The sequence below is a fragment of the Halichoerus grypus genome, chromosome 8 (assembly GCF_964656455.1).
Source record: "Halichoerus grypus chromosome 8, mHalGry1.hap1.1, whole genome shotgun sequence".
In the NCBI taxonomy this organism is placed as follows: domain Eukaryota; kingdom Metazoa; phylum Chordata; class Mammalia; order Carnivora; family Phocidae; genus Halichoerus; species Halichoerus grypus.
The window spans coordinates 55,842,388-56,088,429 of NC_135719.1; the positions used below are offsets into that span (position 1 = coordinate 55,842,388).

Here is a 246,042-nt window from a genome sequence, read left to right on the forward strand (position 1 = left end):
CTCTCCCCCAGCAGAGGGAGGGGCGAGTTACAGACCAAAAGAACTGGCATGTGCAAAGATGGGCCCGAGGCAAGAGAAGGTGTGGCATATTTTTTAGGTACTGAAACTATCATAGTGTGAGGGGCACTGGTAGGGGCAAATAGAGAAGCAGCAGAAGGATGCTGAGCCAGATCGTGAAGAGCCTGGTGTACTTAACTAAAAGGTTTGGCCTTTATCCTAAAGATAAAGTGTCTTTCAGCAGGGAAAGACAATCTCTCTCTACTCACTCTTCAAAGCCCAGGTCCAACACTGCTCCCCATCAAGCTCTCCAGGACTCTTTTGCCCTGAACACTCACACTCATGAACCTGCAGCTCTTTGGGATCTTGTCTTCTGTTAGAGTCATCTGTGTGCGTGTGCACGTGCGTGTGTGTATGCGCGCGCGCGCACGTGTGTCCCCTTCCACAGTGGTGAGCTTCTGGAGGGTGAGGGCTTTGCCTTACCTTGCCCTTCTCTGAATCCCCAGTGTAGCACCAACATGAAAGATGCTCAAAAACTGTTGCTGCACAGAATTCCGAATGCTCCTGTGGGACTCAGTCATTTTGTAGATGGGGAAACTGAGGCCAGAGTTTCTAAGTGACTGTCCCAATGTCACCTTGCCTGTTGTCATCACCACCACCGCTGTGCCTGCATTCTACGTGCTTTGTATGCATTTTCTCAACCAATTCTCACCATGACCCCCCAAAATGGATACTGTTATTGTCCCTATTTTGCAAATGAGGTGCAGGGACATTAGGTTAATTGGTGAATAGACTGGAACTAGACCTGTAGTGTTCTAACTTCAGGTCCACTGCCTTTGTACCACCCTCCCACCCACCCACCCTCCACGAGAGGTCTCTTTGTACCTACTTCCACGCAGCCCACTCTTCTTCAGAGAGTTTTGTAAAACTAAAAGCTGGGTCTGCCTTTCAATAAATAGTGATGATGGTCAAAATGTGGCTGTTGAAAGCTAACATGGGTTAGAAATATCTGCATGGTCATCTCAGTAGAAAGAAGCTAATGATTATTGTTGTTTTGTTATGTTGTCCTGGGAAGAAAGGAAATGGGCTGCCATTCAGATAGAGTCAGAATAGCTTGGCATCATCCGTGTTTATTTATATTATGGCAACCACCCAAGTGTCCACCCAAGATGGAGTCAGCATTTGAAAGGAAGTGTGGTCCATGGATTAATTTTCCCTCTGTCTACCCAAGTCTTTTTCATATTGTTAATATAATACTTTTCACGCCGTATTATAGTTTATTACAAAAGCAGCAGACTGCACAGCAGCTTGTGAGCTCTTTGTTGTAACCAGATCGTGTTTACATCTCTGTGTAGAGCAGTAACCAGAATGTTGCAAGTGCACGCTAAATGTTGAATGAAGAAATGGTGTGAGAGAGCAATATTGCAACTCACTCAAGGTCAAGCAAAACAGAAACCAAGATCCTTGCCAACCCAGCTCCTAGGGTGGGCTAGGGTCTCCAGGCAGTTCGCCAGCTGAAGCAGTCAGTGCTCCAGGATAATACCCAGCTAGGAAAGTTCCCCACACTGGCTGTCACTAAGGGCTGTGATTGGACAGACGCCACAGCCCTTCCCAACAAGGCCAACATGTATGGAACTGCAAGAGAGAGGAGAGTGGGGAGGCCCTAGGACGTGGGAAAGGAGGACAGAAAGTGGGAAGGCAATTTGGGATTGAGAAATATATGGAAAGTGGATCTAAAATGGAAGGAAGAAGTCAAAAACGAAGTCATAGTCACGAGTTTCTGTGAACAGTTCTGGAGGAGAAGATGGAAAGATTGACTCCTTTCTAAAGGGGAATCAAAGGTGAGCACTTCTGCTCCAGCCAGACGTCTTCCAGAGCCTACAGAACTGAAGGGTTGGATGAGGCAGATGGGAGAGGGACAGGGGTAGGGCTCTGGGGTGGAAGGTCACCCTGCTCCCTTTCAACCTTGCTTTGGTCTACTCTGGGCCCAGCATGAGCTCTGGTGACCAAGGACCATGGCTGTTCTGGCTGAAGGGAACAGGAGCTATGACAGGACTGCCTTACTTGCCATCCTTCCCATCACAGTAGTACTCACACATTCCTGAATTTCCCTGCTGAAGCACAGGTCTATAGAAAATTCCAGATGTCTGTATAGACACTTTTTCTTCTCTTGAAATCAATCACTGAACTGAACCTCCTTTCACCCTACTTCTAGAATTCTCTCATATCTTCCCAGCCTCTGCTTTCAGAATCATCCTTGTCGCTCTCTGCTGGACCCTCCCCAAACTCTCTATTGGCATCTTTAGTTGAGGGGCTAATGAGGGGACCCATTTCTCCAGCAAAGTCCTGAGCCGCACAGACTGTCATTATTTCTTGGCAGAGACGATGAGAAGTTGAATCGCTGGACAAGGACACAGAGTAGGTGAGCCCAAGCAAAGCCAGGCTTGCTGATACTTTGTGCGCTCTTCGCTCTTACGTCTCTGAAGCTTCCCTTGTCTGCCATTCAGCCCTAACAGTCCTGTTCTGAGTGCTAAACAGAGACTAAACTTTCACAATAAAAGACAGACACATTTCCAACCCAAGGACAAGGGTATTGAATTATAGAGCCCCTTTGGGTGAAGTAGAACAAGAAACACCCCATATTCATGGGCCATAGGAGAAGAGAGCAGGCTCTAGAGATAAGCAGACTGAGAGGAACTCAACACCCTGGCCAAGTCACCCAGATGCACACCATTTATAAACCTGTCTAGACACGGGTTTGGTATTGATGCGAGACAAAGAGGCTCTGTACGAGGGCCACCAGCAGCAGTGGAAAGGAAAGGAGGGGAGGAAGTCAAACGACAGAAAATCAACAGAACTGAGTGACCAAGCACAAGCTAGAGGATTTTTGTGAATCGTAGGTCACCCTAGTGAGCAGTCAGCCAATACTGTATAGATCGTGAAGGAAGGGGAATCAGTTAAGGACAAGTGATTCCTTTCTCAGCCCTGGGGCTTGGCTGTGCATTAAACACAAAGGGGCAAATCTAAAAACAGGTGTCCTTCTGTCTTTTCCAAGTAGCTAAATGGGTTTGTAGTAGAAAAGTTGCAGGTGCAAGGGCGGAAATCTTATGTATTTATTTTTTCAGGAAGACATCCTGGTGACTGTCTTTAAGAGGAAGCAGGCTCCACCCAATGTCAAAAGTCCTCACAGAAGGGAAGGAGTAAGTCCGATGAGAAATGTTAAAGGAATTAGGGGCCTTCCTGAGCAGGGTGGCACAAGGAACATCTCCCTTTGTAAGCATGCTTCCTTCCATGAGTAATTTAGATTTGCCCGAAAGCTTCTGGATTGGTGACTTCTCAGGAAATCCCATTTGGACTGATCAGAGTATGAGTGAAACCTGTATTTGCATCTGTATCAAAAGTGAAATAGCTCATTTATAATGGGAAGTGGGGTTTTTTTTTTGCTTTTAAAAAAATAAAAAAGCCTTGAGATATTTATAAATGTGTACTCGTGTAGAGTATCAGATCCAACTGTTTATTCTATGACTACTATCTTCTCCCAGAAACTGACTCTGAGCCAAGGATCCATATGATTACTAAGGAGGAGGGGAGACCAGGAAGGGAGTGGAGACACAGGAAGAGGAAGAAGCAAGCAAGGGCACCACTTTAGGGAAAGTTCCAGATCCAGCCTGATTCCATGGACAGCTCTGGAGTATAAAGTGCACCTCAGAGTTGTGCTTTAAGACAAAAGGGCGTTTGTACTCCCCCACCAGCCAGTCATTCCCTGGTCAGGGTGGAAGGGGGCGGTGGGTAGGGGAGGTAGATGACCCCCAAGCACTGGGGTGCTCTGTAGGGGCAAGAACCTCCTTGTCCACAGGAAATCCTCTGAAGGTCACAGGTACAAACTATTAGCATCAAAACACATGTTAAACAGCTGGGAAAGAGACACACCGAGCTGGTAAAAGAGGGCCAAGGAGATTGAGGTGGGCACCAAGTGTGTCCACGACATCTATGTATCATGTCAATATAAAATCTGCATGTACATACAGATACCAATGAGTATGGGATATGGCATGGCTCGGAGTAAAGATCTCTGGTAGAGCAGTAACCACAAACCACTGTGTGGCCTAGAGAGTCTGGTACAAACCAGTGTGAACACAGACAGTCTGAAAGATTCAGAGGAAGGAACACTCAATCTACTGAGGGGAGAGGCAGGATCCAAAAAACCAAGAGGCTGGAGAATCTGACAAGAGGGAATGTGATAGGAATAAACCTACGGTCCTCACCTTGGGTCCAAAGTCAACAACAGCGCCAGTAGCAGACAGAGGAGACCCCGCTCAGCAGCGTCGTGTACTAAAGATACCTGTGGAACTCAGTTTGGCCAATAACTCCACAGAAGCCAACCCTTCTATGACCCAGAACATCTCATCTAATTTCACGGTGCTTTCAGAGGAAGGCCGGGTCTGGGCCAGAGAAGCAAGAGGCCCTGCTGTGTGGTGCAAGCCCACCATGCCTGGAGTGTGGCCTTTGATTCTGGGTGCCACAATTTAAAGAACGTGGACCACCCAAATGATTTCAGAACATGACACAGATGGTCTATGAACTTGGCATCAAATAATGGGAGATGCAAGCGACAAAACTGGGAATGTTGTCTCTAAGAGAAGGAAAAACCTGGAGACGTTTTTGGATGCCATCAATTCTGTCCCTGTGACGGAGTAGTTAGACGTGTTCTGTGTGCCCCAAAGTGTAGAATGGGGCCCAGTAGGTAAAAGCTACAGGGAGATGGGGTTCAATGGAATCTAAGGGATGCTCCAAGAGCCAGAGCTAGCTGAGGAGAGGGAATAGAGGGCAGGACTTGGGGGGGGGGGGGTGATGGCCAGGGCCCACTCCAGAGGTAGGCGGGACATTCCCCATCACTGGAATGTGGTTCCATGAACTGTCCTCAGGCCCACTCTGCACTGAAGCCACGCGGGGACTTTCTAATAATACCTTTCTGGGATGACAACCAGAAATGCATATTCTAATAAGCTTCCCAAACTTTTCCCAGCATTTGTATAGGACCAGGGTCTGGGACCACTGAATGGATACATCTCATCAAAGATGCCTAGAGGGAGCCCAGGTATCAGGTGGGGAAGGAGGCACAGAGAAGATGCATATATTCCCTTCAAATCCCAGACTTCTGTGGCCCTGGGACTGTGGGATTCTAGGTTTTACATCAGAGAAGTTAGTCTGAGGAACACAATTTAATAGAGAACACAGGCTTTGGAACCAAACGAACCTGAGTTTACATTCAGGCTCTGCCACATATTAGCTGGGAGGTCCTGGGCAAGGCATTCTACTTCCCAAACCTCAGTCTTCTCACCTGTGAAATGGGAGCTCACCTACCACCTCTTAGAGTCTTTGTGAGGCTTGAATGAGAGTATAGAATATAAGCGAAGTGACTATAGCACATGAGGTCCCTTCTAAATAAAAGCACGTAGGTAGAGGTCCCCCCAGTTGTGGTTTCTATGGCTTCCATATTTGTCCTGACCATGGCCTTGGGGGAAGCTGGATGGCAGTCATCTTCAAGGGCATTTTGCACTCCTTTGGACAAGTCACTGTCACAGTACGAGGATGAGGACAAAGGGCTTACATCCAGGCTCTTATTAGGTATGAAGTATAGACTGACCCGAGGAGTGGTGGACAGACGAATGCACTGGCTTCCCGGGGCGGCTCTGACAGGATCTGTGTTGACCTGAAGTCATGTTTCCTCTCTGGGGCTTCACACCTCCACACGATAACTGAAGACCTTTGGATGGGATGTGCTCTCAGGCTGCTTTGTAGCTTTGACATTCCAAAAGCCTTGATAAACAGAATGATTCCCCAGGATTACTGGGTTGTGATTCACTCAGGTTATAAACCGCCATTTTCTCTACGTCATAAACAGTTTATAATAGGTGAGGCCTCAGCGGCTCGGGGCGGCCCTGCAGGCTAGGTTCTGGAGAAAACTAGGCACAGGTCCTTCTCTGCACATTCAGTTCAAAGCGCAGGAGTAGCTTCCCGCGCGGTATGTCCTGCGCGCCCCACAGCCTCCAGCCTGCCAGCCTTGGACTACTTTGGCTTTCTGGAATACGTTCTGTACCTTTACCCCTCCGTGCCTCCGCGTGTCTTGGGTTCCCTGGGACCCACACTCTGAGGCAGGCATGTGCGCAGGGCGGCTTCAGGGGTGCCCTGAGGAGACCTACCTGTCCCGGAGTGGGGGAAGCAGGGCTGGGAGAGGGAGGGGCGGCCTTGTGGTGCAGGCACACCAGAGGCTCTGGTTGGTCCCCCGGGGCGCCCTGGAGCCGGGATGGCCCTTCAGAGCTGGGCCCAACTGAGGCCCGTTGATCAGTCCCCTGGGGAGGAGTTAAGGGCAATCCCAGTGAGCCTGCGGACGACTGGGAGGACGCCGAGAGGGAAGGAGGGAAGCAGAGGGGAAGAGCTGGGGGCAAGCTGAGGCCGCCGGAGAGCTGTGTCCTGCTTCAGATGGCATCAGTGCCTTAGCCCCTCATCAGGACGTTATGCCCACAAAGATCGCTGAAAACGCTATCTCCACCGTGTTTATTATCTCCCCCAAACAACAGTCTCAGCGAATAAGAAGACAGACATATCATAAATGCCAGGCGTTTCCTCCCGCCCCAGTTTAGATTTGAGGACAATGCATTTATGACTGTTGCATCACACAGGCCACCACATACACCTCTGAAAATAGGAAACAGCCTGATGAGAGGGGGTTGGCGGGGGCTGGCTCGCCTGCATCCTGTCTCCCCCGGGGCCAGGCCTGGCCGGATACTCCATGAGAAGCCCACTTCCGTCCTCACCATCCCCTCCCTCAACAAAACCATCCAGGAGGAAAACACTTCCCCCGCATTTTGGGTGGAGAGAGACCTTTGTCCCGCCTAGATGAGGACAAAAGGGGAAAGTACAACATGACTGGACACTTCCAACGCTCCAGTGTCTTCCACATGTCCACACAGCCTCCCCAACATGGCTCTGTTCAACGTGTTTATATTCAGATTATGGGTGTTTTATGTGCTATCATTTTATTTCATTTTGCTGAAAACCCTACGGGGTACAAACAAATCTGAACTTGCCATGAGTTAAAACCCCTTAACTCATCACTATCTGTTATAAACACTTGAATAAAAGCCTCGAGGGGCGCCTGGGTGGCTCAGTCAGTTGGGCGTCTGCCTTCGGCTCAGGTTGTGATCTCAGGGTCCTGGGGATCGAGTTCCGCGTCAGGCTCCCTGCTCAGTGGGGAACCTGCTCCTCCCTCTCCCTCTGCCCCTCCCTCCTTCTCGTGCATACACTCTCTCTCTCAAATAAATAAATAAAATCTTAAAAAAAAAAAAAAAGTAAAAGAAAGCCTCACAAGTTCAGCTGGCCTGGCGTATCACTCTGGTTGGACCGTGTGAAATGAGGATCAGAGTAGAGGCCACCTCCAGCCAACTAAAACCCAAAATAAATCTCACTGCTTGGCAGAATGGCATATTTCCATTCATGTATTTCGCCCCCATTCATCTATGAATTGAATGGTAAATGTATCGTGTAGGCTGGATGGTATCAAGTCCTTTCAATGCGTCGAGTATTGTCTTAGGGCTGTAGGAAAAAGTGAGGATGTGCAGGAATCATCCCCGGCCTTGGAGAAGCTTACAGTAGAGAGGTGGGCAGTGGAGAACAAGGGCTGGGCTGCATGAAAGAATCATTCATTTGGAGCCTACAATGGTAGCAAAGTTGTATGGCAAGGAGAATGGCCGGGAGGGTGGCTCTAGACAGAACTTTGTGTTGCCATGAAGTTTGCCATTAAATTTTGTCCCAAAGGCACCGTGGAGCCATTGAAACATTTTAAGCAGAGGAGTCCCACGGTGCCATGTTGCCAGCAGGCTGTAAGGGGCACACAGAGACTATGCACAAATGGGGGTTGAAGGCAAAGCATTTGGCTTGGCGAGTCATGTATCCCTAGCGATCAGCCCATGTCACAGAAAAGAGGCTCAATAACTATTTGTTGAAGAATGAATGAGTCCACCGAGATGTTTCACAATAGCAGAAAAGATGAGATCTCTGGAGATGACAGGAACTGGGACCTCAGGAAGTTTGGGACATGTTTAGAATACCCATCATGGGAATCCAGGAGTTAATAAGCAAGTGATGGCTAAAACGATGGCCAGGAGGTTCAACATCATTAGCCATCGGGGAAATGCACTTCAAAACCATAACAAGATACCACTTCAAATACACTGGAATGGCTATAATCAAAAAGATGAATAATAACAAGTGTTGGCAAGGATACGGAGAAGCAGGAACCCTCCTGCAGCGCTGGTGGGAATGTAAAACGGCTCAACCACTTTGGAAAATGGTCTGGCAGTTCCTTAAACGGTTAAACATAGACTTAACATGGGACCCAGCATTTCCATTCCTGGCATATACCCGATAGAAATGAAAACATATGGCCACTCACAAATTTATATACAAATGCTCATAGCAGCATTATTCGTAATAGCCAAAAAGGAGAAACCACCCAAGTGTTCATCGACTGATAAACGAATAAACAAAATGTGTTATATTCACACTGTGATATTGTGACTTATAATAAGAAATATAGGGGGGCCTGGGTGGCTCAGTCGGTTGTCTACCTTCAGCTCAGGTCATGATCCCAGGGTCAGGCTCCCTGCTCAGCGGGAAGTCTGCTTCTCTCTCTGCCTGCCGCTCCCCCTGCTTGTGCTCTCTCTCTCTCTCTGACAAATAAATAAGTAAAATCTTTATAAATAGATAAATAGATTAATTAATTAATTAAAAGGAGAATGTGGAACAAAGGTCAGTGGGTACATGCAGGTGGGCAGTGAAGGTCAGGTCAATCCTTGTCTTGGGGTCAATCACAGGCTGGCTCAGGGCAGTCCTTATGGCTTGAGGGGGTACTTTCGGTTCCCCTCACAGGATGCTTTGCCCTCTGGTCTTTTGCTTGAGTTAAGTTGGAAAGAACTTAATCAATTAGGAAGTACAGACTGAGGTCAAAATGGAGGTAAAGTCCTCTTTCAGACTGAACGCTTAACCTGTGGGATCTGATGTTGTCTCCAGATAAACAGTGTCAGAATGGAGTTGAGTTGCGGGACACTCGGCTAGTGTCAGAGCATTGCTTGTTGGTGTGGGGGAAATTCTCCCCCTACATCAGAGTTGAGTCTAAAACCCAAGAGACGTACAATGAAATATTGTTTGGCCATAAAAAGGAATGACGTGCTAATCCATGGTACACCATGGGTGAACCTTGAAAATATTATGCTAAGTGAAATAAAACAGTCACAAAAGACCACATATTTCATGGTCCCATTTACATGAAATGTCCAGAATAGGCCGATCTAAAGAGAAAAAAAGCAGATTAGTGGTGGCCTGGGGCTGGGGGAGGGGGGGGGGGGGCTTGGGGAAAAAGTGGAGATTGACTGCAAAAGGTATGGGCTTTGTTTTGAGAGTCATGAAAATGTTCTAAAATTGATTGTGGTTATGGTTACAAAACTCTGAATATACTAAAATCCACTGAGTTGTACACTTTAAATGAGTGAACTATATGGCATGTGAAATACATTTTAATAAAACCATCACCAAGAAAAGACACACTGGGGTGCCTGGGTGGCTCAGTCAGTTAAGCATCTACCTTCAGCTCAGGTCATGATCTCAGGGTCCTGGGATCGAGTCCCCTATCAGGCTCCCTGCTTGGCGGGGAGTCTGCTTCTCCCTCTTCCCCTGCCCCTCTCCCCCCACTCGTGCTCTCTTTCTCTCTCTCTCTCAAATAAATAAATAAAATCTTTAAAAAAAAAAGGCACACTGACCACATATTTGTGAATAAGAAGTTTATGTACACACACACACACACACACAGCTCACACGCACTGAGGGCCGGGCTGTGGGCAGGTCCAGTGTGAGAGCACGGGGACTGCAGCAGAGGCAAGCAGTCTGATGCTCCGGCTTTCTCTGAGCAGCCCCAACGGCTGAGGGAAGAAAGCAGGTGGAAAGACAGTAACAACTAAGGATAGCTAATATTTGCTGAGAGCGTCTAGGATCCAGGGACCATAGAAAGCTTTACCCACATTATCTCATGATATGTACATATACACATATACAATTATTCATCCCATCCTTCCCTATGAGGTACGTGCTCTCATAAACCCCAGTGTACAGATAAGGAAACTGAGTTCCAGAAAGAGGAAGTAACCTGCCTATGGTCTCACAGGCCGTAACAAGGAAGGTGCAGGGACGAGGCCCAGACAGCCTGCGCCTGAGCACATGCCCTTAACCCTGGTCGAGGCGGCCTTCCCGAAGGGTGAGGGCTGGAGGCGCAGGTGGAGGTCAAGGAGAGGGGGAGGGCAGCGCACTCGGAGGGCCCAGGTGCCTGTGGTCTCCATAAGGGTGAAGAGCTGGTTCTGTGAGCACGACAGGACAGTGGTGTGCAGAGCTGCAGCGTAAACTAAGGAACTTGTGGTTACAACTCTGGCTTAGTCCTTGGAGACGGGATAGTGTAAAGCTTGCCACGTTCCAAGGCGTGGAGTCGGTGAGGTTGAACAGAGAGCATGGGGATTGGTCATGGGGCTTGGGCAGTGATGACAGGCTGCTCCTCATCCCAGATGGTGAAATGATCGAAGTTTTCCAAATCTTGAAATTCGATGCATTTTGGAGGGATGCACATGGCAGGGACATATTATCCTTGGGGGAAACTCTGTCACTTAGCTGCCAAATGTGGGGACCAAACCCCCGAGAACCAGGACTCGGAGGAAATCCGTTACCTTCACCAGCAGCCCCCGGACTCGCCATCACCAAGGGCAGCTTTCAGGGACGGCCTCTAAGAACAGCGCATTGGGAGAGATTTTGACTCTCCGATCACATCTTCATGACTAATTCGTTTTCAACATTTTCATTAACCAGAGAGATTTACAGTTGCCAGTTAGAGCTTCTGACCAGCGGAGACCACCAACCTTGCTGGCTGGGTTGCTAGAAGCCGCAGGCCAGGAACCACGGGTCTCATCAGCCAGGTGGCAATACTTGGGAAGCTGTAGAATTTTTTTTCTGTCAAGCTTTCCAGAGTAGTGGAATGGCCTGCAGTCCCCCCCTCCCCCCCAGAACATCTGCAGGCCCCTGAGGGGGCACAGGCCTATGTCGCAACCTTGACCTTGCCTTGTCTCCTGTGGTTCGGGCTGGCTTGTGACAGGCACGTGGAGGGTTGGGGCAGCTGTGGATTGGGCCAGGGCTCGGGACTCTGGAGGACAAGGTGCTGCTTAAGTAATACTAAATGAAGCCTAAGGCATCGAGATTGCATAAATACCTCTTTCCAACTTTTTAGGGTAGTGCCAAGTCTGTGTGATTTTGTGCCTTTCAGTAAAGGGCTAGAGTCTAAATTGCGATGTCCAAAATACAAAGCAAGCCAGTTTTGTAATTTTTAATTTTTCCAAGAGCCACATTTCAAAAAAGTGAAAGGAAGCAGATAAAATTAATGTTAATAATGTCTTTTAAGTCAATATATCTAAAATATTTCAACATTAACAGTAATGTTACTATTTATAATAGTAAAATAGTAATGAGATATTAGATACATCAGGGGTACTAAGTGCTCAATCCGGTGTATGTTTTACAAACTCAGCACATTTCACTTTAGACTAGCTACACTCCAAGTGCTCAACAGTCCCACGGGGCCACGGCTACCCGGCACCGCGACGCCTTCCTCGGACCCCAGACGGTGCTGGCCCTTTTTCTAGGAAGCCACAGGTATTTGGGCAGTGAGGCCCATCCTTCAGACCCTGGGTTTCCTAGGGGATCATGCAATTCCAATTCGTTTCTGCACATGCATCTTACTGCGATGCTCATGTCTGTAGGCAGGACAGAAACAGCCTTAAATGAGGGATGCAGACTTCAAGAGTTGAAACCAATACCTTTAGAGATGGAGAAACTGGATCTAATGCCAAGCCGATGTTTTGTGAGAGCCTACTTATTCCAGGTGGGCCTCTGGGCACCAGGACGCCCACAGTCGGCGACATAAGCGCAGACCATACGCTTGGAGAATCTGAAGACTGTTGGGTGAATTGCACCAACCAGACTCAAAAGATCAGAGTCTTAGGGCAAATAATTATTAACATTTATTTTGAGAGGCAAAATTGAGATAATAAAGAGAGGTTTGACTTCAGATCGAATCGGGTTCAAATACTGATTCTGCAACGACTAGCTATTGACTTTTTTGAAAAGAAACAGTTTCACATATTTATGATTTTGAAAGTGCAAAGGTTCTCCCAGCTTTATATAGAAATGAGCATTCTCCTGCTCCATACCCTTATTCCCACTCTCTAGACACAACCACTTTGAACTCTTTTAGCTATTTCTTCCATGGTATTTATCTCTATATATTCAAATGACTCATTTATATGGCTATACCTAGATTTTATTTAGATTTTAGATCTTATCTATCGACTTTCCACATGGAAGCTGAGGTTTTGCTCTCTTAAATCTCCCTATCCACCTCCAACTCCTCCATTCTCCAGATAGAAGTATGTCATAACTTTGATTAAATCAATCTTCAGTGCTTACACCCCATTGCCATGTGATTATTAGGCCATGAAGTGCACTATATAGTAATATTTTCTTTCTTACAACATTTTTTCTTTTTCCTGGAGTTAACAATTATTGTGCTGTTGTTGTTGTTTTTCATTTATTTAGCTACTATGTACTTATTACTAACTCATTGCTAACTTTCCTGCAAAAGTAGCAATCTCTCAGTACAACAAAACGCATTGGGTCCTTTGGCATCTTTTTCTGGAGATAGACCCAACCCCACGTCCTGGCAGAGCCCTCCAGACTGGCCAGCTCCACAGCGCCCCCCGGGGGCATCCCTTTCCATCCTGGGGATTCTCAGAATATAGCTCCTGGGATGGATCACGCCTGCTTTTCTTCCATCTTCCTCTTTCTTGGAGAATGCCTTCATTTTGGAGGAATACACCTAAAGATAACCAGGAATTGGTTTCAAGACTTTGCAGTTTTGAAACTGCCTTGATTGATGATTTGGGTGTGTACATAATTCTGGTATAGAGAAATCATTCTCTCTCAGAATTTTGAAGCCTTGCTCCATGGTTTTCTAGCATTTAGTGTGGCTTTTTTGGAAAAGTCTGATGCCATGCTGACTCCTGATAGCCCCTTCTCTCTCCCAGAAGCTCTCAGGGTCTCCTCTTGGGCCCTAATGGTCTGAAATGTCACAATACATTCTTAGTTGTCCATCTATTTTCATGCACTGCACTTGGCACTCTTGACCTTCTCCATCTGTACATCCATGTCCTTCAGATATGGGGACATTTCTTGAATTGTGTCTTTGATACTTTTCTTCCTTCCATGTTCTCTGTTCCACCTCTATGGAACTCCTATTATTTGGATGTTAGACCACCTGGACAGATCCCATAATTTTATTGTTTTCTCTCCTATTTTCCATCTCATTTATGTTACTGTTCTACTTTCTGAATGATTTCCTTAGCTTCGTTTTCTGTTTTATTTAATTTTTCTTTCTACTCTCAAACTTTGAAGTTCCAAAGGCTATTTTTGCTCTCTGTTCTCTTATGACAGCTTCCTGTGCTTGAGTGTACATCCCCGGGGGATCAATCACAAGACCTTGTCGTTGCTATGATGGTTGTTCCTTCTGCCACCTAGACTGCCTGTTAATGCCCAAGTTCCTCTTAGTTCTTTCTTTGTTTTTGTCTCTTTGATATTAGTGATTTCTCTCAATGCCTGATGACTCATTTTTGAGAGTGGAGTACTGAATAGCAGATGGCAGCCCTCTGTGTGAGGACAGGATCCACCCACTGTGGGGTTCGCCAGAGTACGTGATTGGCCACTTTCCCCGGGGGACATCCAAGTTCTACGCCCTGAGCCCGCCATCTTTCCCAGGAAGGAATCCTCCAGGCTCCCACCTGGCAGATAGCAAGCTGGCTGTCGGTGCTCCTGGAGCTGGGCAGCAGAGTGGCAGTGGTCTCACTGGTAAGAGTACCAACTGCCAGCATCCAACGCCCCGTCCTCAGCCGTGCTACTGCCCAAAGCCCGCAGCTCCAGGGAACCAATGTCTAGTCTTCTGCGAGGATGGGGGACAGGATCTAGGAGGGCTGTATCATGTACAAATGCTATTTGTAGCCCCACCCGCATCCCATTTTCAGAGGATACGGCTTCAAGCTGCCCTCGCTCTCTATCCACATTCTGCCCTAGGTTCCACCATTCTCTAGTCTATTAAACTGACACTTGTCCATCTCTTTTCAGTTTCCCAGATTTTATTGCTGTTGTTTACTGTCCTCTTCTCTTTTACTGTTGTTGTTTTATGGTCTTAAAAGAGCTGAGTGCTATTTTAGTAGGGTTTCAAGAAGGAGCAGTGATAAGTGAGTGAGTTCAACCTGCCGCTTCACCAAAAATCTGTGTCATCTTGGTGAGTTACTTCGTGTCTCTAGGCCTCTTTTCCCTTCTCTGGAAAATGCTGCCAATTGATACTTACCTCCCAGGGCTATTCTAGGAATCAAATGAGGTACCATTTATAAAGCCCTGTAATAGTTACTGTGAGGCATATACTATGTACTCAACACATCACAGTCCCTGTTTTCAGTTACCAGATCCACTCTAAGACAGTGGCCTGCAATGCAGCAAAGAAATATGCAGCTTCTGTTCAAGTAGAACTTCCTAAATAAAAATTACATCCCAGGGGCACCTGGGTGACTCAGTCGTTAAGCGTCTGCCTTCGGCTCAGGTCATGATCCCAGGGTCCTGGGATCGAGCCCCGCATCGGGCTCCCTGCTCCGCGGGAAGCCTGCTTCTCCCTCTCCCACTCCCCCTGCTTGTGTTCCCTCTCTTGCTGTGTCTCTCTCTGTCAAATAAATAAATAAAATCTTTTTTTTTTAAAGATTTTATTTATTTATTTGAGAGAGAGAATGAGATAGAGAGAGAGAGAGCATGGGAGGGGGGGTCAGAGGGAGAAGCAGACTCCCTGTTGAGCAGGGAGTCTGATGCAGGACTCGATCCCAGGACTCCAGGATCATGACCTGAGCCGAAGGCAGTCGCTTAACCAACTGAGCCACCCAGGCGCCCCAATAAATAAAATCTTTTAAAAAAAATTATATCCTGGAAGTCATCATTTGCTGAAGATATCATCTTTCCACACCCATGAAATCTGAAGACTATGATGGGCAGACAGAATGTGATGGTTACTTTAGATACGTCCTCTCTGGAAGCAGGAACTGAGTGAGATGGCTCTGAAATCACAAAGAATCAGTGAGTCTCTGATGAGTAAATATCACAGGGAGACAGGGCGATGGAAATAGGGCAGCTCATTGTTGCTGGAAATTTGAATTGCTTTATTTCCAGGTGGTAGCTTATTGGAATATTAGAACTATCTCTGAGTAATTAGAAATATACAGGTGGGTTATATCAGTAAGTGGTGTAGGGTAGTCCTGCAAATTGTATTTGCATTAGAGCTAGAAAATAAATCTGAATTTAAACAAGGAACATCCAGCGGTTGGATTGACCACAGGGCCTTCTCAGTAGGATTCTGGACGCTCAGGCTTGGGAAACACACATCTCCCCCTAGGAGCTGGGTTTTAAAGGAGGTTTATCTACAGAATCTGGTATCTTTTTACCCAGGGTGAGTTGATATAATAAAAAGCTCATGCAAAGAATACTTGGGAATACATAAACCTTGGTGGGGTGTGGTGGGGGGGGGGGGGACATAGCTTCTCTGAGGAGTGATCATGCCTGACCATTTTCAGAGGAAATCAGCATACACACTGATGCTAATGTTGAGGGAAAGCAGTTGTAATTTATAGATGATGAAAAAACATTTGACAAGAGTCTTTGGCAAAGACTCTCTTTTTAAAGAAGCCATGGTTGTGAGGAATGTTCTCTCAGGCACAGAGAACTAGTGAATGGGCAAGAAGGAAGGAGCATTTGTGAATAAGAATTGCTGTCAGAGAAGAACTCTTAAATCCTGGAGGCTTCTGGATCCTGGGCTTTGGACCATTCTTTTGCTTCTTTTGAACATTTTTAGTGATTACATCTTCAATGTTTAGGAAAATGAAAATCAGTAAAAAGAAAAATTCCTTGAAATCCTGCCACCAATCTTAGCTTTTTCACAAATGGTCTTTGAATAAGAGGAAAGATCTAGAAAAATCTTGTGGCTTGAACATGGTCCTATGTTCCCACAACAATGCTGAGTTTATGGCCTATGCACAAAGAGGGATCCCCTAGGGCCAGATTTGAGAGGGCCTCAAAAACTAATCTACTCTGTTGTGGGTCTACACCTGCCCCGTCACAGATGTGTTCACACTAGGCAAATACTGGGACTCAGCAAGTTCCCTCGTGAAAGGCCAACACCTCATTGGCCTTAACACACCTTAGCAGGGATTACTTTGCTTTAATAAGGCCAACACCTTTAAAAGCAGAGCACAAGGCCCCAAAGGAAAGGGAAGTAGGAGGCGCCTGGGTGGCTCAGTCGTTAAGCGTCTGCCTTCGGCTCAGGTCATGATCCCAGGGTCCTGGGATCGAGCCCCACATCGGGCTCCCTTCTCAGCGGGAAGCCTGCTTCTCCCTCTCCCACTCCCCCTGCTTGTGTTCCTGCTCTCGCTATCTCTCTCTCTGTGTCAAATAAATAAATAAAATCTTAAAAAAAAAAAAAAAAAAAAGGGAAGTAGTACAGTGCTCTGTAAACCGCAAAGAACCGTACAAAGAGAGTGTTATTATTGGTCCTAGGCATGGGATTCTAGGTAAAAGTGTGACGGAGCCTCCTCACTGAAGTCAGGTATTAGTAGGAAAACTATGAGTCACTAGGAATGACTGTCTAAACAATATATGCAAACATGAGACATGAAGACCCAATATACCTGTCAACGTGTCTTGCAGAAAGATAAGAGGATCACAGCTGATTGAGAACGTCCTCTGCACTGTGGGATTGTGAGTAGGGGAGCCTCTGGGCCAGCTGGCCTGTGACTGCCTAGTTTTTAGAGACGGTCATGGTAGCTGCAATGAAAAATCATGAAATCCCCCTACAAGGCTGTTATAATCATACAGTTATGCAGGCACTTTGGACAACAGCTTGGCAGTTCCTCAAAAGGTTAAGCAGAGAGTTACCTTATGACCCAGCAATTCCACTCCTAGGTGTATACCCAAGAGAACTGAAAGCATATGTTCATAAAAACTTGTACACTTAAGTTCATAGCAGCATTATTCGTAATAGTCAAACAGTGGAAACAGTTCAACTGTCCATCAACAGATAACTGGACAAACAAAATGTGGTCTAGTCACACAATGGAATCTCATCTGCCATAAAAAAGAATGAAGTATCAATACATGCCACATGGATGAACCTTGAAAACACCAGGCTAAGTTCAAACACAAAAGCTTATATACTGTATGATCTCATATATATATATATATATATATATATATATATATCCAGAATAGGCAAATCCATAGAGACAAAAAGCTCATTAGTGGTTGCCAGGGCCAGGAGGATGAGGTGGGGGGTTGGGGCGGGGCAGGGGGGGGAGTGAGGAGTGACTGGTAATGGATATGGCATTTCTTTTGGGGGTGATGAAAATGTTCTGAAATTATATAGTATTGATAGTTGCACAACAGTGAGTGTACTAAAAAACAATGAATTGGAGCACCTGGGTGGTTCAGTCAGTTAAGTGTCTGCCTTCGGCTCAGGTCATGACCCCAGGGTCCTGGGATCGAGTCCTGCATCGGGCTCCCTGCTCAGCGGAGAGCCTGCTTCTCCCTCTCCCTCTGCCTTCCCCCCAACTTGTGCTCCCTCTGGTTCTCTCTCTCTGTCAAACAAATAGATACAATCTTAAAAAAAACAATAACAATGAATTGTACACTTTAAATGGGTGAATTATATGTTATGCAAATTATACCTCAATAAAACTTATTAAAATAAAATACATGAAAACCCCCAGGATGCTTAATTTTTCCTTTCCGATGCCCAGAAAAGTCTTAGCCTCCTTCCAAATACACCAAATATACATCAGCAACTAGCCTACAAGAAAGGGTGGGGATCAAGCAGAGTGGAATAACCCGGTGGGAAGCTATTCCATGTGAAGCAACCAGTGCATTTTTCTTTAATAACTGACAGTGAACATGTCTAGACACTTTCATTATCTGTGAAAACACTACAAAGACAAAACAGCAGAATCAGAAGTGTGGGACCTGCCCCCCACCCCCACCCCAGGACACACCTTTGGCTTTGGTCGCCTGTTTCAGGAAGGTAGAAGGCCGACTCCACAAGGCCCTACCCTGGCAGGTGTGCGGAACAGGAAGAGGAGCTGGGAAATATTGACACTGATGGAAGAGACAGAAGTCCGTGCAGCCAGACATGGGAGGAAACAGAACGGAGAACACTCAGTCCGATGCCAGGAGCCTTTCAGATGGGTCTCTTCCTCAACCAATTTTATCTTCTGCTGACAACTGTACTTCCAGCAAAACACCCAGCATATGTGGGAGTTCAATGAAGATGTATTTCATGAATTAAGAGCAACATCACTTATGGCAGCAAACAAACAAACAAACAAAAACCGACTTCAATGTTGTACAAAAGACTCTTGGTTCGTATACATTATAATTAGGCAAGTTACTTAATCTTTCTATGCCTGAATCTTTCTTTTTGCTAAAATGGAGAGAATGATGGTACCTATCTCGTAGGCTTATCACAAGGATCTGAACGAGCTCACGTATGTAACCTCCTAGCATACAGTAAGGACAAAATGAGTGTCAACTATCATTATTATTCCATGGAACACTGTGCAGCTCTTAAAACTATGCTGAGGAAATGTATTTTATACATGGAAAAATTCATGGTAATTTGAAGAGTACGTTATGAGTACAAACCGTATATTTCCAAATTTTATAAAATAAACATGCAGAGAGAGAAAAAATTCTAGACAGATATACATGAAAATACTAATAGTTCTTTCTAGATAGCAAAACCTGCTTCCCCTCCTCTTCTCCTTCTCATTCATAATCATATAATTATTAATCTATCTGTATTTATTAACAATGAGTACAAATTATTTGAATAAGTGAAAAAACTTAATAAATATTCCATTTGGATTTTTTTAAAAAGCATGTGACATAATAATTCCAATTTTGGGAAACTATTCCAAGAAATAATCCCAAATACCAAAGGAAATATTGCCTATAAAAATTAGGTAAAGTATATTTTCTATACATTATAGAATTATATAGTGATTCTAAAAGATGTTCAGGATGTTCTAAAACATTAGAATAATGCTTTAAAATATTAGAAAATATTACTAATATTAAGTAAACTAGAGTCAAAACATTGATCTCAAGCATATAACAAAAAAGATTAAATATCATAAGCAAGTTAAACTAGAAAGAATTAGAAAACAACATTAACAGGGAAAATCATCATTAGCAGAACATTAGCATGTTTGACTCTCTGTCCTTTGTTGATTAGTCAACTCCATTTGTCACCTTTTGAATGGACAGGGTACATTCTTTCTCAATGATTCACAAATTAACTTAGAAACTTCTAGACTTGAGGCACCTGGGTGGCTCAGTCAGTTAAGTGTCTGCCTTCAGCTCAGGTCATGATCTCAGGGTCCTGGGATCGAGCCCCACGTCGGGCTCCTTGCTCTGCAGGAAGCCCGCTTCTCCCTCTGCCTCTGCCTGCCACTCCCCCTGTTCGTGCTCTTGCTCTCTCCCAAAACTAAATAAATAAAATCTTAAAAAAAAAAAAAGAAAGAAAGAAACTGCTAGACTCATTAGAACATCAGTTCTTCCATCAGTGAATGGTACATTATGATGTAGGACTAAAATTATCACATCTATTTGGTCTAGGAGGAGAAAGGCCCAGAGGAAATATGCTTTCAATTTATAAAATCATAAAGTTTAGGTAAATATAGCCCTGATCACTGATCAAAATGTGAGACGAAAGTCGTTTCAATTCCAACATTGACGAGGTCCCTCCTACAAAGATGAATAATGAGTCTTTGCCGTGGAGGAGCTCACCACCTAATGGTGAAGGGGGAAACAACTCCAATCGGCTAACCACAGTTCGGGAAGGGCGACATTAGAACTAGGACCAGGGGAGCCCAGAGAAGGGAGCAATTTGGATGAAGGGTCAGGGAAGACTTCATATGGGACTTTTGCACTAAGCATGGGTACAGTTTTGGCAACTGGTGGGTTGAACAGTCAGAACCCAAGCAGGGATGATGTCCTTCATTGAACAACTAACAGGCAGTGTGTAACTGATCACTCTCAGGGTTCTGTGTTGGTTTGTAAAAGGATCAATGTCAACCAAATGGCCCTTGGAGCTGCTGACAGGGACAATCCTTGCATGAAGGAGCAGACATTGCAGACATCTGGGGGGACATGGCAAGATGCCATCTCACTCAGGAGGGCACCTAATTCCAGCCTATGTCTGGATCAAGGCTGGTCTCTGCTGACCATGAGATCTGCTTGAAGGAGGTCCCCATGGCCACAGGCTAGCCCGTCCATTCTGGACCCCATAGTTCCCATTCCAAGTTCTAGTTCACCTTACACTCAGACAAAAACCATGCTGGAAGAAACCTTGAAAGTTATCAAATCTACTCCACTCCTCAGGGAGGGACTAGATGAGGAGAATTCTGAGGGCCTAGCAGATGGTGGTTAGGGTGGAGTCAGGAGTGGGGACATCCAGGAGGAGGAACGAGATCCCAGTCACTAAGCACTTCCTTCCACAATGTGTCCTTGCATGCTTGACAGCTCGATGCTGAGGTTGGTTTGCATAGTCATTCGGTAGCAAATCCCTGCAATGAAGGCTTACAGAAACAGACCCCACAGCCTCTGTCCCAGGACTCCAGGTTTGGCCAGTGTGGTGAATGTGGCGCTCTCTGCTGCCACCCAGTGGATACACTGTGAAAGGTCAGGTAGGAAATGTAATCCCAAGGTTCTCTGCGTGCATCAAATTCTTTGCTGTTCTGGAAACTCCGGGAGGGAGGCCAGCAGTCAAAGTTTTAACAAGCCCTCCAGGCTATTGTGATGCACACTCAAGTTCAAAAAGCACTGATTTAAACTAAGTAGTGATTTGCACCCTGGGATGTTTAAAATGGATAATTAGAGAATTCTCAGTTGGGGGAAGCTGATTCTCCTTATTGATAATCAAGGATCATACTAAATGTTACCAGCCACTTAAAAAAATTATTCATCTCCTGGGGCGCCCGGGTGGCTCAGTTGGTTGGGCGACTGCCTTCGGCTCAGGTCATGATCCTGGAGTCCCGGGATCGAGTCCCGCATCGGGCTCCCTGCTCGGCGGGGAGTCTGCTTCTCCCTCTGACCCTCCCCCCTCTCATGCTCTCTCTCTCAGTCTCTCTCACTCTCTCAAGTAAATAAATAAAATCTTTAAAAAAAAAAAAAATTATTCATCTCCTTCTCAGAAAGGACAAGAAGGCATAAAACTCAACACTCTGTTTTTTTATCCAGAATCTCTTACTTATAAACATCACTGCTTCCCTGTTTCTGGGAGTCTTCCATCAACAAAATAGGGATAGATGGAACATACCTCAACATCACAAAGGCCATATACGAAAGATGCACAGCTATTATCCACCCGCAATGGGGAAAAACTGAGAGCTTTTCCCCTAAGGTCAGGAACAAGATAAGGATGTCTACTCTTGCCATTACTATTTAACATAGCACTGTTAGTCTTAACCTCAGCAATCAGACAACAAAAAGAAATAAAATGCATCCAAATTGGCAAGGAAGAAGTCAAATTTTCACTATTTGCAGACAACATGATACTCTATGTAGAAAACCCAGAAGACTCCACTAAAAAATTGCTCGAACTAATACATGAATTCAGCAAAGTAGCAGGATTTTAAATCAACGTACAGAAATCTGTTGCATTTCTATACACCAATAATGAAGCAGCAGAATAAGAAATCAAGAAATCGATCCCATTTGCAATGCACCAGAAACAGTAAGATACCTAAGAATAAACCTAACTAAAGAAGTAAGAGATCTGTACTTCTAAAAACTATAGATCACTTATGAGAGAAACTGAAGAGGACACAAAGAAATGGAAAAACACTCCATGCTCATGGATTGGAAAAAGAAACATTGTTACAATGTCTATATAACCCGAAGCAATCTATACATTTAATGTAATCCCTACCAAAATACCACCAACATTTTTCATAGAATTAGAATAAACAATCCTAAAATTTGTAGGGAACCACAAAAGACCCTGAATAGCCAAAGCAATTTTGAAAAAAGAAAAGCAAAGCTGGAGGCATCACTATTCCAGATTTCAAGCTCTATTACAAAGCTGTAGTGATCAAGACAGTATGGTACTGGCACAAAAACATCGATCAATAGAACAGAATAGAAAACCCAGAAATGGACCCACAACTATATGGTCAACTAATCTTCGACAAAGCAGGAAAGAATATCTAATGGAAAGAAGACAGTCTCTTCAACAAATGGTGTTGGGAAAACTGGACAGCAATACGCAGAAGAATGAAACTGGACCGCTTTCTTACACAAAATAAATTAAAAAACAAATTCAAAATGGATGAAAGATCTAAACGTGAAGCAGGAAACCATCAAAATCTTAGAGGAGAACACAGGCAGCAACGTCTCTGACCTCAGCTGTAGCAACTTCTTACTAGACAAGTAGCTGTAGGCAAGGGAAACAAAGAAAAAACAAATTATTGGTATGTCATCAAGATAAAAAGCATCTTCACAGTAAAGGAAACAATCAACAAAACTAAAAGGTAGCCTACAGAATGGGAGAAGATATTTGCAAATGGTGAATCTGATAAAGGGTTAGTATCTAAAATCTATAAAGAACTTATCAAACTCAACACCCAAAAAACAAATAATCCAGTTAAGAAATAGACAGAAGACATGAATAGACACTTTCCCAAAGAAGACATCCAGATGGCTAACAGACACATGAAAAGACACTCAACATCACTCATCATCAGGGAAATACAAATCAAAACCAAAATGAGACACTACCTCACACTTGTCAGAATCGCTAAAATCAACAACACAAGAAACAACAGATGTTGGCGAGGATGCGGAGAAAGGGGAACCCTCTTGTACTGTTGGTGGGAATGCAAACTGGTGCAGCCACTCTGGAAAACAGTATGGAGGTTCCTCAAAAAGTTAAAAATAGACCTACCCTATGATCCAGCGATTGCAGTACTAGGTATTTACTCAAAGGATACAAAAATACAGACTCAAAGGGGTACATGCACCCCAATGTTTATAGCAGCAGTATCAACAATAGCCAAACTATGGAAAGAACCCAAATGTCCACTGACTGATGAATGGATATGGAAGATGTGGTGTATATATATGTATATATGCAATGGAATATTACTCAGACATCAAGAATGAAATCTTACCATTTGCAACAATGGGGATGGAGCTAGAGTGTATTACGCTAAGTGAAATAAGTCAGTCAGAGAAAGACAAATACCATATGATCTTATTCATATGTGGAATTTAAGAAACAAAACAGATGAACATATGGGAGGGAGAAAGAAAAGAGAGAGGGGAAAAAACTACAAGAGACTCTTAACGATAGAGAACAAACTGAGGAGCGATGGAGGGAGGTGGGTGGGAAAGGGGCTAGATGGGTGATGGGTATTAAGGAAGGCGCTTATTGTGATGAGCACTGGGTATTGTATATAAGTGATGAATCACTGAATTCTACTCTGGAAACCAACATTGCACTGTATGTTAACTAACTGCAATTTAAATAATTTTTTTTAAATCTTCCAAAAATAGAGTCCCAAACCCGTTTTCCAGCCTCACATCCAATCATTCCACCACTTTATTTATCCTAGACTCTAACACAAGTGGCTGATTCTCTGAATCCAAGCTACATCCATGCATTCATCCTGTTCTGTCCACCAAAGAGGCACCCATCTGTTTAAAATTTCCTCCACAAAGCCTTCCCCAGTTGCCCCAGCCAATAGCGATCTTTCCCCTCATGAACCACATCACACTTCCCCTGTATCTCTCTTTTAGCGCTTTAGACTCTGCCCCTCGTTTTTTTATTTCTTAGTGGTCATTTCTTATCCCTTTGAGTCCAGGGACTGAATCCTACTTATCTCAACATAGGCCAGTGCAGAGTAGGTGCACAGCAAATGCCCTCTGAAAGGTGTAAATGAATAACTTTGGTCTCACGAAATAGCAGCTCACAGCAAATGTTGGAAATAAAATCAGTGGGATGCAAACATTGCAACATAGCTGTAACTTAGGAGCCCCAGATTACCTGGGCTAGGTTGGGAAGACAAACATTGGTATTGTTCAAAGTCCTCTCTGGGACTCCACCACTGATGGGCTGGGCTCTGGATATGCAGTGCCCACTAATCCACCATCAAGGCCAGTAGTGACCACAGCTCCCCCTGCTGGCCACTACAGCGATTACACCAGAACTCACGGCAGGTAGCCAGCCCTGTGAAGCCTTCCATCCCATCAGTCTCTTAGCCCCTTAAGGAACCACCGGAGAACCCAGGAGCCTTTGGAAAACTTCACACCTGCAGCCACCATTTATACCTGGTTAGGAATGCCACCTCCCACAGACCCTGAACCTTTGGTCCAATTCTCCTATTGCCATCTCAGGAAAATGGGGTTGACCCTGTAATTTCTCTTCTCCCAGGCCACTTGCCCCAATGGTACCCATCCTTGCTGCCCTTACCAATAAACGTCCCTATATTTAAGATTTTGACCATGTGGACCTGCTAAAAGAGAGACACCCACTGGGTCTGACAAAGGGTGGGACAAAGGAACTGGGACAAACGGTATCCTTGAAAGAGAACCCGAAAGCCAGTGGGAAATCAGAGAGTAAGGAATCCAGGACATCCCTCCTTCCCCCCGCCCCACCCCGGCCGAGAGAATGTGTGAGAAGCAGAAGATAGTCGCCAAAAGAGGGACCAAGTGATGTGATGCCTGAGTGGGCAGGTGGGAAAGGACAGTCCACGAAGTAATCTGGGGCTGACAAGGCCATGAGCACAGAGTCCTAGGCATGTCCAGGCACAGGGATTTGGGTGCCTGGATCCCTTCTGAAGGCCTAGGCCTCTTCAGACAGATTTTGGCCTCTTGTGGTGAAGCCCCCTCATGTATTTGACACTATAGTTACTGGAGAAAAGCCTGGTGGTCAGCCTTCCTTCAGGATCACCTCACCGGGTCATGAGCTCCAGTCCTGAATGTTGCCCTGCTGGTGAGCAGTCCAAAGGCAGGTTTCCTTTGTTGTGGGGAAGGCAGGGGAGGAGGCAGCCTAGCGGTGGGGAGTCCCAAGGCCCACAGCCACCTCACCATCTTTTAAATCCCCTCAAGTTGCTTTCATTTACTTTTCTATGAATGTGCCCAGTGGGACGCTTACAAATTCTGGGGCCTGGATGAAAATCAAGAAGGTGGCTTGGAAGAAATAAAAGAAACTAGAAAGAGTGGTTGCTTAATTGAAGATTGGAGAGATTGGAGAAACTGGGATAGAGATTGGAGAAACGGATCAGGGATGGAGGACTCTTTTTTTTTTTTTTACTATTTTACTCTATTATATGATTTGCATTTTCTATTCTATGCTACTTAAAAAACACACTAACCTTAACCGAGAAAAATTAAAAGAACAACAATAGACAGATCTCAAAAGTACATCTTGTGACATAAACCCCACCGACAATACAAAAGGAGATTAACCTGATGAAAGAGGTTATCCCTTCTTCAGGAAGAGACGCAAATTAGCAAAGCTGGAGGAACTACTGGTGTCTGTGTAAATTGGTAAACCCTTCTGAAAAGCAATCTGGTGGCACTTACAGAGACTTAAAGATTTGTTTTTCACCTGACACCCCAGTAATTCCACTTCTGATCTCTACCAAAGCAAATAATTGAAATATGGAAAAAAAAAAAACCCTACAGATACAAAACTATTAATGGTAGGAAGGCAAAATCTAGAATCCTAGACACCCAATAATACGGCGATGGTAATTCACTCAATGGCTTGTTTCGCAGCATTTTAAAAAGTGATACAGATTATCCAATATCGGGAAACAGGCTTATTCGAATGTTAAGGGACCACACCGCATATATAAAATCACATAAACACTGTGGTTGTGGTTATGTTCAAAGAAATTGCATAAGAAAAAAAGACTGGGAGAAAATGTGCTAAATGCTCATGATGGTGGCATCAGGCTGATGGGGTTATTTTCCAATTTTTGGTAATACAGTTGTCTTATTTTATATGGAAAAATAAACACATAAAGAAAGAAATGAGGTCTTTCAGTCCCTCTAACTGCCAAGCGGGAGCACCCATGAGGCCTCTTGGCAAGTTGAGGGATGATCCTATTTCCAGAAACTTCAGGCTGGAAAATGCCTGCTAAAGGAAGAACACCATAATGCCTGCCTCCATTGCCATACTGTTAGAAGAGCTATTCCTGGGATGGAAGGATTCCAGCTACTATGTCGCAGCTAAAAGGGAAGTCTACCAAATGAAGCTCACATTCTGATCATTGAGGGTCCAAATGGAACACAGCAAAAGAAACATGGCAGCCAGCCCCAGCCGGCCCTGAGTGATGTGCATGGCACCCTCTTCACCCGTCTGACCATCCAAGAAAGGTTGCAAGCACCAGGGCCCATTGAGGCAGCAGCCAAGGCTGGGTGTGTCCAGGGATGACAGAGGATGCCACCACTCTTCATTCCCTAGGGCAGACAGCCAGTGAGACCTTGGTCTTTGTGAGCCTGGAACTAGGCTTGTGGGCACCACAGGCAAGCTGAAAACACCACTTCCCAAACAGGCAAATCACTGGGTGTTCCTTCAAATCCATATTCTTTAATATCTGTCCACCATATTTGAGAGACAGAGGGGTAAGGAAGGAGAAGGAATATCTCTGGGGCAACATCCCAAACGTGGACATTCCAATTCAGCCAAACCAGGGCCCTGCCCCTGTCTGGGTTCACCTTTAGAAGGCAGCTTAAGCACCACGCCATTAGTCAAATATGCCCCTTGCGGGGGAGGGGTTCTCCCCACTCCCCAGTGCAGCTTCCGTCTCTCCCTCTAGGGCTCTCACCTCCACTCGTCCCCCGCTTCACTGATCCTGGACACAACCGGCTGATTCTCTCGATAGTGGTTGCCTTTGGAGGGAGAAAAGGAAAAAGCAGGGAGTGAGGGACAAAGGGGGAAATCTTCAACTTTCTCCGTAACATTTTATTTATATGTGGGAAGCAGATATGACCCAATGTTAGCCACTGTTAATTCTCGGTGGTGGGAACACAAATTCCCTAAACAAACAAACAAACAAACAAAGAAGACACCCAAACTCAACTAGAAACTCGCAGAGATGTGATGCCGTGTTAACCTTGTACATTTCGGTCTTCTTCATATTTGATGCTTCCTAAATGTCTTTTTTGCTGATGTTGGTAGCAAAGTCACAGGGACTAACTCCACAGCTGGCCTCCTAACAGCTGGGGAGCAAGCTCTGGACGCACACTGGCACTTCTCAGAAATATCCCCCCGGCCCCCGGGGCTGCACGCCTCGGACCATCACAGGGCTGAACGAGTCCGGCTTATCTTGGGCGCACCTAACCTTTCCATGGGGCCTGGGAAGGCCACCTAATTTTAGTGAGCGCACAAGCACTCTGTACTTGAATTTTAGAATCCAGCAGCAATGAAACACACAAAGGAAAAAAATGGCCTCGAAGGGGAGGAGACAGTAGCAACTGTTACTCATTTCAGAAAACAAAGCTGGTTTGGGAAGCCACGTGTGCATCAGGAACGAACGCTGCTTGGGAGTCGGGGCTTTGGATCATAGCCGGTCAGATGAGGAGGTGGCAGGCAGGTTGAGTGGAAGCCAGTTCTGTTTTCTAGTCCTTCATCATCTAAATGCCAAGAGAATCTCCCCAGGGAGACTGGACAGCGACATGGCCTATCTCCTTCAAGAGGAGCCAGGAGCCCGAGGGTGTCTGTTACCTTTTACAGATCCAATTTCCCTCGCCTAGCTCTTCAGGGAGCCCTGCACAGATCTCCAAAGAGCCCCGGATTCATGACCATTGATAGGCTGGGAACTGCGGGGAACCCCTGGCACCCGATGAAAGGCCAGGCAGCCCCAGCCCCAGAGATGGAACTCAGCAAACCAAGAAGCCGGACCCACAGGCTTATCACTCCGGCCCTTTCGAAGGCCAAAGGGCATTTAACCGGAGACACCTGGTTTATCTTCATCTCCAAGCCCTTTCCTGGAAAACAAGCATGTCCTGAAAGGACCAGAGGGCCCCGACGTTGGCCAGGCTGGCAGCCCTCAAATGGCAGGATGGGGGCGTGCAGAAAGGTTCGGGCAGGCCTTATGCTCCATGTGCAGACTTGCAGTCCAGAGGTTGGGGCTCTGTGACCTCAGATAAACCACCCAGACTTTGGGCCTAATGGCCTCAGCTAGGGAAGTCTAGGGACATCAGTGGTGACTGTTTCGGAGGGGCAGCAAGGGAGAATGGCCAAGGTACGGGGAAGCTCTGGGTTGCAAGGCCAGCAGACCAGGGGCTTTCTCCCAGCTCCACTATTTACTAGCTCGTGACTTTGGACACATTCTCTCTCTTTCTGCACATGTTCCCTAAATGTGAAACTACCCCCCTCACAAGGCACACATTAAATCAGATAAAGTGCAAAGATTCCTGGCCCATGGGTGTCAGCCCAATTGCAGCTTCCACCCTATTAAGGGATTTCAGATGTTCACAAAGAATCATTCCTATACATTAAAAAAAAAAAAAAATCATTCACCACGATCAAGTGGATTTATTCCTGGGATGCAAGAGTGGTTCAATATTTGCAAATCAATCAACATGATACGTCACATCAACGAGAGAGATGATAAAAGCCATATGATCATTTCAATAGATGCAGAAAAAACATTTGACAGAGCGTAACATCCATTCATGATAAAAAACCCTCAACAAAGTAGGTTTAGAGGGAACACACCTCAACATAATAAAGCCCACAGCTAACATCATACTCAATGGTAAAAAACAGAGCTTTTCCCCTAAGGTCAGGAACAAGACAAGGATGTCCACTCTTACCACTTTTATTCAACAGAGTACTGAAAGTCCTAGCCACAGCAATCAGGGAAAAAGAAAAAAAAAAAAAAAAGACATAAGGCACCCAAATTGGTGAGGAAGAAGTAAAACTTTCACTATTTGCAGAAGACATACTATATATAGAAAACCCTAAAGGTTCCACCAAAACACTACTAGAACTGATAAATGAATTCACTAAAGTCACAGGATACAAAATCAATATACAGAAATCTGCTGCATTTCTATGCACTAATAATGAAATAGTAGAAAGAGAAATTAAGAATATAGTCCCATTTACATTTGCACCAAAAATAATAAATACCTAAAAATAAACTTTAACCAAGAAGGTAAAAGACTTATACTCTAGAAACTATAAACCACTGATGAAGGAAATTGAAGACAAACAAATGGAAAGATAGTCCATGCTCATGGATTAGAAAAACAAATATTGTTAAAATGTCCATACTACCCTAAGCAACCTACAGATTTAATACAGTCTGTATCAAAATACCAACAGCGGGACACCTGGGTGTCTCAGTCAGTTGAGTGTCCAACTTTTGATTTCAGCTCAGGTCTTGATCTTGGGGTCATGAGTTTGAGCCCTGTGTTGGGCTCCACGCTGGGCATGGAGCCTACTTAAAACAACAACAACAACAACAACAACAAAAAACCACCAACAGTATTTTTCACAGAACTAGATAGAACAAAGAATCCTAAAATTTGTATGGAACCACAAAAGAACCTGAATAGCCAAAGCAATCTTAAAGAAGAAAAACAAAACTGGAGGTATCACAAATCCAGACTTAAAGCTATAGTAATCAAAACAGATGTTACTGGCACAAAAATAGACACACACATCAACAGAACAGAATAGAAAGCCCAGAAATAAATCCATGATTATATGGTCAATGAATCTTTGACAAAGGAGGTAAGAATAGGCAATGGGAAAAAGTCTCTTCAACAAATGGTGTTGGGAAAACTGGAGAGCTACATGAAAAAAATGAAACTGGACTGCTTTCTTTCACCATACACAAAAATAAACTCAAAATGGATTAAGGCCTAAATGTGAGACCTGAAACCATAAAAATCCTAGAAAAGAGCACAGACAGGAATTTCACTGACATCAGCCATAGCAACATTTTTCTAGATTTGTCTCCTGAGGCAAGGGAAACAAAAGCAAAAACTACTGGGACTACATCAAAATAAAAAGCTTCTGCACAGCTAAGGAAACAATCAACAAAACTAAAAGACAATCTACTGAATGAGAGAAGATATTTGCAGATGACATATCTGGTAAAGGGTTAGTATTCAAAATATATAAAGAACTTATACAACACGGCAGAAGACATGAACAGACATTTCTCCAGAGAAGACATACAGATGGCCAGCAGACACATGAAAAGATGCTCAACATCACTCATCATCAGGGAAATACAAATCAAAACCACAATGAGGTATCATCTCATACCTGTCAGAATGACTAAAATAAAAAACACAAGAAATAAGTGTTGGCGAGGATGTGGAGAAAAAGGAACTCTCATGCACTGTTGGTGGGAATGCAAACTGGTACAGCCATTGTAGAAGACAGTATAGAGGATCCCCCCAGAATTAAAAATAGAATTACCGAAAGATCCAATAATTCCACAACTGGGTATTTTCCCAAAGAATATGAAAACATCAATTCAAAGATACATACACCCCTATGTTTACTGCAGCATTATTTATAATAGCCAAATTATGGAAACAGCTCAAGTGTCCATCGATAGATGAATGGATAAAGATGTGATATATAGAGAGAGAATGCAATATTATTCAGCCATAAAAAATGAAATCTTGCCATTTGCAACAGCATGGATGAATCTAGAGAGTATAACACTAAGCGAAATAAGTCATTCAGGGAAAGACAAATACCATACAATTTCACTCATACGTGGAATTTAAGAAACAAAAGAAATGAACAAAGAAAAAAGGAGACAAACCAAAAACAGACTCTTTTTTTTTTTTTTAAAGATTTTATTTGACAGAGAGAGACAGCAGGAGAGGGAACACAAGCAGGGGGATGGTAGAGGGAGAAGCAGGCCTCCCGCAGAGCAGGGAGCCCGATGCGGGGCTCGATCCCAGGACCCCGGGATCATGACCCGAGCCGAAGGCAGACGCTTAACGACTGAGCCACCCAGGCACCCCTAAAAACAGAGTCTTAACTCTAGAGAACAAACTGATAGTTACCAGGAGAGGTCAATGGGGGGGAGGGGGATGGTTAAAATAGGTGAAGGGGATTAAGAGCACAATTACCATGATAAATAGTAATGTATAGAATTGTTGAATTACTATATTGTACACCTGATACTAACATAACACTGTCACCTGTATTGGAGTTTATGCTATCATTTTTCTCCATAAGATTTTTTTTATGTTTATTTATTTATTTAGGGAATCTCTAGATCCAAAGTGGGGCTCGTACTCATGACCCTGAGATCAAGAGTCGAATGCTCTTCCAACTGAGCCAGCCAGGTGCCCCTAACTATACTGGAATTTAAACAAAACAAAAAACAAAGAATCACCCACAGGGCAAAACTGATTAGACTTTGTAGAGTCCCTGTGTGGCGTTCTGAAGGGACGCTCTCTGTCACTGTGTGGATGGGGAGGCAGGAGCCTATCAGCTCCCCTGACCCGCACACACAACCCCCGCCTCCAGCTCATACACTGAGTTACGGAGACCGGGAGTCTAGCTTCCCCAGCTGGAGCCCTGCTACTGCTGGGAATGACTGGGGCGGAGGGCCCCCTTACCTTCGAGATGAGCTTCTGCACACAGCTCTAAGTCCTAAAGCTGGCTGTGATCAGCAGACGCCCCCCTTCCCTAGACACAAGGTGGCCTCCGTCCACTTGTAAGGATCCAGAGCCCATTCCCACTGGGACCGCTCCTCCCACGCTCGCAGAAACTATGCTGTCACCTCCGGGAAGGCAGCCCACTATCAAGCCCAGGAGTTTCAGACTCCAGCCCAACGACCTGGTAATCTTCAATGAGCGATTCTGGGGTGAGGGGTTTTCTTAGTGACCTCAGTGGAGAGTGTTCTGTTGAGAACAATCTGCTGATTTCAGATCGCAAGTGCAGTTTTGAATGTAAAACTAACATGAAAGGGACACTACACAATGAAGAGTATTGTTATATACGGCTCTAGAAGGAGCTCACCAGAGAGTAGTCTGGGGTTGGGAAGATGAATGTTCCCTGGGAACCATCCAAATTCCAGGACTTGCTGATGTTTCTGAAAGACCACCTTCCATGCAACGAGATAGTGGCAAGGCCCAGCGACCACCTTGAGCAGCCATCCCACCCCAGACAGGAAAGGCGAGCACAGCACCAAGAGGTCGTTGAAGGTAACATGAGAGATCCAGCAGCAAGTGGAACCAGAGACGGTTGGGTTAGATGAGCAGCTAAAAATCTGTGACTCACCTTGATCATGAGCTCTGTGGCTTCAAAGGCTAATTTGATTTCCACCTGCCTGTGATTGCAGCGCTGAGTGGGGGCAGGCAAAGGTGGTTGAGCTGCATAGAAACTCACACCTGAGGGGGATCTGAAAGAGGAAAGATCAGGAGGTCTGAGGGGTCTCTAATTCGGGATCAGATGAAAGACCTCTGTCCTCCAGGGCGGTGAGTGTGGGGGGAGGGGCAGCAGAGCTTCCTGGGAGCAGAGTGTGAGCCCCAGAACCAGACCCAGACTCTGGTCCTGCACCTCCACCTCCAACCATGTGCCCTGGGGAAGGTCAGGGACTATAAATGGGAAAAAAAGACAAATTTGGCATGCCATAAACATAGGAAAGACTTAATACTTAAATCTAATTTCCACTTAGTTTAATAATCCCCATTTTGATAATTGCACTGTAAGCTCCTACAGGTGCCAGACTGTGGCTTAAACCTTGCATCTGCTACAGCACCTGGCCCGGGGTGGTAGGTACTACTGCCAGGGGGGTCCCCACTCCAGATGTGACTTACAGCCTCCGATTCCTTACCTGCTGAAATTTCTGCCTTTCTCATGAAATTGTTTAATTCTGTTCACCCAGAAGATCTCTGGAATCATGCTCCCCACCCCCAAGGAGTCACTGACAATCTGCCGTGAGAGCAGGTGGGATTCCGTGCGGTGGGAAACTTGCAAACATCCCCCGCACAATAGGCAGTATTGTTGAGTGTCTTTTGGGACCGCTGGTAAGGGGCACACGCTCAAACCTCGCTTTCCTCACAGCGAAAGGCATGAATGCCTGCGGTGATTTTCAGCATTTTGGTCTGAGAGCACCGTGAAGGCATGCGGATCCCTCGGCAGAGCCTGGCACCCCACCTGCCTGTGGGGTTGTTCAGCCCCTGACAGGAACTGGCTGTCAGGTCATTTCCCCCTGCCATGTGAAAATTTAGAAAACTTTCTGGTTAATGACTGTCTAGCAACAAAGACAGGATCACAGCTGCTATCAACAAATTCAAGGAAGGAATGTCAAGAATGCAGACAAGGGTGCCACAGACCTGGAAGGACTTTTCCCTTTAGCTCTGGGCTCCCCTTGGGTCTCCTAGCCCCACCAAGAGGACCCTGGCGGGGGGAACCAAGGAAAAGGGGCCTAAATATAGTTTCAAAAGGAGATAATACCAAAGAGGGCACCTTTTATTAGAAATGATAAAATGATACCTCAATAAACCTGACCTTAAAGAAGAAAGTAAACAGCATTTATGCAAAGCCTTTGATGACTTATTAAAATTAGAAAATCTCATTTATGGGGCGCCTGGGTGGCTCAGTCGATAAGTGTCTGCCTTCGGCTCAGGTCATGATCCCAGTGTCCTGGGATCGAGCCCCACATTGGGCTCCCAGCTCGGCGGGAAGCCTGCTTCTCCCTCTCCCTCTCCCCCTGCTTGTGTTCCCTCTCTCACTGTCTCTCTCTGTCAAATAAATAAAATCTTTAAAAAAAAAAAAAAGAAAATCTCATTTATATCTGAGATGCTCCCTTTAGTCAGAATAAGAGGAGCCTAGGGCTGCAGCATAGCTGGATGGGCAGGATGTTTACATTGCTGGGGGCATCGAAGGGGCAGTGGGTAGAGCTCAGGGCAGTAAACAGCATCCCCTTGCAGGGGCCCAAAGAGTTTAGTGAAAAGCCACACAGGAGGGTAGGCAGTGTTGTGGGAACCTGCCAGGGCCGCTGAGGGACCCAGAGGAACAGCAACAGGAAGCCAGGACCACCTTTAGGACCAGAGGCACAAGGGGGAGGTAGGGTCACCCAAGTCCTGTGGGAGCTGGAGTCACGACGGAACCCCGTCCCCCCATAGGAGCCACCGCCAAAAATGTTGCACGAAGCAGAGAATGATAACAGAGAAATATCCAACCCCTACCTGCTGCTCCTGGCTGACCCCCAACAGAGCAGCCATAGGTCATGGAGGGACCCCAGGGCCGGCAGGGATCGGCCTCCAGAGGACAGGGCAGAGACTTCATCTGAGGACGAAGAACCAGCTATGTAGGTCCCTTTGTGGAGAAGGAGCCCTTTCCTGTAAAATGGGGACCCTGGTACTTGCTGTCAGCCTGCTATCAATCAAGAGAGATCATGTGTCAACTCTGATGGTAGGAGAACACATTTTAGTTTAGGAACAAGGAATAAACAGGGCGTGTCTGTTTATCCTCAATTATGAACGCACTTCCCATGTTGCCTTTTTCTGCAAATGGGCAGGCTGGATTTCTCAGAACATCACCATCTGCAGGCATATTAATTCTCCCAGTGTTTACCACGGACCCGCTCCCATCCTTCTAATTTCAGAAACTGGTTCTGGGCATGAAAGGTCACCGCGTTCCACTTCCTCAAGCAGCCTCCAGCCATTCACCTTGGCTGTTTCTTGGTGGACATGGAACCAAGCTCTGGAGAAAACAAGGGAGTTAAAATAATGGCAGAGTCAAGATTCCTGTCGGATGACACATTTATTGAAAGGCAATCCTGCTTTATCCAGTTCACGTACATGGAGGTAGCTGCCCACAACATCTCTTCCCCATGACAAACCAAAGCAATCAAACATCCCCAAAGCTGAAGCACAACAGAATAAAGCTTCTTGCATTTGTCAAAGGACACTCCGAAGAAGGAAAAAAAAAAATTATAAAGATATACGATGATTGTCTCCTCAGCATTGCATTAGGCCACATATTGGTTTATTAAATAAAATATTTTCTTTTTTTTTTAAGCTAGCTAAATATTCTTGAGTAGGGTTAGTTCTTAAAATAATAAACAGGAAAGAAAATGAGTATATAATAAAATCAAAGAATGATAGCATGTCAGAGCTGGAAAGGACCTTGAGCCATGGTCCTCATTGTATTCCAGGCAATCTTGCGCTCTGAGAGCACACGCCCCGCCCCCCATCAAGGTCACCCCCGTCAAGGTCACCAGGGCAAGAAGAGTGAGGACTTGAAAACATCTCTCAAGGCCCAGTCCGATGTTCTTCCCACCCTGCTACCCCGCACGCCTCACCTCCAGCACCAAGCCCGTGTAGGCTGATGCCTTTGTTAACATTTACAACGGCCCATCTTTTACCGTGAGGATGCAACCCTCTGAACAGGGATCTCTTTTCTCTTTCCATGGGCACTTTCGCCTCTTGCAGCCAGCCTCCTGGTGACCACGAGGAACTGCCAGGAACAGTGACTTTCTCACAAACCCCAGATAGACACTCGCCCCACCCCATCCCTCCGCCAAGTTCTTGCACCTCTGACCTTCTCCTGTTCCACCTGCAGTTATGAGCGGGCTGAGGCATTTGTGGGCAGACTGCTTGGCATATAGCTAATGACAGTGAGTGGAAGCAGCAGGGAAATCAGAAATATAGTGAGGGTCGGAGAACCCCCGGGGAATTCCAGTGAATCAGGCTTGTTGTGTCCCCAAGAGGACAGAGGCGCTCCAGGGCTGGGTACGGAGGGGCTAGGCCTCGGTGTCCGTTTGTAGGACTACTGTCCTGCACTCTAGGAGGGCATTTGGGTCTGTTTCATTCACTGCTGCATTCCCAGGGTCAAGGACTGTGTCTGACACATGGTGGACGCCCAATCAATATTGGCTCAATGAATGAATGGCGAAAGGGAGCAATCTCTCTGCACCTCAGATGAGTAAGCAGAGGTGAGAACCACTCCAAGCCAGCAGAGGTGGGGCTGTCCTGCCTCCAGGAGCCTCACCTGTTAGGGAGGCAGGGGTGGGGTGACACCTGCCCTAAAAGCAGGCTGATCACTCTGAATCCTGTTCAGTGGGCTCTGAGCCCTGGTGTAGCTAGGGCACTGAAGCTCCCTGCTCCTCACGGTAACTGTCATGGAGTTCTCTGGTCCACGGGCTCCCCGTCTCTTAGGATACCTGGGGATACTGCCAACCCAACTGAACACGATCCTCTCCGCCCCCGTATATAGACACATCCTACGAGGTTCTCTCCCTGGCCGTGGCCCTACTGAGCTGCCTGCTCTACACCCTGGCCCTGACCTGTGGGGGCCCGGCTGTGCCTGGACAGGGCCTCTGGGCATCCATGGGACCAGTGGCAGTGGGAGGTGACACCAGGAAGGCCAGGAGGAAGTACTGGGATACTACAAGACTGCAAGTTCCCAATTCCACATTCCCTGTAATGCTGCCCCAGCAATGTGACCTCACCCAATTCCGCATCCTTCGTGCCTGGTGCCGGCCCATGTCCCTCCGTCCCAGGAAGCCAGAAGGAGCCTTCCAGTCTGCACCTCCTGACTTTTTTCCCCTCACTTTCCTGACATAAACTCGAGATCCGGCTCAACATACCCCTTGTCTACACATCCCCCAGCTTTCACGAACTTCCCTCTTCCTTCCTCCCCACACACACGGGCCCGCTTACCCCCTCTCCTCCCTCCCCCCATGACCTTCCTGGACACCGCCTGCCTCTTCCTCACACCCTCCCATTCCCTACCCAGCAACCATCGGCCAGAGGAGGCTACCTGGAGGCCTGACGTGGGTGGACAAGAGGAAAGGACCAGTAAGAAACGACAGGAGGACCCCAACCCTCCAGAAACCACATGATTCGTCGAAAACCTTATTTACGAGTCTCCCCACCCCAACTGTGGAAATGAAATTGCAGTTGGTGACTGGGAATTGGTCTCAGCATGGTTCAGAAATTGTAACAACATTCTAGATAAAATAAGTAGGCAGGGCCACAGATACCCATGACCTTCTGACTTTCTCTCCCTCCGTAAGTTGTTCACCAAGACCACTTGAATTTCTCTTCTCGGGATTAACTGTCCCTTTTCACCACGACAATTCCTCTTTTCCAACTCTGATGTCAAAAGTAGTCTGTATTCTACCCTCTCTCTCTCATCTCTATGTCTTCATCCTTAAAACCTCGTAGCTCCATGTTTTAAAAAATAATAAGACAGATGTGTGGAGTTTACGAACAAGCCATCCTACAAGCTTCTGTAACATTCCACAGTGGAACAGCTGCAGCCCAGGAGAATCTGGATTCAAATATGTACAGTCTACGGCATCATCTCCTCCCCCGCACAATGGCTATTAAATAACAACTAGTAGCCTTTGGACCCTTCTCCTTGGCCAGGGAGGGAGGAGGGCGCAGGAGCACCGTTGCGAACAGTGCGGCAGACAGCTATGCAGAATCCGAGCTTCCTCCCGCTGAAATAGAGCCTCCAAACCCACAGTGAGTGCTGGTTCCTATGCCTCAGGCGCCAACCTTTAAACTGCTACCTGTCCGAGCGAGGAGAGGTGCGCTACCAACTCAGAGACCCCGGGAGGAATGCAACGTGGAGGAGTCGGCCTGTTCTGTGAGGAGGAGGTGCACGGGTCTTGGGTCTCGGCTCCGCATAGACGCTGCCTCTCCTGCTCTCCGCTGCGGGTGGCTGGCTGCCGGGCCCTGCCAGGCATGACGGGCCGCCGCAGCCCCAGAAGGGGCCTCACATCTGGCTGGTGGCGGCGCTGTCCTTGGGGAAGCTGTGGCTCAGCGGCACCTCATGGAGGCTCCCCCCGTCCGTACTGAGGTCATCATCGTCCGTGTCGTCCAGCACCTTGCTCGGCAGCTTCTTAAGTCTGCCAAAATAACAGGGGGCATGTGTCCCGGCCCTGGGCTGCAGTTTGTCTCTGATCGGGGATGAAGGAAGGGTCTGGGGTTCCCATGTCTCCACCCCTCTGGCTGCCACGGAAGCACATGAACCGGTCTGCACCTGACAGTTCCTTCAGCAACAGGGAGCAAACTGCCTGCAGGCGGCCGATGTTGCCAGGAAGGGCTGGACGGGGCTGGGACAAGTTCAGTAGGGCTGATTTTTCCTTTCGCCTCAAGCTACGATATGTCTCGTCAGGGTGCTGTTATTGATCCCATCTTAATTAAAAATTTTGATATCTTGTTTACCATGGGTTGTTTGCATTCACTTTATAGAACAGCGCATGAATTATCTATCTTGATTACTAAGATTTTTGTTGCCGCCTTAAATGGTGCACCCTAATGCCAGCCCTGGGGCCAGGCTCTTAATAGACAGGCCCTATTTATAGGATTCTCACCGGGCTGGGGTCTTCTGTCCATTTACAAGAGAACCACCTGGGCTGCCTGCATAGTCAGCCTCTGAGAAAGGCTCAGCTCTATGGATGAGCATGAACTTAATCTCACCCTGTACCCCAGTGACCCTGGGGCAGGGAAAGTGACCCCCACCCCAGGCCCCTTCCAGTCACGGCAGGGGGGCTTTAGAGGCAGCTCTCTCCTGAGACCAGGCCCAAGAGAGTCTAGTCTTCATGGGGATATGAAGCCAAACCTTATCTTATTTCTCCCTAAAAGCAGGACTCCTAAGGGCTGGTCTAGAGGCTGCCCCCTCCAGGGTGGTATGAGCTAGGTCTCCTGCTCTGAGCCTCAGTTTCCCCTTATGGACAAGAGGGATGGAATCTGTCTGGCTGACAGCAGGGGACTGGTATGGGGATGACACATGTGGGGTGGCCGAAGTGGATGTGGCCACTCTCGACTCTAGGATGGGATAACCCCGAGAGGCGACAACAAGGAACTGGCCAGACACCAGCACTAAGCATGCCCTGACAGTGGCGAGCTCTCCTCAAGTGTCAGGGGGATCACGGTCCCTGCGGGGCCGCCACGCTCACCCACCTTAGGTCCTTCTTCATGGCATTGAGCTGTCCCTGCAGCTGCTCGTTCACGTCCATCTGCTCCTCCAACTCCCTCTGCAGCTTCTTTTTAGAACTTTCTAGTCTGTCGATCTCCTCCTCGGCCTCCTCCACTTGCCGCTTCATGGCTTTCAAGCGCAAGCTCAGCTGCATTGGGAGAGAAGGCAGGTTGAACGCCGGCTGGTCACCCAGCCCAGCGGGGATGGAGAAGAGTCCAGCACAGAGAGGCCTGCAGTCCAGCCGCCGTCCTCCCCAGGCGACCAAGAGGTGGCAAAGGGAGCAACCGGTCTCAGCTCCGGGGCTGAGGGTTGCTGAACCCCCTGCTAAAGTAGGCGAGAAAGGCCCCATTGTTCTACAATGTACCTGGGGAGAGGGGAAGACAGGACTCAGTCTCTACAACTCTATCACCCGCCCGCCTGGGGCGGAAAAATCTGAGAATAAGGGTCCCTCACCTGGTCCTTCTGATCAGTCAGCGACAGGTGCTCATCATCCACCTGCATCACCAGCTCCTTCACCTTCCGCTCCAGCCGGCGGTTGCTGAGCTGGAGGCTGGCCCGGTCCCTAGAAGGGCAGGGGGAAGAGAACCGAGGACCCTCTCATCCAGCCCCACAGGAGGCCCTGGCCAGGCTGTGGAGGCAACGAAGCTCCAGCCAAGCGGCCTGGTCAGCTCGTGGCTTAGGGTCGGAGACACGCAGCGGTCAGTCCGGGAAGAAACGGGGGCTCCATGAAGGGGAGCGACTTGCCCGAGGCCGCAGAGCCAGCGACAGGCAGAGCTGGGAATGGAGCTGCCCTGCGTTCTTCCAGTCCCAAGCTTTACTTTGTAAGGCAGAGGGCCCCCGACTGCCCGAGTATGAGCGGCGTGGGTCCACTCCAGGCTGCTCCAGCCCAGCCCCAAAGTGCTACTAGGAACGGATAATGTACAGTGCTACATGCACGCACACCTCACCCCTGAGGGGCCAAGAGTAAGAACGGAGGCCAGTCAGGCTCAACTGGGTGCTGGCTGGCCCTCGGGCTATGATCTTGGAGCCAGATGCAGAGAATCTCCTGGAAAGGAGGGAGGCCCTCTGATCCCAAGCGTCTTCCACCCACTGTGGGGGTCCTGCCCATTTCTGAGCCAGAATACCTCCAATACCTCTGGCCCCTGGGGTAGAGTGGACCCCCTGCCTCTAACCCAGCTCCAACTCAGTAGCTGATGAGGCAGCCTGTCATACCGAGGGGTGGAAAGGAGCAGCCAGCGCAGCGCGGAAGCTGTGGGCTCAGGCCTGGGACGCCTGCGCTATATCCGCTGGCCAATATTCAGCCCGGCTACCTTCCCCAGTACTTACTGGCACCGGTCTTGCTTTTCTCGCCTATTGTACTTGCTCCACCTTCCTCACAGGAAGGCTCATAAGGACAGGAAGAGGCACAAATGGGAACGTGCTCTGCAGTGTGGACACCACTGCTGACCGGGCCTCCGCACCTCGGCTGGCCGGGCTCACCTCTCCTCGCTCTCCAGACGGTCCTCCAGCTCAGCGATCCTGGCCTCCAACTGCACCACCAGCCCCTCTTTGCTGGACCTGTAGGAGCCTTCCAGGTGGATAATCCGGCTCTTTAAGTCCTTGTTCTAGAATCAGACAGGGATGCTGTGAGGGGTTGTGCGTCTGCCGTGCTCTGTGCAGGGCAGAGTACAGGGTGGAGCCAGCACGTGGTCAGCAACTGCGATGAGCCCGCCCTGCACACGGGATGCATGGCCCTGGAGGACCAGGGGAAGCCGGGCATGTCTCTAGGGAAAGGCCTTGCACTCCACTCCTGGCAGGCTGAGAAGAGATTCTACCACATTCCCTCCTGAGCCCAAGTGAAATCTTTGGCCGTCGTAGGACTCCTGGATGTCAGGCAAACATGCATGGCCTTGTTTTTGTGTAAACCTACGGGGGGGGAGGTGGGGATGGCAGGAGAAACAGGTTCCTTCACCAAGATCATATAGGATATTCAGTGAAGAATTTACATGAATAGCATGTAAAAGAAACGATTCCAAAACAAAACAAAACAAAAAAAAGAAACGATTCCAATAAGCTCTGTTGGCAACTCATGGCCCCCATTTTTCATTCCCTTTATGTCAGAATTTAGCCCTCTTAGGATCTAGAAGACGCCACCCGTAATTCCTCCTCCCTAGCTGTTCAACCTCCAAGCAGATTTAATATTCTTGGGAAAACCTCTCTGGAAAAGGCCTTCAGAACACCTCCACCTCTCAGGTGAGTTAGGCCCCAGAGTTCTTGGGGTGCCATGCAAAGGAGACCCCACCGAGGGGGTCTAATCCAAGACCAGCCTCACCTGCCTCTCCAGAGAAATCTTGTCACACTCCAAGTCCTGCTTGACAGCTCTCTCCTGCAGGAGCTCGCTCCTCATCTGCTCCATCTACACCAAGGAGAACAAAAGCCCAGCAGTTAGAGGACCTGTCTCTGTATCCTTCGTGTTGATACGGTCCCTGGGTACCGAATTCCAACCACCAAGCCAGCTTCTCTTCATCATGCCATCTCCTCTTGGGGGCAGGAGCTGTTTCTTAGATATTCTTGGTTTCGTGATGATTGCAAAGACAACGATACAAACGACGGTAACGGTCATAGCAAACCCTGCTGTTATGGGCTGAATGGCTGGCCCCCCCAAAAGATACACTGAAGTCCTACCTCCTGGTACCTAACATATGACCTTATTTGGAAATAGGGTTTTTACAGAGGTAACCAAGCTCAAATGAGGTCATTAGGGTAGGCCCTAATCCAATATGACTGGTGGCCTTATAAAAAGGGGAAATTTGGACTCTGGGACAGACATGCAGCCAGAAAAGACAGCCACGTGAAGAGACACACAGAGACAATGCCACGTGAGGACAGAGGACTGGAGGAAGGCATCTATGGTCAGGGAATGCCGAAGAGCCAGAAAGCTGCCCGAAGCCCGGAAGAAGCAACAGAGATTTCTCCTACAGGTCCAAAGAGAGCAAGGCTCTGCTGATACTTTGATTTCAGACTTTCGGGCTCCAGAGTTATGAGATAATAAATTTCTGTCCTAGGCCACCCCATTCGTGGCACTTTGTTACAGCAGCTCCAGAAAACGGAATCACCTGCTTAGCACTCCACAAGCACTATTACTGTCCCCACAACAACCCCAGGAAGTAGGTAATCCTATCTCTGCAGAGGGCACTGGGGTGTAGAGAAGCTCATCAACTTGCATGGTGCTCAACCATCCCGGCCACCTCGCCCAACTCGGAGGATGTTCTCGGGGCACAGGACTTCCAATGCTAAAACTGAGCATCCGGGCATCATTCGTCCAGGGATGATTCAGTGATCCAACTTGCCCGAGATCTACACAACTAGTAAGAGGGGGAGCGAGCACTCATCTGAGTTCCTGACTGCTGCAGGGTAAGTTCAAACTTTGGGAAAGGCTTCTACACTTAGCATATTTCAGACGCTGCTAGATTTCTCCCTTCATGTACCAGAAACAAAAGTCAGCAAGAACACTGGGCAGCTCTTGGTGACCTGGCAAAGGCTAAACGTTACTGAGGATTTCGTCTATGTTAATAGGAAATGAGCCTTGGGGTGCCTGGGTGGCTCAGTCATTAAGCGTCTGCCTTCGGCTCAGGTCATGATCCCAGGGTCCTGGGATTAAGTCCCACATCGGGCTCCCTGCTCTGTGGGAAGCCTGCTTCTCCCTCTCCCACTCCCCCTGCTTGTATTCCCTCTCTCGCTGTGTCTCTGTCAAATAAATAAATAAAATCTTTAAAAAAAAAAAATAGGAAATGAGCCTGGTGGAGCAGTACCCAGAGAGAAATCCCATAGCCTGCCTCTGTTCCCCAATCCCCAGCGGGTTTTCAGCAGCAGTGACATGAACCCCAGACCCTGTTCCCAGGACTGTCCAGCAGAGGGCAGCCTGAAGAAGCCGGGAGAACTGACCGCGTGAAGCAGTAAAATAAACCACCCCTTCCTTCATAAGGTTCAGCCTGGGTAAGAGGTGCACCCACGAGTCCCTGGATGCCCGGGGTACACCTGTAACAGTCTCACTGGCCTGGTCTCCACTTGCATTTTCACCACCTGCACAAGCACCTGAGTAAAGGGAAAGCCCACCCCTCCCCCACCCTCTGCCTGGAGAGCAAGACCTTGCGGGGTGAGCCAGGGATAATAAGAGGAAACGCTGGGACAGGCTTGCATCTGCTCCCATCTCCCGCTGTCCCTGCCACAGTGCATGCAGGGAATGACAAGCAGCGTGGTGTGGGTGGCCCAGAGTGGGTGACAGGGAGGGCTGAGGAATGAGGCTGGTGATGGGCAGGACCTGGACCTGGAGAGGCTGAGACTCTGCCCACAAGTGAGGGAGTATCTGTGTGGTCAAAACAAAAAAAACGCTGACATTTTTGCATTTCTGGCCAGCAGGCTTCTAAGTCAAGGGAATTCAGAATTCTACAGCAGGGGACACTGACGCCCAGGGCAGGGATACATGTGACGAGAGAGAGCAGAACTAGAACCCAGGCCAAGCCTACTCACAGCCCGCTACTCCGCCTGCCCTGGCATTCTGGACCAACTTAGTGCAAAGGCCTCACACGGATCTAGGGTTCAAATACAGCGGTCATGTAAAAACCAAGACCTGGGAAGAAGGCAATCTCCTTAGGGCACCCTTGTACGCTGCAGGGAAAAAAGTGCCAGCAATGCTAAGGGTCAGCCAGCAGAGCAGGGAGAATTCCGTCCGTGGCCCGGCTCCCACCCCGCCTGGCCCCAGAGCCCTCGAGAATCCCCTGTTACAGAGGTGCTGGAATATTCCTGTAACTGCCACATGAGCACAAAGTCCACAGCTAACGAATGCGGGCTCACAGCCCCACTCTGAGCACGGCCTCCAAACCGGCCGACGCAGCACACGGAGCACGGAGGACGTCAGCACGGCTGGGCCACGGGACTGCCATGTGCCTCCCGGGGGAGAGTGTTCTGTTCACCAGAACACGGTTAAACTGTCACTGTGATGGGAAGTCATTCCACAGCCAAGCAGCGGAGGCCTGGCTTCTCCTCTGGCTCCGAGTTCACTTGTGTGTGACCTCAGCCACCTCACCTCCGGATGCAGACTCATTTCTAACACAAGGCACTTGAACGAGATAGCCTGTGAAGGCCCTTCGAGGTGGCCGGTCACACAGTGAAAGCACATTCTGTGGGTGCAGTGTGGCTCTCCCCGCGAGGAAGCCAGAGGCCCCTGCCCCCATCCTCCGGCCAGAGTAGCCGCCCCATCTCTCCAGACACTGAGGAGTGTCCCCAGAAAGGACATGAACGTACTTGCGTGCTGGGGGACAGCTGGTCTTGGAATGATGGGATAGGTGACAGGATAGGTTCGCTCCTTCGACGTTAGCAGCCCTAGGACACTGACAAAGACCAACACGGGACCTGCCCTAACTGTAGCCTCGTGGGGGGACAAACGAGTAAGTCCCATATGTGTGGCGCATGGCAGTGGTCACAGCCCAGGCATAGAGGGCCAGGGAAAGGGCCCCTCAGCTGTGACCCACCTGAGAGGCCAGGCTCAGGGAGGGTAGAGAAAGGGGCAGGAGATGGAACACAGCTTCCCAGACCAGGGCCACCAGTGAGTCAGAGTGGGAGGTAAGCAAGAAGATGGGGTGCTTGAGAAACAGAAAGCACTGGACTAGACATGCAGGGGCAGGAGACAGGCAGGTTAAGAGAGAGGGGACAGGGAGCAGTCCCATGGGGCCTGTTACTACATGGTGACCAGAGAGCTTGGATTGCACTTACTGAAGGAAGTCTTAAGCATTTTTACAGTGCTGCTCCTTTAGTCCTCCATCCCCCACCCCCCCGGAGGAGGTAGGTCCTGTACCAGCCCCATCTACCCCTAGAGTCCAGGAGAGGCTGCAGACAGGTGCAGAGGTGGGATGGCACCAGCTGAAGCCACGGGCCTGATGAGCTCCCCAAGGAGAACTGTATGAAGAATGAGGAGGTCCCAGAACTGTGCCCTGCGGAGCACTCCCCCTAGGGGAGACTGGGACGAAACCAGGATACTGCCCTGTCCCGTAAGCCAAGAAGGGTGAGGACTGAGGAAGGTCAGGCAGAAGGAAGCCTGGGGAAAAGCACCTGAGCTGGACAAGAAGTCGGCTCTGGAAGGCTCGGCAGAGAGGGGAACCCAAGTGCAGAAACTGGGAAGGTGCCGGGCACGAAGAGGTGGGAAAACGCCTTTCCTCAAACTCCAGCGGTGACGAGATGACAGCTACAACTGGAGGGCTGGGGATGTGAGGGCCCCAAAGAGGGCTGTAATAGAGGCGCCCCACACCTATTAGCAGGCGAGGTGAGAATCACGGAGAAGGGAAAAGTTACAGACGCTGGACAGTAACGAGAAGGGAGTTGAACAGGGAGACTGTGTATGGGGAGGGACAGGATGTAGGCCCGGTGCCGGGGGCAGCATGGAGTGGGAGAGAACTTTCTCTGAGCCTCTGAGAGACAGCATAATGCAGGACTTAAGGGAGGCAGGCTCCTGTAGCTCAGAGGCATGGGAGGGAGGGAAAGGGGCGAAGGGAAGGGAAGGGAAATTATTTTTCCAAAAGTGGGGGATAAGGAAGAACTGTGGGCTTGTAGAGAGAGAAAGAAATTTAAAAATTTAGTTGTTGTGAGGCATTAGGCTGAAAAATAGCAAAAGACAATAAAAGGCCGGCAGAGCGGAGACAAGGGTGTGGTTGTAGCTGGATATGGCATCTGCTTTTAGGGGGTCAGGTGGTGGTTTCTGCAGCTGTGCTCCAGGCCTGAGGACTGAGGAGGGAAACATCAAGAATCAAAAGCCCCGGGTGACATGCCCGGGGCGACTGCGAGTGTCCTGGGCACGTCTGGGCCCATCAATCCTCCTGCCACTCTCTGAAGCAGATGTTATCACCCCATTTTCCAGGTGGGAGGTTCAGGAACGTTGCAAGCAGCTTTGGGATTCTAGCCCAGGCTTTCTGGCTGAAAATCATTCACTCCTTTTCTCCCTCTCGGCAAACGTGGAAAACCCAGGTCTCTCAGTGAAGGGCAAATCGTACAAGGCGAGAGCGTTTGGGCGGGGACTTCCACAGTGGAGTGAGGCAGACAAGCTGCAGGGAGGGGCTCCGGGACCACCAAGGGGCCATGCAGCGCTGGGCCCAGACGGGAGTTCAGGAAAATCCCTGTGACTCCAAGCAGCAACCAGTGGCCAAGTCTAGCTCCCTCAGTGCCACTGACTGGAAAATCTGGGTCCTGCCAGGACACGGGCCTCCCAGTGCACAGGAGGGCTCAGGGGGGCAGCATCCCAGAGGTCTCCTCAGGTTCAAAACCTCCCTGGAGGGGCACCTGGGTGGCTCAGTCAGTTAAGCGGCTGCCTTCAGCTCAGGTCATGATCCTGCGGTCCTGGGATCGAGCTCCATGTTGGGCTCCCTGCTCAGCAGAGAGTCTGCTTCTCCTTCTGCCTGCCGCTCCCCCTGCTTGTGCTCTCTCTCTCTAACAAATAAATAAATAAAATCTTAAAAAAAAAAATCTCATTGCTAAAAAAAAGATCTCCTTGGAGAGCCCCAGGCAAATGGTGATGCTCCCAAAAAATCCCAAACAAAACAAAACAAAACAAAAAGTCATTATTTATACTCCCCTACATCCCTTCAAAAGATGGCTATTAAAATGGAAGTGCAAAATAAATCAGAGTGAAGAACAGGAAGGAACAAATGTGCAACCATAAAACTTAACAGTTACTGTGACGGGGCTGTCCATTTTTTCTTACTCTTTCGCAAACCAGGCCTTTTAGCAGGCATGCGAGGCTTCCTTCAATTCTTCAAAAAGGACAGCCTGACAGAAAATTCCAAAATAAGTCCACTACATGGAGCCTTATACAAGGAAGACCTTGTGAAGTGACGGACAATGCTCCCAAGGCTGGGTTTTACCGTAAACCAGAAGTGCTTTAGCCCTGTCAATACAGTGATCCCTAGGACTGGCCCAGTGACTTGAGCCCACATTGGGAGAAGAGAGGAGAGGTGAGAAAAGAGGAAAGGGGAAGGGATGGGAGAGGGGCGAGGAGGGGAGGGGCAGGGAGGGGAAAGAAGGGGAGAAGAGGGGAGGGGAAAGGAGAGGAGGGGAGAGAGGCAAGGAGGGCAGGAGCAGGGAGGGGAGGGAAGGGGAGAAGAGAGGAGGGGAAGGGGGGGAGAAGAGAGAAGAAGGGAGGGGAGAGGGGGGAGAAGGGGCGAGGAGGGGAGGGGAGGGGAGGGGAGGGGCGGGGAGAGAAGGGAAGAGAAGAGAGCCGCTGGCTTGGCCAGCTTCCTCCTGTGGACCAGAGTAGTAAATCTGTGGCTGGGAAAACATTTCTTTTATATAAGCTTAGTGCTTTACATGTCGTTTACCCTTCAACTATACTAAATAGACCAAACAAAAACTTTTCCAGTCAAATTAAAAACAGAACAGGAGCTGAAGGCAACAGTTTATCAGAGCTGGATTGAAGAAATGCTAAACCCTGAGCATCTTGATCGGAAAGAACAGTATCAGATTCCAGTGGGTTTTATGTCAGAGGCACCCATGACCTGAGCCAGCTCTCAGGATGAGACTCAGCAGCCTTCCATGTTAATGAGAAGCCAGAGATATTTATGATCGCTAATAACAATATTTCGCCCCATCACCTGTGTTTACCATTGGGCTGTAGAGGGCCTTGGGACCTACACTCCTGGCTGGTATTAAAAACACCAGGAAGATCCTCAATCATAAGAGAGGAAAACCATTATTAACCAACTATACACATTGGGTTTTAAGCCGCCCATACAATCGGAGCCAGGTCTGAGGCTAAGGAGCATTTCAATTAAAAGAAAGAAGCCCCATAATTGATCGTTCAGTCACTGACTGCAAAGGAGCCTTACTTCCCAGTACCACATCCTGCTGGATGCATCACCCTGGCGCAGACTGAGGAGCAGGTGTGAGCCAACCACCTGGAGCAGTTCCAAAAAGGAATGCAGGGGTCTGCAACTTCATCCGCTGGGATTTATTCTGTTGTTGCCAAGGCAACAGGGAAGCCTTACTCAGCCCCTGGAAGGATCATAAAGCCACCCAAAGCTCCGGAGTTGGTATTTTTCCTCTTGTCTGCCTACATTAGTAGAAGAATCATCTTTCCACTGAGCTGGGTCATCATAGCTTCCATGGCCAAGAAAACGCCTCTCCATTGAGGCCCAGCCCAAGTGTTAACTGTTTGTACTCAACCACCAAGAACAGCACAGCAGCGCCCAGTGAACTAGAACATCAGCCTGGATGACATGTTTAAAACACACCCATGCTGGGCCTCTCTTTTACTATGTAAATCCTGGACTCACTGGACAGTCAAGAGAAGATCATAAATCCTCATCCATATTAAAAGACATCATGGCCTTATTGTTAACTTGTGAAGAGAGGCCCCAAATGTATCTGGGGAGGTCTCTACCAGTCTTAAGTCTGATGCTGGAATGACGGGAACAGGTGGGAGGCAGTATGCCCTGGAGTCAAATCCTGGCTTGGCCTCCAAGCTTCATGACCCTAGGTGGTCACTTACAAGCCGAAACAATGACACAAAAGCAGGTACGGCAGGGCACACGGAGCCCGGCACTTAGCAAATCCTCCGTAAAGACAGCAATTGTAAATGGAGACACGGTTTTGGAGGAAGGAGAGAAAAAAGGATTTCTTTGTATTTAAACAGACCAAAGCCGGTGAAATACCCACTATTTAAATCAATTTGCCTTCAACTTACAAGCCAGAACCCTTCCTGAATCAGGTGAAACCATATTTGGGTGAGAAAATAAATACTCCTCACCTCTGTTTTACAGAGTAGATAAGACATGACTTTATCAAGTCTAAATTCATCCCTTCTCCTTCATGTTAGTCAGATTTGGAAACAAAATTCAAGCATCCAAAAAGTTTGGGAAAAAAAAAAAAATTCTGTTAGGATTTCCTGAACCCATCAGTCTGAAAAATTACATCCTGAGCATGTACGGAAAAGAACGGCTGGGAACTCACAAATAATGTGCCCAGCATTTACTGAGTGTCAAATGTATGTATAAGAACGGGGAAAAAAAACATACAAAGGATAGGATGTTTGATCTCATAACTGCCTTTTCTATTCTCTGTCCCCGAACAGCCCAGTTGAGCTTCCTCCTGGTCTCCCCTTCTGCTGTCCTTACTCCCAACCCCACCACATTAATCTTTTAAAATACTCCATATGCCTCACTGTCTGCTCTACAACCTTCAATGGTTCCCCACTGCCTTCAGGATAAGGTCCATTCAACACCCTCAACCTGCCTCTCCAAACTTATCTCCTACTATTCCCTTATGGAAACCAGAAACCTATCACAGTAGTCCGTTCATTGTCCCCCAGACACTGTAAATATCCTACTTCCCAATCCTAACTCACACTATCCATTCTGTCTAGGATTCCCTTCCCACTCCTTAGTTTGTCTAAATCTTACCCTTTCTTCAAAACTAGCTCCAGGTTCACCTTCCTCAAAGAACTCCCACCATCACCCCTTGCTATGATGGCCTTTCCTTCGTGAGCTGCCTGAATCCTGCACTTGGCATTTAGTATCTGTTGCTTTTTCTTATTAATTATCCATTTTGGGGGGCATCCTCCATCTCCTCAAACACTCAAGGACAGGGGCCACTTTTGATCATCTCTACAGCCTCACCACAATGCTATTTATGCACACAGTAGGTATCCAGCATACCTTATGAGCACCGAGCACTGGTAGAACCCTGCTTGGGGAGTCAGGAGATTTGAGGCCAGCTCTGCAACTGACCACCTGTGTGAGCTGGCCAGATCGGGGGGGGGGGGGCGCGATGATGGGGCTGCGCCTCAGATCTCTTGTGCACTGCACCAGAAGTCTGGGGAGAGGAACTTGGAGGTCCTTGCCAGATCTAAGATTCTGTGAAAGGGGTTGGCCATTTGCTCATATTGCTGGAAAACCATTTTTTTTCCCCCCTAGCTTTTCTACCTAAGCCCTGCCACTAAGACTAAGGAAAAAATGAGAGATGTTTGGGGAAAGCAAAATTCAGAAGGGGAGCTTATAAGAATGCAGAGTTTAAGTAAGAGCTGTAACCTTTTTCCTTTTCAATTTAAAGAGAGCAAGATTCAAAAAGTCTAACTCCCCACGCCTTCCCTTTTCAGTGCCTGGAAGCAGTTTGCTGAGCTTCTGGGCTGATGCTATAAATCGGGTTGGAGATATCAGACAGGCACCATTTCCTGTTCTTTAGGGGATGTCCCTGTTAAGGAGGCATCACAGGTCAGTGTTTGGCGGGGGAGAGGAGAAGGGGTCTTAGGTTTGGAAGTTTCCCCTTTCTCTGATTCTGGCAGGAAGGCAGCAGGCTCATGGCCCAACAAGTTAACCTAAGTGGATCAAAATTAGGGCCCGACTATCTATACCCAAGGCCCTTCCTTGGAACCTTTACTTTAAGAGGCAAAAAAGAAGTCTCAGATTGACCCTAGCGTTGAATAAGAATTAAATGCTGTCCTGTGAGGCGGGTATTCGGTCAACCCAGTTCTCTACGCTACCCTTCCTCACAAATCCAGAGACAGCAAAGGCCAGAAGAGAGGCCTTACCTCAGGAGTTTTGTTTTGTTGTTGTTTTAGCAATTCCTCCAAGGTGAACGCGACGCTCCGTTCCTCCACTGACAGGCACCAAGTTTTACCCCTCAACCCCCCACCTCAGGGAGGGCAGGGACAAGAAAGGAAATCGAAGGGGAAAACAGAACGAACAGGGCAAACAGGCTAGAGGCTGTGGAACCCTCCCTTCGGGCACACAGCTCAGACACAGGGAAGGATGGGGGTTCGAGGGACTCATGACACTTGGCTAGACGCAACCTTGTCAGAGTGGCTCAGTGTTGGAATTTGGAGAAGAGCCGCCCTTTCATGGACTATAATAATAGTCTGTGATAATGATAACTCCTCTCCCCCACCCCAACACTGACCTGTGACGCCTCCTTAACAGGGACATCCCCTAAAGAATGTGCTCAGAGAGGCTGGCACCTTCCTGGGACTCCATGGGGCTGGTGCAGGAGTTAGGCCAGGCACTCGCAAGCCCACGTTCTTTCCAGTAGACCAAGTTCGTTCCCTTAACCTCCTCCCTGGGCTCACTTCACGTTCTTGGCTCAAAGTATCTTCGGCCACGGCCACATGACGGAGTGCAGCTCTATGTGTCACATGCTCAGGTGAGAGGAGAAAGAAGGGGACTGAGTCATCAGTTCTCTTCAGGCTGGGCCATCAGCTGAGCCAAGTAAGACAACCACTTTCTGGTTCATTGTCTCTGTGTTTTGTTTTTGGTGTGAAACATGGGGCTTGGGAAGTCTGTTTTGCCTGCCTGGTTATTGACAGGGTGACAGACTTTGCCACCGTTCCTCCCTGCCTAAGCCACGAGCAGCATTAGCAAAACAAATTCGTGGCCACTTCTGTTATCATGAATGCTTAGCAGATCCTGAAATGCCCCATGGCACTGTGGGGGCTCAGCCACACTGGCAGGAACGCGTCACCAAGCAACTTTTATACCAGGGAAAGAGCCTAACAAAATGCAGACTTTAGTAAGAACGTACAAGGGCTCAAGTGTCAAGGTTGGGTGATCCGTCTGGATTTGAGGTTTCCATGAAAGCCTTTCCCTAAGCTTCTGCAGCTCTGGTTGGCTGGACTGCTCCCCCTTGAGCAGGATACTACTAGCACGGCTTTGGAACACGTAGACAGAACTGAACCTGAGGACGGAGGTTCGGATTGGAATTTCTCCACTCTCAGAAGCAAAACAGCACGACTGTCTTACTTGTTTGCAAAGAATCGGTCAACAGGGAAACAATGGAAAAGAAGCCAGTGATTTCCCTTCAACTCTGAAGAGGGGCTACCATCTTGGAATGGCATCATCCCCAAGCATTAGAACCTCCAGTTCTTGGTTGTCCGGAGGTGGTGAAGTGGGGCATGTGCCGAAGTCGAAGAGTGACCAGAGGAAAGAGCTTCTTTGGATAAAGAAGATTTTGCCCAAATTAACTTGTATTTCAGATTTTTAATTTTAATCCTTTATATAGATAAAATTTCCTCATTTGTACTCAGCCTCATCCAAGGCTTTTAGGTTCTGTTTGCATTGCTTAATTAAGAAAGTGCCCAAAACAAATCAAGAGGTGAAGAACTTTCTGAATGTCTATGTACGGTTTCTCTGGTACCATTTTCAGAAGCCCAGCATACAACTAAGTTGTCACTGAAAATACATCCCTTCAGAGGTTTCTACAGGTAGCCATGGGCGTCATGTAAATGAAAGGCTGAGATTACTGAATATAGGTTCTTTTCAAAACTGTCACTACGTATTCTGAATATCGTCCCATAATGCTTCCCCATGTGATCTGTCAAATGGTCTGGGCAAGGCAACCAGTGAAGGGAACCACCGCTTCCCAGTGAGAGGACTCCCTATCCCCAGGACAGAACTCAGCTGCTTTAAACTTTTTTTTAATTAAAAAATGGAAACAAAATTCAAAAACCTTCGGATTACATGGAGTGTCATTTAGGAAATTAGTTCTATTATCTACAGTGTGAAGACAACGAACACGGTCCCTGGCTGCCTCCCAGTGTTGCTGTACAGATCGAAGGTAAGAGGAATTCCTCATCTTTGAAAACTGCAAAAAGCATTCACTTGGAAGAGGTTGTTAATGTACTGTGAATGCTTCATAGGCATCTGTATGGCTATTTAGCTTGTAAACTTCTTAAAGGAAAAATCTGCATCATGTCCTCCACTTTCCATGGCAACCCAGTTTCACACAATTGCTTGTTGGACTAATGATTCTTAGAGCCTCTGCTCTAAGCAGAGCAGTTTGCCTATTATGGCTAATAGATTGTTACCCATAACCACTCTGGAAACTTCCACTTTGTGTGCTTTATGTTATATACTACACCTCCCTCTTCATGGCTTACTACGGTGAACACTACCCAGCCTTCCATCATTTCTATAAGGCAAGAACTTTCTTCCCTCTTCTAGCTGAATCCTTGGGTTTCACTTCTCACATTTCCTTTTCCATGAAGGACAATCCATTCATCATTCAACTACATACAGCACCTGTTCCCTGCTCCGAGTGATCCTCTCAGACAGCAAATCTGAGTTATTTCTTTCTTCTTCCAGTTCCATCTCCAGCTGAGACACCTTGTCCTAAGAAAGAAGGAAGACACAAACATAGCCCTATTAAACTCACACTGACCCAGGTGGAGTGCAAGGACGGCCCTGGGGAATGCAAACCTCGAAGGCAGATCAGAGCTGAGTATCACTAGAGTTTGGGGAAAGGATGCATCTCCTTCTCATAGAGCCCAAAAAACCGTGTTGTACTGCTTTCATAATGTAAGATGTAATTGTGTGTTTCAAAAATACATGAAAGGAGACAAAATTACCCCGAGCCCTAACATAAGCCCTGTGGATACTTTAGCCTGTTTCCTTCACATCTTTTGTCCCCCTTATGAATCAGTAACTTTACAAAGATCTACCTAAGCCTAAGGTCCCCAAGTTACCTGTTAAAAGGCAATGTGGGAGCTCAGACATCATCCAAGACACATTTTTCTAAAAATTCCAAGCTCTGGACAACGCTTTCCCTCCCTCCTGCTCAGAGTTTCCAAGAGACTTGCAGGAGTAAAGGCTACGACTTACTATTGCCCCCGCCTGCTTTTCTAGGACACCTCACACACTTCGTGCATTAGGCAGTCAGTCCCAAATCTGCACCTGAGTAACCCAGAGACAGCGGTGGCCCAGTCATTACAGAAGAATTGTCATTTCTGTCTTCCTTGCTGGCTCCTCATTTAACACCATTGAGTGCTAAGAGAAAAGCATGTCAAAGTAGCTGCGTGTATGAAAAAAGAGGCTTCTAACACAAACCACCCTACCTAGAAATAGGGGCTTGTAAGGTCTATGCACATGTTTCTCCTGTCACTCGCCAATGTGTCATATGTCTGCGTTAACTGAGTGCCATACTTGGTAAAAAAGCAATCGGCATCGTGAGTTTTGAAACACGAGTCTGCGGCATCTGCACGTAAACACTGTCTCCGCAATTGTCAAAGTGGGCTGGCTGACAAGCTCTGGACGCTTCTGTAAAGGCCAAAAATCAGAGCTACTCACGTGAATGAGTAAATGTCTGTGAATGCCTTCCCTGCTGGTGAATGAAATCTACAGGGAACCCAGAAAGCTCTCTCCCGTGAGCTGAGAGGCTCGAAGACCAACTTGGAACAGAGCACCGGGTTCTGCACTGACCCTCCTCTTTGTTCCGTGGTCCCTGACGCCTCGGAGGCCAGTTCCGCTCGTGGCAGAAATCACCGAGGGTCCACAAGTGCTTCATTTATGTAAAACAGCCACCTGAGTTTCTGATCCTACAGAAAATGCCCATTGTTGAGAGAGCTCTTGAGTCCAGAGAATTAATTTGTTAAGTGCTAGTGAAGGAACAGGCAAGATATTCGTCACAGCAAGCTAGTCCTGCCAGCTACCTCTGGGGGGAGGAAACACTCCTCCAGCGAGCTGCTCTGGTAGAGCCTTGAGAGCTATTCATTTTGTCATTAATGGAGAAATATCTAAAATAATGCCCAGGGGCAAGGGAAGCTCAGTCATGTCACTGCTTCTAGACCTTGATTTGGTAAAAGGAAATGTTTTTAGTCCGAATATTCTAGAAGAAGATGACAACCCAATGTTTAGCTAAAAGCACCTCCTCACAGGCCTCTCTTCCTGTCTAAAATCTGTACTATTTAAAACCCACCAAGAGCATTCAGGGGCCCAGGTCAGGGGTCATTACACCAAAGGTTCTCACACCGCTGCCCAATGCAGCTTTAGCTTGCTTTGAACCAGATTGTTTGGGTCCTTGAAAAATCACTTCCTAGTTAACTGGGTTGACCTTAGCTTGCCTTAAAATGACCCCCTCTAATGAGATCAGAAGCAGGAACAATAGCAAAATACACAGCAATCCTACAAAAGGACAGTAAGACTGTAACCAGGTTATTCTAGTGTCTAAAAGGGGCCTATCTAATAAAATCTTTAATGGTTGAAACATCCCTCCCTAGATGGAAATTGCTACTAAGTCCCCTGGAGGTTTTAAAAGTTATTTTTATTTATTTGCAAAATTGAATCAGAAATTCCATTGACTTTAAATTCAAACCATCTCTCCCTGTCCTTGAGCACTGTCTTTTTAGCAAAACCTTGACAATTTTAACTTCTCCCATAGGTCTGGGGCTGATTCTCTCCCTCACTAAATTCCATTGGGATGTGGGGTATGTGTGTTTTCGGGGGGGTGTTCTGGTTTGGGGCTGGTTTTGTTCTTGAGGATTATTCTTTTATATAAGCTCAGGTGGACTGATGTTAAGATTCCTCCTGTCCTGCTCAGTAGCTTGTGCATGTTTCGATTCTATTACTTGATTCATATTTTTCTACCATGTTGTGAACAGGTCACCCCCAGCTGGTGACCCCAGTGAGCACATTCTGACATCCTGTCTTAGACTATGTATATATGGTATATCCAAAAATGAACTGAGCCACAGTTCGCTGCTAGCTTTGGCAAAGCTGGATCATGGGACAGAAAAAAAAAAGGGCCAGAGTTAGGAGACAAGAACAGAGCATGCGGTGTGACAAATGAGAGTGTCCCCAGGAGTTAGGTGGTTCGGGTCCAAGGCACAGCTCAGCCCCTCTCTAGATTTGCAGCCGTCTTGTCTCCTCTGTAGTGGGAAGCAGCTCCCAAAGCAACCAACAGAAATGCACCATGTGCCCTCATGTAAAATCACCTGGCCTCTTTGCGGCTCTGTTTTGCTTCCTCTTCAAGACAATGAGGGCACTGTGCTAAACTGTTCCCATCATTCCTTTTGGCTCTGACAACTTATGAGTCTATGAACTATCAGCTTCTTCCTCAAATCAAGAAATGACTTTACTAATGTCTGGCTGTTCCAGAGAATAAAAACCAAAGGCATCCCAAAGGCTTAGGTGTGCACAGAGAGGTCACTTCTCTTGTGTCCCATGCTTGCCCTGCACAGGCCCCGGCTCACACTCGCATAGCCTACAGACCTCCATCTGCTTGATGAGTCGGCTTCGGTCGTCTTTGAGGTGACTCTTGGCCTCCAGCTCGTACTCCAGGTCCTTCAGCGTCTGCTCCAGAAGTTGCCTTTTTGTGAGCGCTTCATCCTGAGCTCTCTGGTGGTCCCGTAACTCCTCCTCCATCAGGCGCATCTAGAAGGAGGAGTGGGTGGTTACCTGGGCTGCATCAGGAGAGCATCTGGACACAGTGCAGAGGCTGACCCCAAAGATGATCAGGGGATGCCCACATACTGCAGTCCAGAAGACCCTGAGCCACTTCCGGCTCCCTCTGGGCCTCAGTTTCCTCTCCTATAAAAAGCAGCAGCTTCCTAGCTACAGGTAGCAACCCACTGAGTTATAAATTCAATTTAGTAGATGTTGGCCAGCATTTTGAAATTTAATATAACAGAAAATATCAGAGTAGAATACAAACAGATATTGTTTTGTGAAACCTTCGTACTAGACACTCATACATTTGTATGGATGTACATATTACTGGGTTGCGATGCGAGACGTAGTTCTTACTATATAGGTCATGGCCAAAAACACTTGAGAGCCACCGCACTAGGTAAGTGCTTCCTACAGGGTGACTTATGACCCACCTGTACCGGCATCACCTCAGTGGGAGGGTCAAAATGAGGGGAAAATAAAGATGAAATTAATGACCCCAAAACAACTCGCACGCACAAAATCTAATAATATAAACATGCACATTAGGTGAAACCATCTGCTCTCTAGAAGAAAATCCTAAATCAGCTGTCATAATCTACAGTGTTCTTTTCATCCACAAGGTGGCACTGAACTAACAGCTTTGAAGAAAGTGCAACAAAGAACTGCTACGCAAGGGGTTGTCCCTGTTTTGTACTTCGCTGGAATCTCCCCGGGGACCAGCCACCTCAACACACTGTAGGTGCTCCTCATACACCTGTGTGGACTGATTCAGTGAAGACCAAGACTATCTGCTTTGTTTCCAACTTCCTTCCCTCTAGGAGCTGGTACAGGGTATTGGTGAAGGCACTGTCTTAGGAATAACTAACTACACCAGGGGTTTAGTTCCTTCAGAGAGTATATGACAGTGAGCGGCAAACTCCATTAGAGAACAGCATCTTTTGGGGGTGATTTTCACAGAGAAGCTGGGGAAGCCTCAAAGATAGTCTGGTGGGGGAGGGCGGGCACCAGGTTAGGCTAGTTTCAGAAGCCCAGTGGCAAAACTTTAGGAAATGGGTTCCTGGAAGCTGACAGGAACCCCTGACCCTTCAATGAGAACGGCACAGCCTTGAAGAAGACCTCTCCAGATAAAGACCGTCATCTGGTGTAGTGGTAACTGAGTCAAGGGCTCTGTCAAAAAGAATACTCAATGAGGCCATGCCCCCCAGAACACGGATAGTGTCTGGGACCCCAAGCACTGCTAGCTACACTAGTGCTCCCTTGAAGTAGTCAGAACTGCCCTTCGCTAAGTGGGATTCAGACAATAAACCAACAGTGAACTCCAAGCCTTCATTCTCTAGAGATAACCTTCGTCAGAACTTCTCTGGCTCCACAGCAAAGGCAAAACATATCAAATGTCTATTTCTCTTAAAGCAAAGAAGGCAGTGCTTTGCCCCTGAGGATAGACCGACCCCCTGCCCCTTTTATGTTAACAGACAAGCTTTATCTCAGCTCAACCAAAACACAGGGTTGGGGGCCGTGAACAGAGGTGAGCTTGAGTTTTTCAAGGATCCAGGGTGACCCTGGCTTGTCAATTCACTTTTGTTTTCACCAACTCCACTGACTTCCATAGCTGGATACAGGGCAGTATCTGCCTGCAGTTTCCTTCCAGAACGATGAGGTGTCCATTTCTGCCATTCAGATGGAAACTGTGTCTCACAGGGCTGCACCACTGAGAAAAATCTAGGAAGGGCCATCTTTTGTTTTCCCTGTTAAGGGATCTTGTTTTGAATGACTGCTCTTTTATGAACAATACTGATCTCCTTCTGGCCTTAACTAATCTCTCTGGGTCTCAGTTTCCTCATCCAACTACAGGATCTCTAAAGTTCCTTCCAATCCGAAGATTCTAGCAGAATGATAACCATCACACAAAAAGCAACAGGAAGCCCTTTGCAGAGGTCATCGTGACACTGTGATTTTTCTGAAATCAAAGCAGTGCACCATGTGTTTGTTGGTGTTCTGGCAAATATCCGAAACTCCCCTCCTGTTTGCCGTAGAAATGCAAATGACTTTCTTTTAATGCCAGACAGAACTGTGATGTCACTATGCTAATTTCAGTTATTGGGGTCCTGCATCATATGACCCTGCAGCAGAGGGGACTTGTTATCAGGATCCTTTCAGAAATGTTCTAGAAGTCTATAATAAATCTCCATTGTTCTTTCACACAGTTCCAGCACTGACTCATGGGCAATATTTCTTTGATCATCAAAGATATTAAAAGTTTGTTTTTTAAAGAAAAACTTGTTTTCCTGTGGAATCTTGATGCTCTTGGCACTGCTTATGAAAAAAAGCAAGCCTTGGACTCTAAAAAAAAAAACCCTTAACATTGGTGTCCAGGATATACAAACCCTCGGCTCTCTAGCCTTACACGTTATCTCATTTCATTATTAAATCATCGTTATTTGGTGTGTTTTTAAAGAGGTAAAAACAGATGCTCCGAAAATTGGGGTAAGTTGCTCAAGGTCATCCAGCTGGCAAGAGGCATAACGAGAAATCAGCATACGCCGTACTTGTGTTTTAGAACCTTCAGCTTTCCATTAAAATAATCAAAAACATTCCTTTTATTTTTCTCAGCTCTTTACAAGTCAAGACTGAAGGGAGCTAACATTTGAGTTACTTTGCTCTACACCCATTCCTAAATATAAAACTAAAAAATATGTTTTAATAATTTCAGTACTCATACATTCCTGAAGATTTCTTTTTGTCTCCATTGTCGTTGTTCTGAAGCTCATGTCCACCACACCCGCTCTCATAAAAGTCTATATTTTATAAATGAATGTCAAAAAGCAATTGTTTACTATAATCTGTGTTCCAGGGTTAAATTAAAACACTAATACCCATGAATCGTTGAGACCCAGCTGGGTATACCAGTGGTGCTCCATAAATGGCAGCTGAACATTTTAGGCAGAAACTCTTGGATGGATCGAGAAAATGGTCACTTTAAAGTTGTGTCAATTTCGGGACGCCTGGGTGGCTCAGTTGGTTAAGTGTCTGCCTTCGGCTCAGGTCATGATCCCAGGGTCCTGGGATTGAGTCCCGCATCGGGCTCCCTGCTCCGCGGGGAGCCTGCTTCTCCAAACTCTGCCTCTGTCTCTCTCTCTGTGTGTCTCTCATGAATAAATAAATAAAAAAAAATCTAAAAAAATAAAAAATAAAAAAAATAAAGTTGTGTCAATTTCAGCCCAGGGCCCTGGGACTTTGTGTCTTAGAATGCCATTTGCCCCACGTGACCATCCTAAGGGTTAACACTGAAGAATCAAGCCCAAATGCTGTCTTCGGACGTACCCTGAGTCTCTCCTAGAAGAGTTGCAAAGCAGTCTCTAGTACAGGATACTCTGAACGGGGGGTAAACCAGGAAAGGATCTGGCCAGGCATTACCTCATCCTGCAGTTTCATGGCAGTCAGACGTGACTTTTCGGCCTCTGAGGTTTTCTCCTTCAACTGCCTTTGCATTTCTGCAAGCTCCCTGCGATTTTTCTCCTTGTACTCATCCAGCTGGTTCTGGAGCTCCAGGGTTGATATGCGGGACACCTCAACAATGTCAGCCATCTGGAAGGAGTGACATGGCTGTGAGCCCACCCTGTGATGCTCCAGCTGGGGCCCCAGAGCTAGGTTTGGGTCCCATTGAAACACAGAACACATCTCCTCCTCTTTCTTCTATAACCTCCCCAAAGACTTTGCAAAGCACCTGGTCATGGGCTGTCCAGGCTTGGTCACCTCTAACTTGGAAGTAGCAAGGAGGAGTGAACAAGCACACCTTTTGTGGCTGCATACATAGACCTGAGTCATGCCCTTGCTTTGCCACTTACCAGCTACATAACTGGGCCATGCCCTTAAACCTCACTGGGCCTCTGTGGTGTCCTCATCGGAAATACTGGAATCATCATATGTACCTTACAGGGGTGTTGTCAGAATTAATACATAAGAGATAGAATTCCAGTTACAAAATAGCTAGTACAGTGACTGGTACATAGTAAGGATCAGAAGATGGCAGGCATTCTGTTGGCTCCTAGAATGCAGGGAGCCCGTCAGCTTTGTGCCTCTCCCCCTTCTGCGTATTTCAGGGCAGAGATGAGCAGAGAAGAGAAGTAGCAACTACTAGACTTTGAAACTGCCTTTCACATTTCTGGACAAGAAAGATGGGTGCAAATGCAGACGTTACACACGGTTCTGATTCAGGTAACATTTGTTAAGTCTGCCCTTACGTGCCAGGCTTCTTTGGGTGATTGTTGAGAGGAGCTGGGCCCAGAATCCAGAGGGTACTGGCATTTTCTAGACCAGTTTCCCTTTAACTGGGATTCTCAACAAGTCCAAAGAGCTGCTTCAGGGGATCTGGAAATCTGACACATGCATGCTTAGACATCAGTGTAGGTTTCCTTAGCTCTCACCAGGCCCTCAGAGGACACTGGGCCCCAGCCCAGGTGTTCCCCCCACACCTCTTGCTCCCCCACCCCTCACCTCCTTCTGCAGTTTCTCAATGGTCTTGTCCAGGTGCCATCGCTCGTTCTCCATCTCGTTCTTCAGTCTCCTTAACTGCTCCTTCTGCTCTGTCTCATCTTTGAGCTTTTCAGACAACTGCTTCTGCTCCTGGGTGGCCCGACTCAGATTTCTCTGCAGACGGCAGGGAAGGGACAGCACGGTCACCTACCCACCAGGTCAGCCCCAGGAACAGGGGGCAGAGGGAATTCTGCAGCCACACCACAAAGCAATCAGACCTGCTACATCGGTGATAAGGAAAAGGATCAAAACAAAACCATCACAAGACACAAGGACACGGCTGGTTCTGAAATTCAAGGACCCAAATGCAAAGTTGACTCAGCCAAAAAAACACATGAGAATAAAGGGGCAAAGGATTTATTACAGAAATACAGAAAATGGCCAAGGCTGCTCAGGGCAGTGATTAAGGACAGTGTCTGAAAACATGAAATTTTCAAGTTCGTGCTTGAAAATATATCAGACAAAACTGAACCAATGTGGCAATTTACATCCTGTGTTATACAGCATTACATCTCATGTTCTAGAATTTCCTCTGCTCTGCAGACGCTTCCTACAGTTAAAATAGCTAAAAATGAATCTATGAGGAAAGAGAACACTGACCCATAGGTCAAGAGTCCACTTGGGTAGAGGGAGTTGTAATCAACAAAATCGTGGTTGGACTCATAGATAGAATAAAAAGGAATCTGGCAATCCACAGGTGGATAAACTTGATGAGTAAAAGGTGTGAAACGGAAAAGACACTAGTTAGAAAAGTGCAAATGAGTGTTATTTAGTGATTCAGCACCAAATCCTAGTACTTACCATAAAATGAAACTATCTTGAGTGCGCTATTTTCCCCAGGATCCCCTGAAGCTCTCACCTCACCCAGTCACAGAGCCTGATATTCTTTATGTAAAAAGATGCAATTCTAAAACAAAATCCTGAAGTATCTTAGAAAGATTATGGTGGCCTCTTTAAATGGTTAAGTGCTGCAGCCGCTGGCGTAAAGATACCAAGAAGGGGCAGAGCTCAGAAAGAGGCAGCATGACCCAGACGTGGGCTGGATCATCTAGAAAATGGTCTCAGGGGCACTTGGCTGGCTCAGATGGTTAAGCGTCTGCCTTCGACTCAGGTCATGGTCCCAGGGTCCCGGGATCAAGCCCCGCATCGGGCTCCCTGCTCAGCGGGAAGCCTGCTTCTCCCTCTCCTGCTCCCCCTGCTTGTGTTCCCTCTCTTGCTGCATCTCTCTCTGTCAAATAAATAAAAATTTAAAAAAAAAAAAGAAAAAGAAAAAGAAAATGGTCTCAGGTACCGAGCGCTGCATGTGCGTTGCTACAGGTACTGCTTAGGACTTGTGTCCTGTGTCTCCGCAGCTGCTGGTACAAGGACAACAGTCTCTATCTGTACGGTGCTTAACAGTTTACAAGCTGCTATCACATGCACCAACTCAGGCGTCTTGAAAACACTCCCAAATCACTTGAGGCACTCCTGGTTTGCAAAGCACAGCCAGCCATGCTGCTGGCCGACCCTGTGACCTGGGGCCAAAAAGCCACCCGTGGAGGCCTTCCGGCCCCTCCACTCTGCCAGGCTGACTGCACTCACAGAACCAGCCAACACAGCTGGGCTGCTGAAGTTAATTTCTGCGGGAAACCAAGGTCAACAAAAGCTGTTGGGAGAAAAGAAGGTGGTAAAAGGAAGGTAATTAGAAGTTCAGTGTGGAGGCAATTAGCAGGAGTGTGTCCCACCACAGTCCAGCTGGGCACATACCAGAAACAGGGTCACCTCCTGGGATTTGTGTTTGTAGTTGATTTAGTGGTGTTGGGGGCAAAGGGGAGGATGCAGGGTAAGGCAAGCAAGGTCTGGTTCCATGTGTGGGAGAAAACTCTCAGTAACGTATCTCAAAATGTAAATTCCCGAAAAACAACAAAATACAGAGGGACATGAATGGCTTCCTATAAGATCCAACTCAACCCATGCCCCTAGAGACCACCCCCCCAGCCTCTCTTTTTCTCCTCCTGGATCCCAATCCCGGAGGCTACAGGCCAGCAGACAAGCCAGCCTTGGCTCCAATCAACCTCCATATGGTGTGTGCATCTCTGCTTCCCCGTTGGCTCAGGCAGGGCGCCCTGCCTGGCCCCGGTCTCCTGTGCCACCGGAGACACGAGACTCACCCACTCTGGGCCTGGGGCCCCGCCAAAACCCCACACACCCCACCCCAACACTCACACACTTGTCTGGAAGAACAGTGTTGCTAAATTATTTAAAAAATATTTCTTGTAGCTTGCCTCTATTGCAAGGTAGTAAGATCTGTCAAGGCAGGAAGAGATTTTCCATCTGGGTATGTCTCATAGTCCAGATTCATGATGAGGCATATGATAAAAACTCAGTGGCTGGAAATTAATACCTATCCCCAAAAGTGGTCTAAAGACTTTGTATGTCAGAGTCGCCAAGTAAGGATGGGGTGTTCCTTACTTGAAATGCAGATTCTAGCCCCTTGTGATGGAATCACAATTTTCCTTAGACCGGGGCCCACAAATTTAGACTTAAAATTTACCCAGAAAATTCTAACATACTTTAAATTTTAGAGATGCTGTTTAGAATAATGTTCTGCCTCCTCAGTTCCTCCAGAAATGTATTCCAATACACCATTGCTGAGAAAACATGTTCCAAACTCACACAAAAAGAAGCAAACTTCCCATTTTGCAGCTGGGAGTCAGGAACGAAATGCTGTTGCTCCAGTGACTATATTTCGAAGACCAGCAACATAAGCCCATTGACCAAAATACTGGGACAAAAATCGGGGAAAAAATGATCAGTTCAGAGAATGGAAAACACAGTTATTGAATGTATAGTGAGTACCCTTGAGCTTGAAGACCACTGTCTGTCGATGGATGCAGAGCCTTTTACGGTATGACTAAGGAAGGCCCCTGTTAGTCCCTATTAACAATAGCCGAGTGGCAGGTGAGCCCATGGACTTACAGGAATGAGAGGCTTGATCAGACCGAAGCTGGGGGTGACGGCCCCTGAGCTATGGCTGACCCGAATGAATCCTAGCACAAGCAGGCTCCTCTCTGCCCCCGAGGAGGAGAAGCTGTATACTGAAAGGAAAGGTGCAATGAAGCACTGACAAAAATGAACTCATGAGGGGCGCCTGGGTGGCTCAGTCGTTAAGCATCTGCCTTCGGCTCAGGTCATGATCCCAGGGTCCTGGGATCGAGCCCCGCATAGGGCTCCCTGCTCAGCGGAAAGCCTGCTTCTCCCTCTCCCACTCTCCCTGCTTGTGTTCCCTCTCTCGCTGTGTCTCTCTGTCAAATAAATAAAATCTTAAAAAAAAAAAAAGAACTCATGAGAACACTTCTCAGGAGTGTTGTCCAGATACCCAAGTTACAGCTTGTGAGAGCAGCTCATGAACGAAAACGCACTCCCCTTACGCAGCCTCTGTGGGGACACAAGACCACATGGGTCCCAGGCAGTTCCCTGCCACAGTACCGGGGCCGCCACGGGGGAAGCTCTAGGGCTCTCTTCTGTCATTTCATGACACGGAAGTCCGACAGGGTGGGAGGGGAAGGCTTACAGAACTTACACATTATCCCTCCCCGAAGGAGAGAATGGTGGCTTCTCCAGAAAGGGTTTCTTCACTTCCCCATCTGCAGAAGCCATTTCTCAAGGGAATCCGACACATCTCTGCCTGAAGGCAGTTCCAGTGGATCTACTCAGCAGTGCCATCCTAACCCCAGCAGCAGGGGTCGAGCAAACCAACAATGGCATCGTTCTATCCCACTGCCACTTTCTGAGTCCTAATAAATCAGACCTAAGTTCACGTGGCCTTCGGCTACTGTGTCAAGGAAAAGTTATCATGCATGAAGATGCCACAGACTGCTAAAGGTACAAAGACTCTGAAATATAAAATGCCATGTGGGGACTAAAAAACAAAAACAAGTTACTCTTTCCTCCTCCTCGAAGGGTTAAGTTCGCTTTCGGTTGCCAGCTTTGGGAAGGGAGGCATGCGGAAAGTCATCGAACCGGCTCTCTGGTTCCCGATTTGACAGAAAACCCAGCATCTGAGAGCCATGGTGCATTGTGCAGGGGACTCCTTCTGAGACCGGCTACCTGAGAGAACCGCGGGGAGGTTGCCGGGCCTTCTTGAGTGTCTTCCAGAGAGCGCTGCCGGTGGTTGGCACGGCCACACACCGCCCCAGGCCTTCGTGCGCCAGCCAGCCCGGCACCACGGGGCAAACAGGCCCGAACACCTGGGAACAGGTCAGGGATCATTCCCCAGGCGGGCGAGGCTAGCAACCCGGAGGTGGGGTGGGTGGGGATTACATTAAGACCTTTAGGCCTTGAGGCCATCACCTGCTCTCCCTCTGCCGAAGCGACCCGGAGCTGCAGATCCACAGCTACGGATCCACAGCTGGTACTACTTCCTTCTGTGTGAAATGTTCTGGTTTGACCTAAAGATGATAAAGACGGACAGCCTGTAATAGCTGCGCCCAGCACTTGGTGTGGACGTGACACGAAGGTGCAGACTTCTGTCCCTGTAGAGTAGAAATGCTTTCCCTCTCTTCCTGCCCCAGCTAGCTCTCCCGGTGGAACCCTGCACCTCAGCGGCCGGCCGTCGTCAGCACGAGGCTTCAAGAGCAGCACGCTGAGCCTGCCGTCCACGCCAAACTAACCAAATCAGAGTTTGTAACAAAGAGGAAGGAAGGATGGAAGAGAGGGAGGGAGGGAGGGGAGAGAAAGAGGGAAAGAAGTCCAAAGTGAGGACAGTCAGACACCAAACTCAAGAGAAAAGAGGGCTTTACTGTCTGCAAAAACAAGGTCTTTGTCCAAAGCTGGAGAGAAGGCACAGACTCCGCTCTGGGGGTGACGGCCCCTGGCTACGGCTGACCTGAAGTGAATCCTAGCACAAGCAGGCTCTCTCTGCCCCGGAGGAGGGGAAGCTGTATACTGAAAGGAAAGCTGCAATTAGGCATTAGGCAGATTTACAAATCTGAACCCTGACTGCTTTGTCAGCCCCTAACACATTTCATATGTCCCTTCCCCACCCAATGGTCCTCATGGAAAACGTTAACAATGTCCTCTTTGACAGCTGCTCAAAATCACTGCCTTTGGCCTCCTCAGAAACAGCCTGACGAATGCTTGGTGCTGGTTCTTTAAAACCCAGAGCAGGTAGAAGGAAGGACATACCTGGATCCCACTGAGGTCGCTGTGCAAACTCACTTTAGAGCTTCACTGCAGACATTTTTTTTTTTTTAAGAATGTACTTCCTACAATCTTTCTAACCTTCAAATGGGAAAATCTAATTTTCTAAGAATCTACTGATTTCGAATACAGATAGCTATCTAGTTTCAAAAAAAAAAAAACACCCGACTTCCTCCTGCTTTTAATAGCCGTCCTGAAGGACTACACTCTGCGGAGTATATTTGCCCAGAGGAGAAAGGAAATTGGCTTCTGCCAGAGAGTGACTCCACACTGCCTCGGGGACTGATCCTGCCAGCTTTCTCACACAATTCATATTTTATCTTTGGAAAGATGTCAAGCTCTTTACTGTCTACACCAGGATTTCTCCACCTCGGCACCACTGCCATTTGGGGCCAGATAATTCATTGCTGTGGGGGCTGTCCCATCCCTGGCCTCTGCCCACTCGATGCGAAGAGCATGTCCCTGGCTGTGACAACCAAAAATGTCACCAGACATTGCCAGATGTCCCCCAGTTAAGAACCACTGGTGGTCTAGATGGAGGGTCTGAAGCCCAGTGTGGTTCTTACTATGCAAGGAACTCGCTGGGAGGAGAGGACCAGTGGCGATCTGTCCACATCTCACCAATTTTGCTTCTCAGGCTTCTTCCATGAGGAATAAAGACAACAGCTCTATGTTTACCTGCGCATCTTCCAGCTCACTCTCCAGGGTCCTTCTGGCTGATGTGGCTTCTCTTTCTTCCTTTCTTGCCTGCACAAGGGCCTCCTCTAATTGCCGGCTCTCTCTCTACAATGACACACAAGGTCAGAGTGCACGCGGATGCGTGTTGTGCCTAGGAGGCGGGCTCGGGGGCATGAAGGGAAGGCGGGAGACGTCCAAGGACACAGCCAGCAGTGGACCCAGGCAGCACATAGCAGGTCTGCTCTTAGACGTGTGCCTGTCTGCAGTTCCCTATTTAGCCAGACGTGAAAGTGCGAATCATCCGGCATGACTGAAAATACATATCCAGCCTCCCCCCTGCAGCTTCGGAAAGAGCAGGTATGGAATGGACTCAGGCATACGGAGTTTTGGGAAAGGTTTCCAGGTGATTCTGATCAAGGAGCATTTTGGGAAGCCCTGTTGGAACACATCTCCCTTTACAATGCTTCTGTCCCCTCTTCTATGGTCAGTGTGAGCTCTCACTGCCCCCTCCATGTGCGTGTCTCTTGCTAACAGCCTCCCGCTTCTAGAGATCTGGCAAACTAGATAATCGGTTAAAACTGGTGGGGCTTCAAAATCCGTCAACTATATGTTAAAGAAGAAAAAAATCGCCATGCGTGAGAACGGGTCTGATGGTGGTATTAAGGTGGCCTCTGCCCGGTGTCAAAAAGCTGAGGGTGCCTGACGTCTGGTTGAGCGGGGACGCCTGTGTTTCCCACCCTGACTTCATCGGCCCCGTTCCCACCTTCCTGACAAGCTCATCTCCTCAGTGTGCCCTCATAGAGGAACAGCAGAAATGGCTGGCGGAGAGGATACAGTCACCACTGCCTCCAGCTTTCCTGCTAAATTATGATAGTAAATCCCCTTCCGCTTCCAAAGCCACAGACACAGGAAAAAAGAAGGATCCGCAGCTGCCAGGCCTGGGCTGGGGGCCCAGCGAGCCTTACCTCGCCCTTCTTGAGCATTTCCTTCGCTTTGGCCTCATCGCCTTTCATGTCAGCAATCTGCCTCTGAAGCCGAGCGACGCTCTGCTCCAGCTCTGCAATGCTTTCCCGCAGCTTCTCATTCTCCTCCTGCAGCGCCTTCACGTGCATTTCAGCTCCCAGCTGGCTCTGCTCTGAAGTGTTGCTGCGACTGGCCAGGACCTCGACATTCTGTTAAAAACACGGAGCGGGTGAGCATGGGAGCTGCTGTCGAGGGGCCGCCCCCAGCTTTGAGCATGGCTGACCTTTATTAAAAACCCGCGATGTGCCAGGCGCCGTGCGAAGCCAGGGATGGACATGCTATAGCCTGGAGGCCAAGTCCAGCACGCCACCTGTTATTAAAAATAAAGTGTTCGGGGAGCATCGCCACGCGCGCTGGTGAGCACATCAGCTTTCGAGCTACACAGCGGAGCGGGGAGTGGCCGATGCCTGTGAAGGAAGGCCCCCCTGGTGCTACAAAGCCTAGAATATTCAGTCCCTAGCTTTGCCCAGAAAAACTTTGTCATCCCTTGCCTGTACTAAGTCTTTAACATGGGATTTCAAGCTTTTAACGACTCTTGGAGGTGGGTACTATTCTTATCACTGTTTTAAAGACAAAGAAACTGAGACTTGGGTAGATAAGGAACTTGTCCAAGGTCACTTAGGAGCAAGTGCATTTGGGCAGACGGACTCCAGAACCTGTTCTTGTAAGCACTGCCTTCGGCCCGAGTCCACATCCCTGACCCCTCACCACGTGCGGGGTCCCTTAATGGAAGTTCTGGATGAAGGACAGTTCCTGTTTACAGATTTTCTTAATGTCCACTACAAAGCAGAAATTAAAATTCACTTAAATTATGATAGAGTTCCTAGTGCAAGCTCTGGGCGCCAGCTTCTGAAAATGAGCTCCATGCTGCACAAAATTCCTAACAGAAAGGCATGGTGACAATTACAGTGTGGTTATTGCTAATTCCAGATGTACCATGGGCGCTTTTTTTTTTTGGCTCAGCAACGTGAAGTGATGATAAGTGGCCTTGTCCAGAATTCCACTTCTCCCAGAAGATCTCTCGCCTTCCATTGCTCCACTACTATAAAGATGCCAATGTCAGCAAATCGGATGCTCACGGAACACCCCTGCAGATGCCTGCAAGGAAGGGAAGGCCCAGGGAGGGCAAGCTTTGGCTTTGAAAGTTATGTCATGGCCCCATGGGAGAACTATCTGCCAGAATTGCTTATTTGCTTGCATAGCCTTACAGAAAGATCTTTAAATCTCTTAACAGTACAATAATATGTATTATCCTGAACTTAACCGATTAGAGAGTTTCAGAAAACAGAGCATCTTTTCAAACCCAAATGTTTAATTCTATACATCTGGGAACACCCATCACGTCAAGCTACTGGGTCAGAACACGGTTAGCTGGCATTGTGAAGGAGAAAACTAAAGTGCCAACCACTAGGACTCCTCAGGACCCACTTGGGTATCCTCTCCTACCGAAACCAGCAAGATGAACAAGGAGAAATAGTGTGGTTGAAAGCATGAGTAAGGATCCAAAGAATCCAATAACTGGTCAGACCAGGGAAGGAAAAAGAAAAGTCTAGATTGCCCATTCCTGCCCTAACTTTCCCATTAAAATATGAGACTACAAAGCTAGAGTTATAAGACAGTGTGGCACTGGCGTGAGGATACACATACAATTCAGTGGGACAGAATTGAGAGCCCCCAAGCAAATCCAACATTTATAGTCGATTGATTTTCAACAAGGGCACCAAGAAAATTCGATGGACAAAGAAGAGTCTTCAGCAAAGGGTGTTGGGACAACTGGATATGCACAGGCAAAAAGATGAAATCAGCCCCCTTCCTTACACCATACACAAAACTAACTCAAAATGGATCACAGAATGAGAGAAAATAGTTATAAATCCTATATCTGTTAAAGGACCCATATCTAGAATATATAAAAAATTCTTCAATAATTTTAAAAAGAAACCCCAATTAAAAAATGGGTAAAGAGGAGCGCCTGGGTGGCTCAGTTGGTTAAGCGTCAGACTCCTGATTTCAATTCAGGTCATGAAATTAAGCCATGTCAGGCTCTGTGCTGGGCGTGGAGCCTGCTTGAGATTCTCTCTCTCTACCACCTCTGCCCCCCCACCCCCCGCTCCCACTCGCACATGCAGTCTCTCTCTCTCTCTCAAAATAAGGGGGGGCAAAAGATCTGAGTAGACCCCTTTCCAAAGAAGATCTACAAAAGTCCTACAAGCACATGAAAAGATGCTTAATATCATTAGTTATCAGGGAAATGCAAATCAAAACCATAATGAAATGCAAATCAAAACCACTTTGCACTCACCAGGATGGTTATAATCAGGAAGATAATAGCAACAGTTGAGGATGCTATAGAGAACTCAGAACCCTTATACATTGCTGGTGCGAATGCGAAACGGTGCCCCCACTTTGGAAAACAGTTTGGCAGTTCCTCACAAAGTTAAACAGAGTTACATGACCCAGCAATTTCACTCTTCAGTGTACACCTAAGGGAAAGGAAAACATACGGCCACACAAAAACTTGCACAAAACCTCACAGCAGCATTATTCCTGATAGCCAAAGAACGGAAATAACCCAACTGTCCATCGACGGATGAATGGGCAAACAAAATGTGGTATATCCATGCAATGGATTATTTGGCTCAAAAACAGAATGAGGTCCTGATCCATGCTACAACATGGATGAATCTTGAAAATGTTATGCTTAAGTGAAAGAAGCCAGTCACAAAAGCCCACATGTTGCCATTTATACGAAATGTCCAAACTAGGCAGATCTATAGAGACAGAAAGAAGATCAGGGGGTGCATGGGGCTGAGGGTGATGAAAATGTCCTAAAACTGACAGTGGTAATGGCTGCGCAACTCTAGGAACATACTAAAAACCACGGGATTGTGCACTTAAACAGGTGAATTGTATGTCACACAAATTATGTCTCACTACAGCCAAGAGAAGACAAAGGAAACCGGGACGCCGAGTCGGGGCAGAGGGGAGAGGCGAGGCGTTGACCTCAGTGGTCTGAGGTCGGCCGAGACACCAGGGAGAGGAAAAGCAGGCTACAGATATCCGCCTAGACGCTCTGGTGAAGTGAAGAACACACACGTGCCGTCACTGCTCTTTTGTTCACCCAGAAGTCTCAGGAAGAACAAGGCCACTGAAAACCGGATCTGGTTTAACCTGAATTTGGGCCTAACTGGCCCCCTGACACGCTAGATAAAGGACCTCGCACTGTGTTTTGATGTCTAGGACTTGGTATACTCTCCGTTTGCAAGTCGCGGAGGCACCTCCTGAGTCCTGAGGGATTGCATGCCGGGAGGATTGGCCAGGCAAGTGAATGGCTGAGCTGGGGGCTGGCAGGGCTCTGCGGCCTTGGTGGCCTTCAGTAACACAGGCTGGGTGTGACTCCAGGGAGCCTGCATGGGTGGAGACGCCGAGTCCTGTTTTGACTATCTGTAAATGATAGTATATTTTTCTCTGTGTCTTCATAGGGTGGCAGACCACATTATGTTTATAAATAAATTTATCTTAACCCTCTGTTGGCACACTTTTCCAGAACCCCTCCCCGTCCCTGAACCGCCCCCCACACACACCCAAGCCCCTATTTTATATCAAGTCCACAGGCCAAACTTCCTTTTCCTGCAACCATACCCGATTCCCAGCATATCCCTTTGTTCAAGGCAAGTCCTACCTGACTTCTCAGCGAAGAAAACAAAACTGCTCTCGAGGACCTTCAAATCCCCCCTTCCAACTCTGAACCTTGACCTAAGCATCATCTTTTCCAAATGCTTACGCTTGTATCTCAGGAATGTGGTGAAGGGCAGCAGAACTCTACCGGGCCAGAGCTGGTAAGGACCGACTGAGAGGTCACTGGAGACAGTACTGCTGACCTCGCTGAAGTTGCTGGGACCATGTTTCTCTGATCCTTTGATCTTAAGTCCTGTCTGTCATAACAAGATTGCAGAAGCTGTTACAGCATCAATAAAACTAAGGAGCGCGTGGTCTCTAAAGATTCATTTAGCCGTATCACATCACCAATGTAATATCTACTTTTAAAAGAATCGTATGGATTTACTTCTCAATATTTTAACTACTGTTCATTCCTGCAAGCAGTCACACAGTGTCAACAAAAACCAGCTCTAATTCCTCTGCCGCTCCAAAAGGTTGGAAGCACCTTGCAGTCATCACCACAGGGCAAAAGTAGCAGATGTGCTATGTTCTATTGTTGGTCAAGACTGGACCATCCCTTAAAATTGCACTGAGATCATTTCTTCACCTTTCAGGCGGCCAAGGTCAGAAGGCAGGTGGGTAAGGTGTAAGTGGTGTAAGGGATCATAGGACCCCCCCACCCCCCGCTGCTGGGTGGGGGGTGGGTGCTGGAAACTGGTATGAGGTCCTGGGGGGCAATGTGGTAGTATCAATCAAAATTATAATGTCCATTCCCTGTGACCCCACACCTTCTCTTCTTGCACTTGTCCTACATGTGTGCAAAATGCCATATAAACAAGATGATTAACGGCAGCATTATAATAGCAAAAGATTGAAGTGAACTAAATGCAACCGGTGGGGCATTTGTTAAACGTTACATGAGTTCAGTGATAACCTGTGCGGCTGAAAAACTAAAGGAACAAGAAAGCAAGGAAAATGCAAGGGAGAGAATGGTACCCATAGAAGGGAGGTCTGTATAAAAGAAAAGCAACAGGAGATAGACAGGTCATTACCTGACTACCTGAGAAACGGGTAACACTGGCTGGCTGTGAGGAAGGGAAGCAGGGTTATGGAAAGGAGGAGAGGGACGTTTTCCATGGCAAACCTTCCTGTAACTCTTGAACTATGGAAATTCAAGAGATACGACATTTTTTTTAAATAAATACACATTTTCTTTGAAAAGACTATCAATGCCCACAGGCACTTGGGGGACAACCACCTCCCCAGCCCAGCTCTCGCCTCCTCCAGCCGCTAGGAACCCTTCCCCAGCACATTTGCAGATGCTTCTGGGCCATGAAAGATAGCAGAGCCGGAGCCCTGGGGTGCAGCTGTACAAACAGCCTAGCGCCGACGAGATCTCCCACGCGGGTTTACATAGCTAAGAAATTCCTTTTCACCACATACAGCTGGGAGAGTGCAAAAAGGCCCAGATGGCCCAGGACTTGCACTTATGGGAGCATGTCTCCAAAATTTCCACCCGGCAACCCGAAGGCAGAGAAGTCCAATGTGGGCTGATGAGAGACATCCAAGGGGCTGTGGAGAACGGCTTTTCAAGGTTTGGGTTTTTCCAACAAAACTGCATGTATATATTTTGCATTTGACACCACGATATTTTTCATTCTACTCCATGTCTCTTTTTATATTAAGATACGGTGCCCTTGGTGCTCTGGAAGACGGACCACTTCTCCCCTGCAGCTGTGCCAAGCACGCTCCCCCTCAGCTACCCAGTACCCAGTACATGCACGCCTATCTCAACCCGCGTAACACAGACGTAAATCATCTCAAGAATGGAATTCTCAGGAAGGAGCAGGGGGCTCTCCAGTCAGTCGGCCAGATCAGACTCAAATCCAGGCTGTGCCCATTTCCAGTGTCTTTTGCTGGGAAGTGTCTTTTGGCCTCATAGAGCTTTACTTCCCTCACTTGGAAAAGGTGGATGAAGTTCCCTCCCTGGTACACTGTGGTCAATATCTAGGCAAGAGTCCTCACCATTACCAAGAATTACCAAGCCAACGAAACCCACATATGTTTCCCCAAGGGCAGGACTTGGCACAGTTCACTTACTGTGGTTCTAAATCCTCCAACTTGGCTTTAGACCACAACCTGCACATTTTGGGCAGCTAAATGTCAAGCCTACATTTCTCCAAAGAGAGACCCGAGATCTTCCAATGGTCTTTCCAGGACAACTGCACTGCACAAATTAGATGACCCCCGTCTCATTCCAAGGGCAAATCAGGTTTCTTGGTTGGCTAATTCATTAAAAGTTTAAACCTCATTTCCCAATCAAGGAAGGTCTGCTAAACTGATGGCAACTAAGGAAATTTTTCCAAAATAGACAAACAGCATGTTTCAACGTCCTGAATTTCCACTACTTCCAAAATACTTGACTTTTAAGTGCTCCAATTACCCTTAAAAGGGGAGGAGAGGATATAATTGTATCACCAAAAAAAAAAAAAGCAAAATCCCAGTCTTTGCCAAGTACCACCATTCACTGAAAATAATGGCTCGCTATTATAAGTTGACCCATTTTCATGAGTTAATGCCCACATTTAGAAATGCTCACACTGTCCCCTGGAGCCAGAGGAAACTTTTATCCATGACGAGCACAAAATTCCCAAACAGCAGCAGAAAAAGCCAGGCCTGCGTGTTTTTTTCTGATCCAAAGGGGCTGATGCACTTTCCTTTGCAGGAGCACAGACACCTCGGACGGGTTCGCTCCTGGCTTGGCCACAGACCCAACACGTGGCCAGATGGGGCTTTACTAATTAACAAGGCCTCTGCCACAGCCAGCTTTTGTTTCTTTTCTGTCTCCCTGTTTTGCTGAATGAGTGAAAACAGCTGAGGCGTGGAGGCCGGGAGTCCAGGCAATGGAATGTGGGTCTGTCAGTTCCACGTCACTGGCCGCCCCCACACTCCCATGTGTTGAGGCTGCAGGACCTCAGCTGACGGCTACCCAGAGTGGCCCATGGGTCAGGCCATCTGCTGGGAGCTTCCTGCCTTTTCACCAGCACAGCTGTGGACGCCACTTTCACCTCCCCAGGGAGGGCCTGGGTCACAATTAGGAGTCCCTTTCTCAGTTTGAATGTATAGAGAACCAGGTCCCCTGTATGGTGTCCTCAGCTTCCCCCTCACCCGAGCAACAGTAAACTATTTAAGAATAGAAACAGCAGGGGCGCCTGGGTGGCTCAGTTGGTTAAGCAACTGCCTTCGGCTCAGGTCGTGATCCTGGAGTCCCGGGATCGAGTCCCACATCGGGCTCCCTGCTCAGCGGGGAGTCTACTTCTCCCTCTGACCCTCTTCCCTCTCGTGCTCTCTGTCTCTCATTCTCTCTCTCTCAAATAAATAAATAAAATCTTTAAAAAAAAAAAAGAATAGAAACAGCATAAGCTGTAGTCATAAGCCGCTCACTTCATCTCTTTCCCTCGCTGTCTATGAATTTCATCGGCATGAAGCCTCCAAGCCCGGACTTCTCACACTTGACTGAGCCTCGGACTCACCTGGGGGTGTGGTTAAACGCTCACCCTGACTAGGGAAGCCTGGGACTCTGCATTTCTAACAAGCTCCCAGTGGATGCCAAAGATGCTGGCCTGTGGGTCTCACTCTGAATGGTGAGGCCAAGACAGAGGAGAGGCTGTTGTGACCTCAGGGCCTACCTGCGGAGGCCCACAGCGGAGGCCCCAACTGTTCAAGTCCTTTATGCTTCCTGGCCTGACTCCAGTGCCCAGAGTGGGGTGACAGGTGGCTTGGACGTGACCACAGGCTTTGCAGCCTGCCCACACTGGGACCTAAGCAAACCTCGGACCCCTCTGAGCTCAGTTCACACCATTAAAGAAGTGTAACAGGTAACATTAGCTCTGAATAGGTCAGAAAATTAAAACAAAAGAAGATAAGAGATAAAGACAACACTTGAAAAAGCTGACATCCCTGCACTCATGTAAAGTGATGGGGTTTCCCTTCTTCCTTTCTGACTCTGCCTACTTAACCATTTTTTGGTCACGGTGGGGTTGAGCCACTGAAAAACATCATCTCTTAAACCCCTACTCTACATCAGAATTTCCAGAAATTCTCTCACTACATTTCCCAAATGCCAACACCATTCCTTCCCAACGTATCTGCAGCTCAGAACTGAATCGGTTATACTGTTGGAATTCCCCGTGAGCTTTGTTTGTTTGTGTTTTGGCAAGGGGGCAGCATTACGAGTGAGACAGGAATCAGCGAGGAAGTAGAGGGTGCTCATCACCAAAACCCCAAATATCTTCAAGGGAGAGTTGATTCTAACACCAAGCACAGTGGTTAGAAGATAGGGATTCTGGACCAGACTCGGCTAATTATTCACTGTGTGAGGACTTCAGGCCTGCAGTTGGCGCCTCTGTTCACAAACTGGTCTCATTCCAGTGTCCTGCTGGCTCTCACAGTCTGGGATTCTAGAATGAACTTGAAGAAACTGAGGCAATATCAGGCAATCATGGAATTAAAGAATTCCAGAGGTTTTACTCTTTTAACATCATGCTTAAATTTCATTTTTTCAAATGCTGTCAGCTAATCTCAGATCCTTTTTACCGGTGTCCCTACCCTGGCTTCTGGAAGTGAGGACTCTTATCCAAAGGCAGGCAACTTCTGGCCACCGAGCAGAACAAAGTGTCACTTAACTGCCTTGACTCACCGAGTTTAAATGTATTATACGTAAAGAAGATGCTGTTTACATCCTATTTTTCTCTCTGCCCTGGTGGTAGTTTTCCTGCTTACCAAACCACCTGAAAGATACTCCCTTTCAACAGATTCAATTACCCAATTTTCTCTATGTAACTCCGTGATTACAAAGGTTAAAAATATACCTGGTTTTCTTCACAATATTCTTGTGAAGTAAGTCAATATAACCCCCTTTAAATAGTTAAGAAACCTGCAAGATTTGCTCTCACAGTGGCCTGTCATTCAGACACAGGTCCCAGACAAAAGTTATGCTAATAAAATACCTCACATTCGCTCACAGAATGCATTTGACATAGGTTCTCATTTAAGCCACACAATAAACCTAGAGAGATACCCAAGATGAAGATAAAAACACCTATGATAAAAATACTCTGCCCCTAAATAGGTCAAGTGCTTTTCCCAAAAAGCTACATGCTCAACAGCTCAGGCTTTGACATATGGTACGATTCCATTGATATGAAATGACCAGAACAGGCAAATCCATAGAGAAAGAGAGTAGACTAGTGGTTGCCAAGGGACCAGGGAAGGGGGAAATTCGGATGATGTAAGGGGCTTGCTATCATTTGGGGGTGATGGACATGCTTTGGACTTGGAAAGTAGCGACATCTGTCCAACCTTGTGAATACATAAACACCATGAACTGTACATTCTAAAAGAGTGAAAATAGTGAATTTTATGCTAGGTGAATGATACCTTAATAAAAACAAATGAGAAAAGAGTTCCGGCCTTGGCATCAGCCCCTCTTGTTCCTCTCGAAGCCTCGGTTTTCCTGTTGTTCTAATCATGAAGGGGGACATTGTACCAAGCACAGAGCAATGGTCGGGGCGCACGGTAAGAACTCGATCGATGACAGCTGCATATTAAGGTCAGGTAGCCCAAAGTCACACGACCAGGACTCATATCTAGCTCCGAATTCCTGTCTCTGATCTCTGCTACCTGCTTCTAGGTTCTTCTGAGTAGAGCAGCAGCTTCATTCATCCAGAGAAAGGAAAAGGAAGATCCACACTTGGCAACTGGGGGATTTGGCGATGTCCACACACTCACCCTGACTTAAAGGGGGTGGGGAGGAGAAAGGAATATGCAATTGTATTAGGAAAACAGTCAAGGGCTTCTCTAATACAGCCTTAGGCTACAGACTTTTATTTTTATTTTTTAAGATTTTATTTATTTATTTGAGAGAGAGAGAGAGGGAGAGAGAGCAAGAGCACAAGCAGGGGGGACGGGCAGAGGGAGAAGCAGGCTCCCCACTGAGCAGGGAGCCCGATGTGGGGCTGGATCCCAGGACCCTGGGATAATGACCTGAGCCAAAGACAGATGCTTAACCTGAGCCACCCAGGCGCCCCAGGCTACAGACTTTTAATTATGCTTTTGTCTTTATTCTTCTTTTACACCATTCCTTAAAGAGTTCTTACAAAAATTTCTCCAGTGTCCCTGGGTCCTCTCAGTTTTCAGGAGATAAAAGGACCCTCACGTCATATTTGTAAGACGCCACTTCCCTCACCCTGAGGGCGGCTGTCTAAGCTGACCTTGTAACCAGCATGTAGCAGTTCTTGTTTATGGAGCCCAACATCCTCCCGCGGTGTGGCTGGCCCTTCAAGAAGCTGCCTGCTAGCCGGCAGGACTCCACCCAGACAATGCCATGCATCCAGAGTTCTGCGTCACCAGGAAAATATTGGGGGGTAGGGGCAGGAGAAAAGCACGGGTTAGACGCCCAGTTACTTTTGTCACCGATAGACCTGACAGCTTTCCAAATGGTTAAAATCAGCTCGCTGTCAGCACACACGTGCCCAACAGGTTGAACAGGATTTTTGGAGAGAGAAGATAAATAAGCAGGTTCTCCAGAGCATTGCCTATGGGGGAGTTATGGGGACCCCTCCAAGATAAACCAAAGGCTCAATCTAGAAGCCAACAGGTCCTAATTGAGTTCACAGTTCTATACTGTTCCCTTCCCAGAAATCTTGTTACTGTGAAAGCTGAGCCTTCAACTTTCCCATTTTGCTGCTACCGTATTTTCTATACATACTGAAAGGATTAACCCTAAATTGTAGAAATCATGCCATTTAAAAATTTTAAATAAAAATTCTTAGACAAAGAACTCTCAATCCAATGACCATTCCCATTAGTGCCTCTTTGCACCCCCAAGCTAGACCAAATTTCCATGCAGAAAATTGTCTCCTTTGTCCCCCACTTCCGCGCCTGCAGGGCTAAAGCCAACAGGGGCAGAAGAAAGAAAAGCAGGACTAGCTGGACCAAAACTCTCCCCAAGCTTTGAGGCTGGTTCCCACAATAGCCGGGATTAAGACATAAGACAAGGATGACCTTTATTGATTTCCTCCTTCAAAGATGTTGGCTGTTTCCTGGGACAGAGCTGAGCAGACTGAGCTCCTATAAAGCCCACGCAGGGTCCCCAGGCCCCTCGCTGCAGGCCAGCCTGCTGGGGTCGGCAGCCAGCTCTGACAAGCAGAGGGAGCAGGGCCAAAAAGAGGAACGGCCTAATCCAGGTAGGGTCACCTGCCCACTTGGGAGGTTTGGCTCCAGTAACAATTTCTCTGAATCACAGTTTGGTTTTCTTAAAAGCAGGGGTGGTATTACAGATCCATTCACTGTACGGATCAGGGAAAATGAAAAATAATGGGGCCAAGTGTCAAAACACTAGTCACTGTATAAATAGCAGTGTCCAGGAAAGAATGAGTATGTACCACCCAGAAGTTATAGAACATAAATCACAGATTGCCTTTGAGACAGAGGCTTGAAGGAGGCGTGGCGAGTTTCTGGCCTCCTTCCCCTTGGACCAGTTGTTTCTGAGCCTTGGCTGCTGGCACGACTCTCACTCGGTCCCAGACTAAAGAGAGAACAAAATGTCACCTTTCCTGTCAGGGAGCTGGCCAGGTCTAAGCTCTAAGCGCCACTTACTGATCCCCATACGCCCCTCCCACTGCTGCAGCAATCACGGGCCTGGGTCCCCCAGGAACTCTGATGGGCAAAGCAACCTCCACACACACCCTGCCATGACCCCCATGAGGAATGTAATGCGAGCAAGAAATAGTCTTTCTTAGTTAAGCCACTGAGATGCGGTTATTGCGACATAACCGAGCCTATCACGTCATGGAAAGCCCTACTACTTACAGGTTCAGCCCACCCACCTCCAGTCCCCTGAGAACAAAACTTTGAGTGTAGTGCAAGCTTCATCCCAAAGAGCCTGTGGGGCTGTCACAAGGAAAGAGCACGGGCTTCCGGAGTCAGGCAGACCTGGGTTCAAATCCTGACCCTGCCACCTACTGGCCATGGGACTCTGAGCCACTCCATTACCCCTGAACTGAGGTGAAATGTTTTTCAGCTTTGAAATGCCAATTACATGACCCAGCACACAAGGTCCTGGTGGGGATCAAAGGTAATGAATGTGAAGTACGTAGCATGTGGTCAGGCATGAACTATGCACTAAAGAAACAGCAGAGAGGGGCGCCCGGGTGGCTCAGATGGTTAAGCGTCTGCCTTCGGCTCAGGTCATGATCTCAGGGTCCTGGGATCAAGTCCCACATCGGGCTCCTCGCTAAGCAGGAGCTTAGCACAAAGATGCTTCTCCCTCTGCCTGCCACTCCCCCTGCTTGTACTCTCCCTCTCTCTCTGGCAAATAAATAAATAAAATCTTTAAAAAAAAGAAAGAAAGAAAGAAAGAGCAGAGAATGCAGTGACCCGCACACCATCATCTCCGCCCTACTCTGACCACTTACTAGCTGTGGACTGGAGCCTCTGACCCCTGCTCTGTGAAAAGGGGGAGTAGTGCTGTGCCCGCTCTCAGGGTGGCCGCAAGGGCTCGGTGTGAGCGTGTCTGCGGGAGCAGGCAGCAGGATGCCCGCGCCACGGTGGCAGCCGCTTACAAAGTGAGAATACCCCACCTTCCTCCAGACCCCATTCTTTATCCAGCCTGTCCTGAGGGAGCCCTAGTGCACCAAGGGCCAGGGAGGCTGTGTCCCCGGGCACATGGAGGGCCCAGTCCTTGACTGGCCTGCCCTGGACTCCCGACTGCTCTCCGGGCCCCGTCCGATCAGAAGCCTCCTCCCCCAGCCCCAGCCAACTCACCGGTTGTCATTTACTGGACCATAAGCACTGCTTCTGTTAGGGACTCTGAACTTGGGGACCCACACACCAACCTGCCCCTGAGATTCCCCCACCAGCCCAGGTGACCTGTGAATTTGAGAAGCCCCCTTGAATATTATCCACGAAGATCTGGCCCCTGGCCAGGGGAGGTCCCTCACCAGGGCTCCTACTGATCTACCACTGAGGATTCGGAGAGCGAGCCTGGCGGGCCCTCCCAGCTCGAGCATTAATAGTTACAGCACTCTAGCGAGGCTCTGAGGATAACTGACCACACAGCCAGGAAAATCTGCCATTTGCCACCAGAGCCCTGGCCAAACACTCAGAGCATCCTGAGCTGTGTGCCCGTGGATGGTGACTTAATGAAATGCTATCACGGGTCCTGACGACATCCGACATCCCAAATGCTCACAAAGCTCGGAGAGTGACCTGTGTGGAAGGAATGCTAGAGGCAGGATGGAGCCAGCAGCCTGGTCCCGAGGCAGCCCCTCACGTGCTGTTCGACCTGAGGCAAGGCACAACCTCTCTGAGCCTCCTTTCCACAGCCATCAAATGTCTGGGCACAAGGGAATCCAATTAAGGATTTAAGCATGCACGACTGAGGGTCTACGCTGGATAACTATACAAGTCGTATGGGGCACAGTGCCATTCTTAAGAGTTTGAAGTGCCACTGGGTATTTACCCCAAAGATACAAATGTAGGGATCCGAAGGGGTACATGCACCCCGATGTTTATAGCAGCAAAGTCCACAATAGCCAAACTATGGAAAGAGCCAAGATGTCCATCGACAGATGAATGGATAAAGAAGATGTGGTATATATACACAATGGAATATTATGCAGCCATCAAAAGGAATGAGATCTTGCCATTTGCAACGACGTGGATGGAACTGGAGTGTATTATGCTGAGCGAAATAAGTCAATCAGAGAAAGACATGTATCATATGACCTCACTGATATGAGGAATTCTCAATCTCAGGAAACAAACTGAGGGTTGCTGGAGTGGGGGGTGGGGTGGGAGGGATGGGGTGCCTGGGTGATAGACACTGGGGAGGGTATGTGCTCTGGTAAGTGCTGTGAATTGTGCAAGACTGTTGAATCTCAGATCTGTACCTCTGAAACAAATAATGCAATATATGTTAAGAAAGAAAAAAAGAAGAAGAAGAATGTAGCAGGAGGGGAAGAATGAAGGGGGGGAAATCGGAGGGGGAGACGAACCATGAGAGACGATGGACTCTGAAAAACAAACTGAGGGTTCTAGAGGGGAGGGGGGTGGGAGGATGGGTTAGCCTGGTGATGGGTATTAAAGAGGGCACGTTCTGCATGGAGCACTGGGTGTTATGCACAAACAATGAATCATGGAACACTACATCTAAAACTAATGATGTAATGTATGGGGATTAACATAACAATAAAAATTTTTCTAAAAAATTTAAAAAAAAAAGAGTTTGAAGTGCCACAAATGAGTTAAACATGTTCACAATTGAAATATAAGTAATCACAGCCTGAAGAGAGGGTTGTGAGCACGGCAGTCTCATGGCCTCCAAGACCGTGTCCGTCTCAGTGATTAAGAATATGGCGCCTGCAGGGCAGATAAAGGTTATTTCCTCTCTCTGGCCCACCAAAGTTTCCATTTCTCCAGATAAGTTAAAACAGACCTGGATATTATTCATCCACTCATATCTGACTCATAAAGTGGTACAATGTCAGCACTATTTGAGACACCAAATTTCTCTGGTTCAAAGCCCAATCTGAATTTCCAATATCCCCCCATCTCTCTCTGCCCCCGCCATATCTCTGGCAGATAAGCAGCCATCAGCCTCGGCTTCCAGGGGCTGGAAACACACTGCCTATCAAATTGGGCCCTTCCGTTTTCTGACAGCTCTCAGCCATGGAAACATCTTCATGCTGAGCTGATGGTATCTGTGTTCCTATAACGTCACTAGGACCAACCAAGAAGGATACAGCCCTTCCTCCAAACGACAGCCGCTCCAACACGTGAAGCCCCCATACCTCCCCCACCACCGTATTCTGCCCTTTCTTCTTCAGGCTAAACTTCCAAAGGTCCGCCCTCACCCACTGGAGTGCGGTATCAAGTACTCTTTCAGGTGTGGGCCCCAAACCAGAACAATGCTCCCTGAAGAATCTGGCCTGCCATCCCCGATTACCAGCTACCCCAGGCTCCGGAAACAAAGCCTTCCAGGAAATAAAACAGCCAGATCCCTCCCAGACACAGGTCTGCACAGAGGCCAAAGATGAAACGGGTGCTTGCTCAAGTCCACAAGCCAAACAGAGCTTCAGCGACCTGGAAACATACAGACACCCATGAGACCATGGCCAGGACCCCCTGTGAGCAACACTGCTGGGACCAACGGTGACAGTCAGGGTGTCACTGCCGGAGGCCCACTCCTGCTCCCATCCCTTCTTTGGCTCCTAGTCCCTTTCCGCTTCCCCCACCACCAGGGCACCTCCATCCACCACCCCTCTGGCTCCCCAATATTTCTCATATAGCTCCGGAGCTCACCCTGTCACCCCAACACTGTTCTCTTTGCTTCTAAGTTTTCTGGGGGAAAAAAGACTCTCTTTCCCTTAGCCTCCTTTCCCTCCCGCACTTCTCTCTCTTTACGGCCAACACCCTCCAACCCACCCCATTCCAGGGCTAGGCCTGGGGAACTGGACCAGGGGCCCAATTTCCCACCGGCCCCAAGTGAGCTGCTGGTTGCATCCTGCAGGACAAGGCCCCCGGCCAGACAGGCACAACCGCATCTACTGAGTGCTTGCTCTATGCAGGCACGGGGCCATCCCATGGGCATCTCACTTAACTCCTACGTTACCCTCCCCTCCTGAGCGAGAGACTGTCAAGTCCTTTGCTTATAAGCAAGGAAATGGAGACACTAAGAGGTTGGAGACACTAAGAGGTCAAGTAACCTGCTTATGGTTTCAAGGCTAGTAGGCAGTAGAGCCAGGATATAATCCCAGGCGACCTGACTTGAGAGCCCAACATCCTGAAAACTCAACTGTGAGCCCGTGGCGGGCAGGGCCCGCATCTCCCTCTGGGCCCAGCCCAGGGCCTGGCACGCAAGGCACTCAAATTCAAGTTCAGTGAATCGACTGGCTATCTCTGTTTTTCAGTGTCTAGGTACGTCTGTATCCAATGACAGTCACCAACACACACATTACCCCAGCGCATACTGATTTTATATTGTTTTAAATCATTAACATACACTACCTCTGCAGTCACGAGCTACATCAACTTTTGTTATCTGACCTGAAAACCTAACCCCGATTTATAACAATGTTGCCATGAGAAAATCCTTTCAACTTCCAAACACCCTGTATAAAATAAATTTTTAGCACCTTCCTTTCCTAAATTGAGGCCCCAATTAGCAGATTCCTTCATTAGGGTGCTGTTTACCTTTGCATTACTAAGAGCTCTGTCTTGACTCAAGCCTGCTTCACTTCACTGCATCTCTGCCTCAGGAAAGATGCCTGAATTTCAAAGGAATGTGTGAATTGGATACTCCTCACAGTTTTTACAAAGGCCCCATTCTCAATCCAAATTTTTTCACAAAATTGTAAGTTCTGAGAGGCACAGCGTCTTGTTTAACCTGATAAATGATTATCCTAATTACTGAATTTTAAATGGATTTAACAGGCATAATGCTAAGTGAACTAAGTCACAGAAAGACAAACAGCACATGATTCCACTCACATGTGGAATTTAAGAAACGAAAAATAGAGACAAACCAAAAAACCAAACTCTTAACTGTAGAGAACAAACTGATGGTTACCAGAGGGGAGATGGGCTGGGGGTTGAAGGGGGTGTGAAACAGGTGATGGGGATTAAGGAGGGCACCTGTCGTGATGAGCACCAGGTGTTGTATGGAAGTGTTGAATCACTATATTTTATATCTGAAACTAACATAACACTGTATGTTAACTATACTGGAATATAAAATTTGTTTTTAAAGAAAAAAATGAATTTTCAGTTCCTTGAGATGGCTAAAGGTTTTAGCTTAGAAAGGGCCTGACATCTTGTAGCCATTCATTTTCCAGGACTTGGAGAGGTTAAGTGACGTGTTTAAAGTCACACGGTGGAATTTCCGCCATGGTGGGAACTTGGTGGACTCAGCATTATCTATTAACCTTGGTAGTACCTCTCCTGCCCTTGACAAGGACGAGGTGAACACACACCTGCCTCTTCAGCACTGCCTGGGAACCCAAGCACTCCAAGACAGTCCTGTGCCTATCTGGCCTCAGAAAAACACAGAAGAGATTCTCTTTCCGCCTCCTGCCACCAAGGAGACCATCACCAAGGAGAAAGGGTGCAAAGAAACACATCCTTTCTTGAGTAACCATAACCCACATATTAAAGGCTCTGAGAAGTCCTGTAATAAGAAAAGCCATTTAAAACTTTATCTCAGGAGTTCCCAAATTTGTCTCCGATATGTCTTCTGCTCTCCATCCCTACTGCCACCATGCCAGTCCAGGCTGCCACCATTTCCTTCCTGGACAACAGCAGAAACCTCCTGGCTGGTCTGCCTACAGCCCCTCTTTTGCCCTCTCCGATCTATTTCCCGCGCACGGGGGCAGGAGAGTATTTTTAATCCCCTGCTTAAACGTTTCAATGGCTTTCCCATGCTCTTAAGAAGAAAGACAAAAACAAACAGCAAGCCTTCTTAACTTGGTCCACAGGGCTTCCATGGTCTGCCTACCTTCCCAGCCCCATCACATCTCACACTCCTCCTCACTCACCCCATCCTTCCACTGGCCTTTTTTAACCATGTTTGCTTCTACTCCAGGGCCTTTGCACTTCTGCCTGGATGACTCTGCCTCCCCATATCATTAGCTCCTGCTCAGCCTCATCATCACCTCCTCAAGGAAATGGTCCCTGACCCTCCAGCCTAGGTCAAATCCTAGCCCCTCCCCTCCATGAGCCTTGTCACTTGTCACACAGGTACAATTTTCATTTACTTATATGATTTTTTTTATCCTTATATATTCTCTCCCACTGGGCTGTACGCTTTCTGAGGGCAAGAAGCACATGTCCACTTTTGCTCAAGAGGCTTAATACAGTGTCTGGCCCAAAGTAAATACTCAAAATTACGCACGCGCATCTGCGCGCGCAATTGGTGAACCAATCAATCTGAAGCATGAGCAAGTGATGTGAAAAAAAAGTACAATACAGTACATTCCATAGGGAGACATAAGCCAAGTGCTCTGGGAGAGGAGGCAGGGGAGCCTTAACTCTACCCGGGTGAGTGGGTAAAGCTGCAGAGTGCTCGGTGCCACACAGAGAAGGGAGGGGAAAGGCTGTGCGTGCCAAGGTACAGAAGCCCGCAACGCTGCCTGCTTTCTGCTGGATTCTGCCCTACAGCTGCAGTCCTCAAGGGAAAGGAGACTGTCTTCTACGCTCTCTTCTCTAGCACAAAGCCTAGTGCGCCAGTGTGAGAAGTGAACCTCTCCCTGTAGGTCCGCAGGGCTAAATTCCATCAGGGGAGCCTCGGGGCCACCCTCCCCCACGTGCGTACGTGGGCCAGCCCACGTCTTTGCTGCACGGCACACACACTCAGCTCACCATGGCCCTGAGATGAAAGCCACGGTGTGCAGACTCTGCGGGGTCTGCCCCTATGCCTACAGCCCTTCCTAACCCCTCTGCTCCTGGGGAACCGCCCCATTTCTGGAAACTGCAGGCCTCTCTTTAATCCCACTCTGTGGCTGGCCACTGTGCTCAGTAATCTTCCTACTCATGCAGAATAAGAAGCCTAGGTTAAGAGGTGTCAGGTCACACATGACCCTTTTCTGTGGGCTTTGACTTGGCTGTTTCCAAGTTTAAGCATGTGTGTACATGTCTTTAGTCTACTCCCTATCTGCAACAGGGAGACATACACCAGACGCTCCTCCTAGAGTTTAACCAAGAGGAATCCCGTAAGGAACCAGTCCCGCCCCTCCACTCCCCAGCCCCCAATCTAACCAGGCCTGTTCTTTGTTCCACAAAAACAAACAGCTAGTTCTGCCTGCCAGGGCAGATGAGGTGCACACACACAGGAGCAAACAAAGAGGCCCTCTTGCCCAAGATGGTCCTTCCTGTGGGGCTGATGTGGTCACCGGCGCCCTATGTTTGAAGCCACCAGCTGAGCCAGGCACCCACGGGGACCTGCAGCCGCTGGGAATATCACTCCCTACCCTTCTATTTCCACTGCCACCCTCGGCAGACCCAACAGAGTAGCATGTGGGGCCAGGGTATCTGCGGCTCCATTGTGATTGCGTGCCCCCCTGCTGGGCAGTCCTTGCCCAGGCCTCCCCTCTCCTCTCCTCCCTGGCCTACAGGCATCCATCTGTCACATCTGCAGAGTGCCAGGGACCGTGCTGCCAACAATCCAATGTCACCCTCACCACAGCTCTGCGGGTCTTTTCTGTCCCCATTCGACGGATAGGAAAAGCAGGGCACAGACTAGTTAAGTGACATGCCCCGAATCATACCAGGCCAGGGCTCAGATCAGGTCTACCTGACTACAGGCCCCAGGCCACCGACCTCTTTCTTGAGTGCCTTGGTAATTCCTCTACCAAAGGGACTTGTTAGGGAGTGGAAGACTATTAAACCCAAACATCGGGTCGAGGACAACTCCTGGTCGCTTCAGTAAACAATTCCGTTGATAATTAGAACCATTTTCCTGGAAATAGTCACATTTTGGTTTTAAGACCCTACAGAGAAGAAAATAGGCGGTGTGGGTTTTGTCTCTCTTTTTGAATGTATTTGTTGCCTTTGTGAGCACATCCAATTGCACTTTAGATCAACCCTGGGAATATTTTCCCTAAAAACACACATTTCCTCCTCTTGTCTTTCACCCATTTATCTTATCTCCGCTCCCCAGAGCTCATGAGGCTCCCCTCCACGGTCACTCCTGGTTATCAGTTTTGCTTTTGCAAGCAATATTTATCTGGACTGCTAAGACATTCTTGGCCTTCCAGAAATATGCTTTCATTTTTTCTTGTCAATTAGTTACTTTATAGGCTTCCAAAGTCATGCTTTCCTAGGAAAATAGATGCCTTCCGAACTCCCTCACCCTTTACGTGGCATTAACCAAAGCTGCAACGGAACTGGGACCTTAAGACTTTAAACTAAAGTCAGTCTATACCAGGAAAAATAATGCTGATCATCATCCAAATGACATTAAACACTTCCCAAGACAATGTGCACTAGCTTAACTCTCTTGCTTGGTGTTTATAAGCACCTCCCCCCCAAACTGCTCATCGATGCTGTACCATGAAGAATCTGAGAAAGAGGAGGGTGGCTCTACTTTCGTATTTTCCCAGACAGTTCCGAAGGCTGATGTTCACCCTAATCCTTTCCTTCTCTCCTTGGTGGTGCTCCTAGGTCAAAAGGGCAAAGTAAAGCTGTTTCTGAGAGTCCTCAAGGTATAAAACCAGAAATTCAGGTTTTACGATAAATTTGGTTTTAAAGAAAGCAGGAGGTAATTGGCATGAGGAATTCTTGACATGGAAGGGAGGCCTTCTATTAAGACAGGTCAAAACATTCTCAAGGTATGAGACCTGGCAGAGGTTTCAGAGTCACTGCATTTTACAATCCACAAGGAAGTTGGTAATGAGACCCACACAAGGCAAGCCTAGTGGTTAGTGAGCAGACTGACAAAGCAAGAGGAATATTAATGATATAACGCAAATGAGCCGCTGACACCCGGTTTCTGGGTTACACATGCAAGCTAGTTCATGGCTTCCTAGGAAAAACCTCCTCTAGAAACTACAGGAAAGGTCCATGGTTTCATGACCCATGGGGTATCACCAAGCTGATTCTCTAACCTACGAAGCCCCTGGAAGGATGTAAAGAAAAATAAGACCCTGTCCTCAAAGAGTTTCGAGGTGATGAACAACCATCTTCACAGCTCCTTTCATACAACAAATGGATGAAAAATCCCTAAGAAAAGAGCAAAGAGAAAGCTATTGCATCCAGAGAAGAGGAGCTACCTTCTGGCTTTACAATCAGTATTCTACAAGAAGCATATGGAGAGATTCAGAGGAATGGCAAAGGTGCCAGTGCGTGAGCTCATGCCTAGACACTCAAGTTTCCAGGGAACACCCTTGGCCAAAATCTGTTGGATGGGATACTGGCTGAACGCTGTGCACCATCACAAGTGGCTGGGGTTCAGGAATGAACAGAGAAACACATAATCCAGTCATTCTGGGATGGAAAATATAATACACACCAGTCTACAATTAGTCTAAAATAAAGAATTGGGACCATTTAGCCCCAAACAGAAAGAACAGAAAGTTCATGGGATTGGGGCCTTTCCCAAAATAAAATCCATCCTTCCTAATGCTTCTTAATTTTGTATTTCTATTTTAAATGGCCTAATCGTATATACGAGTAGTTTATTATAAACCGCTCACGAGTGAGGGGTGTTAAATGCTGAATCCGGGTGCAGAGGGGAAAAAAGGACCAAGAGACAGGACAGTGGCCGAGACAAGCTCTTTCACGCCCTGGATTTCAACAGAACCATGGCAGGAACCTAGAGAGGAGGAGAGAAGAAAGAGAATTCTTTGTATTTCCATCATAAATAAAGCTTTTTGGCCTCCAGTTCGGAACACAGATCCTTCTCACTTGCACACTATCCAGTTACAAATACTCATATGACAACTACGCCTTTAAAACAATAAGTCCTATAAATGTAAAATTTTTAAATGGCAAGAGCACAGGCATATAAAAATGATGGTCTTTGGAGCCTTCCTTGACTTGTAAGATTTAAGTGATTTTCAGGTTGGTATCCCCAATCAGTGCTTTTTACATCTCTGAGTGATTACTGTTTATCTTACTCTTCTGAGTACAGGGGTCCAACAGTGGCCCATGACTTCATGCCTCACCCGCACAGATTGAGGAGAGAAGTCTGGGTTTCTTGGAGATGGAGACCACGTCTCACTTATCTCCTCAGCCACAGTGTGGACCAGTGTCCTATTAACAACTGGAGCTCAACAGCTATTTGCCATTTGCTGAATACCCCCGAGTGGGGAAAATTACTAAATGCCTATTATAACCACAGCAGATGGAAAGAACAGAATTCAAGAATTTGCAATGTCACTGCATCCAGCAAATGGTACTTTGGAGGATGCTGACTTAATGCACGTGAGGCTAGCTATGTTCGCATCAGGGTTGACGCAGTAGAGCTTATGGCCATCCAACAGGCCTCCTGAGCCTTTGATCCTCCATTCTACACTTAATCCCTAAAAATGAAAGAAAAGGAAACAAGAGATGTCATTTTATCTCTTTTCAGTTTAATCAAGTTGATCATTTTGAATCTCGAATCCATCATCTAGTAGCTGGGCTCTCTCTGCCTGCTCTGGGTCTTAGGCCATGGGAAACAAGTTCACAGAACAGGGCCAAGGATCCTGTCATCTATCACTAGGCAACTCCTTCCAAATCTCTCTGTAACCCCAATCTCCTTGCCTAATAACCCCGTTAAAAGGAAAAGCACATGACTTCTGTGAGTTTTTGATGACTTTCGGGGATTACCTCTTTCTTCGCTCTTACTCAAACATTTAGTAGTTTCCAAAGAAGCACAAGAGGATCAACGTGATTGACCTTTATTGCCATTAACGTCACTGCGAATTTGAAATCATGAATTCATTCTTAAAAGCATTATTAGTTCTAGTCTAATATACTTCCTTTTCTTGCCTTGTTTATTCCTGATAATAAACCAGACCTCAGAATCACAAACACTCATACCCACATTTGCCTGATTGACTAGTCCCCTTTCCCCCCCAGGGCAGAAGGACAGATGTGCTACCATAATTCTCAATGTGAAAGTAAAATCTGGAAATACAATGCCCATACCCCAAGGGCTATTCAAGGCTCCAGGGCAATGACTTATTTCTCTCTCAGTCATATGTGAGCCTAAAGTAAGCAGAAACGACAGCAGGCATGTCTGGATCTTAGCATCTGTCCTCTCTCTCTGCTCACAGACTCCCCATACCTCCAGGCTAGGAAAGAAACACGGGTATAATTTTCAAAGTTGTATGTCAAGAGAAGCTTTACTTCCCCCTGAAGAAGTGTTTCCCCCCCCCCTTATGGACAGCAAACATCATGAGATTGACCGTGTTTCTTTTTTCACTCTGACCACCAGGAATCTCAGGGCGACTTTTCTAATTCGCCTTCAGGATCTTTGGATGACATGCTTGGGCTCTATTTTGTCCCCTACTACTCCCAGGATTAACTCTATTTGAATTTCTATTTCCCATAATTTTTTATTTTATCATACATGCTTTTGTGAGTGGTGTCAGATTCATCCTATAAAAAATATCAGGATGTAAACGAAGTTGCAAACCCATTGCCCATGGAAATTTTTCCTTCCAAAGGAGAGCCTGGTGGCCCTTAATATTTGCACTGTGCCATTTGGTAAAATTGCGAGTGTTATTCTGAAATGTGTGTGATGCCTCTGAGGAAGTAACTCAGATTACACCTACTTCATATTCTGGGACCACTAAGAGGGTCAGACCCTCTAAGCCCTCCATGAAGGGATGCCTATCTTCCTGCCTGCCCGGTCTTCCCGTTCTGCCCTCATCAGTCTGACAAATCGAAGGCTTCAGTTGATAAATAAAGTGGGCTCCTCCAGGTATGTCCCCCTACTTGTCGATGTCAAAGAGCAAAAGCCTTAAATGAAGAAATAAAGCCTCTTAATGAGAAATCCCGGGGCGCCTGGGTGGCTCAGTCGTTAAGCGTCTGCCTTCGGCTCAGGTCATGATCCCAGGGTCCTGGGATCGAGTCCCACATCGGGCTCCCTGCTCTGCGGGAAGCCTGCTTCTTCCTCTCCCACTCCCCCTGCTTGTGTTCCTGCTCTCGCTATGTCTCTCTCTGTCAAAAAATAAAATCTTTAAAAAAAAAAAAAGGAAAAAGAGAAATCCCTGGGCATGAAACTGGTGCGGTGGGGAGGGGGTTGTTGGTGCAACCAGTACCATGGGAACCCTACTTGAGGTGAACCCCCTTTTTGAGAGCACTTTTACCAACAGCATCTCATTGTGAACTTTATGCTGGGCTTGACTGCCTCGTGGCATCAGTATCCATTCCTGTTCTACCTCTTGGCCACAAGATGGGCACCTCTGGTACAAGGACCATAATTATAGCAAATGGTCATGCACACAGTAGATTCATGGAGTATTTGTTCTGACACTCAATCCCTCATTCCATCAGCCAACGCACCTGTGAGTGCCTGCTGTGGACCGGAGGCGGTGCACACAGATGAACGAGGAGGGCACAGTCCAGTGGGGCAGACAAGAGTGCGTTAGCCACAGTGCAACGTGCAAGAGATCTAACAGAGGTGCACGGGGCGTGCAACGGAGAAAGTTGTGCCATCAAAAGGAGGTGGTTCAAGATGACCTCAAGGAACAGGTGCTGAACTGGGTGTGAGGCGATCTCACCAGGTAGGTTTACTTTGTCAAATAACATCTATTTTTCAGAACAGTTTTAGATCATGGAAAGATTGCTAAGCTAATATAAAAGTCCCATATACCCCACACTCAGTTTCCTCTATGATTGCATGGTACATTTGTCACAATTAACAAACCAGTATCGATACATTATTATTAACAAAAGCCCATACTTCATTTAGTTTTCCTTAGTTTTTACTTAATGCCGCTTTTCCATTCCAGGATTCCACCTAGGACACCACATAACATTTGGTCATCCTGTCTCCTTAGGTCCTCTTTGTTGGGACGGTTCCAAAGACTTTCCTTAGTTTTTGAAGACTGTCTAGGTTTAAAGAGTACAGGTCAAATATTTTGCAGAATGTCCCTCAACTGGAATTTGTCTGATGCTTTTTGCATACTTAGACTAGGGTTATGGGTTCAGAGGAAGAAGAGCACAGAAGTAAGTGCATTCTCATCACATCAGACCAAGGGTATATGCTATCAATGTGATCAATCACTGTTGATGTTGACCTCCATCACCAGTGTTTGTCACATCTTTCCACTGACAAAAACAAAAACAAAAAGGGGTCTTTTTTCCCCGCTTTCCACACTGTCTTCTGTGGAAGGAAGCCACGATGTGCAGCTCACACTTAAGGGGGTGGGAAGTTAAACGACCTGCCTGAAAGCAAAGTACCTGTATAAATCATTTGGAATTCTTCTGAAAGGGAGATTTGTCTATTCTTCCCCATTTTTTATGTATTCAGTCATTTGTTTATGGACAAATGGATACTTGTATGGACCCGTGGATATTTATTTTCTATACCCAATACTACTTTATTTTATTGCTCAAAAGCGTTCAAGTCTTGGCCACTAGGAGCTCTTTCAGTTGGCTCCTGAGTCCCTTTACCATATCTGCATCAATAACGTGTGCGCGTGCGTGTGTGTGTATGGTGTGTGTGTGTTTCTTTCTAGTGTTTCCCTACTTTCTGGCACTGCCAGATCGGTCTTTATAACATGGTTTCTAAATAGCAAAGTCTCACCATGCTGATAACATCTTCAAGTACACCAGCAGAAGACAGCTTTAATGTAAGAGAGGACCTCAGAGGTTGTTCATCTAGTGCCCTCCTGAGGTCACCTCAATGCCTGGGGACACAGAGCCCTTTTGAGGAACCTCTGCTTTCTATTACTTAAGCTCATTTCTCTTTCACTATTCTGACTACCTACTATTGCCCATATGTGAATGCCCAGTCGACAACAGAGAAGTGTGTCCATCACTGAATCTCTCCAGCTAACTGAGGGACCTCAGTAAGGTTGCAGGCTGAGCAGGGTCAAAAATGTGCTTTTGGGGGGCGCCTGGGTGGCTCAGTCGTTAAGCGTCTGCCTTCGGCTCAGGTCATGATCTCAGGGTCCTGGGATCGAGCCCCGCATCGGGCTCCCTGCTCTGCGGGAAGCCTGCTTCTCCCTCTCCCACTCTCCCTGCTTGTGTTCCCTCTCTCGCTATCTCCCTGTCAAATAAATAAATAAAAATCTTAAAAAAAAAAAATGTGCTTTTGGAACCTTCAGATAGTCAGGGAAGAGGGCACTCTTTATTTTTTACAACCAGTTGAATTTTCCTGACAATCTCTCACCCATTTGGGACAGCAGTAACCACAACTTGAATTTAGCAGTTAGTGCTGCCTCAGTCCCTTCTGGTTTCAACAGTCTCTTTTGGGGAAACACTCTATGTCCTAATGTCCAGGCCTCACCACCAAACCTGAAGTCTGGGGAACAATTTAGGTGGTAAGAGGCCTGGGAAGCACACCTTAATGGGGGCAGACAGGGCTAAGATCATTTATTATGGTAAGAATAGCCTCTTCAGCAAATGGTGAGGGGACACCTGATATCTACATGCAAAAAAATGACTTTAGAACCTTAACCCCACACCATCCTCAAAGATTAAGTCCAAATGGATCACAGACTTAAATATAAGAGCCAAAACTATAAAAACTATAAAACTAAAATGATAAAACTCTTAGCTGAGTAAGTCATCATGACCTTGGTTTAGGTAATGGTTTCTTAGATATGACACAGGTAACAACAAAAAAAATACATTAACTAGACATCATGAAAATTTAAAATGTTTGTGCTTCAAAGGACAGCATCAAGAAAGTGAAGAGACAATCCAAAGAATGAGAAAAATCTGCAAATTACGTATGTGGAAAAGAAACTGGTATCTGAAATATATGAAGAACTATTACAACTCAATAATAAAAAAAAAATCCAATTCAAAAATGGGCAAAGGACCTGAACAGACAGTTCTCCAAAAAGGACATATAAATGGTGAATCAGCACATGAAAAGATGCTTCATATTATTAGTCATCAGGGAAATGCAAATCAAAACCACAACAAGATGCCATTTTACACCATTACGTTGGCTATAATCCAAAAGATAAATAATTATAAGTGCTGGGGAGAATGTGAGGAAATTGGAACCCTCACACATTGCTGGTGGGAATGTAAAATGGCACAACCACTTTGAAGATCAGTTTGGCAATTCTTCAAACAATTAAACATAGAGTTACCATATGACCCAAAGACGCTACTCTTAGATATATACCCTAAACAAATGAAAACATCTTTTGCTAAAAAAACTTGTACACTTCATCTACTCCGTAAGTATATGCAGAGACTGTAGAATACTGGAGACTCTTTTCAAGAAAGGCTATCTTAAGGTTTTTATTTTCACACCTGGCAGCACCTGAACTTGGACCTAACTCTAGTTCATTAGGACAGAAAACATGACCTCTAATTCTAGACCTGCACATTAAGAGGAGAAAAGAAGCCAGTATGGGCAAGATTCTCAATAACACACTATCTACAGAGCTAGCAACTAAACACAGTTCTAATCACCCAGTCCCATATAGATATTTGCCTCAATCTTGGGCCTTCTTTTTTTTTTTTAATATTTTACTTATTTATTTATTTGAGAGAGAGAGAGAGAGTGTGCGCATGAGCTGGGCAGAGAGGGGCAGAGGGAGAAGGAGAAGCAGACTCCCCACTGAGCAGGGAGCCCCACACACGGCTCAATCCCAGGATGCCGAGATCATGGCCTGACCTGAAGACAGATGCTTAACCAACTGAGCCACCCAGGTGCCCCAACCTTGGGGCCTCTTAAAACTATAAATTAATGTGAAAGAAAGAAAAATCCAAGTATATATATTTATTTGGTTACACCCAGTGACGCTTATATTATTACCAATTATCAGAGAACACGAACCCATTAAAATTCCTAAAAACATTAGTATAAAAAAGTGTATTCTAAGCCAGTATGCCAAATATTCCCACTAAGCATCATTCTTGCCCATAAAAACAAAAGTAAACCAACCTTCCTCTTCAATGACTTTTTTTTTTGGCTTTGCATACCTGAAAATAAGTAATGTTGACTCAAGGGAAAGTAAACTAAGAAGGTTGAATAAACTCAAGAAGAGAAAGGAAAAGTTGTTCTTTGGAACTCACTTAACATCTTGGAAAAACTCATCCCCCAAGGAGCGGTGGTTCAGATCTTCATAATAAATATGAATTTGCAAACTCAACCCAACTTCCCCAAAATACATGCACACAATATACAGTATTTGATCTTAGTCTTTTCTACATGCTGTGCAATTAGAGTTTAGTGTGGTTGTCCTGGTACAAAGACCTTTAAGTCTGCCCACTAAAAAGCTTTCCTCTGTTAAAATCTTGGCTTGCATCAGGAAACAGCTGAACTGGGCTGGGAAAAACAGTGCCAAAGAAGTCAATTATCTCCACAGTACTTCAAGCATGGCAGGCAAGGCCAGGCCTACAATTGCTGTGACATCAGTAAGAAGTTCTAGAATATGTCCTCTCAGTGGGAATGTAAAACTAGGGCAGAATTCAAACAGCCTCTTCCTTAGGATCATTTAACTATTTCAAGTGCTCACTGGGGCCAACCAAAACTGGTAGCTCCAGCTAGCTTCTCTCTTGTGCCAAAGACCTTTCCTTGGATGTCCCAAACGCCCTTCAAACTCAACACGGTCATACGCAATATAAATAAAATGGAAGTCCTCACCAAAACACGACTCGGCTAAGACCTCAACTCCTCTGGATTTTCAATGTCTCCAATACTCATCTGATCACTTGGTATAAATGTCTGAAGGTCACTCTTGACAACCTGTTCTCACCCATTCAATCAAACCATGGCTGAGGGCAGGGACTCCAGTTTAAGGACTCAGATGGCAGAAGTGAGGGAAAGGAGGACTGAGCAGATTTACCTGAGAGGTAGAAACCAGCATACTTCATGATAGTAACAGTTTACTTCTTCCAGAAGCATCCAGTGTCTGTCTTGCTTTCCAACCCTGTGTTTCTCTCTTACTCACTGTTAGTTATTCACCTCCTTCTTTCTTCCCTCCCCACCTTCTCCCTGACCCTTGCAATGATACCATTCCCATTTCCATAGAGAAAAACAGAGTCATGGGACCCTAAGGTTTGGTTTACATTTTTCTGACAGGTAACTTAATACAGGAGAGGTAGGGAAGCTTGACCTGGGCCAAATTTTTTGGCCACATCTGGTAGCCAAGCCCTGTGGGAGATAAAGTTTCAGACTTCAGCACAAGTGAGCCCAACCCTGTCCTGAAGTATCAAGAAGGCAGCTGATCCAGGGGCGCCTGGGTGGCTTAGTCATTAAGCATTTGCCTTCGGCTCAGGTCATGATCCCAGGGTCCTGGGATCGAGCCCCGCATCAGGCTCCCTGCTCCGCAGGAAGCCTACTTCTCCCTCTCCCACTCCCCTGCTTGTGTTCCCTCTCTCACTGTGTTTCTCTCTGTCAAATAAACAAATAAAATCTTAAAAAAAAAAAAAAAAAGGCAGCTGATCCAACAAGGTCATCACCTCAGCTTGTCTAATGTAGCCTAGGCCCTGCTCTTGACTCACCCTCACTTCTGATTCTAGTCCCCTGACTCAGCTGCTCATAAACTCAAATTCTGGCTCTCCTGACTCTGGCTTGGTTTGCTGACTTACCTTGGCAGACTCTTTGATTTCTCTAGAAGGAGAATGCTAGGCTAGAACTCAGGGAGGCTGGGGCACCAGAAGAGGTAGCAAGTGGCTAAACCCCTATTAAATCATTGTCCAGGGGGCTGTGCTGCTGCCAGTAAAGAAAATGCGGATGTTCTACACTTGTTCACCTAAAGACACTCCAAATATATTGTAAGAGGAAAATATGTATTGTCAAAAGTATAATCTGAAACATATATTTTTTCCTATCTTATACTCTTATGCATTATTCAAATTATTTTAAAGCAAGCTTTTTCTATCATCTCTTTTACTAAAGCAACTATAAAACAGAAAAATTCCATAAAATTATTATCTGAATGGGAAAAATGGCAAATATAATACTTTACATATCCTCTATCACTTAATTTTAACATGCAAATATAGATATGTTTGTAAACCACTAAAAAGGATGCATTCTCATTCTGTTGATGATATAACTAAGGCTATGAGTGATTAAGTGGCTTGTGCAACTAGAAACAATCTATCTACTGCCCAGGTAAAAGAAATCATTTATTTTTATCCCTGAGATTTATCTGTATTTACTATTTTTTTTTTAAGATTTTATTTATTTATTTGACAGTGAGAGAAACAGTGAGAGAGGGAACACAAGCAGAGGGAGTGAGAGAGGGAGAAGTAGGCCCCCCATGGAGCAGGGAGCCCGATGTGGGGCTCGATCCCAGGTCCCTGGGATCATGACCTGAGCCAAAGGCAGATGCTTAACGACTGAGCCACCCAGGCGCCCCTGTATTTACTATTTTAAAGTCCTTTTCTGGGGCACCTGGGTGGCTCAGTCGGTTAAGCGTCTGCCTTCGGCTCAGGTCATGATCCCAGGGTCCTGGGATAGAGCCCCAAGTCAGGCTCCCTACTCAGCGGGGAGTCTGCTTGTCCTTTTCCCTCTGCCCACCCCCCCACCCCCACTCATGTTCGCTCACTCCCTCTCTCTCTCTCTCAAATAAATAAATCAATAATCTTTAAAGTCCTTTTCTGGTAAAACACACATTCTTTTCAAGAACTGATGGAATATATGCCACAATAAACCATAACCTGGGCCATAAAACAAATCTCAACAAATTTAAAAGAACTGAAGTCATGCAAGTGTGTTCTTTGACCACAATGGAATCCGACTGGAATCAATAAAAGACAAGAGGAAAATACCTAAACACTTAGAAGTTAAACAACCCACTTCTAGATAATGTAAGGGTTGAAAAAGCCTGAAAGAAGAGAAAAAAAAGAATACATTCACCTGAGTGAAAATTAAAATACAACATATCAAAATTTATGGAACACAGCTAAATCAGTGCTGAGGGGGAAATTCAAGGAGGAAAAGTCTGAGTTCAATAATCTAAGCAGACACCTCAAGAACCTAGAAAGGGAAGAGCATTACAAACTCAAAGCAAATAGAGGGAAGGAAATAATGAACATAAAAGCAGAACTCAATGAAACGTCAAACATAAGAACAAGAGAAAAAAAAAGTAAATGAAACAAAAAGCTGATTCTTTTAAAAGATCAGTAAGATTGACAAACCTCTGGCAAGAATGACAAAAAAGGGCGCCTGGGTGGCTCAGTTGGTTAAGCGACTGCCTTCGGCTCAGGTCATGATCCTGGAGTCCCGGGATCGAGTCCCGCATCGGGCTCCCTGCTCAGCAGGGAGTCTGCTTCTCCCTCTGACCCTCCTCCCTCTCATGCTCTCTGTCTCTCATTCTCTCTCTCGCAAATAAATAAAATCTTAAAAAAAAAAAAAAAAAATGACAAAAAAGATAAAATAGAAATTACCAATATCAGGAATGAAACAGGGTATTGTTCCAGACCTCGCGAGCATCAAAAGGATAATACAGGAATACTACAAACAACCTTATACACGTGCATTTGACAACTTAGAAGAAATGAGCCAATTCTTCGAAAAGGATAAACTACCACAGATTACCCAAGATGAAATAGATCATTTACCTGTCCCATACCTATTAAGGAAATTGAATTCATAATTTAAAAATTCTCAAAATGAAATCTCCAGGCCTAGACGGTTTTGCTGGAGAATTCTACCAAGTGTTTAAAGAAGAACAAACATGAATCCTACACAATGTCTTCCAGAAAAAGGAAGGGAAAGAAACACTCTTCATTCATTTGATGAGGTCAATATTACCCTGAAACCAAAACCAGACCAAGACGGTACCAAAATAACATACACAAAAAAATCCGTAACTATAGACCAATATCCCTTACAAGTACAGACACAAAAATCCTAAACAAAATAATAGAAAGTAGAATTCAGCAATATATAAAAAGAATTAAACACTAAGACCAAGTGGAGTTTATTTCAGGGATGCAAGACTGGTTTAATGTTTGCAAATCACCGGAAAAATCACATGATCAGATCAGTGATGCAGAAAAAGCATTTGACACAATTCAACACTCATTCATAAAAACACAAATAAAAATAAAAACTCCCAGAAAACTCTGACTAGAGGGGAACATCCTAAACTTTATAAAGAGCACCTACAAAAGACTTATAACTAACACTGGATTTAGTGGTAAAAGACTGAATGCTTTCCCCCTGAGATCAGGAATAAGGCAAAGATACCCAGGCTCACCACTCTTACTCCACAGAGTACTGGAAGTTTCTAACCAGCATAGTAAAAAAGAAGTAAAAAGCATACAGATCGAAAAGGAAGAAACAAAACTATCCCTATTGGCAGAGATGTGGTTGTCAATATAGAAAATTCCAAGGAATCCATCCCCCCCCCCACAAAAAAATTTAGAACTAATAAGATACTATTGGTATCTGATAATGTCGAGATACAAAGGGGAGGCTGTCATTCTAATCATCAAGGAATGATTGGAGGAAAGAGAAAATCTCCGATGACATATCAAAGAAAGTTGGTTTCATGTGGAAGGGAGATGGCCCCAAGCCAGCTGGTGGGAACAAGGTCCTAGACCCACCGAGCAATGCCTCAAGCTCACAAACAGACCACTGGGAACCAAGAATGTGTCCACCCTCCTCTTTAAAAGGCTGTATGAATTCTTGGCTAGAGTATAAATTTTTAAAAAGTGAGTATTTCTCTTATAATTCTCAAGGATGGGACCTGAATCATTTAAATTCTTCTTTTGACATCTTTCCAGGGGTGACTCTGCAAACTCCTGCTCAAAGACCAAAAGAGACAGCTACAACTTATTGGACTACAGTCCTATTTTCGTCAGACACATAAACGCCACTTGGAACTCTTTTAAACCCTAAATCCAATGCATATTTTCACACCTATGCTCAATGCTATCGACAGAGAGTCCCTACAATCAGGAGGCATAGATTATCCATCTTGGGTGACAAAAGGTCCGTTTATCCTCTTCTAGTTTCTCACACCTCACATTTTATTTTACAAGTCCTTTATTTAGTAACCACACGTTTTTAACATTGCAATGAAACCAAGGCCGACTGCTCTGTATCTAGGATCACTGTGGGCCGATACCCCCGGGGCAGAAATCCTGCCTGGTATGACCCAGAGCTCACTTAGGCTCCATCCTCTGCTGGCCCGCTGAGGTCTCTCAGAGCCATCTCTCCTCCCTTTACCCTCTAGATGGTGGGCTCAAACTCCTGATTCCTCTCTCTCTCATCTTCTGATGCTCCCAGCCCCCCACTTCCTATCCACACCATCTCCACCCCTCTCACCCTCCCCGCCATCCCTCATCCCTCCCACCTCCACCGCACCTTACCGCGTCCATCACACTTCCAACTAACGATTGTTCCTCGTGCCTGTTTCTCATGCTGATTTTCCCTGTAGCTGGGCACCGGCCGGGTCCCCAGTCCTCTCCCTTCTAGCTCCTCTCCTTCCTCTTCCTCCTCTCCTTTTCTCTGGCTTGCTGTGTTTTTCAGTCCCATCCTCCACATGCTCCCATCTTGTGCAGCTGCCTTCCCCAAAAGTACATGTGGATTTACAGAGTCCATATTTGTTGGCTGCATAAAAGTGCTGGCCAGCATACTAGAAAAAGTACAACCAGGAACCAAAAACTATGTGCTGGAACCATCTCTAACCAAGTCATGGCACCTTCCTAGAGGTCTAGGGGAAGGAGAAGGGCAGCTGGCCATCTACAGCACTTTGTAGCTCTTTTTTTTTTTTTTTTAAGATTTTATTTATTTATTTGACAGAGAGACAGCGAGAGAGGGAACACAAGCAGGGGGAGTGGGGGAGGGAGAAGCAGGCTTCCCATGGAGCAGGGAACCCGATGCAAGGTGTGATCCCAGGACCCTGGGACCATGACCTGAACCGAAGGCAGACGCTTAACGACTGAGCCACCCAGGTGCCCCAGCACTTCGTAACTCTTGACAGGGAAATAACTGCATTCCTACTTCAGAGAGCAAGAGTGCAACCCCCCAGTGCAGCTAACACATAGTCATTTAGACAACTCCCTAACAAGTGAGTCTACCTTTGGATCACCACGTATTTGCTAGCAGCCTAGGCTTATCCAAGAGTTAACTAGAACTTTTAATCCAGCTTTCTTTATTGCTCTGAGGTTGCTTTCATTTCAGGGAGGAGAGAGAACAAATTCTACAGTGAGAGCTCCCCCCCCCCCCCCATATAAAGTGCCTCTAGAAGCCGCAGTGCTGTTGACTTTGCATTAGGAAGTTTACTCAGTATAACCTTCACTTTGCACCGGCAGTAAAAGATTCAGACCTGCTCAAGAAAAGGGGCGAGGGGTGCCTGGGTGGCTCAGTCGGTTAAGCGGCTGCCTTTGGCTCAGGTCATGGTCCCAGGGTCCTGGGATCGAGTCCCGTATCGGGCTCCTTGCTCGGCGGGGAGCCTGCTTCTCCCTCTGCCTGCCGCTCTCCCTGCTTGTGCTCTCTCTGTCTCTGACAAATAAATACATGGAATCTTAAAAAGAAAGGAAGGAAGGAAGGAAGGAAGGAAGGAAGGAAGGAAGGAAGGAAGGGAGGAAAGAAGGAAAAGAAAGAAAGAAAGAAGGAAGGAAGGAAGGAAGGAAGAAAGAAAGAAAAGAAAGAAAGAAAGGGAAAGAAAAGGGGCTATGATTTAAAATGAAAGCTGTGTGGACTGGGCTGGTAGGGTGCCTCTCCACCTGCCTTACCCACCGAGCCCTCAATGTGGCTCTTGTTCTCTACCCCGAGGAGTGGCTCCATATGAAGCCAGGCCCCCTGACCTGGGATGACACCTTTATCTCATGGACGCCATGAATATAGTAAGCAAACAGTTGTCCCCTGCTGGATGCAGACAGGACCGATGTAGATGAATGTCCACTGTAAATGCGGAGACAGCAGCAACCTCTCAACAATAAGTTATTTCTGGGTCATATTATCCTGTTAGCTCAATGCCAGGCCAGGCTCTGGCTCATTTCCACCAGAGTTTTGTCAAGGTCAACATCGGTGGCTGCACAGAGGTACAGTAAATTATTAACCCTGGTTCTCCACAGGGCCCAAACCAGCCACAGAGGTCACCACCCGCCAGCCACGTTTTCTCCCCAGTTCAGCAGCGGAAGTTCACGGTACACAGCCCCCGGGTCTGCCTCTGCCCAGAAGGGTCACTGAGACAGATATGGGGAAGGGCAGCGAGCTGGGGCTGTAAGGGAAACTAGTCGTAACAGGATGGGGAGAAGGAAGCTGAGCAGGCAAGGTCAGCGCCTGGCAGCCTGGAGTCTCAAGAAACCAAGTCCCAAAGAAGCAGTGGGAATCTTCTTCTCACACAAGGTCAGGGGCTGAGAGACATAGAAGAAAACTACCTGGCCAGGCAGACAGGACCCTGTAGATCAGACAGCATGTCGGATTCTAACGATGTACTGCTCCTTCGGGCTTGGCACGTGCTGGACTCAAGTTCACAGTCATTATTTATAAACCCAACTGGCTCAAAAGACTTCCCCATATGGACTGTGGAGGACAACCGCAGTGCTTATTTTCCAGAGCTTCTTAATGCCTTGGCTCTTGCTCCAAAGCCATGAAGAACTCCATGCTTTCCAACTAAATTTGCAGGCATCAGAGGCTTCCCTGCCGGGGGCCACACTTTTTCTGGTGCAAGACAGACATTTTTATAGGCTCTTGGGCAATTCAGAGATGGAAAAGCGAAGTTTTCACATCCTCCTATGCCACATCTGCCCAAATACTTTCAGATCCTTCTCAATGCCACCTCTTCTGGGCTCGGCCATTTATTTGTTTGACTTTATCCCCAGTCTTGTTCCAAAAAGTCTCTGATGCACATCCAGCCCTTTTTGCTAACCATAAGTGGACTCAGAATTTCCCTCAATCCAGACGCAGCCAGTATTCCTTCTCTCTGGACCACACACTTGAGAAACATGTGCAGAAATTTAACAAAAATTTTTTAACAAAAAGAAAGAAAACAAGGAGAAGTGTTAAAAGGAGAAATATGTGCACTTGGCCATATTTTCCCCTTCGTCTCTAAGTCCCCAAGGATAAGGCCCATCTGCGACTTTGGAATTCCCTAGGAAAGGAACCAACCTCTCCCCTGTCCCTTCTCCCACCCAACTCCTACTCACTGCTGACAAAACATTACTTTATTCTTTACTGTGAAAACTGCTGCAATCACCCTGTGGAACGAACATCTTGCCCTTTATTTGGTCTCTCATGAAACCAACCTAACAATGCTGGCTCAAACAAGTTCTGTTCCCTAGTGATCACTGGGGCAGGAGGAGTTTTCCATTACATCTGCCTCTGACTTGTGCTTACACACATTTCCAGGACCCGAACGTGTGGTCCCCATGAATGCATGACTTAATCGGTAGCTCAGAACTCACTAAGCCACATCTAATCACTGCAGAGGACACCTACTACTCTAATGGCTTTCTTCTGCAATCCATCTGCCACCAACAATATGCCTCAATCCACTTCTGGCAGATATAGTAAGCACTCAAAACTATTTTGTTGAATGAGTAAGGACATGAACACCCAAACACATCTACCAACTGCCTAGGGTAAGACTACGGAGGATACCAAAACGATTAAGGAAAATGGCTATCCCTAAAAGTCTCAGGAGACAACAACCCCAAAGTGTCCCATGCTCCAGCTCATGAAGTTCCCTCTGTCTGGAATGCCCTTTCCCACCTGTAAGTCACTCACTAACTTTCACTGCTCCCCAGACTCCATCCACGCCTCATTCCCTCTTGGGGAATTCCCTCTTCCTGGCCCGCCTACACAGAACAAAATCATCCCCTTTGTGTTTCTGCTTTACATGCTGGATGCCGTCACTTCGCACGATGCTCCATGAGCTGAGTGAATACATGGCTATGGGCAAAGAACAACCATAAGTGCTCCCGGAGGGACAAAGGCTCTGGGGACCTCAAAGAGAAAGGGCAGCAGCTACCAGACCCCAGGAAGAGGGCATATGAGCTCAGCCCTAAGGGATGGCAGGGTTCTAACTGGCAGAGACGGGGGTCCCGGGGTGGGAAGGACATTGGAGACAGACAGCTAACATGACCAGAGACAGAGGAAAGATGGCAGGGGGTTGCCAAGGGGACACAGGGGCAGGTCCAGGAGGAGGATATGGGAAAGCAAATCAGAAAAGCCAGGCTGAGGCCAGGATATGTACAACTCTGGGAGACAGAGTTAGCAGACTCTGTTAGCACTATTTTCCCAACAGAGAGAGGAGGATTTTGGGGATTACAGATGTGGTTTGCCAAAGGATGCAGTCATCGCTCGGCAACTATGCTTAAGGTCACACAGCAGTCATCTGCGTAAAAAGAAAAGAATAGATATGTGCATGCGCACGCACACACGTACATGTAGGCATAGATTCCAGGTTCTCAACATGTTGGGGGGAGCAGCTGTCCTGTGCATTGTAGCATGTTTAGCAGCATCCTTGGCCTCCACCCACCAGAGGCCAGTAGCTTTGCCCTGGTTGTGACAACCAAAAATGTCTCCAGACATTGTCAAATGTCCCCCAGGGCAAGTGGGCAGAATCAGCCCAGCTAAGAACACCCAACACAGACCACCTCCCAAAGAGGTAAGGGTTGGGAGGAGGAGAAAAATTGAGGGTATTTTGGTGACTGGTGCACAGAAATTGAATTAAAAAAAAAAAAATCATGTGCAATGTTACTCTACAAAATAAAATATGGTACCCCAAAAAAGGATCTCCCTGCCAGTAAGCAGTGGAGACCAGCCCCATGTCTCTACTCTGTCTACTGCACCATGCTGACCAGGCTGGAGGGGACCACAAAGCAAAGGCCCAGAGGCGGCAAGCATGGGGGACAGGGGGGCAGAAACACACATCTTTGTGGAGGGAACTGGGATTCTTCAGTGTGACTGGCGCTGGGTTCATCACAGAAAACAGTGAGGACCAGGGCTGAAAAGGCAGGCTGAGAGGCAGCCTGTGCAGGACTCTGACCCGGAGGGAAGCCACGGGGGTGGGCAGGGGAGCAGCTGCAGGGTAGCCCACCTGCAGCAGGAGGGAGTGGTGGGGAGGGGCCAAATCAGGAGGGGAAACAGGAAGAGCATTACTGAGTGCATCCAGGCTGACGCGAAGGAGGCTGAACTAGGGCAGCGGCCATAGGAAAGGAGACGAGCCGATGGCACAGAAGCCACAGACCCAGGCAGCAGACAGAAGGTGAAGGACAAGGCAGAGACAGAGATCCCAGGGACAAAAAGTAAACATTCCTCACTAAACTCAGGGGTTCCTCTTGGCCCACCTGGTGGAGGCACAGATCGGTACCCCCATTTCATTGTACATGGGATAAATTCAAATGGTATGAAGGGTTTTATACACGACTTTTTTTTAATTTTTTTTTAAAGACTTTATGTATTTTTTGACAGAGAGAGACACAGCGAGAGAGGGAACACAAGCAGGGGGAGTGGGAGAAGGAGAAGCAGGCTCCTCGCTGAGCAGGGAGCCCGATGTGGGGCTCGACTCCAGGACCTTGCAACTATGACCTGAGCCAAAGGCAGACGCTTAATGACTGAGCCACCCAGGCGCCCCTTATACACGATTTTTAAAGAGTTTTCCTCTCACGCCATCTGCCTACTTGTCCCTAAATGCAATCACCACTTATCGCTTTGCATCCTTCCTGAGATTGTCTATATGTGCACAAGAATATATGCATATGCATTCACTTGGGGCTTGTTTTTATTAATACAAACGGTATCCATTTACAATAAAGGAAACAAAAACAAGGACCAGGAAATTTCTGGGAAGTCCATAGCAGAGCCAGATTTAGAACCCCGACCTCTCCTTAAGCTGGTATTCTGTTTTGCCGTTGTACATTCCGATTCATTCACACGGAGACTACTTAGTGAGCACTCTGCAAAGTATCAGAGATAGAAAGGATAAGATGGTCCCTCCTTCAAGATGAGGAGAATGACATATGACCTAACAGGAATAGTCTAACAGAACAAGAACTAGAGCAGCAGTGTGGCAGGATGCTGTATTTCTGCTGGAGTCAGTGGCTATTAGGAAAAGCGACACAGAAGAGATGGCTTTATCAAACCATGGTATTAGGTATCTATTACTACATGCCAAATTGTCCCCAAACTCAGCAGCATAAAATAACACTATTTATTATCTCAAAGAGTTTCTGAAGGTAAGGAATCTAGAAGTGACTTAGTTGGGGAGTCCTGGCTCAGGTCCACTGATGAAATTGTAGTCAAGATGCCAGCTAAGACTGCAGTCATCTGAAGGCTTGAATGGGGCCCGAGGATCCAGCTCCAAGATGGCGTACTCACATGGCTGTTGACAGGGGCCCGCTCCCTCACCACAAGGGACTTCCCACAGGCTGCCTGTGGGCCCTCACAACATGGCAGCTGGCTTCCCCCAGAGCAAGCGGTTCAAGAGGAAGCAAGGAAGAAACTTTTATGTCTTTTATGACCTAGCCTTGGAAGTCATACTCTACCATTTCCTACTGGTAACCCAGATCAGCCCTATTCAACACGGGAGGGGACTACAAAGGAGCAAGAGTACCAGGAAGCCCAGATCACTGGGGGCCATCGCAGAGGCTAGCTACCACAAATGCCTTATATATCCGGATTTGTTTTGACGTTGTACATATTTCTGTTTCCACACTGCTCCTTATCTAATGGACTTAAAGCTTATGACGGGTTCCATTTTCTGCTTAACGTGATCAAATAATAGTGCCAAATTTTTCCACCAAGTAGAAATCTACTTAATGATCTTGGCAAGTCTTTAGAAAAATATTCATCAGGCAGAGTTTAGAGGGTCAGAGAGAGTATAGAGGATCAGGGAAAGTGTAACACAGATTAAGTAGGATTTCTGGTAATAAAACTGAAGTGTTTTTCCTTTCAGATGTTAAGGATTTAACTATTTGCAATATTCTAGTGGCTGCGATGGTCCCTGCTATTGGAAAGAGCCCCTCTCTTTACACTGCCCAGTTCTGTGGGCTGACCATATTCACGCCTGGACACGCGTCTGGTTACTGGCCCTCAGCGTGTGGACACCGCTCCTGTCTTGCTTACATACCTGCTTACATACCTGAACTCTGGGTGGTGTCCCTGATGCTTCAGAAATCTCAAAACATTCATTCCATTTGGGGAGATAGGCAAGCACACCACTCGGTTATTCTCACTACTTCTACAAATGCATGAAGGCATTTCCAGCCCTGACACTACAGCCACCTTAGCAGACAAGTAACAAATGAGAACTTTCCTCCTACAAACCTCACCACCATGTAGCAAACTTTTCCCTTCTTCCAAGGTCCCTATCCACCCTCATCCACTTGCTCCTGGACACAGTTTACAAACTGGGAGGCACCTGGGTGGCTCCGTTGTTAAGCGTCTGCCTTCGGCTCAGGTCATGATCCCAGGGTCCTGGGATTGAGCCCCGCAGCGGGCTCCCTACTCGGTGGGAATCCTGCTTCTCCGTCTCCCACTCCCCCTGCTTGTGTTCCTGCTCTCACTGTCTCTCTCTCTGTCAAAAATATAAATAAATAAAATCTTAAAAAAAAAAATGCAACTGAGGGACGCCTGGGTGGCTGGCTCAACAACCCATTCCCAACCCATTCCCAAGGTTAGGAATTGATGCTAATGTCAAATCTCCTGAATTATTTAAGCCTCGTCCTCTCGTCATTCCTCAGTACAGATGGGAAACGGACAAGAGCTCTCCTCCCTCCTCCCAACCCCCTCAAAGCCTGCGTCAGGCAGGGCAGGGACAGCATGACTTGTAGACCAGGCTGTTGTGTTGCCCTCCCTGAGGCCCGGGAAAGGTTTTTTTACTTCCTTTCCCACCCAATTAAGTTTCAACACTTTCTCTTCACACTGCAAGTGAATTCACTGTGATTTTCTGGGTCATCTGAGTGCTCTAGGTGTCCTGAAAGCCCTGCTTCTGCCACCCCTCCCACTGGAGCTGCGGGAAAATGCTCTCCTGCTTAACCACACGCATGAAGCCTCGAGGTACCGTCATTAAAACCTGGCCGACGTCCTACCCAACCCTGTGTGAGGAATCTTCCTAATGCAATCCGGCATCGGTTCTTTCTCCTGCACTGTGATGCTCCCCAAAATACAGCAGCAAATCCACTCATGACTCCCAAGAGGAGAGCTCCTTTACTGCTGTGGTCCTAACCAGGAAATAGAGGTCCTCCTCGTAACTATCTTATGAGGTCCTACCCTCTGGAAATCTTAACTGTAACTGGAATCCAATTGTCTCCTTAAGTAAATGAAATCTATTTTAGCTCCTCTCCCAAGTCAATGCTCTTTCTTGGTCTTGCATTTAGGGTATTTAAGCGTCCAGGATTTCTAACTGTTAACTATGAGTTTACTAAAAGGAGTTGAGTACAAAGACAGCAGGTTCAAGGGGTGCTAATGTCCAGAAACTCTTGGAGAGGTCCTGGGAAAGGGAAGTTATCGTTTTCATTTCTAATTCTTAACTATTTGGTACATAGAAGACACTTAGGGTGTCCAGGTACAGAATGGATGTGCGGCCTGCTTCTCTCCTGAATCTTGCCATCCAAGGCAGTAAGCCTCTCCCACCCTGCTTGTGACTCAACCCCAGCACCAAAACTTCATTATCCTCTTATCTGCATGCCTTTCTTCCTAGAAGACTGTAAAAGATCTTCAAAGCTAGAGACCATGGTGCGCCCACCTATGGGCCCTCAGTGACTGATACCAGTAAAACACACTCAAACATTTGATAAGAAAGGAATGGCTGTCTCTGGGACTCTTATTCTGTCTTTTACAAACCACACAGCAAGTGAATTTGGCAGCTCAGCTAAAACACCAGGAGTGAAGTGCAGAGATGTCCTGTTCACCAAGGCCCCCAAGAGGTTTATCAGGACCCCTGCACTTGGGATCAGTCACAGCAGGGAGGGGGCATATCTAGGGCTTAGACGGTGGGTCCCAAACAAACATGCTAGGACACCACACCATGCTTCCTATTTAGCTACTCTTTAATCAATACAGAATGTAAAAGAGCAAGGTAATCACTAAACAAGTCATTTCTGGAGGAGAAAAAAAAAAACTAGAGAGAAGAAAAATGAAAGGAGACCTTGTTTAACCTTGAATCTTCCCGATTTTACTTTTGCCGATGGAAAGTTCTAGGCCACCCCAGGCACACGTGAGTCGGTGGAAAAGAGATACTTCCCTTTACCTGGGCACATGCAACTGTGCCACTTCTCCTGTTCTCAACAGTGGTCATGCAGAGTAAGCGGATTGTCTGAAGTTAGCAAGCTCAGGAAATATGGATTTTTTACAGGTTCCCTCACTACCCTAGTTCCCATGGAGAAAAAAGAAATGAGATTTTTCCCTGAATCAGCCCTGTCTTTAAGGGAAGCAATTCCATTGATCCTAAGATTAGCAGTGGTTTTGCCATCTGAGCCTCTGCTGACCTTTTTGCTTTTAAAGAAACGGTTCGCGGGTTGTAAGAAAAGGGGGAAGGAAAATCTAGAAGTGATACGGGAAAGGAGCACTGAAGCACATCATTTTCGTAAGATTGAGTGACATTTCCAGATTGTTCAGTGAGGTGCAAACATGAAGCCATAATTTGAGGACAGTTTTGGAGGCAAGAAAAAGTTGCAACATTACTGAATTTGAATAAAATCTATGTAAGTGTTATAGAATTTAAAACGTAGACATAATGTTAGAAAGAATTTATACTCTACAGAGCAAAACAAGATGAAAGCATGGAGACTTGTATATAAATATGCACTGCAGGGGCACATGGGTGGCTCAGTCGGTAAGCGTCTGCCTTCGGCTCAGGTCATGGTCCCAGGGTCCTGGGATTGAGCCCCGCGTCGGGCTCCCTGCTCAGTGGGGAGTCTGCTTCTCCCCCTCCCACTCCCCCTGCTTGTGTTCCCTCTCTCACTGTGTCTCTCTGTCAAATAAATAAATAAAATCTTTTTTTTTTTAAGATTTTATTTATTTATTCATAAGAGACAGAGAGAGAGAGAGGCAGAGGGAGAAGCAGGCCCCCCGCCGAGCAGGGAGCCCGATGCGGGACTCGATCCCAGGACTCTGGGATCATGACCTGAGCCGAAGGCAGATGCTTAACCATCTGAGCCACCCAGGCGCCCATAAATAAAATCTTTAAAAAAAAAAATGTAATGCAAAAACAAGTTGCTTCTAGAAGTTTCTCAAATATATCATTTATTAAGCCAAATTCAGTGCTCTTCTGCCTGCTTTCCTGTTACTGGACCTGGCTGCTTGTCTTCAATTCTCTGTGCTTGCATCATCATCCTCCTCTCCTACCCTAAGCTGTCCCAGTCCACCAGGAGTGGCCCCCACCCTCGTGGAGTGGCTCACCATCCCACCCAACAGGGCTGCCCTGCCTCTCGCCAACCGCTTCCCCTAGGGGACCCACCTGGAACTTTCCCAGCCCCAGCAAGGCCTTAGCACCTGAGGGAAGATCTGCGGCTTAGCTGCCTCTTCTTTCTCCCTCACCTCAATCATGGCACCCCTGTGGGGTCTCTCTCCTGCCAGTCCTGCCTCTCCTGGCCACCATCCCCAAACCCGCAGCTCCATCTTCCTCACTCCTTACTTCTAACCACTTTTCCACCTGCTAACTTCCCCTACCTGCAGGTCACTGATAGGAAAGCATGTCCCAAGTCCCTACAACAAACACCAAGTAAGTGTTCCCTCAGCAATTAAAAACCACTCATGTGTCATGGCATTATGACACTCAACGAGTCCTCACATCCTCTCCGCCTCACCTTTTCTATCTTAAGTCTTTCTGTGTTCTTAAAAAAATAAAAAAACACGTTATGAAAAATTTTAAACATTAGCAAAAGTAGAGCACATAGTATAATTAACTCGTTCTTATCCATCACGCAGCTTTAATACTTATCAACACATGGCTAATCTTGTTTCACCCACACCCCCACGCACTTTCTCCCCCAAGTGGATTATTTTAAAGCAAATTCCAGATAGCCTACCATTTCACCTAAAAATTCTTCAGTAAGTTTCTTTAAAAGATAAAGGACTCTTAAAAATAATGACACTATTGTCACCCCTAACATTTTTGCTTACTTTATTTCTTAATATCCTTAAATATAGAAACAGTATTTAAATGTTCCCAATGATTTCAAGTGCGTGTGTGTGTGTGTGTGTGTGTGTGTGTATTTACAGTTGGTTTGTTTGAACTGGGATCCAAACATGGTCCACGTGTTGGATCTGGGACTCTGCCTCTCAAAAGTCTCTTTTAATCTGTAACCATCTTAACTTGTATTGTTCCACAAGGCTCCAGCCCAGACCCACATTGCATTTTCCCACCTACAAGGTGTTGAACATGCTGGACTCAGTACCGGGTGCTCATGTACTTGGCCTCCATGCTCAAACACCACTGACAGGGGCGCCTGGGTGGCTCAGTCGGTTAAGCGACTGCCTTCGGCTCAGGTCATGATCCTGGAGTCCCAGGATCGAGTCCCGCATCGGGCTCCCTGCTCTGCTGGGAGTCTGCTTCTCCCTCTGACCCTCCCCCTTCTCATGCTCTCTCTCTCTCTCTAATAAATAAAATAAAATATTAAAAAAAAAAAAAAAAAGGCCTCCAAGGGCTCAAAGAAAAAAAAAAAAAAAACACCACTGACATTCCCCTACACACTGCCCTCCTGAGCACAAGCCACCTCCTACAGCACTTTATGTCTGGGACATTTACTCTTTCCTACTCTGTAGTCAGCTTGAGTGTTACTTCTCTCCCCCCCTTCAATCTTCTGGAAGGTACATTTATCTGATTTATCTTCATAACCTTCATAATACCTTGCACTTGGCAACGGTTCAGTAAGTAAATCTGTAAATGCTATATTTACAAATGATACAAATGGAGAAGTGAAGGATGGCAAGAGTCTCTCACATATCTTCATCCTCCCTCCACTTACCCCTCACCCACTCATGTAAGAAATATCTGTGGCTTAACTGCTGTATGTTGGGGCCGTACAACAGCCTCATGGCCCCGAAGTCTATCACACAATACAAAAATAAAAGTCGCTCCTTTAACATCCTCAAAATGTTCTTAACATAACTTGACAGTTTTCACCTAATGTCCTAGTAATTTAAAACTTTTAGTGCTCCGTATTGAATGGAGCACTGGGTATTATACGCAAACAATGAATCATGGAACACACACAAAAAAACTTTTAGTGCTCAAGCTCAGGCCAGGATGAAATATTTGTTATTGGACAACGATAAGATAACACTTTAGGAGTTTTTGGCCCCGAGGCAGTGGCAAAAATTAGAAAATCTGATGCCAGACAGTTGGGCTGCCTCCTAAGACTTACCAAGGAAATAAATTTTTTACTGCAACATAGTTCCTCAAGGAAATGTCAGTTTTTAGTCACAGTGATGGGGGAGTCCTTCCCCTGGGGCTAGAAAAGGCTGAAGGCTAGTGCACACACACATTTAAGAGACACATTACCAAATTTAAAAAGTTATATTTAATTCACTCTCCTCCAAGTAGTTAATAGAATAATCTTAAAATTCTATTCTACAATACCCACATGTAAATCATTTAACAAAAAGGCAGCATCTGTCCGCTAGACTGACATAATTTTTTCCATTAGATAAGATTCTGTCACATTTGTTTGGCAACCACCTTCAGAAGCAAAAGCTAACAGGTGCAAAGACACAATCATGATGCTCTTTAAAAAACTGCAGGGAAACATAAAAGCAAGGTACAGAAATTCAGAGTCATAGCAGGGTTTCTTAAAAGACCTCCCACATCACCATCAGAGAAAATCCAACAGGAACCACGCCACAGGGACTGAAAACCTAGTTAAGAGGGGAATTTGTCCTCCACTTACTTTCATTCATCAGACATTACATGGACATAACTGCGTGCCAGACACTGTGTTAAACTCAAGAGACAAAGATCACATGCTGTCAATGTGCAGATGGGTTGAGTTTGGTCTCTATCATTCTTTTCTTGCTAATTTAAAAGCCAGGAGATCTCACATCAACATCCAGATATCTGGCTTCTTAAAAAAAAAAAAAAAAAAATTGAGAGATTGCAACATGAGCCCAGGATTCCTTCACTGACAACTTTCAACTGCAGCAGAGAAGCAACTGACCCTACAGCAAAGGGCACACTTTCTAGTTTGCCACAGTCTCCACCGTGCCCTACTGTCACCCCAACAACACACCCAGAGGTCCACTCATTGATGTCCCTGTCTGGGCCCTGAGGTACTTGGGTTTGTCACTCCCACTCTAGGGAAAAAAAAGGGGAGGGGGGGATAAAAATGGCCCCTGTACTTAAGAAGCTCAGAGTCTAATGAAGTTGGTAGACATGATGAATTATAACATGGTATGATACAAACTACAGTAGAGGAATAACCAGGGAGCAACAAAAACCCTATGGAAGGATCCACTGAGGGAAGTGGAGGTACCCAGTCATCATCACAGGGGAGACAACATTTGAGGAGGGTCTTGAGGGATGAAAAGAGGGTGGTCAGGCAGAAAAGTGGAAGGAAGTCAGTCCACATGTGCACAGAGGTGAAAGGACTAAAAGAATATGGAGTTTTCCGGAGATAGGGTTAGGCAGAGGAAGGACCTACCATGCTAACAATTTTGAACTTACATCTGGAGCAATGGGGAGCCAAGAGAGCATTTAAGCAGAGGCTGACATGATCAGATTTGTCCTTTCAGGGAAAGATACTGATAGCACTGTAGAATATGACCTTGGGCAAAGAAGCTTGCTGGCATGCACCCCTTTGGATGCTAAGGTGAGCCCCTTTGTGTTAGTTTCTGGGTGCTCAGAAACTCTACGTTCTCTGCCCATGATAGATATCTTGGCGAACTCACCTGTTATTTCTTTCACAGACCGGTACAGGTCAAGGAAGTTATCTCTCTTGAACTGGCATAATGAAAATGCTGTAAATGAACATATAATACTGACCTTTGAAAGGGTCAAAATGCAACAGACTAAGTCTCTACAGATTATCTCAATTCCACTCACCTACCACGTTTCCCGTCCCCACTCACAGTGTTTGTGAGTGGACGTAGAAGCTTCTGACAAAATATCTTGCATCCCAAGTGTGGCACAAGCTTAACTGTCCTTACATTTAAATCACTATAAACATGCCCAAGACACCATCCTCAAATACCTTTCAATGAATCAACCACGTTAACTCAAGCTCTGACGCAAGGTCTGAAGGTGAAGAACACGTGGTGGGTTCAAAGGAGAATCATCTTTCTCACTAGCCTCCTGGCACGTCCCCCATGAAACAACAGCACAGAAAGGCCTGGAGCACCGCACAGAAAGAAAATAAGATGGAAAAAACAGACACGTCGTCTCAAAGCAACGAAAATGAAATCGGTTTCCATTTTCTCCCTCAAACGAAACCAAGTCTCAAAAACAAAACAAAAAAAACACTAAGGCAAATCAATGAGAAGAGCTTTAAAAACTGTCTCAGTTATAACAACCCCAAACAGACTATTTCCCAGACTTTTTATTGTTATAACAAACAAAACCATCTTTCACTTCTTGTCATTTGCAATTACCATGCCATAATTGAAAATCAGTGAATCACTATGCAGTTTAGGGGAGACAGGGGGCCTACTCGCTCTGAGCTGTCTCTGTAATCATCCCAGAATAAAACAACAATATCAAGAGTTCTTTCCTCATCATCTTTAACCTGTGCATTGCAGAGACGCTAAAAACTTTATGCTCTGTAATTCCTCTCGTTCCCTAAAGATGGCATGATATTGCAGAGCATTTTCCCCTTCAAAACACTGCTTTTCTCTTCTCCAATGGCCAAGATGAGGCCTGCACCAAAAGACCTCAACATAATTTTTCAATCTATTTATAGGAGCCAAGAATTCAATTAAGAGAAAAATTATCTGGCAAGGGTTTGGACAATTCAGCCAATTAACCCTCGTGGAACTCTGCTGAGAAAAGAAACTGAACTGTTCAACAGAAGGCGTCACGAGTCAAAAGGAACAGGCTAAGGCAGGGGCAGGGATGAAGGATTCCAGAAATCTGGGTCTGGTCGGCCACCCTGCCCCGTTAGCAAAGCCACACGATGCCCTCGGCCTCCGACCTTTAGGCACACCTGGAGGGGCCCAGCTCTGCTCTGCACGAGGCTCACTCATGGGCCTCCAAACATGCCCGTGTCTTTAACAATGTTTAAATTTACTGACTCAAAAGGGTCCACAGCAGCACTGCCAAGCTCATTATTTGTGAACAAGCTCTAGTTCCATGATCTGATGAAACTGAGCTTCACTCTGTAATGAAAAACGACTGGCACGGGCGTGGGCGAGGTGGTCTCACCCCCTCGACTGTCCCCAAGCCAGACTCTCGCGCCCCAGGCCCACGGGCCCTAGGGTCTGGTCAGACCTGGCGCAGTGACTCACCTTGGTTGCTTCTTCTACACTCTCCCTCAGGGCCTGCAGCTCGGCGTCATACTGCTCCTTCAGCTTGTCCATCTCCAGGTCATGGCTGGAGACCTCTTCCTTCAGGGCTCCCTTCAGGGCGGTGAGTTCACGCTCCCGCTTCCTCAATAGGTCTTCCTGCTCCTCTTTGGTAATGAGCAGATCTTGAAGATCCTGTTTTGCCTGTAAGAGTTCCTAGAGAGAGGAATCATGAAAGGGGAGGTGAGGATTAATCACCTTCGCTGAGCGGCCCGGTTGGGGCCAACGGCCATACTCCCGAGCTGTCCTCCGACTCTCTCCTCCCCACACTCCCCACCAGTTTAGACCATCTCCCCATCTTTCTTTTCATTCCTTGGACACCATCATTCCCCTTGATTTGTCTGTCTCAGCTTTTCTGAGTTTGATTTAATTTGAGGGAGGAAAAAGGGAAACTGATTTCATTTTCATTGCTTTGAAGGGGCATGTCTGCCTTTTCCACCTCCTTTCCTTCCTGTGCAATGAAAGGTCTGTCGCTCTTGCAATGAACGGGCTTTTGCGTGCTGTTGCTTCACTGGGGGACATGCCGACGGACTGGCCTCACTTACGTCACACCACCCCTGGGACCCCGGGGGGCGCGTGGGCAAACCCATAACCCAGGTCCCAGGACTGGCTGACTCCGCCCCTTCTCCTCGGGTCCCGCTCGCCCCTCTGAGCAGGCGCAACACTCCCATCTTCTCCTCGTTAACTGCCAGGCATTCCTGAGGAAAGGCACAAAACCGGGGCAGCAAGTTCCACTACAAATCGCATTCCCTAAACCCAAGTGTGTCCTGCCAAAAGCTCAGCATTCCTTTTACTTCGCCATCTTTGTCCCAGACCCACTGAGCTCTCGTCAAGCCCCGACGCCCTCACTTCATGCTGGCGGGACTCGGCCATGGCTGCCTCAGCTTCCTGTCCACCCCGGCTCTCCTCCGCATGCCCGGCCTCTGCCACCCGCAGCCGCCTCACACACATCCAGCTGCCCCGCGCCAGACTGCTCCAAGCCTTTCCTCCATCAGTGATCTTTCTTCTGTCATTTTGTTCTCCTCCGTTTCCTTGGAGCTATGTCCTTTTCCTCAGGCCATAAGAATCCACTGGGTCAAAGGCAACAAAATAAAACAAAACAAAAACAAGCTTCTCCACGAAACTTCCTGAAAGTATAATTTCTGTTGGCTGTGCTTCTTAACCACCTATTCACTCCTTAATCTCTTGCTATATAGCTTTGGATCCTATTGCACTAAGACCGTCCCCTCCAAGGTCATAGTGACCTCTTAATTACCACATCCAGGCTTCTTCCCAGTCCTCAATTTTTCCCGACCCTTCTTTGATCCTCCCCACCCATCTCCTTCAAATTCTCTTTGGCCTTGCAGTTCAAAGACGCTACATGCCTGCTTTCTTCCCTCAGGCTGCTTTTTCTAGACAGTCTTTTCTGGCTTTTCTCTCCCTCTTCCCAAAAGCTAAGATGATCCCCAACTTTGCATTCTTTATTCTTTTTTGGCAAGCTCATCTATTTTTTCCCGCCATCTATTAATTCTAAGCAAGTAACTCCCAAACCTTTACCTCCAACTCCTATCTGAGTTCAGACCTGCACTTCCAGTGACCTGCCAGACACATCCATCTGGATGTCCCACGGGCACCTCAGATTCAGTAGGTTTATATTTTTTGGTGAATTCATCATATTCCTTCCTTTCCTCCTCCTCCTCCTCCAAAAGTTCTGGAACATCTTAGATCCTTTCCCTCACCTCCCTGGTTTAGGCTCTCCTGCCACCCAACTGCTCCCTGCATCCAGTCGCTCACCTGGGGCCCCTATGACATTATCCACATGCATCCTCTGTCTCAAGTGCCCCTCTTCCCTCTCAGTCCCGCCTCTCTCTCTGCCTCTCAGAAAATCTCTGAAGACGCAGATACAGCAGGACCTTCTCCAAGAAGTCTTCCTTGAATCCCCCTCCTGATACCCACCTCACTTTAGCTATACATCTCAGAGCATGTAATTCTTTTACCTGCAGTCCATTAGACTATTTTCTTTTCTCCCCTGCCAGACTGTCAGCCCCTCGAAAGGAGGATACCAATGTGATCATATTTTTGGTGCATGGATCAATGTTATTGGGAATGTGTCTGTTCTGAATATAAATGAATTAACATGTGCAGTACAGCAGAAGTCTGCAGATAACAGAATTCTAAACTAGTCTTTTTCACTGGTGACTTCTGAGTAAATACACATGCTGTGCTCTTGGAGCTCCCGGGAAATCAGAGGAATGACTGCCACCTGGGGAGCCGAGGCCTCAGAGATGAGAAACTACTTTCCATTCAAGAAGTATGTCACTCATGAGGGGATGAAAATATAACTGGCAATGGAATCTCTTTCCTTTTCTCTAGGACCTGCACATCCGTTGAACCAGGGGAATCTCTGCAGTCCCAGGGTAGGGCTGCACTGCAGACACCAAGACTTCGCACCTTCCAGAATCTCACTAGCAGGCACTGATAAGTTCAGATGAAATGCCAAGAGATTCATCCAGGTAACTACAGCAATTTGGGGTCTTCCGAAGCACCAAGCGCAGAACACATGAGCGAATCTTAGGAAAATAGAGCCGATCCTGAGATTCGTCAAAAGGGGGACATCCTGGTGCCGAGGCTGCCAGTCCCTCCTTCGGGAGGACCAGAGCCGCACCCATCATTGTTGCTACCAGCTGTCCCTGCAGGTCTTCCTGGGCCTTCTGCCAGCCTGTTTGTGGGAGTCCCTGTGATTCCAACCCCCGTTTCCTGCTCTTACTCTCACACATTTGTTGTGATGATAAGGCAGTTTCTCTTCCCACACTTATCTTTTCCAGGATATATCTGTGCTTTGTGTCGCCTTTTGTGTAGTGCCACCAATGCATGTCAAGCACCTAGGTTTTCATGGTCCCTTTGACACCGACATGGTGTTGTGTGTGGCTGCCGCCTAGGCGGCCCGTGTCGTACAGATCCCATCAGATTACACCGCGCCGTATCGCCCAGCAGCACTTGGAGGTGGTCCAGGGGAGAGACCAAAAGGCAGGAGAGATTTCAAAAACTTGACTTCATCACCTCAGCAGCCTTACTGCCAATCATCTCAAGCCAAAGAAAGGAGAGGAAATATATAAATTTCAAAACGTAAGTAAATATCCATTGGAGATGAGCATGCCTCTCTGGAGACACCACTCAGAGAAAACAGAGGGAGGCCTTGGCCAATCGGAATCAGCACTTTCAAAACCTCTATGCAGGGCGCCTGGGTGGCTCAGTTGGTTGAGCGACTGCCTTCGGCTCAGGTCATGATCCTGGAGTCCCGGGATCGAGTCCCACATCAGGCTCCCTGCTCAGCAGGGAGTCTGCTTCTCCCTCTGACCCTCCTCCCTCTCATGCTGTCTCTCATTCTCTCTCTCGCAAATAAATAAAATCTTAAAAAAAAAAAATTAAAAACAACAACAACAACAACAAAAAAACAAAACCTCTATGCATCCAGGCTAGCTGCAGACACAGAAGCCTCCAGGAGATAAAAATCTAGTGAGTACGTCTGTGGGCTAGGGGGAGGGGCTACAAATTTCACTGTGCTTGGTACGCAGTATGTAAAAAGAACTGTGCTAAGCATTTCCAAAAATCCTAGGAGATGAATATTCAAGGAGATTAATAGTATTCTCATTCCTAAATGAAAAAAAAAAAACAAAAAAAACTGGCGCTCTGAGACACTAACGTGCCTAGGATCACACAGCTTATAGGTGGAAGACTGGGACACAGACTGAATACCGCTGCCCCTTCTCTTTATCACCCAGCCTCTGCAGGCCTGACAACAAGCCTACACACTCAAGAGGAGCTTAGGGGCAAACAATTACACCGTGCTCAGTCTCTTCGATGCAAACGCAACAGAACACTGTGTTTGGCTGGAAGTGCCTATAAGGAGGGTGTCCACCTCCTTAAAGAAAAGAGACAAGCCCAGAACCTAAAAGGAAAGAAGGAAAGCTGAAAGAAAAAGAAAGCACACTCTGGAACCTGGCTGTTCTTAGCAGCAGCAAGTGGCTGTCCTGACAGCAGGTGCACTGAGATCCACACACCAGAATATCCAGGCCAGCAACTCACTGGCCCATAGAAAGCCCCATTTCACACACCACCTATTCACAGGTATTCCATGCCAAACTGAGAAAAATGCTGATCTCTTCTGTGTACATGTTTCCCAGAAGTTATAGGGTCTCTATCTGCGGCCCATACTCACTGAAAGGACACATAGAAGGTTTTATGTCAAAACTGTAGCTGATAGGGAATTACATAATTTTTCCCCCCAGAAGAATGGCCTAAAAAGCCTATCACAGCTGACGAAAAACATTATTTTTTAGTTATTTTTTAATTAAAATTTGTAAAATGTGCAGTCATATCCTACCAGTATTTTACTATTAGAGACCTTGTTTCTGAGCACAGTTTATCCTCAGATCAATACAATTTCAATACCAGAATATTTTAAGTACTTGCATCTTGGCAAATGCCAGGGATAAACCGTTACCAGTCTCTGCTGCAGTGAGGCCCATCCATCAGCACTGCAGGCTCCCATCAAAGACAATGGTTGGTAATTAGAAACTCCACTGTCATGGCACTTAGAGCAAGGTCTCATGTTCACCCGTTACCCCCAGAATGGAGAGGAATGCATTTACCAACAAAGAAGTGATTGAAAACTTATTTTGTAATCATTTTTGTAACTTGAGTTTAAAAAAAAAAGTTCAGAACCATCAACTGTTTAACAGAATAACAAAGTCATCTTATTTTTGGTCAATTATATGGTTTATCCTAAGAGAATGGTATTTTTTACTCTTTCTTTCTTTTTCTCTCTCTCTCTTCTTTTTTTTTTCTAACTTTATTCTCTCTTACTGTTACTTTACTGATTTTGTGTTGGTGTCCAATGTTACTTAACAAAATGTAAAAAATTAAAAGAGATTTCATGAAAAATCTTGTGCATTTGGCAAGCCTCCCAAAATAAAAAGCCTTCAAACTTTTTTCAAACACTCAAAAGCAGGAGTGCTTAATATTCATTGTGTTTAAGAGCCTGTTCTAAGCCAAATGCCACGGAAAACTTGGCCATAACTATAATCTGTTATCAGATTCCCCCAGGCCACTTTTTATTAAGATATGAAGAATAAATTGAATGTGACAAGGAGATAGGGTCTATTTTATTAGTGCTATAGAAACCATAGGTCATGTTTTAACTATTGCTGACAAGTCAAAGGAACCTGATTGAAACAGTGAGGATGAACCTCCAGAGAAACCCAATCTGACACAGAGAAACTAACTGTGCCCTAACGCATCTTGCAGAAAGACAGAAGAGATGATATTCCTCCTGTTACAGGAAAGAGGCAAATAATCAGAAAGCCAGCAATATCGGCTATTTTAAGAACAGATGTGCTCTGTTTCCTTTTCTGTGTCTCTCATTACCAGCCTGAAAACACATCACCAAAACTGAGGCTCATATCCTTATCCTAGTTACCACTATAAATAAGTCAGACTATTTAATTAATTAAATTTTATTCAATAATATATGCTCGGTGCATTGTGCTTAAAAAGGCAAAGAAGCATGCGGCTCAATTCAGAATTATTCCCTTTTCTTAAATGGTGACAGTTCTGAAATAATTTAAATACTGAAATTTATTTATTCATTTGCTCTGTTGCTTGGCACTGTGTGAGGCATGAAATGGGGGAAGAAGCAAAGCCGACATGTTCTTGAACTAACTGGCTAGTAGAAGAAATGGACAGATATAAAATAGAGCGAGCTCAAATGTGCTAAAATGAACCTAAAAGGAAACAGGATTTCAGGTGAAAGGACAATTAACAATTAGAGGTTTCTGTTAGTGAGAAAATCCAGCAACTTAAAAGACTTCCCAACTGCAAAGATAACACCTTCCCTTTTTAGAATCAATAAAGTGTCCACACAAGTATCATAGGATATGGCAGAGTCTTCTATTTAAATTTGTTTGTGAAGCTACATTTTTATTGAAAGTCATAAACTGTTCAGTGACATCATTTCTGGGAACTTATCCTTAGGAAATTTTTCTAAAGAAGTAAAAGGATACATGTGAAAAACATTCAACACATTTTTATGTAATTGAAAAAAAGAGAGAGAGAAACAATAGAGGATGATGAAATTTATTATGGTTTATCTCCCTAAAAAATGAAATATGAAGACTATAAATTATAATAAGGAAAAGTGTTTCTGAAAAATGAACTTTTTAAAAGATTTATTTATTTATTTGAGAGAGTGAGAGCACTCATGTGCAAGGAAGGGGCAGAGGGAGAGGGAGAGAGAATCCTAAGGAGACTCAGCAATGAGTGCGGAGCCCAAAGCAGGGCTCGATCTCATGACCCCAAGATCACAACCTGAGCCAAAACCAAGAGTCAGATGCTCAACCGACTATACCACCCAGATGCCCCTTGACAAATGAATTTTTAAAGGCAGGTATCAAAGCTGTAGGGACACTATAATTGTCCCTAAATTACAGAAGGGTAGATGAAAGCTATCAATGGATAGGGAGGCAGTGAAGAAATGAATGTAGATATAAAAATAGAAAATGTAGAAATAAAAATAGTCATTAAGATGTTAGGAAAATATTTCTACCACCCCTCCATTTTAAAATTCCATCTTATAATTTAAAAAAATTTTTTTTAATTTTTTTTTTTTTTTGAGAGAGAGAAAGAGAGCGCGTGAGCAGGGGAGGAGGGGCAGAGGGAGAGGGAGAATCCAAGCAGGCTCCATGCTCAGCACAGAGCCCGATGCAGAGCTCCATCTCACAACCCTGAGATCATGACCTGAGCTGAAATCAAGAGTTGGACTTCACCAACTGAGCCACCCAGGCACCCCCATTTTATGATGTTTTAATATTTCAGCAACAAATACACCATTTTCAAAACCCCATTCTAATGTACCTTGTCTTTGTAACTCAGCCCCAAGAAGAAGGCGGAACCATGAGAAGCAATATAATACCATGAATGTGCTGGTTTTTAAGATAAAGGTCATTGGATAAAAAGAGGTGCTATGGAACAGGTCCAAGGCTTTCTCAGGAGAAAAGATCTAAGTGGAGGCAGAGAGATAGATGCTCATGTGGGAGAAGAGAAACAATTCCCCTCTGCCCATATGGTAAATGAATTTGTGAGAACACCTATAACTGGGTAGCCACCAGCGCTCTGCTCTCTGCCACCACCAAGTCACAGGGAAGAGACTCTAAGTTCTAAAGATCAAGACCTAAAATCCCTCCAGGGAATTAGTCCAAAACGAAACAAGGAAGGGAGTGAGAAAACACTTGACCGCTGAGACTTGGAGGCAGCCAGAAACTTGAACTACAAGACCAGAACAAAGACCCAGGCCCTTAGGGGGAAAGCTGTAGAAAATGAGAAGTAAATGCTGACAAAGTACCTTTATTGTTTTATTTTTTTATGGTTTCTTCTTCTTCTTTTTTTTTTGCATTGTTCTAAATTGTGTATCATTTATTTGTTGGCTGTTCCTACAAACCAAAGCTTATAAGGAAATAAGCTTCAAAACTATGCCAAAAATACAGGGTATGATAATTATAGCCAATATCAAAACATCTAAATGGACACAGAGATACAAATTCTATTTCTGATCTTCAATTATACCCATCTCTGACCAAAAAAAAAAAAAAAAATGTAGATGTTCACAACCTATGTATGTATCTACCACCTTAACAGGATTGCAGTCTAATTCAGGGAAGAGATAATGACTGTCTTTAGGAAACTACACAATAATTAACAAATGCTAAGCAGAGGAAAGAGTCACCTTCATTCACTGATTCGTGGATTGATAAGAACTAAATAGTCAATAGGGAATATACTGATATGGGCAGAAGCCAGACGGACAGCCTGTGTACATAGCAAAAGTGTTCATTCATTCATTCACTCATTCATTTACTCATAATGAATCCATCCAACCATCTCCACCAAATCTTTGCCAAGTGCTATATGTCCCAGGCACTGGAACAGCTAATGAGGATAAAACACTAAGCCAACCATCACCCCCCTGCCTCCTGGAGCTTACACTCTTGTGGGGGCCTTAAAAAAAAACTGTGGTAAATGCTGTATGGGCATGAGCATCTTTAAAATGCTTTCCCATTACTAGCATTACTTACAAAGTGTCTTTGCCTAAAGTTTAACCTGAATCTCTTAGTGTTTAGATCTAACTTCACATTTACTGGAAATGCAGGATATAATGGAACAAGTTAACAGACACCGTGAGGAAATAACCAGACAAATCCAGAATGTGGGCCATTGGTCTGGTCTCTTTGGAAAATCAATGGAATGGAAGAAAGAGAGCAGGGAATAGGAAATTGGTGGCAGAGAAAGAGTACAATGAAGGCAATATGGGATTCTTGACTGGACCCTGGGTTGGGGGTGGAGGAAACAACTATAAAATATACTTGAGGGACAACTAGCAAATTCTGAATAAGGACCAGGTATTATTGTTATATTATAGGAATTATTCATTGTTTTAGGTATAATAATAATATTGTGGTTATAACAAAATTCCCTAATTTTTTAAAGATGCGTGCCAAAGAATTTAGGGGTGAAGTGTGGTATTATCTGTAATTTATTTTGAAATGGTTCAGCAAAGATGAATAGATGGACAGATGAAAAAAATAATAGGATAAATGAATGAACAGGAAGAAATGGGGTATGACAAAATGTTGACAACCACTGGATTTGGGTTGGGGTTCTATGGGAGTTAATGAATTATTTTTTTCTACTTTTCTGTATGGTTGAAATTTTTCCTAAGACAAAGTTTAAAAACTATTACAGATGATGCTTTTATGGAATCTAGCCATAGGCATAGTGGAACATGGCTCGTAGTATCCAGACCCCGCCGCCCCTACCCACCCCACCCTCTCCAGGAAGATGGGGCCTCTCTTGACACCTTATCCCACGCCCTCCCCCCTTACCTCAATCAGAGCTCCCTTTTCCCTGTCCTCAGCTCGTTTGGCGCTGTCCAATTCATCATGCATTTCTGAGAGCTGGTCCTGGAGATCCCTGATCTCGGTCTGGTGCTGCTCCCGTTCCATCTTTACCTGGAACAGTCTAGCAGGGGAAGAAGCCCATCAGAGAGACTGTGCTAAGCCTTGCATTGTTTCATCCAGTTTGATTTCAAACCTTCAGAGGGTCAAACAGAGTCCTCTGAAGCCCCAAGGAGCCTCCCATTCTCCGTTCTATACTGAACAAGGAATCACAAACCAGAAAAGGCACTGGTAGGAACTCATGTCTACAGTCTAATTTGTCCAACAAGAAGGCAAGTGAGAATTCAAACCAATGTAATGGGGAAGGTTATGCAGTGACAGTTTCTCCCCAAAAGGAGACTGTAGGGTACTAGAATTTAGATGATAAGAAAGAAATTGACCCAAAAAAGCAGAACCTCTTTGATAATGCTTTCACTAAAGCCACCCCACTCCCTACCCCCCACCCCGCCCCCAGCCCCAGAAGAGTCAGCAAATTATGGCCTACTTGGCCAATCTGGCCCACGGCCAATTTTTGTAAATAAAGTTTTATCAGAATAGAGCCATGCTCATTCATTTATGTATTACACGTGGTCATTTGCACAATACAATGGCAGAACAAAAGGGGTCCAACAAAGACCATATGGCCCATAAACCATAAAATACTTACTACCTGATAGAAAAAGTTTGCCAACCTCTGCTCTAAATCAAACTCACAACTATTTTACCTTTTGATTTTGTAAAGTCTTTACTACACCCTAAATTTTGTTTTTTTCTCACCAATTTTTCTAAAACTAACCTCTAGGAATGTTTTTAAAGCAAAAACTACGTCATCAAAATTGCAAAGGCAATCAAATGATTTTATTATATTTTTCTTGAATTTCCTTCTGGATTTCACTCCTGCTTAGACCTTCACTTAAGACCTCCACCACGGCCGCAGAGCTTCATAGCACTGCACGTTTGCAGACTTTGGCTTCAGATCCCTTTTTCACAGATTTTAATATGATGCAATAGCAGGGCCATCTTGGCTTTGACTTTCCCTCTCTGCAGACTCAACAGAGGCATAAGCACTGGTCAGCAGCATTCAGGATAAAATTCACAAACTGGGAGATTACAGAAGTCATAGGACACGTGCTTTTTGGAGGCTGGGTCCAGGCTCCTTGAAATCTCTGTCTATAGATATCACCATTCAGTATTCCCTGCTTCTCGCTTATCAGCTCCAGGAGCCACTCTCAGGGCTAAAACTTTACAAGGCATCCTTTAAGGTATACAACGAAATTTGAAATTATTAACCTTTCTGCTTACCAGTCTTGCATGTGTCACCAGCTTCGCAATTTTACAAGGTAAGAGGGAGAAAAGGAAGGGTCAGCAGCCCCTCTAAATATTTGGAAGGCTGGATAGTATTAAACAGACAAAAAGATTCTGGCTACATCGGATGCAGGAACCAAGGCTCTTGGCCCAGAACTCACTCCTCCAGGTTCTTCCGGAGCTCCCCTTCGCTCTCTTCCAGGCGCTGCTGCAGCACGGAATTCTCTTCCACTTTACGGTCGTGCCGGCCCTGGAGCTCTTCCAAGCTTGCTCTCATTCTCTCTCTCTCTTCTTTCATGTTCTGCTGATTCTAAGATGAATACATGTGATTTTCAAGTACCTCCACTGAACGTTAATGCAATCCCACAGAAGACTACCTCAAAACTCTGATGGACTCCATGTCTTTGCACTCATTTATTAAACAACTTAATCAACCTATATGACTACGCCTGGGAGTTTGCAACTAGAAAGAACATTAAATACTGAATGAGTTGTAATACTTCTAAGAGAAATACAAAGACAGCTAAACCTCAGTCTGCTACTTCTATTACTCAGTTTGGATATTTAATATGCATTTAGTTTCCTACTGGCCTGCCTGAATCCAACAGTGTTTTACTCTGTCAAAGCAAACTGTGTCTATGGGCTTCGATTACTTTAAAAAAATTAAAAATTAAAAAAAAAGTTCTTTGGACAGCAGGAGCCAAATATACAGGAATTTACTCAGTGATGAGAGGAATATTTCTTTTGGGGGGAAAAAAACTGGCTTTCGCTTCCCTTGAGCACCCAGATTTGCTTAAAATATTCTTTGCAAGACAGAAATTTAAAAAATAACATAAAAGGAAAAATCAGATACCTTGACTTCCAGTTGAAGCTTTCTCTGAAGTTCAGCTACTTCTGTGGTCAATTTGTTTTTCTGTTCCAACAGGTCTCTGACTTCAGGCGAAGAATTAGAAGCCTGTAATTAATTGCAGAGATAACCTAACGTACATGTTCGAGATGCTTTCTTTTCTTTCTCCCAAAATGTAATGCGAGCAGTAACATCAAACTCTTAAGACCCAATTCACATGTAAACCCCTCTAGAGAAAGGGGCACAAGGAAACCTTCTGGGGGTGATCAGAGTGCTCTGTATCTTGATCAGGGTGGTGTGTGCATGGACACACACCTATATTAAAAATTCAATGAACTAGACAGTTAAGATTTGTGCGATCTACTGTATATAAGTCATACCCCAATAAAACAATGTAAAAAGATAAAAAATAAGTATTTGTTGAAGATCCCTCTACTGCCTAAGGTTATAACCAAAGCCCATGTTTCTGTGTTCCCAAGGCCCTTCGTACAATCCATCTATTACAGAACTTCCATTGCACTGGGAATCATTATTCTAGAACCTGAGATTTTCTTGCTCTCTGCATATGTCTGTATACAAGTAGTAAATAAATGTATGTTGGCTGAATTGGCTTTCTTCTTTTAGATGCTACATTTCCATAACGAAGGGAGATGTAACAAAGAGGGGTCTGATTAGAGAGTCTATTAGAAAACAGACTCTGATCTGAGTATGAATATTAACGATCTCTTTTTTTTCTTCCATGGATATAATAACAGGATGATGCTCTCGAAAGGATTTGGCTAAAATCCTACAGCAAAGTGGTTAGAACACCACAAAAGGGGAGGAAAAGGGATAAAAACAGGAATCAAAGCTAGAAAAAGCCGTCTTGGCTCTCACGCGCCTGAATCCAGGTGTGAGCTGTGTGTGATGAAGTTGGAATGAGGTACTTCCTCACCTACTCCTGTGAAGTTAACCGAACCCAACCATCAACAAAAACACAGGATTTCCTATTTTCTTAGGCAAAATGAGAACAATCCATTATGGAAATCTAAATCCAACCCAATGAGGGAAATTGTACATTGTTCTTGCCCAAATGAAAACTCTACCTACTCTGCTGTTTCCAGTATGGTCTTTCCTTCTCTCACAGGAAATCACTCAACTGACACCAAAAAGATAAAACTCCAAAGCCTCTGGCCACAGATAATCAGATTCAGAAAATAACAGGGAAAGAACAAGAGTAGAAAAGTCTGGGCAATTAAGCAGTCATGGTGAATGAATGAACGGAATGAAATTCTACAAATACCACACTATTCATTCCTGTTCAAAGCCCATCGGTGATGGCCCATCACCGTTAGCCAAAAATGGAAACTTCTGTGATATCCAAGGTCCCTTCTATCTGGCACTTCCTCTCCACACCCTGGCTCTCTGCTCCAGCTACACTAAATCACCTCCAGTCCCCTAAACATAGCGAACACGTACCTCTTTGTATTTGTTCATGCTGGTCCCTCTACCTAGAACATCCTGCCTTCCCTTCTTCTCCCAGAGACTTCTTTACTTTTTTTAAGAAACTGTTAGTGTCCCAGATTCCAGAGGGCTTAACCTAACTTCCCTAGTTTGGTCTGGATACCCATAGTCTGTGACCCACAATGACAATCTTAACATCAAGGCCAAAGGATATGTTCACCCTAAAAATATGCAGGTGAGTGAAAAGCAAGAGTCACAGTGGTAATTTGGATTTAAGAGTTTTAGCACAAAACCCCTACACCAATTTTAAGAACTATGTAGAGCCCCCGAAGCCTGCCTATAAGCAAGGTGTATAATTTAAAGATTCCCCATGGGAATAGTTCGTGTGTGTGTGTGTGTGTGTGTGTGTGTGTGTGTGTGTGTGTGATCGTTCTACTGGATGCCATAGCAGCAGTCATGGGTTAGCTGAGTGCTGAACAGTAGAGAAAAGAGGGAGCTGATGCCTAAGAACATCCTGTATACCTATGTTTCCAAAGTGACAAAGAAGCTATAGGCAAACTTCCTGTGAATGGTCTCTGGTATACTCTTTCCTTTGCACGCAGAATTCCCTGGGAGGGAAAGAGAAGACACACAAGCAAGAAGTGGGTCCCAATTCAAGGCGGTGCAGGATTGAGGAACAAGCTTTTAGTCGTCCCTCTCAAATGTTGCTTCCTGTCAGGACACAAGGTGTGTCTGGCATGTAGCAGATGTTCACCAAACATGGGATGACTCCTTTAACAACCAAAAAAATCTCCACATCCCAACTGTAATTCAGCACAATAAATGAAACAGGCAGTTTTTTTAAAAAGAATTTGGCCCCACTCCACTTCTTCCTTTCTCTTCCACCCATGCTGGTTGGCTTCACCAGTCTCTATTCCTTATTCTCCTATTCTTATCCTCTTATTTCTTATTCTCTGAAGTTCTAGAGCTTCCTTCAATACCTTGGATATGTTAGGGTTCTCCGACCATGATTCCATTCCGTTCTTCCTATTTTTATTTTCTCTCTCTCTCTTTTTTTTTTTTAGATTTTATTTATCTGAGAGAGAGAGAAAGAGAGAGAGAACACGAGGGGAGAGAGGGTCAGAGGCAGAAGCAGACCCCCTGCTGAGCAGGGAGCCCGATGTAGGACTCGATCCTGGGACTCCAGGACCACGACCTGAGCCGAAGGCAGTCGCTTAACCAACTGAGCCACCCAGGCGCCCTTATTTTCTCTTTCTAAAGTTCACCACCTTTTTGTTTCATCATGTTATATGTTATATATTTTTTAAATAAAATCTCTTTAAAAACCTTGCTGAAAAAAAGGCAGGTGCACAATAATATTTACAACATGATCTTCCATCTTAGGTCCTGCTCCCTACTCAGGTAACTTCCCACTTACTGCAATAACCAAATGTACAGGAATGTACAGGCTGAAGAAAGAGCAATTTGTTTGCCACATTCCAAGTTAAATGCCCTCTGCAGAATACAGAACTCCAATTTACTTGATTATTTCCTTGTGTGCTCCCTGCTGCTCGAGACTTTAAAGTCTGGATTTTCTCAAAGACCAGGTTGACTTTCCGTTTAGTTGCGTCATCATTATCGGTGCTTCTGGAAAAGAGGCAGCAGAAAAAACAGTGAGGGGTACAACCATGGGTCTCAAGATACTTTAGGTGCCACAACATACAAACAACAGAGCCGTTTAAGAAGATAAACTCCAAGAGGTATGAATTAATTAAGGCTGCAGGCAAAGCCAGTGTGAGAAGAACAGGATGGATGGTGTACTTCTCTTCAAATAAACTGTTCTATGTTAACACTAAATTTGGAATGAGGGGTCCCATTTCCAAGCATGTGAAAGAGATGTACCCACATTCTAAGCCTGGAGAAAACATACAGTGAGAATTCAGTAATTTGTTGTTTGACTCAACTGACTTATATTCATTCCAGCAAGGAATTTCTTCTGTGTGTCTCTCTCACACACAACCACATCCACACACTTTACTTGTAAATCTTACACTAAGAATGATTTACAGTGACTTTAACTGGTTTTTAGCCTGTGTTTAAAAAAATAAATCGCCCAAGAGGAGACTGTCAATACCCCAGCTCTTTGTCTACACTTTCACAGGTAATGATCAGATAGAGTTTGTTGTGGTTTGTTTTTTAAAGATTTCATTTATTTACAAGCAAGCGAGCGAGCGAGAGAGAGAGAGAGAGAGAGAGAGCACAGAGGGAAGGGAGAAGCAGACTCCCCACTGAGCAGGGAGCCCGACGCAAGGCTCGATTCCAGGACCCCAAGATCATGACCTGAGGCCAAAGGCAATCGCTTAACCGACTGAGCCACCCAGGCGCCCCCAGATAGAGTTTTACTAACTTCGACCACACCTTCTATCACACATACCTGGCAGTTAGGAAAAAAATTTTAAATAAGTTTCCTCAAATAGTCACCTCCTGTTAAAGTCTGTTTCACCAGTCTCTCAATACATCATGAGCAAAAAAATACAGCAACAACTAGTTCTTAGCTAGAAGAATCTGCTCGGTTACTCCCCACCCCACCCCCATGCCAAAAAGAGCCCCTCTCTTACATTCTGAACCTATTTTGTCAGCTCTTTAATTGTAAGGTACGATGCAAAAATATGAAGCGTTTTGATACCAATGAGTATTTGCCAAGTGACTTGCAGTCACGTCAGGTTATAAAGCTTTTTTTCCTTTTTAATCCTTTCTGATGAGACAATGGAAACAGAAAGTGCAAATTCCTGACCTAATATCTAAGCAAGGACTGAAAACCAGATTACTCAAACTCAACCTCCAAGATAAGTATGTGAAAAGCAGTGCTTTTAAATGACTCATACATGCTTTAAAAATCATGGGAGCAGGGGCTCCTGGCCAATGTCAACTCCAGGGAGGGGAAGAAGTGGTTTTATTTAATAAAGGGGTTTTATTTAATAAAGGCTAATAAGGGGACGACTGATTACTACTATATGCATGAAGAACTCAAGGTGGCAGACTCAAGTCAAAACTGAAGAGTAGACATTCTTCCCATCTTTGAACTTCTTTTTAAACAATAAGGAGTCATTTGAAAAATAGGGGCCCGTGGCTGGCCCAGTCGGAAGAGCATGACTCTTGATCTTGAGGTCATGAGTTCAAGTCCCACATTGGATGCAGAGATTACTTAAAAAAATAAATTATATATATAAATTCATTTTCCCCCTGCTCTTCACACCCACGACCCACGACTCAAATACTGTTATGCAAACTTCAGCCATTGACTCCTAAGCCTCAAAGAGTTCGCACAAGGGCAGGAAGGGAGGGGAAAACACAAGGTCTCAGAAAAGGAAATTAAGACCCCCCCCCAGAAAGGACAAGACTTTGCTCCTTTAAGGAAAATCACTAACCCCTCTTTGAGGTAATTGTAAAGTATCTGCTTGGCCGTCTCCTCATTGGTTTGTTGAGTAAGCTCTTGCTGGCCTTTCAACAGATCCGGTGTGGCCTGGAACATAAAGCCTGTTATTAGACCACAGGATGAAGTTTCCAGGAAGAAGGCAAAACCCTGATGCAGAAGCTTCCAAACACATTCCTACTTTCCAAAAACAATTCCTCAGGTAAGGATCCTGATTACAACTGGCTCCACCACTTAGTAGCTCTGTAACCTTGGGCAACTTACTTCACTTTGCCTCACCTCAATTTTCTCACCTGTAAATGGAGATTAATAGTACCTACCTTCATAGGGTTGGTGCAGTCCTAGAATCTATAACAAATAGTGCCTGACACTTACCAACCTTATCATCATTTTTACCACTATCATTATTTTTTATTGGTACTACCAAAACACTAAATATACCACTTAAGTAAATTCCGTCACTTTAGGATTCACCTAAATTAAAATTAACCTAATTTCTCAGGCCAGATATTAACCCAGTCACTCAGTGTCATGAGAAAAGTCAATATATCTACACAACCTAAGCACTGAACCTCTGTGTGGAAACAAATTCTGCACACCTTCAGATGTCACACACACACACAGAGAAATCAAGCACATAGTGTCAGGTCACTTGACAGACAAGACCACAATGGGATTCTAGCTATACCTGAGTTAACTTGGAAAACCACACAATTGGCAGTAAGTTGAAAACTCTGTAGGGGAAAACTGACACAAATCAGATATGCAGTTAGTGATTCAGGACAGAGGGTCTGCATTCCTGTAGCCTCCTACAGCTAGCATTCCCTGAGCATTACCTCAGGCCCACCTGAGCATTACCTGAGTACCGGAAGTAAATGTCTTCACAGAAATCTTCTTGCCACCGGAGTCAGGCGAAGTTGCTAGCGCCCGATTCTGTAACATCAGCGTCGCAGTGGCTGTTTTGATTTCCTCCTCCTTTTTATTCTGTGCTGGGAGGGAAGATGCGTGCGTGTTTGTACTCTGCCGACCACCTGTGTTTTCTGGAACTTTCCCATCCTTGCTCTGCTGGGGAGGCCTGAGGTGGGCCCCCTGCAGCTTGGCGAAGGCCCGGCCCACACTCTGTCTCCCCCGGTGCTCCTGAGCAGGTGACCTCTGCGGGCACACCTGCGACGGGCGGAGGAGGTGTTCGCTGGACTTGCCCAGGTTCCGGCTAAATTCGTTCAGGTACTCGGCGTTCCCCTGCAGACCAAAAGGAAAGGCACTATCCACGCTTCTGGACCGCTTCCTGTCTTCCGGGTTGATTCTGTTTCGCTTCCCAGACCTTCCTCTCCTCTGGAGCCCAGGTTTTTGGTCAAACTTTTCAATCAATTGATCCACACCAGGAATTGATCCTGTATCAATATCCCGCCCAGTTCCTGGCAAGAAGGGGATATACCGTCTGTTTTCATGACGATTTACATTGTCGGCATGGATGGCACATTCCTGATCATCAAGTAAAAATCTGTACAAAGAGTTGGCCGAAGTGGGAGTTGCCGATGAGGAAGAGGACCTCCGGGACCGAGCTCCATCCAGCACAGGTCCCGCTGAATCCTGTCGCCGGAAGGGAAGCACGTCCGGCCTGGCTTTCTTGGTTTCGGGATGGGTGTGTGGGCTGTGGGCCATCAGGGACCTCCCACTAGGGGAAAGGGCCTCCTCCACCAGCCCCTCCTTGGCGCAGCTCTGAACATTTACGCACACTGAGGTCTGCTTCTTGGGGTCATCGATGACCACAGAGCTGCACAAACGAATGGCCGTCACGCTGGATTTGCCCACATCTTCCAAAGGAGGGCTGGTAGGCTGGGAGCTACCAGGTTTGGGGAAGCAAGTCCAAGCCTTCTTATTGTTGGAACCTTCTTCTGTTAAAGTGTTTAGCCAATTACTCCCAGGAGGCTGATGATTTTGCAAGTTCAATTCATTCTTTTCAGGGTCGTAGGGCTGCAAAAGCTCTGGATGCCTCTGAAAGTTCAACATGTGGGATGGTTTCACTGGCCCCTCTTTGCATTCTAGAACCCCATTCTTGCCCTCAAAGAGAGAGGATTGTTTCAGGTTTCTTACTGGGCTGGGTTGGGCATAAGGATTTTCTGGGAGCTGCAATTCTTCTGCGCTGCTCTCCTCCAGCACAGACCCATTGCTGGAATGCAGGGGCAGGTTATTTATCATTGGAGATGGAAATGGTGGCCCATTTTCAGGAAAAGATGTGCCTGTCAGACACCGCTCCGTGTTATTCAGGACTATGTAGGGGTGGCCATCGATTCCCTGCACCCGGATACTGACACCATAGGAGCCTGCCTTAGAGTGTTGGGAATTCCTTGATTTTTTGCTATCATCACTCGCGAGTCTCAGATGGACGCCATATTCTTGCTGCACATGTTGATATTCACCGAAATACAGCTCCATGGTTCACTGTTCCCGCTACCAGGGAAAGATGGGGTAAAAAGAGGACATTAGGTTAGAATTACATCTGGTTTTTGTTTTTTGGTTTTTTTAAAGATTTTATTTATTTATTTGACAGAGAGAGACACAGAGAAAGAGGGAACACAAGCAGAGGGAGTGGGAGAGGGAGAAGCAGGCTTCCCGCGGAGCAGGGAGCCCGATGCGGGGCTCGATCCCAGGACCCTGGGATCATGACCTGAGCCAAAGGCAGATGCTTGACGACTGAGCCACTCAGGCGAGAATTACATCTGCTTAAATGAAGATGATGAGGGGAAAGTTCCAAGAAAATACAACACTTTAACCAGCAAGGACACTTCAACCAAATGCTCATCCAAACAAGCCTTTCTGGATGCCCTCCGTGACCATGGTTTTGTCAACACCGGGCTTGAACCATGGCCTCTGGGGGGACGACAGGCATAAGAACCTGACACCTTTGGCATAACCTCCTTATTCTGTTTCTAGCTGACAGGCCATTCTGGTTGCTTTGTTTTTTTCCTTAGTTGGTTTCCTCACACCTTATGCTATTTATTTTTAACCAATAGGATGTTCCAGTTACTAGCATTTGAGAACAAGGTACTTTTCCATGAAACGATTAAGACCGAAGGCACTCTGATGTTCACCATTTTCTCTTTTCTCCTGTACTACTGATCTTCCTGTTGGAATAGCACTTTCAACCTTTTTTATGCACAATCTTGCTTTGAAATCTTTCTATTTATTTGGATATGATGTGCAGAACATTGTTTTATTTTGTTCCTGAGACTGCCAATGAGAGCAAGTGATTAAAAATAATTTTTCATCATTTTTTTCTTACCAAAAAGGTTCCAGTAACACATGGATCTGAAAAATGTTACAAAAAACTAAAGAATTAGGGCCCTTATTTTGGGATGTGTCCTAATGCCAAGAATCAGTGCCATCACCCTTCTGGGGCATGGCCACCGTTGTCAGAGACAGAACACAGATCACCAGGCAGGACGCCCAACCCACCCCACACTCTGAGGCCTCCCACCAGAAATTCACTTCCACCCCCTCTAGAGAACCCCAACAGCAAAGAAGCCCCAGGAAGAGCAGTAACAACTGGTCACACATAACAGCTGTTTCATTTCTTTCACTGCTAGGGGCCTTTTTCAGTTTTCTTTCTATTCTGGAGTCAGTCTAGTAGCACATTTTCCAAGAAAATCATCTATCTGATCCACATTTTCAAGTTTATTTGCACAGTTTTACAAAATGTAAATCATTTCATCTCCTTTATAATTTCTCATTATCCAGTTGTGTTTATTTGTGCTTCTTCACCTAATTCTTGACTGAGCAAGTAAAATGTGTATCTATATATATTTTTTAAAAATAATTGTTCTCCTAGGGGCACCTGGGTGGCTCAGTCGTTAAGCGTCTGCCTTCGGCTCAGGTCATGATCCCAGGGTCCTGGGATCGAGCCCCGCATCGGGCTCCCTGCTCCACGGGAAGCCTGCTTCTCCCTCTCCCATTCCCTCTGCTTGTGTTCCCTCTCTTGCTGTGTCTCTCTCTGTCAAATAAATAAATAAAATCTTTAAAAAAAAAAAAAATAATAATTGTTCTCCTAAAGAGTAGCTCTCAAGATTTCACAATCATTTCTCTTTTTTAATTTTCTTATTGAGTTCTAGCTTGATCTTTATTATTTCCTTCTGCTCTCCTTTGTTTTGTTGTTCAGTATCCAATTTCTTGACTTGCATGCTTTATTTATTTTTCTTTTTTTTTTTAAGATTTTATTTATTTATTTGAGAGAGAGAGAGCATGAGAGGGGGGAGGGTCAGAGGGAGAAGCAGACTCCCTGCTGAGCAAGGAGCCTGATGTGGGACTTGATCCCGGGACTCCAGGATCAAGAATTGAGCTGAAGCCAGTCGCTTAACCAACTGAGCCACCCAGGCGCCCTATTTTTATTCTTTAATTACATCCCATGAGTTGTGATATCTGACTGTCAGTTAGGAACTGTGTTGGCTCCTACTAAAAAAGAGACCCAAAATAGCAACTTTAGAGTTAGGATTTTTTTTTTCCCCAGAGGCAGGAAGTCCAAGGCCAGAATGGATGGCAGTATATTTCTGAGGAATACCTCTTTTATCTTTCCATCATCTACTTTTAGCATGTATTAGTCACCCTAGGATTACAAAATGGTTAACCCAGCATCACATATGCCAAAGGTTTATTAGGTCAGCTGAGTCAACCTTTTTAAGGAGCTTTCCTGGAAGTCCCACCCACCACTATTATTTTATATCTATCTCATTGGTGAGAACTTAATCATATGGCCACCCCCATCTACAAGGACGGATTGAGAAACAGGAATGTTTCGCTGGTCATTGACACTCTCAACAAAATCAATGTCCTGTTAACGCTGGGAAGGCAGCCAGTAATTTCTACCACAGTAATGTTTCTATCATGATTTCCTACATAGTCTCAATCTATGAATTTGATTTTTTCTTTGACCCATGAGTTGTTTTCGAGAAAGTCTTTTCATATCCAGTATGTTTGCTGTTGTGTTGTTTTGGCTTGGAGGGTCCTTATTTCTGTATGTTGTGAATTTCTACATGTACTGTAGTCAAAAAATTAAGTTTCTATTATTCCTTCCTTTTTAAATGTATTGAGGTTTCCTTTGTGGGCAAATGTATGGATAATTTTTGTCAACATTTAAAGGGTAATGGGCGTAGTCTCTTTTTTAAGGCATGGCATTCAAAATATATCCATACAACTTTACCAATTATTTATTCAGCTATAGTACATCCTGACTTATTTTGTCTTTCCAATTTGTCTTGGGTCTGCCTGGATACATCTGTCTCCTACTAGCCTAGTGTTGTCACTTCTGCTTGGTGATTATTCTTCTAAATGTAGAACATGTTAGACATCATCACCCCCAATTTTACAAACGGGAACAACTTAGAGAAGGACATTCATCTGCAAATCCATTATTAACTCACCAACCCCAATGATTTCATGATGCCTACTTGTATTTTCAGAGGTATCCTAACAGTATTAGGCAATTTCATTTTTAATCGAAGTAAAACAAGATCTAATGAAAACTTGGACTCTCCAGCTTCCCTTCTCCACCCAGTCACATTCCCCAGAGGAAACCAATTGCAAATTTTAGCTATTTCTCTGATACTCACCTCCATGGTGCCCAGTAACATGCCTAGCTGCAATTGCCTAACTTACCAGTTTTACATATGGGAGATGACACACCATACATGCAAATTTCTCATTCTGTTAGCTTCTCAATAATATTATTTATATTATGATTATACATTATTTATATATTATTTTGATATATATTGTTATGACTATTTAAATATTTATTCATTAAAGAGCCAAACTGTAGACTCTGGCCATCTTTCCTTATAAAACTTTAACTTTTCTAGGGTTAATATCTGATTGCTAGTCTCACTTGTCTTCTTTTTGATACACCTACCTATCCTTAAATCTTTTGGTCAGCGACATCCCATGTTAGATGCTTACCAGCACTAATTTCAAAATAACCAAACTATCAGATAATGTGGTGATCTTTTCTCCTGGTGCCCTTCCTTCTGCAGCCTTCCATCCTCCCGCCTTATATTAGGGTCTGGTTGCTCTCTTCCTTGCATATTGTTTCCTAAGTTTCCTCTTTCTTAGTTTACCCAATTGGTCTGAGGGAGCTCACTTCCAGTAGCTTTTTTTTCTTTTTAAGATTTTATTTATTTATTTGACAGAGAGAGAGAGAGAGCAAGCACAAGCAGGGGGAGCAGGAGAGGGAGAAGCAGGCTCCCCACTGAGCACACAGCCCTATGTGGGACTGAATTCCAGGACCTGAGCCAAAGGCAGATGCTTAACTGACTGAGTCACCCAGGTGCCCTCCGGTAGCTTTTTAAGAGGTCCAAGGGAGTAAACTTTTTGAGTCCTTGTGTTTTGAAAAATATCTTTATTCTATGCTTACTTTTGATTGATAGTCTAGCTGGATTTAGAATCCAGGTTAGAAATAATTTTCCCTCTGATTTTTTTTTTAATTTTTTTTCCCCCAAAGATTTTATTTATTCATTTGACAGAGAGAGATACAGCGAGAGAGGGAACACAAGCAGGGGGAGTGGGAGAGGGAGAAGCAGGCTTCCCGCGGAGCAGGGAGCCCGATGCGGGGCTCGATCCCAGGACCCTGGGACCATGACCTGAGCAGAAGGCAGACGCTTAATGACTGAGCCACCCAGGCGCCCCTCCCTCTGATTTTTTAAAGTATTACTCCATTATCTTGTAGCTTCCAGGGATGCCGTTAAGAATTCTTCTATTAAGACACCCTTTCCTCTGTGTGTGCCCTGTGTACTTTTCTCTGACAGTTTTTAGGACCTTTTCTTTGTCCCTACTGTGGCTGAAATTTCACCATGATGTATCTGAGTGAGGGTTTTATAAAACATGGGCACTTAATATACTTCTTCAATTTGAAAATTCATGTCATTAGTTCCATGAAATGTTCTGGTATTATTTCTGTGATAATGTTCAAAGAACCATTTTATTTTGGTTTTGGTTTTTGCATCTAAGATATTAGTAATGTTGCATCTTTTAGACTGAGTTTCAATTTTTTGGATTTTTTTCCTCATCTACTTTTCAACTCTGTCCTTTTCGTTTTACTTTTTGAGAGCTACATCCTCAACTTCTTCTAAAACTCAAGTATTTAATTTGTAATCCCCATTATCTCCTTCTTGTTCTCTAATTGGTCCTGTTTCATAAATGCTATTCTCGGGGCGCCTGGGTGGCTCAGTCGTTGGGCGTCTGCCTTCGGCTCGGGTCGTGATCCCGGGGTCCTGGGATCGAACCCCACATATCGGGCTCCCTGCTCAGCGGGAAGCCTGCTTCTCCCTCTCCCACTCCCCCTGCTTGTGTTCCCTCTCTCGCTGTGTCTCTGTCAAATAAATAAATAAAATCTTTAAAAAAAAAAAAACATAAATGCTATTCTCATTTTAGACATGAAATAGCTTCTCTCTCTCTCTCTCTGAAGATACTGACTATAATTTTCAAAAGAAAATGTTTTTTTCTGCTTTCTGTAGTATCTCCATCTTCTGTAAGGTTTCTCTTTGCTGGTTTGTTTTGGTCCTTTCTTTCCTGTTGAAGCCTTTCCTAAGAGGACTCAGATCCTTGGCTGCCTGATCCTATTTAACAGTAAAGTACTAAAAGCAGATTGGAGCCTCTGCAAGTGGGAAGAGGAGTTATTAGCTGACGAGCTTCAAGGAATGGGGGTGTACCAAGATTTCCAATAAGGGACATGCACATTTCAGTATCTGGGGCATTTTTTTCTGGATTGGTTTGATTTCTCAAGGAAAGAATCTTCCAATCCATTGATGGGGCTGCACAAGCCTGGCTGCTGGCATTATGGGACAGGGCAGGGGAAGGGCATGGAGGTCCCAGCTCTCATTCAATCCCCCTGTTTTCAGCCATCCATACCTCCTTCCAAGATTACTCCAGTTCAATTTCTCCAGGGAACAGACCTCCAGTCTGCTGATTGACCTCCTCCAGTGGGGAGGGGAGCAGACACAGATGGGTGTCTAGATACCAGGGTGTAGAGAGGGCCCTGGAGGACTAGCTGTTCAAGGCACTCACATAATTCCCTAGGTTTCAGCCCCTCATCCCCGCCTCCTACGGCAACCAACCGATGCCTTCCATCTCTGAGCCTCCCAGCAGCTCTGCAGGGAAGTCACCTCGTTTCTCCACCACCACCAATTCAATGGTCTCTCTTCTATTTGTGAGCAAGCTCTCCTCCACGAGGTCTGACATTCTTTGTCTTTGTAGCTTGAAACATTTTTGCGCCTTTACTATCTTTTCAGTGGGATTTTGAAAAGGGATAAATCCCCTGCTTGTAAACTGATCTAGCTTGACAAAGCTAATAATATTTATAAAATACTTCAGTACTAGACCAAGAACAGCAAGCGTGTCTTAGACTGAGGAAGCAATGCATAGAGGCCAAGACCAGAATGCCTGGGTGTGTCCCAATCCTGCACGGAACAACACTGGCTTGTGTTATTCTGGATCTCTAGAAGTGTTTGCACTCATTAAAGTTTATAACAAATACTTTTTTAACAGAAGAGTTTCTGAACAAACAAATGTGTTCACTGCAATGCTTTGTTTATGATATTTGCTAAATGGGGTCACATTTTACTCACCAATAATCTCTTCTGCGCTGACTCTGAGTTTTCTATGAAAATATTTCTCCTTAATATTTATTAATAAAATTCTTTTCTAGGGTTTTACAGCCCTTTTCATTAGCTGCTGCTACTATAGTCAACACTAATTACATTTCAATCTTTGAATAAGGCCACCTCGGTTTATTATAGTCTTAGCTCCCTGTTAGCAAATTAATCCGCATATTTGAATTTCATGAAATGTCCACAATTTACATTTCCTTGACAACAAACCTCAATCCAATATTTTTGCAGAATGACATTTCTCAGCTGGGCACTGGTGTTTTAAACAAATGTGGATTTCCTTCCCAATCACAGTGTAAACACTGAATTAATGAATGAATTTAAGGACAGCTGTTCATTTTCAGACACCAGGCCACACCACCATCCTAATACGCTCCACAGAACACACTTGCTCAGTTGGGGACTAAGCCCAACCAAGAACTTACATAATTTGGCAATAAGTGCAGACCAATTGCCAGGATGTAACGTTGTGGCACTTGGCAAATAAAAGTGGTGTTTTGGAGTGGAAATAATGCTTTTGGAAAAGACTACTAAATGATGATAATTGCTTTAGTTAGCGAGATCAATGAGTGTGTTTCTGAGTAAGAACAAAGAGCTTAGCACTTGAAAGAACGATGAACATATGCCAGACAGAAACAGTTCCTCTCTCTGGGACATCACATGTTATCAGCTGGGCACAGAGATTAGTCACAATGCTGGGCCACACATCCCCACCTCATCGCTCTAATTCCCTGTGGCACCCCTAAGACCTGGAAGCCTATGCACCAGCCCCTCCAAAGGCCCTGCCAACTACCGTGGAAACAGAGTCAGGCATTCGGAAACGTCTCCGCCATGGCTTGCCCTCCCTCCTGAGGCTAACAGTCCCCACGAGCCAGGCCAGGCTGGCCCAATCACCCAGCAAGGCACCTGGCATGGGAGAGGGATTCTGTGTATGTTTGCTTGGAATAAGTAACTCCTGTTTTATCGTACAAGTCATTTAAAAGAGCATCTAAAACAGGGGTAGGGAGCTAATGAGCCTCCTCAGAGGTCTTGAGCTTCATTCCAGGAAATAAGAAGTGAGTCCCAAACCAAAAAGTCATTTCCCCTGAATGGGATTCTCTGGCTGTCCCGCTCAGAGGGAAGCTACTACCAGTCTGATGATACACAAACCAACACTTCTAAAGAGTGGACAAAATGTTCACTCCTAAGACTTGCTTGTAGGACAGGTGGGAAGGCTGAATTTTGGGGGTAATATCCGTAGTAGAACTTCAACTAGATGAAAGTGAAAAATCAGAGTGTGAAACGCCAAAGAGTAGCAAAATGCATACTGGTTTTTAAATGTGCATATTCCCAAACATGACAGAGACAGGCAGTCTTACCTAAACTAAGCTTTACATTCTTTCTTTTCTTCCTTCCTGTCTACCTATCAGTTCTGTGGTGCCAACATAGGAAACTGAACAAACTTTTAAGATTTCAAAGGAAATGTCCTCACATAGTCAAGCCTTGGGAACTCCCTGGGAAAACAATTCCAAAACTAAGCTCTGAGGTTAGAAATGACAGCAGAGCTTGCTGGCTTAACCCACACAGTTCAGTACAGTCTGAGTAAGAGGAGAACGACAACCAGCATCTTAAATGACAATGACGACCAAAAGTTTTCCATTTGGGGGCAAAAAATTAAATTTTTAATATTGAGTGCTGCGTCTTCCCCCTAAACCCACCCACCTCACACAAAAAGTAAAGTGGATACAGAGAAGGGGGAGGAAAAAGCCTGTAAGAAAGTCTCCTTTTATGCAAAGGATGGATGCTTTGGAGAATCAACCAGGACTCTAAGGATCTAGGACTAACCAATCTGACCACACTCAGACTGGAGCACGGGTGCCAAGCTGGCTTTCCAGGGGCCCCCACGTCTCCTCTGGAAGTCTGCCATGGATGGTCCCCATGGATGGTCCCACTACATCCGTCTCTGTTCCATTTTTGTCCATTTTGATCCCACTCCTCTTTCCTTACCTGGTTAGCATGTGTGTTACCAATAAATTTATAATGTTCTTTTCTTCCTAACTATTTTTTTTAAGATTTTATTTATTTATTTATTTATTTATTTATTTATTTATTTGACAGAGAGAGAGAGAGTGAGCACAAGCAGGGGGAGCAACAGGCAGAGGGAGAAGCAGACTCCCCGCTGAACAAGGAGCCTGATGTGGAACTTGATCCCAAGACCCTGGGATCATGACCTGAGCCGAAGGCAGATGCTTAACCAACTGAGCCACCCAGGCGCCCCTTTTCTTCCTAACTTTAATTCTAAAATTCGGTGACTGACATTTTATATTCTACATGGTCTCTGAAAAAAAATACAGAATTCATGTCCAAACAATGTTGAAGATATATTATTCATCCTTTTTCACCTCTTGACCGTGAAACAATTTCTAAAAAGTTCTCCCACCAATGCAGGGCTAAGAGATGGAAGTCTGCGATTGGGAGGACAAGTAATGGAGCCCAGCACGCAGGTGCAGGGGTGGGGAATGTGTCTGATATTCAACTCAAGTCAAATCCTGGCTCTGGACAGGTTCTTTAACATCTCTGAGTGTTTCCCTCTCTCTAAAGTCAGATTACTGATGATTACTGCATAAGGTAATTGAGAATTTAAATCATAAATTGCAGGCTAAAGGAAATAACAATAGTAAGTGAAAAAAATTTAATATGGTGCTTATGGCCACAAGAAAGCTAACTTCTTGGGGCGCCTGGATGGCTCAATCGGTTAAGCATGTGACTCTTGATTTTAGCTCAGGTCACGATCTCAGGGTTGTGAGATGGAGCCCCATGTTGGGCTCCACACCAAGATTTTCTCTCTCTCCTCTCTCTCCCTCTCCCTCTGCCCCTCCTCCCACTCTCTGTCTAAAAATAAATAAATAAAATAAAGAATTTAAATTAAAAATAAAAAAAAAAGAAAGCTAACTTTGATCATAAAGTGTTTTTAAATATGAGGCAGAGGCTAAAAACCCCACTGGTTAACCAAACAGCATTAACCACCAACATCCTGAAATAATTAACTAATTAAGAACCCAGACAACAGCTGAGAATCTAAAGTACAGCGCTGTGTCCTTAGTGGAAATTCAGTAAATAAATGCTGTAAGAATAAATGAATGTCTTTATGTTGCCAGGCACACGGAAAAGACCTTACTTAACCAAAGAGATCCATGACATTTGTCCTGTAGTTTCCTATATGGAGCGTAAGCCCCAAACACATAAACACAAGGTTATCTACCACTGCCTTTTCTCTATAAGCCAAAATCTAGCCTCAAAATCCTCCTCAACACCGCACACCCATAGTCACTGACAATCTGTGTAGACATAAAATAAAACCTACTTGCCATTCCTGACACATGATACTTACCTAAAACTATCTCCACTGACTGAAGCCAAGAAATTAACCTCCTAAAACCTAGGGGAGTCTTCTTACATTTCCCGAGAAATTTCTCCAGTCTTGTCACTACTTCGTAGGCAACTCTAAACACTGGGATGCTCCTCAAACTCCATGCATACCTTATGCTCACATTCATCTTATTGCCATTAAAACATTCTACCAGGCCACCAAGAGGAAGGGAACCCTTATACCCAGCAAGAGAAGCTTCGATCCTCACCCTGTTATTACAACCTCGACTTTCAACATTTTCTTGCTCCAGTAAAAAACGATCTCCCTTCAGCTACAAAAACCCTGTTCCTTCTTCAGGCTCGGCACCTGCCTGCTCTGGATTTCAGGACAGTCTGCCTTACGCAGCTCCACACAGGATCTCTGGCAGTGGTTCTTCTATTGATGGGTTTTGTCCCAACAACTGCATTTTAAGTTTTTCAAATGTGGCTGCGCCGTGCCATGGCATGTGCAGGAGGCTTTCTTTGTACCATCTTGTCTGCTCAGAGCCTCGCAGCCCCTAACCTCTCCCTTTTAGAGATGTGTCAATGCTTGATGGGCCAGTGATTTCCCCCAACGTCTCACCTGGCTTGGGGGCAGCGATGGATTCAGGCCCAGACCTTCTGTCCCAAAGACCTGAGCTCTTTCTTGTGCGGGGACCCCGTTTTCCTTTTTCTGCCTCCCACAGCATCTGGTACAATCACACTGGTGTGGTCATCGCATGGCTGTGGAAAACGCGCCCCTACGTCCCACTGCCCTGGCATCCAGCAAGCCAGCCTCGGGACTGTCAGGTGTCAGGAGCAGTGTTACTCTCCAAGGAGGCCTTCCTCCCGCACCCAGGACAGTGTCTTGCACATAGCAGGTACCAAATGAATAAATGAATGAACTAATTAATAAAGTATGCACAATGCATGTAGCCTTTTAAAATCTGAACAACTTTCACGCATGCTCCTACCTCCAGCTGTTAAGTATGTCACTGTTGTGTTTTTTTAAAAAGATTTTATTTATTCATTTGAGAGAGAGGGAGAGAGTGCACATGAGTGGGGAGCAGGGGTAGCGGAGGAAGAGGGAGAGGGAGAAGCAGACCCCCTGCAGAGCAGGGAGCCTGACTCCGGGCTCAATCCCAAGACCCTGAGCTCACGATCATGACCCGAGCTGAAGGCAGACGCTTAACCGACCGAGCCACCCAGGTGCTCCTGTGTCACTGTTCTAAACACTAGAACCTGATCATCAGATCATTGTGGCTTTTTTCCCCACCCCAGCAGCCATGTTTATAAGATGTGCATACTTCAAAAGTAGAAAATAGGCCCTGGGTTATCAAGCATCTCCTCGGGGAGGTAGAAGGGACACTGGAATTCCAACAATGCCCGCTGTAACAAGCCTGATTCCCAGAACCTCCTCAAACACGACGTCTGCAAAGTGAATTCCAAAGCTAAACATTCTCCCCTGGGATATGTGTTATGCCTTCTGCAAAGTATCTCTTCTTGGTCACTCAAAGTAAGATTAACCAGGGCAATCTGTCCAACTTTGTCCTCACCAGGGAAAAGATGGCAGGAGTCGGCATCCTGAGCAAACCTCGCCAAATGACTGCAAAACCCAGAGGCACCCAGGAAGGGTCCGTGGCATGCAGCCTCCCCATCTCCCTGCAGCCATCAATTCATAAACCAACCAAGTGCCCTAGATGCACCCCTCAGTTGTTTGCACAGGACCCAGAAAGACAAGGCTATAAATGACAGGCACCTGGATTTGCCCACAGAAGCTTACTGAGTCCCACACTGCTAAAAACAAACAGAAGATAACACTGGGTAGCCACCCAAAAATCTTACAATATAAAATTAAAGTAAACCTAAAGTAGAAACCTAGCAGATTCCCACATGTGTAAATACAGGTTGTCTGTCATTCATTCAGTTATCACCCCCAGCGTCTGACGGCACCACAACTCCGATAAACTCTGGGTGGGTGGCAGGGGAAGGGGGACTATCCCAGGGCCCAAAGTCACGCCCAACATGCTGCATCTTGCTCTCATCGGTTACTTAGGTAACTGGAGAACGGAAAGTTCTTTTAGATAATCTAAGCATTTCTGAAGTCCTCTCTACCCTTCTCCCTGAAGCACTCCCACCCCACCTCCATCTCCACCTTCTGCTCTTCGCCTTCTGCCCCAGTCTCCCCGGCTGCACAGCTCCACAGGGCTGAGCCCGTTAGCACAAGAGCCTCAAATTATATTTGGAAGTTGCTATGGTCTGAATGTTTGTGTCTCCAACCCCTTTCCAAATTCATGCTGCATTCATAACTGCCAAAGATGCTGGTATTAGGAGGTGGGGCCTCTGGGAGGTGCTTAGGTCATTGAGGGTGGAGCCCTCATAAATGAGATTAGTGTTCTTTTAAGAGAGACCCCAGAGAGTCTCCTAGCCCCTTCCACCTTGTGAGGACACAGCAAGAAGGCACCAGCTATGAACCAGGAAGAGGGCCCTCACCAGAACGCCACATGCTGGCGCCTTGATCTTGGACTTCCAGAACTGTGAGAAATCCCCTTCTGTGGTTTAGAAACAACCCAGTCTCTGGTATTTTGTTAGAGCAGCCAAAAGGGATGGAGACAGAAATGTACAGGATATAAACAAACGCATATATTCAAATGAAATGTGTGGGGAAGTAATATTCAAATGAAATGTGTGGGGAAGTACCCCTCACAGCTCCTTTCAAAGCAAAGAATCTGTCTCCTCTTGGGTCTCAGGTCCCAAGTGCAGAATCGCCTCCTCTCCAGTCTCGAGGGGCCAGAAGCACCTGGGGCAAAAGTCAGAACTGGGAGCTTCTACCTGCACACCTTCGTAACCCCAGCCTGGCACCATCAACTCCAATGTCTTTGTTTTGTGCAGAAATATGGAAATATCATTACTTTATGCAGATGTCTCGGGTACAGAAGTTTCACAGTTCAGGATGCTCTTCAATAATTAGAAATTGAAGCAGTAACCAGAAACAGAAGGTTCAATTATGTAAATAAACAAAAGTAGTACCTACTTTATCCTTTTGGGGTTTGTCAGTACATTCTTCGGTATTCATAGGAATATGGATATTTTTAAAATTTCACTCTCTTGAAAGCATGCTAAAAGAGCCCATTCAGAGCCACGCTATCTTCATTGTGTTAAAAATAGCTTTTCACAAGCAGTTTGAGATGTTAAAACCTATTCCTAGGGGTCCCTATTTTAGTCTTTCACAAGCTTGTATCAGTACAGATGTCTTTAAAGAAAAAATTCTCAAAGACCCTTGGTGTTAACCTAATGTACAAATATGAAACCATTATAGTTCTTATGATACCATACAACCAAAACAAATCTGCACATTAAACAAAATATGTTTAAGAAGTCAAAACAATTCAGATTCACAACACAAATTTAATACCCAGGACAACGTTCATTTTGCTGAAACTAAATCGCCATCGCCGTACGTCGTGTGAGCAGGACACTGACCCTACGGGGCACGTCCTCCTGGTTTCACCGTGTATGCGTCACCTTGTGCAATACTCTGTGCCCTTTCTTTATTCAAACAACTGCGAAACCTTCCTCTGTGCTGTCTGACATAAAACTATTGGGTCTTTCCGTGGGGTGACGGCCTCATTTACGTGCCCACTGTATCTCAGTTTCTTTCCAATAGGTCATGATAATTAAAATACAACAATATTGGGCACCTGGGTGGCTCAGTCGGTTAAGCGACTGCCTTCGGCTCAGGTCATGATCCCAGGGTCCTGGGATCGAGTCCCACATCGGGCTCCCTGCTCTGCGGGGAGCCTGCTTCTCCCTCTCCCACTCCCCCTGCTTGTGTTCCCTCTCTCGCTGTGTCTCTCTCTGTCAAATAAATAAATAAAATATTTAAAATAAAATCAATACAACAATATTACCCGAAACCCAGCCCTTGCAAACATAGCCACTGGAACTGAGTGTCGGTGTCCAGGAGTCACCCAGTCACTGAGGAGATGCTGACACTAACCTTCTGTTTAGTCACTCACAGGTTCTCGCGGAGAGCCTCTCTCTGGGCGAGGCCCCTTCCACCGCAGAACTTACGCACTAGTGGTAACTCAAACAGTGAGAAGTGCTCTGAAGACAAGGAAGCAGGGCAAGGAGAGAACAAGGTGGTGGTAAAGATCCGTCTGCACTACAATGGTCAGGGAAGGCCCCTCTGTGAGGGGAATAGCTGATAGGAAGGCTACGGAGAGATCTTTGCAAGCCATGCAAGCACCAGGTAGACAGAACAGCAAGTTTAGAGTTCCCAAGAAATGGAGGTACTATTCGAATTGGAGAATCAGCGAGAAAGCCAACTTGGCCGGAAGAAATTGAGAGATGAGCAGGAGAGGTACCAGGGAGGGCAGAGCAGTGGGCAGGAGCCAAATTATGGGGGTGTGCGGGAATCCAAAAGGGCTCTGGGTCTTATCCCAAGTCAGGTGGTTAGTCACGGATAGGAGTCAAATGTTCTTGAAAGCCAGGGGCCGGATGAGCTCCCCTAGGAAGTAAGGCAGATGGAGAGGCTGAGGACAGAGCCCCGGAGGCCTGGCTGCATAGTGGGCTCCTGGACCAGAGTCACAGCATCACCGGGGAGCCCCACCCCCCAGTGAATCATTATCTGTATTTAAGGAGATCCAAGGAGGGCCGCAACACTGAGGAATGGGAAGAGAAGGAACAGACAAAGATACCAGAGTAGGGACAGCCAGGGGATGGGAGAAAACCAGGGAGTGTGGTGGCCTACAAGCCCACAAGCTGGTGTTTCAAAAAGGAAGGAGGGTCCAATGAGCCAAATGCTGCTACTAAGCCGAGGAAGACTAGGGAGCAATGCTAGTATTAAGCATCATGGAGTCGAGAACTCTGTCCCTGACTCGGAAGGCAGGGAAACCTGACCAGAGCGGGCTAGCAAAAGAACGGAGTAAAGACAACTCTTTCAAGGAATGTCAATTTTCATAGAAACGAAAGCACAAAAACACAAGCAGTCGGGGAAAACTTAGATGTCTCCCTTGCCCAGCCTACTCCCTTTCCAACCCAGGAGATCTCTGGCAGATTTATTCTCCATCCCCAGGGATGCGTCTGCAGCCCGGGGGGCACCAATGAAACGAAAAACCTGGTATTCACGCTCAAAATATTCTGAGCCAGACCTTCCCTAATTTTAAGGAATATAACTTCTCTCCCTCCCTCTGGCAGTTGCCTATTGTCCTGGTTGCAGCTGAAGCTCCAAGGCTGTGCCAAGAGCAGCTAAAGAGGTATGGTCTGCATTTAATTTAGACCAACAGCAGAAGCACATGGAAATACCTTTTCACCCTGGAAATGCCAGAAAAGACAGAAACAAATCCAACTTAACAGAATCCAAATGGGAAGAAGTCACTCCTTTTCCCTCTCTTCTACAAAACCCCCTGACCTATCCATGCCCATGCCCGCCCAGCCCTAGCCCAAGTAGAGGAGAACCTACTAGAATCACGTTCTAAAAGTAAAAAGGCTTTCAGAGGCCACGTAACATACCCCTGACATCCGTTAGACAAAGCACTTTCAAGCTCCTTCGTTCCCAGTTTTTAGACCCAAACCACTGCTCTGGGATCCATTCCCACCCCCATTATCACTTCTCCCATGCCAGTAACACAAGAGCAGCAATTCCAGTTTATTTTCCTCTGCCTACACCCAGTACTGACGTTAGTCCCTCATGTCTGTCTCACGGTCCCACAACACACTGCATGGGGGCCCTTCTTTCGTTCACGATAATGACAATAATGTAGTTAACTCTTAAACACTCCACACTATGCACCAAGTACTCTTCTAAATGCTTGTATACTAAACATTAACCTACTCTGAACTCTAATGTCCAAAACTAACCTCTGGACATTAGCCTAATGTTGAACATTAACACACATGCTTTAATTTGGGTGGGTAAGTGATGACCGTATAGAAAAATACGGCAAAAAGGGAATATACTTAAAGGTCTCATTTTTCTCCTAGGGGCTCAAAAGGTTTTGTATTAAAACCCAAAGTGTAATTTGTTTTCCTGGCTAGCTCTCCCCAGTTGGAGCCTCCTCTGAGTCATAGCAGTAGAAATCAGGGTGTGAAGCCCTGGCAAATTCACCCTGTACGCTTTGACTGTCCTGAGGGTGGCAGGAAGCAGACATTCCTATCCACACAGGTGCCAAGGTTGTGAAATGAAACAGGCAATAAAAGTAAATAACTTTTTTTGAATCCTAGACATGAAAAAGATCACTACAAAGGAAAGAGAAAAAAAGAAGAGGAAAAAGGAAGAAACACAAAAGGAAAACAATGAAAGGAAGTCCCTCCCTGGCAGTTAAGAGTTTTTGGTTTGTTTTGTTTTTTTTAATCGCCCATCTATAAGAATTGAGGGTCATACATTTCTCTGGAGCTTCAAGCCTCTTTTTGTTTCCGTGACAGCTCCTATGATTTCTCTACAGAGAGCTGTAAGGCAAAGACAGGATGACCTGTCTAAAGAAGCTAAAAACACTTAACAATAAAAGTAGAAACATGGAGAACTCACAGCAGCATCCCAGAGAAAAATCTGCCTCAAGGAAGCCTCGGCCTTTAACATGGAACTTTTACCAGTCACTCACATCCACGTTGCAATGTTCACCAAGCACTTCCAAGCTCATGATCTCAGGCAGGACAGGAGCACGTGATACTGTCTGGCTGGCCACAGTGAAGAGCTAGAACTCGAGTCCAGCTCAGAGCCACCAGAGAGCGTGCCCTCCGAAGCTTCTCAGTGTGCTTCCTGCTTCTACAACCAGGCCCTCCTGCTCTCTCGTAGGCTCAGTATGTTTGGGGAATGGAGTTATGTTTTTCTCCAACTAAGTGATTATAATCTTTCCACTGAGCAGCATTCCCTTGATCCTGACGCTTATTTTTGCTTAAAGTGTCCCATCATAGCATCAGACAATTCCAATAGAGGCTTTACCCTGGAGCTTTCATAGGTAAATGTACCTAGACCCATCTCCTACCCCAGATCACTGGAGGAAAGGGAGATCCTTTGTGGTTTAGAGGTAGAAAGGGAATCGGTGATTTAAGAAAGGGACCCCTCAACAGTGCAGGGGTGCCTATCCTTCTTCTATAGAGAGGGGTGCATTAGCCTGCTCACCACAAAACACCACAGGCTGAGTGGATGAAACAACAGAAATGTATTTCTCACAGTTCTGAAGGCTGGGAAGTCCAAGATCAAGGTGCTGACCGATTCAGTTCCTGATGAGAGCTCTCTTCCTGGCTTGCAGATGGCAGACTTCTCACTGGGTCAGCACATGGCCCCTCCTCAGTGCCTGTGTGGGGAGAGAGATCTCTCTCCTCTTCTTCCAAAACCACCAATCCCATCAAGAGGGCCCCACCCTTAGACCTAACCTAATCTAATCCTAATTACTTCCCAAAGGCACCATCTCCAAATAACATCACATGAAGGGTAAGGGCTTAGATCTGGCTTAGATATCTGCATTTGAAGGAAACACAAACATTTAGTGGCAAATGGGTAGGACAAAAAGGAAGCAGAGGGAGAAAAGATTATGAGAATCCTGTCACCCAGTGGCAAAGAACCACCACACATTGGTAGATATAATTAAATATCCCCAAGTTTTTTCTAACTCTGCCCTGACAGCTGAGTCTTCATCCCCCCATTTCTCTCTCCTAAAGAGCCATCAGACTGAAATAAATCTATCTGTATTACAAATGTATGAAACAGGTGCCTGGGTGGCTCAGATGGTTAAGTGTCTGCCTTCGGCTCAGGTCATGATCCCAGGGTCCTGGGATTGAGTCCTGCATGGGGCTCCCTGCTCCTTGGGAGCCTGCTTCTCCCTCTGCCTCTCTCTCTCTGTCTCTCATGAATAAATAAATAAAACCTTAAAAAAAAAAATGTATGAAACAACTTCACAGAAGGAGGTGAGAAAAAGAAATTATCTAAGTAACTCTAGAGATGAGTGGAGACCAAAAGCAAAAGGAACTATACACAGGTATTTTAGGGTAGTTGATTAAGTTGTTTCCCAAGAGGGATGGGTTAATAATGCTGAAACCACTATACCTGTATCCTGGTACTAGACAAACAGTTAAGTCAATGGATGGCAGATGGTGGGGGCCTTGTTTCTCACTATTGGAGTGGGAGGCTATAGATCTGCAAGGGGAGAAGGCTAGAATGATCTTGTGATAGTGGATTCCACTTGGAAACATCAGTGCGAGCTCGTGTTTAGCTCACCATCGATACAGATAGTTACATATTTATAAATACAGTATATACATGTTTTTCCTTGCTCTGTCAGCCAAGAGGGCTTAGGAGCAACAATATTGCAGTAGCAATGAACACTCCTAGCACCCAGATCTTGGTTTATAATACCAATAAATTCTCTCATAAAAGGAACCAGAGCTCCTTGAAGAAATGGCCACTTCCAGGACTGGGGCAGGAAACATACAAGAGGGCCTGAAGCATCTTGTAGTGCCAGAAAGTAAGGAAGGGCTTTAAAAAATAAAAAATAATAAAAAATAATTTTTAAAAAACCCACAATGCCTATAATAACAGAGATATATATAAGAGATATGGAGTTTCCAATGGCTAAAGCTGGAACACTTTGAGCAACAGATAAAGAAGTATCAAAACCCAAAATATAAAAATAAGTATCTATGAGTACATGCTGATATAAGCAAATGATTAAACAAATGCATAAATGAAGGAAGAGGGACAAATCTCCCATGCAGAAGAATTCTAAATAACTGATTGAGATAATCTGCCTTAAAGGAAGGAGAACACAACTCCTCACTCCCTGAGTGTAGGCTGCACACAGTGACTTCCTTCCAGAGAGGACAGGATGGAAAGAAGAAAAAAAGAACTTTGCAGTACAGAAACCCCGACAACACGACCTCAGCCAGGTCCCTACTTCATCAAGGTCATCATCAGTCGTGGCAAGTCATATTGATAGTATGTACTGGAAAGAAAATGGCAGTTTACCTCCCCAAACCCCCACCCCCAGGGTAATAATGAGAAAAGCATAAGACAAGTGGCAATATAGAGGGGCATCCTATGAAATACCTGACTAGTCCTCCTCAAAACTGTCAGCACCATCAGAAACAAAAGTTGTCCCAGGAGCTATCTCAGCCCCGAGGAGCCTACCATTACAATTACATGTAATGTGGTACCCTAGATGGGATCCTGGAACAGAAAAAGGACATTAGATAAAGACTAAGCAAATCTAAAGAAAGTATGGACTAATAATAATTTATCAATATTTGTTTCTTAATTGCGACAAACCAAATGTATGATGTCAACAGAGGAAAGTGGGTGGATAGTCTATGGAAACTCTATACTATCATCATGATTTTGTTATAAATCTAAAACCATTCTAAAATAGAAAGTTGTTGGGTTTTTTTGTTCTGTTTTGTTTTTTTCAAGTAACATTAAAAAAGAAACCACCAGGCAGTCAATCCCAGTTCTGTGGTCCTTGTGGTCACTTCAGAGCCAACACTTGTAATTCCTGACTCATCTTCCACCTCTGGCCTGTAGGTGGTCAGAACACAGATACTCATGTCCTTCAACAGGTCACCAGGCATACCACCCTGGTGAGGTCTCAAAGCTCTACTCCTGGATGGTACCTCTGCCAGAAAAAAACAGGGTAAATAATCTTCCAGGACCCTGTGAACACAGAGCATCCCATCACAGGGAGGTGGAAAGAAACCCAGCGAGTTCCCGAGCTGATAGGCTACACAAGGTGGGGTGTGCATATGCTCTCTGAGCTGGGGACAGTTTCCCACAAGACACAGAGGAGAGCTAAATGACTAAAAAACTTGCAAACTGCATTGTGGAAAGGAGAACGAGCACATGGGGGAGAGCTGGGCAAACACAGAAGCTATGCCTTCCCCAGAGAACGCGGCATGGGGGCAGAGTTTAAATGGGGCATCAAACAAAACCTATTCACCAGTGTTGCTTATGGACGACAGAACTCAACCTCCTTCCTCCTCCATCTCAGAGCCAAAGAGCACGCTTTTCCTAGAGAGAAACGTTAATCGGATGAAACACAGAAGAGCTGAGTTAGTCACAGAACAGGACAAACCAAACAGGAGAAAACAGAGAAACAGGGATTGAGAGCAAGAAAGAAGTAGTGAAAAATGAGAGATAAGAGGGAAGCAATTATATGGAATAGGATATTAATTAAACTTGCTCGGCCACAGGGAGCCGCAGTGACAGGAAATGCGGACCAGGGTTATCATTTGGGCTGAACAGGAGTGGCCAAGTTAAAGCCCCATTTCAAACATTCCTTACTAAGCACCACCTGAGGGCTCAGCTGCCCCGAGTCTCCTTGCCTCCCCAGCCGTGCTCTTCAGAGCTGCCCTCTCCTATAAACACGCGTGCCTCTGACGGCGTCCCTGAGGTCTCAGACACCTTGGACCGTCACCGGCTGGGGCCCAGGCTATCACCACCCTGCTTTGATCTGGACCCAGTGCTGCCAAAGCCCTAAGCCTCCCAGTCGAAGACTGTGTCTGCCCCGCAGCGACACAGATCCAACCCCAAGGCCCACCAGACACCGGGCAACGTCTCCCTCGACCCTCTCCCAGCTTCCTCCACAGCAGCTGTATTTTTTTTTATTTTAAATTAATGTCTGTCTTCTCTATCGGACTGCAAGATCCATGGGAACAGGGGCTATATTGGGTTTTGCTCACCATTTTACCCCCAGTTCCCTACAGCATGCCTGACAGTGCGTTTGTGAATTGACTGATTGACTGAATGAATGACTGAAGGAACGGAGACTCCTTCCCCCACAGCAATCCGAGACCTCCAGAAGGAAAAAAGTACATTCCCATTCTGAGTGCCTGGTACAGAGTCTGACTTTGGAATCAGTTTACCCATAGAAATGACAGTATAAATAGCGATTAGGTGTCTGGTGCTTTTAAACAAACCGGATATATGATTAATAGTACAGTAATAAACAATACCGATCCCTCACCGAACATTTACCAAGTACTACGCTAAGCACTTCCAATACATTGTTCAGCAACCCTGCCAGGTAGCTTATTACTTATTATCATTTGCAGGTGAGGCAACTGAGGCTCACAGGGGTTGAATCACTGGCCCAAGGTCCCCCAGATAGCTGTGGCAGAGCCCGAAGTCACCGAGGCCAGTCTGACTCCAAAGCCCTCTCTCTTCGTGACTCCAGATTTTGACCATAGAACAGGTGCAATAGATGCTGGTTGGGGGCCTGGAACCCAAGCACCATTTGGGACACTGAGTCCCCAGGACAATGCATTCTAGCTCCAAACAATCAATGAATTGCAAAATAAACTTTCAGAACGCATCTGGTTTGTGGGTTAGGGGCCATCTGCAGAAGGCCAAGGATGTGGCTGCCAGGACCACACCCGGGGGGCAGCAGTTGAGCATCTCTGTGTGCCCCGGCAGTAGACATGAGACAAGGTTCCAGAACACACGGACAGCAGGCACCTCTGAGAGCAAGCATGGTTCGGGAAGGCCTTCCCAAAATACCTCCAATTCCAACCAGAGGGAAGATGGTGTCTGATGGCAAGGAGGCCATGTTAAGAGCAGGGAAGGGAGGGCTAGAGTACAAGAGGATGCTGACTTAGGGAAAAGGGAAAGCAGAATGCAAAGGGCTGTCTGGAATTCTAGGGGAAAATGAGAAAATTCTTGACAACTTTAAAGAGGTGGTGAGCCATGGTTCCAGCAGCCCTGGGAATAGAAATGTCTCCCGCCCCTATGAGAGAGATTGGGTGGGTCGCTACCATGGAAAGGGGTGATGGGTTTCCACCCCAACACGTAGAGTTTGGATGCTGTCACTTCCATACTTAAACTGGAAAAGGGTTGGGGATTAAATGAGATCCTCAGTGTGGAAGCACTTTTTCAACTATAGTACATTAAAGAAAAAGAAGGCATCAAAACCATATTTCTGTGGGTTGTTTTTTTAACAAACCTCTGCTATTTGGAGACTATGAAAACATGGCAACCATTCAGTCTCACAAAGCAGGTGAATTCACACAGAGAGGCTCTCGAGCAGATTCCAAGTTTGTGAAAGAACATGTAGGGAAGAAGTGGCCATCTCGGGGCCCACACAGGGCTCACTGGGAGAAAATCATGAGGGACTGGCCTTACTCCTTTTCTGGCAGGGCAAGCTGGGAGGCCGAGAACTATGATTGAGCAGCTGGATTTATATGAAAGACCCCTCCAGGTTTCTCTTGGGGTCTTTGGTTCCACGGACATCTACCAGGAACCCACCCGACGGAGGGTGCATGCCGGGCCCTGAGGCAGACAACAATGATGATGGAAGTGGGAAGGCAGGAACAACCCAAACTGCCTCCAACGTGGGCACAAGGGGCAGGTGGGGAGCTCATTACTGCAAGAGGGTGGGTGGCATGACTTTAAGGCAAGGCACTTGCAACTGAGTGGCTTAGAACAACATTTATTTTTACCGTAAATGGAAGTCAGATGTCTCATTCAGCTAACATCCAGGTGTCCTCAGTGCCACATTCTTTCTGGAGGCTTTAGGGGAAAATCCATTCCCCAGCCTTTCCCAGCTTCTAGAAGCTAGCTGCACTGCTTAGCTCTTTGGCCCCTTCCTCCATCTTCAAAGCCAGCAGGGTAGCCTCTTCTGACTTTGCTCCCTTCATCACGCCCCTCCTCTCCTGCCTCCCTCATGAGAACTTGCGGTGACACTGAGCCCACCGGGATAATCCAAGAGAATCTCCCCATCTCAAGGTCCTTATTTTAATCACAGTCCTTTTGCCATGTGAGGTGACATACTCACAGGTTCCAGAATTAAAATGTGGGTATCTTGGGAGGGGGGCATTATTCTGCCTGCCATGTAAGTGGACAGGGAAAATCAGCCTCCAGAAAAGAAGAAAAAAAAAATTAAACGTTCAGAAAACAGCAAGAATGAGATGATATCTTTTTTCAGCTTCCCCAGTTCTGATTTCCTGAGGATGCTCCCTCTTGCCCTTGGGTTGCTTAAAACACCACCCCTCTGTTCTGCAAGTTGCCCCAGAAGATTCTTCACTATGCCCTTGCCCCAAACCATACACCCAGTAGGTGGTAGACATGGGATTTACACCCTAAAGCCCGCGCCCTGAACCACTAGAACCACAGAAACCCAGGAGACACAGGCGCTGTGTTGAGAGTTACGGGGCCAAACAGCCCAGCAGACTGGACGATGGGTCAGGCCTAGCAAAATGAAGTTTAACAGGGAGCATCAAAGGCCCCCCAAAAAACAACTGTTTGACTCCAGAATGGGTAAGGCACAGAAGCAAATCTTGTTTTTTAAGAAAAAAGGAGTTGGGGGATCAGAGCTGACAAGTTCACTGTGAGATAGATGGTTGTCAATGAACACAATGAGCTCTGGAATTATACATACAGATTCGGCAGGGCAGGGCAGGGCAAGGCAGTTAGCCAGACTGCAGACTCCCTTGAAATCAAGAACAACTAGCCCCAACTATCTCAGAAGTGTGTCTTCACACCCAAGCACACAGCCTCAGGGGAACATTCAGGGAGTCCCAAGGACAAAAGAGCTGAGCAATCACATTAGCCAAATGAACCCTGCTGATCGGTGCTAACTCCCTGGTGAGTTAGGGAGCCCCCTCTGCTTGGGGCTGATCAGGGATAGTCTGGTTTGCATGGCCAGGATAATGTCAGGACTGAGAAACTAAGAGCAGGCACTGGGTACAGAGGAGGAGAACAGGGCTGAGAACAGGAAAAACTGTCATCCAGTATAAATACCAGAAGGGCTGCCATGTGAAAAGAGATTAAACTTGCTCTGCATGGCTCCAAAGGTTACAACAAGGAATAATGACTAAATGTGCCAGGGACACAAATTCCAATTCAATCTGAGCCAGGGAAAGTTTTCTAACAGTTAGAGACGCCTAAAGATAAAATGGGCTGTTCTAAAGATAAAATGGGCTGTTCTGGGAGACAGTGAGTTCCCCATCGGTGGAGGAAAGCAAACAGCGTGGGGCTGCCTGGAATCCCTGAACAGGCTCACAGGCAGGTTTGAGAAGGAACTCCAGTGTCAGCCCCTCGGAAGGGGAAGGTTCTTCCAAATCTGAGAGTCAATGATCTCATCTCATACGTACTCAGTAACAACTGTCCACTTGCACATGCAGAGAAAACATCAGGATGATCACACCAAAGATAAGAAGCACGAAGGTTAAGTACAGCCGGGGACAGAACAGTCTTTAGGATGGGAGAGGGTAACCGAACAACCAAAGAGCAAAGTATTCTCCAAGTCTTATCCTGCACTTTTATCTGTGCCAACACTGACTTGAAAATAAAAGTCCCTTGAGTGGAGGGAAGCTGCTCCTGCCTGCAGCTGGGGTGTGGGTGTTCTGGCGCACCCAACACATCCACCGCCAAGGGACTCCAGCCTGGACAGGAAGTGAAGGACAATTACTTCAGGCACATCCTTGACATCAGGCTTATCCCCAAACCCTCATCGTCAGCTGGCTGCCCTCCTTGGTGGAGGAAGGAAGTCGAAGGAAACCTGGGCACATCACATTACAAGGCTGTGAACACACAAAAACTAGGAGCCTCGATGGACTTTTCCAAGAAGCACTGGGCACTCATTGAGGACAGCATCTGTCCTTGCAGTACTAGGGAAGAGCTGGGGCAGCAGCATGGAGACTCCTCTCAGGGAAGTACTGCAAGATACTAAGACACTCCATACAAAGCGGAGTCAAGGGATGGGGTAACAGGGTGACGGGTATTAAGGAAGGCACGTGATGTGATGAGCACTGGGTGTTACACGCAACTGATGAGTCAACGAACACTCCATCAAAAACTAATGATGTACTAGATGTTGGCTAACTGAATTTAAATAAAAAAATAATAATAAAATAAAATAATAATGCAATTAAAAAAAAAGAAACTGAGTCAAAGGCCGATGAAATCACCCACATCACAGAAGAGAATGAAGACAAGGAGTGAGAGGTGCGCAAGACATGGCAGGGACGCCGGAAAAGCCCAATTGTAAGCTCCCTGAGGACAAGGACGGCAGATGGGGTCTCGGCTTCCCAAACCATAGAGAGCACAGCTGGTGGAACACGGAACACGTGAACGAATGCCCAGCTGGCAGTGAGTGAAGCCACAGGGGACAAAAACAGACTGCAGACAGCTCAAGAGGACTCTAGAAGATGACTCGGAAGATGACTCAGAAACCGGCTCCTGTCGGAAAAATCTGTATCTACAGATGAAGCACCTGCTCGTGGCACACTTCTGGAATATTCTGACATGGAGAAAGACGTTGCCAATGGCACCATCCAATATGGTATAAATTTGACATGCATATTAGTTAACTCCTTCAAAAGTTGGGTTGTTTTTTTTAACGTGGTCTTTGTGGTAAAGTGCTCATTTGTGTTCTCTAAGCTGTTCTAGCTTATTTTCAGACTCTTGTATCAAAATACAGAAACTACATATCTCATTATCTTCAAGTAAATCTGATTTTCTCCACTGAATCTGAAAAGACACAACCATGATAAACTTCACTCTTGGTAGGAAAAGGATTGCACGTTATCTTTTTAGCAAAGGGGAGAAGAAACTAAAGCCACACAAATGCATCACGTTTAGGGGCGCCTGGGTGGCTCAATTAAGCGGCTGCCTTCAGCTCAGGTCATGATCCTGGGGTCCCAGGATAGAGCCCCCATATTGGGTTCCCTGCTCAGTGGGGAGCTTGCTTCTCAAAGTGAATAAATAAAATCTTTAAAAAAAAAAAAAGCATCATGTTTAATACAAGAATTGAAGGGCACGCTCATAAACCATGATAAAACTAGGGTGCAGGGGTTTAATATTTTGAAAAAGCAGTTTTGCTAGGTTCTATTTATGGTTTCTCTAGTGGTTAACAAGACTTTTTGCAGGTCTTTAACAAATATTATAGCAACAGATATATTTAATTGTATTTTATCTCTCTCTCTCAATCATTATTATTGAGCCTTCTCATAGTCCAACCCTCCCACCTCAAGGCACACCACGCATACACACACACACACATTGGCACTATGCAGACAGATGAGAGAGAGGAAGTGATGAGATGGCCCCCATCCCCTTCCATCTATTGACCAAACCAGCTGCAGGGAGTAGAAGAGAAAGAAGATGGCTATTTGCCCAAAGGACTAAGTGTCATTCAGGTCATAAGCAGAAAGCCACAGTTCCTGTCCAGTGGTGATACAGACATGTCCCACATCAACAACGGGGAAAGATCGACAATTTCCTGAGTGCCTACTATGGGTCAGGCACTCCTTAGGGCATTTTACCTAGGTTCACATTTAACCTTCCTAACATTCTTGTCAAATGGGAAACCTGGACTCCCAAGATGGCGGACCTACTGGGCTCCATCCCGAGCTCCATGGAGAAGCCACCCAGCCTCGGTGACCAGGAGTCTTGGTGCAAGGCCTGAGAGCAGACATTACAGGAGCAAGGGAAACAACAAACAAAAGGATGGAGAAAGAGGGGTCAGATTTCATCCAAGACACTGGGCAGATCAAGAAGTGTCAGCTGATGAACAGGATAGAGAGGAGCATTCTACACGATATGGTGGAAGTGGCTGGCCTGACATCCTTCTCCTTTGGGAAAGATGATGAGAATCACTAGATCTTCAAAAAGAAGTTTGCACCCTCAGATGAAGAGCTGGACTCCTACCATCATGGGGAGGAGTGGGACCTGCAGAAGGCAGAGGAGACACAGAAGCTGAAGGAGCTGGCCCAGAGGCAGGAGAAGGTGGAGGCCCAGAAGGGGCCCACGGTGGTGAGCCCTGCTAGTGACTACAAGGACAAGTATAGCCACCTCACTGGCAAGGGGGCAGCCAAGGATGCGGTCCACATGCTACAGGCCAAAAAGACCTACGGCTGTGTGCCCATGGCCAACAAGAGGAATCCATGCTCCATCGAAGAGGCCGTGAATGAGATCCGGGCCACAAAATGTCTGTGGCAGAGTGGGGAAGAGTTGCCTCCTACCTCCTAGGCACCCTACTCCCTTGGACAGGTCAGGGGCCAGGGAGGGACAAGGCTGCTGATATTAGAACCCATCCTGGAGCCCCACCTTTGCACCACCTCCTAACAGCTGTCACCAGTCTGGGGGAGCCAGGCGTTTGATTTGTCACTGTTGGAGCTTAGATATGTACGTGGCATGCATGCTTGGGCATGCATGTGTGCACATGTGTGAGTGTGAATGCACAGGTGGGTATTTAACGTCTTTTATCCTTTCTCCTTGGAATTTTCTTCCCCATGGGGCTGGGATTACTTTACATTCAATAAACACTGTTTGACAACCTCCCTCCCCTCCAAAAAATGGGAAAACTAAAGAACAAGGAGTTTCATTCAGTAACTTGGACAAGGTTATAAGCTAATAGATGACAGAGCGTGGATTCTGAGCACATCTGGTCCATCCCACTCCAAGTCCCTGTTTGTCCACTTTACTAGACCATGCCACCTCCCAAGCAGGCAGTCCTCACATCACACACAGGGGAGCCCCCAACTAGGGCAGGACTCATTTCGCTTAAATGGTGAGCTCTTGCTGCTCAGAACCCCAAACCTTCTGAGCTAAAATACCTTCTGGGCTGATGGCTTGTGCCTTTAACTTCCCGAACAGAAGGAATTATTGCCACCTGTCAAGGGGGTAAAGGGCAATGCCTTAAGGCAAGGCAGCATACAGTGAAGATGCTCTGCAGGGCACTTTCCATTCCTAATTCTCTCCGAGTAGTTTTGTTTCTCAAACCAAACATCTTATTGGGACGTCTCTATGTTTTTCTCATAAGAAAAACAACTGCCTGGTTAGACTCAACTTAGAGCCGTGCCCACTCTTCTTGTAGTACCTTCTGATTGCCTTGTAACAGCGCTAAAGCTCCTGGCCCCATCTGATCCTTTCTTAAAATTCCTGACTAAGCACGGGACATGGCATTAATGTCAACCCCACCCCCACCCCCTGCCCCAGGCAACCTGGAAGCATCCTAGATTCTTCCTCTCCCTTAGGTACCACACCAGTTAGTGATTCCTTCTTGCTGACCCTCCTAGAACATCTCAGCTGTTCTTCCCTGTTCCTGTGCTGGCATCCTCATTTGCCCTGTTTCTCACCTGCATGTCAGCAATGGTTTCCTGAATTTTCTCTCAGCCACCAGTCTTGTTTTCCTCCAATCCATTCCCCACATGACCCTGATCTTTTCAAGTGTGACCTTTTCAAATTTGTCCACTCGTTTGTACTTCAGCTTAAAAATTATTCAATGGTTTCTTCCTTTATGCTCAGGATAAAAATACTCCTTGGTATTTTTTTTTTTGCACTCCTTAGCATGGTATACAAGACCAGGTCCCTGACAATCTCGGGCTACCTGAGATGGCTCCATGCAGGACTGAGGGTCTCCAAAGGCATCATGCTCCTTGGCTTCCATGAGCTTGCCTGGCAACCCCTATTCTTCTCAGGCCTCACCTTCCCTGACTCCCCCAAGTTTCCTGCCTTTTGTCCCCTTCCCACCCTTCCCCACACGTGTCCCAGTGCTGCCTAGGCCCACTCACTGTGATTGCCCTGTAACTTCTCTACCTCCCCGTTGCAGACTACGGGCTCCTGGTCGGCAGGGCTGCCCGTGAATCTCTACAGTGTTTAATTCCTAATGCCCCTCAATGAATGCACACAATGACCCAGAGGTGGGGGCTGAATGGCAATTTCAAGAGTACACCCCTCGGGGCGCCTGGGTGGCTCAGTCGTTAAGCATCTGCCTTCGGCTCAGGTCATGATCCCGGGGTCCTGGGATCGAGCCCCGCATCAGGCTCCCTGCTCAGCAGGAAGCTTGCTTCTCCCTCTGCCTCTCCCCCCTGCTTGTGTTCCCTCTCTCGCTGTGTCTCTCTCCGTGAAATAAATAAAATCTTTAAAAAAAAAAAAAAAAAAAAGAGTACACCCCTCATGAAGAAGGAGCCTAGGAAGGTCCTGTGCTGACTGGTGGGAAAGTGCCTCCAGATGTCTAGCCCTGGGAAGACTGCCCGAACTTTGCTTTTGGGCTTGAAAGTCTCATTTCTGAAGAATCAGTTCTGCAAGCCCAAAGAGAGCAACTGGACGGTCCCCATTTGAGAAAAGAGATTTACCTCTGAGTGAGGCACTCAGGACAAAGGTCTCTATCGCAGGAAATGAGTTCAGCTTATGAATGTATGTGTTCATCATCCCTGACATTTGGGGCCCCAGGGAAACCCAACTCTGTTTTCCCTTTACCAAAATAAACATATAACAGGGTGTGTTCTGTCCTCAGTTGCTTTGGGGAAACAACTTCTTGGAATGAAGTATTTTCTTTCTGAGTATCCCACCTGCTGTTAGATTTCAGCAGCACACAGATATTTAACCAGGCCACTTAACTTTCACCCCCCCCCTCAGCTCCCTGCCTCTTGAAGAAACTAAACAGAGTAAGAATACTTTGACATGGAACAAACTTAAAAATTTAAATATCATCAAAAGGGGACCACTGTTTTCAGTAGCAAAAAGACTACATGTCATTCTAATGAGCTTTGTGATAAGAAACTTCATCCACACTAAGCCTACTTTTCACCAACTATTTCCTTGAAGATGTTTTTGGTAAGACTAGAAGCAATTCAGAAAATAAAGCAGCTGAGAAATCTTTTTTTTTTTCCCTCATATTTGCTAAAAACAAAGAAAATAATATTCCCGGGCATCGGGTAAGTTACAGCAAGTGAGTCAAGACCTCCCGTAAACACTAAATGTTAGCTCTTGCTGCCAAATGTCTTGACACTCCTCGTGTATGCAGGAGGCCATTTTGGCAGCCCCCCCCCTCCAAAGAGCAGGGGCAAATGACAGGGCTCTGCCGTCAGTAGTCAAATGATCCAACGGCTACCAATTCTACCCCCATCAGATACTAGAAAACTCACGTCCGAAAGACAGATGGCCCAACTTCCACGTGGCCTGTGAACCGACCAGGAATAAGACAATAAATTCTAGTATCAGTCAGGACATAAGCACCAAGTTGCTATTTGGGAAGTAGTCAATCTTTTGATAAATAAATGAATGCAAGAAAAAGCATTTGTTTCAGAATATACTCAGGGCACAGCACTATCAATAACTGACCATCAGTTTAGTATGCATCTTAATAATTTTCTGGATTTACACAGCATTTTCCTTTTTTTTTTTTTTAAAGATTTTATTTATTTATTTGACAGAGACACAGCGAGAGAGGGAACACAAGCAGGGGGAGTGGGAGAGGGAGAAGCAGGCTTCCCGCTGAGCAGGGAGCCCGATGCGGGGCTCGATCCCAGGACCCTGGGATCATGACCTGAGCCGAAGGCAGACGCCCAACGACTGAGCCACCCAGGCGCCCCTTACACAGCATTTTCATGCAACTTTCTTACCGTGCTCTCATGTGCTAGTCGACATTTTAAAACACATTTTTAAAGCCGGCTGGCATCTGGTTTCCCGAGGTACTCACTCCAGGCCTGTTGTTCCCACCTTCAGGGCCCTGCCTTGGTCACTGGCCCTGCTCTTACGTGTCACTAAGCCACAGCTATTCGGCAAGCTATTCGGCAATGGCTGCAGAATGAGTCCACAGGAAGTCCTGGGCTTTCTGTAATTCCACAGAGAGTTCTAGGCTGTCCACCTCCTTCCTTCTTGAAACCCTTCAATGGCTTCCCACTGCCATCACAATAGAAGCCTGAAGATGACCTGCAAAATCCAGTGTGTTCTGCACCTCCAACCCTACCACCTCTTAGAACATGGTCCCCTCTCCCACTCCCCTTGCTGTTCCCAGAACACACTTTAGGGCCAGAATGTCTCCGTCTCCTGTCTCCCTTTCCCAATGCTCTTCCCCCAGAGAGCCATGCTCCAGACTTCCGTTCTGGCCTCAACTTCTCGTTGACCACCTCAGAAAAGACCATCCCCATAAAGCAGGATTCTCCCCATCCCCCACCATCCTCACAATCCACCTTATCTCACCAAATTGTCCTGAGCTCTTATCACCCGCTGATAAGCCTTCATCTGTGTGTTTATTGGCTTCTCCTCCAGCAGATCTCCCCCACCTAAATACAAGCTGCCAAGAGTAGGATCCTTGCTTTGCTATGCTTTGCTAAGGATACCTCTATATCTTTAGGGTTAATGTAGGGTCTGGCACATAGCTGTAAATATGCCAGTTGGTAAGTATCTGTACTGAATGAATAAAAAGCATTTGTATTAAATGTAAAACGCAGCCCCACCAGGTTAAATAAGGCCAATGTCTTCTAAGAGCTTTCAGGTCTTCTCAAAACCCCAGGGAAGGGGGCAGTGTCTGGGCTGGGGGAGGGGAATGTGGAGGAAGCACGAAAAGGTCAGATTAATAAGCCACCTTCTCAGGGCCCCCCATCCCTTCTCCCCTCCCCACTTACTGAGCTCACCACCCACCCTTAAACAGAAAAGAGCTGAGAGAGCAGAAAATGCTGCAGAAAACAGAGAACCTATAACAGAGTCCAAACAGGAAGAGAAAGCCTTACCACCTGGGTGCAGGAAAAGCAAGGTCACATCTCCCAAATCAGAAGCAGGGCCAAATGGCTGCCCGAAGTCAGTGACACAGGAAAGTGTGACACACCAGCCTGGGTACAAGAAAGAGGGTCCATCGCAGAGATGGCAGAAGCAGTGATGTGGATGTCACCACTGACCCCAGAGGTCATGGGATGGACGAAGTGAAAAACAGAGCCCTTGACTTGATAACTAACACCAACACAGCACTTTACAGTTTAGAAAGCACTAACACCACATGACTTTACTGATACGCATAAAAAGACAGGGAGGTGGGCTGCATCATTTTACAGGTAAGGAAACTGAGGCTCAGAAAAGTCAAGTGATTTCTTGTCTCAGATCACACAGCAAGCAAGCAGAGGTGGAAGTTCAGGGGTCTCAGTGCTCCGAGGACTCTCAGCTCTTGTAACCCTTCAAATCCAGACAAACAATCCTTGAGACCCCTCTCAACATTGTTAACAGGACTTCACCCACATTATGCTAAGGACTATTTATTGAAAAGCAGGATGCCCTTCCTGAATTCCTCCAGGGATTTATTCATGACCTCTTGACTTGAAAGAAATTTGGTCTTCTCTAAGCCTTTCTCGGGTGCTTGAAAGCTGAAGAGACCAGAGCGAAGTCAAGCCCAGGCTTCTAAAGCCCACTGTCTCCGGCTCCGCAAAACCACAGCCACGAGGTAACGACAGCAGAATGACTGAACAAAACTACCACTGGAAGCATTTCTATGTGAAAATGCACCATCTGCAAAACCTTACTGTAAAGGCCCAGATTTCCCAATAAATCCTTCAAAATAATCACGACCGTAGCTCTCATAGAAACTTGGGTCTCTGAAAATCCCAGACAGGTTCATCGGATTTATTAGAACTGCATTCTTTGGGGCGCCTGGGTGGCTCAGTCGTTGGGCGTCTGCCTTCGGCTTAGGTCATGATCCCAGGGTCCTGGGGGTGGAGCCCCGCACTGGGCTCCCTGCTCAGCGGGAAGCCTGCTTCTCCCTATCCTGCTCCACCTGCTTATGTTCCCTCTCTCATTATGTCTCTGTCAAATAAATAAAATCTTTTTAAAAAATAAAAATAAAATAAAATAAAAAGAACTGCATTCTTTACTTGAAAATATCGCACATGCTTTTAAAACTGAAAAACCCTTCATGTTCATAAATCCAAGAAGATGCTGTTCGGCTTTTGTCACCAGCTGGTAGATGAGAAATTGAAAAGGAAAGAAGCAGATTTGCCCTGGAGTTCCAAGAGGTCCAAAACTGGGCCCCTCCAAACTGAGCAGGGAGGCATGCTGCAGAGCTCCCAGGTTCTTCTGGGCCTGGCACCTCGAGAAAGCACTGAGAGGGGAGAGACATGTCTAACAGTCTAAACCAACACCTCATAATGCACTGGAAGCAGACAAGAAGTCAAGGCTGACCCCAGAGCACTGGCCCAGGGTGCTCCCCGGGGAACAAACACATCTCAGCTCTGGGTGCCAAGCGGAGCTCTAGGAGGCCCTCTCTCCTCCAGAGAAGCCTCAGAAGGGGAGAGGGTAGGTGACTGGGCTCTGGGCTGTGCATCTGTCTTCTAGAAGGTCAGGGGGAACCCACAGAGGTAGAGAAAATATCAACCCTGGGACAGAGAGGGGTGTCTCTCTAGACATGGGCGTTAAACCCCATAGCCGTGTTCTCAGGCTGTTTCTTTTCCTTCTGCGCAACGTCACCTCCATCTGTTTAGACTGAGTATTTGCCAGCTTGCCTCCAGCCAGCCAGATGTTGCCTTTCAGCGATTGCGTATTTCTATAATTATTTCCAGGAGAAGCAAACACTCTTGAAGCACTGAGGTTTGCCATGGAATTCACTTTTTCCCACAAAGGGGCGTGGGTCGGCCTCTGCCCCCTGCTCTCGATGGGCCAACGATGGGGTAGGCCACCCAAATCAATGCAGTCAAAGAAACATGGTTTGAAAGAAACTCCTTGGTATCAGTGAAGAGTTAATTCATCTCCCAGCTTTTGCTTTTTGTTCTAGGAGGTGCCTTTTTGTTTTATTGTTTGTTTTTTTAACCCCATATTTCTTGGAAAGGAGCTTTACTGTTAAGGAAGAGTTTTAAACACATTCCCATTAGGCCATCCTTGCAAAAACAGTATCATTTTCTTCACAGCAGAGTCTTGGCCTAAACGCTTCCAGGAAACCAGCATGTTGTCCCGGGCTCAGAAGAGGGGCGTGTCAGCCTGGCCGGAGAAGCCTGGCCGGAGTCAGGGGGGCATGCCGGTCTGGCCAAGACCACCTCTGAGGGTGCCACTGAGAAGGCAGACCCCCTCGTCAAGAGCTGGCAATCAGGGCTCCCGAACAGTCACTTTCCAAAGGGTCCCCTAACATCCAGTTCCCAGCAGGCACTGCGGAAAGTACAGCCTCCCAATGATAGCAACAGATCCCATGGTGGCCTTTCCTGACATCATTTGAAAACCACCTCCCATTTCATCAGTAGATTCAGAAAAGTGCCCGGTCCTTGGATTTGCATTTGAAATAATGCATGCGTGCAGTGCAGCTGGAATTTCAAAGGCCTACTGTCCAAGGACCTGTCAAAATATTTGAGCCTGTGGCACTGAAGCCCTGCACAGGGGAGTGGGAACCCCCTTCCTGGTGGCTGCGACAGAGCAAACAAAAGGCCCCTAGGAGTGATTTAATGTGACGCAGGAGAGGCGGGGGTCAGAGCAGCGGAAGCCTTCAGTACCACTGCGCATTGAACTTGCCAAATACTAACGGAGCACCTACTGCGTGCAAGTCACCTACAGGTGGGGAGGCCTCCACACAGTTAGGGTAGGTTCAGCTGCTCATGACTGAAAACCCAAAATAACTTTGGCTTAACCAGTAAGAAAGAAGTGTGGAGGCTAAGCAGTCCAGGGGTGGTATTGTGGCACATGGTCATTAGGGAGCGAGGCTCCTCCCTTTTTTGTGCCCTACTTGCTTAGAGCATGGCTTCCATCTCCACGATGAGCTCGTGAGCCAAGATGGCTGCTGGATTCCAGCCATTGTGTCCATGTTCCAAGCAGCAAGTAGGAAGAGAGAGAAGAAGCAAAAGGATGCATTGTCTATACAAGTCAGTCTCTGGAACCTTCCCATAAGCCCCACACATAACACTTCATCTTTTACTTACTAAAGCTTAAGTCCTTGGCCCATAGCCAGGTGAAAGGGAGGCTGGGAAACAGAATCTTTTAGCTTGGCACATTACTACACCCTAAAAAAATATCAGGTTTTTTGGTTACCAAAGAAGAAGGAGAGGAGCGATACTGGATATAAAGTTAGTAGTCTTTGGCACAGAATGCATAAAAAGAGAATCTGAGTATGAGACAATTTGGCATTCTACTATGTTCAGAGGAGAGTTGATAGTAGAAAAAAAGAAGGGGTATTGAGGGATGAAGTCTCAAATGATATTATCCCTCAAGGATGACTAAAATCTTTATTAAGTTGAAGATGCTTAATAAAACCAATTTTCCAGAACCACCCACCTTTGGACTGAACATATTTCACGAGACATTAAAACTGATAAGGAAATTTCTTCAACATTCTAGAACTGTGGCGCCATCAGAATCACTTGAAAGCCTTTTTAACAAGTCCCTGAGACCCCTTTTGGAAATTCTGATGGATGGTTTACAGTCGAGGCCTAAGGTTCTGCATGCCTGCATGCGCGTACCCACACCCACACCCACACCCCCCCACACACACACGCACACATGCAACCCAGGTAATTCTTCTGATGGGTAGTCTGATTCAAAAACAATGACTTCATCCAACTCTCACTGAAAACATGAAAAATAAATAAACAAAATAATAAAACATGAGAAGACAACTTAAAACAGTCATGTGACTTGTCCCAGGTCCCTATCGGTTTTCAGGCAGAACCAAGCCTAGAATCTTGGTCTCTTCACTCATAATCCAGTCCTCTTTTACCTGAAGTCACCTCTCCAAGGAATGCGAATTTGGGCCTCCAGACTCCTGGACACAAATAATCCAACCATCTAGGCAACCTACCCAGGTGTTCTGGCTGAAGGGTCTTAGTTTCCAAGCTAAATCCAATTTCCATCTAAATCATCCTTACCTGGCCACCAGCAAACATGGCACAGCCAACCGTCTGCCGGAATCCCTACCCCTGTGGTCAGACCCAACACCTTCAGAACCACGTGCTGCCATGCACGCCACCTGGTAAGGGGGAGCACTTGGAGTGATTTAAAAATGGTATGTATAGGGGCACCTGGGTGGCTCAGTTGGTTAAGCATCTGCCTTCGGCTCAGGTCATGTTCCTGGGATCCTGGGATCGAGCCCCACGTTGGGCTCCTTGCTCAGCAGAGAGCCTGCTTCTCCCTCTGCCTGCCACTCCCTCTGCTTGTGCACTCTCTCTCTCTCAAATAAATAAATAAAATCTTTTTAAAAATATATAAATAAATAAAAATGGATATGTAGATAAGTGTGTGTGCATGGATGTGTCTATATATCGGCAGTACATCCCTCTTCTCTGAGATCTCAAAGACCCAGGGGAAGGAGGTCGAGGGATTACCCAGGGATAGAGGTCAGAGGCTGGAAATGATCCGTATTTCAGTCAGCATCTGAACACGATCTCTTCCTGTGTTGGGGAATTCCCCACATATGCCGGAGCTGAAGTGAAGCAGAGTCCACCACCAGCTGGTGGGAACGAAAAGGCCCAAGTCTCATCTCTGCCCCCATGAGGTGGGCCTGTGTCCCCAGGGTGGCGTGGCCGAGGCGGCAGGGCCTACTCAGAACATGCCTGTGGCCCTATCTACCCAGCCGCCTGTGGTCCCGGACCATTTCCACAGGCTGGTTCCCACCTGCCCAGCAATTCTGTGAGCCTTACAATATCTTGGATCTACAAGGGCTAGTTTCTATCACTGACAATTAAGACCCGTGATTGGTGTCCTCAGGGAAAGAGGGAGGCCTCGTGCCCCAGAGGTCATCCATTTCAGGTAAGTGGATAACCTGAAATGGTGAAGAGGGAGGTGGGGATTTAGGAAGACCCTCAGGCCAGGCTAGAAAGAGCCAAATGCAGACCAGAGGGCGCAGGAGGGATCTGCTTCTGGTGATAGCATTTCCCCTGGTGTCTTCTCTTTCTTCCATCCTTCCCTCCTCCTTTTCCTGGCTCTATCTGCCTCTCTTCTTGACAGAGAGGCATCCATTTCTCCTCTTTCTCGCCTCTACATCCAAGAAATCAAGGTCTCCCTTTCTGACTAAAAACTGAAACTCAAAAATACCTCATCTGACACTTCTGACTCACAATTTGCGCTTTGAAAACACCAGGAAACATGCAGAAATAGCCTTTGATGAGGGTGGGAGAAAAACAAGTGCAAATTGGCACATTTATGGCAGATAATACCGCATTTTAAATGTATACATCATCTGATCCAGAAATTCTACTTCTAGTAATTCACCCTAAGCAGAAGAATGATACAAACACAATCCTAAATGTATAAATACTTGTATACAAAGCATTTATAATAACTCAAACGTCCATTAATTGGAAGCTGGCTAAATTTTTATATATCCATATTGCAGAATACCAGAAAGCTATTAAAAAAATTTTAGGGGCACCTGGGTGGCTCAGTTGGTTAAGCATCTGACTCGATCTCAGCTCAGGTCTTGATCTCAGGGTCATGAGTTTGAGCCCCGCATTGGGCTCCACACCCAGCCCCCCCACAAAATTTAAACTTAAAACTTAAAAAAGGTTTTATATACACAGCCATGAAAAGTATCAAGATACCTTGTTTTTAAAAACTATCAGAATGATATATATAGTTATAGAGTTAGCCTTGTTTCTGTAAAATAATATATGTTTATTAAGTTACATAAAAATCTGAAAGTTTACCAAATTCTTAAAGAGCAGTTATGCCTAGAGGTGATAAAATAGGGCATTTTGAATTTAAATCACACATTTCTGTAGTGCTTCCATTGTGGTTACAAACAAGTTATTATTACCGTAACAAACAAAAAATAAATAGAAGCAGAAATGGCCTTTGAGCATGCAGAACAGTGGTGCTGGAAAGTCACCACTTCCTTTTCAGGCAACACGCAGTCTCAGACCCAGCACCCACATACAACACAGCTCACCATCAGCTTCCTTCTCTTCTTCTTACACACAACCCTGCACAGTTGGAAATCACAATCCCTAGGCCAAAGTAAAGTAGAAGCAATGACATCGAAGTGTGAGCTGCTATGCAAGCAAACAAGGCATCAGTTACAGACAATGACAGAAGGACCACAAAAAGCAGTCATGTGAATTAGAAGCACAGCAATTTCCACAGCTAGTTAGTGTAGGAGCAAGACTTATGCACCTAGAGCCTCTAAAGATAAGCCCACATGAAAGCAGCCCAAGTGTCTATTGATAGATGGAAGGACAGAGAAGAGGTAGTATATATATATAATGGACTATTACTCAGCCATAAGAAAGGAGGCGATCTTGCCATTTGCAACAACATGGATGTATCTAGAGGGTATAATGCTAAGTGAAATAAGTCAGAGAAAGACAAATACTATATAATTTCACTCATATGTGGAATCTGAAAAACAAAACCAACAAACAAAAAACCAGAATCATAAATACAGAGAACTGGTGGGCACAGAGGAGAGATGGAGGAGGGAGGTGGATGACATTAGATAAAGATGATGAAGAACTACAAACTTCCAGTTACAAAATAAGTCATGGAGATGAAAAGTACAGCCTAGGGAATTTAGTCAATAATATTGTAATACATATGGTCACAGATGGTAACTACCTATCGTGGAACGTACAGAATTGTTGAATCATTATGTTGTACACTTGAAACTAATGTAACATTGTATGTTAACTATATTTCAATAAAAAAGAAAGTGTAAAAAAGATATCTCCACATGATAAATAAGACTAATAAGAATGATGATGATTAACATAACATAATAAAAAAAAAAAGACTAATAAGAATGAAAATGGTGGGGCGCCTGGGTGGCTCAGTCGTTAAGCATCTGCCTTCGGCTCAGGTCATGATCTCAGAGTCCTGGGATCGAGCCCCACATCGGGCTCCCTGCTCGGCGGGAAGCCTGCTTCTTCCTCTCCCACTCCCCCTGCTTGTGTTCCCTCTCTCGCTGTGTCTCTCTCTGTCAAAATAAATAAATAAAATCTAAAAAAAAAAGGAATGAAAATGGTAAATTTAATTAGTGTCTAGGTTTTAGTAATTCAGGGAAATGTGTCCCTATTGAAATTTTATTTTTTTATTTTTTTAAGATTTCATTTATTTATTTGACAGAGAGAGACACAGAGAGAGGGAACACAAGCAGGGGGAGTGGTAGAGGGAGAGGGAAAAGCAGGCTTCTATTGGAGCAGGGAGCCCGATGTGGGGCTCAATCCCAGGACCCTGGGATCATGACCTAAGCCGAAGGCAGATGCCCAATGAATGAGCCACCCAGGCACCCCCCCATTGAAATTTTAATTAAAAAGCTAAATATTTAGTCTTGCCCCTTAAACAAATAAACTTCAAAAATCAGGAAAATGACCTAATATGAAATATCTAATTGTCCAACATGTTCCATAATTAAGCTATTATTTTTATTTAGGTTGTATTTTCTGAATTAAGTTTTATGAATTCTGGGTTTTGTTCTTAAAGACCATTAAAGTAAATATTCACTATTCTTTAAAAATTTTTTTAAATTTGAGTATAGTTGACACACAATGTTACATTAGTTTCAGGTGTACAACTTAGTGATTTGACAAGTTTATACAAAATAATTATCATTCTTAAAAGTTATTCCCCCACACACGCAAAATTAACTTACACCTACATGAGAGAACTTTACCGTAGGCCAGCAAGCTTCAATAGAAAGATTCCATACCCTCTGCTCTTGAGAGAAAAACAAGAGATCTCTACAGATTGCCATGAAGATCTAAAGTACATTCAGGATTATAAGATTGTATATTTCCTGTGTATTTTTTTTCTTCTTTACCCCACCCCCCAGTGCATTTTTACTGGCAACAAAAATTAGTCCTGGAGATGTCATCTCCTTCAGGAGATGAAGCATGGCTTCAAAGAGCAAGGTTCCACTTTTCAAACCAATGAAAATTTCAGCCAATAATGCAAATTATTCAGATAAAGACTTTAATTAGGATTTTGAGATTAGATTCAATGTTGAAAAACAACAAAGAGTTGGATTTCATGCATTTGAAGGAAACAGGACAATTGTTAAAATATGAAGCCTATGCACCAAATAATGAAGTGTTCTCCATTCAAAGTGTTGTTCCCTGTGCGTTAGTGTTCAAGTGGTTAAAACAATAGGAGTATGTGTACCTTTGCGACTGGGCAAACAACCTGCCAGTCTAATTAAACTCCGTTTACACTGGGACATGAGCCCAGTTTTCCAACATGCTCTGTTACTAGGTGTGAAATAAGACTTATTTTTCAATCATGTCGTATGGTAGATGGCTGCCGTGTGGGTTACACTTTCCCATAGTACACAAGTCCCCTCTGGACGCGTACAGCACTTCCCAGCACCACAGTGCCCAGGGCATGGCAGGTGCATAATAGATGCTGGATTCCTTTCCTTCTTCCTTCTTCCTCCAAGTAAAATAGGAAAATGGCAATATGATGTGCACTTACAGTATCATCAAGACTCTATTCCGGGACATTCCATTCATTGCTTTCTTATTTCATCGTATAGGCACCCCAAATATCACCTAACTGAATCTTGCTTGTGCGAAACAACTCCAGTTTTGTATTTAGCATTCATATGCATACACATATGCAGTGGAGAAAAGAGAAAATACACGCAAATATTAATGCCTGTATATCTTGATGGTAGAACTGAAGTTTTTAATTTTCATCTTATACTTTTCTGTGATTTTCAAAACATTTTACAATAAGCATCTATTGATCCAAAACCAAATTTGCTACAACACAGTCCCACTACACACTCACTAGAGGACTACAATGGAGATGACACACACCACCAAGCACTGATACTGGAACCGCTGAAACTCGCACACTGCTAGGTGGGAATGTAAACTGGTAAAGCCACTTTGGAAGACTGTTTCACAGTATCAACCACAGCTCCACAATAATGAAGACCCAGCAATTCTGCTCCTAGATATATAACCAGAGAACCGACATACATAGGGGCGCCTGGCTGGCTCAGTCGGTAGAGGATGCAACTCTTGATCCCCAGGTCTTGAGTTCAAGCCCCACGCTGGATGTAGAGATTACTTTAAAAAAAGAAAAGAAAAGAAAAGAAAGAAATAATGTACACACATATACTGAATAAGACCTTTAATAACAGCCAAGAAATACAAATAACCCAAAAGTCCATCAACAGTAGATAAATCAATTATTGAGCTACAGTCATACAATGAAATATACAGTGAGAAATATAGCAATGTATTTAGCAGTGAGAAAGAAGAAATGACTACTAGTGCAAATCCATGCATGAATGTCAACATAATGTTGGATGAAAAAAGCCAGACACAAAAGAGCACACTCTATATGAATATCATTCCATTTTTATGAAGTTCAAGAATGGTCAAAATTTACCTACAATGAAAAATATTTACCTATGGTGATAGAAACAGGACGGTGGTTATCTCTGTTGAGGAATGATGCCTGGGAGGAAGTGAAAACTTCTATTAAACCCTATACATTTATGATAGTTGTACTTTTCTACCTTAAAAAACTAAACCACCATAGCTCCAACCACTTACTAGCCATATGGCCCCGGGCAAACTCTTCACCTCTCTAAGGGGCTGTGTCTACAAGTGGGGACAGATACAAACACAGCACCTACTTGGGGGGAATGTGATGGGAATGGAAGGAGGCAATGCACGCAGAGTGTCTACCATAGCGCCCAGCACGAGGCGAGGGCCCGATACCCAACAAGCATAGCAGGGGCAACCGTGTCCTGAGGTCTTACTAGGGTGCCAGGTACTGCTCTTAGCTTTCAGCTCTTAATTGCTTTGCAACACCATCTCCCCCAGTGGGAGCTCCTTCTCCATCATAACTCAAGGCCAGAAGCACAGGCGGGGACCGGGACATTAAAAAGTTGTCTACGTTCTACACAGCGTTTATTTCAACAAGGGTGAATCACTCGTTACGCTGCTGCTGGGGTTTCAAAGAAAGGAAACTGGCAGCAGTCACACATCAGGACTAAATCCAGGCCACTGAAGAGAAAAATGACTGCAGCTTCTTTTCTGAAAGCAGTAGCTGCTTTCTGCAGGAGGGGAAAGAGTATTTTCTCCCAGCGGAATAATTCATTTTAAATTGAGGAGTCATTTGGGAACTGACAGAGCTCATCTTTCTTCTCTAAGGAAAGAGGAGACAAGGAACTCTCTGTAAAGTTTTTCATGCTGACTAGCTAAATTTACTGTCCTTTAATGTGTATCAGATTCACAACTAAAATAATTTATAAAGTGTATGCCTACTGTGTAACGTAACTGAAAATGCTGATCATGAAGCAAGGGACTCAAGAGTACACAAGATTATTGTAGTTAAATGAAACATTATCAACACCAATAGAAAAGTCTCCGATTGACAAGATTAACCAGTAGATTTAGGAAGGACTCAAATCTCATGAATTTTTGCTTCAATTAATTTTTCATTTGCTTTCAACTAAGGAAAGACAGACTACCTGCTTTTGAACCTAGCCCCACTACTTACTAACTGCATTACCTTGGGTGAGTTACTTAATCTCTCTGTGCCTTTTTCCTTAACTGTAAAAATGGGATAATAATAGGGTTATTATAAGGACTAAGTGAAAAAATAGGCGTGAAGTACTTAAAACAGTGCCAAGCATTATCAAGCACCATAGAAGGGTTCTATCATTAATTTTTATATTTTCTGATGTAGATGCACATTTCATCTAAAATTATCAAACTTAGGGGTGCCAGGCTGGCTCAGTCAGTAGAGCATGTGACTTGATCACTGGGTCCTGAGTTCGAGCCCCATGTTTGGTGTAGAGATTACTTTAAAAATAAATAAATAAATAAAATTATCAAATTATCCTATATTCAGATATAGGATAGACTGAAAACCAGAGGAGGATATATACTAAGACTATGTGAAGTGAGCATAAACATTTGGGTTTATAGGTATACACACATGCACATACACACAAACTCTCTCCCTCCCTCCCCCCCCATACCATTCTTCCCTCTGTTCTACCTCCTCCTCCTCCTCCTCCTTCCTTCTTTCCTTCCTTCCTCCCTCTCTCTCTCATAAGTAATTTAAACCAGGTCCACTCTAGAACATAATGCACCAATGATCTCAGGATCTTTTGATCCCAAAATGATCCCAACAAAGATGTGAAATATTACTCATCTTCCAAATATTTCTAAGGACCCATTACAAAAACACACATGAAAAGGTATATTTGCTTCTTTTATTTTAAAACCATGCTGGAAATTTCCAAGGCACATTTGAGCCGCAAAGCTGATGGTGTTCAAACACGGACTCTTTTCAATCTTAGCAGAAAAGGCCTACTAAAATTTTACATTTTCCTCCAATTGTGAGCGCAGAAAGCTTTTCATTTTATTCCAAAGGAAATGATCTTACCACAGCTCAACGGTATCTTTATTGTCTGAATAAAGTGGGCATCCGGTGGCCATTACAGAGAGTTAAATGCTAAAACCCAAGGGTATAAAAGTTAAAAGCAACTTAATGGAAATGTCAGTTACAACATTCTTTCTTTGATTTATAAGAATCAAATTCAGAGAGAGCCCTCAGGCAAAGGAATTACGAAGAGTATCAGCACAACAGAATGGTAGCACCCTACTGCCCCTTAGCCCAGCCCTCTCCAATATAGACTTTCCAATAATCATATGCCTTTACCTTTCCACATGGCAGAGAATTCTACTTGAAAATACTACTACGTATAATTCTTTCATTTCACCAATAAGGACATTCACACTTCTCTACTAATACTGGCCAAATAGAAAATCCCCATTTCACTATATTATCTGGTTTCTTCCTATTATCAGAGTGACATAATTAATTTTCTGATTTGTTAGTTTGGAGTATCAGAGAGCCTTATTTTGCTTAAAAAAAAATAATAATTGCTCTATTTAGACCATCCAGATACCTCTCCACTAAAGCTGCAACTATAAACACAGTTAACATATGATGGTGGTTCCTGTCTTTGCCCTACCCTTAGTTGTAAAAACCTTACTCAGCTTTATTATTCAGAACTTGGCAGAGTAGGCTTCAGTTTGAGATGGATGATGAATAGAAAGTTGCATACTCAGATTGATTTTTCGCAATGAATTAGATTCTGGGAGCTCAAGGAAATAGGAGGAAACAGAAGCCATATTTTATTTGCAAAATAAGTTTCCAGCAGAATCGACTTTCTTGCTGACTTGAGCTGCTAAGTTGGGTTTTGGCACTTCCTAAAGCTGCTTTGGGTCTTGATCTAAATATTCATTCATTCTTCAAATGTATGTTTGATTCTACTATGTGTAAGGCATGGTGCAGGATACCAAGGGAGATTTTTTTTTTTAAATGACCCTGTTTCACTCCTGGACTTTTTTCCTTCCCCAACTTCCCTTCAGGCCAATCACACACGGCCAAATGGCACTCCCATCCCCTCATAATGCCCACGTTAGGACCATGGTTTCCTCTCCTTAAGCTCCTGCACATTCTAATACCTATCATTTCCTTCTTTATTATAAAGGTAATACATACAGTGATTTTTATAAAATTCAAACAGTCAAGAAGGGCATGAAATGAAAAAGAAACTTTCCTTCCCAACCATACCACCAATCTCATAGCCCAGAAATAAACATGTTTCCTGGGACTTTTCACAGAAATTTATCTTTGCAATCAAGAGTTAAGATTTAAAAAAAAGGGGGGGATCTCAATACATACCAATGCACCTTGCTTAAAAAGGAAAAAAAACCTTAATAATAGATTTTGTGAATTTTTCTTTATCAGTACTTACAGATTCGCTCAATTCCATAATGTACTAATTTATTTAACCGGTCCACTATTGTTAGATTCTTAGGTTATTTCCAGTGTTCTGCTATTATAATGCTGCAATGAGTATCTCTGTATGTTTGGCAGCACTTGTGCAAGTATATCCACAAGATAAATTTCTAACTGTGGAAGGGTCGAGTCAGGATGTATATATTCTTAATTTTGAAAGATAATGCTGTGGCCAACACCATTGACTGCCTACAACCGCCCCTTTCCCCCTGGCCAGCAAAGCTCCAGTTTCGACCCCTCTCCTCCCAGTACCCATGTGCTTCAGGGAAGAATGGGCCTCTATCTAACCCACAGATTGGCCTAAGCAAGTCACAGGAGCCCCCTCTCCCATGCAAGTCATCAGTTGGGGGTGGGCATCTGACCCAAGTAACCCAGTTTTGCCAAAGGGGCAGGGGGCTCCTAGCAAAGGTTTCCTCTGCTTTCCTCTTTTCCCGCCTCTGGACATCACTGTATAGGAGGATACAAGGATGGAGCTGCAGCAGCCACAACAGGACCATAGGAGAGGGAAGCTTGAGGACAAAGGCCAAACACTGAGGCTGGCCAAGAGAAAAGAGGAAATGCATCTGGGTCTTCCATTAATTAATGCCCAAAGTGCCCTACCTTTGGACTTCTGGTTTACATGCGATAATAAATGTCTTTACTGTTTAAACCACTTTTAATTGAGTTTTATTTACTTGCTGGTGAAAGTATCCCCACTGCCAAACCGCTCTCCAAAAAGAAGTCCACTGGCTTTATGACCCCACCCATGGTACGTAGGAGCGTCGTGTCTCCTCACCCCATTGGCTCACAGGGGTTTCATCCCCATTTATTCTCTGTGCATTTTCCCTTAACGGCCAGTCTTTTTTTTCTCGGAGAGTCTGACAGTTCTTCATTTAAAAAGGACACCCTATGAAGAGGTAACACAAAGGCTGGCTCTTCTTGGCCAAAATTTCATTCTGCTCCTCCCAAGGCATTGCACTCAGGCACAAGGTTGAGCCGACTCCTTCTGGAAAGTAGACACTGCCATCACAGTGCCAGGATATATTGCAATGCCTTAAAGCCAGGCACACTTCTCTGCCTGGGCTGAGACAGTCACGGGCATGGGGAAGGACAAGCCCTAGACCGGGATCGAGGATGACCTAGCTTGGATCTGCTACCTATGAGCCACGTGGCTAAAGAGAAGTCACCTACCCCCCTCCTGAGGCCTGTTTCTCCAGACAGAAAAGGAAGACTCTGGAAATGAAGGCCCAGGGTCCTTATAAAGATGGGACAGCATGCATGAAGGCCCTGATAATCAAGCGTCACTGCCTGGTAAAGGGGGAGTTGGGCCCACTCCCATGGACCTATGCTGAGAAAGGACCTTGCGAAGGGTAAGCCAAACCCCGCGCCTCCCCAGATACTTTGGCTCTTTGTCCTCTTTGCTCTACCTGTCACTCTCCTGCCATCACGGTAGGAGCAGATCAAGTCATGACTGCAGACCAGGAGGAAACCCAGCCCATCACTTCTGCCCCTCCCACAGATACTCGGAACTCTCAGGAGCACCAGCACAGTGAATGAATATGAAATGACGTTCAGCGAGCCAAGAGTCAGCGCATGTCAGGCTAATTTACGGTAACTACCAAGGCCTAAGCTGGTACCTGAACAAAACATCTTTGATTCTTCACCCAGCTGGCCTAGGTTTAGCAAGCTCCCCAAAGGCTGGTTTTCCAGGTTCTCCCATGCTTCACTCCACTATCATGGGGTAACATGTCCACGTTCTTGGCCACGTGACTTTGCAGTACCTCCCACGAAAATGGACCAAGCATGCTTCCCCACCCGACTGATAATGGATTTGGCCACGTGTTTGTTGGCCAGTGAAATGTTGGCAGAACATTTGGCAGTTATGAGCCACAGTCTTAAGAGCCATCATGCATTTCCACTTGACATCTTATGCCACGGTGATCCACCAGAAGATGCACACGTACTAGGTAACTGCTGCCCCTTCAGCCTGGGCCCCAGAATAAGCAAATGAGGAAGAGACCCAAAGCCAAATGGAAGTCTGGCCCAGCCAAGGCCAGCCTAGGTCAACCTAACCACACCCAATCAACAGATGACCAAGTGGGAAAATCAATGTTTGTGGTTGTGAGGCATGGCGATCTGGGGTTGTTTGTTACCCAGCACTATTATGCAGGAAAAGTTACTATAACCACTCTAAGAGCAAAGACAATGGTAAGTTTGCCTGGTACATATTAGACATGAAATAATAAAACACTTGTGCTTATTCTAAGGAGATCTTACTTTGTTCATCAAACATATAGAACACTTCTACACACGTGGCACACCACACTAACCCACAGGGAGCCGAGAAAAGCAAAAAACACAAAGGCAACTAATTCCTGCCAGTGTCTTTTTAGTCTAGCAAAACTCCAAGGTTCGTAATCCTATTGGGCTAGAGGGCTCTGTGTTAACAAAGCTTCTATTCATTTCATTCATTCATTTATTGTCCTAGGTTAAATCACAGAAGGGATGAAATTCAGCATCTGAGCATTTAAGTGACCCTATTTGTATATTTATTAATGGAGGAATCTACTTCCTTCTACAAATGTACTATTTAATTAAAATACAGAAAGGAGAAGTTATTTTTCAAAAGACAGAATTTAAGTTATTTGTTAATGAACTCCTTGGTTCTATTAATTTTTACTTATTCATTCAACATATATTTACTGAGCACCCATGACCTATAGCATGGGAAGCAGCACACACAACTCCTAGTCCCAACCCTTGGCTGCTGAGGTGTAGCCACAGAATACAAATGAATTATTTAAAAGTGTAGTTGAGGGGCACCGGAATGGCTCAGTCGGTTAAGCGTCTGCCTTTGGCTCAGGTCATGATCTTGGGGTCCTGGGATGGAGCCCTGCGTCAGGCTCCCTGCTGAACAGGGAGTCTGCTTCTCCCTCTCCCTTTGCCCCTCCCCCACTGCTTGTGCGCTCACGCTCCCTCAAATAAATAAAAGCCTTAAAATAAATAAATAAATAAATAATATAAAAATAAAAGTATAGCTGACATATCCATATAGCATCCAAAATTTTTTTTAAAAAAAGAAAACCACAGAACTCCTTATGGTTTTAACTCTAACATTTCTGCATCTTACTTTTAAAAAGATTTCATTTCAACTGCAATGTGAAGATTTCACAGTTCCCCTTTCTCCTCTTATTGAGAACAGAAGATGGTTTTCAGCCATATTCCTTCTTAAATTCTCCTCCACACAGAAAGTTGTGGGAGACTTACATATTCGATAGGCTTGGGCATGAAGTCTTCTCAAAGGTCTTTTGGAACTCTAAAACTGTATCCATGGGTTTGCCCTTCTCCCCACATTTATTTTCTCCCTCAAAGAACTTTAATAGACTCATCAAGCATGATTTCTCCATCTGCAGGTCATGCTTTTTAAGGGTCCAGTGATATCACTCTCTCCCATGGATTGCACAAGCCTGCCGGGTACAGAGGTGAATTAGCTTTGAAAACAAGAAGGATTTCTACAATTCTAACTGGGAATTCACAAACAGCAAAGTGCCAGAATAATAAGAACATACGCATATACACCTCCCTATCCAGACATTGCTCCAAGCACCTTAGACATATTAACTCATGTAATGAAGCCAGGATTTGGACCAAGCAGTCCAGGGCCAGAGTCCAGGCTGGTAACCACCAGGCCCTGCTGCCTCTGGGTAAATCCCAACCTGTGCCAGTGACTCTGGATTTTCCCACCCTCCTGCCCTCAGCCAGCATAATTCGGGTCCCCAGAAAAGCAGCACAAAGGGAAGGCATCCTAGAGGGCCCTTTATTTCAGGACATAGCTTTTCTCTGAATGCATCTCTGTGATAACTTCTAAAGTTTCCAAAGAAAGAAACTCTGTAAGCCCCCAAAAGCAGCCAACATCCTGCTTCCTCTTGGTGGGCCCTATTTCTCTCTCCAAAATCAGAGCAAAAAGCAGAGCGTCCTCAACTCTAAGGGCCCACGGCCTCCTTAGCCCGAGAAAACTCCAAATCCTGGTGGAAGGACCCAGAAGAACCTCACAAGCCCTGAGCTGCTCTCCTAAATGCTTTCACCTCTTGTTACTGAAGCCCTCCATCCTGTTACTAAAGGTCAGAACAGGGGTTGTGGGGAACACAGCACCCCCTTTCAGCCTGGTCCCTCGCCAGGGAGCTAGTTTGCATCTCTGAGCTGCTTTAGGCCTGTCCAATCTTCTAAGGGTCTGGCTGAAGGGGGAGGGACAGGGAGAGAGTCAAGATTGTCTGGATCAATGACAAGCTACAAATCTGGCCCAGGCCTCCACCTGGAAATCTAAAGCAAAGGATATTATTAAAGTCACAGGTTAAGGATCACTCACTCCACAGCTTCTCATTTAGAAGCCCACAGTGGGGTTCAATGTAAACACTTCCCAAGAATGCTTTAAAACAGGGGGAGGTTTTTATTAACCAACTTAATTGAGGGCCACTTCTCATTGTGGAAGGCTTTTAAACACAGGAATGAAAGGGGCCTGGTAGGTGTTTTCCAGACACTTGTTTTTAAAAACCTGCCACGCTGTCCTGGGGACAGCTCAAGCCCCCCCGCTCCCCCCCACTCCTGTGTGCACTCCTGCTGTTAATTCTTCAACAGAAACAAAATCCCTGATAGGACCTGCTCCCCGGCAGCACCAAGAACCCGGCTGAGCGCTTCATTCCAATCTTCATTTCAAGGGCCATTAGAATCACTGGGTGGGAACCATGGAAAAAAGAAGGCGGGCCAAAAAGGGCCAAAAGGAAGAAAGGAAGAAAGACATTAAATGCCTGCAAACCGGACAGGACTTGGGAAAAAACAGGCCAATGAAAATGAGGCGTGGGCTGATCTCGGGAGAGACCAGGTAAAGAGGCAAGAGTGCTGGAACTGGCTGGACTGCCCGGGAAACAGGATGCGAAGTGCAAGACGCCAGCCACGAAGGCCACGTAGTGTAGCACCCCATGTAGAGAAAACGTCCCGGACAGGCGCCGCCCGCAGAGCCCCAGAGGAAAGCAGGGATGCAGGGCCTGCGGGAGGGGGAGGAACATGAAGCCACTGCTCTGTGGGGACAGGGTTTCCCTCTGGGCGGACGAAGGCGTGCTGGAATCAGATAGCGGTGACGGTTGCACAACGCTGTGCTGTGCACGTACTTAATGCCACTTAAAATCTAAATGCTCAAACCGGCTCGAACGGCCAATCTTATGTTGTGTGTCTTGTGACACTGAAATGTTAAAAGATACCGGGAACTCCAGAGAAAACCTTCTTCAGCTCCTAACCCAAGAGCCGTCCCTTCCTCACCTGAGTAAAATTACACATGCTAGAGGCCAAAATAATAAATAATGCTATTTTACTAATAACAATGCATTTATGGAGCTAAGCTCCCCATGCGCACCACACACTCCAGGACACTTCTCAAGGACGCGTCACTTCCCTTCACCTGTGCTCAGGTGGGTGGGGGTAGTGTCATCGTCTGCCTCCTTTCACAGGTGATGAAACTGGGGTGTAAGGAAGGTCAAGGAGTTGGCCCAGAGTCAGAGAACAAATAAGGGAAAAGCCAAAGGGTGAACCTAGAGGTAGGGTGACCGGGTGGTTCACGCCCACACGCGTCCTCTCAACCTCCGCGGGCCGCACTGCCTCTGAATCACGCGCTCCCCCGGGGCAGGAATGTTTTCCCGGCCGAGTTTACCACCTTGCCGGCAACACAGCATTCTTTGGCTACTGAGCCCGAATCCTTTTTAGTGCCATTTACCAATTGGCCACTTAGGAACGGGGTTCTCTGAAAAACACGACCAAAAGGCACACCTCAGGACCCGTACCGTACCTTCGCATGTGTAGAGCTATTTTCACATGGGCACATGTGAAAATTACTTCATTTTGCTTTCTTTAGTCCTGGAACAACATAAGATAGGAGGGGAACCTGTCCTCTTTTATGGAAAAGAAAAGCAAGCCTCACAAGCTTTGTGGCTGATCTGAAGCCACACACAGGTGCAGGAGCCTGGCTTCTGCAGACCAGATTTTAACTACCCCGAGATGTTAAGGGTTTTAGCATATTAACTATTTATATGTAAATGTATATGTATTATTTATATGTAAATAGACGCAATTACAAATGAAGCTAAGCGCTTAACAGAGAGGAAAGTAGCTCTTCCCACACTTCAGGGGCACCTGTGGGGAAACCCAGAAGCATCAAGAAAAGGTTAATTTCCATCTCCTCCTCCCTACTTAAGAAAGGAGGGCTCTCTGTCCCCCTGGCTCCCTTTGGTGAGAAATGTGAAAAACAGCCACCGCTGTTAGAGCTCGCACTTGCCAGGGCTCTCAGCCTAGCACGACCGACTTTTGGGGCCAAATGCTTCTTTGTTGTGGGGGCTGTCCTGTGCACTGTGGGGTCTTTAGCCGCAACCCTGGACTCTCTCCACCAGATGCCAGGAGCCACCGTCACCCCCAGTCTGACAACCAAGAATGTCTACAGAGATCGCCACCTGTCCCCAGCGGGGCCCCACCTGAGAGCCAGTCTCTCGTGTCAAAGAGACGTGGCCCCAACAACTCTACGAGGCGGGCACTACACCCCCATTTTACAGGTGAGGAAACAAGTCCGGATGGAAGGGGGAGCTGCCCAGGACACCACACTCCCGGCGACGGGAAGACGCTCCCCCCACCCCGCCCCGAATTCTGGAGACGGAATGAGGACACAAGGCACAGAACCACTTTCTATGTCTGTGGCCCTAGCAAAACAGACGGTGGGCCAAAGCCGCCTGGTATTTGGTGCTCGGCCCCAAAGAAAATATGCTCTGCGGGCTCTCCGATAAGAGCAGCCCCAACAGCGTCTGAGAGTCTGAAGGGCCTCCTTCCTCACAAAGCCCCCTGCAAGCGGGGGGTAGGCAGGCCCTGCGAATAGTAACTGCTTTACGCACAAACATGAGATCATGGCCATGGGAACCTGAAATACATTTTTTTTAAATGTGCTTTTTTTCAGGAATTCTGATTACTTTTATGAAACACTCTCCCGTGCTCCCTCTTGTTTCTTTTCTGTTTAGAAATCACTGTAGCTGCTAGAGAGAGAGAGAAGAAACACCGGGACATCAAGTTTCCAAAGGCCAGCTGCCTTCCATCCCTCCTTCCATGAAACTTCACCAAACACCTCTTTTCTGCTAGATGCAAGTATCCAGGTCAGTGGCCAGATCCCTCCTCTTTACAGGTTTGCTTACAGGTTTGTGGGGAGTGGAACTCGTTCACAAAGGGGACCGATGGTATTCTACTTGTGAGATAAAGGCATACACAAGCAGGCCTTTTAAAGAAATGAAGAACCAGTGCAGCAACCACCAGAGCCCTGGGCCTAAGGAGGCCATCTGAGTCATTAAGAGCACAGCTCAGGGCCAGACGAGTCTGAACCCTGGGTCCCACCACTCGGTAGCTGCACAACCTGGACGACTTACCCAATGTCTCAAGGCCTTGTTTCCTTCATCTGTAAAATGGGTTTATGGTAGTACCTGGTCCCTAGAGTTGCTATATTAAAAGCCTCTCAGGGCTGGAAGTAAGTGCTCTAGGAGGATTTGCTATAATTATGAGAATTACTGATCTTGGGCAAGTCTCTGGGATATCCAAAGATGATACCCGCCCCCCCCCCCGCCCCTTCTCTTTCGTATACCACCCAGCCGCCTCACACCCAAGAAGTTAGACTCACTGCAGGGACCCAGTGCTGTCCAGTCCAGAGCAGACCAGACACCAGGCAACCAGTGGCTTTAATCCTGGCCCCACTCCCCATTTCCCCTCTTTCTCCTTCTCACCCTACACCCTCACCATCCCTCCCCCCCCAAAAAAAAAAATTCACAGGTGGCCCAGGGCAGCAAGGCTGAGCCTGTCTGCCTACTTCTGGAACAAAGGGGCTCAAGCCCCAAACCAGAAACTCACAAGTAAAAGAAATCTTAAATTTGGTAAAATCTACCCTGCAGTCTCTTTGCAAACTACTCCTACCTCTCCCTCCATTCTTTCTCTATCAGTTCCTCTCCAACTCCTAATGCTTCCATTGTAATCACTCTCTCAGTAAACTTTCCGGGTTTTTGATATTAGATTAGGGCAAGGAGAGAGGCTAATCAACTTTTCAGCTACTACCGTGTAATTCTGAGTAAGTCACTGTTTTTAAGAAGGAGTATAAAAATCTCCTAGGCAAAAATCTTTTTTTTTTAGAGTGACCAATACAGCTACAATGAAGTTCAAAGATATATATTAATTCATAGGATATATTAGAACCTCTTCACGGCTTTGATAACTGGCCATTTCTTTTTCCTTTCAAATGAAGTCCAAAGAGACCAGCTGTCTAGAGTCTGAAACCCCCAAACTCCCACTTAGTACCTGACTCCAGACCTCACCAGGTTCCTCACCTGGAAAATGGGACTAACAATACTGATGTCACAGGATCCCTGAGAGGAGTCCTGGCCCCAGTAGGCCCTCTCCCTGGTATGGACGATAGATTTGCAAGGGAACTCAGAAGGCCTGTTTCAAATGCAATAAAATGCAAGGATAGAGAGCCAGGGGAAGTCAGAGGTAAAAACCAAGAGAATTCCTGAAGCCAAAACTAGAAAATCATGGTCACCTTGCCTCAGTCTTCTGTGATTAAAGCAAGATAAGCAACAGTGAACGATTATTAATAATAAAGGGGCTTTATACTTCTTTAAAAAAAAAAAAAAAAAAAAACCACACTACATAGTAACAACCTGAACCATTGTGTACTCTACCTAGGGCAAGCAGAAATGCCTGTGATTGAGTGGCAGGGAATAAACTTGTCCCTATAAACAAAAAGGCTGCCAGCCAGGCTGGCAGAAATTATCCATGTTCAAGACAAATGCCCTGTGCTCTAATCCCAAACATACTAACTCTATGATGACCCTACCCTGACAGGCCTGCGAATGTTCTCTGGAGCCGGTCCTCCTCAGGTTGAAATATTGAGCTACAACCCACTGTGGTAATGAACACACACTCACTAACCCTGTTTTAAACTCATCTTTACTAATTATAGCCCCATAGGGCCTCGAAGCCCTTACTACCTGTAATTTTAGGAGCTTGAGGTAATTGCTATGCAGCAAAGGTTTGTTTTTGTCGAAAGTACCACATAAATAAGAATTGAATGTGCACAGCTTTATTTTGCTCCAGAATGTTCAACACTGAATTTTGCTTTTAATTTCTTACCCAACAGCCAATTAACTACAGAAACTCAGAAGTGTGCAGAGCTTGCAGAAATGTGGGGATCTGTCTCACTTAGGATGTGGGATCCATTCAGAGTCTTTCTGAACAGCCTAATCTACCCTCTCCGTTAAAAAGTAAAACATATCACCTAGTAAAGGAAAATGATAAATCAATCCAGACCTAAGAGGACTGGATGTTAGAAAAACAGGGCACAGAAAACATACTTTCTTAATCAGCTCTGCTTAAGTACACGGAGCAGTAGAAAACCCTGAAGGCTCTCGAACCTCAACTCTGCTACTTCCTTGCAGCGCCATGAGCCAAAGCAGGATCCAGCCCCTCACTGGGCCTCGGCTTCCTCATCTGTAAGGTGGAGCACTGCCACCTGCCTCTTGAGTAGGTACAGGACAAGCGCTAAGCACGCGACCCGGTGCTTGGAAGGGGGTCAATAAACAAAGGGTAGCTCCTCTTTTAACCGTGGGGTTATTAGCCCAGTGGGTCAGCTGTTTGGAAACCACCCTCCGGAGGGAAAAACAGTGTGAAGTCCAGTTCTCAGTCTGTCCAAGGAAATGTGAGCTAAAGTGACTACAGAATGACAAAGAATGAATGCCGCATGCTGGCTGGAGTTGCAGACAGTAAGCAGATCACTTGCTCTAAAAGTGTAGCTGCATCTTCAAAGAGGCCCCGAGTTCTCTCCTGCCCGCCCCACGGCAGCCGCAGCCACTGCTAACGAAGCTTACTTTGCCAGTCACCAACATGCCCCAGTGGACCCAGCCCCGTTCCCTGCCAGCTTCCCAACCCCAGGGAATGCCCTGCACTGCTTGGTTAAGCACTCCTTCAACCAAATGCTTCCGCCAGAATCTGGCCTCCTTTCCTCACTCCCCACTACCTCTCTGCACCATCTCCCCTCTCTGTCAGGAAGGACTCAAGTCAGTCATTTAAAACTTGATGTCCAGGGGCGCCTGGGTGGCTCAGTCCCTTAGGCATCTAACTCTTGATCTCAGCTCAGGTCTTGATCTCAGGGTCGTGAGTTCAAGCCCCACGTTGGGCTCCACACTGGGTATGGAGCCCACTTAAAACAAAACAAAAAAGCCTTGATGTCAGACCTAGTAAATTCTTTTTTTTTTTTTTTTTTTTTTTAAAGATTTTATTTATTTATTTGACAGAGAGAGACCCAGTGAGAGAGGGAACACAAGCAGGGGGAGTGGGAGAGGGAGAAGCAGGCTTCCCGCCGAGCAGGGAGCCCGATGTGGGGCTCGATCCCAGGACCCTGAGATCATGACCTGAGCCGAAGGCAGACGCTTAACGACTGAGCCACCCAGGCGCCCCAGACCTAGTAAATTCTAATTTAAACCCAAGCAAAGGCATTTACCCAGGTGAGGCTAGCCAGGGGCTACCTGGCCGCCCCTCACAGTTCTTTGTGCTCATTGTGATTATAAGAGCTCCCAGTTGACTATAACCCACAGTTTTCATGTCCACCAGACTTCAAGCTCCCTAAGTCAAGGACTGTACCTTGTTCACCAAGAACTCAATGAGCGAATGCGGAGCTTTGCCGGTAATCGAGGCAAACAAACGACAAACAAAAACTTGGTGTGAATTTAAGATTGAGGCACTGTCTCAATCTTGGCTGGGGGGGGGGGGGGGCGCTGACAGAGGGCAGGGCCTGACAGAGGAGGGTAAAGGCAGGTTGGAACCGGGGCACTGGACTGCAAACTCCCAGAAGCTTCCCCTACGTGAAAGCCAGGCAACCGTGGTGATACTCCTCTCACATCCCTTTTTTTTTTCTTTTCCATTTTCAGAGTCTTCATGCCATAACTTGTTTCTTGATAACAGCAATGTCATGGGACAAAATAAGCACTTGGTCATTCAGGGAAAATTACCCAATTTTCAGTTCCCTTGAACTTTGTTTTCCTCTGCTGATGCCAACTTCTCCCATTGCACTGCCCAGATCAGAGCGGGGAAAGAAAGGAAAAGCGCAAAATCAGTTGTTGCTGTTGTTTAAAGGTCGACGGCATCTCTCAGATAAATGGGTTTCAGGGGGAAAGGCAGGTAAGGAATCCATCACATTTCTTTAACCACTCCGCACCCCAACTGTACAAGCAAGTTAACCGTCCCTACTTACAGAAGGAAAAAAAGAGAAAACCAATAGGGCAGTCTACTCGTAACACAAATCAAAAATCATTCTTCTGAGTGTCGTATACCCTTCCTCAAAATGAAGAAGCCCCTTGCAAACTTTCTTCTCATTTTTCTTCACTTACTTCCAATCATTTTAGAATATCAGAGCTGCAAGACCCAAGTGAGAAACGTTTCAATAAATCTGTTTAGAGCCACAGATAACATGCATTTTTCCTTTCTTATGTTTTTTTTTGGGGGGGGGAAGAATACACGATTATATTCACAGTGTAACCACTGCTGTTCAAGTGCAACTTTTCAGACACCAAGAATTCAATAGCATCCTCAAATAAACATTTTTCCCCAAAATGGCGACAAGATTAGAAAGGTTACAAGCCATGCAATACCATGCAATACCACAATAAGGCAGGCTTCATTTTGTTGGCCTGGTCCAAGGAGAAAAAAAAAAAAAATCAACAGTAGGAAAACACTTTCCATATGGTCTTGCTCCCCAAAGGTTGAGGATTCAGGTCAGGGGCCACCCTGTGAGACCATGCACTCCACATAACCTCCATTCTCAAGCCAAGACAATTAAGACCGCTCCCACAGCGGCCCCGTTTCCAGCAATTGAACACAGTGATAGGAGCAGGGTATGGTAGCAGAAGGTGGGAAAAAGAAAATCCAACTGGCAGAACTACACAATTTTTTTATTTTTCAAAATGAATGGTTCCTTTGACTCATGTTAGGGGCTAGAAATGAACTCAAATGTTTCTCCACCTCTGGAGGGTATTCTCTTAAAAGACACCCTGCTCCTAAGAAAAACACAAAATAGAGCGCCAGCCAGCACCTAAAAAAAAATAAAAGCCACTGGTTTGTGGCCAGGTAGCAACATTATACTTGGATACAACAGAAAATTAACCAAGATCCAAGCAGACTGTCACAATAGCATGGACAATGAAAACACACTTACTTAATAAAATATATATGATCAAATTCAGTCAATATTGATACCCATGTTCAATTTTTCCTTAGTCCTATTTCCCTGTCATTTTTTTTTTTTAAAGATTTTATTTATTTATTTGACAGAGAGAGACACAGTGAGAGCAGGATCACAAGCAGGGGGAGAGTCAGAGGGAGAAACAGGCTTCCCGCACAGCAGGGAGCCCGATGCGGGGCTCGATCCAAGGACCCTGGGATCATGACCTGAGCCGAAGGCAGACGCTTAACGACTGAGCCACCCAGGCGCCCCTCCCTGTCATTTTTAAGATCATCAGAAACGTGGCTACGGACTCAGCTCAGCTGTGCATTGCTACCGTAAGGCACCAATTCTGTAATTCAGGTATTACTCTATCAACAAGAAATATACACTGTGTTACATCTGGGCTTAATCACACAACGGGAATAAGCTTAAGTCACAAATGCTCGCACATTAACACAAAATTGGCCACAAAACCTTAAGGATCTTGTTAGCTTGCTTTCTCGAAGATCAAATCCTCACACTTAGAGGCAAAATCATTATCTGTGGCAGAGGGTCTCCAAAAGTTAATGGATTCCTAAAGTATTTTCCCTCCTTTTAATCTGAAATCTTCTCCAAATAAGATGAGTCAAATTAACACTTTGTTTTGCCTGAGCGTAACAACCCTGTATTATAACCTTGATCCTGCAAGGACTTTGTGGCTTAAATTCCTACACTCCCAACTCCTTGACAGAAAGTGCCCAGGCAATATTTACTGTAAACAGAAAGGCAGAAACAAAGCATACTCCAGAAAAAGGCACCATCTGCAGTGGAAGGTTGGAAAGCACCAACCAACAGGCCCTCCAGGTGGAGAGGTGGCCTACAGCAAGGCAGTCAAGAGTGCCTGAGATGAGTTGTTAACACGGATCTTCCCCAGTACAAAAAGTAGCTCTGGGAGCAAGCGCCAAACAAGAGGTTCTCAAATGTGGCTGCACGTTAGAATCACCTGGCTTCTTAATTCCACTGTCCAGGCAGCCCCCCCACCCCCAGCCCCGACCCACTGAATGGGGATCTCTAGAGATGGGACCTAGGCATCAGTATTTTTCTAAAACTCTCTAGACATGCTGCGAAGTTTGAGAACCAGTGCCCCAAAAGAATTCTCAATGTGTTTTGAACAGCGTTGGAAGGGCACTGCTTCCTTGGGGTGAAGGGGTCCGCACATAGTAAATACACAAAGTTTTTTAAAATCCCGTGTAACTCCAACATGATAGCCAAGCACCTGTCTAGAGGCCAAGGAGTGATGCAACTTGGAAAAGTCCCTTGGAAAGCAAGGCTCTGTGCTGTAAGAGAGGCTTTCAGGGAAGACCTGCCTGGACGGGGAGGGCCAGGGAGAGAGCCGCGGCCACAAGCCCTTTCTCTGCAAGGGACGGTCTGGACGAGCACGCCGAGAAACTAAAACTGGGTGGGACAGGGGCTGAGGTGCTCCGTTTGGGACCTTGGCTCCCTCGCAGCTGTCACAGGAACCCGGGGGGCGAGGCAGGGTGCGAAGGCTGCCGATCCCTCTTCTCTGCAGGGCGGTAGGTCCTGGAGGCCCACCCCCCAGCCCCGACGCCGCTCCCCCCGGAGTCCCCACCATCTGTTGGGCAGGACGGCGGGCCGCGAGCGCACCTTCCAGCCCCGGCACCCGCGCGCCTGGCGGCGGGCGCGGCACGGTCCCCAGCCCGCAGGGCGGACGCGCCCCCGCGCACCTGGCGGAGCCCCAGCCCCTCCGGTCCCGCCGCCGCCTCCGAGTCACCTCGGCCCCCGGCCCAGCGCCCGCTCCCAGCCTCACTCACCACCGCCGCCGCCGCCGCCACCCAGGTCCCGCTCCCGCCGCAGCCAGCAGAGCCCGGCCCGAGTGCAGGGGCCGCGGCGCCGCCAGGAGGCCGGGCGAGCCCGCCCCGCCCCGCCCTCCGGAAAGGAGGGGCAGGGGGCCGCGCGGGGGCGAGAGCAGCCGGGGCGGCCGCGGGACAGGCGCCCCCTCGCTCCCCCGCCTCCGCCCCGCGCGCCCGCTGCTCCCCTCCGCACCCCGACTGGGGCTTGGGCCGCACGCGCCGCCCGGCGCCGGCACCTCTTCCCACCGCACCTCACGCCCCACGCTCCTCTTACCACGCTTTGTCCTCGCCCTGCCCGGGATCGGAATGTCCTCCCACCTCCCCTCCACCATCGCTGGGTGTCTTTCTCCTGCAAGCCGCCAACTTTCCAAACTCCCGGTTTCGCAGCACCCCCCAAACCCCTGCCTGTCTCCCCACCCCACCCCGCGGCCCCTGAGCCCAGTTTTCGCTTTACCCCTCCCTGCAGCCCTTTTAACCCCAACTGGGCAGAAACTTAAAGTGCAACTTTTCTTCCACTGCAATCAACTCAACAAATATTTATTGAGCACCTACTATGTCTAGACACTGGTGGAGGGGTGTCAGATGATAGAGGCCACTTCCAGTCTAACAACAATAAAAGTCTGTCCCTGCTAGGGAGGCAGGAGAGTGGGGTGCCCCAGGTCGCACAGCTGATGGTAGTAGGACTGGGATTGGAAAGCAGATTTCTAGCATCTAGTTTAGGCCCATTCCAGGGGAAACTGCAGGACGCCCCTGGCCAGCTGGGAGAGCTTGAGACCAAGTATGAAATGAGGAACAGGATACCTACCCCACCAGGTTGTGAAGGTTGCCTGAGAAAACGTGGAAATATCAGGCGACCTGTAATTGGTAAGTCAATGGTTGCGGACATACTGAATGAAGTAGACACTTGAAAATTCAGTAATTTCAAGTAACAATATAAAAAGGCTTTAAAAAGTAATAGTGAGGGGCGCCTGGGTGGCTCAGTTGGTTAAGCGACTGCCTTCGGCTCAGGTCATGATCCTGGAGTCCCAGGATCGAGTCCCACATCGGGCTCCCTGCTCAGCGGGGAGTCTGCTTCTCCCTCTGACCCTCCCCCGTCTCATGCTCTCTCTATCTCATTCTCTCTCTCAAATAAATAAATAAAATCTTTAAAAAAAAAAAAAAGTAATAGTGAATGGAAGAAAATATTTGCCAATTATATATCTGACAAGGGATTAATATCCAAAAATATATAAAGAACTCCTACAACTCAGTAACAAAAAAAAACCCAGACAAGCTGATTTAAAAATGAGCAGAGGATTTGAATAGACATTTTTCCAAAGAAGACATACAGATGGCAAACAGATACATGAAAAGTTGTAAACATCACTATGCAAAGGACATCAGGGAAATGCAAATCAAAACCACAATGAGATATCACCTCACACCGGTTAGAATGGCTGTTCTCCAAAAGACAAGAAATAACTGTTGGTATGGATGTAGACAAAAGGGAACCCTTGTGCATTGTTGGGAATGTTAATTAGTACAACCATTTTAAAAAACAATATGGCAGTTCTTCAAAAAATTATAAATAGAACTACCATATCATCCAGCAATTCCACTTTTGGGTATTTATCTGAAGAAAATGAAAACACTAACTCAAAAAGATATATGCACCCCCCCCCATGTTCATTGCAGCATTATCTGTAATAGCCAAGATATGAAAACAACCTAAGTGTCCATCGGTGGATGAATGGATAAAGAAAATGTGATGAATATGTAACATACACAAATGTGTGTATGAATAAATGATATATATACAAATTTTATTTTGGCCATTAAAAAAGATGGAAATCTTGCCATTTGTGATAACATGGATGGACCTGGAGGGTATTATGCTAAGTGAGGTAAGTCAGAGAAAGACACTACCATATGATCTCACTTATACATGGAATCTAAAAAAAATTAAAAAGGAGCTCATGGACACAGAGAACAGATTGATGGTTGCCAGAGTTGGGGGGTGGAAGGTGGGGGGTGGCAAATGGTTGAAAGGATTCAAAAGGTACAAACATCCAGTTATTACATAAATAAGTCATGGTGACTATAGATAATACTGTATTGCATATTTGAGAGTTGCTGAAAGAGTAAACCTTGGGACACCTGGGTGGCTCAGTTGGTTAATCGGTTAAGTGTCTGCCTTTCTGCTCAGGTCATGATCCCAGGGGTCCTAGGATTAGGCCCCCCCGCATAGCACCAGGCTCCCTGCTCAGCAGGGAGTCTGCTTCTCCCTCTCCCTCTCCCCCTCCCCCTGCTTGTGCTCTCTCTCTCAAATAAATAAATAAAATCTTTAAAATAAAATAAAAGAGTAAATCTTAAAAGTTCTCATCACACACACACACAAATCTTTGTAACTGGATGTTAACTAGACTTATTGTGGTGATCCTCTCACAATACAAATATTGAATCATTATGTTGTAGGCATACTAGAAAGGGGAATGGGGCCAGAGAGATGCCTTTGAAAAGGCATGAAATACTGCAGTGAGGGGGCTCAAGTTAACCAACAGTACTTGGACACTGCAAAATGGTTAGAAGAGAACTTGCATCTTAAGGAGGGAAGGCATTTTTAAAAGGCCCTAGAGACCAGGAATGGCAGAAACTTGCAGCCTAGGAACCAGCAAAGCTATGAGGAGGGTTTGACGCAGGGTGGGACAGGAAAGAAAGAAATTTCCAAAAAGAAGCCGCGAGACTTGGGAACCAGGTGTGTGCAGGGAGGGATTGCAAAAGGCAAAGACAAAGCTGATACAGACTTTGGCCTGTGGCTTGGAGCACCAGAAATAAGGATGATTTTCTATGAGAGCTGTGGAAGGCTCTGAGGTAATGATGGCACTTTCCAGTGGAAATAGCCCACAGGCAGCGGGAGGTGGGGGTGGGAGGTGGAGGGCCAGATGTGAGCAGCGTCCAGGTGCAGGGTGAAGGAGAGTGAGGGTCAGACCAGGTGCCAGGAGAGAAGAGTGCCGTGCCCTCAGTTAGGGCAGAGGGGGCTGAGGGCAGCGGCCAAGCTACTTGAGAGCCGACAGCCAGCCAGCCATCGGGAAGACCCAGGGAAACGTTTGATGGCTACCAGGGGTGAGTGGTTCCTGAAGGAGAGCCTGGTGCCGAATGTCATTAATCTTACTTCTTCCCTAGATCCTTGCACAAGGAGCTCTAGAAAGTACGTGCTCAGTAAATATTTATTAAGTGTTTTAAAAGCATTAATCAGGGGCGCCTGGGTGGCTCATTCAGTTAAGCATCTGCCTTCGGTTCAGGTCATGATCCCAGAGTCCTGGGATCGAGCCCACTTCGGGCTCCAGGCTTAATGGGGAGTCTCTTCCTCTCTGTACCTCCCCCTTCCCCGCTCCTCTCTCTCATGCTGTGCACGCTCTCTCAAATAAGATCTTTTTTAAAAATTACAAATAAAAATAAGCATTAATCAGCAATTGCCCTCCCACCCATTTCGAGGCAAGTATGTTGCCAATAACAAAAATAAGGGGAGCCTTTGAGGGTGAGGAGAGAGGGGGGTAGAGATTAGTTTATCAGAGAAACTGCCTTTTGATGGGCTGTTATCAGGTTGCATGCTCAAGCCCCTTCAGCCCTAACTGAAAGCAAACCTTTCTCTCCCGGCAAAGCTTCAGAAATTTTGAAAAGCATCCTTCCTTTATTTTTATTCAATGTAAGTCTCCCTTAACTGCTGCTACTGAGCCTGTAGAAAGAGGTTCTTCTTTTTTTTTTTTTTTTTTGGTTTGGGGGTTTTGTTATTGTTTTTGTTTTGTCAATTGCAGCAACTTGCCAGAAGTGAAATTTTCAGGAGGAAGAGTAAAGAAAACTCGCCTCTTTTCTCCACCCAATTTTGTGTCCATGGAAAACATGATGCAGGAACATTGAGAGTAATGCTGTGGGATGAATAACATAGAAGTAGTGATGCAGAACACAGGAGGGGCCACGGGAGGGAAGCTGCATTGTGGACCGCGTCCTGTGGCTCCCACTGTGAGGATGTAGGGAATGCGGGTAATAAAGGGAGCGCGAAAGGACATTTGTAGAAGGTGAGCTCAGACATGCAAGACAGGAAACAGGAGGAAGTGAGTAAAGCAGAAGAGAGTAAAGTGGTTTATTTGGTTGAAGTGGAGAAGCTCTGCTTGGGAAGAAAGTGGGGGTAGAAAGGGGGCCAGGAAAGGGGACTTCTGGCTGGAGCCTTTAGAAGAGTCGGCCTTAGTTTGGGTTGCCCTGGCAGTGGGGCCTGAGACAGGATATGGGTCCGGTGGTTATTCCAGAAGCGATCCCCGGAAGTGGAGTGAGGGAGCAGGAAACGTGAGAGAGGGAAGGAGGCAGACACCATTAGGGTGTAATGGTGCCTCTGGAGAAGGTGCTCAATGCTTCCTCCACCCCCAGAATTCACAACCTGGAGGTCTGGGGGGCGGGGGGAGAGCTGGAGTATTTTCCCAGAAGTCTAGCAAGGACTGCCCCTGAGGGCTACACTCCCCACCCCAGCTCCCTGGGGCAAAAGCGCTCCCTCCAGGGGGGCAGCTGACAGCGCTCAGTGACACTGGGTTTGCACGGAACTGTCCCCGTAGCAACAGCTCTCACAGTGCGTGTGGGTCCTCAGGCCCTGCCACCTACAGCTATGGCAGCCAGCCGGCCGCTTCTCCTGGTACTACCCCCACCGCGTCACCCCCAAGCTGTTTCATGGTGGAGTGACTGCCCTGGAACCCTAGAGGTCAGACGTCTAGCAAGTTCCACCAGCCTGGCACCACAGCGACTTCTCTGCCATCCAGTGAGACCGAGCTGTGCCCTCCCCAGCAAGGCCTGGCTCTGAGCCAGAGCAGAGGGGAGGCTATTGCTTGGCTGCCCTATCTCATTTCTAGACCGTCCACCCTTTCCACATGAGGCTAAGAATCTCTGCCTCAAACCATTCACTTGTCCAGGTGTTCACTCTTGTAGGTGCTAGAAGATACTTAATATAGCAAACAATTAAGTTTCTATTTGAAGTTCTAGAGTCCCGTGGGCTGGCAAACTTGCGAGGTCTTCCTTCGGCCTACTGGAAAAAACTCTAACCCCTTGGCGAGGTGTGGAAAGCCGTGCATGCTCTGGCCCGGATTGCCAGAGAACTCAACAAGGGGCCATGCCCCTGCCCACCTCACCCCTATACTCTGGGCCCGCTCTCGAGGCTCCTTTACCTAGAACGTCCTTCCCTCTGGCTCTTTATCTTTTAAGGTTTAGCTCAAGTCCTTCCTCCTCTGTCCACCCACGTTGCCTTGCAGAGTTTTATCACAGCACCTATTTACTTATAACTCAGTCTCCCCACACATGGCGAGCTCCTTAACTGCAAGGAGAGGGCCAGTTCCCTCACCGAGTCTCCCGCCACTAGCACATAGCCGGTGTTCCCGTAAATGTTTGATGAATGAATAAACAAACACTTGCTAGTCCCTGCGCACCCTAGCCATCAGGAAATGCCACTGAGAACAGGTTCTGAGTTCATCATTTTGTGGCCAGACCAGGGCATAGCCCAGCCCATCTGATTCTAACAAAACTTGCCCCGTGGACTTGGACTAGTAATTTAATAATCCCGTGGCCTGGATCCCAGGGTCTCTAAAGGGAGGTGATATTCATGAACCCCACAGGGAAGAGGTGGAGTCTAATTACTATTTAAATATCCTAAATAGCCTTTAGAAAAACAAATGTGTTTGTGTATAGTGTGGAGGAAGTTAATGAAGCTGAGTATGCCATTAACACATTCTTATTCTGGGGGAGACAGGAAGATAAAGATACCGTCACTTTATTTTTTTATTCACTTTAAAGGTAGGATGTCCCTATCATATAGGTGAAAATGTTGAAAGAGGAGGAGAAAAAAAATGAAACATGGTTGAGTTGATTCCACACTGCCCTTTCAGGATTTCCTCTAAGAGGACCACAAATTTTTCCCACAGGTGTCTCAATGTGCACAATAAAAAAAATAAAAAAAAATAAAATCAAGAGAGAATAAATAGCAACATTAGAGGGATCCAGCATAGTCAAAAGAATTTTATGTGCATTTTGTGGCTCTGTTGTCCCCAAGCAGGGCTGAACTTTCTAGAAGCCTGTCATGCCTGTCTGGAGTAGGAAAGGCAGAACTCATCAGCGATCAGCCGAGGGAGGGACTATTAGACACAGGACAAGTTCACAGTCCCTGTCTCCTCGGTCATTCTGACACCACTGATATGAATTCAGTGAAGATGCATTTGTTAAATATTATCCCCAGAGTGTCCCTGGCTGTGTCGAAACAACTCTAGTATATAAAAGCCTTGCCTTTTCACCACACTTTGGCCAAAGTCAGGATAGCTCAAATTCCAAGATTAAAAACAAAACTTAAAAAAAATTCTTTTTTTAATTTTGACTCTGTGGGCCACAATTTCTCTGTAGCAAATTAATGAACCATTTGTAGGGGGTTGGATTACTTGATCATAGGTCATTTAAGCCATCTTGCGGGCCACATTCTCAGACCAACTGGGCAACAGATGAGACCTGAAACACCTGAAACAGATGAGCTGTTTTTAAATGCTGCATTTTTGGGCGCCTGGGTGGCTCAGTCGTTGAGCATCTGCCTTTGGCTCTGGTCATGATCCCAGGGTCCTGGGATCAAGCCCCGCATCGAGCTCCCTGCTCCGCGGGAAGCCTGCTTCTCCCTCTCCCACTCCCCCTGCTTAGGTTCTCTCTCGCACTGTGTCTCTCTCTGTCAAATAAATAAATAAAATCTTTAAAAAAATAAAAAAAATAAATGCTGTGTTTTTGTTCATTTAGGATTGCCAAAGCTCTCAAACAAGGGAGTTCTCCTTCCAGAATGCATCTTTCTGGGTATGTCTAAAGAAAAAGTATCAAGGGATTAATTGGTAGCTAGTCCTGAAATAACAAAAACTAGAATTTAGTTTATCTTGCAAAAGTCGATATGATTTATTTTCCTAGAACTTAGAAGGAGTTAGCATAGGGCTTGTGAGTTGGTCTACTAAAGAGCAGGCTGAAGTCCACAGGCTGGTGATTCCCTCTGTCTACAGTCCCGTGGTCAAGGAAACGGTGATTGTAGCAGGAACTTGTATTTCTGGGGCAGTCTGAGGAACTTCACGTTTCACATTTAAATGTCAGAACCACCTGGTGAGGTAGATGTTCTTATCCCCATTTTCCAGATGAGGGAGTTGAGGCTCAGAACAGTCACACAACTTGCCCAAGACCAGCTCCTTAATGAATATGTGAAGAAGCAATCTCTATGGCTCCTGGGTCTATCAGAACCAGAGCTTTGCTGGAGAATCCCAGGCTGTCAGACTGGAAGGCATTTAGGGAGATTCATCCCAAGACTTCCTTCCCTCATTTCAGAACAGGGTTGGTCTTCGCCTCTCCAGCGCCCTGCACGAAGCCAAGGGGCCTTTAGCGCCTGGGCGGCCACGAGGAGTTTCCAGATGGGTGGTTTGGGGCAGTTTTCCCCTGTGTGCTTGCTTGCTTGCTTGCTTGCTTGCTTGATTTATTTATTCATTTGTTTATTAAAGATTGTATTTATTTATTTCAGAAAGAGAGAGAGATGGAGAGCACAAGCATGAGTGGTGGGGAGGGGCAGAGGGAGAAGCAGACTCCTTGCTGAGCAGAGAGCCTGATGTGAGGACCCTGGGATCATGACCTGAGCTGAAGGCAGATGCTTAACTGACTGAGCCACCCAGGCACTGGGCCCTCCACTGTTCCCTCGCCCCATGTGCTTTAGTCTCACACCCAAGGCTCAGAGGGGACCACATGCCCACAGAACCCAGCCTGGAGCTGTCCCTCCATGCCTGATACCTCAGTCCCTCCCAGCCCTGAGACCCTTCTGTGAAATATAAGGACATGGATATTGGTGTCCATAGGGCTTTCCCTCGCCATATGATTTCCAGAATTTGTGCCAACACAATGAAGATGACTTTTAAGCTTTGGATGCAGGCTCAGAAAGAAGGAAAAGGGGCAGCAGAGGTTTGTGTATAAGTCAGCCTTAAGCAGCTCTGCCCGCAGGAGAGGCCAGGCAAGAGCTGAGCTGGGCATCAGGGACGAGCACAGCCAGGGTGGAGAACCTCTACATTGGTGGGGACAAGAGTCACCCTGGGCCTCTCACTCAGGGACAAAGCTTCTCTTCCTCTGAGGCCTCCAGTCCACTCTGTCTCTGAAACTACAGGGACTTGGCCAGTGGCTCCAAATCGAACATGGCATTAAATGTTTGGATAAAAGACTAGGCACTCAAAAATGCCTCTTAGGCTATCATTGGCAGCAAAGCAGAATTTACATCTGGCTCACTGCAGTGGGATAGAGACCACCATGAACCATCTGAAGTGGACAGGACATGATAAAGGAAATTTAGGCATCACTATTGCCAGTGTGAGGTCTAAACATGACTGATGTATTTTAATGTGAACAGAATAATTATATTTAAGGGTACTCAAAGATGTACCCTTACATAGTTCCTTTACTATAGGGCTACGTGGTCTTCTGCGGTACCTGGGCACTTTGGCATAGTGGGTCCCTTCTTCCAAAAAAATATTAAAAATTATATCTTACAATGGGGCGCCTGGGTGGCTCAGTTGTTAAGCGTCTGCCTTCGGCTCAGGTCGTGATCCCAGGGTCCTGGAATCGAGCCCCGCATCGGGCTCCCTGCTCAGTGGGGAGCCTGCTTCTCCCTCTCCCACTCCCCCTGCTTGTGTTCCCTCTCTCATTGTGTCTCTCTCTGCCCAATAAATAAATAAAATCTTTAAAAAAATGATATTTTACAAATGCATTGGTATAAAGTATGTTAATATTATATAGTAAAACATGTTCTTCCACCTGAATGTTCATTTTTTCTCCAATTTTAAAAGAAATTAAATATTTTTGTGGATTTCTGAAAGCATTATGGGCCTGAGCAGTGTACATGCTGTGTCTAATGAATGAGTTGGCCCTGTTTGTATCCAGAGGGTTTCCGCCCTACAGTGACTATGTGGGGAACTTTAAAAATTAGCTTTGTTTGGAGCTCCACCCCTGGAGCAATTAAATCAAAGTCTCTAGGGGGGACCTAGGCACCCAATTTTGGCATTTTTAAAAGTTCTAATAATATTTTCCTTGTAAGGACCTTATGTTTCTCAATAGCAAATTCTCTTTTTTTTTTAAGATTTTAATTATTTATTTGACAGAGAGAGAGAGAACACAACCAGGGGGAGCAGTAGAGGGAAAAGCAGGATCCTGGCTGAGCAGCGAGCCCAATATGGGACTTGATCCCAGGACCCCCAAATCATGACCTGAGCCAAAGGCAGATGCTTAACCAACTGAGCCACTCAGGTGCCCCAACTTATTGGGTTTTTTTTTCCTAAAAAAATTGTTAAGAGACTACCTTTTGAGGCTAGAGAGGCACTGCTATTCTGCGGATCAATTTCCCCAGTACAGAGCCTGACTATATTTTATTTTATTTTATTTTTTAAAGATTTTATTTATTTATTTGACAGAGAGAGACACAACGAGAGAGGGAACACAAGCAGGGGGAGTGGGAGAGGGAGAAGCAGGCTTCCCGCTGAGCAGGGAGTCCGATGCGGGGCTCGATTCCAGGACCCTGGGATCATGACCTGAGCCGAAGGCAGATGCCCAACGACTGAGCCACCCAGGCTTCCCTATATTTTATTTCTATCAGACAAAATCTACTTCTCTACATCACAGTGGGACAATGTTTTTGAAATAGCCGTGAAAAAAATCCCCTTTCTTTCTGCTCTCTGTAGCTGTCCCTCCCCTTTTCAAACCCCTGTTGTTTGGCTGTTGGCTTGAGGGTGAGATGTGACCCGGTGGGAGGCAGACAAGAAAGGAATTCAGAGTGGTGGTTTTTCTTTTTTTTTTTTTTTTAAAGATTTTATTTATTTATTTGACAGAGAGAGAGATAGCGAGAGCAGGAACACAAGCAGGGGGAGTGGGAGAGGGAGAAGCAGGCTTCCCGCCGAGCAGGGAGCCCGATGTGGGACTCAATCCCAGGACCCTGGGATCATGACCTGAGCCGAAGGCAGACGCTTAACGACTGAGCCACCCAGGCGCCCAGAGTGGTGGTTTTTCAAAGGCCTTTGAACTTGGAGGTCTCTAGGCCTAGGCTCAAAGTTTGGGCAATGTGAGGCACAGCTGTGGGATTTGCTCTGGTGGAATAGAAAATATTATTCTAGCCTAGAGGAGAAGAGACTGAGGGCAGAGCGTGGTGGGTGGATGTGAAGAAACCACTGAAACAAATGAGAAAAACTAGATGTAAAGGCCACTGCAAGGGGACTGAGGAGTACTTTGGGAGCCACCATGTTGGCTCACAGACTATATCAGCTGCTGCTCCCTGGGCAAGACTTCCTTTACGCTGCAGCCAGCCCTTTGCCTGGTGACCGCCCAGGAGGGGATGCCCACTCATGCCAGAGATTTCGCATAATCCCCTTCTCCTGATCCTGGACGCTCCTCCGTTCCTACCTTATACTATTCTAGAACATTCTTAAGCTCCAAGAAGGAGGATAGAGTTCTGGATACCATGCTCTCATAAGATGGCCTGGCATATTTTCACGGGATTACAAAATTTTTAAGAAAATACAGAAGATGTGAAAGATAACTACCACAAACATAGTTCAGTTCATGTTTCACTGCCTTAAAACTTACACTTAATACCAGAAAAAGATCTATCCAGTCAGTGGTAAAATTCAGACATCTCAGAATTAGTGGATATAACACAGGTTGAAAACATTTTAGAAAGGAAAATACCTAGATTTGATATTAATGGAGACAGCTAAGAAGTATGATACTAAGCGACATTTAAAAAAAAAAAAAACAATAATATAATGTAACAAACTGAATTTGGCCAGAACATTCTCCGATAAGGGAGCTCTTAGGATCACACACACCATCTATCTTAATTATATACCTGTCCAAAAGATAGAATACAACAGGAAGAATGAAGTTTTAATGAGCTTGGAGGGCTATAAAATGGTTGCCTTGTTATAAACTCTGGTTGTTATATACCAGCAAGGACAAGTATTTGTTTTCTATTTTAAATTTTGTTTTCACAAAGCAAGGAATTTGCAAGGATTTGCAAGGAATGATAAAGTAGAAAGAGATTTTTCAACGCGGGTTACTTTACTACTTCTGAAATGTAGCAGCTAAGAGTGTCCATGTCTCTCTGTCTATATTTCTTTCTTTAGCTGTTCTGTTTGAATGAGAGGTACGTAATAAAATTGATAGTTTTCAAAACAATTTGTTTTGGTGAAAATTTTCTGGAGATGGATGGTGATAGTTTTACAGCAGTGTTATGTACTTTATGCCACTGAACTACGCACTTAAAATGGTGTACATGGGGATTTTTATGTTTGTAGATTTCACCACAATTTAAATAATAATAATAATGATGATGATGATGAGCCCCTGAGTCCAGATTGTAGGGGGAAAAATACAAAAACATTGTGATTGTGGTTTTGCTTGTCTGCATATGTGTGTATACTTATATATGACAAAAGGAAGAGAGGAGATGATTTACATTTATTTTAAAAAGAGTTTTCTGATTACTTGTGTCTAGCTGATGAAAGTATAAATATGAGCATCAGTACATGTCTAGGATGTTGTGGACTAGTGCAGGCATCTAGTAAATGGAGGAAATTTGAGTCTGGGTCTTATTTTATGAAGTATTATAATTACACGCTAAATGTTATCATAATTAGCTTATGATAAGAAAAAAATCACAACATCACTTTTAACATTTAGCGTCTTATTCAAGCCCACATAGCCATGCTTTCTTCCAGTCTTAGTCCTGCTCCATACCATGCAAAGCACCCAGAGGCCGAGAAAAAAATCCACACAAACAACAAACTCCTCTTCTGAAATCTCCAAAAGATGCCAACATATTTTGAAAATGTTTCTTATGCAAATGAACTATTGGAGGGGCAGCAACAAAGCTGTGTATAGTAATAAATTCTTTATATTGACCTGGATATAGTAACACAATCTGTTGAAAATGGGATTAATGATGACAAGAGGCATCATTTTTTGGAAAGATACCCATTACTTAATATTCCTATTGTTCTCCAACAACTCCACCAGCAATAGAAATGCCCATTCGGTCTCCTCTGCCTGCTTCCCACATCCATTCCAATAGGTGAGGACCCGGGAAGAGGGGAGAGAGGAGTTTCCATGTGCCAGGCTATGCAGGGTTTTAAATGCATTGTCTCATTCAGTCCTCACAAGTTAGCCCAAGCAGTGTTGTTATGTCCATTGTGCAAGGAGGAAAGTGGCACACGGAGATTATATAATTTGCTCAAGATTGCACAACTAGCAAGTAGCAGAGCTAGGATTCAAACCCAGATCTGTCTGACTCCAAAGATTATGTGCTTAATCGTTGTGCTGTATCACATGTCTCTAGAGCCAGCTCTTTTATACATAATGTTTATCTTAGAATGTGTATTTTTTCATTATAGAAATAACTCAGACCTTCCAAGTCAAGATGGCACTGACTGAAACCACTCTCTTCTACTACAAATACAGAAATAAATGAAAGATGAAGGTCCCCACATACAACGAAAATCTTTAGCTATAATGGCTGCCCCTGGGAACTCATGGAGAGCTAAGGTCAGATATGAGCTGGGGGCACAGGCTCCCACGCCTGCTTGAGAACGGGAGCCATATTCACTTTCCTCAGGGTGGGAGCAGACTAACCTGACAGCCCTGGGTATGAAGCCAAGGCTGGAAATCATGCTTTCTGCTCAAGAATAGGGACTCAAATCGCTTGCTTATTAGATTTAGAACCAAAAATATACCTCTTGCCCATAGCAGGAGAATGACACAGGGGCACTTGCATGACTGAAAACTGACTCACACCTAATATCCAGAATTTAATCTCTGCCCAGAGAAGAAACATTAGACCACTACCCTAAGATCAAATTTTAAGAATGTGTAAGCAGGAAACGACCCAACAGTGAGGAAAAAACTCACTTGAAAGAAGAGTTCTCAGACAAAATGGCAAAACACATGAGTCAATCCAGTGCTATGAACACTGGACTGGGTTCAGCAAATGAGATAATTCATGCTGGCAGAAATGTAGATAACACCACAAGAGAACTATAATAAGAATATATATTCTTAAAATCCCCAGAGAGAAAATAAGGGATGGTATTCATAAATCAAGAAGAGGAAGCTGTGAAACAAAAACAGGCAGATATTGAAAAGCACTAACTAAAAACATTGAAATGGAAAAATAATCATTTAACTAAAAATTTAAACAGAGGGATAATCATCAGTTTGGACACAGTTAAAAACTATAGTAAATGAATTATAAGATACAACTGAGGCAATTACCCAGGACTCAACCTAAAGAGGTAGAGATAGAAAATAATGGGAAAAAAGGTGAGATCTCCAATTCCAGATAAGGGTTCCAGAAATGGGGGTGCCTGGGTGGCTCAGTCAGTTAACCATCCAACTCTTGACTTCGGCTCATTTCATGATCTGAGATTGAGCCCCATGTCGGGCTCCATGCTCAGCAGGGAGTCTGCTTGAGATTCTCTCTCCCTCTGTTCCTCCCCCAACTTGTGCTCTCTTGCTCTCTCTCAAATAAATAAATAAATAAATCTTTTAAAAAAAGAAAAGGAGTTCCAGAAATGAAGAACAGGGAAATAAGAGATATGCAAGAATGAAATGCCTAAGAATATCCCCAAATCGAGGAAAGACATGAGTCCTCAGGTTTAAAAGGTCCCATTAATTGAGAACATCAGGGATAAAGGGAAAATATTAAAAGGTACTAGAAAAAAAAGTCTACTCAGATCAACAATAGACTTTTTTGCAGCAATAATAGATACCAAAAATAGTGGAATAATAATCATGACTGGGCTGAGGGAAAATCACAGCAAATTTCATAAATGGGAATTCTATACTCGGGCTTATTATTCAAAAGCAGAGGTGAAGGAGTGTATGGGAGGCTCAGTCATTTGAACATCTGACTCTTGATTTCAGCTCAGGTCATGATCTCAGGGTCATGGGACAAGCCCTGTGTCAGGCTTCACACTAAGCACAGATCCTGCTTAGGATTCTGTCCCTCTACCCCTCAGCCTGCTTGCACTCATGCTCTCTCTCTCTCAAAAAAAAAAAGAGCAATGATGAAATAAAGACATTTTCAGACTACAAAGACTAAGTGATTTTATTTCATACAGATCCCTGCTAAGAGAAATATGTACATTTAATGAAGAAATGGAATGACAGATGAAACAGTTAGCAAAGAAATACTGATCAAAGCAACAGTAAAAACATGTTGGAAATCTACATAAATATTGACTATTCCAATGATAAGAGCCATTTTTAAAATTAGTGCCCAGAAAAAAAGAAGCAGAGAGTTTACTTTCTGACTCATTCTATGAGGCCAGCATACTCTAATACCAAAACAAGATAAAGATATTACGAGAAAGGAAAATAATAGACCAATAACTCTCGTGAATATGAAAAATCCTCAACGAAGTATTAGCAAATCAATTCAGCATTGTATTAAAAGAATTATACATCAGAACTAAGTGGGAATTATTTCAGGTATGCAAGGCTAGTTCAACATTCAAAAATCAGTCTAATCCACCATATAAACAAGCTTTAAAGAAGAAAATCATAATCATGCCAATTGTTTAGAAAAAAAGCATTTGATGAAATTCAACATCCATTCATGATTAAAAACTCTCAGTAATCTAGAAATAGAAATTGCCTGAACTTGATAAAGAACATATACAAAAAGCCTACAGCCAACATCATCATACTCAATGGTGAGAAACAGGATGCTTTCTCCCAAAGATCAAGAACAAGGCTAGAATGTCACCTCTCACCACTCTTAGTCAACATTGTACTAGAAGTTCTGGCCAGAGCAATTGGAGAAGAAAATGAAATAAAATACATAGAGACTGGGAAGAAAAAAAAATTGCCTTTGTTTGTAGATAATCCCAAAGAATTGACAATGAAACTCCAGAAAATAAGCAATTATAGCAAGGTCGCAGGATGCAAGGTTTATATACCAAAGTTAATTGCTTTCTTATAAACCAGCAACAAACAATTGGAATTGGAAATTAAAAGCACAGTACCATTTATATTGACAAACCCACCCCCAAAAAGGAATGCTTACATATAAATCTAATGAACTATCTTTAGTATCCATATGCAGCAAACCTCAAAACCAGTGAAAGAAATCAGAAAGATCTAAATAAATGAGAGATATTCTGTGTTTACAGATCGGAAGATTCATTATTGTTAAATTGTCAATTCTTCCCATCCTAGTCTAGAGATTCAATGCAAATCCAATTAAAATCCCAGCAAACTATTTTATATATAGACAAACTGATTCTAAAGTTAATGTGGAAAGACAAAAGCCTCCCATATGATCTGGCAATCCCACTTTTAGATATATATCCAAAGCAAACAAAATCAGGATCTTGATAAAATATCTGCACTCCCACATTCACTGCAGCATTACTTACTATAGCCAAGATCTGGAAACAATCTAAGTGTCCATTGATAGATGAATGGATAAAGAAGATGTGAGATACACACACACACACACACACACACACACACACACACACACACACTGGAATATTATCAGCCATGAGAAAGAAGGAAATCCTGCCACTTGTGAAAATGTGGATGGAACGTGACATTATGCTAAGTGAAATAAGTCAGAGAAATACTGCATGATCTCAACTAAATGTGGAATCTAAATAACCTGAGCTAATAGAACAGAGTAGAACAGTGGTTGCTAGGGGCTGGAGAATGGGGGAAATGGGGAGCTATTGGTCAAAGGGTACAAATTTCCAGTTAGAAGATGAATAAGTTCTGGGGATCTAATGTAGAGCATTGTGCTTATAGATAACAATGTTGAACTATATACTTAAAAGTTGCTTGAAGTAAATCCTAAATGTCTCACTACAAAAAAAAAAAAAAAAGTAATTATGTGACATAGTCGAGATGTTAACTAACCCTATTGTGGTATGCATTTTGTAACATCTAATTATGTCAGATCATCACATTGCAACACCTCAAACTTACACAATGTTATATGTCAGTTAATATCTCAATAAACCTGGGGAACAAAAAGGAATTGCCATAATCCTTCACTCAAATCTCCCAAATGTTAGGGGTGCCTGGGTGGCTCAGTCGGTTAAGTGTCTGCCTTCAGCTCAGGTAGTGATCTCAAGGTTCTGGGATGGAGCCCTGTGTCAGGCTCCCTGCTCAGCTGGGAGTCTGCTTCTCCCTCTCCTTCTGCTCCCCCTGACCCCGGCCCAGCTCACTCTCTCTCTCTCTCTCTCTCTCTCAAATAAATAAATAAAATCTTTTAAAAAAAAATTTCCCAAACATTAATATCTTACATGGTCCATGATACAATTATAAAAACCAGGGAATTAACATGGATACAACACTACTATATAATCTACAGGTCTTATTAAATGTTCACCATTTGTCTATCTAATCATCTTTTTTTTTTTTTTTTAAGATTTTATTTATTTATTTGACAGACAGAGAGAGAGCTGCAGGCAGAGTGCGTCCCAATGCAGGATCCTGGGATCATGACCCGAGCTGAAGGCAGATGCTTAACCACTGAACCACCCAAGCACCCCTGTCTATCTAATCATCTAACTCCTTTTTCTTCTCCAGGATCCTTCAGGATACCCCACTGCTTTGAGTTGTTGTGTTTCCTTAGCCTCTTCTGCTCTATGATGGTTCCTCAGTCTTCCTTGTCTTCATACATTCATAGTGATGTCTCAGATTCCAACCCAACACTACGGGGTTCATTCTAGCCTCCCCCTTCTCTTATTTGTAACTTCTTTTTCTGACAATGAGAAAATTGGCTCTCAACATCTACAATATATTGACTTATTTGCTCAGCCCTAGTCCCTACATAAAGTAGTTTCAGAATTGCTAACTTATATTCCTGTGAGAAATTATTAGTACAGTATTGACACATATAATTTCTTTGTCTTTAGCCTTACAGTATCTAGTCAGAATCCTATTTCCTAAAGGTTTTCAGGCTAATTCTTTTCTTTTTTTTTTTTTAAGATTTTATTTATTTATTTGACAGAGAGACACAGCAAGAGCAGGAACACAAGTAGGGGGAGTGAGAGAGGGAGAAGCAGGCTCCCCGCCAAGCAGGGAGCCCAATGCGGGGCTCGATCCCAGGACCCTGGGACCATGACCTGAGCCAAAGGCAGACGCTTAATGACTGAGCCACCCAGGCGCCCCCAAGCTAGTTCTTTTCTACCCCCCCCTTTCAGTGTGGTTATAGTATTCATCTGTATTGAGTTCATTTGTAACAATCTGCGTTCTATTTGGGGAACACACATCCTGCTTAATTTTTTAAAAAATTTATATACAGTAAAATTCACTCTATGTGCTTTGTAGTCCTATGGGATTTGACAAATGTATAGAGCTGTATCTATCACCACAGTCATGAAACAAACAGATGCATCCCCCCCAAAAAAATTCCCTTATGTTGCCCCTTTGTAATTAACCCCTCCCCATACCCCCCATTTCTGGCAACCACTGATCTGTTTTCCATCTCTATGGTTTTGCCTTTTCAAGAATGTCATATAAGTGGATTCATGTAATAGCTTGGGGATAGCTGGCTTTGGGGATCTGGCTTCTTTCACTTAGCAAAATATGTTCATTTTCCTCTATGGGTCATGATCCACTGTCATAGTTATTTATTTTGTTGCTCAAATTCCCCAGATTTGGCTATTGAGAGCCCTTTCAAGTTGGCTCCTGTGATCTCTTCACACGTCTCCGTTGTGTTTCAAGGACTTCCTCACTTTCTGGCACCACAAGCTGCTCCTGGCTTATTTTGTATTTTCCCTTTTTCAAGGGAAATCCCAGCCCATTTTTTTCAAGAAGCCCTTGTACCCGGAGAATCCATTCTAGTGGGCCAGACATCCTGTTCTCCCGGAAGAGGACCTGGGGAGAAACTGACTCATCCCCTTCAGTGCCCAAGAAAGAGGAGAATGTATTGTTTTCTCATCAGAAGGCCCTGAGGTGGCAGAATAGAGGAGCTAAGTAAAGATGTGACCTTTCTGTGCCCATCAGGCCACTGGGGGGCCCATACCAGTGTTGACATCATGCATCTATGGCTTCTGTGATTTGGCAAGACGACCCAAACAGCACTGTGCGTGGAGGTCTGTCCAAGGTTTTCAAACACGATGCTAAGCCTAGGATGCCCCCCTGCATCATGGGATGCAGTCTGGCTGCCTTTACGCCCGTGTCCTTCTGCTCCCAGCTGTTGGGAGTCAGTCACATCAGAGTAGTTTTACAACTTTCTCATCCAAGTGCCTCAGTTGAGGAACCCCTTGACATCTACATAAAAACTATGCTTAAAACTTGTCTTAAAAATATGTGATTCTCTCAAAACCCCCTGCTAAAGCAGTTTGGATCAGGGGCAGGCCGTGAGAGTGCCCTGAGGTTGCTATGGGAATTGGTGTCCGTGAACTTCAAGTGCCACCTAGTTAGCAGCTGGTTGTTAGCAGCTCTTCGGAAGCAGGGATGTTTCACTCTTCTTTGAGTGAATAATTAGCCAAGGGGTTTCAACGAGGAAAGAGATGCGCTGTGTGACTGGACTCCCTCTCAACTGTGGCAGCCCAGAGTGGGTGAGGGGAGTCAGACCTGCTCTCAGAAGGGGACACACCAGGGGTGCCTGGGTGGCTCAGTCAGTTAAGCGGCTGCCTTCGGCTCAGGCCATGGTCCCAGGGTCCCGGGATCGAGCCCCGCATCGGGCTCCCTGCTCAGTGGGGAACCTGCTTCTCCCTCTGCCCCTCCCCCTACTTGTGCTCTCTCTCCCTCTCTCTCTCTCTGTCGAATAAATAAGTAAAATCTTTAAAGAATGAATAAACCAAATGATTTTAACCCAATGTTTCAGGGGCTCTGGGGTCCAGCTTTGGGTTTTAAATACTCTGAGTGATTCTAATGGGTAGCCAGAATTTGCTCTAAGACAAAACATCTCTAACCTTAAAACAACGTAGACCGTGTGAGTGTCACACGGAGGTAACATGCAATAATTTGGTTCAGTTCTTTACTAAATGGAAAAAAAAATTTCCTCTAAGTTGAATCTGCACTTAGACATATCATTACTCTCTGAAAACAAAGGTAAAAGGATTAGGAAAACAGATGGTACCATGAATATCTTCCTATACTTGTGACATAGTTCTTATAGTAAATAAGAACACAGAGCTTTATTTTCTTCCCGTGGATTCAGTAGTTGTCCCCTAACACTGTATAGAGAAGCTGGACCCAGAAGCCACACACTGCTCAGAGGAAATGCAAGATTCAGATTCAAAGCTCTCCTAAAAATATCATCACGGGCCAGGGGGGTGTCCTAGTTCTGACCATAAGCAAAATCGTGATGTAGGAGTCCCTGCCTCATAACTCATTGCTGACAATGGGCCAGGTGCTGTCCCAGAGTTTGGAGGATGAGGTGGGTCCAAGCAGCAATGTCTATCTACCATGACTCCCAAGTTGAACCTGTGGACAGGGGACCCATGAAAAACAAGGGGGCCCCAGAGAGGGTGATGAGAACAGAGTTGATGAAAGCTTCAGGTGCTGACTAATTAATGACTTTGGCATTTGAGATTGATGGTATTGGACTTTACGGGTGTGACCAGTTGGAAGGGAGAGACTCACCCACTGGTGGCTATTGGGAGAGAAAAGGAGGTTAAGGGACATATCATGAGTCAACTCAAAAGTCACCCAAATGTTGAAGGGCATGAGGCCTGACGTCCTTACTTTAGAGACGTAGAAATTGAGTCACTGGAAAGAAAGGGGACTCACCCATGGTCACACAGCCAGATGGGGCCTCGAGAGACCAGATGTCAACTCCTGCCTCTCAGTCAGCCCTGTCCATTCCCAAAGCACTTCCTGAGCCCTGAGCATCTGACATCACATAGGTGACGGGGACATAGTGGACACCCTGTCGCCAAGGAGGCCACTGTCAACTCACACACCTGTATTGGTTTCCTATTGTGCTGTAACAAACTACCACACATTGGTGGCTTAAAATAACACAAACTTATTATTTTATAGTTGTGTGGTCCACAAGTTCAATGTGAGTCTTCCTGGGCCAAAATCAGAGGGTTGGCAGGGCTATGGTCCTTTCTGGAAGTTCCAGGGAAGAATCCGTTTCCTCGCCTTTTTCAGCTTCTAGAGGCCACCCACGTTCCTGGCTCATGGCCCTCCTCCTCCCTCTTGCAAGCCAGCAATGTCAGGCAGAGATCTTCTCTCACTGCCTCCTTCTGCCCCCTCTCCTGTACCCCGCTTCCACTTTTAAGGACACTGGGGATTGCATTGAGCCCCACCTGATAATTCAGGATAATTTCCCTGTCTTCGGGTCAGCTGATTAGGAACCCTAGTTCCCCTGTGCCATGTAACAACACATTCACAAGTTCCGGGGGTCAGGGCATGGACATCTTTGGCGGCCATTTCTTCTGCCTGTCCCACTTCCCAAGACATTCTTGACAACCTGGTTTGCAAGAGAAGGGCTGGAATCAGAAGGCTCAGGAGGGCTGAACGAGGTGTCAGAAGAAGAAAACTGCGCCTGGGGCTTGTCACAGGCTGGAACCTTTGTGCATAAACAAGGGAAGGGACCGCAGAAGGGAGGCTTGAGACAGAAAGGATCTGTGTATGCCTCCCTCACCTAATCACGCACAGGGTGTGTTTCCCAGAAAGTGGAAATGTTATGCAGGGTCAGGGAGGCCACGTTCTTTCTCGGGGCCAGCGGCGTAATGTCTGGAATGAACTAGAAGTTTAAAAGCTAACCTGTTATGAAGTCAAGTCAAGAGCAGAGAAGGACAAAGCTCCTGGCCCTGCCCCCACCGCAAACTGACTAGCCAAATTCTGAGCAAGCAACGACTAAAGTTTAGCTGCTCCAGAGAATCTCCCCATTTCAGGTGGACAGTCATAGAAACTTCAACCTGAAAGGATAGATTTAAAATGGAAATAGTCTCCCAGCTGGTCTCCCTGTCTTCAGCTGTCCCCCCACCTCCCTGCTGCCCCAGAGATCCTTCCAAAAAGCACAAGAGTGCAGCTTACACCCTCCAGTGGCTTTGCATATCCTTCACAATAAAGGTGTATACTCTACTGAAGGGCAGATGAGTCCCTTCACCGTGTGGGACATCCTGTTCCCTGCAAGCAGCTCATATTCCCGAAAACACAACCATCTTTTCATCCTCGAGACTTCTGGAATAAACTACCTTCCTTCTCTTTCTGGAAAACTCTAACTCATCTCTCAAGACCAACTATTACTTCCCCAGGGATTCCCACAGGAACTGAGTGGCTGCCTCTCACCTGCTCTCACTGTTCACAGTCCTGTTTTCCTGCTGAGCTGAGCACTTCAGGGTCGAGGGACTGTCATTTTCCTCTATTTCCCCAGGACCTACTGAGCAAGGGACCTGACAGGGTCAGAGCTCTGGAAATGTTTGTCACATGAAGAAGGATTATAGAAGGTTGGCATGCTCTGCTTTCCCAGTCCTCTAGGAATTAGGAATCTGGAAGTCGAATCTGAATGAGTTTCACTAATATGTGAAATTGGACTAAGTCTACAATTAAAAAGAAATTGGCATTTCTGATAGATTGATGGTATTCATGGCCACAATTAATGGCCTCCCTGTATCCACCCCTTGGCTTCATGACTTTGCAACTCCTCCCATTAAGAAGTAGAGTATGTTTTCTCTCCCCTTGAATCAGAGCTAGCCCTGTGACTTGCTTTGGTCAACAGAATGTAACAGAAGTAGAAATGTGCCATTTAGAGTCCAGGCCTCAGGAAGCCTTGAATGTGTCTGGTCTTTGCATAGGACCCCTGCCTCAATCATCAAGACAAGCCTGGACCAGGCTGCTGGAGGAAAAGAGACCAACCATGGGCTAATCTGTGGAATAGAGCCAACTCATCTTACTTGAGGCCATGCTAAATCCACTAACTCTAGCTCTGGAACCAACTAGCTGGCCACAGAGTAAGCCCAGGTGAGTTCAGCCAAGCCTGGCCCAAATCACCAGAACCAGCCATCCAACCTATAGACGTATGAGCAACAATAAATGGTTGTTGTTTTAAGCTGCTAAAATTGGGGATGTTTTGTTACACGGCATTATTGTGCAATAGATAACTGATACAGAACAGTTCATGGCTAAGAGGCAAATGGGAAATGAGTGAGTGCCTGTTGGAGTGGATAGGAGGGAGCCAAGGAAACCCATCTTCTTTATTATTTTAATTATTAAAGTTTCATTCTAGGGAAAATGAGTTCCTTTTCTCCTTTGATCTGCATGCACTAAGACTGCTTTTCATTTGTTTCTTCCTGGTGTTCACGTGGGGACTAGAAGCAGGAATGGGTTCCAATACAGTATTTTCCTGAGTGGAAATAATTAATTCAATGTTTCCTGAAATAAGGAAGTCATCAGAGACCTATTTTTTGAACCTGCCGAATGGATCTGGTATTTGCATTCTGGATGCTGGTTTCAGGAAGAAGTTACAGGCCTGGTAGAAAAGATTGCTTGAGGAATGCTGTGTTTGGAACATCAAAAATAAAAACAAAGATAAGAGTCAATGTGACCCTGCAATTTTAACAAACGTGGAAGTGAGAAATCAGTCAGGGAGCCAAGGGGCTAGAGTCTGAAGGGATATGGGGCGGGGATGGTCACCTGGAGGCATCCCAAAGCCCTGGAGGATGATTACCAGCTCAGCACATCACATCCTCAGAACATTTATGTCTGTCTTGGACAGGTTTGGCCTTGCTCCTAACATTCCCTCCTAACTCATGGGGCCTCCTTCAAGGCTAATTTGGCAATTGCTTCAAAGCACACTTCAGAATTTTCCTTCACAAAGATGAGGAAGGAGGACAGAGGGGTTGCGCCTGCCCCTGCCATGTATTCACCTCCAATCTCACTGCCATCCGGAAGGGCTCCCTCCCCCCCCCGAGTCTTCCTCACAGCCCCTGAGGGCTGCAGGCACCCACCTTGCTGGCCAGAAGTGTAACTCCAGTGTTGTCTATCTTGCCGAACCTTTATAATGGTCTTAGCGACTTCAGGTGCAAATGCTCAACAGTTAAACTGGATAAATAAAATTTAGGGGGGAACTTGGGAACCCCACACTGCATGTAACGGTGCCCCCACAGGAAATGTGTTCCCTGTTCTTAAACAGCTGAGCTTACAAATGATCTTTTCTCGGGGCACCAGCCATTTCCAAGGTGGCTCGTCTTCGAGCAAAGGAGAAGCACACATCCTCCCTGCAGGGCCTTTCAATTTTCATCAAGCTCTGCATTCGAAGATGCTTTGCCTGATTTATCTGTTGCTCTCATCCACCCCTTTGGTCAGGATTTTCCCCAGCCTCTGATCCAGAAATCCCCTCTCCCTTATCCTACCCTGCAGTGAGCTCTCAGCCTTGGTTTCTCCACCCTGCTTCTCCCACACCGCAGCTCTTTGCTTTCTGAAGTGCTCTGGTGACGGGAGGGCCGACAGCCCGGCCACATGGGATCACCCGCTCTTCCTACCTTGGCCCACAGAAGCCAACTCTTCCCCCGTGGAAACAGCAGTGAAGCCAGGCTCAGATGGCCACAGCCACTGAGATCACTCCCTCCTGGGAGGTGGCTGCAGGATGGGGGGTGGGCGTGGAGATGGCCCAGGGCAGTGGCAGCCAGCCTGCCCACAGCTGACCCATGGCAGGCCTGACGGCCACCTCGGCAACTGCTCGGCCTGTGACGTTCCTCTTTCAATGTCCCCTTTCGTATTTACTTTAAAAATAAACAAACATGGAAGGGTGGACAATTTCAAACACACAAAAGTAGGAACATAATGACACCCCCCCAATGCCTGTCCCCCAGCTTCCACAATTGTCTACATCTGGCCAATCTCCTTTCATCTATACTACCACCCATTTCCCTCTCTCCTGATTATTTGGAAATAAATCCCAGGCATCATAGCTTTTTCTTTTTTTCCTGTAAATATTTCAGTAATTCTAAAATGTAAGGACTCTTTTTCCAAAAACACAACCAAAAAATGGCTATTATCAAATCTGAAAAGATTCAGTGCAATCCCTTCCAAAATTCTAATAGCATTTTTCACAGAAATAGAAAAAAAAATCCTAAACTTTGTAAGGAAGCACAAAAGACTCTAAATAGCCAAAGCAATCCCGAAAAAGAAGAACAAAGCTGGAGGCATCACACTTCCTGGTTTCAAACTATATCATAAAGCTGGAGGTGACAAAACAGTATGATACTGGCACAAAAACAGATATAGGGATCAATGGAGGTGGAATCAAGAGCCCAGAAATAAACATACATATATATATATGTGTGTGTGTGTATATATATATATATATATATATATATGTATATGGTCAACTAATATTTGACAAGGGAGCCAAGAATCCTCAATGGGGAAAGGATAGTCTCCTTAATAAATGGTGTTAGGTGGGATGCCTGGGTGGCTCGGTCATTAAGCTTCAGCTCAAGTCATGATCCCAGGGTCCTGGGATCGAGTCCCACATCGGGCTCCCTGCTCCACGGGAAGCCTGCTTCTCCCTCTCCCACTCCCCCTGCTTGTATTCCGTCTCTCTCTATCTCTATCAAATAAATAAATAAAATCTTTTTTTAAAAAAAATAAATGGTGTTAGGTAACTGGATAACCACATGCAAAAGAATGAAATTCTTACACCACTCACAAAAACTAACTCAAAGGGAGTAAAGCTTAAACATCAGATCTGAGGCCATAAAACTCCTAGAAGAAAACAGGGAAGAAACACCTTGACATTGGTCTTGGCAATGATTTTTTTGGGATGTGACACCAAAATCACAAGCAATAAAGGCAAAAACCATCAGTGGGACGACATCAAACTACAAAGCTTCTGCTAAATATACGCCCAAAAAAACAGAAACATGTTTACACCAAAACTTGTACATGAATATGCATGGCACCATTATTCATAAAAGCCAAAAAGTGGAAACAACCCAAATGTCCATCAACTGATGGATAAACAAAATGCGGTTTGTCTATACAATGGTTTATTGCTTGAGAATAAAAAGGAATAAAGTATTGATATAAGCTACAACATGGACGAAGCTTTTAAACCTATGCTAAATGAATAAGCCAGTCACAGAAGGCTACAAATGATTCCAGTCATATGAAATGTCCAGAAGAGGAAAATCCAGAGAGACAGAAAGTGGATGAGTGTTTGTCTGCACCTGGGGGCAAGGGGAAGGGGAGAAGGGGGAGGGACTGCTAACGGAGCGGGGTTTCTTTTGTGGGTGATGAATTAGAGATGATGGTTGCACAAACTTGTAAATAGACTAGAAAGAAATCCCACTGAGTTGTACACTTTTTTTTTTAAAGATTTTATTTATTTATTTGACAGAGCACAAGCGGGGGGAGCGGCAGAGGGAGAGGGAGAAGCAGACTCCCTGCTGAGCAAGGAGCCCGATGCGGGGCTTGATCCCAGAACCCCGAGATCATGACCTGAGCTGAAGGCAGACACTTAACCAACTGAGCCACCCAGGCGCCCCGAGTTGTACACTTTAAAATAGTGTATTTTATAGTATGGGAATTATAGCTCAGTTAAAAAAGAATATAGGCGGGGGGTGCCTGGGTGGCTCAGTCAGTTAAGCATCTGCCTTCCACTCAGGTCATGATCTCAGCGTCCTGGGATCGAGCCCCGAGCCCCACCGTCGGGCTCCCCGCTGAGCTTCTCCTTCTCCCTCTCCCTCTGCCTTCCCCCTACTTGTGCTCTCTCTCTCTAATAATTAAATAAAATCTTTTTAAAAAAAATACAGGCAGGCCTAATGAAGTAAGCAGCAGCAGCAATGGCCGGTAAGGCAACAAAGAAAGACAAATGACATCCTGAACCTCCCGCTGGAAGGACGCTCCACCACCTCTGAAGGAACCTTGCCAAAAAAAAGTGGACAGGAATCCGAGGAAGCCGGGAGCTCCGCGCAGACTTACAGACAGCCCAGAGGCAGAGAACTACGTGGAACGACACCACACGGTGTTGTTCACACTGAGGGAAACTGTATTGGACCAACAACTCAGTTATGTCAATAAACAAATTCTGAAGGGAAAAAAACGAGGGGAACTTCTGTTTCATGTAGCAACTCTGTGTTTACCCCTTTTGAGGACCTGCCAGGCTGTCTTCCCCAGAGGCCGCCCCGTCTTACCTTCCCACCGAAGTGTGAGGGCCCCAATTCTCCACATCCTTGCCCGACACTTGCTATTGTCATCTTGGGGATGACAGCCCTCCTCCTGGGGGTGAGATGCCTCCCACTGCCTACCCGGGCTTGGGCTGTGCTCAGTCCACAGTAAAGCTCAAACATGCCCTGTGGTCAAGGCAGGCAGGCTGGTCCTTCGAGCCCCCCCAGCCCCCCCGCCGTATTCCTGTGCTGTGTGCTGCACGCAAAAAACACTGCAGGACACACAGTCTCTGTCCTCGAGGTGCTCGAAGTCCAGCCAGGGATATGTGAACTAGCTCTTTCGTTGGCAGGACCAGAGGCCCCTGCGCTGGGCTGCATTCAGCAGGGGGCAGGTTTGCTGCAAGACCGCCCAGCAGCAACCCGAACCAGGATGCTGTCAGGACTAGCCCCCCCCCCCCCGCCCCCACTCCCTCTCCCTCTCTCTCTCTCTCTGCCCCTGTCTGGAAGGGTCTCCTTTCTTCATTCCACACCTTCCAGCAGCCAGGTGCTTCTGCAGGAGGCCACGGAAGGCTGTGAGGGGTCCCCTGGTCGGACCAGCTGTGGCCAGGGAGAGGAGCAGGGGCCTGTGGAATGAGAGAGAATCTTCCAGGGGAGACAGTCAGGGACGACACAGCCACATCAGAGGGATGGGGTCTGCACCAGGCCTTCAACCCCAGAGAATTAGAAAGAGAAGAGAGGGCCTTCTAGCCCAGACACAAAGGCAGGAAACCAGATGTTCTCAGGGCCGATGAGGGAGTGGCTTTGGAGGGAGGGAAAGGTGGAGAAAAACAGAGAGGGGGTCCTTGTTGTGCTGTTAAGGGTCGTGATGGTTAAGCTGAGGAACATGGATCCTATCGTACAGATCAGTGTTTTTCTGAACTTAATTTTAGCCACAGAAACCTTTGTTTCCATAGCAAATACTCCCCAGAAGCTTCAAGCGTGACTCAGGGGAAAGCAGGGCCACTGTGGCCGAAGCAGAGGTGCCAATGAAGTGGCTTGCCGGGGAGGGGTGTCCCCTCCGCCCCTCCTCATCCCCTCCAAGCCACCCCCCCCAATTCCCTGAGCTCTGAGGATCGCAGACAAGCTCTGATGGGAGCTGCCAGAGGGCTTGGGAGGAGAATGCAGGGTCAGTTGAAAAGGGAATGGATTGAGCAGGCTGAGGAGGGGAGCAGGGAGCCCGCGGGTGTGGAGGGCCTGGACCGTGCAGGGGTGAGCACAGATGCGGAGAGGCTCTGAGAAGGAAGATGGAGGAGGGCTGGTGAAGGTCTGAGGAGATGAGACCTTTTAAGGGCAGCTCTGAGCCTGGGAGCCTGGTGGATGGATGCAGAGCAGGGGACACAGTCCAGGAGGGAGGTGGCATTGGAAGCTTTATAGACATGTTGAGTCCGCGGTGATGGCAAGCAAAAACAAAACGAAACAGAAAATCAGGTGACCCCAACGCTGCCGAGCAAAAGTGGGGTGTCTGCTACTGCCCAAAAAGGCCAAGCAGGGCAGGGCTCCCCAGAGGCCCCACCGTCCCGAGAAACACCTAATCCGAGCAGTTTGCTGAGAACTTTCTGGACTGGGGCGGGGAGAGGTTTAAGGCACAAGACAGAGTTAATTAAATCGTACCAAATTACAGTAAAACCTCACCATTTCCATGTCGGTTAATTAAAAATAGCGACTATTTCAAAGCCGCTGCTAGTCCCCAACCAACGTGTGGCCTTTTATTACTATTTAATAAAAATGCTGAGATAAGCCGAACCTGGTAAATGCAAAGTCCATTGGGGGTTGGAGAATTTTCCTTTTTGTTCTTTGGATTTCGAGTTAATAAGGTTTTATTGCAGAAAAAGTTGAGGTATCCATATGCCGCGATGCCAGAATGCTGACGGCCAAGAAATAGCGCTCTAAAATAATTCATTTTGCTCCCTGGCCTGGCAACGTCATAGACCTAGAGCTATAGTTTCTAGGATTTTTTTCCGTAGAAAATTGCCTTTATGTGTTAGGAGGTTCTAGCCCATCCATACAAAACCACTTTTTGAAAAAGCACTGTTCAGTCCACCAACTATTTATTTTTAAAACAGTAGTTAGCTGTAGTCCCCACAATAGAGGACGGGCCAGATGCCGCCTGTGGCAGCCCATCGGGGCCCCGGTCTGGTTCTGGGTGGGGCACCCCCACAGGGACCGGGCGCTCCTGCATGGCCTGTCCTCGCTGTCCGGCTTTGGCATTTATGCCTGCCCACTGGGGTCCCCCAAGCAGCCCCTGCTCAGCATCCCCACCAAACTCACTGTGGCTGGCCTCGGGGCCCTAGAAGTCACTTCGCCATCTGGCTGACCCTGCCCGAGGCCCCAGGGACACCCGTGCCAACTCCTCCTGCCCACGTCGGGGCTCAGCTGTGGCACAAGGACCAGGCACGTCTGCTCACTTATCTTCCCAAACTGGAGTCCGTGCCTGGGCACAGCTCTGGTTAGCACGGGCCGTGAGTCTTTAGAAGACAGGGGACTCTGTCTCTCTCTCGAAAGGATTACTGTCACTTTCAGGCCATATACAGTTGGAAAGAAACAAATGAACATGTTTGAAATTTGAAAATTCATTACTCTCTTTTGGTGTAAATAGCTCCTTTAAGAAGACGGGTACAAGTCATTCTAGAAAAAGGGATTTATCATGGAAAGAGGCTATCTTAGCTTCCTTTATCCTTATTGTCTCGTCCCCGTCTGTCTGTGTAGCTCAGTGTCTTTGTCCACGGGGGCTGTTGTAACAAAGGACCACAGAGCAGGTGGCTTAAACACCAGAAACTTACCTTCTCACAGTTCCGGAGGCTACAAGTTTGTGAGCAAGATGTCGGCGGGGTTGGTTTCTTCTGAGGCCCCTTCTCTTTGGCCGTGTCTTCACGTGATCTTCCCTTTATGTATGTATCTGGGTCCAAACTCCCTCATCTTATAAGGAACCAGTCATACTGGGTGGCAGTCTACCCTAGTGACCTCATTTTAATTTAATTACCTCTTTAAAGAAACTATCTTCAAATATAGTCATATTCTGAAGTACTGGGGTCATGACTTCAACATATAAATTTGGGGGGGACAATTCAGCCCATAACACTTGGGAACTGGCATTATCACTACACAGACTAGAATTTAGATTTAATCGTTTGAAGGACCTTCGGGGTATTGGTGATATGCAAAACACCTAAAAATATTCGAAGCCCCTTAAATCCAAATTACTACATAAAAAATAAGTATTCCTACATTGTATAGAGGTTATGCCATGTTTATTGGTCTTATTTGTTGATAACCTGCTTTTATATTCTCTTACAGAACAACTTATGGAAATTTATGCTTCCACATGAGAACTTGTACAGAAGGAAAGTTTTTCCGAGGTTGCACAGCAATGAAACTTGAATACAAAATCATCTATGAACTTCCTTTATATTTAAATAAATCATTTAAAAATACTCATTGTTCATTTTTTACAGATTTTGTGCAGTAGTTATAAAAATAATTGGATACCTGTCATCTTAAGATAATAGTTTTTAAAAAGGTATCTATAAAGGGGCACCTGGGTGGCTCAGTCGGTTAAGCATCCAACTCTTGATCTCGGCTCAGGTCATGATCTCAGGGTCGTGAGACTGAACCCCTCATTGGGTTCCTCGCTCATCAGGGAGTCTGTTTGAGATTCTCTCCCTCTGTCCCTCCCCCCACTCGTGTTTTCTCTCTCTCTCTCTCTCTAAAATAAATAAAATAGAGACGCCTGGGTGGCTCAGTCATTAAGCATCTGCCTTCGGCTCAGATCATGATCCCAGGGTTCTGGGATCGAGCCCCACTCCGGCCTCCCTCCTTGGCAGGAAGCCTGCTTCTCCCTCTCCCACTCCCCCTGCTTGTGTTCCCTCTCTCGTTGTGTCTCTCTCTGTCAAATAAATAAATAAATAATCTTAAAAAGAAAAAAATAATAAAATAAATAAAATAATTTTTTTTTTTTAAAGGTATCTCTTGGGGTGCCTGGGTGGCTCAGTTGTTAGGCGTCTACCTTCGGCTCAGGTCATGATCCCAGGGTCCTGGGATCGAGCCCCACATCGGGCTCCCTGCTCGTCAGGAAGCCTGCTTCTCTCTCTCCCACTCCCCCTGCTTGTGTTCCCTCTCTCGCTGTGTCTCTCTCTGTCAAATAAATAAATAAAATCTTAAAAAAAAAAAAAGAAAAAGTATCTCTTAAGCTGTAATTCACAAAATCTGTCACAGTACTTTATGCTTTTTTCCCCCAACACAGCTTAGAATCTCTCTCTAGACTCCACATTCCTTCCAGCAAATTCTCCATTACTGGCTATTCATTGTATAAAGATTGGGCTAGAGTTTCAGAGAAAATAAAAGTGAAAAGCACTGTTGGAGAGCTTTGGGCTCTTCCTCACGGAGGCAGTTGCCTCCCAATGAGTCAGAGCTCAGCAATTAGCACTCAGGTGTGGCCTGAGGTCCTGCCTTGCTCCTCGGGAGGAAGCCGCTTTCCATCTGGTCTCTGGATCTCCTTCACTTGGGCAACAAGCTGCCCACACTGTCATACAGTTCATGCCTTGGTCCCCAAAAGCCCCCTTCCCCAACTCCTTTCCTGACCCCTTGCCCTATTTCTGACTTACTCTGGGTTATGGGAAGGTGTTTTGGAGGTTGTCAAGCTGAGTAACTCTACCTGCTCCTTCACCTGCTCTTTGAAGGTAATCCTGGGCATGTCACACTGGGAGTTGTGTTCTCCCCGTGTGGGCATCACCCACTCGGGACTCTGGCTGCCCCGTTATTTCCCTCCATCAGGAAAGACCCATCTCTTCACATTTCAGTGCCTGGGGTCTCCATTTTGACTCCCTACTTCTCCTGGGGGGACATTCGCCACATTTGCAGAGTATGTGACAGACGCCCTTGTGGCCACAGTGGAGCCAGCCCAGTGACTTCCCTGGGCTCCTGATTCTTGCCCCTACCACGCCTTTCCTAGGAACTTCAAATCCAAGCACCAAGTTAGCAATGGAGAGGACTCTACGCCTATCAACAGTGTGAGAAGTGTTTATTCTCCACTTCTCTCCCTTCCCCTCTCTCCAACTCCAAAGCTCCCCAACTCCCCAACCCCACACAGAGGCAAAGGGTAGATCGTACAAAGCTGCCTGCTTGGCCCCCAAATGCCTGCTCAAACCCCACCACTGCTCTTGCATGACCTCTGACCTCTTCACTTTCAACCCAGACCAAACACCTGTCTCTACCACCCACTCAGGCCAAGGCGGAGACTTCATTAAAGAATTCATCCTGCTCCCTGTACCTCCAGACAAGGAAACACAGCATTTTAAGAGACAGACCAGATTCTATTAAAAGATCTAACAAGGTCAAAATATTTTTAAATAGTTGCTAGGTACAAAGGATATCTTTGCTAAATAGATGAATTAGTAAATGGACATGAGCTGACTGAGTGAATTTCTTATGCAGACAGCAGCACTTGTCATCGGGGGAACATGAGCAATGGACAGGCGTGGACACAGCCTTGCTAGACTTACCAGATCTTTAGTGACTTTTGGAAATCAGGCCACTCCCCTGGGCTGTATTTTCCCCTCCGGTTCTGATTTCAGCCAATTGGGTGTGCAGCTGTTGTGCAATGGTGCCACCTGCTGGTCGCTTGTAGAATAACCACCGTAGTAGCTCCTCTCTGATCCCTAAATTCCTGAGACTGAAATTTCTGATGCCTTTCTCTCTTGTCTTTTGTCGGCCAGTGTGTCACCGCAAATGAAAGGACTGAATATGGACATTCTCCTCTCTTGCTTTTCTGTCTAAAAAAATGAAATTGCTCAGCTGAGCAATATATCCACTGATATATGATGGAAAGAACACCAGAGTTAAAAATAGGAGGTTCAGTGGCGCCTGGGTGGCTCAGTGGGTTAAGTGTCCGACTCTTGATATCAGCTCAGGCCTTGTTCTCAGGGTCATGAGTTCAAGCTCCTTCCAGGTCCAGGTTGGGCTCCATGCTGGGTGCGGAGCCTACTTAAAAAAAAATAGGTTCAGGTTCAAATCCCAGTTTGGCAACCTACAAGTTAAAGGATGTGGGTGTTACTCAGCATGCTTGGCACCCATTTTCTTGTCTGGAGAATGAAAAGAAGCATAGGATTCTTATGAAGGTGGCACAAGATAATATATGCACAACTGAGCACCGTGCCAGGGACAGGACAGGTGCTTGGAATCAAGCACACGCATTGTGGAATCCTGAGCCATGGGGACGCATCCTCTGAAGGAAGGCTTAGCCAGTTCTACCGTCAGTGGTGGAATGTAATAGTCACCTGGTCACGTCCCACCTGTTCACCGGCAGTGGCCGAAGTTATGATGGAGGCCATGTCTCAGCAGGTGGGTAATAGCTCGGTCCGCAGTGCCTCGGACCGTGTCTGACACTGGTCCAGTCGAATGGATAAACAATAGGGCCAGCGTCTTGGTAAACTTCAACCCAGGGCTGTTGGGGAACGTCATCCAAAAGTTTGTGACCGCCAATTGACCCCTGAGCTGGACTTGGGCACTCAGAGGCTCCTCACCCCTTCCCCTCTCCTTAAAACGTGGGCTCCTCTTACCTTTCCTGCTCCCACAGGCTGCTGCAAGGACATCACCTTGAGATGGTGATGTGCTGTTGAAAACACCTGCACGGTATACATGACTGAGCCCAATTAAGGCCTTTTCATAAACTTGAGAATTGGAGGGCAGGTGTGGGGATCTATTCAATTTGCTCCCATCCAAGACAAGCCTCAAATGTTAAGTCCCCTTTGCTATTCTTAAAATTGCCATCTATCTGGGTGCCTGGGTGGCTCAGTCGGTTAAGCGTCTGCCTTCAGCTCAGATCATGATCCCAGGGCCTGCTTCTCCCTCTGCCCCTCACCCCACTCGTGCTCTCTCTCTCTCAAATAAATAAAATCTTTAAAAAACAAATTGCCACCTACGAGTGTGAAGGGGCCTGCCTCTTTCTTCAGTCTCTCCCTGCCCTCCACATGGCAGGGGAAGGGGGGGCAGTTTCAGATTAAACCAGGAAAGCTCCCTGGAGGGTTATGAACTTAGAAGGGCCAAGTGGCAACACAAGGAACCCCTCTAAGCCTTGGTTTCTTCCTCTGTAAGATAAGGCTAATGTAACAAGGTGAGCTCTTTATTTTTTTTTTTTATTTTTTTATTTTTTTAAAGATTTTTTATTTATTTATTTGACAGAGAGAGAATGAGAGAGAGAGAGCACATGAGAGGGGGGAGGGTCAGAGGGAGAAGCAGGCTTCCTGTGGAGCAGGGAGCCCGATGCGGGACTCGATCCAGGGACTCCAGGATCATGACCTGAGCCGAAGGCAGTTGCTTAACCAACTGAGCCACCCAGGTACCCAAGGTGAGCTCTTTAGTAAAACAAAAAAAAAACCCCTGGTCTTTGGGGTTTTGTTTGTTCTGTTTTGTTTTGGTGGGGGGAGAAGGTAGTGTCATTTGGCTAATAATGCTTTTGCTCTGGATTAGCACCTTTCTTCCTCCCTGTTCTGGGAATAAGAGACCTCTGAAGGGCTGAAGGGCTGAGCTCTCCCACTCACCTATCAGCTCCTCAAGTAAAGAACTCTCACGTTTTACCCATGGGGACAGGGGAGAGGGAGTAGCTGGGTGGTCTCAGAGGGGAAGAGGCTGAGATTGGTATCTTGACTTGAAATGGGAGAGTCAACAGTGCCAGAAGAGATGGGGGACAGGAGTGGTGGTCTCAGCAAACGGGGAGGAGTCAGGGTTGGGGGAGCGCCCAAGATGGCTCATGGAGACGGGGCGTGAATGTTGGGGGGGGGGTGCTGAGCCTGGACTCCGTGGTCTGCTGCCTCCAGAGACCAAGGTGACAAAGAGCCAATCTCTCAGCAGTGCCCATGGTGTCTTGAGGCCCAGAGCACCACTTCTCAGGTCCCTAGGACCCCAGGGAGCAGGAAAGTTCCCAGACACAACAGCGGGATTTCCTTCCAAGCCTGGTAGAGGGAGCTAGAAAACCAAAGGAAACTGCAGACTTCCGGCCATAGTCTCTCCAGCAAACCCACAGCCCGCACCAGACACAGCAGCCTCGGGGAGCTGCCGGGAGGACTTGGTGGCCCGGCCACACTGCGCGGTGACCGCCGGCCCCTTTCCTGACCATCCCCGGCTCATGTATATAGACTCTGGATACAGAGGCTGTACACAGGCAGAAAAGGGCTTGGAAAAGGACTTTGATGATCCACTTCCTGAGGCAGGATGTGCTTTTTCACACCAAGAAATCCTGGCTCCAGAGCCCACATTTTCAGGGGGAACGTGGCCAGTCAGCTAGCATCCTCTGGGCCGCCCGTGGACCGGGCGCCGAGGAGAAAACCACCAATGAGCCAGAGAGGGAAAGCCGGGGCTGCCCTGGTGGCTCAGCTCGTGCCTGTCACTCCACAGGGAAGCTGCTGGCACATGAAGTCACATGGGGCCCCAGGTAGAAAGGCGCGGTGACGTGTGTCCCTACTGGGCACAGGGAACTGCGGAGACACAGCTTCTGTCCGTGCAGGAAGGGGCTTCGGTGAGTTCTTGGTGGCTCAGGTCTGCCCCCCCGCCCTTTCATTCTCAGAGCCCCCACCCCCCTCCATCCCCAGTCTCGAGCTCTCTGAGCCCCCTCCACTGTGATAATAAACCTAGCATGGGGAGGAGCAATGGCCTGCCACGGCCCCCCATCATCTTACGGTAATGTCCCAGTGAGCCACAAAATGTTTCTGAAGAAAAATAAACTCTATCTCAGAAACACTGAAAAACCACCAAAGAACGTGAAATCACCTTCCTAATGTGGGAAACATAATCATAGTTCTGTTTGTTCTGTAACATTTTTCACAATCAGGAACTGGGAACAAAGAAGAGCTCTGAGCATCACATTATGGAGAGGACCCCCCTCTCCCCAGTCATCTTGATCAGACCAGGCCTCTGTCTGTGGGCCCTCCCTCAAGGAAATCTCCCTTCTTGAGGGGGGCTGCTGAACCCACAGGCCCTGGTGGCCTCTCTCCTGGCTCTGGAGCCACCATAAGCCCAGGGCTGGCCCTGCAGATCCAACGGCCTCAGTCACTTAGGTCACACCTGCCCCTCCTCTGAGATGCCTTTCCCTTGCCGAGGAACACTTGACATCCAACCCAGGAAGAGCAACCCTGGGACTGCAGGGTGGAGAGGGTAGGGGGTCGGTGACCAGGTTTCCTGTGTGGAACCTTCTTTTCCCTCCCTCTGGTCTGATGTGGGGAGGGCCGGGGGCCAAAGCCCTTTCTCACAGTGTCCTGCCTTGTGGGCTTCCCAAGCATCTTCCCATTACCACGTGACTCCCAGACCCCGTGTGCAAAAGAGACCCCGAAAGAGATCTCCCTTTTGGCAAAGGAAGAAACTGAAGAACAGCGAGGTTGTGGAATTTGCCCCAAATCACACAGCAAGTCAGCGGCAGAGCCGTGATGGTTCCTCCATCCTCAGGCCCGTGTGCTCATGCTATAGGCTTTGGTGCCATGACTGTCAGCTCCTGCAGCCCATTAGCATCACCCAGGGAGATTTAACTTCCCCTACAGGCCCTGTCAATTAAATCAGATCCTCTGCAGGTGGCAACTGGGGGGTTGGTCATTGCAAAAGTTCCCCTCTGGGGATCCCCTGAACAGCCGGATTGGGGAATGCCTCTGGATTCAGGCGCAGAAGTTCCACTCTGCCTCCAGATCATGGGGCTGTGTGATTTTAGTGAGGTCACTTAACCTTTCTGAGTCTCATTTGCAAATTGCTGTGTAATGATGCCCATCTTCCTGATAAAGAGCAAACAGAAGGATCTGCACACTGGATCCGCTCCAGGGATCAAAGAACAGGCGTTATGAGATGTGATCGATTATGGAAAGATTTTGTAAGCTTGGTGTACTGTGGTTATCAGATTCACAAGACAGGTTTTCTGTTTCTACCAGTCATCATTTCCAAGATGGTGATGGCCTTTCTGTAACACAAGTGTCCCCTACAGGGGCCACCTTCAAGCCGTCAGGCCACAGCGGTGGGCACATGGTAGGCCCTCAGTAAACGTAGGCTGAGCATAGATGGGGGGGAGCCAGTGCTCCTTGAGGGCACCTGCCACGCACACTGGACCGCCGGCCTCCCGTGGCAGCTGGTGAGCAGGCCAAGGTCGGTGAACACGGCTGTCCAGAGGAGATGCGGCTGCTCTCTGAGCCCACCTCACCCAGAGGGACTCTTAAAATGACAGGAAAGCCAATGTAGCGCTGGCTTTGTGGTTCAGAGAAGGGCAGAAGGATCATTTTCTTGGGGGGAAAATTTCATTAAAACAGGTCTTTCCCTCTTGGCAGAAAATAAGTAATTTCCTCCAGCAGTCTTAGACAAGATATTTTGGCAAATAACCACCAGACAAGGAGACCTGAGGGGCATGAGTGATCATGCAGTAAAGGGTCAGTTGAAGAAGACGACAACAGGCAGTAGGGAGCCACTGTGGGTTCTTGAGTAGGGAAGGGGCATGATAAGCCCAGGGCTGGGGGCAGATGGGAGAGGACGATAAAGCAGAACATGAGCAAGCCACTGGGGCTCTGGCTCCCTAACTGTAGGAATCGTCTGAGTCCTGTGGTCACCTGGGCCTCCTCCCTCTCGAATAGCCACAAACTTCCACCCCAGAGAGCACGCAGTCCAAATGCCTCTTGGCAGGCGTCCCTTACAGATAAACCACTGAGCCTAAGACAGCGTGTGCTTGCCCAGCCACAGGCTGTCCCATTTCTTTTGTACTGAGCCTTGAGGTCAGAGGCACCTCCTCATCTTGGAAGATCCTGTGAATGGTGGCAACTGCCACCTTTCTGGGAAGCCTGTGTTCTCTTCGAATGCTAGTCATGATGCTAACCATGACTGCCGTTTATAGAGAACACTTATGTAACTCTGGATCCATCCAGGTCCTCACCCTGATTCTGAGGTTCCCTGACCAAGTCTCCTTTGGTCACTCTGCCCAACATTCTGGCTTGAAGCTGTCCTTGAACTCAAGAGGTATACTCCTACCTCAGGACATTTGCACATGCTGTTCCAGCTCTCTGGGATGTTCTTCCTGTTGGTGACTTCAGGACTGCCTCCTGAAATGCCACCTTCTCTCTCACAGAGCTCCTCCCTACCCGTATTCCCTCTTGGTTTTTCTTTTAACCGATCACACCTGATATATACATTTGTTTCTTTGCCTGTTGTCTCTCACTGGCCACCCCACTCCTATTTATGAGCTTCTGGGTTTACTTCATCCCCATTACTTCCCCAGAGCTTAGAACTGGCTGGACAGTCACGGGCACTCTGACAACATTTGTGGAGTAACGCCCCACCCCCCACCATGGGACTGGGCACAGGAGAGCCATCCCGCCTTACATCAGGGCCTCGGCAAACACCAACCCTCTGAAACCCAGAAGCAGAGGTGGTGACCTTGAGGGTCCTTGCAGCTCCAGGACTCATGCTCCGTTGGGGAAGCATGTACTGCTCCCTGGATCTGCGGATACCGGCTCCTTCCTTCCTTCCTTCAGACACAGGCCCTGGAACCTCCCCACTGTGGGAGCTGCCCCTGCCTACTACTGCCCCCATTCTACTGCCCCCGAGACCGCCATGCCCACCCACCAGCCCCGCCCAGCACCCTGCTCTGCACCGCTTCCTCCCGCCCCTTTTCCCTACTTGCAATTACCCCTCTTCTGCATTTGTTTACTTGTTTAGAGTCTCTTTCCACCAAGAGCCGCACTACCCCTTAGAAATAGGATGTGAGGGGTGCCTGGGTGGCTCAGTCATTAAGCCTCTGCCTTCAGCTTGGGTCATGATCCCCGGGTCCTGGGATCAAGCCCCACATCCGGCTCCCTGCTCAGCAGGAAGCCTGCTTCTCCTTCTCCCACTCCTCCTGCTTGTGTTCCCTGTCTCGCTGTGTCTCTCTCTATCAAATAAATAAATAAAATCTTCAAAAAAAAAAAAATAGGATGCGAGCCGCAAACATGAGCCACGTGTGTGATTTTACATGTTTTAGTAGCCATGTTTCAAAAACAAGAAGAAACAGGAAATACGTTAAGAACACTTTTTCGTCAACTCAATATCCCAGAAGATATATAAAAATTCAACATGTGATCAGTAGAAAGGACAGGATATTTTACATCCCTTTTTTTCTCCCTAAGTGTTGGGAATTCAGTGTGTATTTTACACTCACGGCTCGTATCAGTTGGGATTCACCCGCATTCCTGGTGCTCGGTAGCCACACGTGGCCAGTGGCCACCGCCTGGGGCAGCCACTCCTGGAGGCCGCCAGGCTCCGAGAAGAGCCCGCGCAGTGCAGACGGGGGCTTCATCTATTGAAGAAGGACGGTAAAACGTCGGCATGAGGTTCAGTCGGCGGTACCCCTGGAGCAGGGGCCCACAGTTCCCGGGTGGGCGCGCATGCGTGAACGTGTGTGTGCGTGCACGCTCGTGTGTGCATGTGAGTGTGTCTGTACGCGAGAGAGTTCGGGGCTCTGGGATCAGACCCGCCTTGTGTCTGTCCGTCCTCTGCCGCTGCTCTGGGCCTTGGCCTCCTTTTCTGTGCAAGTGAGGCTGGCCATCCGGTCCTAGGGCTAGCCGAGCCGGGAAGTTTAAGTAGGCAGCGCGTGAGAGCGAGGGCACGGGCCGAGGCAGGGCAGCTTCCTTTCCCCCGCTCCCTCCCAGCTCACGGGGCGCCTGCGGAACCCGACCGCGCTAAGGCTGCCGCGGAAGGGCGCACTGCCCGCGCCTTCCCACCCGGCCCTGTGCGCGGCGCCCGCGATGTGCCCGGCCGTGAGGGGGCCCCGTCGCGGCTGTTCCCCAGCCCCTAGCACGGCGCGGCCCCTGACGTGCGACAGGTGCTCCATGTAAATATGTACTGGGTGAACTAATGAGCGATTGAATGGACGTCGGGAAGGGTGTAGCCTCTGCAAAGGTCAGTGCTTCCAGAAGCCGCAAGATGGCATCCCGCCTGCGTCACCAGACTGAGCGGCAGTGGCCCGTGGCAGGGGACAGTCTCGAGAGCTGCTCACCCTCCCTGCTGAGAGGGGGGTTCTTCTGAGGGGCAGACCCCCTTCCTCCATGCTCAGCACGTGTATGCTGCAGAGAGGCCTCCGGCGGTGGGTGGTTGTCTTTGGAAATGGGTAAAAGGCATCACCCAGATTTGTTTCTAAAATGGGCCTGGAAAATGTTCAGGGAAAGATTTATTTTTGCAAGCAGGCTTCTGCCAGACACAGATTGTATCTTCTGGGAAAATGCTGGGTCCTGTCTAATGAGGGAAAAGAAACATGAAGCAAGGTGGGATGTTTAAGTTCGAGGCCATTGCTAAGCACGGCTAGGGTCCATGAGGCCATGAAGGGCTGGGGGCCCAGCCCATGAGGGCTGATTAGGGCTTAAAGGGCACGGCTTGAGCACTTTACTCCCCCGGAGGAGCCCCCTCTCTCACTTGAGGTAATAGGGCCACCGGCTGCACCCACCACGCCCCCCACAGCTCTTCTGCAAAGCCAGGTGGCAGGACACTAAAGCCCATTTCAAACGCACCAGGAGCCCATGGTCACCGGCCATCTAAGGCAGAGCTCCACGATACCCCCCACTTTCCCACGGGAACGGGAACGGGGTCTGCTAAGCCAGGGAGCTCCTTGGGCAGAGGTTCTTCCTTTGGGGTTGGGGTGAGCCAACCGCAACCTAGAAGGCCGGTACCGAGGGGGCCCTCAAAAGCTCCATCAATAGCCAAGACAGCCGTAGAACTGAGTTCACTCACCTCCCAGTAGCTCGTAATGAAAACTCTCTGGGGGAGGTGTGGGGAGAGGCGCCCAGCAGCTTCCCTCCCCTGCCCATGCCCCCAGCCCTCTTCCGGGTCCATAAGTGCAGAAGGTGCATGGAGAGCGGGTGTCATTGTCCAGGTTCTCACCCCTATGGAGAGCTCCATGTTTGGCCTCATCTGTTCACCAGGATCTGCTCCCCCTAATCCATGGACCTTCAGGCTTCCCAGGGGCTGCAGCCACTCAGCCCCTCACTGTCCACGCTGTCTGTGGGACCCCCATGAACCACCACTTCCCCGACTTCCTCCAACCCTGTGCGTCCTCTTTGCGTTTCCACACGCAGCCCTGCTTCCCACCCACCCTGCACTTTGTGAAGGCAGCGAGGGGGTCTGCAAGCTATTTTCAAGATTTCAAAAAGCCCAAAGGAAATCATACATTTACCTCAGTGAGGTTCCCAGACTAAATAAAACATTAAGTTTATTTGCTTTTGGCTAGAGTCATATCAACTCAGTGTGGTAACAGTGGTTATCTGGACTGATCAGAAGCACTAATTGGCAGTTATACGTCTTTGATGAATAAAACTCAAAGAAACAAATTATTATTCAATAAGTGTAGCTTGTTGGGTAGATAAAAGCTTTCAAAACATGGAATCCCTTGAGGAAAGAACTAAAAAGGATCTTTCGTGGTGAAAAGGGTGGGAACCTCTGATCTACACAAATGTCATATTTTCTTTAGAGCAAAGCACACGCATTTTCCCATCGGCCTTTGATGCCAGATTCCTCATTAGTGAATTTGACTTCACAGTGTTCCTACAAATAATACATTGTTCATGGCAGCTTTTCCCAAAGAGTGATTCACCAAACACCGTTCATAGGTATTCCTTGGGAACTCCTAGGTAAGGGTTCGTGACCATAAGAATTTTGGACAAAACTCGCTAAGCAAGATGAAACCATTGGTTATGGGATTTTTTTCGGAGCTCTTAACAGATAATGTGAATCAAGAATCCCCAAGAGGGAGACGGAGGGTCCAGCATTCCCTGCTGCCATGCCGTCTATTTTTTGAGGCACATTCTCAAAGAACAGGTGTTCTACAGAGAACACTTTGGCAATCATGAGTTTATGATGACAAAGGTGACGCGAGAGCCCATGGGCAGCCACGGGAACAGACAAAAATGAAGACAGAGATGAGGAGACAGTGGAGAGGCAGAGGTGGGGGGGCCGCAGGGTGGAGGGGGGTGGGGTGGGGTGCCGAATCCCGATTATGCCAGTCCTTCCAGCGTGACGTTCCCCTCCCCCCTGCAGAATGGTGATGGGGCAGGCGTGCCTGGCAGGGCCTGTGACCCCCGCAACCTGGATCGAAAGGCATGGCTCCAGTGACTTGGGAAAGCCCAGCTTGATTTGACTTCCCGCCCTCGGTGTCCCCCATGAGGACGGCAGGGAGCAGCCCGTCAGCAGCTTCAGTGACACCCCCACTCCCGAAGATCCTCCTTGACTCCTCACTTCAGGCGCTGGGCGGCGTCCCTCTCCCTGCCTCTGGGGCCACCCCAGCCTTTTTAGGAATTGGCACAGAGCCTCCGCTTGGCTGGCCAGCAACACAAACGATTCGCCGTGTGCCGTGACAGGGTGGCTATGTGACACATCCAGATGCAACACGGAAAATGAAGTGACCCGTCCAGACGTTTCCCCCACACAACTCCAAATGCGGAGAATCTGGAACAAGGCAGAAACAGCCAGTATGGACGGGCAGGATGCAGCCTTGTGAGGGCTTCTCCAGGAGGATGCCCAGACCCGCGGCCGAGTTTGTGTTCCAGACCTCCTTGGCAGAGAGAGAAAACGGAGAGAGGGCACAGTGCCTCGCAGGCCGCAGTGTGGGGAGCGGGGGAAGAAGGCGAAGGGGAGAAAACCCTGTATGCAGCGCCTACGATATGCCTCTCTTATTTCAGCCTCTTAGATACCCAGTAAAGTATATTTATTATCTCCATTTTACAGATGAGAAAACCAGGGCTCGGCAAGGCCCACGGATAATTAATAAGCGATCTGTCTGCCCCACAGGCTGCCCCTTTGCTCTGCAGCTTCTAGGAATTCAGGAGACCTGACTTAGTTTAAGGAGAGGGGTTGCCCAGCCCATGACTGTGCGAGAAGACACAGCTGGGACATCGTGAGGGACAGCGGTGTCTGGGGGAGAGGATCCTCTGTGGCCCCTGCTGCCCCAGGGTCACCGGCAGGGGGTGTGAGGCCGTGAGCGACAGACCGGGCAGGAAGGCCAGCCAGGCTGAGCCCCAAGGGTCCAGCCAGAGAAAAGACCACTGCCCCCCGGGGGTGACCTTTGAACGAGCACAGGCTCCACAGCAAGGGTATGCTTAGTGAATCCCTAAAACTGCGGGTGGAAATGACTGAAAAGCTTCATCAGAGGGGCACCTGGGTGGCTCAGTCGTTAAGCGTCTGCCTTGGGCTCACGTCATCATCTCAGGGTCCTGGGATCCAGCCCCGCATCGGGCTCCCTGCTCAGTGGGGAGCCTGCTTCTCCCTCTCCCTGCTGCTCCCTCTGCTTGTGCACTCTCTCGCTCTGTCTCTGACAAATAAATAAATAAATAAAATCTTAAAAAAAAAAGCTTCATCAGAGAGAATCTAGCAATGATTTCCACTAGTGCTTTCTATTTTGTATGGCAATTTCACATGCATACTCTCGTCTTCCACGGGTTAACTGTCCTGGGAGGGAGGCTGGGGAAGTAAGCAATTATTGTTTACGACGGGAGAGATAAGGAAAGTGTGGCTCAGGGAAATAGGGGAAAGGCATCCTTGGTGCCTGACAACTGCTGATTGGCAGAATTCCTTACTTTTCTACACGTTTGATATAGCACAACGGCTAATCTAGAAAGACCTCTGAGATGAGCTATGCGGTGTCTTCAATTGCTCAGCCCATTAACATCTGTGACAGAACTAGAATTCGAGTCTCCTGGCACCAGAAGCATGGTTTCTTCGCCTCCCGCCACCAATTTCTAGACTTAACATAGGAAGTCACCTTCCACAGTTTTCAAAGGCTTTCCATACCAAAATGGCCTCCTGCCTCGGGAAACACTTGCTGGGGTACTCAACGATAGTCACCCAAAGTTGCATTGACCAAGATTCGGTGACTTCATGTGCAAGCTATCTTCAGCCCAGGCCGTCTCTGGAATTTACCCAGAGGTCTTCTGGAACCACAAGTGGATGACTGTTGAGCAAGCTGACCCTGGCATTAACGGTAAATTTAATGCCAGCCCTTCTTCCCAGTGACCTCATTTGGTGAGTCAGACTTAATTCTATCACAATCCCCTGAGCTCAAAGTTCCGAGTCATCGGGTGGCACGTCTCCGAGGCTTTCTCAGACGGGGTACTGCTCCTGATCGCCTTAAGGGATGGGAAAAAAGTCTGTCAATCAACAGTTGCTGGTTTTCAATGATGTGTCCTTTTGGCTGCCTTTTTTCTATTTCTTCTTTTACTCTGTGAATTCAGCCAGGTACTTTGGAATGCACACATTCATTCATCATTAATTTTCAGCTAATGTTGTCATCAGATGTCATAGGGTTGAGAGAAATTGAAATATTGTTCTGAGGAGAAGACCATTGTAAAATCTCCGCTAGGGACAGGCAGCCAATTTGGGGCCATTGAATTTAGGGGCTCTGTGCTTTCTGCCTGTTATTGACACAGCTTCCGTTCCATGGGAATAGAAATGGGCTGATTATAAAGTTCATTATTATGTTACCTTGGTGACAGAGACAATGGCATTTTAAGACAGCAGAATAGAGAGTTATAGAGTTATCAAGTCACTTGGTTAAGATAAGGAAAAAAGATACAAGATCTGGTAAAATAAATAAGCACTGTGGAGCCCACATCCAGTAAACAATTCTTTTTAATTAAGGAGGAAATTTAAAGCACGAAAGAAGAGAAAAGGGGCTTAAAGACAATTTCTGTCAGTGTGAGGTATTTTCAGGAAAGAATTAGGGCAACAAGGGATTATTATTTTCTTAAGCTTTTGATTGAAATCTCAGACTTTCATCCCTTCTGCAGTTAGAAAATCAAGAGGTGAGTGGCGCAAGCCTCACAGAGGGGAACGAGAGGCCAGAAATAAGCTGGGGCTGTTGAAGTTCCTGGGGCAAAGTCAGCGGGAAGGAGGTGGCCACTCACCCATCCTTAGAGTAACCCCGCTTTTTCCTACTAGACTGGCTTAGTCGGTAGAGCATGTGACTCTTGATCTCAGGGTCGTGAGTTCAAGTCCCACGTTGGGCATGGAGCCTACACACACACACACACACACACACACACTCTGACTTGGCTTCGTGTCTTGGCCACACCGCCAATCAGATAATTTCCAACATCAGTATTTGCCCGCCCGCATGCTGTCCCCCAGGGCTGTGCCCTCTCGAGGGGTCAGTCAGGCCTCCATCTTGCACACACGCCATTCAGCCCTCCTCACATGGTGTGTGTGTCGGGGGGAGGGGGGTTGCCTAATGGCAGGAGAGCAAATTCCTTGGGACAGAGCCATTTCTTTTGTTTTTACCAACAAACTCACACGGGCTGCTGGTCTTGGCTCTTGTACCGTCCGTCCAGGTAGGTCGGTTCCTTGCCAGATGAAAAGAATTCACTAAAGTCTCAAGCATTAAAAAAAAAAAAAAAACTACTTCTATTTTGCCGTTGGGGAAAAATCTCTTAGCCGTGTAGGAGCGCTCTAGGAAGTCCATACCATGGAGTATTCCACACCATTAAAAAGGAGAAGATCCATATCTGCTCATGCAGGGGGATTTTCATGATGCATTTATTGTTCAGTGGCCAAGAATTGTATTTGGTATAATCCCATTTTTGCACAACAAACAGTGACTTAAAAGGAACGACACCCTGTACGTGTTATTCTTTCTGAACACACAAGGGAAAAGCACACGTTTTCAGTTGCCTCTCCCTGGGTTATGAGCATAGGTAAAGGGCCTGGAGGGGCATAAGAGAAGATGTTTTGAAGAAAGCATTTCTAAACAGGCATAAAAAAGTAAGTATTGGTTGCCATTACAGGTTCTCACGGAGGGGTAAAATGAAAAATAAAAGTAACTTTCAAGTTGAACCTTAGAGTTTTAATCGTTTTTTTTTTTTAAGATTTTATGTATTTATTTGACAGAGAGACACAGCGAGTGCAGGAACACAAGCAGGGGGAGTGGGAGAGGGAGAAGAAGGCTTCCCTTCGAGCAGGGAGCCCGATGCGGGGCTCAATCCCGGGACCCTGGGATCATGACCCAAGCCGAAGGCAGACGCTTAACGACTGAGCCACCCAGGCGCCCCTGGAGTTTTAAAGTAACTGTGGTACCAATGCACACTGCAGGCCCTCCTGCCTGCAGATGAAGACAGAGGGATGCGGGGCAGGGGTCTGGTCTAAGGAGCAGGGACAGTCCCCACTAGGACGAGGGACAGGTGTCCTCCTCCTTCTCCTCCCTCAGTCCCTTCCCCTCTTCCTGCTCTGGCCCTCCACACCTTCTCCCTGCTGCCTCCTCTCCCCCTCCTCTCTTCCGGTACCTTTCTTCCCCTCCCCCACAGGTTCCCCCTCTTCCCTCCCCTTCCTTCCCTCCCTCCTCTACCCCCCTCTTCCTCTCCCTCCTCTTCCTCCAGGAAACTATCAGTGGTGGTGAAGCCTGCTCTTCACCCAAGGCCTGGTGAACTGAGAGCCCTGAGCCTCTGGGGAGGGCAGCTCTGGTTCTTCCAGCTTCTCTCCCTCCCAGGATCTGGTGAGATAAGTGACCTATCAAAGGTAACAAAATTTTTCACGCCCGGCCTAGGACCCAATTTCCCCAACTCCAAGTGGAGTCTTGGTCTCCTGAATCAAGTGGCCGGACAGGTTTTCTGACTGCTCTGGAATCCCCGCAGGGTGGAGGGGGGTGAAGCCCCTCCAGTGGATCAGTGGATTGCCTGCTCTTGGGTCTCACACGAGGGAGGGTGCCGCGGACTCCTGCCCTCGGGGATTTGGGGGGTGAGGGCCTTACGGCGCAGCTCACTGCCTGAAGCTGAACCGAGTGTTTATTTTCCTGTGCCCAGGCGCCCGCTGTTGGGCGCCACCTGACCCAGAGGCAGGGAAGAGCCCTGCTGACCCCAGCCTGTGGCTCTTTGTGCTTCAGAAATGGCTCTTTGCAAATTTGCCAGGTGCCGGACTGCCCTGGGCAAGCGGCTGGTCCCAGCCTGCCTGTGTGCTCCCCGCCTCCAGGCCTCCTCCCATCTCACCCCCACCTTGGCCTCTGCTGCTGAGAGCTGTGAGGGGCTGTGGGGGGGAGCCAGGAAAGCAAGGCCTCCCTTGCCCCAGGTAGGTGCAGAGATTCGGTCTCCCCCGGGGCCTGTGTGCTTCCCGCCCCGACATCGCATCGTTCCCATGCTCCCTGTCTCAGGGCATGCCACCCGCTGTCTACTTGCATAATCCAGAAACTCGGCGCTCAACCCCCACATTTCCTTCTCCTTCATCCACATGGGAATTAATTGCCAAACCTGGTCATTTTTATCTCCAAAACATCCCCCAAGTCCCTCCGAGTCCCCCCATTCCTGTCTAAGATGCTCGCACCTCCTAGTTGCACCACGGCAGGGTCTCCTCCTGGGCCCCTTCTTTACTTTCGCCTCCCTCCAGACCTACTGCATGGGGACGTCTGGCCGTAAGGCAGAGTAGGGTCCTTCTCACACTTCCTGCTTCCAACATTTCTGGAGCTGCAACCCACCGCTCTAGGCCATTCTCCACACAGCAACCAAGATAATTGTTCCAAACGTAAATGTGATCTGTCACTCCCTCTCAAAAACCCCTCAGAGGCTCCCCAGATAGCTTCTTTGATCAAGTCACCCTCTGAGGGCTGCCTTCTGCCCACGCACCCACCCACTTGGCAGCTCACTTCCCCCTGGCCTCCTGATCTGGGAGGCCTCCCCTTACCCTGGCCTTCTGTGGCTCCTGCGTATGCTCTTCCCCTCCTAGGAACACCTCCTTTTCTGCCCACCCTCTCCTTCCCAGATATCAGATGAGCTCTCAGGGAACCCTTTTCCTCCTCCACACTTCTCTGTTTGCAATTACACATTCATGAACATGATCATTTGATCAATGCCTCCATTCCCACCCCCTCCATGAGGGCAGAAGTGTGTCCGAATTTGTCATTGTCATAGCACCTGCTCACCATTCAGGAATATTTGTTGAACTGAATGACCAGGTAATTACAACACGTGTTCAGGTGAAGGCAATGATGGTGGATACGGGATTGAAAAGATCATGACCCCAAACTCAGGATTCCAGGAAGACTTCCTGAAGGAGGTGGCATTTTAACTGAGAGTTAAAAGGCTAACTGGATGTGTTCAGGCCAGGGCACTGGGATAGGAGGAGGCGTGCTTTGCAGGTAGAGGGTATTAACCCGGGTGTGGAAGCTGGGTGGATAGAACATTAAGTAAGTAATCCACAGGAAGTAGCACGTGGGAGATAAGACTGGAAAGATGAGCTGTGAGCCAATAACATAGAGCCTTGAGCTGCAGGCAAGGAGCTTGGGCTTGATGCTGGGGGCCACAGGGAATGCTTGAACATGAATTTTAGCATGGAGAAGGCTTCACTAACATTTCCAGCACAGGTGCAATATTTAAGCATGTCTTCACTGGAAGGATCCAAGCTCATTCTAGCCCTGCCCCTTCAAATGGCAGGTGAGAAAGTTGCAGAGAGGGAGAGTGACTCTCCAGGAGAGAGGGAGAGTGACTTCCCCAAGGTCAATAGCTGACTCCCAGTGCAGTGCTCTTTCCAAAAGAAATGAAAGATTATTTCAATCCAATTTTAATCTCATTTTAACCCCTCATTACTTCTTTTTGTTGCCCTGAGCAGCCAACCTCCTTTTCTTTGCCCATTATTAGAAAAGAGGTTTGTTCATTAAAGTATTCCTCCTGGCTCCTGCTCTGCTGGCCACAGATGTTTAGAAGGGCTGGCTTCTGGGCCCAACTCTGGACCTTACATACACTAGGGACTTGAGTCAGTCCATCCTCCCTGTGGACCTCAGTTTCCAGTCTGCACTGTGAACCCCAGGCTTTCTGGAGGGAGTCAATGTAGGGAAAGCCATCTGCAAAGCCAGTCATAATGTAAATGAATGTGCAAAGGCCCTGAGGCACCCTCAGGCTAATAACTTCATCCAGCTAGGTAGGCCCAGAAGTGGCCATGAAGACTCCAACAGCAACTCGCTGGTGAGCCTAGCTGGGCGTTTCTAACATTTTTAATACCTGCCCTCAGGTTTGTGAAGAGGCAAAGGGAGGTGTCAGGCATCAACTAGAATTCTGTGTGCAGAACAAGGCTCTGAGGAAGCTGCTGGTGGGCCACAAGCACACACAGCGATTGAAGAAGAAGAGGAAACACGCACAAACCAAAGCCAGTCATTGTTCCTCTTTTAAACACTATTACATCATGTCGTCCCCAAGGACGGACTCTGTTGGTCCTGAAAGAACTTGTGAATCATTCTTTTTTCTGAAAACAATTACTCTACACATGCAGGAATCCCCATAGCAACCATTTTCTGTCCTTAGAGGCTTACGGAGGAAGTACAGGGAGAGCTCTCTGCATCTTCCTGGGATCAGAGGCCTCCCGTTTACAAAAGTTGGAGAGACAAAGAAATTGGCCTCATCTTCACATTTCAGTTGAGGTAGAAGCTAAAAGGAACATCTAAAAGGAAACAATAACCAGGGATATCGGTGTTGGAGCCAAATCCGGGCGCCTTCTGAGGAAAGGCGTAGGAAGCACAGCGGAGCAGGGCCGGCCGTTCGGGAGGCTTGCAGGCGGGAGAGCCCACGCCATCTGGCCCTGGTCTCCTCAGGCAATGGTTGGGCCTTGGCTTCAGCCCAGGACTTCCCCCCACCGCCCCCCCAAGCTGCTCTGGGGAGAACTCCTTGCCCTCTTATCCCTCCTCTTCCTCCTCCCCTTTTTCCCTTGAGTCGGGAAGCATCCCCTTCCCTCCTTGCCAGAATGAGAAAAGAATTAGAAAAACCACTTCGGGTCAGTCTGGGCCTCCACCACTCACTTCACAGGGAAGACACTGGGGAACAGGAACGTGGGGGTCTGCTGGTCCCAGAGGTGAAGCGGCGAAGGCCTGTGTGTGTGTGTGTGTGTGTGTGTGTGTGCGCGTGCGTGCACGCTCTCCTACATGGCGGTGACTGCCCGGAAGCTTCCAGCTCTCAGGAGAGCAGTCTCTCTTCCTCACACAGCCCGTGGCTGCCCCTCTTGTTCTCCCCGTCCATAGGAGCCTCTGCTGGAATGAATTTGGACAAGCACCTGTTTATAGCTGCAGAGACTTCCGTGGGGCCCCTGCCATGTAAGAGGCCAAGCTGGGGTTCACCTCCTGACTTGAGGACCATCGACACCTCCCCACACCCCAGGCCTACTCTGGACCCCCACAGGCACAGAGAGGCAAAAGCAATGGGGTGTGGAAGGGTGGAGGCTCACCCAGCTGGATACCATCGTGGTTGTCCACGGTTAGGGGCTTTGTCCTGCCTCCCAGGCCCCAGGATGTTTCTCTCTCTCTCTCTCTCTCTCCTTTGGTTCAGAGCCTTAAACCACCTGTCATGTCTACACCGTCCACCTCAGTGTCCCGTTCAGGCCTGCCCTTCTCACCACAGTCTAGGACCGCAGAACCTTTTCTCTCCTCACCCTGAGCAGTCAAACCCCATGCTTTAAAGCTTCACTTTAGGAATGCAGGCTGTCTGGGACATGGCCCTTCCAGCCCTGACTCCCACCCGCCTCCGGGCTTCCCCGTCACAGCCCGAGGGGCCACTGGCCCCCACCCCGCTGAGTACCTGCTCTTTCTCCCTCTCTCCCCAGAACAGACCCTCACCCACAGCCAGACATGCACCTGGGGAGGCTGGGAAGGGGAGCTGGAGCAGGGGGGCACAACCATCCTCTGGGGAGGGAAAGATCCCAACAACTAGGTCTGCCGGTTTCCTGCTGGGACCCCCAGCGCTCCGGTCAGCAGACCCCGTTCTCAGGCCTCGCAGGAGGCTGAAGCGGGGACACTGTCAGTCCAGGGCAGGTGGGCTCTGCTCCAAGTGCGTGGTCGTTGGAGTCTTTTCCTGGGGGCAAACACAGTTCGCTGCTCGCCACTCTATGAAGAGAAAGAAAAACAAAGCACCCTCACTCCCCAGCCATATTTTGAGGAAAACAATTGTGAAAGGATTCACCTATGCCTCCATTTCTAGCCCTAAGATCAGCCCATCTTCCTCCCCATTCGTCAGCACCCCTCCTGAGCATTGGTTCCTGCGGCACGTCCTGGGCCCCCGCGCTGTGTCATGGCCCGAGTTTGTTGCTGGAAAGGAGGGAAGGCAAGATCCTGCCCGCAAGGGGGGCAACCACTGCCGGCGGAGGGACAGACCCCTCAGGGAGGACGTCTGCCACCCCCCTCCGCCCTCCTGCTGCCCGCCGGCTTTCTCTCCCCAACTGAGGTTTGATGTAAGGTTTGCACCTGATGAATGTTCTCTGGGCGAAGTTGGCCCGGTTATGGTACAAATAGTGTTTACATACAAGTTCCTCAAAATTCCACAGAAATGGGTTCTTCCCTCAGGCTGAGCACAGCTCTCTCTCGCCCTGGGGTAGACGGCCTCCCCACTACCTGGAAAGTCATCTGAAAGCCCTCCCCCCCGCCCCCCCAGCGCCTGAGGAGCCCCAGTGAGGAGCCCCATGCGGGCACGCAGGCGGTTCACGGCCTGGCCGACCGCACGGGCTGGGCCTACAGCCCCCGGGGCCCTGCCTCCTCCCTCCTGGGGGGCTCGTCCTGAACGTCCTCATCCTTCGATCAGGGATAGTAATGCCCTCCTGTGGGATTGCTGTGAGGATCCCAGACCGTGTATATAAAACCGAAACCACAAAGGGCAAAGGGCCCCCCATAAAGGGTTTTCTGGAGAAGCGCTTTGATAGGGAGTTGAAATTTCCAAGAAAGAGGTTCTTCAGTCCACAGACATTTTCGGACCACCACTGTGCCAGGCGCCACGGCCCCTAGGAGTGCCTGAGAACATGGGAACAGAGCCTGCAGGGCAAGGAAGGTGCCGGGAACGGGTGGGTGGCAGCTGAGCAGACAACCTCGAGGAGCCGGACGAAGGGCCACGGATGGAGCCGCGCAGCCAGCATTCGCCCCGACCCAGGCACAGGGAGTCACAGAAGGCGCCATCTCCTCTGCCCTCGGTGGGGGGGGGGGGGCTGAGGTGGACGGAAGGGCCACGGGGAGACGCACCAACGGGCTGAGCCCGGGAGGACGTGGGTGCAGCCAGCGCATCCTGTCTGCCAGCAAGGAGGGCGGTCCTGAGGCTTAGAGGCAAAGACTCCCTATCGGTGACACAGGGAGGTGTGCGGGGCACTTGCGCCAATGTGGCAAGATGTCCCCAGTCCCAGGCTGGTTCCCTGGAGCGGAGAGGCGTGGTCGCAGACGGCACCCCCAGAAATGGCTTAGCGCCTTAGCGTGGCCTGAGCCAGGCATGGCTGGGCCAAGGCCACCCTCGGATGCACCTGGTGGCAGGAGGGCAAGGGACAAGCTTGAAGTGCCACTGTCAGGCCCAGGGAGGCTGGCAGGCCCTGGATTTTCCATTCAGCAAGAGCCTCTCCTGGAATATAAATTCATGGTATGTCACATCCACACGTGAGCCTGGAGGGCTTTTCCTGCTTCCAAACGAGGCAAAGTCATATCTTCCACGACCAAGAACTTCCACATCGATCCTAAGCTCCTTTTTAAGCAGATGACATGCTACAGTTCCAATGTGTATCAGTGCCTGCATGCGTAAACGAAATCCCGCGGAGGACCATTCAGCCACCAAAAGGCTGGAGGACTGCTGCATGCTGCGGCAGGATGGACCTTGCACGTCTTACGCCGCGTGAAATAAGCCGGACACAAAAGTCACATACTATACGATCCTGTGTTTATGCAATGCCGAGGTAAATGCGTGGAGCCCCAAAACAGAGGCTGTTTGCCCCGGGGAGGGAGGGGGGATGTGGGAATGACTGCTTCATGGGACGGGGTTTGCCCCTGGGGTGATGAACATATTTTGAAACTTGATATAGGTGGTAGTTGCACAACATTGTGAATGTCCTAAAGGCCATTGAATAGGCCACTTTAAAATGGTTCATTTTATGATTTTATGTTATGTGAATTTCACCTTTTTTTTGTTTTTAGTTGGCAGATGAAAAAGACTGACCACTGTCCTGGATGCTGTGGTGCAGTCAGGGCCCCCCGCGGGAAGGAAGAGGGACTTACTCCCCCCACAGCTAGGGTGCTGCCCACAGACGGGCCTGGGTTGTCAGCCCCCGCCCCAATACCACACCCGATACCTGACTGACTGGGGAGGAGGAGGAAGGGTGGATATAAGGCCCTTCCCCTTTGCCCCTCTGGGGCCACCCAGCCTCAGTCTGCTGAGACTGCACCCCAGCACCACTGCCCCCTCCCCCCTCTGCCCTTCCCTTCCCAGGTGCGGATCCCCCTCCCCAGCTCCCCCAGCACACTCCTGCATGCTGCCCTCCATCTCTGAGCCCCGTCAGCTTGCCAGGGACCCACTGCAGTAGAGTTTTGGCTCTGAAAACCTTACGTACCCACACAAAGCGGTGGGACGATAATCCGGACCACTTGGGGCCCCGCGGCCAGAAGGTTCTCTGTGTCATCATGTAGAACAGACTGTGAGGGTCCGGGGTGCCTCCGGTGTTTCTGTTTTTGTCACCTGAAGAGCAGGTTTGCAGAGAGGGCCCTGTCCTGGCATTTCGGTTTTCACAGTTGCTCTGGGACCCCTGCCAGGACAGGGCCTCTGGCTGGGAGAACTTTGGAAAGACATTCACCCAACCACCCTGATCCCCCAGGTTACTTGTTTCCAAGGCTTTTAAAAATAGAAGTGTGAAAACCGTTTAATTGCCAAGAAGCTATGGGGTTCCGTGCTTCTGTGGCCACGGTCAAGTTGGAAGGCAGCCTTGGAAATGTAGGAGGAAAACAGGCCTTGTTTTTCCCGCTTGCCTGTGACTCAGACGGGGCCGGCACCCTCGGCCAGCGTCATCTCGGGCCAAGCGGAGTCACGTGCTGGGCAGCGGGCCCCGGCGGGCTGTGCGGGTGCTGTAATTACTCAGGGCGCCGGGGGCTTCCGGAGCGGCCTCCCCTTCCAGCCCCGGAGCCGGGAGCAGAGGGGATGATTGCCCAGTAATCGGGGTAGAGATGGGAGGTGGGGATCCTGGGAACTCAGGCAAGGAATGAAATCACAACCTTAACGTTTCTGCAACTTATCTTCAAAAAGAAAACATCAGAGTCGCCTCTTGCCACAGGTCCGAGCAGGTTTCTTTAAAGAGCATTTTAAGGGCCTGGGATAAAGCCGGATAACGTATCAAGAATTTACTTAAAAGGCAGCAATTTGAAACGTGTGATATTTTGCAGGATCGGGGTTGACGTTTACTTTGGTGGAAGTTATGAGGGCAGAGTCAGCTGAGCAAAGGATGGTGTAAACCAGATGTCACTGCGGTGGAGAATAAACAGGCTTTTCCAGAACCATAAAAATCTTCCATTTCAATATAGTAACTGATAAGCTAATGATAAACCATTTTCACGTCTTCATTAAAAACCCCGAAGGAGTTTTCCTGCCTGAAATTTATCTCCCCTAAACTCTTCCACGCCCTCGAAGTGATAAAGCTGTTTTGTTCAAAAGATGTACGTTCAGATTTCATTTTACTGGTTCGGTGACGTTTCCGCCACTTGAGTGAGACAGTAGTTGGTAAAAGGCCACACCAGTTATTGAAAATAGTGATACGTTGACGATTTTGAGAATAATCTGAAATCATATACATGACGTTATTTTAGGCGAGGGGTTAGGTCAGTTTTGTCGGTGGAATGCAATCTTGGGACTCGGTGCCCTTGGCCACATATCTGGAAGGTCACATTTCGAGACGTGGCCTGTGGCGGTACGTGCGCACACCGGTACTGCGTCCAGCTCCTTGTCGAGGATAAATTATAGTGTCTACCCGGAGGATGGTGGACACCAGCAAGCTCCTTGCCTTCCTGACACCATCCCTCTGGGAGCTTGGACCTGACTCTCAGCGGGGGTGGGGGGAAGCGGGGAGCCGCGGGCCCATTCCGCAGACATGTGACTTGGAGATGGCTTCTTCCTTCT

At 46.7% G+C, this 246,042-nt stretch overlaps 1 protein-coding gene and 1 pseudogene across 4 annotated transcripts; one reads left to right on the forward strand and one right to left on the reverse strand.

Moving 5' to 3' along the window:
- Positions 1–34,977: 34,977 nt before the first annotated feature.
- On the reverse strand, positions 34,978–192,151 carry CGNL1 (cingulin like 1). Of its 4 annotated transcripts, none has more exons than XM_078079283.1 (19): positions 192,003–192,151; positions 132,330–133,922; positions 131,467–131,561; positions 129,580–129,685; positions 126,623–126,724; positions 125,931–126,079; positions 124,414–124,549; positions 115,442–115,654; positions 67,698–67,904; positions 66,733–66,837; positions 60,835–60,987; positions 59,755–59,925; positions 56,161–56,322; positions 53,197–53,286; positions 41,478–41,561; positions 40,646–40,770; positions 39,620–39,728; positions 39,151–39,314; positions 34,978–38,093 (listed from the first exon to the last, which is right to left on the reverse strand). In XM_078079283.1, exons 2-19 carry the CDS (start codon positions 133,905–133,907, stop codon positions 37,961–37,963), a joined length of 3,882 nt encoding a protein of 1,293 aa, XP_077935409.1. In that variant the 5' UTR covers positions 133,908–133,922; positions 192,003–192,151; the 3' UTR covers positions 34,978–37,960. The 4 variants fall into 4 exon arrangements, with proteins under 4 accessions (XP_077935409.1, XP_077935408.1, XP_035962909.2 ...); XM_078079282.1 differs by lacking the exon at positions 192,003–192,151 and adding an exon at positions 150,666–151,674; XM_036107016.2 differs by lacking the exon at positions 192,003–192,151 and having other exon boundaries at positions 132,330–135,293.
- LOC118545020 (sperm-associated antigen 7 pseudogene) lies at positions 159,652–160,448 on the forward strand (annotated as a pseudogene).
- Positions 192,152–246,042: the final 53,891 nt, after the last annotated feature.

Excerpts from the sequence above, each read along its gene's own strand:
- CGNL1 (XM_078079283.1), bottom strand. The coding sequence starts at position 133,907 with ATGGAGCTGTATTTCGGTGAATATCAACATGTGCAGCAAGAATATGGC. Across the intron at positions 124,550-125,930 it reads CTCCGGAAGAACCTGGAGGA|ACTGTTCCAGGTAAAGATGG; the intron begins GTGAGTTCTGGG and ends TTCCCCTGCTAG. Across the intron at positions 38,094-39,150 it reads GCCATGAAGAAGGACCTAAG|ACTTAAGAAGCTGCCGAGCA; the intron begins GTGGGTGAGCGT and ends TTATTTTGGCAG.